This window comes from Bos grunniens, chromosome 22, assembly GCF_055505025.1.
Source record: "Bos grunniens cultivar Pamir isolate PY7600 chromosome 22, Bosgru_T2T1.0, whole genome shotgun sequence".
Taxonomy (NCBI): domain Eukaryota; kingdom Metazoa; phylum Chordata; class Mammalia; order Artiodactyla; family Bovidae; genus Bos; species Bos grunniens.
This window is the reverse complement of record NC_141186.1, coordinates 53,333,009-53,621,366: the sequence shown is the minus strand read 5'-3', so window position 1 is coordinate 53,621,366 and position 288,358 is coordinate 53,333,009. Positions and strand designations below refer to the sequence as shown.

Here is a 288,358-nt window from a genome sequence, read left to right as displayed (position 1 = left end):
TCACTGACTTGATGGACGTGAGTCTGAGTGAACTCTGGGAGTTGGTGATGGACAGGGAGGCCTGGCGTGCTGTGATTCATGGGGTCACAAGGAGTCAGACACAACTGAGCGACTGAACTGAACTGAACTCAAAGAGTTCTGGAGAAAAAAAAGTATCTTTCTGTCTAGGATGAAATGGAGACAAGAGTTAAGAACAACAATATAATGAGGCGGGGCTCTGATCATACAGGAGTGGGGAGGGGAGGGAATGGGAGACAGGCATTCCCTGTTGGGAAGGGCTGGAGGTGTCCTGAGTGACCAAGGAGGTGTCTGGCAGGAGCAGTCAGATCTCTCATCTGATGGAGCTGGAGAAAGGTCACCCCCACTTTCCTTCCTGTATTTCATTTAATCCTCAGAATAGCCTCATAGCGTATATACTACTCTAATCCTTATTTTATAATGAAACAGTCATCCATTCAACCAGCAGTTACCGAGCTTGCTATGTGTTAAACTTCATTGAGTTTACACAAAACAAATGTTAAGTGTGATTGGTTGTGTGTGTGTGCACACCCATGTGCGCACATGCATTTAGAAACAATACTGGAAGGTGATGCACTAAATTACTAATATGCTAAGAGGCTGCATTTGAATAGCGGAATAACAGGTGCTTCCATTTTCTTCTTTGGGCTTTTTGCTTGTTTCCAGCTTTCTACAAAGAACATAGATTGCCATTGTTATAAGTTTAAAAATAAGTATTATTTCAAAACTTGAATTGGAGAATGTTGTGAAATAGTTCTCATTGTGATACTGTAGTGGATCAAATATTATACTTTGATTCAGTGTTATTTTACCAAAGTAGTAAACAAATGTTTCTTAATTCCATTAAACCTCCTCTTCACACTGCAGAAAAGGCTGGCAGGGTTACATGTGGAGAGCTGACCCTGACCTTACCCCTGAGGCCTGTATTCGCCCACGTTTCCTGTGTGGAGGCATAAGCCCAGTGCAAACTGACCGCTTCCTCCTCGCACACAAATTCCCTACACCTTCATGACATCATCTTCTTTGCATAAAGAGGAAAACACAGTAGGTCCCTGAGTGAAAGAGCGATTTGGTAAGACCCCCAAACTCTAGCGTCCACCAGAAAGAGGCCGCTCAGTGGTGTCACTGTGTTGTTAGGTGGGACCCCCGTTCACTTAGGCTGCTTTCTGACTGAGGGGGTCCTGCCCCACCTTTGCTGTGCTGGCCCCGTGGGCTCGGAGGCAGGTCCCCCTGCCCGCTGGGGCTGGGCTGACGTCCATGCACCTGTCCATTGCACTGTGCTAATAGCTTAGGGAGGGCAGACGGCCCTTCTGCACCCGTGTCTCCTGGGGCTCAGAGCGCTGGGTTTAAACAAAGCAGGTCCTTGGTCACTGTTGCCAGACTGAATTGATTTGCACAAACAATCGTGAGGACACTGGCAAATGAATTAGGGTTCATTCCAGAGGTAGAATTCAGCGCAGGTCCCAACGCCGAAGCTTAGAAATGATTTATTGCCTGGGAAAGTGATCCCAACATGCTGCTGCTTAAAGACAACAATAGTAGAAGAGTAACCACAGTCAAAGGTCATCTTGCTTATAAACATAAATAGGCACAGGGAAGATAAAAGTAAAAGATATATCAAAGAATGTACAGTGCTGTTTCTGCCTAGGGGATTATGAATGATTTTGACATTTGTTTGTCTTTTTTCTGTTTGTATTTTTAAGCTTTTCTAGTAAACGATTTATGTTATTGGAAAAATTATTTTTTAGAGAAATGTACAACTGAGGGAAAAGGGCATAAAGACATGTCTCACTTCAGGCGAGAGCTGAGGCGTTAAGGACCTTTAGGGTAAATGAATTTCTTTGAGTTAAGGGCTCCTTGACTTCCTACACCGACAGAGTCCCCACCCCTCCTGGTAGACGTTGCCCTCCCTGCCAGCCTCAAACCCTGTCCACTTGCACACGAGGTCACTGTCCTGGTGCTGGGTCTAAGGTGGCAGCCAGAACTCTGATCCATGAACTACAAGGCCTGGATGGAGGTCCAGAGGACGAAAAGCAACCCTGTCTCCTGTCGCCTCATAAGAATTCCCGCAATAAAGCTCTCAGAAATTACTGCTGCATCCCTCAAGTGATAGGGAAGAGAGATTCTGAAAAATATTCACAAAGACAGAAGTACAGCATCTTATACATTTTGTCTGTGTCTAGCCCACTGCCTGAATTCTTCCAGTTCAGTAGCTATAAAAATTCTACCCAAGGGCTTTCTTAGCTCCACTGCCAACAGCAGTTCCCCAATCCTATTTAATGCTAGGTATCAAGTTCTTCCATCAGGAGCTCGAGGTTCCTCATGGTTTCCAAGCGCCATGGGGGTTGGGTGGAGTGGATGGAGGAGGCCGCAGCAGACTCCTGCTTGGCTCTCAGCTCAGAGCAGAGGCAGCTATGGAAATCAGTTTCCAAGGTTACCGGTGTTGAAGGCGGTGGATGCTCAGTGGCTGGTTCACTAATTAATGTTAATGTTCACAAATCTGAACTCCTGTTTGGGACTAAGCCCTTCTCTATCATCCTTTGTCCCAGTCTTCTGTGATGTCCCATTTCATGTATTCATCTCCTTTCTACAAAAGAGAAGTTCATGGAGAAAATTCAAATGCCAGAAGTGATTTTGTCCTGAGCAGCTTGGAATCCCCTCAACCCCGTGTGGTTAGAATCCCACATCAGGTGACACAGTTGCTGGGAGACCAGGCTGCCTCCTCCCCAGCCAGCGTGCCTGGCAGGTCGCTCTTGCTGGGTCCTGCATCTGCCTCCAGGGGCCTGAGTCAGAACCCAGCAGAGAGTTCATGCTCGCCTGTGGAAGGAGACATGGAGCTGACCCTCTCCAGCCTCTCTGTGGACAGGAAGGGGAACCACTTAGCCAGGTGCACAGCCACCAGCCGGTAGAACAACTGCCGCAGATACTTGCGGAACCTCTCGCCGACAAAGACATAGATCACAGGGTTGATGCAGCAGTGAGTGTAGGCAATCACTTCCGTCACTTGAATGGCCAGGTCCAGCTGTCTGCTCTGCTCACACTTACGGGTGAACAGGGAATCCTGGAAAGCGGCAACGAACACACTCAGATTGTAGGGCGTCCAAAAGAGAAAGAAGATGATCATGATGACAAAAATCAGACGCACGGCTTTGGCCTTCTTCTCATTTGGTCTTCTGAGCAGAATCTTTATAATCCCTGTGTAGCAGACAATCATCACCAGCAGAGGCAAAACCAGGCCCATGATGTTCAGTTTCAGAGCCTGGAACTTCTTCCACTTTGTGAAGCTTTCAGGAGGAAAATGAATACTGCAGGTGTGGTGGGTGAACTCCCACTGGGTCTTGGAAAAGTACAAGCCGGGGACAGAAGCCAAGATGGCCAGGACCCAGACGACAATGCTGGTGATGATACCAAACGTGATAGTCCGAGCTCGCAGAGCAAACACAGCATGGACGATGGCCAGGTACCTGTCGATGGTCAGCAGGATGATGAAGAAGATCTCGCTGTACAAGCCCATGAAATAGAACCCAGAGAGCAACTTACACATGGCATCTCCGAAAATCCAGTCATCCTTCACCTTGTAGTCGATCCAGAAGGGCAGCGTGAAGAGGAAGATGAGGTCAGAAATGGCCAGGTTGAGGAGGTAGATGCTGGTCATGCTTTTGAGCCTCTTGTATTGCATGAGGACCAGGACCACCAGGATGTTGCCAATCAGGCCAATGACAAACACCACCGAGTACAAGGGGGGCAGCAGCTGGGCCCCAAAAGCCCTCTCCTGTACTTTCTGGCATGGGGTCGTGTCCCCGTAGTCATATTCTGTGGTCATGTCATAGTCCTTTGCGGTGGTTGAAGTTTCCATCCTGGCTTCTCCCACGGGTCAAGGGAAATGTTTCCGTATGTATTTGCCGTTAGAGGCAGTGGGCTCTGGACAACAAAAACAAGGCAGTGAGTACACGTCCTTAACCCCTGGACAGCTGCTTACTAGTGCGTACTGTGTACCATGCCCTGTGGAGCCAGGGAGACCCAGGTCCTCTGCCCTCATGCAGCCTGTAGTCTACCACACTAACAAACAGGGCGTGCACACATCGCTAACCCAAGTGCTCTGGCAGTGAGTGCCCTGAAGGAGACGTCCAGAGGATGGAGAGCACAGACAGGGGAGGACAAGGGAGGCCTCACGCGTGTTCACGACCAAGGCTCTCCGAGGGCTTCCCACGGACTCGGCGTTGGGCTCAGTGATAAACAGCCCTTGAGGGGGCACCATGGTCATTCCCCATTTTAGAGGTGAAGGCACATAAGATGGGAGCAGTCAGGACACAAAGCTGCTGAGAACAAGAGCTGGAGCTCAAACCCTGGTGCGTGCCACTCTCAGGCCCATTCCTGAAACCCCCTGCTCTCCTCCCCAATCACAGGGCAGTGACTGCAATGTGGCGTCCCCAGAGGAGGCTGGGAAGGAAAACGGTTCTGGACGAAAGTCCAAAACTTACTAACAGATCTTTCTGGCTCTGGGGGCTAAAAAGATTCTCAGCCAGGGGTGATACAGTGCCGTGGGGGCACAGGTAAATGTGAATGTTTTTTCGGTTGTCACAAAAACCGGGGGTCACTACTGCCATTAGGTAGCCAGGCCGAGGATGTATCGCGATGCAAAAATGACCCTACAGCAAACACTAACAGTGCCGCCATAGTGAGATCCTGGGAGGCCAGCCCATCTGCCGGCCTGACTTACGCCACACGGCCCTCTGTGGTCACCCAGGCTCTCTGAAGACCCCCTGAGACAGCCGTGAGGAGGAGTCAGTAACAGTCTGGGAGGAGTGGGGTGAGATGGTAAGGAGAGGGGGCCCTGGGGAAAGAAAGGCTCAGAACAGCCTCAAGGCAGGAAGTGGCACACAGTGACCAGACACAGGGCGGAATTCTCCTAAAAAAAAAAATCTTTAGATATTTTCTAACCAGGGTTGCCTCAAAACAAAACTAAAACTACTAGGTAGCCTGCCTTTGTAGAACATCTCCAGCCCCTGCTTTTCAGCACTCCCTTCCATCCTTTCCAATCACTTATTGAAGACTCCTCCCCAAAGGGAGCACAGGTTTTTGTGTAACCTACCATCTCTATGACTTCATATAAGTTAACCTACCTCCCTGAGCCTCGCTTCCTCATCTGTAATGTGGGAAAGTACCCTTACCTTGCAGGGCTAATGTAAGGCAACGTCTGAGCCTTCCCCTGGAAATTATCAGGTTCTCAGTAAATACGAGGGGACCTCCTTCCCTGCAGATGCCCTGCTCTGAGGCCTGGTGCCACCAGGATGCACCCCACTCCCTATAAGTCTCCCTGTAGTTAATCTGGAAAATGAATTCTGCTTGAGAGTGATGGACATTGACAGTCCTTTCCATCTGCACTGCACTGTGAACTTTCCAAAATGCTGCCATCAATCTAACTGATTTGACCTAAACATCGATCAGTAAAGTGAGTGGTACCTGTAGCATAATTTCCATCTAAAATCTTCAGACTCCATTGCTCCTCTTTCCACAGAGCTTAATGAATGCTTCCTGCTCACAAAATTCACATTTCTGCAGTGGCATTCGGGGATTAAGGCACAGGGGGTGAGGTGCTGCTGGGCCCCCAGGCTGGGGGGCGGTCATTTCCCATCCAATCCATCCTTAGGGCTCTCTCCTCCATCTCTGAACTTGCATACAGCTAGTCAAGCCTCTTTCTGGAGAAACTCAGGCTGCCACTCACTAAACAAGCTGTGCTGGCAATTTCTGATTTCTGCTGCCCCTGCCAGTGCCGACAACTTCACGTGGCAGTCAGCACTTCTGGGTGGGTTCTCAGACTTACTGTGTTAGCAGGGGCAGCACAGACAGCAAGGGGTGCGAGGCTGAGCCCGTGAGCCCAGTTTCTGGGGAATGTTGGCAAAGGTGGAGGCAAACTGCGTCAGCACTGTCAGGGGCCATCTGAACAGAGTCACTTCACACCCACTCCCACCTTCAAGCCAGTTCACTATTCCCCACTTGCTGGGCACCAGAAACAGCTCCTGGGCATGTTGTCCCTAAAGGGAGATGGCCTGGGGTGAGGCCCTGGAGGCGAGACCCAAGGAGCATGTTGCCATGTCACGTGCCAGTCCGTCTGCAGCCTGCTACTAACGTCTGCCCCAGGCCGTTGCCCCAGTGGTCCAGTGCCAGCACCCTTTATCCTGGGAGTTGGTGAAGCCTCTGGACAGACAAAGGGCCGTCTGTGGTGGTGGGAGATGCCCAGGCCTGGTGGGGTGCAGGAGCTGGCTTCTACTGGTTCATAAGAGCCAGTCATGTGCAGCTGTTCTGCATCCAGCATGCTGGTGACTCAAAGTCAACCAGAATGGGAATATTTACATATGGGAATCGGCCATCACTAGGAATCAGGGCACGTTTCTCAGGAGAATTAGCTGACAAACACTTACCAGTGCATCCATGCCCTTCAGTCTGAATAGCCTAGAGTTGTCCTGGAGGCAGAGTGGGGACTTAAGGGTCAGTGAGGGGCACAGAGCCTGGTGGTCGGCTGTGCAAACTTCTGGGGATTTCTAATCCTGAAAGTCTGGGACCCTCCAGACCTACTGGAGGAAAGGCTGAAGTAGATGCCTCCAAGTAGCCCCCGTGTCGCTTCTCTTCAGAACAAAATTCTGACCTTCTCTTCTTTAGAACAGAATGGATGCCCCTTGCCCTCCCCTGCACCCCCCCACCCCCACAAGGAGGTCACCTGGCCAGCTGCCTACCTTCTGGTGGGTGAGATCTTACTTTCTTCAAAGACAGTCTACAGTCCTGATTCTGGGGCTCCTTGAGTCTAGCCTCTTAAGAAATTGTCTCAGTATCAGATCATCTTTGCATCTGCAAAGCTTTTACTAATTAGTATTATCCTTTTGCTGCAATTTCCTCTTATACCGTGTTTGGTCTTTGAGTACATGGGGAAATTTGGCAATTGTCAGTGTCTTGAATAGCTTTCGCCAGAAAGTATGTTAATAGTGGGCTGACTTTTTAATCAGTCATCAACAAGCAATCATACAAGAAAGTATACTGTTTTTAGAAAGAACAAGAATCAGCTCAAAACAAAAACAACACCCTATTTTACATCTGAGCACTCATATAAATCCATCCACCCTCAGTATTGCTATACAAAGCACTGCCTTTCATGCATTGGTGGGTTACTTAGGCATCTGACTGGCTCTCAAAGAACTCCCCATCTCTGTGGAGACGGACTGATAAACAAGTCATGTCCTGCAACAGGAGAACTACAGTCCAATCTGGCCACATGCAAACAACGGTGCCTTCAAAAATAACTGACAAGACCGAAGAGACAAGTTCTACTTACTCTGGCTTCAGGGGACTGTGTCCACGAAGTGTCTGTTTCTGAAGCTTTTAGATGCTTTAAGAATTCAAGGTCAAGGTCCTGAGTGAGTCGGAAGCTGTCAGTTTCCTGTGTGATGATGGAGATAGAACTCCGGGTCTCAGGCTTTCAGAACAACAAGAAGGGGACAAAGATCTTCTTTCTTGTACTGCTGGGTGTCCAGTTCCTGAATGCCAAGTTCACTCTAAGGTTTTTTCCTGCTCACTCAGCTGTACTTCTCCTCAGGCGACTCTGCTTTAAGGGGATTGGGTGGTGGGGCTGGGTGGAGTTGAGCAGGGTGAGGTGGGTGGCAGTGAATGTTTCTGGAGCTTCTGAAGCAATCGAGTTCTTGCCCTCAGTAAGTAGTCTTCCTCTTCTTTTTTTTTTAAAGATTGCAAATGGAAGGATTTAAACAGAAAATCTGGGTTCTGGGTCTTCAAAACAATCTGGCTCTACTAGCCCTAGAAGGGCAGGGGGTCATTTCTCTTTGCCACCCCTATGTGCCTGTGCCAGCAACTGCTCACCGCCCCTCTCTGCTCCCCAGTCTGCCTCACAAGCCCCAGGGAGCGGCTCTATGATGAAGAGCCTCCCACCTGGAGAGAGTACAGGTCTGTTGGATGGCTGTCGGCTGTCTGGCCCCTTCTCTTTGATCTTACAGATTTCCTTTTTGCATCTCATCCATGACAATTGATTCTGACCCAGTCCTCTCTTTGCTTCTCTTTCCTGTCGCAATGTCAATATCCTAGAAAGCTTATGCTCTGTGTAACCAAGAAGGGTGAGGCCAGGCTCCTGGGCTGCAGGGATCCTGTCTGTCAATGAGGCGCACCTTTCAGATTCAAAAGCTGCACCAGCAGGTTAATTTCCAAGAGAGGGGATGCAGCGTCCTGACCTTGGAGCGCTCTCTGTTGCCTAATCCTGGGACACACTCTCTCTCTCCAGGGCCAAGGAAGTTGCTTCTGGTCCCAGGTCACATTCAGACACCAAAGCCCAATGGGTGAGCGTCCCACAGATGGACAGAAGGGCCTTTGGGGTGTACAAGTGGCTCCTAGGCAGTAGCCCTCTGCCACCTCCCCATCACCCTATCTCTTCCCCCACCCTCCCACTCCATTCCTCTTTGTTTAATTTCCTTCCCCAGGCTCTCTTTCCGCCACCCTTTCTCATGCCATAGGCTCTCTTGGCCCTCCAGCCAGAATTCTACAACCCCCAACCTGACAAACCACAGGCAAAGGTCCAGTAGTCCCTCTGCTCTGCTCAGCTGCCCCCTTGTGTGGGTCAGGTTGCAAAGTCAAAGAGGGCGCTGTCGTCCATGCACATCTCTCTCATCCCGCCCGGATCACCAAAGAGACGCTTCCTCCATGAAGCCTTCCACTCTCTATAGCAGGAAGTCATTCGTGACAGGCAGGTGGTGGAGCTCAGAGAGCTTTAAGATTTTGTCGGGGGGGTGGTGGTGGTGGTGGTAGAGTTTCCCTTATTCACACTTTATCGTATAGGTTGGACATCTGGACAATAAACAGCAAGGCACCACTCAAAATAGCTCAACAATGAAAAAGAATAGAAACCATAATTTTCTGGGCTTCCCTGGTGGCTCAGTGGATAGGGATCTGCCTGCCAGTGCAGGGGACATGAGTTCAATCCATGGTCCAGGAGGATCCCATATGCCACGCAGTAACTAAGCCTGTGTGCTACGACTACTGATCCTGTGCTCTAGACCCTGGGAACCCCAGCTACTGAGCCCACAAGCCCTGGAGCCTGTGCTCTGGAATGAGCAAGGTCGTCGCAATGAGAAGCCCAGGCACCGCAACAAGAGAGCAGCCCCCACTTGCCACAAGGGAAAGCCCGAGCAGCAATGGAGACCCAGCACAGCCAATAAATAAATAAATAGAAACTATAATTTTCTGAAAAGAAACCTTGGATGTTAGCTCAGGTTGGGTACTACTCTCTAATGCTCTCTTGTAATAATCCTTGATTTCACTTTTCACATGCATCTCTTTTTTGACAGCCTAATAAACAATCTCAAAACTTTGGGGCTTAAAATCACAAGGAGATTGTTCTATGATTCTGTGAGCTAGGCGGATGTTCCCACGTAGCCTCACTCCCACGTCTGATGGTGGGCGCTGCTTGCTGACTGGAGTGCCTCAGTTTTCCACGTGGCTCTCGTCTTCCAGTCGGCCAGACTGGCTTTATGCATGACGGACGGTCTCAGGCATGAGAAGAACCTATAACGCATCTCTAGGAAAAGTCTCTGAGGCCACAGAGGATCACCTATGCTGCAGTCTATCACTCACAGCAAGTCACAGAGCCAAGCCACAGACAAGGCAGTCAGGAAATACAATCTGCCTTTTCAGGGGAAGAAATAAAGTCACATTGTAAAAGCCAGTGTGTACTGAGATGGAAGGGCTCTGAAGCCATATTTATCTTCTACCAAAAGCACAGGCTTCCTCTAGCTCCTTCATCCAGGGTTCCTGGAATTCCTGTCCTCTGATGGGCCTGTCTTGCCCCATCCTTAGCCACTCACTCCATTGATCCTCCCTAATCCCGGGATTTTACCATCATCGACATCTGTGTCCTTTCTGTCTCGGGTCCTGACACCCCAGCCCCTCGCGCCCCATCCACCTTTACTCCTCACTCCTCGAGCATCTCAGCTCCAGGGGTTCTCGGGTCCCGACACCCCAGCCCCTCGCGCCCCACCCACCTTTCCTTCTCACTCCTCGAGCGTCTCAGCTCCAGTGGTGCTTTGACCCCAGTGTAACCACTGACGTGTCAGTTTCTCCTGACCCTCAGCCTCCTCGTGCCCTTACTTCCATCTTAGAGTCCAGGGGCCATCGTCACAGTCCCTCCCATACACACATCCTCAACGCCTTCACTCTTTTCTGATCTGGTTGTGTCCACCTGGCACAAACCCAGTCCTGATCAGATCCGAATCCCCACCGGCACTGTGAAGTTGAACGTGGCTGGAGGAAACCACACAATGGAACTGACTGGGACCCCCCTAAATTACTGATAGCCACATGCACAGGGTCCCTCATGCCCATCAATGGCTTTCCCCGTCTTAGACATTATGTCACACTTTCTGCCTTTTTCCTGAACCTCCAGCACCACCTCCATCATCCTCAGTCTTAGCTGATGACCTTGTTCCCCACGTCAGCAAGAAGACAGAAGGCTCAGAAGAGACTGTTTACATATCCCACCTCCCTTCCCATCCACCCTTCTCTGGCCCTTCTACCTGCCTCCCTCCTGCCATGCGGATGGATTCTCCATGCTCCAAGCCCATCTCGTCCACGCTGCCCGGGATCACATCCTCTCTCATCAGCACGAGGGCATCATTCTAGTCATCGTCTCCAGTATCACCAGTTTTTTTCTGTCTGCCAGATTATTCCCATCAGTATACACACAAAGCTCTTATTTGATCTGAAACAAATAAGTAAAGAAACAAGTTAGCAAGCAAAGTCTCCCTTGATTCCACTTTCAATTCTATTTACTGATGCATTTCTTTTTAAAAATATTTTATTTATTCCACTGTGCGGATTCACAGTTGTGGCACATGGGATCTTCATTGCAGGATCTGTAAGTTGTGGCATACATAATCTAGTTCACTCGCCAGGGATCAAACCTGGGCCTCCTGCATTGGGAGCAAATAGTCTCGGCCACTGGACCACCAGGGTAGTTCATCTAATTACTGATTCATTTCTGCACAGCTCTTTGCAATACTCAAAAGAGCTGTCCTTATTTGCATCCAACTCCACTTCACCCCAGTTTCTAGAACCTGCTCTCCCCTAGCCCCCAGTGATTTCGTCAGGGTCATCGGTGACCTTCCTGTGGCTAAATCCAATGGTCAGATCTCAGGCTGCACTGGACCTGACAGCTCAGCACATTTGAAACCATTGTTGCTCCCTCTTCTTGATACTCTTCCTCTGTGTGTGCAGGATCCCGGTCTCCTGGCTTTTCCCTCGTTTCTCAGGCAGCCCCTTGTCAGTTCCCGCTGCTGGTTTCTGCTCAATCTTCTGGCTTCTTTCCTGGCACGCACCAGGCCATGGTCCTTGAACCCCTCTCCTCCCAATCTACAGTCACACCTTTGATGGCTCTATTCTCTCTCATGGCTGAAAATGTCATATCCACTCTGAAGAGGCCCAAATGTACATCTCCAGCCTGCCCAGCTCCCTCAAATCTAGGCTCACACCCAACACTCTGCTCAATGTCTCCACCTGGTTTTCTCAAAAGCTTTTCAAATAGAATTCCTGATCTTCTCTCCAAATTTTATTGTCGCTGTCATCCACACCTGGAGGTAAATGGCAGCTCCATTCTTCCGATGGAAGCCACCAAAACCTTGGAGTATCACTTGAATCCACTCTTTGGAACCTGACCTGCAATCTTTTTGCAGAATCTGTTGACTCCACTTTCAACATACAAAGACTTCAATCCCTTCTTGCTTTACCCACTGGCCCCAGTTTGGTCCAAACCAAGCAAGACCACAGTCTCTTTCCAATACAGCAGCTGGAGGGATTCCTCAAGGGTTACTTCAGGTCAGGCACACCTCCTCCAAGTCCTTACATTGGCCTGCAAGGCGGTTCACCACCTCCCTCCTCCCCTCTCTGACTTCATCTATTAGTTTCTCCTTCGCTCACTCCATTCCAGCTAAACTGCCTCCCAGGGTGCCTCTGAACACGCCAGGTGCCTTTCCACCTCAGCGCCCTTGCACGTGCTGTTTCCTCTGCCAAGATGCCCCTCCCCCACATGCCCGGGAAGCCTGCTCCCTCACCTCCTTCATTTCTACACGCGTGCAATGCTTTCTCAGGAGGTGTTCTCTAACCATCTTATTAAAATTGAATCTCCTCTTCTCCCACCTTAGAAGTCAATGACCCCCTTCCCAGATTTACTTATTACTTTCTGGGTTACATATATTTAATATGTAGTTGTTGTCCAGTTTCTCTCAATGTAATGACAGCTTCCTGAGGAATGTTCCCTCTTTTGTCCACTGCTGTAGCCCCACACAGCAGGTGCTCAAGAAGCATTTTTTGGCCATGGTCTGCAACATGTGGGATCTTAGTTCCCTCACCAGGGATGGAACCTGTGCCTCCTGCATGGGGAGGGTGGACTCTTAAACACTGGACTGCCAGGAGTCCCACAGTAAGCATTTCTGAATGGCTAAATTGCAAGAAATTTACAGTCCAGATACCCAGAGAGCACATTAGCAACAGCTCTGCAGTTTATCCAGGACCCAGGGCACTACCATCTTTCTAACACACACGGATCAGCGCTGCTCACGGCCACGAGATGGCTGAGCTCATCCAGGCATGATGACATCTAACAAAAAGTGCTGTCTCTTCCTGCTGTTGGTTCTTAGAAACAAGGAAGCTCGCAGCCATTTTGCAAGAAAACATCCACTTGGGAGCTGGATTCTCGGCAGTGAAACCAGGAGACAGTCCCTCCACCTGGCCTCCCTGGGTAGGGCTAGGCAACAGTGACAGGGAAGGGATCAGCCCCTCTCTGTAGTTCTTCTGCCTCAGGGAGCTGCTCAGCAGGAAGCAGACACTGGGGGGCAGGATTTGAGAGGCTATGAACAAAGGGGGAGCACTGTATCTCCTCCCAGCCTCTTTCCTCCTCTCCACAACCTACTTCAATACAGGGGCCTCTGGGGGTGGTTCCTGTCCATAGAGCCCAGAGCATGGCCACTGAGCCCACGAAAGCAGATGCCAAGGGCTGCTAACCAGCCGGTGACAGTTCCCTGAAACAGTACCTACAAGCACTGGGTGCTGGCTCACTGCTAGGCGGGAACTCAGGAAGGAATGAAGACGGTGAGTATGATCCTTTCTTTGTACCTCAGATCTAAGCTGCAGACCGTCACATGTACACATATGCACCCACCAACTCTATCTGCTCTGAGAGCTCTAATTCATGGTTGCTGCATGCTGGTATTCATTCCCTTCCATCTCATTTCTCACATGTCTACCAAATGCCCTCTTTCCTTGCCTGTTGTGTGTGCTAAGTTGCTTCAGTTGTGTCTGACTCTTTGCGACCCTATGGACTGTAGCCCACCAGCCTCCTCTGTCCATGGGGATTCTCCAGATAAGAGTACTGGAGTGGGTTGCCATTGCACTAAGGGATGGAACCCATATTTCTTATGTCTCCTGCATTGGCAGGTGGGTTCTTTACCACTAGCACCATCTGGGATGCCCCTTTGTCTGTTCAGTTCAGTTCAGTCAGTTGCTCAGTCATGTCCGACTCTTTGCGACCCCATGAATCGCAGCACGCCAGGCCTCCCTGTCCATCACCAACTCCCGGAATTCACTGAGACTCACGTCCATTGAGTCAGTGATGCCATCCAGCCATCTCATCCTCTGTCGTCCCCTTTTCCTGCTGCCCCCAATCCCTCCCAGCATCAGAGTCTTTTCCAATGAGTCAACTCTTTCACATGAGGTAGCCAAAGTATTGGAGTTTCAGCTTTAGCATCATTCCTTCCAAAGAAATCCCAGGGCTGATCTCCTTCAGAATGGACTGGTTGGATCTCCTTGCAGTCCAAGGGACTCTCAAGAGTCTTCTCCAACACCACAGTTCAAAAGCATCAATTCTTCGGCGCTCAGCTTTCTTCACAGTCCAACTCTCACATCCATACATGACCACAGGAAAAACCATAGCCTTGACTAGACAGATCTTTTTTGGCAAAGTAATGTCTCTGCTTTTGAATATGCTATCTAGGTTGGTCATAACTTTCCTTCCAAGGAGTAAGCGTCTTTTAATTTCATGGCTGCAGTCACCATCTGCAGTGATTTTGGAGTCCAAAAAAATAAAGTCTGACACTGTTTCCACTGTTTCTCTATCTATTTCCCATGAAGTGATGGGACCGGATGCCATGATCTTCGTTTTCTGAATGTTGAGCTTTAAACCAACTTTTTCACTCTCCTCTTTCACTTTCATCAAGAGGCTTTTTAGCTCCTCTTCACTTTCTGCTATAAGGGTGGTGTCATCTGCATTTCTGAGGTTATTAATATTTCTCCCGGCAATCTTGATTCCAGCTTGTGTTTCTTCCAGTCCAGCGTTTCTCATGATGTACTCTGCATATAAGTTAAATAAGCAGGGTGACAATATACAGCCTTGACATACTCCTTTTCCTATTTGGAACCAGTCTATTGTTCCATGTCCAGTTCTAATTGTTGCTTCCTGATCTGCATACAGATTTCTCAAGAGGCAGGTCAGGTAGTCTGGTATTCCCATCTCTTTCAGAATTTGCCACAGTTTATGTGATCCACACAGTCAAAGGTTTTGGCATAGTCAATAAAGTAGAAATAGATGTTTTTCTGGAACTCTTTTGGTTTTTCGATGATCCAGCGGATGTTGGCAATTTGATCTCTGGTTCCTCTGCCTTTCCTAATACCAGTTTGAACATCTGGAAGTTCACAGTTCACGTATTGCTGAAGCCTGGCTTGGAGAATTTTGAGCATTACTTTACTAGCATGTGATATGAATGCAATTGTGCAGTAGCTTGAACATCCTTTGGCATTGCCTTTCTTTGGGATTGGAATGAAAACTGACCTTTTCCAATCCTGTAGCCACTGCTGAGTTTTCCAAATTTACTGGCCTATTCAGTGCAGCACTTTCTTTAGTCAGCATTTTATTTCAAGGACACAGAGGCTTGTTTAACCTCCCTTTTTCTTTGATACTCCTCAGTCTTGAGGACTGAGAACAGAAAAGGAAATAAAGCTTTAGATTCCTCAGTCTTGATGACAGAGAACAAGAAAGGGAACAAAGTTTTAGATTGAGAGGTTAATCATAAACTTGGTAAGGAAACTCAATTTTAGTTCCCTTTGTTTCAATTTTCCCCAACTTTTTGAGAGAATGGGTTGATAAACCGCTCTGGTTACTTCCTACTGACCTGGGGGCATAGTCCTGCCTAATTTGGGGAAGGGACAGAGCTGAAAAGAATCCTAAGTTTCAAGCTTAGCATCAATACTTCTCATTCAGAAAACATTACCTCTATCTTTGATTGCTTTGTTGTAGCACATGGAGAAACATTCAAAATTATTAGATGTATCACAATGAAGAAAACGTTTAAATAACACCTTCGAAATATTTTTTAAAAGAGTGGTATTTTAGATGGCAATCAGGAAATTAAGTTTTGGAGTGTTTACTTTTTACTTATATATTTAGTAACCAAGTAGCCTTTTGCTCAGTGGCTATATAGCTTGAGCTGTCTCATTTGCTACTACTATTTTTAAAGTAGGAGTTTTCATACTTAAAAAGAGGACATTGAGACCATATGGGTGCAGTTGGCAGCTGCTAGTACATATGGTTTAGAAGACGGTTGATGGTGTTGTGAAGTATGATCAAGTTTAGAGAATTCAGGTTTTCAGTAACTTAGAAACGTGTCTGAACACACATTCATAATAGCCATGTAGTTCCACTTGGGATGTCTGAATCATGAAATGAAATTATTTCATTTCAATTTTTTAAATGTAATTTTTTAATGGCTAAAGCATGTTTAATAGGCCACAAAAGGCTGGTCTGATTCGCCTGAAGTTGAAATTTAATCATGTACAAGTCAGAACAATTTCCCCATACCGCAACATGTGAAATTTTCTTCCATCATTTTCCCCCCTTTAATTGCAAATCTTTCCATAAACATCACTGATAATCAAAATAGTTTCCCAACATTGCCAAAGTGGCCAAGTTGCCTCCTCTGGGTCCATTCATGCACCTTGATGCTAGGCCTCTTTTTTTCCCCTAGTTCTCCATGTTGGGGGAAAACTAATCAGATATCATTAACAAACTCAGAGGCATATTAATGGGGAAATGCTTTGCAGGCTATGCATTTATCACTTGCACTTAATTGTCACATAACATACATGTGCTTTTAGCAATAGACTTAAAATAAACAGTGATACATGTCATGAATAGTTATACTCTGTGACAACTTCACTACAGAATTTTCTTTTCATCCTGAACATTGGGGTGTAAGTATGCTTAGAAGTAAAATAACTTTCCATGATGACAGGAAGACAAACATTCAGTAAACAGAGCAACTGAACTGGTTGGCTAATTCTTACAGTCCTGGTCCAGACTTATGTCAGCTGTCTTCTACTGCTGTTGTCTCCGTTTCATCTGGTGTGGGTATCCTTTGGGGTTAACAGTCTTTTCTATAGATAATCCTATGTGGACGCCCTTCTTAAATGGGAAATATGGAATTAAGAGTCAATTCCCTTCAGTTTTGTTGCACATGTGCTAGTCAAGAGTACCTATAAGGTCCTTTTACTTAGCTTGGAGATAGTTTGTTAAATGATATCTTTTCCAGTGTACATAATCTCCTAGCTGCAGGTCACAAGACATTTGGTCTTTATCCAAAGAAAATCACTGTGATCAGACTTAGAAACAAGCTTAGAATATTCTTTTACTAATTCAGTTAAACTTTATAATAATGTAACAGCAACAAGGAGCCATCCTGGACAGAGATAATAAATACAAAGCCTCAGTACATACAAAACTTCATGATCCACAAGAGTTTAATATTGAAATGTAATTTTCTTCTCTAGATTCTCTTTATTTCTATGAAATATAGCAAAATTAGACTGATTCACTTAAAATAGGTCTGTTTCCAATAAACATGACCAAATTATTCACATGAGTGTAACTGCCCATATAAACTCTTTCAAATTGATCGCACTGGAACTTAATAGGAATCTCAGACCGAACTTTTAAAATGCCTCTAAAGGCCAGAATAGCCATGCCAATGGCCTGCCTTGAAATTCTTCCTGTGATATTTATGGATTGGGTAAATTTGTCTCTTTTCCAGGTTTATGAATATTTAAATTCCTGCACATGCCAAGAGATAGTCTTTCCTATTCCCCTGATAAAGTTGCTTAGGACCAAAGGGTCTCTGATTTCTAGAGGAACCAGACAGAGAGAAAAGAAAAATACTATAAGTTTACCCACAGACATAAACTAGCAAAATGTTGTAAATCATAAGTAGCCGAGTAAGAAGGATTTTCTATATATTAAAGCAAAGATGAAAAAGCCAGTAGTGGACCCGCTCGCTGGTGGTTCAGTGGTTAAGAATCTGAAGACAGTGCAAGGAACCTAGGTTCTGTCCCTAGCTCAACACGTTAGATGTGGAATCTAAAATACAACACAAATGAGCCTATCTATGAAACAGAAACAGAATCACAGACACAGAACAGACTGGTGGTTGCCAAGGGGGCTTGAAAGAGGGATGCAGTGGGAGGCTGGGTTGGCAGATACAAGCTTTTACATAGAGAGCACATAAACAAGGTACTACTCTATAGCACTGGGGTTCCCTCATAGCTCAGTTGGTAAAGAACTGCCCGCAATGCAGGAGACCCCAGTTCGATTCCTGGGTTGGGAAGATCCCCTGGAGAAGGGAAAAGCTACCCACTCCAGTATTCTGGCCTGGAGAATTCCATGGACTGTATAGTCCACCAAGAGTCGGACACAACTGGGTGATTTTCACTTTCACTCTATACCACCAAGAACTATACTCAATATTCTGTGACGAACCATAATAGAAAAGAATATTTTAAAAAAAGAATGTGTATAGAACGGAATCACTTTGCTGTATAGCAGAAATTAACATAACATTGTAAATCAACTATACTTCAATAAAAGGTATGAAAACTGAAAAAAAAAATTTTCAATACTTGTACCCAGATTTTTAGAGCAGTGTTATTTACAACTGCCAAACATAGAAGAAACTGAGATGCCCTTCAGTGGGTGAATGAATAAACAGACTGTGATACATCCAGACAGTGAAATATTATTCAGCACTGAAAATAAACGAGCTATCCAGGCCATGAAAAGAAGCTTAAATACATATTACTAAGCGAAAGAAGCCAATCTGACAAGGGTACATATTGTATGATTCCAAAGCATGACCTTCTGAAAAAGGCAAAACTATGGAGACAGTAAAAAGATCAGCAGTTGCCAGGGATTAGGGAGAAAAAATGCAAAGGCAGAGCACCTTTTGAAGGGCAATTTTTAGCGTTATGAAAATGATACCATTGTGATGGACACATATTATTACTCATTTACCTAAATTCATTAGACTGTACAACACCAAAAGTATAGCCTATTATAAACTAGGGACTTTGGGTGATGATGAGTCACTGTAGTAGGTTCAACAGCTGTGACACTGTTTGGGGGATGATGATAATAGGGGAGGGTGAGGGTGTTTGGGGGCAGTGGGTGAACCGGAAGGGAACTCTGTCCTTTCTCCTGGGTTTTGCTGTGAACTTGCAACTGCTCTAAAAAATAAAGTCCATTAAAAAAATCTTATGAGGCCACAGGTAGCTTAAATAAAGTTGAAGTAACTTTGCCAGAGATCCCACAGTTGCACAGTGATGGAGCTGCCGGCAGAGCAGGCACGGACCCCCTGTCTCGCTCCAAGGCCTCATCAAACCAATACATTCTGCAGCTTCTACGGATCTGATCAGAAGCTACCTTTCTGTGTGACTTGCCTTTATTCCTTCTGCACATGAATCACCTGTGCAGACTGCAATCCATTTGGAGTGGGACCTGACAGCCTGCATTTCTAGGGAGCTCCCTGCTAACAGGGATGGAGCAGGTCCGGAGGGGACACTCTGAGTCACCAGGGCTTGTGTTCCATCCGCACCGACCTGCTGGTTGAGTCCTGCACACACCCCGAGTTTTATCATCACTGTCTTACTGATGCTACCTGCACCCAGAATGTCTTACTGCCGCATCTTTGCTTGTTGAAACTCATAATCTCCCTTAGATATACACATTAAAATCTACTCTGAAGATAAATCAGCACCTGACCCTCACCCACCCATGAGAGGCAGAAGTGATTTCTCCCTCTGACAGGCTTCCCTTGCCTTCGGCACCATTTCTTGCAGCGCTTGCTTCTCCTTATTAACTGGCGCCTCCCTCCTCACTGACCGTGCATGTGTTCACTTTTGCTATTTTGAAAGCACTTTCAGGAGAGGAACTCTATCTCTTTCATCTTTACAGGTTTCTTAACAGCAAGCAGGGCTTTGTACACGGAAAGGAACATGACCTTGCCTTGCCCCTTTCTTATTTCCCTGACACTGGCCCTCTCTTCTGTAAAATGGAATGTTTGGAGTGCAGTGAGGTTTAAATTAAATGTCATATGTTAAATGTCCACAGTAAGCCCCTGCCTGATAAATACTTATTGAATTGGATTTTCCTCTTTTATTATCTGAATAAGGAAAGGAGGTAGGCATGAAAGTGAGTTAATGACAGAGCCAGGCCTAGTACCAGGTAACTCAACCTTTATTCAAGTCATTCTTCCACTCTGTCAAGCTCTGGGGGACCTTATTTCAGTTATGTGAGTATCTCCCAGTCATTTATGTGACTAAAATTTATCAGTATTTACAGAAGAAACCTAGAATACTGTTTTCTGGCTCACATTTCTTGCACAAATCATTGGCTAAAATTCAGATAAGGCTTACAAATTAAAGGCATTGATGTATCCTTACATCTTGGTAAATGTTAAAGTAACATAATATATTGAATACCCATCTATAATGTAATGATATGTCTACTTAACTCAAAATAGCCGAATTCAAAATAGGAAATGGTTCCAGATTAAACATGATCATATAAGAGAAGATAAATGGTTATGATCAACCAGAGTGATTCTGCTCAACTGGGACACCTTGGCAAACTCTTGATTTCTCATTTCCTTCATCTGTAAAACGCATATACTATTAATACCAATCCCCTTACTCGCATCTCATAGTTCATGAAATGAGCAAAAATTGCCAATTTATATAAATGCTATAAAATATAGCAAACTGTCCATGTGCAAAGCATCATTAGCAATAGCTTTGGGCATAATCCAGAGCTGGGGCTAAAGGCAATTTCTGTGAATATACAGAAGGTAGAAGTCTTGGGGAGGACCAATGACTAAGTATTTCGCCTACTATTATTATTTTTTAGATTTATGGTCTTTGCTCCAACTGCTCCAGGTATGAGACGTGGGACACGTGTGAGGAGGTCAGAGAGCAGATTGCTTCTGGAGCCACCTTCCCTGTTTTAGAATAAGAGAAGTTGGTTTATCTGATGTAGGCACATTGACTGGCAGTGCAGGCTTGCAAATTCCTTCAGTATTATATCTTCTAGACTGCATAGGGTACTGAGTTATTAAACTTTTTCTATGGAAGTAGCTGAAGATGACATGCAAACTGAGTTGTGTGGACTCAGGAAGATGTGCACAAAGGAAGATGTGCACAAAGAACTGCACATCCATATGTCTGTATAAAACAAACAGAATCTGGACTTCATTAAGGGACCTGAGGAATAAAGTATTCTCTAATAAATGTCTTTATAATCACAGTGGAAAGGAAGAACTAGGACACCAAAGGAAATGGGACTCCACCATAGTAATCTGTTGGTGGAAGCCTGGAGGAGTGGGAGAAGGAAGGAGTCCATGGCTGTGTCTGATGCCAGAGAGGTTGTGCCTTCTCTAAAGATGGGGAATGTAGAGGCTCTGGGAGGTGCCCTATTCTAGACTGCCAAGGAGGATGCCAAATCACCCAGGAGGATGGCTTTTTCTCTTAGCTTTTGGCGGATAATCCAGGAACAACCCAATGTGACTTTCAACTGAGACTCCAGACCTAACGACCTCTGTGCCCTGAAGGTCACAATGTCCACAGGAGGTGGGCTAGTGAGCTGCAGCAACTACGGGACAGGGCACTTGGGCTGTCTGACTTTTGCACCCAGATACTGCTAATGCATGAAATACTTCATCATCTCTCTGGTTGCCTCATCAAATGTTTGCTGTCATTGACTTATGATCGCAAGCACCTTTATTTTCTAAGGGAGGACAGAGAATAAATTTAATTGACTCAGGGGTGGTGAGGAGGACAGAAAAGGAGGCTGGAGGGTGATGTGGTCTTTCTTCCCTGTCTGGCTCCCTGAATTGCATCTGAGCCCCGATGTTGGAGGACTAAGCTGCTTTCATTACGGACTGTGAGATTCTTGCAGGTCTGAAGAATTGTAGGCTGTAGGCTCAGAACTGTCTGTGAGTTACCTGGCCCAGCGCTGGGACCTGGAGGGCTGGCATCCTCACAATAAAGCCCATTAGTGAAGGTTTCAACGATGCTAGCAAGAGGCTTCTCAGGCAGACCGAGTCGGGGCTGGCCGAGGCGGCGGCAGAAGTGCTGTGGTGACAGCATCTAACAGACTGACTTGTGGACACATGTGAGGACCCACTTGGGGACCCTTTGAAATAACTCAAGAATATATTCTTGACTGGGCAGAGGGGAAACTTTCAACCTCAATTCAATGTACTCTGGGCATACTCAAAAAAGAATCCACTGATTGCCCTGACTAGGACTTCCAAAACTATGTTGAAAAATAGTGGCAAAAGTGCAAACTTTGTTTTTGTTCCTGATTTTAGAAAAGAGTGTTTTCAGTTTTTCACCACTGAGAATGATGTTTGTGGTGAGTTTGTCATATATGACCTTTATTATGTTGAGGTAGGTTCCTTGTATGTCCATTTGCTGAAGAGTTTTTATCATAAATGGGTGTCAAATGTTGTCAAAAACTTTTTATGCATCTACAGAAGAGACTGGCTGGCTATACAGTCCATGAGGCTGCAAACAGTCAGACACAATAGAATGATTAACACCTTCACTTTTTTCATTGAGATTATCATATGATGTTTATTTTTCAATTTGTTACTATGGTGTATCACATTGACTGACTACATAGACTGAAGAATCCTTGCATCCCTGGGATAAACCCTACTTGATCATGGTGTATGATTCCTTTAATGTGTTGTTGGATTCTGTTTGTTAGTATTTTGTTGAGGATTTTTGCATCTATGTTCATCAGTGATATTGGCCTGTAATTTTCTTTTCTTGTTATATCTTTGTCTGGTGTTGGTATCAGGGTGATGGTGGCTTTGTAGAATGAGTTTGGGACTGTTCCTTCCTCTGAAATTTTTTGGAAGAGTTTGAGAAGGATAGGAGTGAGCTCGTCTCTAAACATTTGATAGAATTCACCTGTGAAGCCATCTGCCCCCTGGTTTTTGTTTTTGTGGGAGATTTTTGATCACAGTTTCAATTTCAGTGCCTGTGACTGGTCTGTTTCATAATTTCTTATTTCTTCCTGGCTCAGTCTTGGAAGGTTGTACTTTCCTAAGAATTTTCTAATTTCTTCCAGGTTTTCTATTTTATTGGCATATAGTTGTTCATAATCTCTTATGATCCTTTGTATTTCTGCATTGCCTGTTGCAATCTCTCCTTTTTGTTTTTAATCTTATTGACTTTTCTTCCTTTTATTCTTGATGACTCTGCCTAATGGTCTGTCAATTTTGTTTATCATCTCAAAGAACCAGCTTTGGCAGTCCTAGCCATGGCAATCAGAGAGGAAAAAGAAATAAAAGGAATCCAGATTTGAAAAGAAGAAGTAAAACTCTCACTGTTTGCAGATGACATACTATACATAGAACACCCATAAAGATACCATCAGAAAAGTATTAGAGCTAATCAATGAATTTAGTAAACCAACAGCATACAAAATCAATACACAGAAATACTTTGCATTCCTATACATTAACAACAAAACAATCAGAAAGAGAAATTAAGGAAACAATCCCATTCACCATTGCAACAAAAAGAATAAAATACCTGGGAATAAATCTACCTGAGGAGACAAAAGACCTGTATGCAGAAAACTGTAAGACACTGACGAAGGAACTCAGACAACACAAACAAAAGCAGCTAATATCATGTTCCTCAACGGGGAGAATCAATATCATGAAAAAGACTACTTTTCATAAAAACTCTACAGATTCAATGCAGTCCCTATCTAATTACCAGTGGCATTTTTCACAGAGCTAGAATAAAAAACTTTATAATTTGGATGGAAACACAAAAGTCCCTGAATAGCCAAAGCTATTAGTCAAAGCTAATCTTCAGAAAGAAAAAAGGAGCTGGAGGAATCAACCTTCCTGACTTCAGTCTATACTACAAAACTACAGTAGTCGAGACAGTATGGCACTGGCACGAAAAACAAAAAACACAGATCAATGGAACAAGACAGAAAGCCCAGAGATAAAACCGTGCACCTATGGGCACCTTATCTTTGACAAAGGAGGCAAGAATATGCAATGGAGAAAAGACAACCTCTTCAATAAGTATTTTGCTGGCAACACTGGATAGCTTCATGTAAGTAATGAAATTGGAACACCTCTTCACATCATACAGAAAAAGAAATAAAAGGAATCAAGATTTGAAAAGAAGAAGTAAAACTCTCACTGATTACAGATGAAATGGATCAAATACCTAAATTTAAGGCCAGAAACTATAAAACTCTTAGAGGAAAATACAGGCAGAATACTCATTGACATAAATTGCAGGAAGATCCTCTTTGATTTGCCTCCTAGAATAATGGAAATAAAAACAAAAATAAACAAATGGGACCTAATTAAACTCTTTTGAAAAGCAAAGGAAACTATAAACAAGATGAAAAGACAACCCTCAAAATCAAAGAAAATATGCAATTGAAGCAAATAACAAAGGATTAATCTCCAAAATATAAAAGTAGCACATGCAGGTCAAAGTCAGAAAAACAAACAATCCAATCAAAAAAATGGGCAAATGATCTAAACACACATTTCTCCAAAGCCATACAGATGGCCAATAAACACATGAAAAGATGCTCAACATCACTCATTACTAGAGACATGCATATCAAAACTAGGGTTTCCCAGGTGGTACAGTGGTAAGAATTAGCCTGTCAATACAGGAGACACGAGACATAGGTTCCATCCCTGGGTCGGGAAGATCCCCTGAAGTAGGAAATGACAACCCATTCTGGTATTCTTGCCTGGGAAATCCCATGGACAGAGGAACCTGGCAGGCTACAATCCATGGTGTCGCAAAGGAGTCAGACATGATTTAGCGACTAAACAAGCACAACAACACATGATAATGCATATACATGGAATCTAGAAAAATGGTACTGATGAAGTTATTTTCAGGGGAGGAATACAGACCAGAACTGTGGACAGAGTGGAGGAAAGACAGGGTGGGACAAACTGAGAGAGTAGCGTTGAAACAGATAGACTACCATGTGTAAGAGAGATAGCTAGTGGGAAGCTGCTGTGTGAGCAGAGACCTCAACCCGCTGCTCTGTGTCAGTCTAAAAGGGTGAGATGGGGATAGGTGGGAGGAAGGTTCAAAAGGGAGGGGATGTATGTATACTTACAGGTGATTCACACTGCTGTACAGCAGAAATCAAGACAACATTGTAGAGCAATTATCCTCCAATTAAAAACAAATTTGAAAATGAATGCTTAGAGGGTAACTTCAAAAAATTAGATACACACAAATACATATAAAATAGATACACAAGTCCTACTGTACAGCACAGGGAACTCTATTCAATACCCTGTCATAATCTATAATGGAGAAGAATGTGAAAAAATATACATACGAATAACTGAATCTCCTTCTTGTGCACCTGAAACTAACACAATGCTGTAAATCCACTCTGCTTCAATAAGAAATAAAATGAATTGAAAAAATAGTCCACCTCAAAAAGAAACTTTGAAAAATAAAGAAATAAACTCTGGGGTGGAGCCCAGCTCTGCCCTTTGACCACTCTGTGGTGTCTGCCAAGTCCCTTCCTCTCCTCATCGATCACATGGGGTAACACCAGCATCCCCACCAACCTCGAGGGGTTGATATGGAGACTGCTGTCAAAAGGACAGGATGGACCGTGGGCAGTTGGCAACTGTACTGTGCTTTGCCCATGTGCTGACCGATCATCAGACCAACACCCCTGGTGTTCTACAACCCAGCCCTAGTCTTGAGGGATGATCAGTTCAGTTCAGTCGCTCAGTTGTGTCCGACTCTTTGCAAACCCATGAACCGCAGCACACTAGGCCTCCCTGTCCATCACCAACACCCGGAGTTTACCCAAACTCATGTTCATTGAGTTGCTGATGCCATCCAACCATCTCATCCTCTGTTGTCCCCTTCTCCTCCTGCCTTCAATCTTTCCCAGCATCAGGGTCTTTTCAAATGAGTCAGTTCTTCATATCAGGTGGCCGAAGTATTGGAGCTTCAGCTTCAGCATCAGTCCTTCCAATGAACACCCAGGAATGATCTCCTTTAGGATGGACTGGTTTGATCTCCTTACAGTCCAAGGGACTCTCAAGAGTCTTTCCCAACACCACAGTTCAAAGCATCAATTTTTTGGTATTCAGCTTTCTTTATGGTCCAGTTCTCACATCCATACATGACGGCTGCAAAAACCACAGCTTTGACTAGACAGACCTTTGTTAGCAAAGTAATGTCTCTGCCTTCTAATATGCTGTCTGGGTTGGTCATAGCTTTTCTTCCAAGGAGCAAGCATCTTTGAGGGATGATAACAGGTGTTATTTGAGAAAAGTTTTTTTCTACTTTAAAACTACATTGGCAGAGTGAAGGTTAATCATATTTAAACCTGTTCCTCACTGAGTATTTCTTAGAGACGGTAATGTCCTGTGAATCTCCATGAGTGTTTTCCACACAGTGTCTGAGAGGCCCTGAGGGCTCCCACACCACATCCTCTGCTGGAATGCTGTATTAGATAACACGATGATCCCTGAGTGGAGGACGAAGGTGTCAGACTTGGTGTCACCTCTGATGTTAATGCTTGGATCACAGCAGATTGGAAGGACAAATGAGTTCATTTAACCAATGAAGTGTTAATGTGGGGTTACAACCTGGAGGACAGAATGTTCCTGATACCAGAAAAACCCCAGGAGAAATCCCCGATGTGCATGATGAATCTGACCAAGATCTCCCAGAGTCACCAGTGCCCTTCCAGAGTCCACACAGGCCCCTGAAAGTCACATTTCTAACAAGAATCCTCTGTGAGCATGATTCTCAGAGATCAATTGGCGCATAGGAAAGGCCAACATTGTAATAACAGACACTAGAAGAATGTATTTTTAATACCACTTAACTGTAACTTAAATATCAATAATAGGGTACATTGTGAGTGTATTCTACCACAATAAAAATGGGGAGGGGGATGAAAAAAATAATACACATTAAAAACCTTAGAATAGGACTTCTGCCTTGGTCATTCAATTCTTCCCATTCATTTGTCCACTGACACTTAGGCTGTTTTCATACCTAGACTATTGTGAGTAATGCTGCAATAAACATGGGAGAACAAGACATTTCACTGAGATAATGACTTGATTTCGTTGAACTCCGGGAGTTGGTGATGGACAGGGAGGCCTGGCGTGATGCAATTCATGGGGTCGCAGAGAGTTGGACACGACTGAGCGACTGAACTGAACTGAACTGATACTACATACACAGAAGTGGAATTGCTAGGTCATACAGTAGCTCTATTTTTAATTTCTTAAGGAGCCTCCATACTGGTTTCCACAGTGACTGCACCCGTTTACATTCCCACCAACAGTGCACGAGGGTTCCCTTTTCCCTACATCCTCAAAACTCTTAAAATCTCTTGTTTATTTCAAAATAGACACTCTCACAGGTATGAGGCGATATCCTACTCTGGTTCTGACTTAACATTTCCAGGATGATCAGTGACGCTGAGCACTTACTCATATATTTCTGGGAAATCTGTATGTCTTCTTGGAAGGTAGGTATGTCTAGGTAGGTCATTTACCCAAAGTGAATTATGGTATCTTCCGGTGGAAGAACTCAGTGTTGGGCCCAAAACCAATGCTCTGAAATGATTTATTGCCTGGGAAAGTGATCCCCACATACTGCTACTTAAAAAAACAACAGTAGAAGAATAACTACAGTCAAAGTTCATCTTATTTGTAAACATAAAACATGTACAGAAGAGAGAAAACTAAAAGAAAATATTAACCCATCAAAGAATGTACGGTGCTGCCTCTGGGTAAGGGATTATGAATAATTTTGAAGTTTTTTTTTCTCCTTTTGTGATTTTAAGCTTTTCTGGAAACAATTTTTATAACTGGGAAAATCACTTTTAGAGAAATGTACATCTAAGGGGAAAAGGAAGAAAGGCATGATGGACAAGAGGTCCTATCTTAATTCAGGTGAGAGCTCAGATGTTAAGGACCTTTAGGGTAAATGCATTTCTTTGAGTTAAGTGGTCCTCGACTTCCTACACTGACAGAGTCCCCACCCCTCCTGGTAGATGTTGCCCTCCCTGCCAGCCTCAAACCCTGCACACCAGGTCACTGTCCTGCTGATCAGCCCAAGGTGGCAGCCAGAACTCTGATCCATACAGCTACAAGGTCTGGATGGAGGTCCAGAGGAAGAAAAATCAACCCTGTCTCCTTTTGCCTGGTAATGATTTCTGCAGTGAAGCTGTCAGAAATTACTGCTGCATCCCTCAACTGACAGGGAAGGGAGACTCTGAAAACTATTCAGAAGACAGGAATGGTAAAAGGAAGTGATGACTACTTCCGTTCCACGGCAATTTCAAGAAGTACAGCAGTTTATACATTTTGTCTGTGTCTAGCCCGCTGCCTGTATTTGTTGATTTTAGTGACTATAAACATTCCATCCAAGGGCTTTCTTAGCTTCACTGCCAAAAGCAGTTCCCCAATCCTACTTCCTATTAGGTGTCAAGTTCTTCCATCAGGAGTTCTAGATTTCTCAGGGTTTCCAGGAGCCTAAATGCTGCCCTAGGAGTGGGGGTAGGGAGGTGAGAGGTGGCTGCCGGCTCCTGCTTGGCTTCTCTGCTCGGAGTGGAGGCAGCTATGGAAATCTCTGTCTCCAAGATCACTGGTCTTGGGGGTGAGGGTAGCAGATGCTCAGTGACTGGTTTACAAATGCTACTGTTCAACAATCTGAACTTCTCTTTGGTACCAAGCCTTTCTCTGTCATCCTTTGACCCAGTCTTCTGGGATGTCCCACTTCATTTATTCATTTCCACCATCTCATCTATACATCTCATTTTCCACCAAAGAGAAGTTCATTGAGAAAAATCCAACCTTAATGGTGATTTTGTCTAGAACACCTTGGAGCTCCCTCAACCCCATGTGGCTACAATTCCAGGTCAGGTGTCAGAATCTGGCTGGGAGACCCAAGCTGCCTCCTCCCCAGTCAGCATGTTAGCAGCTTATGGTTTCTTTGTCCTTGATGGACCTGAGGGGCCTGAGTCTGTACACAGAACAGCGTTCTTTCTTGCCTGTGTAATGGACATGGAGTTGACCCTCTCCTGCCTCCTCGTAGAGGAAGCAGGGACACTTAGTCAGCTGATAGAGCAAGTACCATAGAACCCTGCGGTACCTCCTGCAGAAAAGGACAGAGACTATGGGGTTCATGCAGCAGTGTGCATAGGCAATTGCCTCTGTCACCAATGGCCAAGTCCAGCTGGCTGCAGTGCTCACACAGGGAATCTTGGAAAGCAGAAACACAGTCAGATTGCAGGGCATCCAAAAGAGAAAGAAGGTGATCATGATGACAAAAATCAGACGTATTATGTTGGCCTTCTTATTCCAAGTTCTGAGCATAATCTTTATATGTCCATAGCAGACAGTCATGACCAACAGAGGCAATATCAGCCCCAAGATGTTCAGTTTCAGAGCCAGGAACTGCTTCCACTTTCTTCCATGGCTTTCAGGAGGAAAATGAAGACTGCAGGTGTAGTGGGTGAGCCACCACTGGGTCTTGGAAAAGTACAAGCCGGGGACAGAAGCCAAGATGGCCAGGACCCAGACGACAATGCTGGTGACAGTACCAGAGGTAATGTTCCAACACTGACGTTTAAACTGGGGGTGGACGTTAGTCAGGTACCTGTCGATGGTCAGCAGGATGATGAAGAAGATCTCGCTGTACAAGCCCAAGAAAAAGAACCCAAAGAGCAACTTACACATGGCATCTCCGAAAATCCAGTCATCCTTCACCTTGTAGTCGATCCAGAAGGGCAGCGTGAAGAGAAAGATAAGGTCAGAAATGGCCAGGTTGAGGAGGCAGATGTTGATTATATTTTTTATCCTTTTGTATAGCACCAGGACCACCAGGATGTTGCCGACCAGGCCAATGACAAACACCACCGAGTACAAGGGGGGCAGCAGCTGGGCCCCAAAAGCCCTCTCCTGTGCCTTCTGGCATGGGGTCATGTCCCCATAGTCGTATTCTGTGGTCATGCCATAGTCCTTTGCGGTGGTTGAAGTTTCCATCCTGGCTTCTCCCACGGGTCAAGGGAAATGTTTCCGTATGTATTTGCCGTTAGAGGCAGTGGGCTCTGGACAACAAAAACAAGGCAGTGAGTATACGTCCTTAACCCCTGGACAGCTGCTTACTAGTGCCTACTGTGTACCATGCCCTGTGGAGCCAGGGAGACCCAGGTCCTCTGCCCTCATGCAGCCTGTAGTCTACCACACTAACAAACAGGGCATGCACACATCGCTAACCCAAGTGCTCTGGCAGTGAGTGCCCTGAAGGAGATGTCCAGAGGATGGAGAGCACAGACAGGGGAGGACAAGGGAGGCCTCACGCGTGTTCATGACCAAGGCTTCCCGAGGGCTTCCCACGGACTCGGCGTTGGGCTCAGTGATAAACAGCCCTTGAGGGGGCACCATGGTCATTCCCCATTTTAGAGGTGAAGGCACATAAGATGGGAGCAGTCAGGACACAAAGCTGCTGAGAACAAGAGCTGGAGCTCAAACCCTGGTGCGTGCCACTCTCAGGCCCATTCCTGAAACCCCTGGCTTTCCTGCCTCCAATCAGGGCAGTAACTCTGAACTGTCGGGTCCCCAGAGGAGGCTGGGAAGGAAATCAGTCCTGCCTGAGAGTCCAAAATCTTTGTTTTTAGATTTCAAACATTTTATTTTCTTTCAGGGCACACCTAATAGCATTGTATTACAGGAATCAAACAGTATAACAACAAGAAGTTTTTTCTTAAGGATCACTTACATTCCTCATTCAAAACAATTCCTCCTAGTACTCAATATGAACTACAAGTTTACCCTAACTATTTTGCTCATCAGGATTGGAGAATTTCTACGGTGCTACACTAGATGAGGCTGTTACCACCTAGGCAAGAAAAAAAAAAAAATGTGTCATTTGCAACACATGAATTGGTGTCATAGCTGTAAGTTTTAAAGAATCTTTTAGATAAACCTTATTTTATAGAAAAAGTTAAATAGAAACACTAATGTTGGAGTTAAACTACCCGTATCTTGAACTGCATCAGATGCAAGGTATCTTTCTTGCTTTTGAGGTGAAAAAGAATCTCAGTTAGAAGGGATACAGTGCCCTCTGGGCACAGGACAATGTGCATTTGCCTGTCACCAAGCCTGGGGGACACTACTGTCATTAGGTAGGAAGGGCCAAGGATGACCTGCAATGTAAAATTCACCAAAGACCAACAGTGCCGTGGTGCTGAAACACTGGGTGGCCGACCTGCCCCACCAGCCGGGCCCATGTTACACAGTCCTCTGCAGTCACCCAGGTGACTCTGTAGACCTTTCATGACAGCTGTGAGGAGGAGTCAAAGGGAAGCACAGACTGGGAGGAGTGGGGTGACCTGGTAAGGAGAAGAGGGGGCTCCAAGGAAAGAAAGGCTCAAAACAGCCTCAAGATAGGAAGTGTCACACAGTGACCAGACAGAGGCTGGAATTCTCCTAAAATAAATTATAGGAGATTTGTAACGAGGGTTGCCAGAAAGCAAAAACAAACAAAAAACCATTAGATAGCCTGCCTTTGCAGAAAATCCCCAGCCCCTGCTTTTCAGCTCTCCTTTCCATCCTTTCCAATCACTTATTGAAGACTCCTCCCCAAAAGAGCACAAGCTTTTGTATAACCTACCAGCTCTGTGACCTCGGATAAATAACCTACCGCCCTGAGCCTCATTCCTCACCTATAACGTGGAAAAGTACCCTTACCTTCCAAGGCTGATGTATGGGAATGTCTGAGCCTTCCCCCTGGATATTATCAGGTCCTCAGTAAATACGAGGGGACTTCCTTCCCTGCAGGTGCCCTGCTCTGAGGCCCAGCACCACCAGGAATATCCCAGATTTCAATCTATTCTTGCCAATGTACCCCTCTCCCTACAGGTCTGTCTGTAGTTAATCTGGAAAATGAATTCTGCTTGAGAGTGATGGACATTGACAGTCCTTTCCATCTGCACTGCACTGTGAACTTTCCAAAATGCTGCCATCAATCTAACTGATTCGACCTAAACATCGATCAGTAAAGTGAGTGGTACCTACATCATAATTCCTATCTAAAATCTTGAGAGTCCAGTGCTCCTCCTTCCACAGAGCTTAATGAATGCTTCCTGCTCACAAAATTCACATTTCTGCAGTGGCATTCGGAGATTAAGGCATAGGGCGGGTGAGGTGCTGCTGGGCCCCCAGGCTGGGGGGCGGTCATTTCCCACCCAATCCATCCTTAGGGCTCTCTCCTCCATCTCTGAACTTGCATACAGCCAGTCAAGCCTCTTTCTGGAGAAACCCAGGCTGCCACTCACTAAACAAGCTGTGCTGGCAATTTCTGATTTCTGCTGCCCCTGCCAGTGCCGACAACTTCACGTGGCAGTCAGCACTTCTGGGTGGGCTCTCAGGCTTACTGTGTTAGCAGGGGCAGCACTGACAGCAAGGGGTGCGAGGCTGAGCCCGTGAGCCCAGTTTCTGGGGAATGTTGGCAAAGGTGGAGGCAAACTGCGTCAGCACTGTCAGGGGCCATCTGAACAGAGTCACTTCACACCCACTCCCACCTTCAAGCCAGTTCACTATTCCCCACTTGCTGGGCACCAAAAACAGCTCCTGGGCATGTTGTCCCTAAAGGGAGATGGCCTGGAGTGAGGCCCTGGAGGCGAGACCCAAGGAGCATGTTGCCATGTCACGTGCCAGTCCGTCTGCAGCCTGCTACTAACGTCTGCCCCAGGCCGTTGCCCCAGTGGTCCAGCGCCAGCACCCTTTATCCTGGGAGTTGGTGAAGCCTCTGGACAGACAAAGGGCCGTCTGTGGTGGTGGAAGATGCCCAGGCCTGGTGGGGTGCAGGAGCTGGCTTCTACTGGTTCATAAGAGCCAGTCATGTGCAGCTGTTCTGCATCCAGCATGCTGGTGACTCAAAGTCAACCAGAATGGGAATATTTACACATGGGAATTGGCCATCACTAGGAATCAGGGCACGTTTCTCAGGAGACTTAGCTGATAAACACTTACCAGTGCATCCATGCCCTTCAGTCTGAATAGCCTAGAGTTGTCCTAGAGCCAGAATGGGGACTTAAGGGTCAGTGAGGGGCACAGAGCCTGGTGGTTGGCTGTGCAAACTTCAGGGGATTTCTAATCCTGAAAGTCTAGGACCCTCCAGACCTACTGGAGGAAAGGCTGAAGTAGATGCCTCCAAGTAGCCCCCATGTTCCTGCACCTTCAGAATGAAACTCTGACCTTCCTATTCTTTAGAACAGAATAGATGTTCCCCTAGGAGGTCACGTGGACGGCTGCGTGCCTTCCGGCAGGTGAGATCCTACCTCCTCCTAAAACAGCACACAGTCCTAATTCTGAGGATCCTTGTGTCTAGTCCTCTTCAGAAAGTATCTCAGTATCAAATCATCTTTGCCTCTGCAATTGTTTCTCTGATTAATCTTACCCTTTTTGCTAAAATTGCTTCTTACGGCACATTTGGGCTTTGTTTCCATAGAGAAATTTGACTGTTGTTAGTGTCTTGAATAACTGTCTGCAGAAAGTACCTTAATACTGGGATGACTTTCTTAATCACTCACCAGAAACCATTGTAAAAGAAAGTATCCTGTTTTTAGCAGAAAGATAATCTCCCCCAAAACAAAAAGAACACCTTAGGTTATGTCGGAGCAGCCAGTTGTTTAAATCCATGCATCCTCAGTATTGCTATGCAATTCATTGCCCTTCAGAAACATCGCTGGGTCCTTAGGCATCTGACTGGCCCTTGAAGAATTCTCCACTTCTGACAAGACAGACAGGTAAACAAGTCATGTCCTGCAATAGGAGGACTACAGTCCACACTGTCCACATGCCAACAACAAGACCCTCACCAGTAACTAACACAGAAAAGACAAGTGTCACTTACTCTGGTTTCAGAGGACTGTGTCCAGGAGGTGTGTGTCTGAAGGACATTCCTCTCTTCTCCTATCTCGACCACCCTGGACTTCCAGATCAAGGAATTAATATCAGGAAGCAGAAAAGTAGCATCTGGGACTTTGGAACTCCTCTGCCAGCACTTCTGGTAAATTGCCAGGCTTGCACACCAAGGCCACTAGACCTGGTCCCTTTGGAGAACCTTTCATTCCCGTCTGGGGATTTTCTACTAAAAACATCCCATTTGTGAGGTGCTGCTTTGACCAAGGCCACCACCAGCTTAGGGGGACTTGGACGTCCGTCTGAGCCTAGGGCTCTTTGTTTTTTTGTGTGTATGCGGCTTCCGTTTGTCTGGTGAGGATTTTGGTTTTGCTTTCAGTTCTGCGTACAAGGCTGTTTTATGCCATGCATTGTGGCCATTGCTTCCTCTTCCACATCTGACACTCCCCCAGGGAAGACTGGCACACTGGTCGACCTATAGCTATGAATCTACTGCTTAGAAGAATGAGATCCCACTGTAATTCTGTTTGACCAATGCACACTCTTTAAAGTAATGAGAGGTGGCCTAAATTAGTATACTATTCTTCAGCTAGAATTGTTTTGTCACAGGAACGGACAGGCTGGGAACACTCTCCACTCCATCTGTGCCAGGCACTCTGGTCTCACTCCCGTGGGGGAACTGAGTCACTCTGAACCCCCATAGAGCATCTCTGGGTTTGTTTTCTTTCAATAGCTGAGCCAATCTGTTTGGAAGCCTTTCTTGATCTGGAAGTTTTAAACAGTACCTCCTCTGATTTTCTGTCTGTGTGGACAGAGCTTATCTGTCCTTTGTATTTTTCTATGTATTGTTTCGGGATGAACCACTCTGGCATTTTGTATGATGGGAAATTCTACTCGCTCATTGCAAGCCACTTTGGGAGTGGAAATGGAATCTTTGAGCTATACCTTGTCTGATCTTTTGTTTGTGGGACCATATTTGTTTTGTGCATGAATGTGCAACAGCATTTGCACTGACTGGCTGAGACAAATAATAAGGCTCACGTGTGACAACACAAGCTAGGCTTCAATAGTATGTGAACAGAGAACTTCCAGATGTTCAAGCTGGATTTAGAAAAGGCAGAGGAACCAGAGATCAAATTGCCAACATCCATTGGATCACAGAAAAAGCAAGAGAATTCCAGAAAAACATTTACTTCTGCTTCATTGATTACACCAAAGCCTTTGACTGTGTGGATCACAACAAACTGTGGAAAATTCTTAGAGATGGGAATACCACACGGCCTTATCCACCTCATAAGAAATCTGTATTCAGGTCAAGAAGCAAGAGTTAGAACTGGACATGGAAAAACAGACCGATTCCAAGTTGGGAAAGGAGTATGTCAAGGCTCCATATTGTCACCCTGCTTATTTAACTTATATGCAGAGTACATTATGCGAAATGCCGGGTTAGAAGAAGCACAAGCTGGAATCAAGATTGCCGGGAGAAATATCAATAACCTCAGATATGCAGATGACACCACCCTTATGGCAGAAAGCAAAGAAGAACTAAACAGCCTCTTGATGAAAGTGAAAGTGGAGAGTGAAAAGGCTGGCTTAAAACTCAACATTGAAAAAGCTAAGATCATGGCATCTGGTCCCATCACTTCATGACAAATCAATGGGGAAACAATGGAAACAGTGACAGATTTATTTTGGGGGGCTCCAAAATCACTGCAGATGGTGACTTTATCCGTGAAATCAAAAGACACTTGCTCCTTGGAAGACAAGCTATGACCAACCTAGACGGCATATTCAAAAGCAGAGACATTACTTTGCCACCAAATGTCTGTCTAGTCAAAGCTACAGTTTTTCCAGTAGTCATGTATGGATGTGAGTGCTGGACCATAAAGATGGCTGAGCAACAAAGAATTGATTCTTTTGAACTGTGGTATTGGAAAAGACTCTTGAGAGTCCCTTGGACTGCAAGATCAAACCAGTCAATCTTAAAGGAAATTAACCCTGAATATTCATTGGAAGGACGATGCTAAGGCTAAAGCTCCAGTAGTTTGGCCACCTGATGCAAAGACCTGACTCATTGGATAAGATCCTAATGCTGGGCAGGACTGAAGGCTGGAGGAGAAGGGGATAAAAGAGGATGAGATCGCTAGATGGTATCACCAACTCAATGGACATGGGTTTGAACAGGCTTGGGAATTGGTGATGGAGAGGGAAGCCTGGCATGCTGCAGTCCATGGGGTCGCAAACAGCTGGACACGACTGAGCGACTGAACTCACTGTGACAATACCAGGGTACCATTCCCTATTATGTTGGGCTTTGCCTGTGGTAGAACGTTGGTTGGAATTTTCCCTCTTGTTAAGGGTGACCAGAGCTCCATTCCAAGCTGTAAATGCCCCCTGCCTTCCAGGGTATTTTTACTAAACTGGGACGTCTTCAGCTATGTCTCCAGGAAAAGGATTTGCTATTTCTTTCTGCCTGTGCCCTAGCCCTCTGGAACATTTATCTACTCCAGCTATAGATCCTGAGACTGAAGGAAAAAGTGGGGAAAGAAGGCTTTCTTAAACTCAAGCAGAAAAACTGTGAGGTTTCTGGCTCAGTCTTTATGTACCACTTAACTTGTATATAATCTATATTTAATTGGCTTAAAAGTAAACTCTTACAAATTAAATCCAAATGTCTAAAAAACTGACCAAGATCAATTTTAGAACCATATGATCTGGTAAATATTCAGTATTGACTTGCTATCTGCTATTTAAGGTGGATTAGGCTTGCTGCTTTGACTAAAACAGTCTTTAGGGTCAGCAGTTTTAAGTAATGCAAGTGAGATAAGAGCTTCTGGGTAAACTCTTTAGGAAAAATTGTTTTAGAAATGTGTACTTAAGAATGATCTCCCCAGGTATTTGGTAGCTTAGAAATTTTGAGTTAAGTTAAATGACAAGTTTATCAAATAGCTAGGTTATTTCTAAACAAAATAAGATACTGAAACATTACTGAATACTGCCTTCCTTGGGCAGAGAGAGACTCATAGGTATTTAGGAAACTAAAGATACTGGTGGCACCCTGAGATATAATAAAGTACATGCCTTTAGAGTTTTGCATGATCAAGGTTTTCTAAAACAGGATTAAACATAGTTGGGTAAATGGATTTAAGTATTGCCTGGCAGTTTCCACAAGCTGTTTTGGGTTTCCCAGGTGACTCAGTGTAAAGAGTCCACCTATAAAGACTGAGATGAGTGAGAGTTATGGCTTTGATTCCTGGGTGGGGAAGGTCACCTGGAGGAGGAAAGGGCAACTAGCTCCAGAGCTGCTGCTTGAGAAATCCCATGGACAGAGGAGCCTTGAGGGTTACAGTTCACGGATCGAAAGGAGTTGGACACAACTTATCCTTGAGCACTGAGCCCAGGTGAAAACTTTTGACCTCCAGGTAACTTGAAGATATTTCAGAGGACCCCTGAGTCATCTCAGAGAGAAATATTTAACTAGGATTACTTGCTATTATTAATTACAATCAGTTAAATTTAATCCCAATATTTGACCAAGTTTCTTTACCAGATTACATCGCAATCAGATGTATACCTATGCATCCTCCTCTTTTTTAAACTCTTTCCGTCATTTATAAACAGTTATTGCATTCATCTTCAAGAAGCTTTATGAGACGGACCACCTTTGACAAACACAGGCTTCTGATAATTTTCATGTCACACTGTAACAGTAGGGAAAGGGGCAGGGCACAACTTTTGAAAGAATGACATAGCCAAGGACACAACACAAACCAGTTAGAATCAAATGGGACCAAGATGGCAGACAAGACTAGAATTTGATCCTCAATCTGTAAGTGAAAGGACACACCCAGAGGTGCCCTGACAGTTCAAGGCACTGTGAAAAGACCAAGACGGGGGCGGGATCCTGGAAATCTCCACCCCTTCCCAAAAGGAGTTGGAATAATCCTCCCACTCATTAGCATATGAAATTACCCAGCCTACAAAAACTAACCATGCCAAATTTCAGGGCTACACTTGCCCTCTGTGATGGCCCACACTCTGTCTGTGGAGTGTGATTCTGTCTGAATCTGAATAAATCTACTTCTTACCTATAACTTTGGAGAAGGCAATGGCACCCCACTCCAGTACTCTTGCCTGGAAAATCCCATGGATAGAGGAGCCTGGTGGGCTGCAGTCCATGGGGTCGCAAAGAGTTGGACACAACTGAGCGACTTCACTTTCACTTTTCACTTTCCTACATTGGAGAAGGAAATGGCAACCCACTCCAGTGTTCTTGCCTGGAGAATCCCAGGGACGAGGGAGCCTGGTGGGCTGCCGTCTATGGGGTCGCACAGAGTCGGACACGACTGAAGTGATTTAGCAGCAACCTATAACTTTGTCTCTCACTGAATTCTTTCTGTGGTGAGACATCAAGAACCTGAACTTTATTAGATCCTGAAACCAGGTACCATGGGTTTTGGCTGGGTTTGAGTCCCAGCCAGGTGGGTTCAAGTCCCAAGCAGGAAGCCTTCCAGACCAGAGGTTCTTTTTTTTTTTTTTTCAATTTTATTTTTAAACTTTACAATATTGTATTAGTTTTGCCAAATATTGAAATGAATCCGCCACAGGTATACCTGTGTTCCCCATCCTGAACCCTCCTCCCTCCTCCCTCTCCATACCCTCCCTCTGGGTCGTCCCAGTGCACCAGCCCCAAGCATCCAGTATCGTGCATCGAACCTGGACTGGCGACTCGTTTCATTCATGATATTATATATGTTTCACTGCTATTCTCCCAAATCTCCCCACCCTCTCCCTCTCCCACAGAGTCCATAAGACTGATCTATACATCAGTGTCTCTTTTGCTGTCTCGTACACAGGGTTATTGTTACCATCTTTCTAAATCCCATATATATGCGTTAGTATACTGTATTGGTGTTTTTCTTTCTGGCTTACTTCACTCTGTATAATAGGTTCCAGTTTCATCCATCTCATTAGAACTGATTCAAATGTATTCTTTTTAATGGCTGAGTAATACTCCATTGTGTATATGTACCACAGCTTTCTTATCCATTCATCCGCTGATAGGCATCTAGGTTGCTTCCATGTCCTGGCTATTATAAACAGTGCTGCGATGAACATTGGGGTACACGTGTCTCTTTCCCTTCTGGTTTCCTCAGTGTGTATGCCCAGCAGTGGGATTGCTGGATCATAAGGTAGTTCTATTTCCAGTTTTTTAAGGAATCTCCACACTGTTCTCCATAGTGGCTGTACTAGTTTGCATTCCCACCAACAGTGTAAGAGAGTTCCCTTTTCTCCACACCCTCTTCAGCATTTATTCCTTGTAGACTTATGGATCGCAGCCATTCTGACTGGCGTGAAATGGTACCTCATAGTGGTTTTGATTTGCATTTCTCTGATAATGAGTGATGTTGAGCATCTTTTCATGTGTTTGTTAGCCATCTGTATGTCTTCTTTGGAGAAATGTCTATTTACTTCTTTGGCCCATTTTTTGATTGGGTCATTTATTTTTCTGGAGTTGAGCTGTAGGAGTTGCTTGTATATTTTTGAGATTAGTTGTTTGTCCGTTGCTTCATTTGCTATTATTTTCTCCCATTCTGAAGGCTGCCTTTTCACCTTGCTAATAGTTTCCTTTGTTGTGCAGAAGCTTTTAAGCTTAATTAGGTCCCATTTGTTTATTTTTGCTTTTATTTCCAATATTCTGGGAGGTGGGTCATAGAGGATCCTGCTGTGATGTATGTCGGAGAGTGTTTTGCCTATGTTCTCCTCTAGGAGTTTTAGTTTCTGATCTTACGTTGAGATCTTTAATCCATTTTGAGTTTATTTTTGTGTATGGTGTTAGAAAGTGTTCTAGTTTCATTCTTTTACAAGTGGCTGACCAGTTTTCCCAGCACCACTTGTTAAAGAGATTGTCTTTAATCCATTGTATATTCTTGCCTCCTTTGTCAAAGATAAGGTGCCCATATGTGCGTGGATTTATCTCTGGGCTTTCTATTTTGTTCCATTGATCAATATTTCTGTCTTTGTGCCAGTACCATACTGTCTTGATAACTGTGGCTTTGTAATAGAGCCTGAAGTCAGGTAGGTTGATTCCTCCAGTTCCATTCTTCTTTCTCAAGATCGCTTTGGCTATTCGAGGTTTTTTGTATTTCCATACAAATTGTGAAATTATTTGTTCTAGCTCTGTGAAGAATACTGTTGGTAGCTTGATAGGGATTGCACTGAATCTATAAATTGCTTTGGGTAGTATACTCATTTTCACTATATTGATTCTTCCAATCCATGAACATGGTATATTTTTCCATCTATTAGTGTCCTCTTTGATTTCTTTCACCAGTGTTTTATAGTTTTCTATATATAGGTCTTTAGTTTCTTTAGGTAGATATATTCCTAAGTATTTTATTCTTTCCATTGCAATGGTGAATGGAATTGTTTCCTTAATTTCTCTTTCAGTTTTCTCATTATTAGTGTATGGAATGCAAGGGATTTCTGTGTGTTGATTTTATATCCTGCAACTTTATTATAATCATTGATTAGTTCTAGTAATTTTCTGGTGGAGTCTTTAGGGTTTTCTATGTAGAAGATCATGTCATCTGCAAACAGTGAGAGTTGTACTTCTTCTTTTCCAATCGGAATTCCTTTTATTTCTTTTTCTGCTCTGATTGCTGTGGCCAAAACTTCCAAAACTATGTTGAATAGTAATGGTGAAAGTGGGCACCCTTGTCTTCCTCCTGACTTTAGAGGAAATGCTTTCAATTTTTCACCATTGAGGATAATGTTTGCTGTGGGTTTGTCATATATAGCTTTTATTATGTTGAGGTATGTTCCTTCTATTCCTGCTTTCTGGAGAGTTTTTATCATAAATGGATGTTGAATTTTGTCAAAGGCTTTCTCTGCATCTATTGAGATAATCATATGGTTTTTATTTTTCAATTTGTTAATGTGGTGTATAACATTGATTGATTTGTGGATATTGAAGAATCCTTGCATCCCTGGGATAAAGCCCACTTGGTCATGGTGTATGATCTTTTTAATGTGTTGTTGGATTCTGATTGTTAGAGTTTTGTTAAGGATTTTTGCATCTATGTTCATCAGTGATATTGGCCTGTAGTTTTCTTTTTTTGTGGGATCTTTGTCAGGTTTTGGTATTAGGGTGATGGTGGCCTCATAGAATGAGTTTGGAAGTTTACCTTCCTCTGCAATTTTCTGGAAGAGTTTGAGTAGGATAGGTGTTAGCTCTTCTCTAAATTTTTGGTAGAATTCAGCTGTGAAGCCGTCTGGACCGGGGCTTTTGTTTGCTGGAAGATTCTTGATTATAGTTTCAATTTCCGTGCTTGTGATGGGTCTGTTAAGATTTTCTATTTCTTCCTGGTCCAGTTTTGGAAAGTTGTACTTTTCTAAGAATTTGTCCATTTCTTCCACGTTGTCCATTTTATTGGCATATAATTGTTGATAGTAGTCTCTTATGATCCTTTGTATTTCTGTGTTGTCTGTTGTGATCTCTCCATTTTCATTTCTAATTTTATTGATTTGATTTTTCTCCCTTTGTTTCTTGATGAGTTTGGCTAATGGTTTGTCAATTTTATTTATCCTTTCAAAGAACTAGCTTTTGGCTTTGTTGATTTTTGCTATGGTCTCTTTTGTTTCTTTTGCATTTATTTCTGCCCTAATTTTTAAGATTTCTTTCCTTCTACTAACCCTGGGGTTCTTCATTTCTTCCTTTTCTAGTTGCTTTAGGTGTAGGGTTAGGTTATTTATTTGACTTTTTTCTTGTTTCTTGAGGTATGCCTGTATTGCTATGAACTTTCCCCTTAGGACTGCTTTTAAAGTGTCCCACAGGTTTTGAGTTGTTGTGTTTTCATTTTCATTAGTTTCTATGCAAATTTTGATTTCTTTTTTGATTTCTTCTGTGATTTGTTGGTTATTCAGCAGCGTGTTGTTCATCCTCCATATGTTGGAATTCTTAATAGTTTTTCTCCTGTAATTGAGATCTAATCTTACTGCATTGTGGTCAGAAAAGATGCTTGGAATGATTTCTATTTTTTTGAATTTAACAAGGCTAGATTTATGGCCCAGGATGTGATCTATCCTGGAGAAGGTTCCATGTGCACTTGAGAAAAAGGTGAAATTCATTGTTTTGGGATGAAATGTCTATAGATATCAATTAGGTCTAACTGGTCTATTTTATCGTTTAATGTTTGTGTTTCCTTGTTAATTTTCTGTTTAGTTGATCTATCCATAGGTGTGAGTGGGGTATTAAAGTCTCCCACTATTATTGTGTTATTGTTAATTTCTCCTTTCATACTTGTTAGCATTTGTCTTACATATTGTGGCGCTCCCGTGTTGGGTGCATATATATTTATAATTGTTATATCTTCTTCTTGGATTGATCCTTTGATCATTATGTAGTGACCATCTTTGTCTCTTTTCACAGCCTTTGTTTTAAAGTCTATTTTATCTGATATAAGTATTGCTACTCCTGCTTTCTTTTGGTCCCTATTTGCATGGAAAATCTTTTTCCAGCCCTTCACTTTCAGTCTGTATGTGTCCCTGTTTTGAGGTGGGACTCTTGTAGACAACATACGTAGGGGTCTTGTTTTTGTATCCATTCAGCCAGTCTTTGTCTTTTGGTTGGGGCATTCAACCCATTTACGTTTAAGGTAATTACTGATAAGTATGATCCCGTTGCCATTTACTTTATTGTTTTGGGTTCGAGTTTATACACCGTTTTTGTGTTTCCTGTCTAGAGAATATCCTTTAGTATTTGTTGGAGAGCTGGTTTGGTGGTGCTGAATTCTCTCAGCTTTTGCTTGTCTGTAAAGCTTTGGATTTCTCCTTCATATTTGAATGAGATCTTTGCTGGGTACAATAATCTGGGCTGTAGGTTATTTTCTTTCATCACTTTAAGTATGTCTTGCCATTCCCTCTTGGCTTGAAGAGTTTCTATTGAAAGATCAGCTGTTATCCTTATGGGAATTCCCTTGTGTGTTATTTGTTGTTTTTCCCTTGCTGCTTTTAATATTTGTTCTTTGTGTTTGATCTTTGTTAATTTGATTAATATGTGTCTTGGGGTGTTTCGCCCTGGGTTTATCCTGTTTGGGACTCTCTGGGTTTCTTGGACTTGGGTGATTATTTCCTTCCCCATTTTACGGAAGTTTTCAACTATTATCTCTTCAAGTATTTTCTCATGGTCTTTCTTTTCATCTTCTTCTTCTGGGACCCCTATGATTTGAATGTTGTAGCGTTTAATATTGTCCTGGAGGTCTCTGAGATTGTCCTCATTTCTTTTAATTCATTTTTCTTTTATCCTCTCTGATTCATTTATTTCTACCATTCTATCTTCTAATTCACTAATCCTATCTTCTGCCTCTGTTATTCTACTATTTGTTGCCTCCAGAGTGTTTTTAATTTCATTTATTGCATTATTCATTTTATATTGACTCTCTTTTATTTCTTCTAGGTCCTTGTTAAACCTTTCTTGCATCTTCTCAATCTTTGTCTCCAAGCTATTTATCTGTGATTCCATTTTGATTTCAAGATTTTGGATCAATTTCACTATCATTATTCGGAATTCTTTATCAGGTAGATTCCCTATCTCTTCCTCTTTTGTTTGGTTTGGTGGGCATTTATCCTGTTCCTTTATCTGCTGGGTATTCCTCTGTCTCTTCATCTTGCTTAAATTGCTGAGTTTGGGGTGTCCTTTCTGTTTTCTGGCAGTTTGTGGAGTTCTCTTTATTGTGGTGTTTCCTCACTCTGTGTGGGTTTGTACAGGTGGCTTGTCAAGGTTTCTTGGTTAGGGAAGCTTGTGTCGGTGTTCTGGTGGGTGGAGCTGTATTTCTTCTCTCTGGAGTGCAATGAAATGTCCAGTAATGAGTTATGGGATGTCTATGGTTTTGGGGTGACTTTGGGCTGCCTGTATCTTGGAGCTCAGGGCTGTGTTCCTTGCTGCTGGAGAATTTGCTTGGTATGTCTTGCCCTGAAACTTGTTTCACCCAGAGAGGTTTACAGCATTATGTGGAGAAGAGAAGAGTGAGGAGGGAGTTAGAGGTGACCTGAATGAGATGAGGTGGAATCAATAGAGGAGAGAGTGGGCTATTCAGTAATCTCTTCCTTATGTGCACTCCACAACTGGACCGCTCAGAGTTGTTCACAGAGTTATACAGAGAAGAGAAGAAAGAGGAAGGTGGCAGAGGTGGCCAGGAGGATAAATGGGGGGAATGAAAAGAAGGGAGACAGATCCAGCCAGTAATCAGTTCCCTAAGTGTTCTCCACCATCTGGAACACACAGAAATTCACAGAGTTGGGTAGAGTAGAGAGGGGTTAGGGAGGAGACACAGGCGACCTAGTGGAGAAAAAGGAGAGTCCAAAGGGAGAGAGAGCAGTTAAACCAGTAATCTCGCTCCCTAGTGAAAAATGGGTACTGAAGATTGGGTTCTTAAAGGTACAAAATTGGTAACAAATACATAAAAGCAAAAATTAAAAATCTAGAGTAGAGCTTGGAATTTCAAAAAATACGATGTTAAAGAAAAGAAGAAGGAAAAGAAAGAGAAAAAACGAACAAACAAAAACAAACAAGGTCGCAAAAATTATAAAGAAAATATAGGTACAAAATTGATAACTAATACCAAAAAGCAAAAGTTAAAAATCTAGAGTAGAGTTTGGAATTTCAAAAATACAATGTTAAAGAAAGAAGAAGAAAAAGAAAGAGAGAGAGAAAAAAAACAAACAAGAACAAACAAAGTCGCATAAATTATAAAAAAAAATACAGGTACAAAATTGATAACAAATACCAAAAAGCATAAATTAAAAATCTAGAGTAGAGTTTGGAATTTCAGATATACAATGTTATTTAAAAGAAGAAGAGAAAGAAACAGAGAAAAAGAAAAAATAAAAAAGGGTCACAGAAATTATATAAAAACAAAAACAAAAAAAAAAACTATAGGTACAAAATTGATAACAAATACTAAAAAGCTAAAATTAAAAATCTATAGTAGAGTTTGGAATTTCAAAAATACAATGTTGAAGAAAAGAAGGACAAAAAAAGGTCAAAAAATTATAAATATATATATATGAAGTTTGCTTTAAAAAAATAGGGTCTTCTTTTTTTTTCTTTTTGCAAAGTAATCAGTTATAAAACTGGAAATTAAAGGAATAATAGAGGACTTAAAAAATTTTTTTTAATTAAAAAAAAAAAAAGAAAGAATGATCGTACAAATAGTAAAAATATATCTAGGACTTTCTCTGGTTTTGTTGTGAGTATTGTGGGTTCAGTTCATTTTTGGCTAGTTCCTTGGTCCAACTTATATTTCTCAAGATCTATAGGCCCCTTCCTATGTAGATGGTAGTAACCACAGGGTCTTAATCTATTGCCTGTAGCTTCCAAGGCGGTTCCCTCTGTTATAGCTTCTTCTGTTTGCTGGTCTCTTCAGTGTCTGGTTTCCGCCCTGACACAAAGGGGACGGTGGAGGACACTTTTTTTTTTTTTTTTAGGCTCACTTGTTCAGTCGCACTGAGGGGAGGTAGGGAGGGATGCTGCAAACAAATAACACTGGCGTGTGCTCGCAGTGCCTCAGCCACACTGGGTCTGCCCCCCGTTCACGGCGCGTGTAGCCTCTGCCCACGCTGCTCAGGCTCTAGGTTGCTCCGCCGGGAACCATCCACGGCCGGCCCTGGGCTGCCTGTACTTCCCAGGTCCAAGCCGCTCAGGTTCAGGAATTCGGGTAGTCCTCAGAGGCGCAGACTCTCGGTTGGGCCTGCGTTTTGTGCCCTTCCCAGATCCGAGCAGCTCAGGTGATGAGGTGTTTTGCGTGCGTGATTGCTGCGACTTATCACCTCCCCACCGCTCGGTTATCTAGTTGTGCACTGGTACACCTTCTCAGGTAGATGTTGACCGTCCAGACCCCCAAGAAGTTTTAGTTAGCAAAGAAGCCTGCTTACAGTTTTATAGATAATGTCTCTCTGGGGCTGCGATTGTCCCCTTCCGGCTCTGGCTGCCTATCACCGGAGGGGGATGGTCTGCCGCCGGCTATCTCTGTTCAGTCCTTTGTTCCGTGCGCGGGCCTGGCGGTGTCATAGGTTAGGGCTGGCTTTTCGCGTGGTAGATATCCCACAGTCTGGTTTGCTAGCCCAAATTATTTCGTTCGGATAGCGCTCGGGGTATTCAGGCCAGATTCTTGCGATGCAGCCCGCGCCGCGCCTCCCTGCCCAGCCCCCGCTTGCTAATGGCGGATGCAGGCGTCTGCGCTGCTTCTCCCCTGGGGGAGTTACTGTAGGGCTCGCAATGTGCAGGTTTTAATTATTTATTTTTCCTCCCTGTTATGTTGCCCTCTGTGCTTCCAAGGCTCGGCACAGATTCGGCAGTGAGGTTTCCTGGTGTTTGGAAACTTCTCTCTTTTTAAGACTCCCTTCCCGGGTCAGAACTCCGTCCCTCCCTCTTTTGTCCCTTTTTTTGTCTTTTATATTTTTTCCTACCTCCTTTCAAAGACTTGGGTTGCTTTTCTGGGTGCCTGATGTCCTCTGCCGGCATTCAGAAGTTGTTTTGTGGAATTTGCTCGGCGTTTAAATGTTCTTTTGATGAATTTGCGGGGGAGAAAGTGTTCTCCCCGTCCTACTCCTCCGCCATCTTAGCTCCTCCTCGAAAGTCTGCTTTCTTCCAGACCGGAGGTTCTTAAGGTGAGGGCCCTAGACCAAAAGCATCAGTACCTTGGGAACTTGTTAGTGGTGTGAGATTTGGGCTCCTCCCCAGACTTACTGAATCAGAAATTCTGTGTTTTAGTATGCCCTTGACTGAATGTTTGAGAACCACGGATCTGGTTTTCCACCAGGCATTTGGCCCAATGTTTTACATGATCTCTCTCTAGGAGACCTGGGCTGGCCCTGATGTGAGTTGAGAAGAATTCTTTTGCTTTCAACTTGAGGCTGAAAGAGGAAGCTGCTCAGTGGCCCATTCTGTTCCCTCTTCCTGTCACCTACACCCAGGGCCCCATGACCTTTCAAAGCTGAAAGGCAAACTTGTTAGTGCAAACACACATACGTACCTGCACACACACACACTTGGTCTTTTTGTTTTTAAAACACAGGTGAGCATATGATACACATTTTCCCCCATCTTCCTTTTGTCACTGAACATCATACCCAAGAGATTCTTCCCAACCAGCACACAGGACCCTGCACTTAGGCAAAGGTCCTGTTGTAGTGGAAACGGAGAGAGTAGCAGTGAGGCACACACCACATGATTCTGACCCTGACTTTGTCTAGGACTCTGATTCCATGCTTCAGCACCCCGTCCAGTGTCAGCCCCATCCTGGCCCACTGGTCCCTCCAGTTTGATCTCACAGACTTCCTTTTTACGTCTCACCATGACATCTAGTCCTAACACAGTCCTGTTTCTGCTTCTCCTTTCCTGTCACAACAACAACATCCCAGAAAGCTTATGCTTTGTGTAACCAACACAGGGTGAGGCCAGGCTCCTTGGCTCCAGGGAGCCCACTTGTCAATGAGGCACACTTTTCAGATTCAAATGCTGCACCAGCAGATTAATTTCCAAGAGAGGGGATACAGTGTCATGACCTTGGAGAACTCTCTGTTGTCTAATCCTGGGATGTACTCTCTATGTGGGGAAAGGGAGGTGGCTTCTGCTCCCAGGTCACATTCAGACTCCAAAGGCCGGTGAGTGTCCCACAGATGAAGAGGAGGGCCTTTGAGGCACAAGAGTGGATCTTCAGACGTAACCCACCCCTGTCCCCTCCACATCACCTCATTTCATCCCAGGCCCTCCTACCCTGTTTTCTTTGTCTAATTTCCTTCCCTAGTCTCCTTTTTCACCACCCTTCCTCACTCCATATTTCTCCTCTCTCCTTAATCTCTGCCTCTCCCTACCGACTTGGCCTCTCCAGGCTTCTTGCATGCCCCGAGAATTGTACAACCCCCAACCTGACAAACCACAGGGAAAGGTCTAATAGTCCCTCTGCTCTGCTCAGCTGCCCCCTTGTGCTGGGTCTGCTCCCAAAGCAAAAGAGGGTGTTGGACATGTCCCGGGTGATGCCTCTCATCTTGCCTGGATTACCCAAGAGGACACCTCCTCCATGAAGCCTTCTGACCCGCTACAGCAGGAAGTCATTAATGACAAGTAGATGCTGGAGCTCGGAGAGTTTTAAGTTTTTTTGGGGTGGTGGTAGATTTTCTCTTATTCACACCTAGTTGTATAGGTTGGACATTTGGACAATAAACAGCAAGGCATCAAAATAACTCAAAAATGAGAAGGACTACAACCTATAATTTTCTGGGCTTTTCTGGTTGTTCAGCAGGGAAGAGGGTTTGATTCCTGGTCCAGGAGGATCCCACATGCTACAGAGCAACTTAGCCCCTGCACCACAACTCTTGGCCCTACCCCAGCTGCCGAAGCCCACGTGCTAGAGCCGGTGCTCTGTGACAAGCAAAGCTCTCAAAGGAGAAACCTGCACACTGCAACGAGAGAGTAGCCCCTGCTCACCACAGCTAGAGAAAGACCAATCAGCAATGAAGACCAGCATGGCCAATGAATACATAAATAAAAAGAAACTTTAATTTTCTAAAAACCTTGGCTGGTAGCTCTTGCTTGGTACCACTCTATAAAGTTCTCTTATACAATTGTTCATTTCACTATCTATATACCTCTCTGTCTTTGCAGCCTAATAAACAATCTCAAAACTTTGGGGCTTAAAATCACAAGGAGATTGTTCTATGATTCTGTGAGCTAGGCAGATGTTCCCACGTAGCCTCACTCCCACGTCTGATGGTGGGCACTGCTTGCTGACTGGAGTGCCTCAGTTTTCCACGTGGCTCTCGTCTTCCAGTTGGCCAGGCTGGCTTTATGCATGACGGACGGTCTCAGGCATGAGAAGAACCTATAAAGCATCTCTAGGAAAAGTCTCTGAGGCCACAGAGGATCACCTATGCTGCAGTCAATCACTCACAGCAAGTCACAGAGCCAAGCCACAAACAACGCAGTCAGGAAATAGAATCTGCCTTTTCAAGGGAAGAAATAAAGCCACATTGTAAAGGCCAGTGTGTACTGAGATGGAAGGGCTCTGAAGCCATATTTATCTTCTAGCAAAAGCACAGGCTTCCTCTAGTTGCCTCACCTGGGGTTCCTGGAATTCCTGTCCTCTGATGGGCGTGTCTTGCCCCATCCTTAGCCACTCACTCCATTGATCCTCCCTAATCCCGGGATTTTACCATCATCCACATCTGTGTCCTTTCTGTCTCAGGTCCCGACACCCCAGCCCCTTGCGCCCCATCCACATTTACTCCTCACTACCTCGAGCATCTCAGCTCCAGTGGTTCTCGGGTCCCAACACCCCAGCCCCTCGAGCCCCGCCCACCTTTACTCCTCACTCCTCGATCATCTCAGCTCCAGGGGTTTTTGGGTCCCGACACCCCAGCCCCTCACGCCCCTCCCACCTTTACTCCTCACTGCCTCGAGCATCTCAGCTCCAGTGGTGCTTTGACCCCAGTGTAACCACTGATGTGTCAGTTTCTCCTGACCCTCAGCCTCCTCGTGCCCTTACTTCCACCTTAGAGTCCAGGGGCCATCGTCACAGTCCCTCCCGTACACACATCCTCAACGCCTTCAATCTTTTCTGATCTGGTTGTGTCCACCTGGCACAAACCCAGTCCTGATCAGATCTGAATCCCCACTGGCACTGTGAAGTTGAACGTGGCTGGAGGAAACCATACAATGGAACTGACTGGGACCCCCCTAAATTACTGATGGCCACATGCAAAGGGTCCCTCATGCCCATCAATAGCTTTCCCCCTCTGAGACATTATGTCACACTTTCTGCCTTTTCCCTGAACCTGCAGCACCACCTCCATCATCCTCAGTCTTAGCTGATGACCTTGTTCCCCACGTCAGTGAGAAGACAGAAGGCTTAGAAGAGACTGTTTACACATCCCACCTCCCTCCTTCCCATCCACCCTTCCCTGGCCCTTCTACCTGCTTCCCTCCTGCCATGTGGATGGATTCTCCATGCTCTAAGTCCATCTCGTCCACGCTGCCTGGGATCACATCCTCTTTCATCAGCACGAGGACATCGTTCTAGTCATCTTCTCCTGCTTTGTTTTCACCAGTTTTCCTGCTTTGTTGGGTTATTCTCATCAGTATACACTCATGCTCTCACTTAATCTGAAACATATCACCAGTTTTCCTGCTTTGTTGGGTTATTCTCATCAGTATACACTCATGCTCTCACTTAATCTGAAACATATAAGCAAACAAAGAAGTAAGCAAGCACAGTCTCCTTTGATTCCACTTTTGTCTTTAACTACTGAGTCATTTCTTTTAAAAAAAAAAATTTTTGTTTATTTATTCCACTGTGCTGAATCGCAGGTGTGGCACATGGGATCTTCACTGTGAGGTTTGTACGTTGCAGCATGTGGGATCTAGTTCGCCGACCAGGGATTGAACCTGGGCCCCCTGCCTTGGGAGCAAAGAGTCTCAGCCACTGGACCACCAGGGAAGTCTCATATGATTACTGCTTCACTTCTGCTCAGCTTTTTACAATACTCAACAGCGTTGTGTTTATTTGTATCCAGCTCCAGTCCACCCAAAGTTTCTGGACCCTGCTCTCCCCCTAACCACCAATGATTTTGGGAGGTTCACCAGTGACCTCCAGGTGGCTAAATGCAATGGTCAGTTCTCAAGCCTTGCTGGACCTGACTGCTCAGCACATTTTACACCATAATTGATCCCTTTTCTTGATACTCTTCCTCTGTGGATGCAGGACACAGTTTTTCCCTGGTTTTTCTATGATTCACAGGCAGCAGGCAGCCCCTTCTCCACACCCACTGCTTTCTGCTCAATATTCCAACTTCCTAACCTTGGCATGCCCCAGGCATGGTCCTTGAATCCTCCCCTCTTTCCGATCTACAGTCACACCTTTGGTGGCACCATTCTCTCGTGGGTCCAAACATCACGTTGACACTGAGGACGCCCTAATGTACATCTCCAGCCCACCCCACCCCTCAAATCTAGGCTCATACCCAATACTCTGCTCAGTGCTTTCACTTGGGTCTCTCAAAAGCATTTCAAATCAAATTCCTGATCTTTTCCCCAAATTTTGTCACTGTCATGAACATCTAGAGGTAAATGGCAGCTCCATTCTTCTGATGGAAGCTACCAAAACCTTGGAGTAACACTTGAGTCTACTCTTTTGAACCTGACCTGTGATCTTTTTGCAGAATTTGTTGACTCCATCTTCAAATATATAAAGACTCTAATACCCTCTTACTTCATCTACTGGCCCCACTTTGATCCAAATGAACTAAGACCACAGTCTCTTTCCAATACAGCAGCTGGAGGGACTCCTCAAGGGTTACTTCAGGTCAGGCACACCTCCTCCAAGTCCTTACATTGGCCTGCAAGGTGGTTCACCGCCTGCCCTCCTCCCCTCTCTGACTTCATCTATTAGTTTCTCCTTTGCTCACTCCGTTCCAGCCAAACTGCCTCCCAGGGTGCCCCTGAACATGCCAGGTGCCTTTCCACCTCAGGGCCTTTGCACGTGCTGTTTCCTCTGCCAAGATGCCCCTCCCCCACATGCCCAGGAAGCCTGCTCCCTCACCTCCTTCATTTCTACACACGTGCAATGCTTTCTGAGGAGGTGTTCTCTAACCATCTTATTAAAATTGAATCTCCTCTTCTCCCACCTTAGAAGTCAATGACCCCCTTCCCAGATTTACTTATTACTTTCTGGGTTACATATATTTAATACGTAGTTACTGTCCAGTTTCTCTCAATGTAATGACAGCTTCCTGAGGAATGTTCCCTGTTTTGTTCACTGCTGTAGCCTCACACAGCAGGTGCTCAGTAAACATTGTTTTGGCCATGGTGTGCAGCATGTGAGATCTTAGGTCCCTTACCAGGCATGGAACCTGTGCCCCCTGCTTGGGGAGGGTGGAGTCTTAACCACTGGGCCACCACGGAAGTCCCCCAATAAACATTTTTGAATGGATGAGTCATAAGAAACATAGAGTCAGGATGGTCACACAGCTGGTTAATAACAGCTCTGTGACTTATCCAGGACCCAGGGCACTTCTATGTTTCTAGCACACACAGACCAGCTCTGCTCACGGCCATGAGATGGTGCAGCTCATCCAGGCATGATGACATCTAACAGAAAAAAGTGCTGTCTCTTCCGGTCGTCAGTTCTTAGAAATAAGGAAGCTCAGAGCAGAGACACTGTGGGCAGGTTTTGAGTAGTTATGGACAAAGGGGGAGTGCTGTATCTCCTCATGGCCTCTTTTCACCCCTCCACAACCTGCTCATAAGCACAAGGATCTCTGGGGGGTGGTTCCTGCTGGTATAGAGCCCAGGGTGTGGCCACTGAGCCCATGAAAGCTGGGGCCAAGAGCTGCTAACCAGACCATGACAGCTCCCTGAACCAAGTACCCGCAAGCACTGGGTACTGGCCCATTGTGGGCTGAGCCTGGTGGGAAGGCAGGGAGGAAAGAAGAGGCTGACTATGACCCTCTGTACCTCAGTTCTAAGCTGCAGACTGTCACATGTGTATGTACGCACCCACTGACTCATCTATCTGCTCTGAAAGCTCTAATTACACGGCTGATGCATGCTGGTACTGATTCCCATCCAGCTAATTTCTCACATGCTTATCAAACACCCCTTTTCTCTGCCAGTTAAGGGTTTCAAAGTTGCATTAATCAAGACCTGGAACTCATGTTAACTCAAGGTCAGGTCTGTGGGCCAGCAGCAGCAGCAACACCTTGGGAGCTTGGTGGAAATGAAGACACTCAGGCGCCACCTTGTGACTTGCAGAATTTCAGCATGTGGGGGTGTTGGATTGGGAAGCTATGGTTGAACAAGCTTTCCACATGCTCCTTATTGGTGCTGGAGTCTGAGAATCAGTGCTGGATCCTTGCTCTTAAAGTGTGATGAAGACCTGAGTGCTTATCAGAAATGCAGACTTTCACCCCATTGCAAACCTACAGAATCTGCATTTTTTTTTTACCAGTCTCCCCAGGGATTTCTTCACATATTACAGTGTGAGACACTCTTGTCTACAAAGTCACAGTCTGGTTAGGACAGAAATCTGGTTGGGTTCAAGAGATGCACAGAGGAAAGTAGGCGGGGTCCAAAGTGTTTTGCAGAGACATCGCATTTGCAGAGACTTAATCTGATACAGACCACGAGCAGGAGTCTATCAGAGAAATAGGCAGAGGACTAGGGTGTTGACGCCAAAACTCATCCTCTCTTCACCAGTGCTGAATGTGAATACAGAGACAGAGTTTTGGGTAAAGCAGAAAACAGTAGCTTTTATTGATTTACCAGGCAAAGTGGCCACATCGAACTAATGCCCAACCAAACTGACTACACTGAAACCTTTTACTAAGAATCTCAGATTGGACTTTTTAAAGGCCTCTCAAGGCCAGTAAAGCCATGCCAATGGCTTGCCTTGCCTTCAGATTCTGCCTGGGATATCTACAGATTGGGTACATTTATCTCTTTTTCAGGTCCCCCCAAAAATCTAGACAATTTCATTCCAGAAAAACATCCACTTCTGCTTCATTGAATACCCTAAAGCCTTTGACTGTGTAGATCAAAATAAACTGTGGAAAATTCTTAGAAGAGATGGGAATGCCAGACCACCTTACCTGCCTCCTGAGAAATCTGTATGAGGGTCAAGAAGCAACAATTAGAACTGGACATGGAACAATAGACTGGTTCAAAATAAGGAAAGGAGTACACCAAGGCTCTATATTGTCACCCTGCTTATTTAACTTCTATGCAGAGTACATCATGTAAAATGCCGGGCTGTATGAATCACAAGCTGGAATCATGATTGCTGGGAGAAGTATCAACAACCTCAGATATGCAGATGACACCACCCTTATGGCAGAAAGTGAAGAGGAACTAAAGAGCCACCTGATGAAAGTGAAAGGGAAGAGTGAAAAAGCTGGCTTGAAACTCAACATTCAAAAAACAAAGATTCATGGCATCCAGTCCCATCACTTCATGGCAAAGAGAAAGGGAAAAAGTGGAAGCAGTGACAGACTTTATTTTCTTGGCTTCTAAACTCACTGTGGAGGGTGAGTTTAGAAATGAAAATCAAAGACGCTTGCTCCTGGTAAGGAAAGCTGTGACAAATCTAGACAGCTTACTAAAAAGCAGAGACATCACTTTGCTGACAAAAGTCCATATAGTCAAACTATAGTTATTCCAGTAGTCATGTATGGATGTGAGAGACGATAAAGAAGATTGAGCGCTGAAGAATTGATGCTTTCAAATTGTGGTGCTGCAAAAGATGCTTGAGAGTCCCATGGAGATCAAACCAGTCAATCCTAAAGGAAATCAACCCTGAACATTCATTGAAAAGACTGATGCTGAAGCTACAATCCTTTGGCCACCTGATATAAAGAGCTGACTCACTGGAAAAGACCTTGGTGCTGGGAAAGACTGAAGGGAAAAAGAGAAGGGGGTGGCAGAGGATGAGGGGATAGACAGCATCACGACTCAGTGGACATGAATATGAGCAAACTCCAGGAGATAGTGAAGCACAGAGGAGCCTGGCATGCTGCAGTCCATGGGGTCTCAAAGAGTTGGACATGACTTAGTGACTGAACAATAACAACAAAATATCTATTAATAGATTCCTGCACATGCCAAGCGATAGCCTTTCCCATTCACCTGATAAGGTTGTTTAGAACAAGGGTCTCCAATTTCTGGAAGAACCAGACAGAAAAAAAAGAAAAATATTTTAATTTTACCCACAGGTGTAAATTACCAAATTGTTGTAAATCATGAGTAGTGTGAGGAAGAGGGCTTTTCTATATTTTAAAAACAAAGATCAGAAGCCAGCAATGGATTTCTCTGGTGGTAAAGTGGTTAACAAATGGCCTGCCAATGCAGGAGACAAGAGTTCGATCCCTGGTCCAGGAAGATTTCACATGTTGCAGAGCAAGTAAGCCCATGCACCAAACTACTGAGCCAGTGTGCTGCAACTGCTGAAGCCCATGTGCCCTGAGCCGGGCTCTGCAACAAGAGACCAAACTGCACTGAAACGCCTGTGCACTGCGACTAGAGAGTAGCCCCACACCCTGCGACTACAGAAAGTCCAGAGGCAGCAACAAAGACCAGCACAGTGAAAAACAAATAAATAAAGAAGCCAGGAATATGAGAGACAAGTCACAAGATTATGACCACATTCAGCAGTTCATTTAATTCCATATAATTATCTTTGGTCTGCCTGAGTCCAGAATACCACTAGTTTTGATGAATGGATAAAGAAGATGTGTTACACACATTCAGTGGAATATTACTGAGCCATAATAAGAACAAAATGATGCCATTTGGGGCAACATGGACAGACCTAGGGATTATCACACTAAGCGAAGTTAAGTCAGAAAGAGAAAGACCAATATTATAGGATAACACTTATATGTGGAACCTAAAATACAACACAAATGAACCTATCTATGAAACAGAAACAGAATTATGGATGGAAAATAGACTGGCAGTTGCCAAGGGGGAGGGGTTTGGAGGAGTGACGGAGTAGAAGGTTGGAGTTAGCATATATAAACTTTTATATACAGAGTGGATAAACAAGGTCCTACTTTATAGCATAGAGGACTCTACTCAATGTTCTATGATAAACCATACTGAGTATTTGGAAATGAGTATTTTTTTTAAAGAATATGTATAACTGGATCACTTTGCTGTATAGCAGAAATTAATACGGCATTGTAAATCAACTATACTTCAAGAAAAAATATTAAAACTAAAAAAAACATATTAAGGAAAGACTTGCACCTGGATATTTGGAGCAGTTTTATTGACAATTACCAAACCTAGAAGTAACCAAGATACCCTCCAGGGTGTGAATGGATAAATAGCCTGTGATACATCTAGACAATGGAATATTGCTGCTGTTGTTGTTCAGTCGCTCAGTCGTGTCCGACTCTTTGTGGCCCCATGGACTGCAGCACGCCAGGCTCCTCTGCACTTCACTATCTCCTGGAGTTTGCTCAGATTCACGTCCATTGAGTCAGTGACACTATCCAACCATCTCATTCTCTGCTGCCCCCTTCTCCTTTTGCCTTCAATCTTTCCCAGCATCAGGGTGTTTTCCAATGAGGCAGCTCTTCACATCAGGTGGCCAAAGTTTGGAGCTTCAGCCTCAGCATCAGTCCTTCCAGTGAATATTCATGGTTCACTTCCTTTAGGAGTCACTGGTTTGATCTCTTTGCTGTCCAAGGGACTCTCAAGAGTCTTCTCCAGAATCACAATTTAAAAACATATTATTCAGCATTAAAAAGAAATGAGCTATCAAGCCATGCAAAGAAGCTTTAAAAAAATGCATATTACTAAGTGAAAGAAGCCAATCTGACATGGGTATATATTGTATGATTCCAACTATAATACTTTCTGTAAAAAGGCAAATTCTCGGGACAGTAAAAGATCAGCAGTTGCCAGGGATTCAGGAGAAGAGATGGAAAGGCACAGCACGTTTTTAGGTGATTTTTCAGGTTGGGAACGTGATACCATAGTGACGGATACCTATAATTACACATTTATCTAAACGCATTAGACTGGATGACAAAGGGTGAACCCTACTGCAAACTATGGACTTTGGGTGATGATGAGTCAATGTAGGTTCATCAGCTACAACACAGCCCCACTCGGGTTGGGGATGTCAGTAACGGAGGATGCTGAAGGTGTGTGGGGGTACCGGGTGAATGGGAACTCTCTGTCCTTTCCCCTGGGTTTGGCTGTGAACTGGAAACGGATCTAAATAAATAAAGTACATTAAAAAAAAATCTTATGAGGCCACAGGTAACTTAGATATAGTTGAAGTAACTTTTCCAGAGGTCCCACAGCTGGAAAGTGATGGAGCTGAAGGCAGAGCAGACATGGACACCCTGTCTTGCTCCAAGACCTCATCTTTTTTTTTTTTAATCAATTTATTCATTTTAATTGGAGGCTACTTATTTTACAATATTGTGGTGGTTTTTGCCATACATTGACATGAACCAGCCATGGGTGTACATGTGTCCCCCATCCCGAAACCCCCTCCCACCTCCCTCCCCATCCCATCCCTCTGGGTATTCCCAGTGCACCGGCTTTGAGTGCCCTGTTTCATGCATCAAACTTGGACTGGTGATCTATTTCACATATGGTAATATACATGTTTCAATGCTGTTCTCTCAAAACATCCCACCCTCACCTTCTCCCACAGAGTCCAAAAGTCTGTTCTTTATATCTGTGTCTCTTTTGCTGTCTCACATATAGGGTCATCATTACCATCTTTCTAAATTCCATATATATTCATTAATATACTATATCGGTGTTTTTCTTTCTAAATTAATCCACTCTGTATAATGGGCTCCAGTTTCATCCACCTCATTAGAACTCATTCAAATGTGTTCTTTTTAATAGCTGAGTAATATTCCATTGTGTACATGTACCACTACTTTTTTATCCATTCGTCTGCCGATAGACATCTAGGTTGTTTCCATGTCCTAGCTATTGTAAAAAGTGCTGCAATGAACTGGAGAAGGCAATGGCAACCCACTCCAGTACTCTTGCCTGGAAAATCCCATGGATGGAAGAGCCTGGTAGGTTGCAGTCCATAGGGTCCCTAGGAATTGGACACTGAGCAACTTCACTTTCACTTTTCACTTTCACCCATTGGATAAGGAAATGGCAACCCACTCCACTGTTCTTGCCTGGAGAATCCCAGGGACAGGGGAGCCTGGTGGGCTGCCGTCTATGGGGTTGCAGAGTCGGACACGACTGAAGTGACTTAGCAGCAGCAGCTGCAATGAACATGGCGGTACACGTATCTCTTTCAATTCTGGTTTCCTCAGTGTGTATGCCCAGCAGTGGATTGCTGGGTCGTATGCCACGGCCTCATCTAATCAATACATCCTGCAGCTTCTATGGATCTGATCAGAAGCTACCTTTCTGTGTGACTTGCCTTTATTCCTTCTGCACATGAATCACCTGTGCAGACTGCAATCCATTTGGAGTGGGACCCAACAGCCTGCATTTCTAGGGACCTCCCTGCTAACAGGGATGGAGCAGGTCTGGAGGGGACACTCTGAGTCACCAGGGCTTGTGTTCCATCCACACCGACCTGCTGGTTGAGTCCTGCACACACTCCAAGTTTTATCATCACTGTGTACAGTGATGCTTACTGATGATACTTGCATCCAGAATTAATATCTCTGCTTATAAAAAATCATCATCTCCCTTAGATACATAAATTAAAGTTCACTCTCAAGATAAATCAGCACCTGACCCTCACCCACCCATGGGAGGCAGAAGTGATTTCTCCCTCTGACGTGTTTCCCTTGCCTTCAGCATCATTTCTTGCAGCACTTGCTTCTCCTTATTAACTGGTGCCTCCCTGCTCGCTGACTGTGCATCTGTTCACTTCTGCTATTTTGAAAGCAACCTGAGGAGAAGAATTCTCTTTCATCTTTACCGGTTCCTTAATAGCAAGCAGGGCTTTTTACACAGAAAGGAACATGACCCTGCCTTGCCCCTTCTCAAGTTCAGTTCAGTTGCTCAGTCATGTCGGACTCTTTGCGATCCCAAGGACTGCAGCATGCCATGCCTCCCTGTCCATCACCAACTCCCGAAGTTTACCCAAACCCATGTCCATTGAGTTGGTGATGCCATCCAACCATTTCATCCTGTCATCCCCTTCTCCTCGCATCTTCAGTCTTTCCCAGCATCAGAGTCTTTTCCAGTAAGTCAGTTCTTCACATCAGGTGGCCAAAATTTTGGAGTTTCAGCTTCAACATCAGTCCTTCCAATAAATATTCAGGACTGATTTCCTATAGGATGGACTGGTTGGATCTCCCTGCTGTCCAAGGGACTCTCAAGAGTCTTCTCCAACACCACAGTTCAAAAGCATCAATTCTTCACCACTCAGCTTTCTTTATAGTCCAACTCTCACATCCATACATGACTCATGGAAAAACCATAGCTTTGACTAGACGGACCTTTGTTGGCAAAGTAATATCTCTGCTTTTTAGTATGCTATCTAGGTTGGTCACAGTTTTTCTTCCAAGAAGCAAGTGACTTTTAATTTCATGTCTGCAGTCACCATCTACAGTAATTTTGGAGCCCCCCCAAATAAAGTCTTTCACTGTTTCCCCATCTATTCACCATGAAGTGATGGGACCAGATGCCATGATCTTAGTTTTCTGAATGTTAAGCTGTAAGCCAACTTTTTCACTCTCCTCTTTCACTTTCATCAAGAGGCTCTTTAGTTCCTCTTTGCCTTCTGCCATAAGGGTGGTGCCATCTGCATATCTGAGGTTATTGATATTTCTCCTGGCAATCTTGATTCTAGCTTGTGCTTCATCCAGGCCAGTGTTTCTCATGATGTACTCTGCATATAAGTTAAACAAGCAGGGTGACAATATACAGCCTTGACATATTCCTTTCCCTATTTGGAACCAGTCTGTTGTTCCATGTCCAATTCTAACTGTTGCTTCCTGACCTGCATACAGATTTCTCAAGAGGCAGGTGAGGTGGTATGGTATGCCCATCTCTTTCAGAATTTTCCACAGTTGTGATTCACACAGTCAAAGGCTTTGGCAAAGTCAGTAAAGTAGAAACAGATGCTTTCCTGGAACTCTTGCTTTTCCAGTGATCCAACGGATGTTGGCAATTTGATCTCTGGTTCCTCTGCCTTTTCTAAAACCAGCTTGAACATCTGGAAGTTCATGGTTCATGTATTGCTGAAGCCTGGCTTGGAGAATTTTGAGCATTACTTTACTAGCGTGTGAGATGAGTGCAATTGTGAGGTAGTTTGAACATTCTTTGGCATTGCCTTTCTTTGGGATTGGAATGAAAACTGACCTTTTCCAGTCCTGTGGCCACTGCTGAATTTTGCAAATTTGCTGGCATATTGAGTGCAGCACTTTCATAGCATCATCTTTCAGAATTTGAAATAGCTCAACTGGAATTCCATCACCTCCACTAGCTTTGTTCGTAGTGATGCTTTCTAAGGCCCACTTGACTTCACATTCCAGGATGTCTGGCTCTAGGTCAGTGATCACACCATTGTAATTATCTGGGTCATGAAGATATTTTTGTATAGTTCTTATGTGTATTCTTGCCACCTCTTCTTAGTATCTTCTGTTTCTGTTAGGTCCATACTATTTCTGTCCTTCATTGAGCCCATATTTGCATGACATGTTCCATTGGTATCTCTAATTTTCTTGAAGAGATCTCTAGTCTTTCCCATTCTATTGTTTTCCTCTATTTCTTTGCACTGATCACCTAGGAAGGCTTTCTTATCTCTCCTTGCTATTCTTTGGAACTCTATATTCAGATGGGTATATCTTTCCTTTTCTCCTTTTGCCCCTTCTTATCTCTTTGATATTGGTTCTCTCTCCTACATAATGGGACGTCTGGACTGTGGTGAGGTTTAAATCAAAAGTCATGTGTCAATGTTTCGCTCATAGTAAGCCCCTGATAAATATTTACTGAACTAGATTTTCCTCTTTTATTATCTGCATAAGGAAAGGAGGTGGGCATGAAAGTGAGTTAATGAGAGAGCTGGGCCTAGTAGCAGGTAATTTCCCCAATCAATCAAGCTCTCCTATACTTCGTTTTGGTTGTGTGAGTACCTCTCAGTCACTTATGTGACTAATATTCATCAGTATTTACAGAAGAAACCTAGCATATTGTTTCCTGGTTTCACATTTCCTGAAAAAATCACTGGCTAGAATTCAGATTGTTGTTGTTCACTCAGTCATGTCCAATTCTTTGCGACCCCATGGACTGCAGCATGCCAGGATTCCCTGTCCTTCACCATCTCCTGGAGCTGCTCAACTCATGTCGGTGATGCCACCCAACCATCTCATCGTCTATCCCCCCTTCTTCTCCTGCCTGCAATATTTCCCAGCATCAGGGTCTTTTCTAATGAGTTGGCTCTTTGCATCAGGTGGCCAAAGTATTGGAGCTTCAGCTTCAGCATCAGTCCTTCCAATGAACATTCAGGGTTTATTTCCTTTACGATTGACTGGCTTGATCTTAGTGCAGTCCAAGGGACTCTCAAGAGTCTTCTCTAACACTATAGTTCAAAAACATCACTTCTTTGGCACTCAGCCTTCTTTACGGTCCAACTCTCACATCCACACATGACCACTGGAAAACCATAGCTTGGACAGACCTTTGTCAGACCTTTGCTGACAGACCTTTGTCAGCAAAGTAATTCAGATAGGGTTACAAACAAAGGAATTGATGTATCTTTACAACTTGGTAAATAGTAATGTAATATAATATATTTAATATCCATCTTGAGCCAGGCGTCCTGGAATGTGAAGTCAAGTAGGCCTTAGGAAGCATCACTATGAACAAAGCTAGTGGAGGTGATGGAATTCCAGTTGAACTATTTCAAATCCTGAAAGATGATGCTGTGAAAGTGCTGCACTCAATATGCTAGCAAATTTGGAAAATTCAGCAGTGGCCACAGCACTGGAAAAGGTCAGTTTTCATTCCAATCACAAAGAAAGGCAATGCCAAAGAATGCTCAAACTACCACACAATTGCACTCATCTCACACGCTAGTAAAGTAATGCTCAAAATTCTCCAAGCCAGGCTTCAGCAATATGTGAACCGTGAACTTCCTGATGTTCAAGCTGGTTTTAGAAAAGGCAGAGGAACCAGAGATCAAATTGCCAACATCCGTTGGATCATTGAAAAAGCAAGAGAGTTCCAGAAAAACATCTATTTCTGCTTTATTGACTATGCCAAAGCCTTTGACTGTGTGGATCACAACAAACTGTGGAAAATTCTGAAAGAAATGAGCATACCAGACCACTTGACCTGCCTTTTGAGAAGCCTATATGCAGGTCAGGAAGCAAGAGTTAGAACTGAACATGGAACAACAGACTGGTTCCAAATAGGAAAAGGAGTTAGAACTGAACATGGAACAACAGACTGGTTCCAAATAGGAAAAGGAGTTCATCAAGGCTGTATATTGTCACCCTGATTGTTTAACTTCTATGCAGAGTACATCATGAGAAATGCTGGGCTGGAAGAAGCACAAGCTGGAATCAAGATTGCCGGGAGAAATATCAATAACCTCAGATATGCAGATGACACTACCCTTTTGGCAGAAAGCAAAGAGGAACTAAAGAGCCTCTTGATGAAAGTGAAAGAGGAGAGTTAAAAAGTTGGCTTACAGCTTAACATTCAGAAAACTAAGATCATGGCATCTAGTCCCATTCCTTCATGGGAAATAGATGAGGAAACAGTGGAAACAGTGTCAGACTTCATTTTTGGGGGCTCCAAAATCACTGCAGATGGTGACTGCAGCCATGATATTAAAAGACGCTTACTCCTTGGAAGGCAAGTTATGACCAACCTAGATAGCATATTCAAAAGCAGAGACATTACTTTGCCAACAAAGGTCCATCTAATCAAGGCTATGGTTTTTCCTGTGGTCATGTATGTGGTCATGACGTGAGAGTTGGACTGTGAAGAAAGCTGAGCGCCGAAGAATTGGTGCTTTTGAACTGTGGTGCTGGAGAAGACTCTTGAGAATCCCTTGGACTGCAAGGAGATCCAACCAGTCCATCCTAAAGGAGAGCAGTCCTGGGTGTTCACTGGAAGGACTGATGCTGAGGCTGAAACTCCAATACTTTGGGCACCTCATGCGAAGAGTTGACTCCTTGGAAAAGACTCTGATACTGGGAGGGATTGGGGGCAGGAGGAGAAGGGGACAACAGAGGATGAGGTGGCTGGATGGCATCACCGACTCGATGCACATGAGTTTGGGTGAACTCTGGGAGTTGGTGACGGACAGGGAGGCCTGGTGTGCTGCGATTCATGGAGTCACAAAGAGTCGGACACGACTGAGCGACTGAAATGAACTGAACTGAACTGAATATCCATCTATAATGTAATATATGTCTATGTAACCCAAAACAACCAAATTTAAAAATAAGAAATGGTTCCAGATTAAATACGATCATATAAGAAAAGATAAATGATTATGATCAACCACAGTGATTTCCACTCACTAGACACCTTGGCAGTCTCACTTGATTTCTCATTTACTTTACCTGTAAAACACAGACACTATTAATATCACCCCCTACTTGCTTCTCAGAATCCATGAAATGTGGAAGAAATTGCCAATTTAAGGAACTGCTATAAAAATATAAGAAATATTTAATGTATAAAAAATCATTAGCAATATCATTGGGTATAATCCAGAGGTGAGGGAAAGGCAATTTATGTAAAACATATAGAAAAGTGGAATAGGATTAATGGTACATGGGACATTGCAGAAGAAATGATTAGTGAACTTGATGACATCAATAGAGAGTATTCAAAATGGGACTGAGAAAAAAGAATTTAAAAATAAATTAAAAATCATCAATGAGATAATTTTAAGATGTGACCTAATGGACGAATAATTAGAGTCCCTAAAAATAAGCAGTGGTGAAAAGACAATTAGAAGTAGTGGCTCAAAACTCACGTTTAATTGAAAATATTAATCCGCAGATCTGAGAATCTTATTGATATCCAAGTACAAGTAACCTGAAGAAAACTACACCACAGCATAACATAATGATGATATTTCTGATTAGAAACAACTCAAATGAGGAAATACTAGAACAACACATTTAGAGTAATGAAAAAAGATTCAACTGAGAATCTATACCCTGAAGAATTATCCAAAAAATTGAGGGTGAAATAAAGATGGTTTCAAACAAAAGTTGAATTAATTCATCACCAACAGAACAGTGAGGGTTCAGGATGGGGAACACATGTATGCCTGTGGCAGATGCATTTCGATGTATGGCAGAACCAATACAATATTGTAAAGTTTAAAAATAAAATAAAATTTTAAAAAAAGTTAAAGGAAGAACTTCAGACAAGAGGAAAATTATATGAGAAGTGAATGTAGATCTGCACAAAGAAATGAACAGCACTGGAAATGAGTAAATATAAAATATCTTTTCTCTAGTATTTAAGTCTTTTTAAAAACATAACCCTGTATACGAGACAGCAAAAGAGACACTGATGTATAGAACAGTCTTTTGGACTCTGTGGGAGAGGGAGAGGGTGGGATGATTTGGGAGAATGGCACTGAAACATGTATAATATCATATATGAAACGAGTCACCAGTCCAGGTTCGATGCACAATACTGGATGCTTGGGGCTGGTGCACTGGGATGATCCCGAGGGATGGTATGGGGAGGGAAGAGGGAGGAGGGTTCAGGATGGGGAACACATGTATACCTGTGGTGGATTCATTTTGATATATGGCAAAACCAATACAATATTGCAAAGTTAAAAAATAAAATAAAACAAACAAAAAACATAAACTTCTAATTTTGGAGTAATTTCAAACTGACATAAAAGTTGCAAAGTTATTATGAAGATATTAGATAAATGCTGCCTTTAGATACCAACTTCACATATTAAGAAATAGATTGGTTAAAAGTAAAAGAAAAGAGAAACATATAACATCAGTATTCATTAAAAAAATACAAATTAAAATATGATATACCTCTATTCCTTTGAGTGACTAAAATGGAAAACCATACTACAAAAGAGACAAAATATACAGGAGAAAATAACAAAATACCTGGAGGGAAAAATGGATGAGATCCAAAATGTGATTAATAGGAATCAACTAATCAGAGTGGAAGGAATTATACAAAATTGAGATTGAGGACTTTCCAGATTAAAGGAACAAAAGTGTTCAGATTGAAACAGTCTATTGAGTTCTTAGTATCATGAACAGCACCCAGGCTCAGACACATTCTTGGGGACATTTCAGAAAACCAAGGATGCAGAAAGGTTCTTTCTGAAAATAAGAATGGATTTGAAATAATATAATGAAATATCATTAGCTACAGAGGATGCTAAAAGATGATAGATGGTTTTTGAGTTCTAAAGGAAAATAACTTTGAGCCAACATTTCTCTGCTCAATCAAACTATCAAAGTATATAAGGTATGAAGGCAAGACGAAAACATTTCACATGTGTGAGGATTCAGAAATTCTATCTATCATTGTTCTCTCATTGAAAGTTACTTAGGTCTGTACTCAGGCAAAGCAAGAAAGGAAGGTGGAGGGCCCGGGAGCCAGGGAGCCCCACCCAGTAGGATAGAAGCTTCCAGAGGACAGTGGTGTGGCCTGGGAAGTGGATCCAGGTCAGGACAGTAAGGATGGGGAGCTCTTAGAAGTCATTTCCAGCGGAAGGAGGACTTGACTGAATAGAAACTATACTGCAGAGGTTGGGGGAAGGTGAAGATGTGAAGAAGGCCAATCCTTAAAAGGCATGAGAATCACCAGGAAAAAAAATAAATAGTATAATAAAAGAAAAATAAATAAATAACAAACATACTAAATGTTGGTGAGGATGTAGAACAACTAGAAATCCCACACTACTGATGAGGATATAAGATGGTACAGTCACTTTGGGAAAGAGTTGAGCAGTTTTTAAGAAACTTCAATATGCATCTACTATAAAAGTCCAGGCGTATATCACCCCTAGGTATTTACTCCAGAGAGAAGAAAGCTTATGTTCAAACAAAGATCTGTTACACACGTTCATAGTAGCTGTATGTGTAGCAGCCCCAAATTGAAAACTGCCTCCATGTTCATCAGCAGTCCCAAGTAGGCGAGCTCAGAGAAGGGTGTTCTGCATTAGGAAACAGAAACGTCTTACGCAGCAAATGGAAGAGCTGATGTGCGTACAGGATCCTGCGCTAAGTATGCTGTGCCCACATGTACTTGTAACGATGCTGGTTGATAGGTCATTTTCAAAGAAGATTTTACATGTGGTTGAAGTATTTGAAAATGTGAAAAAGAAAAAAGTCCAAAATGAAAAACTCAGCTTAAATAAAACCAATAAATGAATTTGATTGTTGCATAATTTACACTCTACTGTGGCCAAAAGTTCTAGGAACTTGCTCCAAGCGCTCTCACTCCATTACCACACCACCATAGAGCCAAGAAGGCAAACTTCTTTTGGACATGCTTTTAAATCCCATTCAAGTTGCCAGGGTTCTGATTAGGTTATACTTCTTATGGGAAGCTTCTGGCCTCCTTCTCTTTACTCACCAACATCAGTTTCTTCTGCATGTTCATTGCTAACCCTCATCTGCTTGGATTGCTTATGCACTATGAGTTTTACCCCTGCAGTCAAGATAAATTCTCTTCTCCCATTTATCTGATGATAAGTGCTGCTGGGGCCAACTAGGTAGTGTCTCTGTGGTTCTGTGCTCACAAGTCCTTCAAGCACACCTAACTCAACAGTTGAAATTTAAAAACAATTTGTGGGTACTATAAATACACTGGTCCCCAGTGGACTGAGGAATTTCAGAAGGCAAGAGACAATGAAAGCAATATTCTTCACTAGGACACTGACATGTCAGATTCTATTAAAGCATGAGTTATTTCTGGAGCATTCTTAAAGAGATGGGAATACCGGACCACCTGACCTGCCTCTTGAGAAATCTGTATGTAGGTCAGGAAGCAACAGTTAGAACTGGACATGGAACAACAGAAAGGTTCAAAATAGGGAAAGGAGTACATCAAGGCTGTATATTGTCACCCTGCTTGTTTAACTTATATGCAGAGTACATCATGAGAAACTCTGGGCTGGAAGAAGCACAAGCTGGAATCAAGATTGCCAAGAGAAATATCAATAACCTCAGATATGCAGATGATACCACCTTTATGGCAGAAAGCAAAGAGGAACTAAAGAGCCTCTTGATGAAAGTGAAAGAGGAGAGTGAAAAAGCTGGCTTTAAACTCAACATTCAGAAAACTAAGATCATGGCATCTGGTCCCATCACTTCATGGCGAATAGATGGGGAAACAGTTAAAGACTTTATTTGGGGGGCTCCAAAATCACTGTAGATGGTGACTGCAGACATGAAATTAAAAGTTGTTTGCTTCTTGGAAGAAAAACTGTGACCAACCTAGACAGCATACTAAAAAGCAGAGATGTTACTTTGCCAACAAAGGTCCGTCTAGTCAAAGCTATGGTTTTTCCATGAGTTATGTATGGATGTGAGAGTTGGACTATAAAGAAAGCTGAGCGGTGAAGAATTGATGCTTTTGAACTGTGGTGTTGGAGAAGACTCTTGAGAGTCCCTTGGACAGCAGGGAGATCCAACCAGTCCATCCTAAAGGAAATCAGTCCTGAATATTCATTGGAAGGACTGATACTGAAGCTGAAACTCCCAATATTTTGGCCACCTGATGTGAAGAACTGACTCACTGGAAAAGACCCTGATGCTAGGAAAGACTGAAGACGAGAGGAGAAGGGGATGACAGAGGATGAGATGGTTGGATGGCATCACTGACTCAATGGACATGAGTTTGAGCAAGCTCCAGATGATGAAGGACAGGGAAGCCTGGTGTGCTGCAGTCCATGGGGCCACAAATAGTCACACACAACTGAGCAACTGAACTGAACTGAACTGAAAGATCTAAAAGCAGATTTTGGTATGACCAGCAGACATAGCTAGATATTAAGGATGCATTAATGATTACCAAACCAGCCACATAGGGTATTCAATTTTTATTCAGTATAACTCTGATTTTTACTTGGCAGAGAAGAACAGGGGAAATGAGTTTCCAAATCCCTTATCATGTCCATTGTGAAGGCAGAGAAAATGCAGACACTGCTTGTCTCTTGATAACCCTTCTGCAGCGCTGCGGAAGTATTAAAATAGGGCAGCTCTATCGGCCTTTGACTGTTGACACTGCTACTTACGCTGTGACTCACACTCTTGGGCCTCTGCTCTTGTGGACCCTGACTGCTTGGTCTTCACCCAGAGACTCTGGAGAGGAGGCAAGGTAGGTTGTGCTCCATCAAGGTCAGTGTAGTCATGGGAATGTAGTGGTTTCCTCTCCTACTTCCTGCAGCTCAGTGTTCTGTGAAAGCAGCATGGGGCCAACCCAGGCTTGTAAATGAGGCCAAGCAAATGAGACCTGGGTTCCTTCTTACCCAGGGCAGCCCTATTTTTGCAATTTTATGGAAGATATCAGTTAAAAAGTTTCAGTGCTGAAAAAATGTTGGAGAACCACCAGGCTACTTTGGGACAGCATAGTTCAGTGGTTGAGATTATGGTTCTGGAGCTTGAAAACATGGGTTGAAGTTCAAGTTCAACCACTCCTGGATTCTGTGTGCCTCACGGAGCAAGTAAATCCACCCTCTGAACCTTATACACCTATTTCGGGTCCAGAATAGGAATCAGTGGTGGTTATTAACCCTACTGTCCGGTTCTATTAGTAAGTAAAGAGCTAGAGGGGAATGGAGCTAAGATTCAGGAGGAGAAGGGGAAACAGCTCCTGGTTTGTGAAAGACTTGGGGCCTGACTCCCCTGACAGGTCTGAAATAGAAACGGGTTTACTTGTGTTCTTTCTTCTAATGATAAACTCTCCTTTCATCATGTAAAAACAGGTCTAGAGAAGTTGTGACTTATACCAAAGTTAAATTAGAAATGTATATTCTATATTCTGTTTCTGTATGCATGTAGCTGTTTAATGTTCTTCTGGAAGTCTCAAACTTTTTCTTATTCAAATAAACAAGGCAGTTTTCTATACATGAGGACCTGATATGAGCTTAGGAAAAAGCTGCAGTCTGGAATAAAGTGAAAAAAAGTGTTAAAACCTAGGAGGGGGTAGAGTTGAGGCTGACCAGATATAAAACTAATATTTAATATATATTCTATGTGTGTGTTGTGCTCAGCTGTGCCCAACTCTTTTCGATCCCCTGGACTATAGCCCAGTAGGCGCCTCTGTCCGTGGAATTTTTCAGGCAAGAATACTAGAGTAGGTTGCCATTTCCTGCTCCAGGGGATCTTCCTGACCTAGGGATCAAACCTGCATCTCTTGTGTCTCCCTGCACTGGCAGGCAGATTCTTTACCACTGTGCCATCTGGGAAGTCCATATTATATATAATAGACGGATTAAAAATGAAAACCAATATGCAATTTTTAACCCATTACATCAATAATAATGATATAATAGTACAGACTTTATTTAAAAAATTTTTTTCATATAGTAATTCTCAGAGCAATGGAAGCTAGGTCAATATAAACTTAAAGAAAGAAACGTCTCCCCCTTCTTTGTTATTCTGCACTGTCACAGTGAAAAATCTCAAGCATCAGCTCTCTTTGGCCACATCACACTTACACTGCAATACACAGAGAAGAGACTCTGGTGGACAACAGGGTACAAGAGCCAATGGCATGTGCTCTGAAGGATGCTTCCAGAAGCCTTTAATTACAAGACCTGGCCTTTCTCCACTCGAGCCTTTTCATGAGAATCACAGAGTTCACTAAGTTCAACATACGCTAAAAACACAGTATTAGATTTAGTCTGCTCCTAACAGAAGGGGGGAAAAGAGATGAGGGCAAACGTACTTTACTCAGAACTGCAACAGAGGAGCGACAGAATGTGATTCACTCAGTCTACAGGGAGGGCACCACGCCTCTGTGGAGTCCAGGGTCGTTCCAACTCCACACCAGAAGGAGAAACTGTTGTGAGTGCATTAAAACACCGAAAGTGACCTGTGTCAAAACAAAGTCTCCTTACGGTCGGTTTCCCTGCCTGTTAAAGGGCTTTCCTATCTGCCCTTCAGTCTGAACCTAACAATCCAGACAAATGAAAGCAGAAATGCTCCTGCCAGCTGCTACCCTCTCTTAGGATGTTTACTTGATGCTTTCTCTTCCCCTCCTCTCGGAACAAAGGATGTCGGTATTAAGGGTCAAAATTAAGCCACGTAACGTTCTGACAGAACCTCCGATGGCAGGAAACTCTGTTAGCATTTTGACAGAGTGAGTCACTTGGCCACGGAGCCCCAGTGCAGTGACTGTGGTGCCACCAACATGATGCTGGAAAACGTGAGGGAAATCCAGGGCTTTTTTTGTTGGGGGCCAGAGTGAGGTACTCCGCCCGTGACAAAGGTCATGAGGAAGGAGGCTCGACATACGCAAAGGCGGGATCGAGCCTCAGGAGTCCCCCTGGAACTCCTCGAGCATCTACCCCCATAACCAGAGCCTGCCTACTTTACTACTTTGTGCTCTTACCTACACCTCTGACTTTACGGGGGGCTGTCCCCCACCACCTCTTTCGGAGAAGGAGTTAACCTAGAGCTCCAGTCAATAAAAACTCTTGGGTGTGACAAGAGTGTTTTAACCTACAAACTCCTCTGAAGGTTCTCTAGCCTGCCTGACAGGCTCGTCGGGCCACATGTGATTGCTCACAGCCTCTCAACCGTGAGAGGCACGAGATGCTTTAAACCTTCTAAAAACAGGTTCCTTAGAAAAGTTAGAAAACTATTAGTATAAGTATAATGGGCTAATTAGAAATTGTGTTGGTGAAGGGTTTTTCATTTGTTGAGCCAATGTTTGTTGCTAAGTCTCCATATCCCCTGCCCTTACACACATTAATGAATATATAGAATTAACCTTTGATATTAATCACGTTAGACCTTAGGCTAAGTAAATTCTTTCCTTAACTAAAACCCACTACACCCTCACCCTGTAGGAATGTAACTTTATTTGGGTGGCGTCTGTTTTGAGACTAATCAGCCCTGGAGAAATAAGTGTCCTGACTGACTGACCGCTATCACAAGGAGAGGGTCGTAAATTGTCAGCAGGCCCCCCTGGCCAGAAGATGATGTAACACCCCTAAGACCTCTGTATACATTTGTGTGAAGCACCTGACTTTAATAAAAGTCAGGACTGCTGTCCCCACGTGACTTTTGTATAACATCTCAGTGTATAAAAACAGACTCTGGAAAATAAAGAATTGGGATCAGTTTCTCGAAATACTGGTCTCCCCATGTCGCTCTCTCTCTCACTCGAGCTGAGTCTCCATCTGGAGCGCGGAACCCACCATGCTTACTAATTATGCCTGGGCTTCTAAGATCCGACCGGGGAGGCCTCAGTGTCTCCTCTCCTTCGGGAGAACGGAAGGACGCCTGCGGCCTACGTAAGTGGTGCAAACTTCTTGTCTTGAAGTTTTATTGGTCTCCCGCGTAAACCAAGCTACTCAGCCTCTTTTCTCCACTGAATTTTCCTACTGAGCTATCCTCATCCTATTACTCTTTATATCTTTGATAAAATATTTAAATAAATAGGTCGCCGACGCCGTCCCCGCTTCGAATACCCTGGATCAGCCGGGGCAGGACCCCGGCAGGTGGCGCCCGAAGAATCCTGTTTTTCTCAAGAGGTACAAACTAAAAAAACAAGTTGGCACTTTTTTTTGCCTATAAAATTGAGAATCATTAAAGAAGTTAAAGAAATAGTATGGCAATATCTGATGTGCTGACAGTGTGAAAAAAACAGACACTTTCATGAACTGCTGTTGGGAATAATGCTAAGTCACTTCAGTTGTGTCTGACTCTGCGCGACCCCATAGACAGCAGCCCACTAGGCTCCCCCGTCCCTGGGATCCTCCAGGCAAGAACACTGGAGTCGGTTGCCATTTCCTTCTCCAATGCAGGAAAGTGAAAAGTGAAAGTGAAGTCGCTCAGTCATGTCCAACTCTTAGCGACTCCATGGACTGCAACCTGCCAGGCTCCTCCATCTATGGGATTTTCCAGGCAAGAGTACTGGAGTGGGGTGCCTAAAGTTACACCTTAAATGCAACTGTTTGGCAGAGAAATCTGGCAATAATGTATCAAAAGCTTTCAGAGGGCACAAAGTTTTAGTAGCAAGTCCAGTGAAACAATCAGAGATGTGCACAACACTCTGTGAATAAGGATGTGTATCACAGCCTTATTAATGACGGAGTAATACTTGACCCGATCTAAGTATCTAATAATAATGGACCACCTGAAAAATTAGTAAATATATGCACATGATAGAATGCTTACCAGCCATTAAAACTGGCATTGCAAATCATTCTTCTAAGAATATTTTGTTATTTTTTTCTTCCAGTTTTATCGAGATATAATTGACATACAGCATTGTATAAGCTTAGGGTGTACCACAGAATGATTTCACTTACATACATCATGAAGTAACAGTAAGTTTAGCGAATACTCATCATTTCAAATAGACATGATTAAAGAAATAGAAAAAAATTTTTTTCTTGTGATAAGAACTCAGGATTTACTCTCTTAACACCTCTCATGTATAACAGCAGTGTCAATTATATTCAAAATGTTTTACATGACTAGTATTTTTTTATTTTGTAACTGGAAATCTGTACCTTTTCACCACCTTCATCCAGTTCCACCTTCCCTTTCTCCCCACCTCCCAACTCCCACCTCTGGTAACCACAAAACTGACCTCTTTTTCTATGAGTTTGAAATTATTCTTTTTGGTATGTGTGCAACTTGGGATTTTCTGAGGTAGGACATTTTAAACTTTAGGAACTAATGGCATTTTCCCAATAATTGTCCCAGAGGGAATTTCTAGGAATATCCATTTATTTGAATTTTATGTTGATAAATTAAAATGACCACGAACTGTAATACAAAAACAAAATCCCAAACCAACCTGCCCTGTGACCCTCTGGGCTCGAGTGTCTCAATGCCATAAAGTTTCAGAGTCAAGTCAGTTAAAAAAGTCATAGAGCCAGGACTCAAAATCACATATTTAAATAAGAAAATGAGTCCCTGGTGGCTCAGTAGCAAACCCGCAATGCAGGAGACATGAGTTTGATCCCTGAGTCAGGAAGATCCCCAGAGAAGGAAATGGCAACCCACTCTAATATTTTTACCTGGGAAATCCCATGGACAGAGGACGCTGGTGGGCCTCCAGGTCCCAAAGAGTTGGACATAACTTAGTGGCTAAACAACAACAATAGTTACAAGTAAACATCGTTTTAGGACACAGAGCCCATTTGCTAAATCTGTAAATGTTTGACTCATGGGTGAGGCATGTAATACTTTCTACTATAAAGATTCTAGTTTGGTCTGAGTTATTGTGAAAATAGAGTCATAATGTACTTTCACAAAATTATTTGTTAGGCACTTGCTTCTGTTGTTCAGCCACTAAGAGGTATCCAACTCTGTGACCTCATGGACTGCAGTACACCAGGCTCCCCTGTCCTTCACTCTTTTCCAGAGTTTGTTCAAATTCATGTCCACTGAGTCAGTGATGCTATCCAACCATTTAATCCTCTGTCGCTTCCTTCTCTTGCCCTCAGTCTTTCCCAGCATCAGGGTCTTTTCCAATGAATTGGCTCTTTGCATCAGGTGGCCAAAGTATTGGAGCTTCAGCTTTAGCATCGGTCCTTCTAATGAATATTCAGGGTTTATTTTCTTTAGGATTGACTGCTTTGATCTCCTTGCAGTCCAAGGGAGTCTCAGGAGTCTTCCCCAGCACCACAATTTGATAGGTGTTTGTTACCTGTTTTCTATTTTGGGAACCACTGAGAATAAAACCAACACCCATGTGTACACAGTGTTCTAAAGTAAAAATACGTAAGAGTGAGAGGAAAACATGGAACGGAGCTGAGTTTATGGCCACTGAGTGCCTCATGAAGATGTACTTCTTGGCTTGGCAACATCCTTTGGCAGCAAGGTATTCTCTCCTGCTCAAGGTTTCTGCCCTCAGCATCCCATGGGTGTGGTATTATCCAAACCTCAACACATGCTATGATCTGGCTTAAAGAGCAGAGTTTAAGAGAAGTCAGTGAAATCTGTTTTGGGATATATGGAGAAATTATGGCCTTGAGCCCTGCTCTGCTTCTTACAAGGTCTGTGCCATAAGAAATGCCTTTCAAAGAATTTTATTGAAACTGCAGGCATAGCCACTTCTTCTCTAACTAGGTTCATGTCAACAAATGCTTCATTTTTTCCACATCAAAGCAAGGAGCCTCTACCTCATACATAACAAGGATATGATAATAATAACAATATTGATAGTAATAAATAAGTTATTTATTGATCATCAATTGCATAAATCTATACTAGGGGTCTTACATAGGCTATCCAATTTATTGCTCATAAAATCCTCTCATAAGACTAAGAAAAAAAAAGGCTGTTTATGCCAATATCGAAAAAGCTTCAGAACTACTGGTCTAGAGCAGATCAATTTTAATTGATTTTAAACTCCTCTTTCCACCAGTAAGTAGCTAATGACACAGGGTAAGCAATCTATTTTTCTGAGCCTCACTTTTTTCATCTACAAACATTTATCCAACGATGCACATAAAGCACATAAGGTAAATGCAACACTATGGTTGTTTAACCCTGTGCTAAGCTCAGGCTGCCCAACTCCACCTTCGGTAACCTTAAGTCAGCAGCTTGAACTTGGCCACAAGGACAGTCTTTGCACCAGGGAACTGGAAACCAGCAAACATTTCAATGCCTTTTTTGTTTCTTTCTTCCTAGTGGATTGTTAAAACACTTACCAGCACATTACTGCTATCTACACACCATGAATGTAAGGAAAGGTATTTCCATCTCTTTCATCTTAAATCTGCAAGGACAAAGGGATCTGATAACATAACAGATTTTGTATCTGAGTCCACAAATCTTTGGTTTGGGCAGAAACCAAATGCTTGCCCTTTATACGGCTAGCTGGCGCTCAATTTCTTATTTGCAGGGGGATTCCCTTACACTTGGGATGTACCAGCTCATGAGACCACTGCTAGATCAGCCCTCTTTCTGGAGGGAGGCAGGGGTCTTGCCGCACTGCCATCTTGGGGTGGGCTCTGCTTCATGCCACACAAACAGAAGTTCAAACCATGGGCTTGTGCCTGTGGGGTGAGGCATCTTGTACTCAGTTCATACTTCCCTTTTCTGAACTTTCTAGTCTCGTTACTATCTTCCTTTTCCCTCTGTGGGTTTTCTTGAGGGGAGTAAGCTGTGGTTGGTGGTATTTTGTTGTTTTCTGGCCTTCATTTTTTTTTTTAATTGAAGCATAGTCGATTTGCAGTGTTGTTAGTTTCTGGTGTACAGAAAAGTGATTCAGTTTTTCTGTTTTTAATTTTTAAAAAAGATTTACTTATTTATTTTTTGGCTGTGGTGGGTCTTTGTTGCTGCACACTTGCTTTCTCAAGATGCAGCGAGCGGGGGCTACTCTTCATTGCAGCGTGTGGGCTTCTCACTGCGTGCCTTCTCTTGTTGTGGAGCACAGGCTCTAGGCACACGGGCTTCAGGAGTTGCAGCCTGCGGGCCCTAGAACTTAGCAGTTGTGGTGCACGGGCTTAGTTGCTCCGAGACATGTGGAATCTTCCCGGAGTAGGGATCAAACTGGTGTCCCTTGCATTGCAAGGTGGATTCTAAACCACTGGGCCACCAGGGAAGGAAAAACTGGCAGATTTAAGCACAAAGGGCCAATCTGAATTCCTGCTTCAGAACGATGAGACGAGAGGAAGGAGGAATGCATGGCACTGCCAGGCCACAGCAGCCCAGCAGCCACAGTTCCATGGTATGGCATAGCTAGGGCACTCCTGGATGGCAAGGTGGAGGTGGAGGTGGGGTTTCATAGGACAGATGGACATCCAGCCAAATTGGGCACATGAGACATTGAGCATTATTTTTGGGGAAGTTACAGGAAGGGGGGAGGGGTGACAGACCACCTCGCTGTGTTACTTTCTCTTATCTAATCTGCTTCCCTCTCGCTTCTGCCTTGCTATCCAAAGTCACCACTCAGGCCACCCTAGGCCTCCCTTGAAGGGTTGGCCTCTTCTACTGGGCCCTGCCTCAGAGACCCGGTACCCTAGGACCTGGGCTTTAATCTCTGACATCGAGTGGCTAGGCCCACTGTCCCCTTCCCTTTGTTCAAGCAACAGGAAATGGCGGTGTCTCACAGCAAGCAACAAGTGCCCCAGTATGTCAACCTGCTTTGAATCATGGCTCTATTAGATGCCATGTCTTTTTCTTTGCCTGAGCCTCCATTTTCCCACCGGTAAAACAGAAGCAATATCATTCCCTTCTCAGAATTGTGGCAAGAATTAAATGTGATTTACTGTGTACCTGGTACTTGGTAGGTATTTGGCTGATGGGTGTTATGTAGCTATTTATTTCTGCAAGCTAAGCCTCACTCAAACCAGCCAACATGTGCTGAGTATCTCCTACATGTAAAAAAGTTGTCCAAGAAACCCCTTCTCCCCACCCCCATGCTGAAAAGGGGAAGGAGAGACTATCTTAAGGAAGTCCTCTAAAAACTTCCCATCCAGGGCCAGCTTGAATTAGCACTTATGGTCTTGCATGCCCAGTTCTAAAACTCTTTGATTCTGAAGAGTTATGCTATGTACTATCTAACACGCATTATTTTACTAAATCACATAACCTGTATTACGCCTTTTCTTCCCAACTTGATTGTAAGCTTCTCAACAGCTGGACCCATGTCCAGTCCTCCTTTGTGGGTTTCCCACAGTGCCCAGCATTGAGCTGCATGCATACGAGGAGGCTGATATGGAGACTGGTTGATTAAATTTGATGCCTTGATGTGTGTGTGACCACAGGTGAGAGTATAGTTTGACATCTTTAATTCCGAGTATGGTATTATCATGTACCTGCTTGAATAAACTTATTTCCTCACTTCATTCTACCTCAGGGAACAAGAAATCTTACTGCTTCTGAGAAGTAAGTGAGAGATGAAGGGATCAAAGACAGAGAGATTTTGTTTACGGCTGGCCCAGAATCTGGGCAGGGGCAAGCCGTGTGCCTGTAGGAATCTGAGACACTGACAGAAGCACTGGAGAATTGGTTGGTGACTCCAGCAGGGTTTGGAAACTTAAGCCTAGAGATGTTTGCAAATAGAATCACTATTAGGAGTGATCAGGGTGCACCAGAAGACTGGTAGAAAAAAGCGCAAGTGCCTATAGCCAGAAACAGATCAGAGATGCCTCTCTTAGGTAAAGGGCTCGTATACAGAATAGGTTACAAACTCCCACAAGTCAATATTGAAATGACAAACAACCTAATTATTTTTAGACCAGCAAAAGATTTGATCAGGCACTGCACAGAAGATGATAACCAAATAACCAACATATATGTGAAAAGATACGAGACAGCAAAAGAGACACTGATGTATGGAAGGACTCTGTGGGAGAGGGAGAGGGTGGGAAGATTTGGGAGAATGACATTGAAACATGTAAAATATCATGTAAGAAACAAGTTGCCAGTCCAGGTTTGATACACGATACTGGATGCTTGGGGCTAGTGCACTGGGACGACCCAGAGGGATGGTATGGGGAGGGAGGAGGGAGGAGGGTTCAGGATGGGGAACACATGTATACCTGTGGCGGATTCATTTTGATATTTGGCAAAATTAATACAATTATGTAAAGTTTAAAAATAAAATAAAATTTAAAAAAAAAAGATAATCAATATCATTAATCATTTGAGAAATGCAAATTAAAACCATAATGATATAGCAGCCTATACCTTGATATTTGGCAAAACTAATACAATTATGTAAAGTTTAAAAATAAAATAAAATTTTAAAAAAAGAAAAAGAAAACAATAAAAATCTCTAATAGGCAATACCAACTATTGACGAGAATGGAGATGAACTTGAACTCTCACGTACTGCTGGCAAAAGAATAATAAATTGGTACAACCACTTAGAAAACTGTTTAGTAGCATGTAAAGCTAAACAATGCCTTCTCTATGACCCCAAAATTCTACCTCAAAGTATGTACTCCAGAGAAAGAAGTGTATATGAACTCTAAAGATATACACAAGAATGTAGCTACTAATTTTACTCATAAAAGTCTCAAACTGAAAACCCCCGATTTTTATCAACAATAAAATGGGTAAACTGGGTGCTATGTGCTGTGAGCTCAGTTGCTTCAGTCGTGTGCAACTCTTTGCAACCCTACGGACTGTAGCCCGCCAGGCTCCTCTGTCCATGGGATTCTCCAGGCAAGGATACTGGAGTTGGTTGCCATGCCCTCCTCCAGGGGATCTTCCTGACCCAGGGATTGAACCTGGGTCTCCTGCATTGCAGGCAGATTCTTTACCACTGAGTCACCAGGGAAGCCCCAAACTATGGTGTCTTCACATGATAAAATGCTATGTGACAACATAAAAGAACAATCTGCTATTACTACACACAGCACAGCCAGAACTAATCTACAGTAATAGAAACAAAACAGCAGTTGCCTCTGTGGATACAGACTGGGAAGAGACACTAAGGAATGGTCTGGGGTTCTGGCACTGTCCAGTCATGGTGGTTACACGGGTGTGTATACGTGCAAAAACTTGGATTAGTATGCTTTAGGCATTTTATTACACGCGTGCCACATTTCGAATCTAAAATCTTCAAAAATGCTTATTTTGAGATATCTGCCCAGGAATGTGACTGCTAGATTGTGTTGTAAGCACGTGTTTTGATTGTGTGCTCAGTCGCTTCAGTCGTGTCCAACTCTGTGTGACCCTATGGACTGCAGCCCACCAAGGCTCCCCTGTCCATGGGATTCTCCAGGCAAGAATACTGGAGTGGGTTGCCATTTCCTTCTCCAGGGGAGCTCCCCGACCCAGGGATCAAATCCAAGTCTCTTACGTCTTCTGCTTTGGCAGGTGGGTTCTTCACCATTAGTGCCATTAGTCTTATAGGAAACTGCCATATTCTTTTTCAGAGTGTCTGTATTATTTTATATGCCTGACATCAATGTAGGAGTGATCCAGTCTCCTCCTTATCTTCTCCAGCATTTGGTGTTGTCACTGCTTTTTATTTGTCGTTCTGATACGTGTGATGGCAGTTTTAATCTGCATTTTCCTAATGACTAATGATACTGAATGTGTTTTCATGTGCTTAGCTGCCATATACATGTCTTCTTCAGTGAGGTTCGTGCCTTTGCCCATTTTTTTCTTTTTTCTTTCTAACCATATGTAGATTTCTTTATTTGCTTGAGATAAGTCCTTTTAAAATTTCTACCTTGTTGGAAAAAAAAAAATCTTTGTTTATTTTCTAATCAGATTGGTTTTTTGCTTTTTAATTTTGAGAATGCTTTATATTTTAGATATGAATATTTTATTGGATATATTGTTTACTGATTTTTTTCCTGAGGTTCTGGCTTGTATTTGAGTCTTTCAAAGAAGCTTTTAATTTTCATGAAGCCAAATTTATCAACTATTCTTTTTATGGATAGGGCTTTTGGCATCAACTCTAACAACTTTTCACCAAATTCTAGATTACAAAGATTTATCCTTTGCTATCTTCCAAAGTTTCACAGTTTTACATTTTACAATGAAGTATGTGATAAATTGAGTCAATTTTTGTATGTGTCTTTTTAAGTTTTTTATTGAAGTGTAGTTGATATTTATTTTTAAAAAATTATATTGAAGGATAGATGATGTAAAGTTTAAAGTTTATTTATTTTCTGTCTATGGATATCTAATTGCTCCAGCATTATTTATGAAAAAGGCTCCTGTTCTTCTGTTGAAAGGTACTGTGCCTTTGTCAGAAAGCAGTCGGATATATTTATGAGTCTGGTTCTGTAATTTTCTATTTTGTTCCATTACTCTATGTGTATATCCCTCTGCCTAAACCATAGGCCTTTTTTTTTTTCCTTCTAACTTCATTTCATAGTTTTCATTGCAAATCTTGACTATGTTTTGTTAGATTTATACCGAGGTATAGTCTAAAAGATTTTGGAAGCAATTATAAATGGTATTTTAATTTTGGTTTCTAAGTGTTCACTGATACATAAAAATGTGATTGATTTCTGTTTGCTGATTTTTTTCCTGCAACTGAGCTAAACTTGTTAGTTTCAAGAGTTTTGGGGAGAATCCCTTGGGATTTTCTATGTAGACAACAACGTCATCCTCAAATAAGGGCAGTTTATTTCCTCCTTTTCAATCTATATGCCTTATATTTTGTTTCCAGTCTTATTGCTCTAGCTAGGACTTATGGTTGGAGAAAAGTGACTGAATGAACATTCTTGCTTTGTTCATGATCTTGGAGGAAAGCATTCGTCTTTCATTATTAAGCATGAAGCTATCTCTAGGCTCTTTGTAGATACTTATTAAGTTATCAGTTCACAAAGGTTTTTATCATGAGGGGGTGAAATACTTTGTCAAATGTCTTATCTCTGTTAATAATCAACGAATTGGTCTGTTTCTCTTAAATTGTTGCATGTATAAGCATAAAGTTGTTCACGTGCTCTGTGTGTGCTCAGTTGCTTAGTCATGTCCGATTCTGTGTGACCCTATGGACTGTAGCCCACCTGGCTCCTCTGTCCATGGGACTTCCCAGGCAAGAATACTGGAGTGAGTTGCCATTTCCTTCTCCTGGAGATCTTCCTGACCCAGGGATCAAATCCATGTCTCCTGCATTGTAGCCACATTCTTTACCACTGAGCCAGCTGGGAAGCCCCAAAGTTGTTCCCAGTATTCTCTTAACTGTCCTTTTAATGGCTGAAGAATCTGTATTCATTCTTGACATTTTTTCACTTGTGACATTGTCACATTGTGACATCTGATCTCTCTCTCAGATCTTGCTAGAGGTTTATCACTCATTTTTAATGACTTTTTGAAGAATCAGCATTTTGTTTCAGTGCTTTAATCTGTTTTCTGTTTTAAATTTTATTACTTTGTGCTCTTATCTTTGTGGTTCCTTCTTTCCGCTTAATTTGGGCTTATTTTGCCCTTTCTCTAGTTTCTAGAGGAAGAAACTTAGATTATTGATTTGATTCCGCTCTTCTTTTCTAATGCAAGCATTCAGTGCAGCAATATGTTCCTCTCAGAATGGCTTTAGCTGCACCCCACATATCTTGATGTTGTATTTTTGTTTTCACTTAGTTCAAAGTCATTTTTATTTCCTTTGAGACTTCCTTTCTGATCTGTGGATTGTATAGACGTGTGTTTTAATTTTTCACACGTTTAGAAATGTTTGTCATCTGTTTTTATTTTTTAATTGACTGCATTTTGATCTGAGAATATATTCTATATAATGCAAATTTTAAAAACTTTTTGAGGCTCTAGATATGGTTTATCTTGGTGAATGTTCCATAAGCACCTGAAAATATTTACTAGTTGTCAAGGCATTGGAATCTACATTAATTCCCTTCCTGGTCAAAATACCTAGAGAAATATAGGAAGGTTACATCCCACACTGCACAAAAACCCGCCTTCAAACCCTGCTGAACTTTCTGTCTTCTTTTCCTACATCCTTTCTCATCTACTGCCCCTTTGCTTGGCACCTTTCCTTCTCCCTCCTGGCCCCACACAGCCCTCTCAGTCTCCCTGGTGCCAGCCTCATCGTTCTTCCTAGACTTCATGTGACACCCACTCTGCATTACACCCTCTCTCTTCTTACCTATTTTTTTCTCTCTCAAGTTATTAAAAAAAAAAAAATGTGTCTCCTCCCTGAACCCCTGCCATCATCACCCTAAGAATTTTCTTTGTGATTCAGCCTCCTTAAAACACAGAGGGGATGGTAAACAGCCATGAGCTTTCTCACTCTCCTAGGGCTGAACGTGACCCCACCCTCGTATCTGTGGTGCAGGTGCCTGGGTGGCCATCTGCCCTGAGGTCTAAGATGTGGGAAGTTTATTTACTGCTCCTTCTAGAATCTCTGAATAATGACAGACTCTTGATGCCCTGGATTATGTTGAAATCTGCTGCTGATAATTCATAGCTCTCACTGAAGTGGGAAAATGCTGTAATTGATTTGTTCTGCTTTATGCTAACTGTAGAAACTTAGGCATCAAGAAAGACCTGGGCACACATTTGTCCTCTGCCATTTGGTAACCACAGCTTTATAATCTCCTACTGCTTTGATCTTCATAAGGAAATTGCATACCTGTAGAACTGTGAGGATAAATGTCATAAAGTACGTGGCACCAAACTCCTCAGAAGATGATAATCACTCTTACTGTTTGTCACTTCATAGTTATGTTGTTGCATTTAATGTTATTAAAATGGCATTAAGTGTCAGTGTGTCTTTTATCTTCCTCTTTTGAGCTCGTTCTTTTCTGGTCAGATAGTTATTAACACATGCATACACATAAGTATTATTAATTTCTAGACAGACAGACAGACTACATTCTAGCTACTGACGCATTCATGGGTGGCCACATGACTGAGTCCTAGCTGACGGAATGTGGACAGAAATGATATGAACGATTTCTCCACCAGCTCATAAAAATCCTTCCATGAGCATTCCTTCATACTCTTCTCCTTCCTCTCTGGTTGATGCAGCTGTATACATTTGGGTCTTGAATGCCAACTTCAGTGATGGTAGACACTGTATGTAGATGCCTAGGTGCCTGAACTAATGATTAAAGGCAGACTGCCACCAATAAACCTGATTGCTGTACATGATCAAGAAGTACACTTCTAGACGTTCAAGCTCATTGTACGTTTTGGAGTTTTGTGTCAGCTAGCATTTTCTAAGCTAAAATAGAAATTGGTAATTTTAAGTAGTGCCATACAAAAATCAAAAATATATAACACTGGCTTAAAGTTTAGGCAGCAGGCTGCAAAGAAACTGATCTTAGGAAGTGGAAAGATGTGACTGCCGGGAAGTGGGGCTGGAGGGAGGGATGGAGTTCAAAGGGGCATAAGGAATCTCTTGGAGGGGATAGGAACACTCATATCTTGACTATGGCAGTTGTAACCCAAAGGTATACGACTGTCAAAATTCATCAAACTGTAGACATTAAATGGATATACTTTATTGTCCAAAAGTTACATCTTAATAAGCTGTTGAAAAATCAAGCAACTTCCATCTATGTTAAATGTCCTATCTTATAAGGGCCCAGACCCTGAGGGGAGGATTCATGTGTGAGTGATTTATTCAGTGGGTGCTCTCAGAAGACACCAGCAAGAGAGTGAGGGAACAGGACAAGAAGGGAGGAAGCAAGCAGCAGGATGTGGTCTCAGGCAGAGATCCCCCAGGGCCTCTGCCTGATCCTGAGCGGGCCCTGGGACAGGAGCCTCGCAGTGCGTCCTGCCTCAGAACAAGGCAGTGAGAGGGGTTCCTCCTGGCTCTATGAAGAAGACTGGGGCTGAGGAGTCGGGGGCACGATGGTTCCTGAGCCTGATAGCCCTCCACAGCCAGTCACAGGTGCCAAGGCTGGAAGCAAAAGAGCACAGAGGCTGAGGAAGGAGAGCCAGAAATGGGAAAGGGACTCAACGGGATCCAGCAGAGCTCTGCCAACATATGTCATATTCTCCTAGAAGGAGAACGTGTTCCTTATTTTAATGAAGTGTAATATGCCTGCTTTCTTCAGATTTTTTTTTCTTAATGTTGAATTAAAGCAAAGGTGTTCTGACATAAAAATCACCTGTTGAATCTTGGTCATGGACCGTTGGAGTGAATTGAAGGGCCAGCACCAACTGACCCACTGCCCACTCCTTGGGCCTCATCTGCAGACTCCTGGAGGAATAGCGGACACAGTGGTCAGAGGAGAGAGATGGAAGCATACAGAGGTGTGGGTTCCAGAATAAGCCCCACCATTTTCTAGTTGTGTTATCCTGAGCTGTTGCTTAACCCACTTGTCTCAGTTCCTCCTCTGAGAAATGGTAAAAAACAAACTCATTTACCTCACAGGGTCACTGAGAGGCTTAAAAGAGACAAAGTACATAAAGCCCTTAGCAGATCCCTGGTGTGACATGTGACACAAGTGTGCAGGAAGTGTTGTTTACATTTTTGAACGGTTTCTCTCACATAACTTGCCCACCCCCAGGGCAGCCCCCACCCTGTCACTCCTGGTCACTGTCTGAGTTCACTGATGCTGCCTGGAGCTCAGGACTGATACACCTTTCCTCCAACCCCCTCACTAGCTCTCTCATCTTTCCCAGAGTAGATGCTCTGGCACATTTGAAAATTCGCTCAGGATTTGCACGGCTCAAAATAGAGGCTTGACATGTTTAGAAAGTACCCAGATTAATCTTGGGGGTGAGAAACGGAATGTTTCTTGCCATATCAATAAACAAAAGGATGTCACAGTCATCAGCGATTGCAGCCCTGCAACCCCTGAACGTGAGCCAGTGAGGACTGAGGAAACTCAGGAGGAAAGGAATACCGGCCATGTAGCAGTCCTAAGACTGCAGCCACTCCTGATGGTGAGCCCCGAGGGAACCAGGATGCGAGCCCAGACTCCTGCACTTGCCCATACACAGAAAAGCACTAAAGTCCTTAACTTGGAGATATCTGGTTTTTTTTTTTTTAATTAACAATCATCTTTTGATGTACCAACTATCTGCCCTTTGTTGCCAAACTTCTATATAACTTAGCTCCCCTCATCGCCTCCTCAGAGCAGTTCTCTCAGGGTTACTTGAGATGCTTCCTGGGCTTGAAGTCCTAAAAGTTCCCACAAAATAAAACATAACTCTCTTTTAGGTTGTGAACATTTTTTGTGTCTACAGAGATGAGATGCAAAACAACACCCCAGAGGAAAACAAATCATCTAGTCCTCCCCATCCCAAGTCACACTTCTAGGTGTCCTTCTGGCCACTGGGCTTTATAGAAGCCTCTATAACACTGTGTCACATGGTTGTGAACAAAGCAGAAGCTAAATTTTCTCATCTGGTAGAAAATTTCTGTCTGCCACTTGAAAAAAAAGGAAGAGACTAACTTAAATATCTATTATCTCTCTATCCCTCGTATCTCCTGTTTCTCTTGTCTTTTTATCTATGCTCTCGCTCTCTCTTCTCTTTTTATATTTCCAAGGGCCCATCTTATAGTTCAAGATATTGTGGAAGAAAAGATGTCATTTACTCCACTTGACAGACATCTGGTGAATTTTCTGTTTATGCAGAGATGCACTGTATTTGCACCTCATTAAGAGGTACTTCCCATATCTTGGGGAGAAAACTGTTATTTTCTGCATCATTTCTAAATCATCATTCACTTTTTTCTTCATCATTTATTTTCTAATTTTGATACTAGATTTTTTTCAATGTTGACAAGAAAGAAAGAAAAAGTGCAAAATGAAACATACAGAATAGTCAGATCAACAACCACCCAATTTTTCCTGGAAATGGCCTAAAGGGACCTGGGCTCTATTCTGAAGCTAGTGTGAATATGCAGGGTGTGATAGTGAAAAGCAAACACCCAGCAGGCCTTACACCTTTATTACAGGAGGTACCTATGAGGGAAAATGGGCAAGAACGGTCAGGCCTCAAGTGAAACAGGGAGCAAGGGGAGGATGGCAGATGATTCCCAGCCTGTTGTGTAGACTAAGGGGAGTTTAGCATGTCTACTTGGGACCTCTCCAGCTAAAGGCAGCCATCAGTGGAAGCCTTGTCTCGCAGGAGTGGGCCTGCCTCAGGTTCCATGCTGGATGGGTCAGGGGTGGGGCAAGCCACAGGAAGTTTGGCTTTGGGGAAAGCAGAGTGTTGGTTTCAGAGCCCAGCAGCAGGGCTTGGTCAACCACACACCCTGCACTTGGAAGTGTGCCAGGTGCTTGCAGCTGTCCAGTGGGTGGCTCACTGTATCCTTGGTTTAATTCTAGATTTGAGTTGCAGGCCAATGCTAAGTGTAGACCCTGCTCTTCTGTTCAAATCTTGAGATGTCCACTACCTCCCCAAGTAATACAGCTTCCACATGGTCACTCCAACTTGTCTTGTATTAACAGTCTGGAGGAGGGCAGCCCTTTTTGTAAAGGTTTGCTTCTGCTGATTTGGGGGTTTACAGAAGGGCAGGGTACTGTCAATGGAGACAACTCAGAAATACACTCGACCACCAAATGCCAGAGGCAGGCACCACTGACTGCATGAATCCTTCCATTAACTCCTCTGGGAGTTAATGTTCCCCTGGGAACATGTCAGTAAGAGAAAGTAAATGGCTGGAACCCACCTTCCTGTCCCAGGACCCTGCAGCCAGGAGCTGGTGTTGAAGATAGGATAAAGGAACCCAAGTACTTCTTCCTGATGCTCAACAACCACTTCCTTTCACACGCTCAAAGCCACAGTTGACCTGAGCTTGCCTGCAAGAAATTTCTGACCTTTCATATAGCTTCTGCACATCTTTTGTTTGTTTTTCCCTCAGATGTTCCTATATTCCTAAGCTGTCTTCTGTTTGGTTTGTTGTCGATGTCATTATTTTGGTTGTTTTCTCCAAAATGCTTCTGCTTTAGTTTTATCTACATTAAGAATCTGAAAAGATCAGAGGTATTAGAGTTCGGGGTCAGGTTTTTCTGTGTACCTTGGAAACTCATGAGCTGACTGTCTCAAGTAGCCTGAAGGAAGCACCAAAAATCTCCTGCCCATCCTGGGAAAAGTCAGACCAAACAAGCCACTCTGGACCTCAGGGAAGTCACTCTGGTTCTACCTTTACAATCTGCCATCCTTATCTTCAGCTGAAAGCACAAGTCCTTCAGATGGTGATGCAGGGCAGGAAAAATGAGCACCAGTGAACAGTCTAAACTCTTGAGGTAAGGGACTTCCCCAGTGGTCCAGTGATTAAAACTTTGCCTTCCTGTGAAAAGGGTACAGGTTCAATCCCTGGTTGGGGAGCTAAGATCTCACATGCTTCATGGCCAAAAACTCAAAACATGAAACAAACAAAATCAGTAAATACTTTAAAAAATGGTCCACATAAAAATACCTTAAAAAAAAAAAAGAAAACCCTAAGGTGGAACCTAGCTCTGTCTTTTAGTCTCTACAGTGTTTGCCAAGTTCCTTGTTGAATCTCAGTTTCCTTGTCTACAACAGCATCCCCACATACCTCGAGGGGCTGCTTAGGAGACCCTTGTCTAAATGAGAAGATGGGCCAGAAGCGGGTTGGCAACTGTACTGTGCTGTGCCCACACGTTGACTAGTCATTAGACAAGCACCTGCAGCATTCTCCTACCCAACCCCAGTCTTGAAGTATATTAACAGTTGTTATGTGAAAAAAAAAAAAAAAAAAAACCACACAATGTTTTCTCTACCTTAACACTAGGTTTGAGGAATGCAAGGTTAACCAAATTGAAACCTATTCCTCACTGAGGCTTTCTCAGACACTTTAACGTCCTGTGAAGCAATCTCCATGAGTGTTTTCCACACAGTGTCCGAGAGGCCCTGAGGGCTCCCACACCACACCCTTTGCTGGAATGCTATATTAGATAACACAATGATCCCTGAGAGGAGGATGAAGGTGTCAGACTTGGTGTCACCTCCAATGCTAATGCCTGGATCATAAGAGACTGGAAAGACAAATGAGTACATTTAACCAATGAAGGGTTAATGCAGGGCTACAACCTGGAATGAATACTCTTGATACCAAAAAAAAAAAAAAAAAAAAACCCACAGGAGAAATTCCCAACATACATGACAAATCTGACCAAGATCTCTCAGAGTCACCAGTGCCCTTCCAGAGTTTACACAGGCCCCCGAGTCACATTTCTAACAAGAATCCTATGTGATCATGATTCTCAGAGAATAACTGGCCCATGGGAAAGGCCAATTCTATAATAACAAAGCAACGGTGACTTATTTTCTCATATTCAGAGGAGAGGCTTCCAGTTCTCCTAACTCTTCTCTGACTGTCTCTGCTGACCACTTGAGCCGAGATGCTGACTATCAAGCTTCCTCAAACTGGGGCCCCAGGATGCCCATGAGCCCTCCCAGCAAAGTTGTTGTCTTTCCTTCCTACCTTTTCTTTATCATTTGAAGTATAAAGCACATTCCTGCATATACAGCAGATGTCTGATGAACACTTGGTGAACTTCATTGCCTTGTCCACTTTAGCCACTGCATCACAGATTGCACCATCCATGGTCAGACTTCTTCCCAAAACATTGGATGAGCACCTGCTCTGTGCCCAAGACCATCCTGGGTGCCATGGACACATCAGCACATGGAGCAGGCACATGGCTCTTCCCCGTGAGGCTTAGGTCTCAGTGGTATTCTACTCATCCCTTACATTTGCTTAGCTTTGGACAGTCCTCAGAGACTTTTTGCATATTTATCTTAGCTAGTTCCATGGCAACCCTATGATGTAGTTATTATCATTCTAAGTTGACAGATGAGAAAGCTGAGGTCCAGCAAGATTAAACGATTAACCCAGGCCATGCAGCTGTGGGTGCCCTAACTGAAATTCAAGTTCGAGTCGTCTTGGGTTGTTTAAACCCATAGTACAACTTGCCTCATCTAAGTCTCCCATTCAGCTCTGCAGAGTAATTACAAGGAAATCCCAATTTCATTTTTTATCCTGTCTCCTGACAGGTCAATGCATGCTTATTCAAGAATCGATCCCTCTTCCAAAACAATGAGCAATTCCAAGGGAAGGCAGAATCCCCCAAACAGTTACTGACATCAACAGCATTCTTCTCAAGGATTACTCAACTGAGTGCTTGCTTAGTGTGTGATCTCAATCATAGAAAAGAAGAACTACTCCAGACTTGATTATCTTTTCAAAAACTTGCAAAACCTGAGAAGCTAAGACTCTTTGAAACAGGAAGCTGTGTTGTTTCCTACCTTACTAATGTCTCTGGTGGTATCAGATGGCATCTCCGTTTCATGAGTGGCAAGACCTAAGCTATCACTGGACACATAAAGGACTTTGCTAAATTAGCAGGTACCATCATCTTCTTTTTGTTCTCATCTGGGCAAGAACCTATTGAATGCAACAGAAGTGGTTTATTCAGGAGAGGTTTCCAGGAAGACAGTCAGGTTTCTAGGAAAAAGGAGATGGAGCAAGGAGTCTTGGCAGGTGGAAGTTACACCTCCCAGGAGTGCTCTTGGATGGACGGGGTGTAGAGGGACGTCGGCTGTGCTGCAGTAGGTAGTATGGGGCCAAAGTGGGATTGCTGATTGTAAGATATGTCCGTTTTCTTCTTGCTTTTTCCCATTTTGCCTTTCTCTCACCTGTATCATGATGTGTTTGCCTTTCCACTCATCCAAACTTAGCCTTTTACCCTCTTCAGTCAACCTGTCCACAACTGTGTCCATGTTGTCTTCCCTCTGCTTTCATAAATTCTCAACAATTGAGAGGATGGCCACTCCAAAAGGGTCCTCTTTAGTAGTTTTGCGTTCGTAATATTGATTAGTAAGAAGCAGTGAAAGTATAACTGACATATGTGTGCACATACATGTATATTACATTTGTATATATATAAATTTTTATATTTCACTGAAAATCCACTCTAAGTCAGGCTGTCAGATGAATCAGCTGATCGGTTGATTTGGTCTTTTTATGTTTGGATCTACGAAGTTGACTGCTTTTCTTGGATCTATATTAGAGGGTAGGGATAGAAAGTCTTTCTAATCTTCTGGGAAACCTTCAACCAGTTGGAGATGAAAGTTAACTGTGTTCGGCAAGTGTTTTGAGGGGAGGGAGTGGGAATATGGGGTTGTTGGTTCATGGAAGCGATAGGAATTGGAGCATGTCTGCAACTCATTTCAGAAAATGGTGACGATTATCATGAACTATGCAGGCTGAGTTATTTCTCTAGGGAGGGGCTGCATGACTCAATAAGAAAAAGGCAGATATATCCAGCAGAATAAAAAGGGTAAAAGGCATAAACAGATAATTCACAGAAAAGGAAATACTAATGACTAATAATTACAGCTAAAAAAACCCCTCAGTTATTAAGTATTAGTTACATAGATAATGACACCCTTGTTACCTGTAAAATTGGCCAAGTAATTTTTTTCTTTTAGATCTTGGTATTGATGGGTGCTTGTTGAGACTGGCACCAATACGAAATAGAATACAAATTGTTATACAACTTCTGGAAACAATTTGGCAAAATGCACCAAGAGCCTTAGAAATGTGACTAGAGGTAGAAATTATCCTTTGAGAAATCCACTTTAACAAACTAATAAAAATACAAAGACATTTACTGCAGCATTATTTGTAAAGGTGCAAGGGAACAACTTAATCACACGACAGTAAGACAATGATTAAAAAACCATAAATATACAGTATGTTGAAGTCATTACAAATTATATTTTCATATAATTTTTAACCACATGGAATTAGATGCAGGTGGGGCTTCCCTGGTAGCTCAGTGGTAAAGAATCCACCTGCCAATTCAGGGAGATACAGGTTGGATCCCTGGGCTGGAAAGATTCCTTGCAGAAAAAATGGCAACCCACTCCACTATTCTTGCCAGGGAATGCTATGAACAGAGGAGCCTAGAGGGCTACAGTCCATGGGGTCATAAAGGAGTCAGACATGACTCAGTGACTGAACAACAGCAATAAAATTTTAAGTACCAGAATACAAAAGGGTGTGCAAATGTGATATCAACTGTAACAAATATGCCTAGAAAAGAGGTAATGGTTCTCTCTTCAAGACACAGGTGGAGGTGGAAATACCAGGGGCCAGGAAACTGACCCTCAGTACACTGAACACTCCTGCCATGTGTACTTTGACTGCACAGGCATAATTTCCCCATAAAACACTTTTCAGGATCATCTATTTCAATGAAATCACGTATCAGCCTGCATACAAACATTAAACATACAGCCACACTGGAAAGACCTGGTATTAGAACATAGTGAGTAAATCTACTCTTTGAACAAAGAAGTTGGTAAAAACTATTCCAAGTTACTTTGCAGGTGGATGAAACCAAGTCACTTAACTGACTACATTCCAAGAATGGAATATAATCTTTGCTCTAATAATATTAATGACTGGAAGCTGAGGAAGTCCATGTGCTGCCCTAAAATATAAAAGCTGGGAGATGCCTGCAGCTGGGAAGAAGACTTCATCTATTCAAGATTTCAACCTTCAGAGGTGCTTGTGTATTTCCAGGGAAGGAGCTCATTGGCTCACAAGGCAGCCCATTCCATCCTGCACAATGTGGTTCTCACCAAGGTCTTTCCCACATGTGACTGAATGTAGTTTCCTCTACTACCATCAAATTTCTGCTCTCTGTAGAGTCTGCTTCCTTTTTCTACAGCAGAAGCTATCACATTATAGATTTTCCCATCTCAAGGGAACCCAGGACATTCTAATCCAATTCTTTTTTTAAAAAAAGATTAGAAAACTTTCAGTTCAGTTCAGTTCAGTTCAGTCGCTCAGTCGTGTCCAACTCCTTAGAAAACTTTGGTCCAGATCAAAGATGTACACATATTGGGATAAGAAGAAAACAAACTAAAATAAACCTGAAGACTTTTAATTTTTATATAAAACATTCCAAGTTCTGTGAAATACCATTGATGTTTCTAGACCTTTATCATCCTAGCCTGTTCTATGCTGCAGGTAGATACCAATGCTCATAAGATGTGGTACCTGAAGAGAATCTAACATTTCAAACGCATAATCTGAAAAGTGAAAAAAGGTAAAATTTTTCTGCTCCATCCTTCTATCCACTTAAGAGGCATTTATTAGGCAGCTATTACTTGTCAAGCATTGTACTGGGCAATAGTCCTGCATTGTCCAAGAGAGTGGCTACTTGCCACATGTGGCCATTCCAATTTAACTTAATAAAATTTGAATAAAATGAAAATCTCAGTTCTTCAACAGCAGTAGCCACATTTCAAGTGCTCAATTAGGTGCTTTACTGAACAGCACAGACACAGAACGTTCCATCACTGCAAGAAAGGTCTACAGGATAGTGCTGTACCAAATAATTGTTTTTTCTGACTACCCAGGTTTTCTGTGGAAAGAAATGAAAGGGAAGGAGGATTGGCTTAAGATTGTGTACATGGGAAGCAATTCAAGGTGCTAGATGGACAGATAATTGGATGAATACATGAAGGGGTAGCTGAGAAGAGAGGTGGATGGAAAATCAGACGGGTAGATTTCCTTTGTTCTGGATGATCTATTAATATTGATGAAGACTGAACCAGCTCTTGGGATTGGCTTCTAAAGAGCTTGCAATTGAGGATACTCTCAGTTCAACTCTTAAACTTCCTCTTTTCTTCCAACTTAAAAAGGTTGGAGGTATGTAACTCAGAGACAGTAAAGAGATTCAAAAACTTTAGGAGAGTACAGCCTGTCACTTCTCTCTCTCTCTCTATTCCTGTCATATTTGTGAAAGATAATTATTTCTTTGTGAAAGAATTATCAATAATTCTTCATTGGAATGTCAGTAAATAAATGGATTAATATATTCTTGGGTTCCTATTAGGCTATTTAATTTGGTACAGATCCAAAACCATTTGTAGAAATTCAAACTCATTTACTGTAACTACAGATTTTAATGAAGGCTGAAATACCTTTTTAAAACATTTTGAATACCAATCACTGTGTTTTCTGTAACTCTGAGTAATGGGCTACAGACTGGTGATTTGTGGAAAGCTAAGAATTTCTCTTTAGATGGAGGAAATCCTATTTTGGAAAAGATGTAAGAAATTCTGAAAAGGGCTGAAAACTTGAAAAAATAGAGAATGTCAGTGAGTAGAGGGAGAGGGAGAAGAACTAGCCTGCATTTGCCTGGCACTGTGTGCTGATGTTCTCACATGGGTTCATGTAGTCCTCACATTACTCCCCCCTCCTTGCAACACTTTCTTTACACAGCTTCAGGGACACCAGTTCTGCGTTTTTTCTGATCTCGCTGTCCACCCTTTCTCAGTCTCTCTTTCTGTGTCCTCCTCCTTTCTCCGACCTCTGACTTTTGGCATGCCTGGAGATGCAGTCCCTTGCTGTCTACACCTATGTCTCGGTGCTCTTTTCCAGAATCAAGGCTTTACATCTATGTGATGACAACTGTCACTTTTGTATTTTCAGTCAACAGTTCTCCCCGGAGCCGTTTGTCCAACTGCCTACTGCACATCTCCACTTGGATGGCATATAATCAATCTCAGACTTGCTTGCCCCAATTCAGGCTTATTTTGCCCCAGACTTTATCTCTGTTGGTGTCAACTCCATCCTTCCAGTTGCTCAGACAAAACTCTTGGAGTCGTCGACTATTTCTCACTTACTCATACGCTGTCAACAAATCCTGTGGCTGCTTCCGCATTTATAGAGAATCCGTCTATTCTCACCCTTTCTACCTCTACTGCCAAGCCCTGCCCAGTGTCACATCTTCCCTGTATTATCATAAGTGCCTCTTTCAGTTCAGTTCACTCGCTCAGTCGTGTACGACTCTTTGCAACCCCATGAACTGCAGTACACCAGGATTCCCTATCCTTCACCAACTCCCAGAGCTTGCTCAAACTCATGTCTATCGAGTCGGTGATGTCACCCAACCATCGCATCCTCTGTCATCCCCGTCTCCTCCTGCCTTCAGCCTTTCCCAGCATCAGGGTCTTTTCTAAGGAGTCAGTTCTTTGCATCACGTGGCCCAGTATTGGAGCTTCAGCCTCCTTACTGGTTCCTTGTTTCTAATTGTGCTTCCATAGTCTATTCTCCACATGGCAACCAGAACAATCCTTACAGAATATGAGGAGGATAATGTCAAGTTTAATGGAAACTTACCTACAGTCCCTACTCCTTTCAAAGAAAAGCTGAAGTTCTTCCTGGCTGCATAGCTCCACAGAACCCCTGCCCACAGCTCCTCATGTCTCTGTGACTCCCTCTCATAATACCCATCCCTCATTTCTCTTTCGGCCGTACTAAACCCTTCTGCTCCTCTAAGAACCTGTCCAGCCACTCTCTCACCTCAGGATATTTGCACTTGGTGTTCCTCTTATCCCCCAGAAACCTGTTCAACTCACTCTCTCGCCTCCCTCCAGACTTTTCTCAAATGTCATCTCATGAGTTTCTTGTTGACCCTCTCCAGTTTAAACTGCCTCTCTCCAATCCCACCCTACTGCTGCCTTCTCTCATCTCCTTTACCTTTCTCTGCAGCACTCATGACCATGTGAGACACTGTAGCTTTTGGCTATCGATTATTCCCTGACTAGAATATAAGCTTCATGAGGTCAGAGAGTTTTGTCTATACCGTTCACGGATGTGCCGTATCGCTGGAACAGTGCCTGGCATGTCATAGGTTGCTATTAACTATTTGCTGAATGACTGACTGGAGAACCCCATTTGCTGAATGAATGAGGCAGTAACTCTTCTTATCACTAGGTTACACATACAGATTCTGAGGCACAGAGAAGGTAACCTACTTGCTCTATGTCACACAGTCATTTCTTCAAACTCAGGAATTCAATCATTATCCTATACTGAAAAGGACCAAGGATATATAAGCAAGAAAAATCTTATGACTATGATTCCCTGGCACCAATACCCATGAAACCAAAAGTATCTAGGGCCTTAGGCTTGGAATCTGATCTTCACAGCAGGTGGTCCTGCAGGAATACTGACCACTTGAAGTCTGTGGGCAGAGCTCTTCTAGATGGACAGGCAGATTCAGGATGGTAGGCAGTGACTTCACAACCTCCTCTCTTCTCTATATTCTTTTTTTTTTTTTTTTAATTTTAAATTGGAGTATAATTGCTATACAATGTTGTATTGGTTTGTGCTGTAAGTATACATTGGTCCCCTCGCTCCTGAGCCTCCTCGACCCCATTCCAGCCCTCTAGGTCATCACAGAGCAGCAAGCTGAGTTCCCTGTGCTACACATATGCTTCCCGCTAGCTTTCTGTTTCACTCACCCTAGTGTACATATCTCAATGCTACTCTCTCAAATCGTCCCACCCTCTCCTTCCCCTGCTGTTATATATACTTTAGAAGATTCATCAAGTTCACCTGAGAGGCTGATCCCCCTCAGAGAGACTCAACACTGAAATACACACACACACACACACACACACACACACACCCCAGATTACTGATGTTACTAAACTGGGATATCATTCAGCACGTGGCCCTTTTTCAGACATGACTGAGTTCAACCAAACTTCCACTACTGTCAAGGATCAGCACTCTTCATCACAGGCATGGCAGTTTTCCACTTTAGTAAAGTTTTAGAATAAAACAGATTTCAAATTAATAATATCTTTTTTGTACTTTGGGGACTTTGAAAGGTTGGAGGGTGGATGTCTAACTACAATCAGGAACCAGAAACACCACTATTATTTAACATCACTGTGGAAGTTCCCACCAAAGCAATAAGGTGAGAGAAACAAATGAGAAATACCAGAAAGGAGGATATAATTCTGTCAGTGCTTCACAAAAAATTTGATTATTGACCTAGTAGTCCTAAAGGAATTTATTTTTAAAAGTCGGTAAGGTAGTCAGCTTAAAACACGTATTTTCTTTCATACTACCAACAATTGTTTAGAAAATTTGTTAGGGAAAAGTATCTCATTCACAATAACCTGAGGAATATAAAGGTAGACAAAAATGTAAAAAGAAACGTGCAACACCAAAAACTTAAAGCCCTATGGTAAGCAGAGTAATCAGACATAGTATGTTCCCAAATATAAAAGCCTGACATGTAACGTTATCAATTCTTCCTAAACTTATTTACAAATGTAACAAAATTTCACTCAAAATTATGTTTTTGTAAGTATTGACTACGGGATCCAAAAGTTTATCTAATAGGACAAATGGTTCTAAAAGATAAGACATACTGGAAATGAATACTGAAACGCAGTTGTTTAATCAGATAATATACATAAATAATCTAATAAATCTACACAAACAATTTGGAGGCATCCAGGGAGCTGGTGTCCCACGGGCCACCTGTCTTCACGCAGGTGCCCACTGCGGTCATCTGACCTGCCGTCTCACTCTTCCCGTGGAGGCTGGCCGAGCCCCTGCCAATGCAGGTCCCAAGACCCGAAAAGACGCCTCCCCTCTCCAAGTCTAGGTGGTTGGATGCCAGCTCAACCCAAGATCAAAGGGGAGAACCTAGCACTTAATCTGAAACAAATTTCAGATCTCTTAATCTGAAAACAAAATTCAAATGCTTTGCCTAGTGTGCCCTCTTTTTTAAGTTCCTTAGATTTCAGTTTGTGGTTTCAAGTTCTGATGAGTAAACCCTTCATCTTGTAATTTGCCTAGGTTTTCACCCTAGAAAATGTCTGCCAAATCTTCTAGCAGTGCCTGCCTAAAAACATTAGCTTTCAGAGACAGTTTAACTGATAAGGAAATACAGAAAAATTTAAGATTTTCAGTTTTAAAAATGATAATCCACCTACCTCTCACAACTATTTTGATTATTTGCCTGTTGCCTTTCATATGTACATATAATTTCACGTTGTTGCAATCTTTGTTTGCATTCTCTTTGTTCTTATAAACATCTGTCTGTGATTTTATCTGGTATCCAAAACTACTTTTAATGACTACATAATAATCTATTCTTTAAACAGACTACAATTTATTCAAAACATCCTTCATGTGTCAAACATTTAGACTGCTCTCATTTCTTGTTTTCTACTATGAGAACAATGCCACAACGAACATCTTTGTGCACATTATGTGTTGGTAATACATTTTTGACCTTTTCCCCTCAGGGTAAAATCACAGGACTAGAACTAATGGATTAAAGCCATGTGTATCTCGATGGCTCATGTTAGATACAAAATTTATTAAAACAAGTTACATTGCACCAGCAATGAGTAAGTGTTCCAGCAATGAATAAGGTTCACTGCAAACTCACCAGCATTGAGCATCACCATTAGATTTTTTTTTTATATAATCAGAATGACATTTCAAACTTAAATATATTTTCTAAAGAAGGATCCCCAATTCTAAATACTTTTTCTTTCAATTCAACTTTGCAACACTCACTAAAATTTTACACTGGTGAATGTGAATTTATGAAGTTTGAGATATCCATCACCTCATCCCATTTATCATAGTATAGATGGAGGTTGCATATACATTTATTGGAGCTGGCCAGACAAGAATGGCAGGGAAAGGGCTCCCCGACTTCTGACTTCAGAAATTATAAGAAAAGAGACCCTGGAAGGAAGCAGTCACAGCTGTGTGTCCTATCTCTCCCATCCAGGCTTTGACCAGAGTTAGGGGGTTTGGAGAGCTGTTTGATAAACTAGGGGACTCTCAAGAGGATATCTCTCTGCAAAGTATCTCCTTACCCACATGGGGTGGCCAGAGCAGTTAAGTTGGTGGTCAGGCAGAAAAAAGATCTGGTTTGCAGTCTTGCGTGTCCCTTGGTTTGTACAGGACATGCACATGGAGTCAAAGAGGAGCATGTCTGACGGGCGCCTGCCAGTTCAAAAGAAAGAGTAGAGCTTGAGCCAGGAACTCGATGGTGGTGTGGTTCTCCATTCTACAGGGCTGAGTGAAGACTCCATCACCTTGGAGAGGTCACTGTGCCTGGGGAGGACTGAGAATGAATGGATCCTGAGGTCATTACTACAAACACTGCAGCAGATGCCAGCACAAAGACTCAGGGTTGGGACTGGGTCGACCCCCACCTTAGCAGACACCAGTCACGTCCATCAAGAACCAACAGGAGATTAGAGCACCCTCTTCTCCCTCTGCCCATGCATCGAGTCATGCTGGCCCTTCTCTACTGCCATCTTAGAAAGGACCAATGAGAGGAGACAAGGAACTGAAATTACAAGCTGATTAACAGAGGATGAGTAAAACCTAAAGTTATCATTCAAATGAATGGAAGGATAAGACTAAATTTAAACCACTTAGGACTAAAATTTGTGAATACTGTTTTCTTTTACCCAGCAGGTGGGAAGCTGGTAAGAGATTCAGATAGTTTTGGAAACTAAAGAAACTTCATTTACATTGCACAACCAAATTGTACTATGGGCATTTTTAGTGAATCAGCTAAAGGAGTATGATGTCAATTTATGTAAAACTTTGTATCCACGTATGCATATATAGAGAAATGTTAATGGTAGTAAACTCATCATGGTGAGATCTGGGGTGGTTTTTACTATTTTTTTCCTTTTCTTTATGATTGATGTTGTTCATTTATTATTACTATATTATTTTTCCAAACTGCAAGGACTGTGATTAGGAGTGCAGACAGGTAAAAATTCTATCTGTTTTTGTGTCTCTGATCTCATGTAACTAGGGGTCAAGGACTTGACTTCTAACTCTACTTGTTTTCCAGTGCTTTGCAGTCTAGGCCCCTTCCCCCTCACAAGATTCTATAATCTTACACTCATCATGTAGGATTTATGGAAATGACACATGAATTAAAGATGATCTTCAAGTTGGAAAACACTTCAGTGAAATTCTTTTTTAAAGTTTGACTTGTTTTCAGATCTGTCTGTGAGAAAAGGAAAGAAAATATAAATAATTAATGATGAGTAGAGGCTCTTTCCACTCTTGCCTTAAACATTAAGGTTTAGAGAGATACTCTCATGACCAAAAATGCATAACAGACCAAATGATGGGTACTTTTTCTCAGCTGCTGTGTATTATGCCATTGGGAATTTTAAAAAAGCTGGTAAGATCATATAAGTCAGTTGCTACTCAATTCCATTTTTAACCTCGAAAGCCTGAATGTGTCACTGATTAGTAGATGATGGACCAGGCCAGAGCTATGAAAATAGATCAAGTTCTATCCAAGAGCCTCTACTTTTTCCCGATTTCATGTGAAACCACTTCTCATTGCCTTTCTTTCACTTCTGCTTTCTACCATACAGTTTTTTCTTTTTCTAGTTTAAAATATGATCTCATGTAGACTCTCTGATTTGATGCTCACCACATCAAATGGGTGGCTACCATGATCCTTATTTTGGAGATGAATAAACGAGGCTCAGAGTTAAGGGCTTGTCTGAGTCTTCTCACTGGCAAGCAGAATGGCCAGGAACTGCTCCTATGTCTCCCCTCTCTACAGTCACTTGGACCACACAGAACCCCAACAGGTGCTGACTTTAGGGTCCCAGTATTTTCTTAGGAAAGCAAAGACAATCCTTGCCATCGGCTCCAATTACTGCATTTCTAAGCCCTGCCTTGAGAAATACCTGCTGACGTATGTTCATGACCTCACACTTGTGCTTTCACAGAAAAGAGAAGGTTAGCAGGACTCCTGAGGAAGCAGGGTAGGGGTTAGCTGCCTTTCATGGACTACTCCCTTGTCTCTTTTTCCTTCTTCTCCAGCCAAGGCTGTAATTCTAAGAAAAGCAGGCACTGACCCTAGGGATCCTGGTCTAAAAAATCCAAAATCTAAGAAGTAGTCCCATTGGTACATGCTCAGCCTCTTTATGAGGGAGAAACTCTAAGGGGTCTGTTGTAGGCACATGACTGGCTTATGTCAGCATTGTCAGGAACAGGAAAAGGGGACGCTGCTTACAATTGTTACAACAGTTAATAACTACTACAACAGCTAATTATAATAATTATTATAAGTTAAAAATCACTGTACTTGAATCCAGTGATGAGAGAATTGAGCATAGATACTGAAGATCTAGCCTGAACTTTTGAAATTGCTTACTAAAGGATTTTAGACTCCTTATTAAATTTCTTTGAGGTTCAATTTCCCCATTACTGTATTTTTAAATTTTGCATTTTATGTTATGGAGCCATGGAAATGGGTAGTTATTTCTAAGGATAATAATCACTATTATTAGCATTTGGTTTTTAAATGGATGATTTTGAAGGTCATATATAAACCATAAAACATAAAACAAAATTTTTAAATACAGTGATAATATAATTATTATAAGATTATTGTTAACATTACCCAACCTATCTCTTCCTGTTTTGTATTTCTTCTTCCAAATGCTTTCAGGATCAACATCTCCACTCTTCACTGCCATCCACAATGTTTGTTTCTTTTCCCATGATGGATCATGCTGACTCTCAAAACATTGCATCTTTCACTCCTAACATTTCTCCCCGCCCCATGGCATATCTGATACATCTTTGGAAATATATGCTGAAGAATGTATAGGCTATTTATTCCATGTGGTTTTAGTGGGTAAGTGAATAAACTGACTGGTGTGGGTCTCAAGGAGCGATCATCGTTAACTGTGGGGTTACTTTTGCCTTCTTCTATCACAGGGACAAGGGAAATGGCGACCTCAGCCGATGGGATTGAAACTGTAGGTGAAGTTGCTGGGACCACACCCTACGACTATGAGGCGGCACTGCCATGCGAGAAGAGCAACGTCAAGGAGCTGGCGGCCCAGTTCCTGCCCCCGCTGTACTCCCTGGTGTTCGTGACCGGCCTGCTGGGCAACGTGGTGGTGGTGGTGATACTCACAAAGTACAAGCGGCTCCGGATCATGACCAACATCTACCTGCTCAACCTGGCCATTTCTGACATGCTCTTCCTATTCACGCTGCCATTCTGGATTCACTATGTTAGGTGGAACGAGTGGGTGTTTGGCCACCGCATGTGTAAGTTGCTCTCCGGGCTCTATTACATGGGCTTGTACAGTGAGATCTTTTTCATCATCCTCTTGACCATAGACCGGTATCTTGCCATCGTCCACGCCGTGTTTGCCCTTCGAGCCCGGACAGTCACTTTTGGTATTGTTACCAGCATCTTCACCTGGGTCCTGGCAGGGCTAGCAGCCCTCCCTGAATTTTTCTTTCATGAGACCCAAGAGGAGGCTGGACAGACTTTCTGCAGTCCTCTTTACCCAGAGGATAATGAAAATGCCTGGAAGCGATTCCATGCTCTGAGAATGAATATCCTGGGTCTCGCTCTGCCTCTGCTTGTTATGACCATCTGCTATTCAGGAATTATTAAAACACTGCTGAGATGCCCCAGTAAAAAAAAATATAAAGCCATTCGACTTATTTTTGTAATTATGGTGGTCTTCTTTATTTTCTGGACACCCTACAATCTGGTTGTCCTACTCTTTGCTTTTCAAATGCACTTGAAGGCTGATTGTGAACAGAGCAGACAGCTGGACCTGGCCATGCTGGTGACAGAGGTGATCGCCTACACGCACTGCTGTGTCAACCCCGTGATCTATGCCTTCGTTGGTGAGAGGTTCCGGAAGCACCTCCGCCACTTTTTCCACAGATATATGGCCACCTACCTGGGAAAATTCATGCCATTTCTTCCTAGTGAAAAACTGGAAAGAACCAGCTCTGTCTCCCCATCAACAGGGGAGCAGGAACTCTCTGCTGTATTTTAGGTCAGATGCAGAACATTGCCTAAAGAAGATGTACAGAACAGATGAAGCCAACACATCGACCTCTTCACCAGTCCTTTGGACTTCCAGCACAATGGCCATAGCTCTTGAAGCCATTAAAATATATACACAATGGTGACGGTGTATCTATGCACCCCAAAGTCATTACCAAAGGTCAACGGCTGGACAATGACTTCTTATGAACCCTGAAAAGCAGAGCTTTGCTTGATTCACTCGAGTCACATAATTTTAATGCACCTGAATGTTAGATGGTTACTATATGCAGCTATAAACTAGTCAAGCTTTTTATATCTTAAATCTTAACTTCAGCCAGTTATTGATATAAATGAAACATAATAAACATAAACGAAATATTAATAAATCAATTACATTTCTTCTTACTATTACAATGTAATAAATCAGCTTATTGCAAGGACTGATGCTCAAGCTGAAACTCCAATACTTTGGCCACCTGATGCAAAGAGCCAACTCACTGGAAAAGGCTCTGACACTGGGAAAGATTGAAGGCAAGGGGGAGAATAGAAGAAGAGCAATTTGGCATTTTCAGTACAGAGAATAACCCACTCCAGTACTCTTGCCTGGAAAATCCCATGGACGGGGGAGCCTGGGAGGCTGCAGTCCATGGGGTCGCTAAGAGTCAGACACAACTGAGCAACTTCACTTTCACTTTTCACTTTCATGCACTGGAGAAGGAAATGGCAACCCACTCCAGTGTTCTTGCCTGGAGAATCCCAGGGATGGGGGAGCCTGGTGGACTGCTGTTTATGGGGTCACACAGAGTCGGACACAACTGAAGCGACTTAGCAGCAGCAGCAGCAGTACAGAGAATAAAGGTCCTGCTCATAGAAACTTCTCAGAGCCCTGAGATGTGTGGACACTATCTTAATTTACCCCACTCTCACTGTTTATCCAGTAACTGTGTGTTAGGTGATACAGGCAGGATGCAAAAACATTGTCTTAGGTTAAGTGAAGGATGCCAAACTGTATTAGACAAACACGTTCCTTGCCCCCATGAAACATTCCCTATAGTAGAGGATGTAAGACAGAAACAAATAACTCCAGTGCAAAGAAGAGCATACTCAATGCTACACCTGGGTCAGGAAGAAAGACCATTTCCACTGGAATCTGAGGGAGGAAGACTTAATGGAGGAAGTAGCTTTTGAGCAGGTCTCTGAAGAAGTGGGAGGTTTGGGGGGAAGGCTCTGTAAGCCAGTGAGGAGAGGGGAAGGCACGAATGTGGGTGGATGGCAGAGTGAGGTGGGGAGGCTGGGATGAGGATGATGTTTAGGCAGAGTACCTCAGGCTTTATTGGGGAAGGCATGGGGAGCAAGGAAATCAAAATGGTGTGTCAGGAAGATAATTCTGGTATCACATGGAGGATGGAGCAGAGGCCCCAGAACTGTGGAGGGAGCTAAGTTAGGAGACAAGTGCAAGTGTGGAGACAAGGAAAGATCAACGACTAATCAAGAGAGGTGCCAGGAGCACCCTGAGGAGAATCTGGCCAAGAGGCAGTGTGAAGGAAGAGTTAAAACACTAGGAGCAGTATATGGTTGATGCGGGGAAAAAAGGTGGGGGCAAAACAGAACGTTAAAAAACGAAAAAGAGACACACACATTTTTCATTGTGTTTAGAAGCGCTGACCATCTTCTTAAAATGGATATAAAGGAAAAGAGGAACAATGGTTGTCTTTAGGGAGGGGCATGTGTAGAGAAGAGAAGGAGGATAGTTCTCTAAACACTCTTCTGCATCTTTTGGACTCTGAAACATGGGAACGTGTTTTTTTTTTTTTTAAATAAACATTTTAGAATTATATTTTAAAAATGAAAGACTAGGCTACTATTCATATATAGTATCCATTCTACTAGCCATAAAGAGATTAGATGTCCTCTGCCATGAATGAACTTCTGACCTGGTTAGATTATTTCTAAGATCCTTTATAGCCAAAGTAAACTCTGATCTTGATAAAGTTTTAGAAAGTAGATGCTCAAAGTCTACAAAATACATTGCTGTTGTTGTTGTTTTAAAAGGAGGTGACACAGTGAACAATTTTACAGCATCACCTCCTACTGGCCATGACACCAAGTGCAGTTCCTGTGCTCACTAAGGTATACTCAGTTTTCACGTGTTCAGTCATTCATCTGGTCATGTATCCATTCATTCAAAAAACATTTGCTGAGCACATGTCATGTTCTTAACTAAGCCCCTCAGGAAGCTACTGTCAGATTGAATTAGACACTGCTTTGTCCTACGCTGTCCAAGTTCAAAATCATGTCTTAAAAACTGCCAATGCCTAAATTCAATCCAAATGACAGAGACTTCCACTGTAAGACCAGTTCAGTTCAGTTGCTCAGTCATGTCCGACTCTTTGTGATCCCATGGACTGCAGCACACCAGGCTTCCCTGTCCATCACCAACTCCTGGAGCTTACTCAAACTCATATCCATCGAGTTGGTGATGCCACCCAACCATTTCATCCTCTGTCAGCTCCTTCTTCTCCTGCCTTCAAGACCAGAAAACACTCCAACTCCAGAACATTTCACATTCTAGTCAAACGCTTGGAGAAATGATGTACATGCTCTTAGCTAGCCATGCAATCCAGCCTCAACTGCTGGTGAGTGGCCTTGAGGTTTCTTACCTTCATGTGACCCTGTCTAAAAGGTCTTACCTCAGTCCAACCCTAAATGGACAGCACAGGATATGAACTGTGGAACACTAAACCGCACAACATGAATCTCAATTTGGCTAGGAAACTCTGAAGTTACTTTTTCTCTTTTTTGTGGTTCAGCCAAAATGTAAATGAAGCAATCATGTACAAACTATACACCTCTGATTCTCTCTTGCACTATGAAGTATCTGCCCTTAGATAACCGCAAGTGCAGGACTATAGGTGCCGGTTTATACTCCCTTGATCCTGAAAGCTTTCAGTTCTGTGGCCCACACAAAGCCGCACAAAACCAAATCACGGATTCAGCATGCTGCACCCTGCTCCCCATCCCCATGCTGTCCAATGGAACCAACTGCAATGATAGAAAAGTTCTACATCTGTGTTGTCCAATGTAATCACTACTGATCACATGCACTTACTGAGCACCTGAAATGTGGCTAGTGAGACTGAGGAAGTGAAGTTTTCATTTTCATTCCATTTTAATTAAATAGCCAACATGTGGCTAGTGGCTACTTCATGTGGTTAGTGGTGCAGCACTAGCCTCTTCAAACTTGCCTCTTCATCTCTGCTCTGCCTGTACATCAAGCCTCCTGTGGTCAGCAATCACATCTTGAACACTGTGTGACAGGCTAGGGAAAATGCCAGTGATGCAAAGATGAATAAGATTCATTTCTGGAAAACTCACCATTCCGTGGAATAGACTCAAGTGACTATAATGAAATGTGACAGGTGCCCAAAAGCCCCTGCAGCAGAAACAGAATGAAATCATTGAAGAAAAGTACACAGAGAAAATGCTATTCTGATTAGGCTGGGTTCCCCCCAAGGCAATTCCTGAGCAGGAAGTGGAGAACAAAGAGTTTATTTGAAAGGAAACTCCAGGAGGGAGTGGGGAAGTTCAACAGGAGAGGAAGATGCCAAACAAGGGTACATTACAGTGTACCTTCCACTGAGGGGTAACTGGAGCTCAAAACCACTAGAAAACTGTTGGGCAACAGTGTAACTCACAGTCCTCCATTATCCCATGTGAGGGGGAAGAAAGTTGGGGTATTAACATTGCACTCCGATTGGTCATTGGCTGACTGGCACTAATTTACCAGGACTTTCAGCCTGCCTGGCGCTCAGAGCCCTTCCAGCTTTGGGAAAAGCTCCCCGGGAACAAGATGCAGATATGGATGCTGGAAGCCAGCTGGGCACACTCAGTTAAGGCTTGAGGGATAAAGTGTTTGCTACATATTTGAAAGACTTTTTCATATACCAAAGAGGGGAATCGAGAGCAACGTCCAGCCAGGTAGGTCAATATGCTGGCAGCCACGACGACACAAAAGTGCACTAGAGAGAGTCTACTGTGGTGAAGACTAGGGTGACCTTGACCATGGCAGGTGACCTTGAACACACCACAGTGCTGACTTTCCTGACGCTCCTCTTTTTTTGCTGAGAATCATATCCTGGTGGTTTAAAAAATACAATCCTTTTCCAGCTTGACTTTTTGAAGTTTTCTTCAAATTCCAGAGCCAAATTTCTAATCTTCACACCTTCTGAACAAAGCAGGTTTATGTCCTTCACAGTCTGTGGGCTTTCAATCACTGAGGTTTTCTCCACTTTCTGCCCAGATAAACCCCGGGTTTAGTTAAGGCCGCCATTTCTCTTCTCAATTCACTGATCCAATCCAGGATTTGGTGAACTGTGACCCAGGGGCCAAACACAGCTCACTGTCTGCTCTGTGAGTAGAGTGTCACTGGAGCACAGCCATGCTCGTTTGCTTATGAGCTGTCTGTGGCTGCTGTTGTGCTGCCATAATAGAGCTGAGCGACTGTGACAGAGGCCGCACAGTCCACAAATCCTGAACCGTTTACTTTCTTGTCTCTACAGAATAAGTTTCCTGAACCTGGATAATTCATGCCCCACAGGATCTGTGGCTCTGATATGCATAGCCAAAATAAGAGAGACTAGACTTGGGGCAGGGCAGGGGGGTTACTCAGCACGTGAGGTTTGTAGACAAGCTGCCGAAATACGCAGATTAGTTCTAGCTTGACCATGGATGCAGTTCTAAACAATCAAAATAGGGTTAGACTGTATAGTAGTCAAATTCTGGTCACTAATGCAAAAATGCTAACAGTCTATACCAAGAGAGCACACTGAAAGTTTCAGCTGGGGCAGCCAGACCCCACAGATGCGGTATTCTAAAGCAGGCCATATGCAGAATGGACACAGGAATTGTTAAAACATATTTCACAACTCTTGAGACACTTCACCTCTACTCGGGACAAAGAAATTGAGTTGATTAAAATTAGGGAGACACTTAAAAAGAAACTCTCTGCTGAGGTCTGCTGGTACCACCTCTCTCTCAGGGATGGGGAGGAAGGAAGGCATGGTGGGTGCTATCTCTCACCTCAAGCTTGTTAAGAGCTATGCCAATGGAGCCACACAAAGAGAATGATACAAGTCACTCAGGTTAAAGAAGATCTGACTCTCATTCAGGAAATGGGGAGACCAGAGACAGGCCAGCCATCTGCTCTGGGGCTGGAGTAGAGAAAAACTGCCACTACTTTGGGATAGATCTATGCTTTCAGAGTTGATTTTGGCAAAGAACGTGGGATTGTTTTCCACAGACCAAATGAGAAAGAGCTGGCTGGGGGATTTCTAATCTTGCCCAAGAAGACTGCCTGGATGGAGTTTGTCTGTAGGATGAGAAAAATATGTGTGCACTGGACAGCCAAAACAACAGGATACTCCTGTTATGCTGAAGACGAATATTCCCAGGGACGTCTTTAATGCCTCCACAAAAGCAGTCCATGAGAGAAAGAATCAACCTTTACACCTGCCACTCCCACGGGTGGAGCTGGGGGTGAAGTCACCACCTGATGATAGGGTTAGTCAATCAAGAACTTTCCTTCCTCTCCCAGCGCCCACCAGTGGGGGGACTAGAAACCATGTTTAGCAAGCAGGGGGAGGAGCAGGAATGCCAAGGAAGGAGAGAGACAAGTAGGCTGGCAGCCCCCGTGCGTGGTTCATCCCTCCGCCAGCTGGGAGGTGGAGGAAGGTTTAAAAGTCAAAGCAAGTTGACCTTTGCTATTCATATGGGGATCAACCATTCAATTTCTGAATTGGAGCCCTCTCCTTTTAGTGAGTTCAAATGATTATGGGATTTTTTTGCACCTAAGCTTGATGACAGAAGTCATGGGAAGGCGCAACTTTTCACTGGGGCTGGAAGAACTTCAGCCTCTAATTCAGTTTAAAGGGATGTGAGACATGAAAGTAGATTCTCATAAGCCCTATTGGTTCAACATACTGGCAGTAAATTCAAGGACCCCAAATTTCAGCTCTTGAGGTCCACAGAGGGCTTCCATGAATTTGTAGGACTGTTCTGCAGGACTTAAATGGATGTTAGAGCCCCCAGATCCTGGCTAAGAAATAAGGCAGAGAGAGAAAAAAGCAATGATGCTTAATACATATAGAGAGATATAAATACATGTTAATATAGGCTAAGGTAGAGAAATACTTAATAATGCCTTTACAGTTCTATACACCTAGATTTTGCCTCGTGGCTAAGCAGGAGCCAATCCCCTGGCCACTGCCCAATGAACTCTGTGATGACCTAGAGGGTAAGATGGCTCGGGGAGGCTCAAGAAGGAGGGAATGTGTATATATAGTTGTGATTCATTCACATTGTTGTAGGGCAGAAACAACACAATGTTATAAGGCAATTATCTTCGAATTTAAAAATAAATTTAAAAAATAATAAATAAAAAAGAAGACTGGTTACCTCTTGTAATCTAGACTTTCTGAATTGAGGAAAGCCTCTCAGTTTGCAAACAGGACAAGATTCTTCGTGGCTTAGTTTGGGTCCCGGGAAATTGACCCCTGGTCTCAGGTTGCCCCTTACTTGCTAACGCCCGCTTCACTTAGTCGCAGTGGGAAATGTGAGCACTAGGGGGCCTTCGTCAACGCCAGAGCTGCTGCTAGCCCCATGCAGTCACTCAAGAAAACAGTGAAGCAGAAAAAAACGTCCATATGCTAGGTGGGAGGTGAGGTTTTGATGATGTCACAGCAAGAAACTCAGGAATGCCTATATCTGATCCTGTCTGACTGAAGTCGCAAAACTCTAGGAGTTGTCATTTATATCCCAAGGAATTGTGCGATGCAGTGGCCACAAGAGGGAGAAACAGACAGAAACACAGTTTCACTTTGTTATTACCAGGGCTAATTCCCAGTTTCCTAGTGTATGGCTTTGGTAAAGCTGGTTATCATTCAAGTCCTAAGAAATTACACTGCTGCTGCTGCTGCTAAGTCGCTTCAGTCGTGTCCAACTCTGTGCGACCCCATAGACAGAAGCCCATCAGGCTCCCCCGTCCCTGGGATTCTCCAGGCAAGAACACTGGAGTGGGTTGCCATTTCCTTCTCCAATGCATGAAAGTGAAAAGTGAAAGGGAAGTCACTCAGTCATGTCTGACTCTTAGCGACCCCATGGACTGCAGCCCACCAGGCTCCTCCGCCCATGAGATTTTCCAGGCAAGAGTACTGGAGTGGGGTGCCATTGCCTTCTCCAAGAAATTACACTATCTCCTCTTAAAAAATTCAGATCTAATGCCAGAGATCACATGCAAGCAATGGGTAGGCTGAAAACATGTGCCGCCAGAGGAGAGTAGGAGGATGGCAGAATCTGCCTTCATGGGGCCCACTCTGATTCCACATACAGCCTCTTGGAGGATGGAAACAGACTAGACTTGCTGGGGCACGCATGGGACCTTTTAACATACAAAAGCCCCAGCTGCTAGTAAGTATGGCCCAATCTATATTCTGAAATCTGTAAATCAGAACAGCAACTCCTCTGACCCAGGACATGTGAGAAGGGACAGATGGACAGATGTTCTGCTCATCCTACTATTGCTCAATCAAGATGCTGTTCATTGGTCAAACCTCAGCTGGTCACTTCAGTGAACATCTATAATCATCCTAGTCTTTATGCAAGGAGGTAAGTTCAATTCAGTTCAGTCGCTCAGTCGTGTCTGACTCTTTGCGACCCCATGAACCGCAGCACGCCAGGCCTCCCTGTTCATCACCAACTCCTGGAGTCCACCCAAACCCATGTCCATTGAGTCTGTGATGCCATCCAGCCATCTCATCCTCTGTCATCCCCTTCTCCTCCTGCCGTCAATCTTTCCCAGCATCAGGGTCTTTTCAAATGAGTCAACTCTTCGCATGAGGTGGCCAAAGTATTGGAGTTTTAGCTTCAACATCAGTCCTTCCAATGAACACCCAGGACTGATTTCCTTTAGGATGGACTGGTTGGATCTCCTTGCAGTCCAAGGGACTCTCAAGAGTCTTCTCCAACACCACAGATCAAAAGCATCAATTCTTCAGTGCTCAGCTTTCTTCACAGTCAAACTCTCACATCCATACATGACCACTGGAAAAACCATAGCCTTGACTAGACAGAACTTTGTTGGCAAAGTAATATCTCTGCTTTTTAATATGCTATCTAGGTTGGTCATAACTTTTCTTCCAAGGAGTAAGCGTCTTTTAATTTCAAGGAGGCAAGGAGGTAAAGGGGATGGTTAAAACAAAACAAAAACATAGTAGCTTGTCTCAAGCAGATGAGAATTTATCAAGTTAGGGAGTGTGTGGATATTCTGTTGTCCCATCCAGATCCACTCTCCACCCTGCTCTGTGCCTGAAAAGCTGCCTTGAATGGACCAAACCAGTTTTCTCCCTTGTTCTCTGGACTAGGTCTATAGGGAACACGGTCAGGAGTCTGGAAGAAGGGAGAAGAGTGAGATCAGAGTATTTATTCCCCCAACCCTCTCCCTGCAGCAGCACTGGGGGCTGGTGGCACAGCAGATCCATTTCTTAGTTCTGGATCTTCCTGATTCCTCCCACCCCTCACCCCTTTTTACCTGTTGTTGCTATTCAGTAGCTCAGTTGTGCCCAACTCTTTGCAACCCCATGTACTGCAGCACACCAGGCTTCCCCATCTTTCACCACCTCCTGGAGCTTGATCAAACTCATGTCCATTGAGTCAATGATACCATCCAACCATCTCATCCTCTGTTGTCCCCTTCTCCTCCTGCCCTCAATCTTTCCCAGCATCAGGGTCTTTTCAAATGAGTCAGCTCTTTGCATAAGGTGGCCAAAGTATTGGAGTTTCAGCTTCAACGTCAGTCCTTCCGATGAACACCCAGGACTGATTTCCTTTAGGATGGACTGGTTGGATCTCCTTGCAGTCCAAGGGACTGTCAAGAGTCTTCTCCAACACCACAGTTCAAAAGCATCCATTCTTCTGCGTTCAGCCTTCTCTATGGTCCAACTCTCACATCCATATATGACTACTGAAGAAACCATAGCTTTGACTAGATGGAACTTTGTCGGCAAAGTGATATCTCTGTTTTTAAATACACTGTCTAGGTTTATCAAAACTTTTGTTCCAAGGAGAAACCACCTTTTAATTTAATGGCTATAGTCACCATCTGAAGTGATTTTGGAGTCCAGAAAAATAAAGTCAGCCACTGTTTCCACTGTTTCCCCATCTATTTGCCATGAAGTGATGGGACCGGATATCATGATCTTAGTTTTTTGAATGTTGAATTTTAAGCCAGCTCTTTCACTCTCCTCTTTCATCTTCATCAAGAGACTCTACTTCCTCTTCACTTTCTGCCATAAGGGTTGTGTCATCTGCATGTCTGAGATTATTGATATTTTTCCCGGCAATCTTGATTTCAGCTTGTGTTTCATCCAGCTCAGCATTTCACATGATGTACTCTGCATATTAGTTAAATAAACAGGGTGACAATATACAACCATGGTGTACTCCTTTCCCAATTTTGAACCAGTCCGTGGTTCCACATCCAGTTCTAACTGTTGTTTCTTGACCTGCATACAGGCTTCTCAAGAGGCAGGTAGGCTTCCCATCTCTTTAAGAATTTTCTACCATTTGTTGTGATCCACACAGTCAAAGGCTTTAGCTTAGTCAATGAAGCAGAAGTAGATGTTTTTCTGGAATTCTCTTGTTTTTTCTATGATTCAACAGATGTTGGCAATTTGACCTACAGCTGGTAACAAAGTTACTCATCTCAGGGGACTGCATTCTCCCCCCGACCCTACTAACCTTTGTAAATGGTCCCTTGATTAAACTCCTCTTAAACTGCCCAATTTGAGTGTGTCGTCTCTTGCTGGGACCCTGAGTGACAATGAGAAGACAATATATGGCACATGAAAACAAGCTGACAACAAAAGAAAAAGTATGGAAAATGCATGTTCAGTGTTCAGGGAAGACTTCCTGAAAGAGGAGGGGTGAAGCTGGGCCCTAAGTACAGGAAACTACACCTCTGAGGAAAGCTGTAGGAAAGGGTTATGCAAGGCAAAGTTGAGAATGAACAACAGATGTTCAAGGAATAGAGACTAACAGTCAACGTGGATGGGAGTAATCAACAAGTGAGGAAGCAAGGACACGCTGATGCTAAGGGTCTGGATGTACCCTACTGGCAACCGGAGTGACACTGCTACAGATTCAAACTGGGGTGGGGGTTGCTTGGTTCATAATGGCTCCTACAGTGATCATCACCAGGCTCCTCCTAGGTTCTCCTTAATTTGTTTGATCCAAGAGTGATAGATTCTAGCCTGACCTAAGCTAGGCCAATCAGAATCGAAAACTCAAACGAAGACACAAAGAGATGGGTGGCAGTGACTGCTCCTATGGCTGTGGCCTAGAATGGGGCTGCGTGATCTCCTCTGAGGTCCTTCTCACCTTTTCACCTTCCGTGAACTGTCCAAACCACAGGCATACAGTCATTCTTGACTCAAGTTGGGTCATTTATAAATCAAGACAAAGTGATGTAAAAATGAGTGCTAGAAAGCAGGCTGCAGGCATCAAAGACTTTCAGAGAGACGAGACTCACATCCATATCCCAAAACGAGAAAATGGCAGCCCATGGGCTAGAGCAGTGAACAGTTAGTCAGGCTATCACCTTGCACTGTGGGCCCACTGAAGACAGAGCTTGGCCAGGGATGGGGCAGGTGGCAGGAAGGTGCTACTATGCAACCTCCTAGAAGGATGAGGGATGCCAGAACCAGAGGGTAGAATGGCTGCTTCTGAAGGCACTGAGAAACTCCGGGCAATTAAAAAAAAACACTCAAATACCAAAGTTTTCATCTTCAAGTTAGAGAGAAACAGCATTTCTGTGACCACATTGGGCTATTGGAAACCAACTCAGAGCCAGAACTGGCAGGTGTCTTAATGTAAACTGGGCTTCCCTGGTGGCTCAGAGGTTAAAGCATCTGCCTGGAATGCAGGAGACCTGGGTTCCATCCCTGGGTCAGGAAGATCCTCTGGAGAAGGCAATGGCACCCCACTCCAGTACTCTTGCCTGGAGAATCCCATGGAGGGAGGAGCCTGGTAGGCTATAGTCCATGGGGTCGCAAAGAGTCGGACATGACTGAGCGACTTCGCTTTCACTTTCTTTAATGTAAACTGAACTCACACATTTGCCAAAAAGCATGAATGAATGTTAAGGCAGTAATTGAGACAGGTAAGAATGGGACTACCTGGACAGATGCAGAGGTCCTGGGAAGCCCTGACCCTCACTGCCCTCTGGCACACTCTCATCTACACCTTTCTTTCCAAAGAAAGCCACTTTTCCTTAGCATGACAAAGTTAACAGTTCACTCCATGTCCAAACTTTAAGGTTGCTCACCTAATAAACAGAATTTGAATTCAACACAACCCAAAAGATAAAATGCAGAAATCAGAGTAGGGAAGAAAATTCCATAAGGAATTACAGAAAAATTTCAAAACATATTATCAAAACGCTGAATTTGGATTTTGAGAATACTTAGTAAAAGTGAGCAGAAGAGAATTTTAATTGGACTAAATTTATTTATATGTGCACTCATCAGAAATACTAAACTCAATGGCTGAGGTTCTGTGAGTTTGTTGACTGGGCAAATACAGACTTAGACCAAATGCTCATCCATGCTAGGTGAGTGTCATGCTAGGCCAGGGATCCCCTGGAAGAACCCAGAGGAAGACTATTCATTATATCACCTCTATCACGTGCATTCTGACTTGTCGACCTCACTCCCTCTCTCTCTACTGCAGGGAAGACCATTCTCTCTTTTGTCTTGAAGACACGATTGGAGACAGAAGGTCATCTGCAATGGTGGTAGGATGGGCTATAATTAAAATATTAATACAATTCTTGATCTCAGTAAGTTAAGGAGTATATTAAGTGTAGATGTTTTACCATCCAAAGAGACAATGTAGGTGTGGCCATTATGGAAGTCAATAGGCAAAGGATGGTGATCTGGGCCCAAGGAGGGATCTGACACACCCAGAAAACTCTTACTCAAGAAAATTTCAAGTCTGACAAAAGTCAGATCTGTCCTGATTACTTTAGCTGAGAATGTATCCTCTGTCCAAATTCTCAGAAGCGAGTAATTTTACATAAACAGGGGCACTTGATTGATAAGAAAACTAGACTTCGTTGAGAAAACTACACTTCACTGAGAAAAAGCTTTAAAAAATTGCCACTTGTGAAAACCTTCACCCTCACCTTTCTCAAGTGGACCCTCAGCCAATTTTCTGGAATAACAGGCACTAGGAAAAGAAAAGAAACAGTCAAACAAGGTCTTCCTTGTAGCTCAAATGGTAAAGAATCTACCTGAAATGCAGGAGACCTGGATTTGATCTCTGGGTTGGGAAGATCGTCTGGAGAAGGGAATGGCAATCCATTCCAGTATTCTTGCCTGAAGAATCCCATGGACAGAAGAGCCTGGTGGGCTACAGTTCACAGGGTCACAAACAAGTCAGACACAACTGAGCGACTAACTCTACCACTACCAGGAAAAGAAATATACTTTTTAGTAGATGCCAATAGTAGAGTACAGTAATTCCAAAAGACCCAAGGAATCACTGAGGTCAGCCTCAGAGTAGTGCTCATGAGAATCAGATTGATAGAGTTTTGATGAATTTTGTATCACTGTGGACTGGATAGGGCCCTGAGCCTACCTTGTGATTTTTTTCCCCAGACCTCAAGTGCTGTGTAGGAAGAGATATACACAAAAGGTGGGATTCCCATACTGGCTTTCAGACAGTAGAGAATGGTTACTATGAGAGGAAGGTCCAAGTGGGAGTAATTGCAGGCCTCCTGTTCTCCCAATCAAGACCAGAACACTATCCTATGAAGAAAAGAGCAGAAATCAGTGTCCCATCACAGAGAACAAAGATGCAGGCATACTGATTCCTATAATAGTACCTCCTTATAATTCTCCAGTTGGCCGACATAAAAAACTGATGGGTCTTAGAGAAGAACAGTAAAATATTACAACTAAATCAGATAGTGCCTTTAATTGTATACATTCTTTTAAATTTGGTTCCACTGCTGAAGCAAACCATTACAGTCCTGGTAATTACCATGCAGATATTCATCTAGAATAGGGGTTGGCAAATATTTCTGAAGGACAAGTTGTTGCATTGTGTTGGTTATCTAGGGCTGTAAAATAAATTACCCCAAAACACAAAGGCTTGGAACAACAACACTCATTTATTATTTTAGAGTCAGGAATTCGGACAATGGGAACACCTAAAAACATTCATATCTCATATAAATGCTCAACAAATGGAAAAGAGGTTCTGATAATATGGTGTGCTGGTTGCCCTCCTGTAACATATTTATCATGGGGCTCATGAACAAAGTAAACAATGGTACTTAAAAACATGGACTTCTACTTGTTGAGGCTACCTTGGTTCCTACCATGACTGTGTGCCAATTTTCCTTCAGGAAAAAATCAACCTAAACTCCAATATGGCACCATGCTCAGAGCAAACCAGCCAGCTTCCAGCTGCATTATGGAGGGGGACAGGATTTGTCTTTATTGGGCTAAATATTCTGTAACTGGACTGTTTCCCTTACTCATGCCTCTGCTAACTCTGTCTACCCTTATACCTCCTGAAGGCCTTATACATCATCACAGTACCCTAACCATAGGCAAAGAGTTTATTTCACAGCATAAGGTGGAGGGGTTTAGGCTGATGCCCAATGTGGCCTCTTGGTCTTTGTTCTAGTATGAACTCACATTTATTTAGAATCAATTGGACCTGTAGAATGGTGGGAAGGCCTATTGGAGAATTTACTAAGAACAATGAGAAGCAGCTAGTTGAGCCCTTTAGAACTTCAGCCATTCTTGAGACTCAGGGGTACAAGTACTCTGGAAGCTAGAACTGAATCTCAAGGCTGAAAACAGGGCAGTAAGTTAAAAATCTGCAAAAGGAGTCCCCACACCCTTCTTCACCCTGCACAGACCAGGTGATTATCCTACTCATCCCCACAGGAGACCCTCATGTGTCTCCAGAGTAAATAAACTCAAGGATCTCCACACTCAGAGGCACACAGTGGAGGGCAGGGGTGAGTGCTGGACTCAAACCAAAGAGATTAGAGCACACCATCTCATGCCAAATACTGACACTGCTAGCCCCACTTCAAAAACACCAACTTTCAAAAACTCTCCAGCCAGGAAGAGCAGGAGATGAGAAGATTCTCCTCTGCAGAAACAAATGATCCCAGAGATAGATACCCACAGGTTGTGCCACAGTTCAGGGGTCCCTCAACAGAAGGATGAGCTCACTATCTAAACACCTATGATAACACCACCCGTGGACAAGCTCTGCCCACTCAATGCTCCCCACCAGCTTTGGTCTCACTTGTAACTATAAATGGAATACCAAGGACTGCAAGACATTGAGGACAATAGCCTACTCGGGAGACAGCATCTGGAATGAAAACCCAGGAGAAAAGGAACTCAGAGGCAAGGGAAACATGGGGACATGGAAAAAAATGAAAAAAACGAAAACTAAACAAACAAAAAACCCCACCACACATGTAATACACATTCTGAATTCTCAGAGAGATAAAAAGTATGGCTTCTGGAAGCAAGGAGAAAAGGGAAAGAGAGCAAGAACATTCAGAGAAGAGGAAATTAAAAATATAAATTTTAAAGAAAAGTTAATGGAAGGTATGAAAGATAAAGTGTAGAAAGTGAAGTCCTTCATTCGTGTCCGACTCCTTGTGACCATATGGACTATAGCCTACCAGGCTCCTCTGTCCATGGAATTCTCCAGGCAAGAATACTGGAGTGGGTTGCCATTTCCTTCTCCAGCAGATCTTCCTGACCCAGGGATTGAACCCAGGTCTCCCGCATTGTAGGCAGATGCTATACCGTCTGAGCCACCAGGGAAGTCAAAGTTGAAAGATAAAGTTGAATAGAAAAACTAATAGGAAATAGATCATAATAACAATTTTTACTATTTTCCCAGGACCTGGTCGAAGGGTTTTATAAATTAACTCATTTAATCCTCGTAACAGTTCTCTTATGTAGAGATACTCTCCACAGCACATCCTTATGAACTATAAATAAGTTTATTGAGAGCTATAAGAAGAAATAAGTAAGTATACTGGGAGCTATAAGGAGGAAAAATGGGTAACAGAAAAGAACAGAAATGGACCAAGCAAAGACACAACACTGACTGATAAAAGACAGCGGGGCAGCAGTTGCACCATTCTGAGAAACCACTACATTCAATCTGGAAATCTATACAGAGGCAGAGTTTTGATCAAGTATGAAGGTAGCATACAGGTACTTTTAGGAATGTAAGGACTTTGAAATTTACCTCCAATTTACCTGTTCTCAGGAAGAGACAAAAGATATGCTTCAGCAAAATGAGGACTAAGCCAGAAAGAGGGGGTCTCAGGATCCTAAAAACAGTTTAGCATAGGAGAGCGACAAAGGGAACTCACCCTCAGAGACAGTCCAGACTGGTCCTGAAGACAAAACATAGAAAATGTGGGGTCTGGACATTCTGAAAAATTACTATTAGGCAATAACTGACAGATCAAACTGAAGAATTTTGGAAAACCGGTAAGGCGGATATAAAACAAAGTAGATGGGAGGAAGCCAATCAACTGCAGGAACACAATACATTGCTCCACAGTGAATACTATTTATGCAGTTTTCATGGCATGAACACTAACTAGCGGATTTAACCAGAAACCAGACAATTACCATATTGAGAAGATGTAGAAAGGGGAAGGAAGTGTGAGCGAGCTAGTCCTCCCCTACAAGAACAGGAAATCAGTAAGTAAGGCTGAAAGGTGTTAGACTGTAAGGCAGCAACTGAAGCATATGACTTAACAACTGTAGGTAAGCAGCAGGAGAACTGACCAACAGAGATGAAAACGGTTGCCTGGGAGGAGTGGGGCAAAGGTGGGGAGAAGTGGAGCAGAAGATGCTATTTGTAATTGCTTTTATTTTCTGTCCTCTGTGGCCAGCATCTAATTTTTTTAACTATGCCCTATTACAACTTTCATAAAAACAAATTTTAAAATTTTGATGTCAATATATGCGAAAATAAGTGCAAAAGGAAAATAAGAATGGGAAAGTAAGATTAAGCCATAAGCAGAATCCCTTACTCCATATGCTCTAAGGCTCTGACAACTGGAAAACCTAAGCTCAAACTTGACTGTGTGCTGGTTTTTTAATTAATAGTAACCCAAACAACTAACAAAACACTGTCCAAAACAGTAACCAAAACATATTTAGATTATCAGAACTATATAGTAAATTAGAGGCTAATTAATTACACATTTTGGGTGAACGCTGAATGGTCCAATGTTAGCTAAAATACCTGGCCACAGCTAAGGCCAAATGGATGGTCACTTTCAGAGGAAAAACTGCTGGGATTTACATACAATCTGAAACCTTACTTTAAATTATAATTATAATTTCAACTGTATCATTACAGGTGAGTGTTCTCATCTTTAAAGTCTGACATCATGGTGCAGAGATAATCACGTCTCTGCACTGTCAACATTCAGCAGCTCCTGTGGTCACTGCTGAAGGTGGCTGATGACCAAGGTCTTGGGCTTACCATGCCAGTGTGGGAAAGTGCTCACAGTGATGTTGCTGTGGACTTTCTAAGCTTTCCTTTCCTTATCTCTAATGGTAATCAACTAAAGTAACAGTTTGTCTTCTCTTTAACTCCTGGAATTAAAGATACCATCACTGGTTGCTAATGCAATCTCACTATTAGTGCACAGCTTCAAGAGGATGCCTTCTGAAGAGTGTTCTTAAAAGCTGACTATTTGGACGCCTCTTGGGAGTCACTTCCACTCCTCTCAGCCTTTTCTGCTGGGGCTCCAGTCAGCTTTGAACAGGTGTAGCCTGATGGTGCCTGGTCTGGGCTGGTACAATGCCTCTCCTCATCTACCCCAGGACTCCTCCACTGACACTCAGCACCGTGTACATGAAGGCTGGGAGTGCAGGCAACTTGATGTCCAATGGAAAACAGAAGCTGACAGAGAAATGTGTCTGCCTCCACCCCTCGAGATGGACAATCTTGAGAAGCATCTCATAGCATCCAGCTCATGTGGTAGTGGCCACAATGCACTTACTATTTCCCTGCCTACTACCCCATCCCTCACCTCTGCTGCCTGCAATCACACACACTGATGAAGTTCTGGCACATAAATCTTGATCCTAGGCTCTGCCTTGTGGGAAACCCAAGTGAAGACAAGAGATGACAATTATTTTCTTCACTTTCATTTTAAATATCTAATATTTTCCCATGCTTGTTTCATACAAGCACTTGAGAAAGGGTTGTTCTTAAGTCTTGAATCTAATAAGGTGCCATAAGTAATCCAAATGTCACTAAACATTTTTTAAAAAACTATCTCAGATTCCACCTGCACCTCAGCTGTCATCATAGGCACACCTATGGAGAGAAAGGACAGCAGGATCTCTACAGCTGTACCTAGTCAGAAATACTTGTACTTTCAAGATGACTTCTTCAACGGGTCCAGTATATCAGTTATTTTTCCACAAGCAACTATTGATTGTTACCAAGTTTTCCTGTGATAGCACTGTTAACTGTAAGGTGTATTAGTTCACTTTCTTTTGGTCAAGCAGCCTTTCTAACACATCAAGGATGCTATTCCATTTGTCTAAGCATTTTGGAGAAATGTGTATCAAAGCAGTTTCACTATCCCGTATATGTCACACATTTTATCTTTGGCTAAACACTGAATAACACAAGTGGCTGTCTACCTTTGTGCTTATGACCAGCAATCTGCTACATTATGCAGTGTCATAGGTACTTTCTGAAAACACAGCTGAAGGTGTGAACAAAACACTGCATGCTTGTGATCCCTAAATCACTCACAGGTTCACCATGTGTTTTCCATTATCAGTGACAATTACAGAACATTCTAGTGATTTTCCATTCCATACATGTTTTTTCTTTCCTTCAGATTCACTAGGTTGTTATCTGCATGAGACCCAGAAATCTCTTGACAAACAAAATAAGAGGCATACTAGAATTGTGTGGTTACAAAATGTTTCAAAAAAAGATACCTGGTTGTCTCTGCATATCCAAATAGCAGGTGCATTGTACACAAAACCAGCACATTTAGGATCATCAGTAATCCGTATTTTCTAGAAGGATCTTTGCATCTAGAATTCATAGCCTGGACAAATTTCAAAACTCTTCAACTTCTGAAAATGTTTGGGAACCTCTAAAAATACTTTTGACAAGCTTTTTGTTTCAATTTTAGCCTCTGTTTTCAACTGTCTTTTGAAAACAAAGATTCTGCCTTTGCAAAACATTCCTTTTTAAATTTCCTTATTTTTCAATTGGAGGATAATTGCTTTACAATGTTGTGCTGGTTTCTGCCATATATTAACATGAATCAGCCATCGGTATATATCCGTCCCCTTCCTCTTGAATCTCCCTCCTAGTAAAACATTCTTGTGAAGTAGATTATTTCAAAGTTTGATTAATGAAGCAAAATATTTCCCTTCTCTCCCCAACATTTTCTTTTTAAAAAAAATACCTCATATTCTTTTTTATGTCAGGATCAAAGAAAATTTATCATGAAAATTTTCATATATTCTTCTGACATCCTTTTGGAAAATTTTAAGGTGAAAATCTGCACATTTTGCTTTTAATTCATCTTCATAGGATGAGAAGAACTCTCAAATAGAAAACTTTATCCAAAGATTTCTGGCTAAAATTGAATTAACTAAGACTCGATTACAGTTCTTAAAGGTCATTTTGTTTAATTTTACAAATAATTCTAGCAGGTCAAGCAACTATAAATATCAAAATTATAACTGACTCTCCAAAATCTTTATTCTTTTATTCTATTCTACCTTTTAATGCTATTCATACCCTTTAATATTCTTATAAACATTTCTCAGCCTAAAATTGACACAATATACTTGCTATAGTACACAAATAGAACAAATTCTTAAGAAGTTCTTGTTTTTAATGCCAGTCTATTTGTCTATTTCCCCATAATGAATCACAGCCTTGTCATGGTAAAGGGATTTGCATAACTCAGTGAAGCTATAGGCCATGCTGTGCAGCGCCATCCAAGACAAAGAGGTTATTAATTGTGAAGAGTTCTGACTAAACGTGATCCACTGGAGCAGAAAATGGCAACCCATTCCATATTCTTGCCTCAAGACCCCCTTGAAAAGTATGAGAAGGCAAAAAGATAAGACAGGAATATGAGCCCCCCAGGTCGGAAGGTGTCCAATATGCTGAGGAAGAGCGGAGGGCAATTACGAATAGCTCTGGAAGAATGAAGTGGCTGGGCCAAAGCAGAAGTGACACTCAGTTGTGGAAGTGTCTGGGGGTGAAAGTAAAGTCTAATGCTGTAGAGAACAATATTGCATAGGAACCTGGAACGTTAGGTCCATGAGTCAAGGTAAATTGGACACGGTCAAGCAGGAGATGGCAAGAATGAACATCAACATCTTAGCAATCAGTGAACTAAAATGGATGGGAACGTGTGCTGTGCTCAGTTGCTTCAGAAATGTCCAACTCCTATGACCCCATGGACTGTAGCCCTCCAGGATCCTCTGTCCATGGAATTCTCCAGGCAAGACGACTGGAGTGGGTTGCCATGCCTTCCTCCAGGGAACCTTCCCAACCCAGGGATCGAAACCACGTCTCCTGCTCTCCTGCACTGCAGGTGGATTCTTTACCCACCAAGCCACCTGGGAAGCCCAAAATGGATGGGAATGGGAGAATTTAATTCAGGTGACAATATTATATCCACTACTATGGAAAGAATCCTTTAAAAGAAATGGAGTAGCCCTCATAGTCAACACAATTAACTATGCCGCACAATTGCACTCATTTCACATGCTAGCAAAGTAATGCTCAAAATTCTCAAAGCCAGGCTTCAATAGTATGTGAACTGAGAACTTCCAGATGTTCAAGCTGGATTTAGAAAAGGCAGAGGAACTAGAGTTCAAACTGCCAACATCTGTTGGATCATAGAAAAAGCAAGAGAATTCCAGAAAAACATATACTTCTGTTTCATTGGCTACACTAAAGCCTTTGACTGTATGGATCACAACAAACTGTGGAAAACTCTTAAAGACATGGGAATACCAGACCATCTTATTGCCTCCTGAGAAACCTATATGTAGATCATGAAGCAACAGTTAGAACCAACAAGGAACAACAGACTGGTTCCAAATTGGGAAAGGAGTATACCAAAGCTGTATGTTGTCACCCTGCTTGTTTAAGTTATATGCAGAGTACATCATACAAAATGCCAGGCTGGATGAAGCACAAACTGGAATCAAGATTGCCGGGAAAAATATCAATAACCTCAGATATGCAGATGACACCACCCTTATGGCAGAAAGTGAAGGGGAACTAAAAAGCCTCTTGATGAAGATGAAAGAGGAGGGTGAAAAAGCTGGCTTAAAACTCAACATTCACAAAACAAAGTCATGGCATCCTGTCCCATCACTTCATGGCAAACAGATGGAGAAACAATGGAAACACTGAGAGACTTTATTTTCTTGTACTCCCAAATCACTGCAGATAGTGACTGCAGCCACAAAATTAAAAGACACTTGCTCCTTGGAAGAAAAGTTATGATAAACCTAGACAGCGTATTTAAAGCAGAGACATCACTTTGCCCATAAAGGTCTGTCTAGTCAAAGCTATGGTTTTTCCAGCAGTCATTTACGGATGTGAAAGCTGGACCATAAAGAAGGCTGAATGCCAAAGAATTGATGCTTTTGAATTGTGGTGCTGGAGAAGACTCTTGAGAGTCTCTTGGACTGCAGGGAGATGAAACCACTCAATCTTAAAGGAAATCAGTCCTTAATATTCATTGGAAGGACTGATGCTGAAACTGAAGCTCCGATACTTTGGCCACCTGATGTGAAGAGCTGACTCATTGGAAAAGACCCTGATGCTGGGAAAGACTGAAAGAAAAAACAGAAGGGAATGGTAGAGGATGAGATGGTTAGATAGTGTCACTGACTCAATGGACATGAATTTGAGCAAATCCCAGGAGATAATGGAGGACAGAGGAGCCTTGTGTGCTACAGTCCATGGAGTCACAAAGAACCGGACATGTTAGTAACTGAACAAAAACAAGTTTGCCTATTTATTTAACCAATAGAAATATCTTACTTTTGTACATAAAATCGACAGTTTATTACCATCAGTTTTTGCAGCCCTCTTGGAATATTCAATGTTTATATTTCAATTGGTTGACTGAATTTCAACATATAAAAGCAAATAAGGTCACTTTTCACTCTTAAGTTACTTCTAAATGCTTATATATCTTTGGAACTGAATTCAGTTACTTATAATAAACTTATGCTTGTGTTTCACATATTTATATGATGTGGATCTGCACAATCACATGACCATTGATCACGCAAAAGTTCCAAAATCCCAAAAATAACTGATGCAGGCAACTAGCTTTTTGCTCTTCCAAACTAAGGTCAAAGTTGAAGCCCAAATTAGATTCTTTCAAGTCATATTTTTTTCACCTGCCTCGTATTACCTCAACCATATTTTTGAATGGCATTTAATTCTTACATCAACTATATCCATACTGAAAGAAAGAAAGTGAAGTCACTCAGTCGTATCCAACTCTTTGAGACCCCATGGACTGTAACCTACCATGCTCCTGCAAGTACTGGAGTGGGTTGCCAGTTCCTTCTCCAGAGGATCTTCCTGACCCAGTGATCGAACCTAGGTTTCCTGCATTGCAGGCAGACACTTTACCGTCTCAACCACCAGGCAAGCCCATATCCGTACTGGGTACTGGTCAAAATCTACATTTTGTCTCTTGTGACTCATGAGAAGTTAAAAGAGAAAAAAAAGACATAACATCTGTGTAGTTATTTCCATAACCATAGCAATTTCAGAAGTCTTATAAGAATCCTAAACATATATTGGTGTAATGCTTTTTTCTTGGGCTTCCCTGGTGGCTCAGACGGTAAAGCATCTGCCTGTAATGCGGAAGACCCAGGTTCGATCCCTGGGTTGGGAAGATCTCCTGGAGAAGGAAATGGCGACCCACTCCAGTATTCTTGCTTGGAGAATTCCGTGGATTGAGGAGCCTGGTAGGCTACAGTCCACAGGGTCGCAAAGAGTCGGACATGACTGAGCAACTTCACTTCGCTTCTTCACTTTTTTCTTACTGTGCCGGAAAAGTCAATAAATTATTTTTAAATTACGCAAAAATTTAACTCATTTACCAGCTGAGACAGCATCTTGAAGCTTGAGATGATCTAGCCTCTGAAGCAGAGCCAGGAACCACAAGGTGAAGATGGGTGGAGAGACAGGAGGTTGTGACACATCTCATGTTTTTACCTCATGATCCACTCATAAATACTGTTTCCGGTCTTCACACCTCTAAGCTCCAGTAGTTTCAAGGTTTTAGAGCCCAAGTGACCCAAAAAAGTTCTTAGTTGGAAACTGAGAGTGCCACCTGACCCCACTGCCATTTCCTTACACAATCAGAGAAATGGTGAACAGCAGAAAAAAGAAAAACATATAGATACATATACATGTGTATATACATATTCTGGCAGGGTATGTATAATATATGAAACATAGGGGAATGCTTGTGCATTGCCTTATACCCCAAAGTAGGAACTAACAGAAACAACCCCAGTCCTACAGACAGATCTATGAATGTCTCAGGTGCCTGAGGGATGACAGACTAGGCCACCTCAAAGGACTCCGTCCATGGAGGTGGTGGCCACAGAAAAGGGGAACCTAAGATAGTAGTGGAGGATGAAGGTCTTAAGAACCAGGTACAAAACAAGTATTGTTTCTGCCTATCGTTCTCATCCCTCTTTACTTCTCCCGTTATTGTGTTTGAGTTATGCTGGTTCTGCTTAAATGTAACATTTGGTTCACAGGTTACAGATGATCAGCTGGGCTGAAGTGAAAGTCCAAAAGAAACTAAGATCACTGGGAGAGCATGGGCTTGGACGACTGAGCTCAGGGACTCATCTCTAGATGTGGCACTTGATGACTTGGGCTACCCTCCAAAACACACATTAGGCATATAATTTTACTTTTATAGAATGATATTATACATGCATGTCTGAAGGTATCTTTTTAGCACAGTTTTTTGTTTCTCTCCTTTTTTTCCTACCAGTCTTTTCATCTCCTCTCTGCCCTCTCCTATCTGATATCCCCCAAGTCTCACAAATGGCCCTTGTTCTCTGTCCTAATGCACCATATCCATACACAGTTGTCTGGGGTTTTGTTTTCCTTTTTTGCCATTGTTTACAATACACAATACCCTGTTCTTTGCATCTTACTTTCGAACCCAACAATACTTTGTGGAAATTCTTCCTAATCAGCTGGTTTGGCTCTAATTCTTTCTGTTTAACGGCATAATAATATTCTAGAGTATGGCTGGGCCATAATTTATTGAACTTTTCTGTGCTGTGTATATGCTTAGTCACTCAGTCATGTCCAACTCTTTGCAACAGCATGGACTGTAGCCTGCCAGGCTCCTCTGTCCATGGGGATTCTCCAGGCAAGAGTACTGGAGTGGGTTGCCATGCCCTCCTCCAGGGGATCTTTCCAACCCAGGGACTGAACCCAGGTCTCCCGCATTGCAGGTGGATTCTTTACCATCTGAGCCATCAGGGAAACCTGAACGTTTCTAGTATTTAGCATTAATCACTTTTCAAGATTCTTCTTTTTTACTTACATATCCTTACATGCCAGTCACTGGTACTTCTAATTCTATGGCATTGGCTCCCAGGTATGGGATTGGTGGGGCACAGGATATATGTTTTAAATTTTACTTTTTTTATTTTTTAAAATATAAATTTATTTATTTTAATTGGAGGTTAATAACTTTACAATATTGTATTGGTTTTGTCATACATCAACATGAATCTGCCATGGGTGTACACGTGTTCCCCATCCTGAACCCCCTTCCCTCCTCCCTCCCCGTACCATCCCTCTGGGTCATCCCAGTGCACCAGCCCCAAGCAGATTATATTATAAAACAATAATAATAATTTACTTTTCCACAGACAGCATATGAAGAAACCCCTCATTTTTCCTGTCTTTCACCAACTCATTATACCAGGCATTTCCACTCTTCTTAATGTGGTCAGTACGATGGACATAGAGTGATTTTTCACTTTGAATGTAATTTGCTTGTTTGAACATATTTTATATTTTTTAGCCACTTGGATTTGGTCTTCCATGAGCTGTCCACTCATTAGATAAAAAAACAGACACACAAAGATGGGAAGGATAAATAGTTATAGATAAATTCTACATACAACACTATGGCAACTCATTGGAAAACTGTGAAAAAGGGGAGGATGACTAGAAATTTTTTAATTATCAAAATTCACTCAAGAAGAAGTGGAAAATACAAATCGGCTGGTTAACATAGAAAATTAGAAAGGTAAATTAATATCTGCTTTTTAAAAATATCAGAACCAGATATACTAATAGTTAAATACTATCTAACCTTTTTAAAGAAGAGATAATTTCTGTGATATTTAAATTGTTGTAGCTCATAGAAAACTACAGAAAAATTCCTATTTAATTTTGTGAGGTCAGTCTATTTTTAAAGAGAGAAAGTGCAACTATATGTCAATCTCACTTATAAATTTATAAGTAAAGGTCAAAACATTGGGGAATAAAATCTAGCAGTACATCAAAATAATAATTTACGGTGGTCAAGTGATGATAGCTAAACATGAAAAGGAATCCAGATTAGGAGTTCTTTTCTCTTAACGCATTAGATTAACAAACTAAAGAACAAAAACCAAATAACTGCATTAATAGATACTAAAAAATTATTTGATAAAAGCTCAGCAATTATCTCCAAAATAGGGGAATTATGAAACTATCTGTGCTGACATCTGTTACCAAAAGTCCTCAAAATGTATCACCCCAAACTAGCCAAATAAGTCAGGCACCATCTATCACTGTCTGCTACCCTCATTATAATTCAATATTACCTTAGCGGGTTTAACAAACACCAGATAAATGTCCAGATAAAATTCTGGACATTCATATACCTAGAAAATTCAAGAGAAAGAAACTTCTGGAACACATACTAATCAACAGTGTTTCCTTATAGTAATGATATGGAATTAGAATGTAGATGCCATAAAAGAAAAGGTAAACATACACACTTTTCCACTTTTTGTAGGACAGAGGAGACCAAGGGTCCCTAACCTCACGGTCAGTACCCTGTTGGGAACCGGGCTGCGCAGAACAAGGTAAACAACTGGCGAAACAGAAACCATCCCCCACCCTGTTCTGTGGGAAAACTGTTTTCCACGAAACCGATTCCTGGTGCCAAAAAGGTTGGGGACCACTGGAACAGACCACAGCAAACCCAATATAAAAATAATTGGAGAAAATACACTTGTAACAAAGATGACCAATAAAGTATTGATATCTACAATATATAGCGTTCTTACACATTTGCAAGCAAAAGACAAACAACCCCACTATAAACAAGTGTTGAAAGTCACACCTTGATGAGATAAGGAACTAAACTTTATACCGCAGAAAGCAAGTTTCCCCTCAAAATGGTTGCTTCTAGCAAAGGAAACTGTGTCAGATTAACAATCAGATTATAGCCTCCTTTAAACCCTCCTCGCAACATCACCACCTAAAATCGTATGCCCTCAAGTGCTAGTCTTATATCTCATATCAGGCTGCTTTGGTTGTGGATGAAAGAGAAACATGGGCACCATTTAAATCTCTGGAGCACTGATTCCTGAATCCAGCTTGACAGTACCCCTGTGAATTCTACTTCACATGTATTGGCCCTGAAATCCTGCTGAGCTGCAGAGGAGGTTCTGCTGGCCCTGGATGGCCTCAGCCTTCTTTATACTCCTGATCTGTGGTGTGGCTCTGAAAGACACATCACCTGGCTTTTGGAAGCAGATTTAGGTGTTGTCTGCAGTTTTACTGCCAAGCCCCATCCACCAGACTGAGCAGTTTGGATGGAATCAGAACCTGGGTCAAGATACTCCGTTAGAGTTTGTGTAGGATGCACCATGGGACACTTCTTCTGGTGCGAAAGAGCAGTCCAGCCATTCCCCTGCCCCTGTTCTAGGTGAGTCCCCACTCATCCACATTGTTGGTTATGACACAGTGACCTGGGCAGAAGTGAAGAGCAATGAATGAAGTGATCACAACCCACCAGTTTCTGAACTGCCTCTTGGTCCCAGCCCATGTGTACAGCCTTCATGACCTGGGAATCACACTCTTTACCCTGGAGGTTGTGTGAATCCTCTACAGAAAGCACAGTCATCTAAGAGTAACAGCAGAGGGAGTGTGTGGAGACAACCAAGAAGGGGTAAACAAGGTGTGGATGGGGGAGGCATCTACAGTCTCTCTACCCCAGAGAGAAGGTGGATATGACAAAAGCAAGGTGGGGAGTCTCTCAGGGAAACTGACACAGAACTGTGACACATCCCAGGAGTGAGTGGGCTTAGAGGTTAGCAGGGGACAGGGAGATGCAGACTTTCAAAAAGTAGGGGGAGAGATGAGTCATGCAGATAATTCAAAACCTGCAAGGAGGAAATTAAGCACTGAAAATCAAAGGTTGTTAGTTTCCATCCTTCTATAGAAGTTAAGATAAAAGGGCAAAAAGACCAGGTAAGAAGAGGGGATTTCAACACAGGGATCAAAACTGAGGCAGCCTGGGCTGATAGAGGGGCAAAGATGTTTTTGTTAATGACCCATGATCCTAGCTTAAGTTCATGAAGAATCAGGCAGATTTTTGTGATTTTTCTGAGAGCTCCCATGGTGCCCACCAAACATGTAGGAAGCAGTGTCCATGGATGCAGTCCTGAGCTAAAATTTATGACAGATAGAGGGGAAATGTAAGACCTACTCTCAGGGTGAACTATTAGAAGACACTCAACAGCAGCGCTGACTGGTTTGATGTAGGACCTTTTACTCTGATATGAGGTGGGTGGACCAGCAACATCCACATCACCTGGGAGCTTATCAGAACGGCCCAATATCAAGTCCTACCCCATACCTACTGAACCAGAATTTGCACTTTAGGAAGATTCCCCAGACGTCGTGTTTGAGAAACACTGATACAGGCAATGAGGCAGAATGAAGAGACTGCCTGGAGGCGGAACTGTTGCCCAAAGCTTCATGGATAAGTTGGGTCTTGGACAATTTTGCATATGGATCCTGAGTGCTGGGAGGGAAGAACTGGAGGTATCCTCAAGGCCCATGTCAAATGCTTCACACATGCGAACTCAGGATGACACATCCACCCTGTCTATCCTCTTCTCAGCAAACTTCCCTGGGATGTTTCAAGCCCAGTAATGGCTCTGGTTATCAGGTGTGAATTGACCCACTCAAAGAAACTGGCCTGGGCTACCAATACCCTTCTGCCGTTGCTTTCTGACTGCACTCTAGAAGTGGGCTGGGGTTTCTGCAAGGGGCCTCAGAATGACCTCGCTATACCAGGCCTTTCTCTCCCTTACTCATGTGACCTTCCTATTGGGAGAAATATGTATTTAGGTACAAGTAATATACTTCTTTCCTATTAAGATGCCTGCCTTTTGCTTTTAGGAAACCCACAAAAGGGAAAATTTCAACTCAATCCAAAGAAAGGGATAACTCATATGTGAAGAATGGCCCTAATCCCTTAGCAAGGGATTATGTTCTAGGTCCAGAAAGGGGAGATTAATCCTGCACTCTTAATGGATGCTTTGTGTGAGGCAGATGCAGCCTCCACACCACATTTCCCCCACCCAGACCACCTTTTCCTGAACTGTGTTTCAGCACCTGACCTACATTGAGGAGTATTCCACTTTAAAGCAGCTCTTTGCAGTGCTATGCTGTATCTACTCCATGGGTCTTGTTAAGGATATTGATTACACTGCCCTAGTAGCTGCCATCACGTGCTCCGTGATACACCAGTGAACAGCTGTGACAGAAAATTAGGAGAAAAAGGAAAAAGAAGTCAAAGATTCTCTTCTGTGCTCCAGAAGCTCTGGAAGCTAGTCTGTTTGCTGTGAAATTCACGAGGTCTTTAATACATTAATGTGGAACACTCCAAGAAGAAGATCTGATAGATAGGGGCTTTCCAAACTTATTTAACCACATTTTTCAAGACAATCTTGTCTGTACAGACTTCACCATGTTCATTTCGTCTCAAAGAAGACCCACGAGAGACACTTTTCTCGAATTCAGTACCAAGAACGGCATTTCCTGGGGAACTACTCTGCTGATTTTGTGAGTCCTGACAATTCAAAACTAGCCATGTTTTACTCTTTTCATTTGCTTCTGAGCTGAGGGCAAGACACTGGAAGGCCTCCAGAAAGTATACCAAAATTTGGAGCACTCCCTCTGTGGCCTGACTCACTGCTGTCCACTTGTTTTCCTCAATTTCCTCAATGATTTATCTGAAACGTTTCTCTTGACCTAGCTCTATGTAAATCACATTAAATCTTTTTCCAAACAAAAATTCAGAAAGGCTAAGCAACTCACCCAAGGTCACACAGCTTCAGTTCAGTCACTCAGTCATGCCCGACTCTTTGCGACCCCATGAATTGCAGCACGCCAGGCCTCCCTGTCCATCACCAACTCCCGGAGTTCACTCAAACTCACGTCTATGGAGCCGGTGATGCCATCCAGCCATCTCATCCTCTGTCGTCCCCTTTTCCTCCTGCCCCCAATCCCTCCCAGCATCACAATCTTTTCCAATGAGTCAACTCGTTGCATCAGGTGGCCAAAGTACTGGACTTTCAGCTTTAGCATCATTCCTTCCAGAGAACACCCAGGACTGATTTCCTTTAGAATGGACTGGTTGGATCTCCTTGCAGTCCAAGGGACTCTCAAGAGTCTTCTCCAACACCACAGTTCAAAAGCATCAATCCTTCAGCACTCAGCTTTCTTCACAGTCCAACTCTCACATCCATACATGACCACTGGAAAAACCATAGCCTTGACTAGACAGACCTTTGTTGGCAAAGTAATGTCTCTGCTTTTCAATATGCTATCTAGGTTGGTCATAACTTTTCTTCCAAGGAGTAAGCATCTTTTAATTTCATGGCTGCGGTCACCATCCGCAGTGATTTTGGAGCCCCCAAAAATAAAGTCTGACACTGTTTCCACTGTTTCCACATCTATTTCCCATGAAGTGATGGGACCAGATGCCATGATCTACACAGCTTACCAGAGAGGAATTCAAGATTCACCCTCAGTTTTGCCCCTCTTTGGGGCCTAAATTCTCCTAGGCCACCCTCCTAGTCCTGTAGGGCCCATGAAAGACCTGGATGTGTTGGCAACAATGTTGGCAGGAAGTGATCATTACTGAACAATAAGGATTTGGCTTAATCTTTCCTTTGCCTTTGCTTGTTTCTTACTGCCTAACCTCCTCCACACTCACACTTTAGGATCCCTTCCCTATTTTCCAAGACTTCTCATCAGCTCCCTAAGTCCAAGACCCACAACCTGTGTCTCACAGCTCCAGCACATGTACTTCTAAATAACCAGATATGTGAGAACAATGTACTGAGTGGTCAGCACAGACACTAGCCATAATAACAGGGGTGATCAATTCCAGCTGAATCTCTCCACCTGCACACAACAGAAACCCAGCCACAGGGGTGGCTTGACTAATTATGGACTTGTCTCACTCGCACAAATACCCCAGCTTCTGCGTCCAGCTCTCTACTCTGCATCTCTAGAGTAATGCTTTCATCCCCTTGCTGCCACATGGGCTCCAGATGGCTGGCCCACTGCCAGCCTCATATTTGCATTCTAAACAGGAAGGAAAATGAAGAGATAAATTAAGAGGAAGAGGTAGGGCAGCAAGAATATGAGAGAAGAACAATTTCCTAGGAATTTCTAGTATATTTCCCTTTCAGTCTCATTGGCCAAGACGGTGCCACACAGCCATCCCTAGCTAGAAGGGAGACTGTCCTGAATGTAAACACAGTTAGAAAGTAAGGAGAGACACAGAGGTGGGGCAGTAAGCTGGTATGATCTGCCACGCCAGTTCAGTTCAGTTGCTCAGTCATGTCCCACTCTTTGCGACTCCATGAACTGCAGCATGCCAGGCCTCTCTGTCCATCACCAACTCCCGGAGTTCACTCAAACTCACGTCCATCGAGTTGGTGATGCCATCCAGCCATCTCATCCTCTGTCGTCCCCTTCTCCTCCTGCCCCCAATCCCTCCCAGCATCAGGGTCTTTTCCAATGAGTCAACTCTTCGCATGATGTGGCCAAAGTATTGGAGTTTCAGCTTTAGAATCAGTCCTTCCAATGAACACCCAGGGCTGATCTCCTTTAGAATGGACTGGTTGGATCTCCTTGCAGTCCAAGGGACTCTCAAGAATCTTCTCCAACACCACAGTTCAAAAGCATCAATTCTTTGGCACTCAGCTTTCTTCACAGTCCAACTCTCACATCCATACATGACCACTGGAAAAACCATAGCCTTGACTAGACAGACCTTTGTTGGCAAAGTAATGTCTCTGCTTTTTAATATGCTGTCTAGGCCACTCCAGTGTTCTTGCCTGGAGAATCCCAGGGACAGGGGAGCCTGGTGGGCTGCCATCTATGGGGTCACACAGAGTCGGACATGACTGAAGTGACTTAGCAGCAGCATCAGCAGCTAGGCTGGTCATAACTTTCCTTTCAAGGAGTAAGCATCTTTTAATTTCATGGCTGCAGTCACCATCTGCAGTGATTTTGGAGCCCCCAAAAAATAAAGTCTGACACTGTTTCTACTGTTTCCCCATCTATTTCTCATGAAGTGATGGGACCAGATGCCATGATCTTAGTTTTCTGAATGTTGAGCTTTAAGCCAGCTTTTTCACTCTCCTCTTTCACTTTCATTAAGAGGCTTTTTAGTTCCTCTTCACTTTCTGCCATAAGGGTGGTGTCATCTGCATATCTGAGGTTATTGATATTTCTCCCGGCAATCTTGATTCCAGCTTGTGCTTCTTCCAGCCCCGCATTTCTCATGATGTACTCTGCATAGAAGTTAAATAAGCAGGGTGACAATATACAGCCTTGACATACTCCTTTCCTATTTGGAACCAGTCCTATTTGGAACCAACTGGAATTCCATTACCTCCACTAGCTTTGTTCATAGTGATGCTTTCTAAGGCCCACTTGACTTCACATTCCAGGATGTCTGGCTCTAGGTGAGTGATCACACCATCATAATTATCTGGGTCATGAAGATCTTTTTTATACAGTTCTTCTGTGTATTCTTGCCACCTCTTCTTAATATCTTCTGCTTCTGTTAGGTCCATACCATTTCTGTCCTTTATCGAGCCCATCTTTGCATGAAATGTTCCCTTGGTATCTCTAATTTTCTTGAAGAGATCCACGCCAGAGGCCACCCCAAATGCCTGAGTTGGGTACAAGATATAAAAAGCAGGCAGCAGGAACTAGAGGGGAAGCACCAGGGCTGAAAGGGTGGGCAGAGTCAAATAGGGGGTGCACCCAGGGTCACTGTGCTGCATCCCAGGCTCCCCTTCAGATCAGAAGGATTCATTCCCCCAGTGCTGGGAGGGCTGCCAACACAGACACAGCTGTCAGCCTCCTCTGGGCATTACTTTGGCTGAAAAGAGTCACAGACCCTTGACAGCCTTCATCCACTGCCTCCCCTCTTCATAACTCTACAGGGTTCTCTCAGCTCCAGAGCTCCCCATGGAGTCAGCTGAGGCCTTTGTTGAGACTGCATGCAGCCCAGTTTCTCCCTCTTCTCAATCTACTTCCCGTCTTTCCCTCTCACCTGAGCTATCCTAAGCACTCCTGATAAACACCCAGCAGGATGATTTCCCAGAGATGCAGTCTACATCAAGGAATAAGCCACTTCTTTCAAGTTCAATCCAACACGTGTGTGGTGAATGTGAGTACATCTGAAGCCCTGTGCTGGGTGCTGGGAATGGAGGGGGCAGGGAATACAAACGTGAACAAGCATTAGTCTCCACCTTTAAGGAGCTCCTAGGCTTGTGCAAGGAAGCCGGGAAAACAAGGAGCTAAGACACAAGCCCGAACAGAGTACAGCAAGGATAAAGTACAATGGATATTCACAGGAGGGAGGTGTTATCAGTAGTCTGGACTAGAGTAGTAACAGACTAGGAAATCTGGAGAAGCTTCAAGGAGAGGGAGCCTTTGAAATGGCCTCTGAGGATGATACGGCAGAGCCCACAGCAGAGAAGCACTCCAGGCAGGGCCAGTGAAGCAAAGGCACAGAGGACTGGGTGTGGGCCATGTCCACAGGGTGGTAAAACAGAATGGGAAGTGAAATTGAGCACTAGCTCCAAGTCAGACAGCCAGGGTTTGACTTTCATCTCTGCCTTCTCTGAAAGAGGGGGATCAGGAATATTCCTTGACCTGTCACAACCAGGACTTTCTCCTCTGCACAACAGTAATTTTACATTCCCTTTCCCCAGAGGGCTGTGGTGGAGACTGAGAAGCTAAGACATGTAGACCACTACAGACACCTGAGGAATCCTGAGGCTCAGCTGAAACTCTAGTTGTTATCACACAAGTAGAGATGTTGAGGACGCTGTGGTGCTCAAAGTGAGGTCCCCAACCAGCAGTGTCAGCAACACGTTAGGAAAGCAGTCTTGGGCCCCACTCACCCCAGACCTACTGAGCCAGCAACACTCTGGGTGGGCCTGTCAATCTGTACTTCAGCAAGGACAAGCAGGAGAAGCACTGTGAGGGAGGGCTTGGAAACAGTGCAAAAAGCCCATTCGGGGAGAGAGCCGAATCATTTCCGTAACCTTGTCTTTCACCCTGCTTCCTTAGACTCATACTGAAATAGCAAAAGAGACATCAGAAGAAGAAACACCCAGGGCAGAGGCTCCTCTTTACTCTTCTTCCTTTAAGGCACTATTAAACAGAACAAGAGACAACTTCCCAAATTCCACAGACTGTTAGACCTGTGATAGAATCCAGTCTTCTTTCCTTTACTTTTGGAGAAGTTGAGGGGTAACAAGCCATGGTCAATGTCTCAGATTCACTGGCAGAGTCAGGACTGAAGCTCAGGCCTCCTAGCTTCAAACTATGATGACTAAAAAATGAAATTGTTTTGGTCAAAGAGGAAAGTAACTGATAAAGTAGATCAAAATGAAGCTACAGGAGATCTGTGTGAATAATTAAGAGCCAGTGGAGTTAGCGAGCAGAAGGGGTACATCTACAGTACCATTTTTGCAGAATCCTCAACCAAAATTATCAGCCAAACATCTATTAAGCCTCAAATTCCACCGTTGTAAGTAAGAGCTTTTCACACACGACAAACCAGGCAAGCCTAAACACACTGCTACCTCAAAATTAGAATATCCAGAAGGCTTTAATTATAGAAGGGATGAGGAGGAGAAGGAAGCAAGAGACATTTTACAGAGCCATACAATAGAAAGCTATAGCTCCTAAGTTCTTATATTTAAATGGATCTGTAAAGGGGAAATGATGCTAAAGCTGAATCTCCAGTACTTTGGCCACCTCATGCGAAGAGTTGACTCATTGGAAAAGATTCTGATGCTGGGAGGGATTGGGGGCAGGAGGAGAAGGGGACGACAGAGGATGAGATGGCTGGATGGCATCACTGACTCGATGGACGTGAGTCTGGGTGAACTCTGGGAGTTGGTGATGGACAGGGAGGCCTGGCGTGCTGCGATTCATGGGGTCGCAAAGAGTCGGACACAACTGAGCGACTGAACTGAACTGAACTGAACTGTAAAGGGGAAAATAGCTAAAATGTTACACAGAGAAAGGGTTGTAAAAAGTATCTACTTTAAAGTCCAAATTTTGTGAAACTACAAAAAGAGACTCTTGAAAATTAATGCCTCAGTCTTAATAAAAAGAAGTGGTGAGCCCAGCTGGAGTTAGGTGAATCAACGTGGCCTCTGTGTAGGAGCCCTCCCCTCACAGTGCTTCTCCTGTTTGTCCTTGCTGAAGTACAGATTGACAGGCCCACCCAGAGAGCTGCTGGCTCAGTAGGTCTGGGGTGAGTGGGGCCCAAGTGAGCAGACGACAACAAAAAATTAACAAGGATTTCTAAAAAGGAGCCCGACTGAAATAAGGAGATCTTTGGTTGCTCTTAGCTCTGGGTTTTACCAAGATGTGGCTGGAGGAGGGATAGGCAAGGACAATTTCGTAGGCTGTTCCTTAAACAAGCCTGCTGCTCCTGCTATAGGGGCAGGTGACAACTAAAATCCATGTGGTGCTCCGCTCACCCAGCCGCATGCTCAGACCAGTGTGGGGTGACACGTGTTCCTAAGCTCTTAAAACCAAAGGACGGAATCATGCTGCTGGGTTGCCTTGTAATATCTGTCATTTAAGTCTGTTCAAAGTAACTGCTTGGCAACCCATTCAGTATTCAGTTCAGTCGCTCAGTCGTGTCTGACTCTTTGCGACCCCATGAACCGCAGCACGCCAGGCCTCCCTGTCCATCACCAACTCCCAGAGTTCACCCAAACACATGTCCATTGAGTCGGTGATGCCATCCAACCATCTCATCCTCTGTCGTCCCCTTCTCCTCCTGCCCTCAATCTTTCCCAGCATCCCATACCTTTAAACAAATGATGGGTTCTTTTCAAATAATACCCTTATTTTCTTCATAAACTCCCAAACTCACAAGACCCAGTGAATCATTCAGAATCAGTATCCTGGTGTTTAGACAAAGCAGGAATCTTCCCTCAGAGAAGAAGGTGAGCAGATCTACTTTTAGGAAGGGGCACCGAATACAGTGCAGTCGTTCCTGCTTCTGGAGGCAGAGTCATAATTCCCCTTATTATTATGTAACGTTTTTAATCTTGTTTGTTTCTGCAATGTCTTTTCTCAAGATCTTAGTGATTTTGACAGTATATCTAGGGATCTGCTTTCTTGCTTCATTCCATGACACCTCCACACTCTACGTGACTAAAAATGGTCATATTGACTCACTTGTAGAAATCCTTCCCCAACATCAACTCTTTAAAAGGTAAAAATTAAACAAGTGGTAATGGTGGTGGCCTCCTCACTTTCGCAAAAGGAACAGGAAAGAAGTAGCGCTCTCCTGGGAAGAAACTGGATTCCAACAAGTACAAACCAAAGGCAGCTGACTTGTTTGCTGTTGGAAGATTTCTAACTCACTGTGTGGGAGAGGACGGACGCATGACCCCGGCATATTCAGCATCTGACCACTCATTTCCACCTCTTACTCCTATCCTTAAAAAGCTTCTGTCATGGGAACTTTGCCTTTCTTGTTTCCCTGCTGGTGTCTGCTTCAACAGGCTGTGCTCAATGCAGCCACCAGAGTGATGTGATCCTGTTACTACATCAGTCACTTTGCTACCCAGGGCCCTCAGATAGTTTCCCAGCTCACGCCCAGTAAAAGGCAACTCCCTGCCGAAAGCCTACCTGCCCCACACAATACAGGGCTCCCCACTACCTCTCTGCCCTGGGTCTCCATACTTTGCCCCTCACTTTCTCTGCTCCAACTACTCTGGCCCCCTTGCTGTTTCTTTGTGTACAAGTATTGAAATTTCTTCAGGCCAGACATGTATCTAAAAATGGAACTGCTAAATCAGAGCATCTCTACATTTTCTAGATATTGCCAAACTGCTTGTCAAATGGGTTTGCCAACTTACATCCCTACCCACATTATGGGAGAGGGCTGGTTTCTCCAAATCCTCAATGAAAATTGGCTTTTTCATCTTTACTAAGCAGATGATGGGAACGGTTAACCCGATACTGTTTCAGTGTGCACTTTCTTGATTATGATGGAAATTTAGCATATTTTCCTGTCTATTGGCCATTTGTTTTTCTCATTCTGAAAAGTTGGCAAGGGATAAAGGAGATTTTAGTAACTCAATTTCTTAGAAAAGTTTATTCGGTTTTTCTATTTTTCATGAGTCAATTTCACCAATGTATAATTTTCTAGGAAATTATCCATTTTGTCCAAACTTTCAAATGTACTGTCATAAAGTTGCTGCAAGCATTCTATCATCTCTATTCTAGTTTAGTCTTTGGTGGCTGTTGTTGATAATATTGCTTCTCTGTGCCTTTTCTCATTCTTTTTTCCTTCATCCATCTTGCTTAGAGGTGCGATCCCTGAGACTGTGAATGGTCTCGGGTCAGGTAAGTAAAGTTACGAACAAAAGTTTCAGTTTTCAGATGCTTTTGGATTTCAAACTGTGGACTTGCAGATTGTGGACTGATGCTTTCATTTTCATTCAGCTCGAATTACTTTGTCACCTCTGTTCTGCTTTCATTATTAACTCATGAGGCATTTAGAAATTTATTTTTTCAGTTTCAGAAACATGTTTTTTTGGTTTTTACAATTATACAAACACAATTTTTAATTTAATAAACTGTAGTCAGAGACTGTGGTCTGTGTCATAACACTTCCTTATTTTCTAATAACTGTATTATGAACTCGGATCTGGTCGATATTTATCAAGGTCTCTACACAGTCTTGGTTCCAGAGCTGCTCCACTGGTGCACCATGAATGGACTGCAGGTTTTGTAACATACTGATTTCTTCAGCCCTCAGGACAGTTGGGCAGGGCCTTCTCATAGGCAACCTCATGGGTTTTCTGGAAGGCAGCCCCTTGCCTGGGGAAGCGCACAATGTAGCCCCCACGAACAGTAAACTCATGACGTCCACCTGGCCCTGTGCTCTATGGTAATGTGCTAAGAGCCCAGACAAGGGGACACCCACATCACCAGCCAGCTGCAGAGCTCATGGCTGCCCAGCAAGGACAAGGGCTCTGCGGAATTGAGGTTCACAGTCCAGGTGCCTGGGAGATGGAGCACAGGCTTCTGGTTAACACTGGGGGCTGGGGAAGCTTGGTGGGGCTCCCCGCTTTAAGCAGCTGTGTGCACTCTATGTTCTACATATTTCGTCACTTGTGTCCATTTGTGCTTGATGCACCCTTTTAGTGGCATCCAATCTAACTGCAGGGTGACTGTTCTAACAATATTTGTGAGCTTTGAAGAGTTGCACAGTTTTTAAACTCTTAACACATTTCATTGCCTTTGATATTCATTTGTACTTCAACATTGTAAAACATTTCAACATTATATTTGTTAATGAAAGAGAAAAACTATTAGATTCTTCAAATATAATTTTAACTGTTGTAAAATTTTGTATGGTTGTAAATATTTTGCTTTAATTTTTATTTAAAAATTATTACTTGTGTAAATAAATAAAGCTTCCCATTTATTGTGATTAGCATGAATTTGAAATTATTATTATCAAAAATCTTGATCTGAAAGTGTCCAGCAGTTTCAAGCATAAACATGATAAGGGTTTATGTTTATAGGAGAAACTTTCTCATTTAAAATTGGGAAAATATTTTATTTGTAAAATTTATTTAAAACCAACATTAGTATTTTATTATATTATAAATTTTATATCTTCTAAGACTAACAAAATGAAAATTACTTTTTTAATAGACTGTTGCTTTAATACTACATAGTCTTCTTTTCCAAATTAAGGATTTTACATAAATTCTATTTTGATCTTAGTAATCTTTTGACTTTTTTAATAGAATAACTCTTTCCGACCCCTTTATTTTCAATCTATATGGTGATCTTATAGGAGTTCCTGTATAAGCAATGGGTAATAATTTGCTTTTAATGAATAATGTTAATCCATTTACTTTTTACTTTTTTGTGGTTTTTGATATAATCTGGCTTTAGCCATCTTGCTTTATTTTCTCTTATCTAACCTAATATAAGAATACTAGAAAAGAAAAGCTATGAACAACCTAGACAACACATTAAAAAGCAGAGACATTACTTTGCTAACAAAGGTCCGTATAGTCAAAGCTATGGTTTTTCCAGTAGTCATGTATGGATGTGAGAGTTGGACTATAAAGAAAGCTGAGCACCAAAGAATTGATGCGTTTGAACTGTGGTGGTGGAGAAGACTCTTGAGAGTCCCTTGGACTGCAAGAGATCCAACCAGTCAATCCTAAAGCAAATCAGTCCTGAATATTCATTGAAGGACTGATGCTGAAGCTACAATACTTTGGCCACCTGATGCAAAGAACTGACTCATTGGAAAAGACCCTGATGCTGGGTAAGATTGAAGGCGGGAGTAGAAGGGGACGACAGAGGATGAGATGGTTGGATGGCATCACCAACTCAATGGACATGGGTTTGGGTGAATTCCGGGAGTTGGTGATGGACAGGGAAGCCTGGCATGCTGCAGTCCATGAGGTCACAAAGAGTCAGACATGACTGATTGAAATGAACTGAATTTAATATTTATTTCTCAAAAATTTTAAGTTCAAGAATGTTATGTAAATTGAATCATACAGTATGTAACCTTGTGAAATGACTTCTTTCTCTCAGCATAATTCCCATGAGATTCGGCTATGTTGTGGTATCAATAGTTTGTTCCTATTTATTACTGAGTAGTATTCTGTGGTGTGGATGTACCTCAGCTTGTTTAAACAGTCAACCACTGACAGTCATCTGAGTGGTTTCCATTTTTTGACTACTATGAATAAAGCAACTATAAACATATTGAAGAGCAGAGACATTACTTGGTCAACAAAGGTCCATTTAGTCAAGGCTATGGTTTTTCCAGTGGTCATGTATGGATGTGAGAGTTGGACTATAAAGAAAGCTGAGCACCAAAGAATTGATGCTTTTGAACTGCAGTGTTGGAGAAGACTCTTGACAGTCCCTTGGACTGCAAGGAGATACAAACAGTCCATCCTAAAGGAGATAAATCCTGGGTGTTCGTTGGAAGGACTGATGTTGAAGCTGAAACTCCAATACTTTGGCCACCTGATGTGAAGAGCTGACGCATTTGAAAAGACCCTGATGCTGGGAAAGATTGAGGGCAGGAGGAGAAGGGGACGACAGAGGATGAGATGGTTGGATGGCATCACCGACTCAATGGACATGGGTTTGGGTGAACTCCAGGAGTTGGTGATGGACAGGGAAGCATGGCGTGCTGAGGTTCATGAGGTCACAAAGAGTTAGACACGACTGAGCGACTGAACTGAAACATTTATCTACGAGTTTTTGTTATGAACATAAATTTTCATTTATCTGGAAATAAATACTTAGAAATTCAGCAGCTGTGTCATATCATATTTGCAGATTTAATTTTAAGAGACTGCCAACTTATTTTCGGAATGACTGTCAAGTTTTATTTACGTCCTGACCAGCGATGTGAGCACTTCTTTGCACTGTCACCAGCATTTGGTTTTAGCCAATCTGATAGGTGTTTAGTGATAGTTCATCCTGACTTAATTTGCATTTCCCTAGAGAACAGTGATGTTGAACATTTTTTCATGTGTTTTTTGGCTATTTCCTCTTTAGTAAAAGTCTGTTCATGTTTTATGTCCTTCTCTTTAGTTATTATTTTTCTACTGTTGAGTTTTGAGAGTTCTTCATACCATTCATTCTAGATGCTAGCCCTTTGTTGGATATGTGTGTTACAAATAATTTCTCCACTTTGAACTTTCCCTTTTTGCCTTCTTAAGAGAATATTTTATAAACCAAAAGCTTTTAAAGTTTAACTTTATCAACTTTTTCTTTTATGGATCATGTTTTTGGTACCAAGTCTAAGATCTCTGCCTAATACTACATTCCAATTTTTTTCTTTAACAAAAGCTGTAAAAAACCTTTAACATTTAAGTCCATGATCCATTTGAGTTGTTTTTTGTTTTTTTTTTTTCTTTCCTAGGTCAACTATTTGCTTAAGTACCATTTGTGGAAAAGTTTTTTCTTCCTCCCAGGAATTACCTTTGTGCCTTTGTCAACAATCAGTTGCCCACATTTATGTGGGTCTATTACTGGATTCTGTTTCACTTACCTATGTGACTAGATCTCCACAAACAATGCAAAGAAATAGAGGAAAACAACAGAATGGGAAAGACTAGAGATCTCTTCAAGAAAATTAGATATCACGGGAACATTTTGTGCAAAGATGGGCACCATAAAGGACAGAAATGGTAAGGACCTAACAGAAGCAGAAGATATTAAGAAGAGGTGGCAAGAACACACAGAAGAACTATACAAAAAAGATATTAATGACTTGGATAACCACAGTGGTGTGATCACTCACCTAGAGCCAGGCATCATGGAGTGCGAAGTCCAGGGGGCCTTAGGAAGCATTACTAGGAACAAAGCTAGTGGAGGTGATGGAATACCAGCTGCTGCTGCTGCTGCCGCTAAGTCACTTCAGTCATGTCCGACTCTGTGCGACCCCATAGACAGCAGCCCGCCAGGCTCCCCCGTCCCTGGGATTCTCCAGGCAAGAACACTGGACTAGAATTCCAGTTGAGCTATTTCAAATCCTAAAAGATGATGCTGTTAAAGTGCTGCACTCAATGTGCCAGCAAATTTGGAAAACTCAGCAGTGGCCACAAGACTGGAAAAGGTCAGTTTTTATTCCAATCCCAAAAAAGGGCAATGCCAAAGAATAAAATTCAAACTACCATACTACTGCGCTCATTTCACATGCTAGCAAAGTAATGCTCAAAATCCTTCAAGCTAGGCTTTAACAGTATGTGAACCAAGAACTTCTAGATGTTCAAGCTGGATTTAGAAAAGGCAGAGGAACCAGAGATCAAATTTCCAATATCCATTGGATCACAGAAAAAGCAAGGGAATTTCAGAAAAACACCTACTTCTGCTTCATTGACTAGGCTAAAACCTTTGACAGTGTGGATCACAACAAACTGTGGAAAATTCTTAACAGACATGGGAATACCAGACCATTTGACCTGCCTCCTAAGAAACCTGTATGCAGGTCAAGAAGCAACAGTTAGAACTGAACATGGAACAACTGACTGGTTCCAAATGGGAAAGGAGTACATTAAGACTGAATATTGTCACCCTGCTTATTTAACTTACATGCAGAGTACACCATGTGAAATGCCAGACTGGATGAATCACAAGCTGGAATCAAGATTGCTGGGAAACATATCAACAACCTCAGATATGCAGATGATACCACTCTTATGGCAGAAAGCAAAGAGAAACTAGAGAGCCTCTTGATTAAGGTGAAAGAGTGGGGTGAAAAAGCTGACTTAAAACTTAACATTCAAAACATGAAGATCACGATATCTGGTCCCATCACTTTATGGCAAATAGATGGGGAATAAATGGAAACAGTGGTAGATTTTACTTTGGGGGCTCCAAAGTCACTGTGGATGGTGAATGTAACCAGGAAATTTAAAAGATGCTTAATCCTTGGAAGAAAAGCTATGACAAACCTAAGGAGTGTATAGTCAAAACTATGGTGTTTCCAGTACAGATGTGAGAGTTGGACCATAAAGAAGGCTGAGCGCCGAAGAACTGATGTTTTCAAACTGTGGTGCTGGTAAAGACTCTCAAGAGTCCCTTGGACAGCAGGGAGATCAAACCAGTCAATCCTAAAGGAAAGCAATCTTGAATAGTCACTGGAAGGACTGATGCTGAAGCTAAAGCAGTAATACCTCTGGCCACCTAATGGGAAGAGATGACTCATTAGATAAGACCTTGATGATGGGAAAGATTGAGGGCAGAAGGAGAAGAGGGTGACAGAAGATGAAATGGCTGGATATAGCATCACTGACTCAATGGATCTGAGTTTGAACAAACTCCAAGAGATAATGAAGGACAGGGAAGCCTGGTGTGCTACAGTCTATGGGGTTGCAAAGAGTCAGACACGACTTAGTGACTGAACAAAATAAAAATCTCCACTAATTCCACATATTAATTACTATAGCTATATAGTAAGTCTTGAAATCTAGCAGACTAATCACTCTCATTTTGTTCTTCATTTCCAAGATTTCTACAGCTTTTCTAGTTCCTTTGCTTTCCATATAAATTACAGAATAATCTTGCTTATATCTATAATAATCTTCTTGAGATTTTGAAATAAATTGCATTAAACTTATATATTAGGTTGGGCTTCCTTCGTGGCTCAGCTGGTAAAGAATCCTCCTGCAATGTGGGAGACCTGGGTTCAATCTCTGGGTTTGGAAGATCCCCTAGAGAAGGGAAAGGCTACCCATTCCGGTATTCTGGGCTGGAGATTTCCATGGGGTTGAAAACAGTCGGACATGACTGAGCGACTTTCACTTCACTATATATTACTTTGGAGATAACTGGCATCATTACTATGTTGAGACTTCTAAAGATCTTTAATTTCTTTCATCAGTTTTGTAGTTTTCAGCATAATCATCCTGTACAAGTTTTGTTAGAGCTATACCTAAATATTTCACTTTTTGAGCAACTGTAAGTTGTGTTACATTTTTACCTTTTGTGTCCATGTTCATAGCTAGTATATAGAAACATAATTGACTTTTAGTTGCTTACCTTGCATCCAGCAGCTTTATCAAACTCATTTCTAGGAGATTTCCTTGTAGATTTCTTGAAATTTCCTATGTAGTCAATTATATTATCTGCAGATAGGGACAGTTTCTTACTTTTGCATCTGTACACTTTTATTTCTTTTCTTCCCAATGGCACTGGGCAATAAAAACTCAGCATGATATTGAATAGAGTGGTAAAAGTGGGCATTCTTGGCTTGTTTCTAACTTTATAAGGAAAGCATTAAATTACTCACCATTAACCATAATGCTATCTAGGTTTTTTTGCAGTAGAAAGTTTTGCTTTATTCCTGCTTTTCTGAGATTTTTTTCATGAGTGCATCTTTAATTTTGTCCAGTGCTTTTCTGCGTCAGCTGATATGATCCTCTGATTTTCTTCTTTAGCCTTTTAATGTAGTGAATCACATTACATGATTTTCAAATATGCCAACCTTGCATCCCTGTAATAAACCCCCTGTGCTGTGCTTAGTTGCTCAGTTGTGTCCAACTCTTTGCGACCCCATACATGATTTTCAAATATGCCAACCTTGCATCCCTGTAATAAACCCCCTGTGCTGTGCTTAGTTGCTCAGTTGTGTCCAACTCTTTGCGACCCCATGGACTGCAGCCTGCCAGGCTCCTCTGTCCATGGGGATTCTCCAGGCAAGAATACTGGAGTCAGTTGCCATGCCCTCCTCCAGAACAAACCCCCTAGGTCATGGAATATAACAGTTTTTAAATACTGATGAATTCTATTTGTTAATATTTTCTTAAGGATTTTTATGTCTGTAATCATGAGGGATATTGGTCTGCATTTCTTTTATTGTATTAACTTTTCCTAGTTTTCGTAAAAAGATACTTCCAGCTATATTAAATTGTAATTGTTCCCTCCACTTCTACCTTCTGGGAGATGCTGCATAGAAATGGTTTTCATTCTCCAGTGAAAACATATGGACCTGGAATTTTCTTTTTAGGGAAAGTCTTACATTATTAATTTAGTATCTTTATTACTTTGCTGACAAAGGTCCGTCTGGTCAAAACTATAGTTTTTCCAGTAGTCATGTATGGATCTAAGAGTTGGACCATAAAGAAAGCTGAGTGCCAAAGAATGGATGGTTTTGAACTGTGCTGTTGGAGAAGACTCTTGAGAGTCCCAAGGAGATCCAACTAGTCAATTGTAAAGGAAATCAGTCCTGAATATTCACTGGATGGACTGAAGCTGAAGCTGAAGCTCCAATATTTTGGCCACCTGATGTGAAGAACTGACTCACTGGAAAAGACCCTGACACTGGGAAGGACTGAAGACAGGAGGAGAAGGGGATGACAGAGGATGAGATGGTTGGATAGCATCACTGACCTGATGGACACAAGTTTGAGCAAGCTCCGGGAGTTGGTGATGGACAGGGAGGCCTGGCGTGCTGCGATTCATGGGGTCGCAGAGTCAGACACAACTGAGCAACTGAACTGAATTCAAATGATGTACAGAAAACTTACCTCCTCTACTTCCCTTTACTCTTCCCCATTTATATTTTGTCTTAAAATATTTCCTCTACATGTTTCAAACCACATCAAACAGTGTTACAATTTCTGCTTCAATCATCAAAAGTCAGTTATGAAACAGTATCAGGAGGAAGATGTGTTTAACTTTTTCCATTGTCCCTGCCCTCTTACTGATGTTCTAAGATTTTTTAATTTTATTTTCTTTCTGTTTCAGGAACTTCCTTTAGCCATTCCCTAAGATAATATGCTCCTTGTTTTCTCTCATCTTATGTCTTAATTTTCTCTTCATTCTTCCAGGGTATTTTCACTGGGTATAGGATTCTGGATCAAATAGTCCTTTTCCCCAGCATTTAAAAGACTGTACCACTAACTATGACTTCTGATGAGAAATTCATTGTCATAATTGTTTGCCCCCTATAGGTAATGTGTTTCAAACTACTTTCAGGATTATTCATTTATCTTTAGTTTTCAGTTTGACAATGATGTGTCTTGGTGTGGATTATATATTTTTCTAAGCTTATGAAGTTTTCATCTTTTATTTATTTGAGTACCCTTTCAGACTCATTTTCTTTCTCCTCTCCTTCTGGAAGTATGATGAATGAATGTTGGATTCTTTTGTTATGATCCCTCAGATTCCTGAGCTTTTATTCTTTTCTTTTTTCCTCAGTCACTTTTTCTCTCTGTTGCTCAGTACAGAACATTTCTATTGTCCACTTTTCAAGTTCACTGATTATTTTACTGTCACTTCCACTTCTGCTGTTGAGCCCATGAAGCAATTTTTTGTTGTTTTTATTGCATCCATATTTTTCAGTTCTATAATCTCCATGTGGTTCTTCTTAATATTTTGGGTTTTTTTGCTTGAGATTTTCTATTTCTTTGCTGAGATCTTCAACTTATTCATGTTTAAAGTGTGTTTACAATTGCTCACTGAAGTCTTTATATGATGGCAGCTTTTAATTATTTATATTTCTAGCGTCTCTATCATCTCAGTATTGGGAGCTATTTGTTGTCTCTATTCATTCAAGTTGAGATTTTATTGCTTCTTGATATGACAAAGTGACTTTCTACTGAAACCTGGACATTCTGAGTAGAATACAAAACTGTGGATCTTATTTTTAAACCCTTTGTTTTAGTTGGCTTCCTTGGACACTGCTCTGGTAGGGGAAAGGGTGTTTATGGCTTCTTAGTACCATGTAAAGGTAGATGTCCAGATTTTCTCATTTGGTCTTCATTGACACTCAAGGAGGAGGGCTCTTGTTACTGCTAGGTGGAAGTGAGAGTACTCACTAGGTTTCTGCTAATACTATTCTGGATGGGGGGGGGGGGGATGGGAATGCCTCATTCCTGTTCCTCCATGTGGCCTCCACTGACACCACATTACCACTGGGCCTCGTTAATGAGTGGTTGTAAAAGTCCTGGCCTTCCCACTGGTTACCCTCTGACAATAACACACTGGATAGTGGGAGGGACCCTTTTTTTTACTGCTAGGTGGAAGTTGAAATACAGGTTCCTCACATAGTCTCCACTGGCACTGAAGGGAGGAGGGGGTAAGCCTCATTATCTGGTGGGGATGAAAGTCCCCACTCCCTATATAACTTTCTTGACACCATTCTGCCACAGGTGGAAGGGAGAAGTCTGGGCAATCTCATTAAAGCCTTGACACTGGCCTTTGCCAGCCTGGGTGAGGCTGGGGCCACCGTTCCCTTTGAGGCATTTGGCTGGAGTACAGCATTTAACGTCTGAAAGTTTTCTGTCTTTCTAGTCCTTGGCTAGAGAGAGTAGTATTTCATTGGAGCTAGTTTTTGTCTATACTTGTTGTCAGTTCCAGGTTCCTAGTTTTTCAGCACCCAGCCCAGGATATATGAGATGCAAAGAAAACCCAATGAACTCACCACCATGTTGTACTTGGTTTAACTTCTAGCTGGTTTAGCTTCTTCTCTTCACCTTTCAGAGTTTTCTTATTTGTTTTATATACAATGATCAGGGGTTTTAGTTGTATTCAGTGGGAAGAATAGGGGAAAGTACTTTTAGTCCACTTTCCTGGAAGTTCCTGTTTGTTTAATTTTATGTCCATGTCCCACAGTTAGACTGTACGAGGTATGTCTATTTTGCTTATCATAGCAATTCCAGGAACTGGCACAATATCCAGGTGATATGAAGAGAAAAGTGCTAAAAGGAAGTAGAATTAAATCTTTAAAATGTAGACTTTTGATGGTAGGACTATAGTGATTTTTCCCTTCTCTCTATACATTGTTCAGTCGCTAAGTCATGTGCGACTCTTTGCAACCTCATGGACTGCAGCATGCCAGGCTTTTTGCTCAAACTCACGTCCATTGAGTCGGTGATGCTCATCCAACTATCTTATCCTCTGTTACCCTTTTGTCCTCCTGCCCTCAATCTTACCCAGCAGCAGGGTCTTTTCTAATGAGTCATATCTTCACATCAGGTGGCCAAAGTATTGCTGTTTCAGCTTCAGCTTCAGTCCTTCCAATGAATATTCAGGGTTGATTTCCTTTTGGATTGACTGGTTTGATCTCCATGCAGTTCAAGGGACTCTCAAGAGTCTTCTCCAGGACCACAATTTCAAAGCATCAATTCTTTGGCTCTCAGCCTTCTTTACAGTCTAACTCTCACATCCATACATGACTACTGGAAAAAGCTTAACTTTGACTATATGCACCTTTGTTGGCAAAGTGATATCTCTGCTTTTTAATATGCTGTCTAGGTTTGTCATAGCTTTGATAAATTTTTCAAAAATTAGTATCTATCACCTTTATAATGGAAGAAATGAGCTTTTTTTTTCCTGATTTATTTTTTTCCTTTTGTTTAACTTTTATTTATTTTTTTAATTTTATTTTATTTTTAAACTTTACAATATTGTATTAGTTTTGCCAAATATCGAAATGAATCCGCCACAGGTATACATGTGTTCCCCATCCTGAACCCTCCTCCCTCCTCCCTCCCCATACCATCCCTCTGGGTCGTCCCAGTGCACCAGCCCCAAGCATCCAGTATCGTGCATCGAACCTGGACTGGCAACTCGCTTTTTAAAAGAAGAAATCAAAGCTCAAGTTTGGTGAATATATATCAAGAGCATCCATTTTTTTGAAAGAGAGTTATTCTCCAGATTCAGATAAGTCATGTTAGAGGTCTGGGAAGAATTTGCAGATATAAATGGAAAATTGTTGTCAAAGATATTCAGAGTAAAAGAAGAGGCCAAGACTGCAGTTGGAAAGATATCCTTGCTTCACTTCATTTATATGTATCAATAAAAGAAGAAATTCTGGAGTATTTACTTGAATGAGATTGGTACCAAAAATTCACAAATGCTGAGCAGAATAATTAGAAGCTAATTCACAGATATTAAAAGACACTAATTATGAGGAGCCTGACAAGGGACACGTTAAGCCCCCAGAAATGACAGAAATGAGAGGAAGGGGTGGAGAAGTGGAGAGGAATTTAAAAACAATACTCATTTGCTCTGGTTAACTCAGTGTCCAAAGTTCATGAACATCTTGAATAACACTCTTTCATTTCTACTTCCAACTTCTGACCTGAATTTCCCTGCAATTAGTCCACCATGCTTATGAACTTCTTGTTTAGCCCCTCTTGTGCATGCTTAAGCAACAACTTTTCAGTTCCACCCTACTTGCCCATCCCTATTTTTTTGTTGTTGCTTAAACCCTTTGCGGAGTGCCCTCATACTCCCGTGGCAGGGCGATCAACTCTTCCACCGTCAAGACAACATACATCCGCTACTAACAATTCATGCCATACCAAATACACTTCCCTTTCTAATGGAGTTACTTAATTGGTAAATCCAAGAATGCCAATGAATGCTACTGACAAGATATTTGGCAGACTCTCTACTGCCTAGTACATATCTTGGCATTTGGAGTTCAAATAATGAGAAATAGATTTAATTAACATTGACCTAAGGCATAGCTCAGTCATTGGCGAAATGAAGACTGGCTCAACAATAGTATCTAGCATTGGCTCATTAATGGCTTACTATTACCCTCAAAGAAGGTCTTTAGGGGTAAACTAAATGTCTGACAGTGAACTGTTTCCTAATCAATGATTTAGCAGTTACTGGAATGACAGCACTAAAGCTGTGCCTTATTGGAATAATAACTGGCACAAAGTTGGGAATGACAGCTAATGACAAATAACAGAATAAGATTTCAAAAACATCTTGACAGCTTGAAATAACCAGTTAAAACTAAGAGGATAAAGTTTAATAGGAATGTATATAAAGTCTCATTTTTCAATGCATTAAAAACTAACATCTCAAAAATGTCAAATATGATCATAGCTAAAGTATTAATATTATAAGTTAATAGTGAACATGATCCATTTATATTTTATCAATTGACATAATACTATTGGAAGGTAATTGGGTAAATGTTTCAACAGTCATAAACTACTTCTTTCTCTTTGACACAGGAACTCCATTCCTAGAGATTTACACTGAAAAAAATTATCTAAAAATAAGAAAATGCCAAATGCTGAAAGAAACTCATTAAGGCACTATTTATAATAGCAAAAGTCTAGAGACAAATGTACAATAATAATGATAATGCTTAATAATTTGATATACATCAAGCACATTGTGTGTGTGGTATTCACTCAGTCATGTTCAACTCTCTGAGACCCCACAGACTGCAGCCCACCAGGCTCTTCTGTCCACAGAGTTCTCCAGGCAAGAATACTAGAGTGGGTTGCCATTCCCTTCTCCAAGGAATCTTCCTGACTCAGGGATTGAACCTGGGTCTCCTGTATTGCACACAGATTCTTTACCATCTGAGCCACCAGGGAATTTGAACCACATATCAAACCACGTATTTGAACCACATATTTGAACCATATCAACCACATTATATGCCTTAAAAAGGGAAATTTTAATCTACAAACAATAAATACTGGAGAGAATGTGGAGAAAAGGGAACCCTCTTGCTCTGTTGGTGAGAATGTAAACTGATACAACTACAAAGGAGAACAGAATGGAGATTTCTTTAAAAACTGGAAATAAAAGTACCATATCACACAGCAATCCCACTACTGGGCATATAATTAATATCACTACTGGGAAAAAAGTTTTTTTAATTAAAAAAAATTTTAAGGATATTTTAAAAGGAAGAAGTGTTATTCTAAAAACAATATAGCATCAGAAATAAAGCTTGCAGTATGTGATAAAAATAAAATTATTTCCCATTCTGTGAATTGCAAAATTATATGTGCTTATGCATATTCTGGACCAAAATTATGAACAAGAATTGCATAAAAACAAAATAAAAGCAATCTCTATTAGCATATTGTGTGACTTTTTTTCCTCCTCTAATACTTATTACTTTAATAGCATATAAAGTAATGAATTTTTAGCTGTATAAGACAGGATGAGAGACATCTAAATTTATATCAGCTTATGGTCATAAAATACCCAATAGTTTTCATTAGGGTCAAAGATGTTAAATGGAAGAAGAGTTATGTCCCCAAAGAAAGAGTTAACCAGAAATCTACACAAACAGAAATCAGAACACTGAGCAAACAAGTGTTTGCTACTTTGCCTAGTTCACATCTAGAATATTTTATGAAAGTCTAAATGCCATAATAAGATGGAGCACATCTCTACAGAACTAATCCTTGATGACATTCCCCAGAAGGTGTGGTTTCTCTTTTCTGCTACTCTGGAACTAGAATCTGACTGGCAGGACCAGTTCAGTCCACCTCGAATTAAAACAGCACAAGGGTATTTTTCTACTATAATATCAAAACCCCACAATTTTTTTTTTAAACTGTGATGCTGGTACAAAAGTGGACAGATATAACAACAGAACTGAATATAATAACAGGCTTATAAGTATAAGATAATTTAATATATAATAAACATGTCATTGCCAATCAGTGGAGGAAAGATGGATACTTTTTTGGAATGAGGCTCTTAATCGAAGTCTTCTAAAGTTAACTAACCAACTACAAGAGGATGCATTCTTTTTCTTTTTATTAATTTATTTTTATTGAAGGATAATTGCTTTACAGAATTTTGCTGTTTTCTGTCAAACCTCAACATGGATCAGCCATAGGTATACATATATCCCCTCTCTTTTGAACCTCCCTCCCATCTCCCTCCCCATCCCACCCCTCTAGGTTGATACGGAGCTCCTTGTTTGAGTTTCCTGAGCCATACAGCAAATTCCCGTTGGCTATCTATTTTACATATGGTAATGTAAGTTTCCATGTTACTCTTTCCATACATCTCACCCTCTCCTCCCCTCTCCCTGTGTCCATAAGTCTATTCTCTGTGTCTGTTTCTCCATTGTTGCCCTGTAAATAAATTCTTCAGTACTGTTTTTCTAGATTCTGTATATATGTGTTAGACTACAGATTTTTATATCTTCATCTTTCTTTCTGACTCACTTCACTCTGTATAATAGTTCTAGGTTCATCCTCCTCATTAGAACTGATCAAATGTGTTCCTTTTTATGGCTGAGTAATATTCCATTGTGTATATATACCACAACTTCTTTATCCATTCATCTGTCAACGGACATCTGGTTGCTTCCATGTTCTAGCTATTGTAAATAGTGCTGCAATGAACATTGGGATACATGTGTCTTTCAATTTTGGTTTCCTCAGGGTATATGCCTAGGAGTGGGATTGCTGGGTCATATGGTGGTTTTATTTCTAGTTTTTTAAGGAATCTCTGTATGGTCTTCCATAGTGGCTGTATCAATTTACATTCCCACCAAGAGTACAAGAGTGTTCCCTTTTCTCTGCACCCTCTCCAGCATTTATTGTTTGTTGACTTTTTGATGAGGGCCATTCTGACAGTGTGAAGTGATATCTCATTGTAGTTTCGATTTGCATTTCTCTAATAATGAGTGATGCTGAACATCTTTTCGTGTGTTTGTTAGCCATCTCTCTGTCTTCTTCAGAGAAATGTCTGTTTAGGTCTTTTTCCCACTTTTTGATTGGGTTGTTTGTTTTTCTGGTATTGAGTTGTATGAGCTGCTTGAATATTTTTGAAATTAATCTTTTGTCAGTTGTTTCATTTGCTATTATTTTCTCCCATTCTGAGAGTTGTCTTTTCACCTTGCTTATATTTTCCCTTGCTGTGCAAAAACTTTTAAGTTTAATCAGGTCCCACTTGTTTACTTTTATTTTTATTTCCATTACTCCAGGAGGTGGGTCATAGAGGATCTTGCTTTGATTTATGTCATCAAGTGTTCTGCCTATGCTTCCCTCTAAAAGTTTTATAGTTTCTGGTCTTATATTTAGGTCTTTAATCCATTTTGAGTTTATCTTTGTGTTGTTAGGAAGTGTTCAAATTTCTTACTTTTACATGTAGCTGTCCAGTTTTCCCAGCACCATTTGTTGAAGAAGCTGTCTTTGCCCCATTGTATATGCTTGCCTCCTTTGTCAAAAATAAGATACACATAGGTGCATGGGTTTATTTCTGGGCTTTCTATCTTGTTCCATTGGTCTATATTTCTGTTTTTGTGCCAGTACCATACTGTCTTGATGACTATAGCTTTGTAGTTTAACCTGAAGTCAGGAAGGTTGATTCCTCCAGTTCCATTCTTCTTTCTCAAGATGGTTTTTGGCTTTTCAGGGTCTTTTGTGTTTCCATATGAATTGTGAAATTTTTTGTTCTGGTTCTGTGAAAAATACCATTGGTAATTTGATAGGGATTGCATTAAATCTGTAGATTGCATTTGGTAGTATAGTCATTTTTACAATATTGTTTCTTCCTACCCAGGAACATGGGATATTTCTCCATCTGTTTATGTCATCTTTGATTTCTTTCATTCAGTTCAGTTCAGTTCAGTTCAGTCGCTCAGTCATGTCCGACTCTTTGCAACCCCATGAATTGCAGCACGCCAGGCCTCCCTGTCCATCACCAGCTCCCAGAGTTCACTCAGACTCACATCCATTGAGTCAGTGATGCCATCCAGCCATCTCATCCTCTGTCGTCCCCTTTTCCTCCTGCCCCCAATCCCTCCCAGCATCAGAGTCTTTCCCAATGAGTCAACTCTTCACATGAGGTGGCCAAAGTGTCTTACAATTTTCTGTGTACATTTCTTCTGTTGCCTTAGGTAAGTTTCTTCTTAGATATTTAATTCTTCTTGTTGCAATGGTGAATGGGATTGAGGATATATTCTTAATTGAGGTATTTCAAATGTTAAGGAGTGCCCCTAAGAAATGGATTAAAGCTAAATAACACCTCTATACAACGTTTAAAACGGAAGTGTTTTACATTCCAGACAATAAATAACATTCTATTGTAGGGGACACAAATGATACTTTCATTAGCTGTTTCAAATGCCCATACCTTAATACCAGCTAGATTTTCCCCAGCTTTAGCCCAAAACAGGGTAGGGAATCAATTCCAGTCTCCTCATTTCCCTGAGGGTCTGTGGTTTGTGCCCCTATAGATGCTAATTTCCATTTGGTCAAGGTTCTTACTGTGAGCAATAGAAACAATTCCAATTGATATATGAGCAAATAATTTTATTGATATCAATATTTGCCATAATTGATGAGGAGACTAAGAATCTAGGTTTGGGCATAAACTAAGGCACATCCATTATCCTGATGACATGAGTGTTCTACTTCTGCTGTTGCTGAAGACCCTGTCACCCAACACTGGTCAGTCAGTGACAACACAGCCACTGTGAATGCGCTCCACCTGAACACCACTTACTCCAGATGAAAATTTCCAGATGGCAGCAAATGGTCAGGCCTAGATCACATGCTCATCTACAAGGTGTCAGAGAGTGAAAAGGGGGCATTTCTCCCCTGATTTGTCTTCCAAGGGAAAGTAGAGCTTCCCCTTCCTTTTCTGAGTTACTTTTGAAAATACAAAGAGTGTTTTCATACCAGGGAGTCAAAATAATACATGCTCATTTTATGCCACCAATGACATATCCACCTTTCTCCTAAAGGCTCAAGTGAGGTCATATTCTCTTCTTTCTCTCCTGATCAAAACATACATTCAGGAAAGCATCTTATTACTATTTTCACATGGAGAAATGACAGATAATGGAAAGTGCACTGGTACCTTGCTTCTGACAGTATTTGGCCTCAGACCAATTACATAAACTATATTTGAGCCTTGAGTTCCTCATCTTTAAAATGGGAATCCCATCATATAACCTCACAGGGTAGTGGCAAAAATTCAAAATGTCACAGTATATATGAAATGTTTCCTATAAGAAGACCAAAAAACAGGGCATGAATAAGTGTGGAGTCCTAATATCTTAGATAGAGAGGCTACTGTAAAGATGTCTATTTTCCTCAAATTAAACTAGAAATTCAATATAATTTAATATTTTTTTAAACTTTGACAAATGATTCCAAGTTTACAAAGAAAATAAAATGTAAGACCCCAAACAATATTTGAGACAGAGGAATAAAATCTCATCCTTTCAGAGATCAAAATATTTTATGAAGCAATTATAATTAAAATGGGGGATTCTGGCGCAGAAGTAGGGAAATGAATGAAATGGTCAACTCATGTGTGTATAGGGATTTAGTATAGAATAAAGGTGGCACTTCAGATCATGTGAGAAAGACGGGTTATTCAACTAATGGTGTTAGAAAAATTGATTCTACACTGGAAAAAATTAACTCTTCATACTATAGCTAAAAAATAAATTTCAGGTGGATTAATATATAAATGTAAAAAAAAAAAAAACCCTTTTTAAGAACTGAAGAAAATACAGAAGAATACGTTTATTCCTTTAGGATAGGGAAACCCTTTCTAACAAGTAAAGCACAAAATCACAGCAATAAAGGAAAACAGTTGGACACAATGAATCAAGTTAAAAGATACAGGCAATAAAACAGAAGTAAATATTTACTACATTTTACAGACCAAAGATTATCATTTAGCTTTAAATCATAACAGTAACTCCACATAAAGATATCTATTTTGTCCAACATGGCTCCTCAAAGCAAGCCAACTACTTCATCTTAAACCAAACTTTGGGCTTCCTGGGTAGCTCAAATGGTAAAGAATCTGCCTGCAATGCAGGAAACCTGGGTTCAGTCCCTGGGTCTGGAAGATCCCCTGCAGAAGGGCATGGCAACCCATTCCAGTATTCTTGCCTGGAGAATCCCATGGACAGAGGAACCTGGCAGGCTACAATCCATGGGGTCACAAAGAGTCAGACATGACTGAATGACTAACACATATACAAAACAAACCACTGATCTGTTCCAACACTGAAGGGAAACACTGACAGAGCAGCTAAAGCACACCTTCAGAAAAATCAGAAAAAGGTATTCCTTATAAGATGCTATTGTTGGTATATTCAGTTAGAACAGAGAATGAGCTGCATCTTAGTCCCCAGTAGCACACCCACCACACAACCATTCTCACAGGTCCTGAATGACTCTGCTGTATTTACCAACAAATTATCTCCTATGTCTGTCTTCCACAATATTGTGATATAATAAGAATACACACACACACATAATGATGATTGGTTGATGTGGGAAAAACTCCCCAATGATGTGGGATCAGAGTATTCTGTAGGAAGAGGAAACAGGGTTTTCCTTTAGGTGAAGTGCTGTGAACAGAATACAGGAAAAATAGGAGTTTTTCCTTTTTAGTCTTTCTAAGGGTTTTCAATAATAATATATTTTTGTTTTTATTTAGATTTTGCTTTGCTCTACATTGAAATCAATTTGTGGGATGCAGCTAACATAATGCTTAGAGGGAAAGTGACAGCACTAACCTTCTATATTAAAAAAGAAAAAAAGTCATAAATTAATGACCTCAGCCTACACTTTAAAAAACTAGAAAAAGTAGGACAAATTAAACCAAAGTAAACAGAGGAAAAAATAATAATAAAAGAGCATAAATCAATGCAGTAGAAAACAACTAATAAAAACAGAGAACAATCAATGAAAAGCTAGTTCTTAGAGATCAATAAAATTAATACAACTCTAGCCAGATTGTCAAAAAGTCATAAAAAAGAAAGAAGTTACAAATTACCTATATCAAAAGTGAGGAAGATAACATCACGACGGATCCTAAAGATACTAAGGGAATATTATGGAGAATTCTATACAAATAAACTAGGCAGTTAAAACAAATTACTTGAAAGACAAAACCAAAAATCACCCCCACAAGAAACAGATAAACAGAATAGACTAAGAACTATCAAAGGAGATTGTAGGTTAAGGAAAAAACCCACAAAGAAAACTCCAGATGGCTTCAATTTTATTAGACATTTCAAGAAGAAACAATAACAGTTCTAACAAACTCTTTTATAGAACTTAAAAACAAAGTTGGAAAAAAAAAAAAAAACTGAAAATACTTCCCAACTCATTCTATGAGATTAGTATTACCCTGACACCAAAATCATACAAAGACAGTATAAGAAAGCAACAGGTCCATATGCTCCATGAACACAAATGAAATATAAGATATCCCATGCATAAACTGAGACTTCACACTGTCCTACAAATACAAGCAATTCAGCATTGTTGGCTGCCCTTCCGGGTCTGTTAAGTCCTGCCTCTTTTATTAGAAGGCATCCTTCTTGAGGACAGAAGTCTCAACATTTCTCTCCTCACAGCACCTCCCTTAGTCCTTAACATTTGCTGACCCATAACTACACAGATAAGACATTAAGTGCGTCCACAAATTATTTTAGAGAAAAAGCAAGAGAAGAAAGGGATTTTTGTATGAGAAGAGAGAGGAAATTCTTGTGAGTTTTGTACAGATGGGGCCAAAGGAAAATTACACATGTGAAAATAAAGAGTATGTGAAACAGTGTCCTTGGTACTCAACAAATGCAATAATTTCATTTTTTTTTTTTTGAAAATGACAACTGTTTCCATGTTTGAATACAAAGCTTTATTGAAAGCAAACTAGACAGTGGTTCCTCATTCCTGAGGTTGCTGATGATGACTTCCTCTTCTCATTGATTACATTTGGTGAAACAATTCAAAGGCTGAGATATAAACACATTCTGTTTCAGGTGCATGACCTTTCTCCTGGGCTCATCACAGGAGCAATTATAGCTGAAGACACAAGGTCCTACCAGCAGAACTTTCCTCTTTGGCCATGTAGTTCTGGACCTTCTAAACATCAAAGCAGAGAAAAGGCCAGAGGAAGTGACTCATTTTTGCCTGATGCAAATTGCAAGCTTCTAATGAGGAAAAGCAATATGTACATCCCTAGCGTGTAAAGTCTGTATAATTTAGGACTTATGGAGCTGAAGAGATTGAGGATGACACTGGAGGTATGGTAGGCCACGGAATGTCAAATGGTGAAATCCTGGTAAGATTAAACATTAAAACCCTCCTCTTTTCCAGTTCCCTGTAGGATGTGAATAACAAATCATTGATGGGGGCAAAACTGGGATGAAGCTGGAGAACATATTACCAACTAGGCACTTAAAAATGTTTGTGAGAGCTAGCTTCTCTGGATGAGAACTCAACCTACTTCCATGGTGACCAATGGATATTAAATCTAAAAATCCTGAATCAGAAGAGACCATCTCTTCTCTGAGTTACTGCCTAGGACTCCAAGGAACTCCAACACATTAACCTTTCCTGATTACTTTTTTTGCTACTAGCCTAGGAGTTTCCTGAAGCGGGTGGTGGTGGCAGGAGGCAGGACTGTGTCCTATTCAATTTGTAACCTTAGCAATGGATCCAGAAGAGCTGTTCCCTGAAGGTTTGCTGAACTATAAGCATGCATGTCTTTTCCTATTTCTTGCAGACTATTCCAATGATGTGTTGGGCATCTGTCTCCCTCATTAAACCATGAATTTCTTGAGGGTGAAATCCATGTTTGACTTATCTTGGTACACCCATGCTCCCTGTATTGAAAACCATGCCTAACACAGAGTGTGCATGAAAGCACAAAAAAAGCCTCCCTAAACTTTATCAATATACCTCAATAAAGCTGGAGAGGAAAAATGAGGCTCCTTTCTGACAGTCAATTAGTTGCTTTACTACTTTCCTGCAGCCTACAGCTTACCACCTGGGGCATCTAAAGTTATCTATTAGTGAAGTGGTTCTCAAACTGATGTGGATTCGAATTATCTAGAGGTCCAGGTTCTTTGATATACAATAGGGCCTGGGCCTTTGGTTTCACTAATTTTCCCAGATGATTCTAACTCCAACCCAAACTGGAGAACTAATACTTTTCAGCAGTGCCTATCAACCTTTTTCATGTTGTACCATCATAGAGCATGATACTTATTCATCATATTGCAACAAACAAGATGAGGCTACTTGCAGCCAGGGGACTCAAACTCTTATCCACCGAGGATGCTTCATTCACTGGGAACACCAGCTGGAGTGCTCTGCAGAACCCTAATACTCAAACAGTGATCTGGGGATGAACAGCTTCAGGATCAACCAAGACCTTGTTAAAAATGCAAATCTCAGGCCTCCCCAGGCTCCTGAAAGAGCATTTTAACAAGATTTCCAGAAGATTTGCAAGAACATGAAAGACTAAAAAGCCCTGATTTTAACTCCCCTAACCTTGAAACTTGACTTCTTGACTTCACATTCAAAGATGTCTGGCTCTAGGTGAGTCAAGTGTGCCTAGGAAGCATCACTAGAAACAAAGCTAATGGAGGTGATGGAATTTCAGCTAAGCTATTTCAAATCCAAAAGATGATGCTGTGAAACTGCTCCACTCAATATGCTGGCAAATTTGGAAAACTCAGCAGTGGCCACAGGACTGGAAAAGATCAGTTTTCATTCCAATCTCAAAGAAAGGCAATGCCAAAGAATTGGCATTCTCAAAGAATTGTTTGAGAATGTTCAAACAACTGCACAACTGCACTCATTTCACATACTAGCAAAGTAATACTCAAAATTCTCCAAGCCAGTCTTCAACAGTATGTGAACCGAGAACTTCCAGATGTTCAAGCTGGATTTAGAAAAGGCAGAGGAAGCAGAGATCAGATTGCCAACATCTGTTGGATCATTGAAAAAGTGAGAGAGTTCCAGAAAAACTTCTACTTTGGGTTTATTGATTATGCCAAACCTTTGACTGTGTGGATCACAACAAACTGTGGAAAATTCTTACAGAGAAAGGAATACCAGACCACCTGACCAGCCTCCTGAGAAATCTGTATGCAAGTCAAGAAGCAACAGTTAGAACTGGACATGGAACAACAGACCGGTTCCAAATTGGGAAAGGAGTATGTCAAGACTGTATATTGTCACCCTGCTTATTTAACTTCTATGCAGAGTACATCATGAGAAATGCTGGGCTAGATGAAGCACAAGCTGGAATTAAGATTGCCGGGAGAAATATCAATAACCTCAGATAGGCAGATGACACCACCCTTATGGCAGAAAGTAAAGAAGAACTAAAGAGCCTCTTGATGAAAGTGAAAGAGGAGAGTGAAAAAGTTGGCTTAAAACTCAACATTCAAAAAACTAAGATCATGGCATCCAATCCCATCACTTCATGGCAAATAGATGGAGAAACGATGGAAACAGTGAGAGACTTTATTTTCTTGGGCTCCCAAATCACTGCAGATGGTGATTGCAGCCATGAAATTAAAAGATGCTTACTCCTTAGAAGAAAAGTTATGACCAACCTAGACAGCATATTAAAAAGCAGAGACATTACTTTGCCAACAAAGGTCCATCTAGTCAAAGCTATGGATTTTCCAGTGGTCATGTATGGATTTGAGAGTTGGACTATAAAGTGGGCTGAGTGCCGAAGAATTGATGCTTTTGAACTGTGGTGTTGGAGAAGACTCTTGAGAGTCACTTGGACAGCAAGGAGAACCAACCAGTCCATCCTAAAGGAAATCAGTCCTGAATATTTACTGGAAGGACTGATGTTGAAGCTGAAACCCCAATACTTTGGCCACCTGATGTGAAGATTACTCATTGGAAAAGATCCTGATACTGGGAAAGATTGAAGGCGGGAGGAGAAGGGGATGACAGAGGATGAGATAGTTGGATGGCATCACCAACTCAATGGACATGAGTTTGAGTAAACTCTAGGAACTGGTGATAGACAGGGAAGCCTGGCATGCTGCAGTCCGTGGAGTTGCAAGGAGTCAGACACAACTGAGCGATTGAACTGAACTGAAGTAAGTGTATACTGTCACCCTGCTTATTTAACTTATATGCAAAGTACATCATGCAATGTGCCAGGTTGGATGAATCATTAACTGGAATCAAGACTGCTAGGAGAAATATCAATAACCTCAGATATGCAGATGACACCACCCTTATGGCAAAAAGTGATGAGGATCTAAAGAGCCTGTTGAAAGTGAAAGAGGAGAGTGCAAAAGTTGGCTTAAAACTCAACAATCAAAAAACTAAGATTATGGCATCCAGCCCCATCACTTCATGGCAAACAGATGGGGAAACAATGGAAACAGTGAGAGACTATTTTCTTGTGCTCCAAAATCACTGTAGATGGTGACTGCAGGCATGAAATTAAAAGATGCTTGCTCCTTGAAAGAAACGCTATGAGCAACCTAGACAGCATTTAAAAAGCAGAGACATTACTATGTAAACAGAGGTCCATATAGTCAAAGCTATGGTTTTTCCAGTAGTCATGTATGGATATGAGAGTTGGACCATAAAGAAGGCTTGAGTGACAAAGAATTGATGCTTTTGAACTGTGGTGTTGGAGGACTGCAAGATCATGAAGCCAGTCAATCCTAAAGGAAATCAGCCCGAATATTTATTGAAAGGACTGATGCTGAAGCTGAAGTTCCAATACTTTGGCCACCTGATGTGAAGAGCTGACTTATTAGAAAAGACCCTGATGCTGGGAAAGATTGAAGGCAGGAGGAGAAGGGGATGACAGAGGACGAGATGGTTGCATGGCATCACCAACTCAATGGACATGAATCTGAGCAAGCTCCAGGAGATGGTGAAGGACAGGGAAGTCTGGCGTGCAACAATCCATGGGGTTACAAAGGGTTGGACAAGACTGAGCAACTGAACAACAAACCTTGAAACTCTAACTCTTCTCTGACCCAAACAAAACCTATGTGTGTCCAGGAAAAGACATGACTCTTCCTTCCCTGTAGTTGACTCAGAGAAGCAGGGGAAGTGGGGCAGAAATCTGCTGAGCTCAGCTACAACCACTGTTTTACACTTGAGGTCACTGGAGGGGACTGGGGGTGGGGGTTGTGGTATACGTGGTGTTTCATTCCTGGCAGAGCAGCGCTGAGCCACAGTTTAATGAACATAATCCTAGATGTTTTTTTTTAAAAAGTAAGAATTCTAAAAGATGGTGAAGAAAAGTCTATACTCTCTCTCTACACCTGAGATATATCCAGGAAAGTTTTCTCTTCCGTTCCTGCGACCATGACTCTAGTTCATTCATTCACTCATTCATTCCTTGAGCATCGATTTTGTGGCCAGTATCACATTCAGTTCAGTTCAGTTCAGTCGCTCAGTTGTGTCCAACTCTTTGCAACCCCATGAATCACAGCACGCCAGGCCTCCCTGTCCATCACCATCTCCCAGAGTTCACTCAAACTCACGTCCATTGAGTCGGTGATGCCATCCAGCCATCTCATCCTCTGTCGTCCCCTTTTCCTCCTGCCCCCAACCCCTCCCAGCATCAGAATCCTTTCCAATGAATCAACTCTTCGCATGAGGTGGCCAAAGTACTGGACTTTCAGCTTTAGCATCATTCCTGCAAAGAACACCTGGGACCGATCTCCTTTAGAATGGACTGGTTGGATCTCCTTGCAGTCCAAGGGACTCTCAAGAGTCTTCTCCAACACTACAGTTCAAAAGCATCAATTCTTCAGTGCTCAGCTTTCTTCACAGTCCAATTCTCACATCCATACATGACCACTGGAAAAACCATACCCTTGACTAGATGGACCTTTGTTGGCAAAGTAATGTCTCTGCTTTTGAATATGCTATCTAGGTTGGTCATAACTTTCCTTCCAAGGAGTAAGCGTCTTATAATTTCATGGCTGTAATCACCATCTGCAGTGATTCTGGAGCCCAAAAAAATAAAGTCTGACACTACATTAGGTACCAGAAATAAAAATCTGAAACAACATTTAGGTTGTTGCTCAAGCCTCTGTCCACAGCCTCTCATCCTCCCAATCCACACTGCCTACTACACCAGACTACCCTTCATAGAATGTGTATTTCAGTATCACTCCCATGGTCCAGGTGCTCTCAAGGATGCCAACCTTCTTTATTTGCTGGCCTATCTCCTAGAATTTTCCTATATAGACCTACCAATCCCTGAAGTTGGACTTCCCTTTAAATATGGTGAGCACTTTGCTGCTGGAATCAGATTCAGCAGGTCTAGAAAGCAGCCCAAGCCTCTGTATTTTTGTGAAGTTCCTTGATTGGGGCTGATGTACAGCCATGACTGAGAAACACTTGTTAACAAGATCAGAGACATGACCCCTGTCCTCTGGACACTCACAGCCCAGCCATGCAGTGTGTGAAGGCAATGATAATTGAAAGTGGGATCCGTGGTACTCAGTACAGTGTTGACATCAACACAGGTGCCCCAATCCTCGTCAGGACATCCAGGAGGCTGGCTGGAGGAGAGGGGATCTGAAATGCTGTTTTGTAGGATAATGAGAGGAAGTAAGATACTCAGGCAGGAGATTCAGTGTGAAGCTTTGTAACACCTCAGGGAACTAGAGTGAATTTAGAGTGCAAGGTGACATCAGGAGGAGAGGAAGGTGAGTCAGACGGTCAGATTTCAGAAAGTCTGCTACGCCACACTAGAGAATCTGGTCTTAATCACACAATGGGGTGCAGGAGGGCAGCATGGGAGATTTTAATCGGGAATACAGACCTAAACTTGAGTCTCAAATAAACAGCCTGAAGGTTTTGCAGAGGATGTGTGAGAAGACAGGGGTGGGGCTGAGGGCATGGAAGTCCAGCACAAGAAGGCTAGTTGGAAAAGCCACATGGGGTTAAGCAGAGTGACAGAAAGACAACTGTCATAACTTGCTTCTGCTTCTTGTGGCTAGGCAGCCTCCATCAAGTCGTGTCATTTCTCGGGGCCTCAGTCTCTTCATCTGTAACATCGGTGGGTTGCAACACATAACCAGAAAGATCATCCTCAGTGTTACAAGCCCATGATGTGGTGAAATTTAGTCTGGGAGACAGTTTGTGTTCTGGTTTTTTTTTTAATTGTGGTAAAATACACATAACGTAAAATTTACCATTTTAACCATTTTTAAGTGCACAGTTCAGTGTTATGAAGTACATTCACACTGTTGTGCAACCGTCACCACCACCCCGTCCACCTCCATAACTCTTTTATCTTCCTCAGCTGAAACTGGCCCCACTGAACACTAACTCCCCGTTTTCTCCTCCTCCCAGCCCCTGGCAATCACCATTCTACTTTCTGGCTCTATGAACTGAACTACTCTAGAAATCTCATACAAGTGGAATCATAGAGTATTTATCCATTTGTGACTGGCTTATTTCACTTAAAACAATGTTTTCAAGGTTCATCCTTATTGAAGCTTGTGTCGGAATTTCCTTCCACTGTAGACATATACCACATTTTGTCCATCTATTCATCTCTTGATGAACACTTGGGTGGCATCTACCTTTGACTTTTGTGAATAATGCTACTACAGAGATGAGAGTACAAACATCTGTTTAGGGCAAGTCCTGCCTTCAGTTCTTCTGAGAATATACTTAGATGTGGGACCACTGGATCCCATGGTCTATATTTAATTTTTTGAGGCACTGACAAAACTGTTTTCCACAGTGGCTACTACAGCATTTTACATTTCTACCAGTAAAGTACAAGTTCCAATTTTTCCAAACCTCATAACACTTGTTATTTTCTGGGGTTTTTTTTGACAGTACCATCCTAATGGGTGTGAAGTGGTATTTCATTGTGATTTTGATTTGTATTTCTCTAATGATTAGCAATGTAGAACAACTTTTCATGGCTTTGCTGGGCATTTTCTTTTTTGGACTTATAAGCTGTTCAAGCCCTTTACCCAATTTTTAATTAGGTCTTTGCTTTTTTGTTGTTCAGCTATAGGAGCTCTTTATATATTTTAGGTATTAATCTCTCATAGATATATGATTTACAAATTGTTTCCATTCAATGGATTGCTCTTTCATTCTGTTGAGTGTGTCCAGTTTGTCTGTTGTGACTTTTGTTGACTGTTCCTTTGGTATCAGATCCTAGAAGTTACTGCCAAATCCAATGTCATGAGGCTTTCCTCTATGTTTCCTCTAAGGTTTTTATAGGTTTAGCTCTTACATTTGGGTCTTTTATCTATTTTTAGTTAATCTTTGTATATGATATATAGTAAGAGTTCACTTAAGTCTTTTGCATTTGGGTATCCAGTTTTCCCAACACCACGTTGAAAATACTGTATTTTCCCTATTGAATTAGCTTGATGCCCTGTCAAAATTTATTCGACCATATATGTGAGGGTTTATTTTTGAGCTCTCTAATTTATTCAGTATATTTTTCTTTACACCAGAACAACCGTTTTGACTACTGTAGCTTTATATAAGGTTGAAATCAGGAAATGTGAGACCTTTAATTTTGTTCTCTTTTAACATTATCTGGCTATTGAGGGTCCTCTGAGAGTCCATATGAATTTTAGGATGGATTTTTGTTTTTCTGTGAAAAAAAAAGTGCTTTAATTTTTATGAGGGTTGCACAGACTTTAATCTGCAGATTATTTTAGTTAATACTGACATCTTAACAACATTAAGTCTTCTAATCCATGAATACAGATTACCTTTCATTTAGTTCTAACTTCTTTAATCTCCTTCAGAAACGTTTTGCACTTTCAGTGTGCAAGTTTTTCACCTCCTTGCTTAAGTTTACTCATATTTTATTCTTTTTGATGCTATTGTAAATGGAATTCTTTTCTTTCTGCTTTTCAGAAATGCAACTGATTTTCATGTATCGATTCCGTATCCTGCAACACTGCTGAATTCATTAGTTGTAACAGATTTTATATAGAATCTTCCAGGTTTTGCACATATAAGATCAAGTCATATGCAAACAAAGACAATTTTACTTCTTTATTTCCAATTTTGATGCTTTTCCTTGTCTATTTTCTTTTCCTTGTCTAGTTTCTCTGGCTAGGACTCCCACTACTTATTAAACAGAAGTGGTGAAAATGGGTATCTTAATTTCATCACTGATGCTGGAGGGAAAGATTTCAGTCTTTCATGGTTTGAAAGGCTTTTTAATCTATTCCTGGGGTTAAAGAACTTCAAAGGTTTGCTAAGTAAGAGATCGCTTTATTAACATAACAGGCAGCAATGCTGAGAGATCAGAAAGGAAAGAGAAGGGGTAAGAAGCATCTGGTGAGTACACAGATTTGAGTGGGCTGTATATACTTCTAATTTTCCATAGGTATTAAACAGAGTGCAAAAGAAAGAATGAAAAATAAAGCAAGGTAGTAGGAGAGGCAAAAAGTCTTAATCAAAGTTGACTGAGCATCACTGAATGAAATGGCTTTGCGTTTATATCCAGGAATGACTTTCCGAGAAGCCCCCAGCCTTGACTGTAAGCTAAACAAACAGACAGCAACAACAGACCCGACACCTAAAATCAGAAGCCTTGGAAGAATGAAAAAGGAATTGGGGGACTCACTCCATGTCCATTCCAGAAGTAGTCTCCTCTCGGGTTCTGACCCTCAACAAGCTACATAAAAAGAACCCCAGCTACATTTATTGAAAGATGGAAAGTTTGTCTAAAAATACAAGAGAGGGAACTGAAACATTTCAGAGAAGGCAGGGCTCAGGAGAAAGAAACAAAAAGAGGAAGGTAAAATTCTACTTACAAAAAAAAGAGGAATGGAAATTGAATTTTCTTACAAAGAAAGTCCAGAAGCTTCCCCCTGTTCCCTGACTACTCCAACAAAAAAGGGGAAAAAATAGTCAACGGGAAACAGCTCTGAGAAAAATAAGTCTCTGCACCATTACAGTTGAGAATTCAAGCAACCTGCAAAGTTGGACAAACTCGTGACTAAAAGTGTGTTTGAAATGAAAAGGCTCTTCTTAAAATCACCCATCTCTCCCGTCTCAGAGAGGAAACTAAGGCTGAGAAGCCTCTGAAGCTCCACCAGAGTTACAGAGCTAACAAAGGTCAAAGACAGGTTGGAAAGTCATTTTCCGACGTTGTCCTGTGCTCTTTTCTCTGGACTCCCATAGTGATTTGATGTGCTCACTGCACTGAACTGGAATCTCTCCCCTGACATTTCCTCAGGACCAAGTTTACATTTGAGTCTGTGGTTCTCAGAGTAGGGTCCCGTATCAGCAGCACTAGCATTGTCTGGGAACTTGTTAGAAACGCATGTTCTCTGCCCTCCAGTCCTACAGAATCAGAAACTCTGGGAGTAAGGACCAGGTTTAACAAGCTCAATGGGAAATTCTGATGCATTAAGTTTTGAGACTTGTTGGTTCAAGAAATACACCCCTTTTATTCATTATAACATGAATAATGATAAACATGTTCTTTACAATTTAAAGAGCTTTTAACCTGCATTGTTCTTTATTTTAGTTGTCCAGCAGGGGTGGGGGTTCCTCTTAAAATCTCTGAAAGTAGAAAGTGAGGTACTGATATATCTATTTTATGGCCTCAGAGCTGAAGTTAAAGGAGGGTAAGTGGTACTGAGATGGCAGGTCTAGAGAGGGCAGAGCCAAAACTGCAAGGGAGTCTTCTGCCTTGAAAATCAGCATAGTTGTCCCAAGGTGCTCCTCGATAAAACTTACCACTTATCACTTCTAAATAAAATGGTATGGACTAGGGCCAACTTTCAGACCATTCTTAGAAGCATACAATGCGAGGCCAATTGTGTCATGGGTACAGATGAGGAAATAATAATACTAAGAGCTCCCATTTTCTGAGGACTTAGACAGGATCTTGTTGGGGAGGAAGCAGTCTCAGAGAGACAACGCTGCCCACTCTAATCACCAGGTGGGCCTACAAGAGCTGAGATCAGGATGCTGGTGTTTGGCTCCAGAGCCTGCCCGCCCACAGAGGTTACATGAATTGAACTTGGTCATCCAGAGCATGAGGGGGCAGTACTGGGCTCACACTAAATTCTCTCAACTTAAATGTAGTGCCCTATCAACCTTCAGAAAATCACTTCTCTCTAGACCAATGGCTTTCAAACATAAAATCCATCAGAATCACTTGTAAGGTTTGTAAGGTTTGTTTAAACATAGATTACCCCACCCCAAGAGCTGCTGATTCCACAGACTGGAGTGGGACCGACGGATCTGCATTTCTAACAAGCTCCCAGGCAATGCTGATGCTGTGGACCACACTCTGAGTAGTAAGGCTCTAGACTCCCTAGCCTGAAGAGTGACCAGGCCGATGCACCAAAGGAGTAAGAAGCAAAGTTCTGAGTCTAATATCTTCACTGTCAGTCCTAATCAGCAATGTACCCACAATCCCATGCATTTTGCCTTCAGCTTCTCATCTGTATCCATCCCTCCTTTCCCTTCCAGTCCCTCTCTCCAGTTACCTCATACCAGGTAACACCAGGCCTCCTGGCACTAGCCTCAATCCATTCTGCTCACCTCCATCAGATTTATTTTCCTTGTCAGAGCACCAAGTCATATAAGGCCTGAACTTATCATTAAAGGTTTTCCACGACTTCCATGAGTCAACCTAACATTTTGGCCTTATCTCCAGTAACATGTCTTCACCACATCTTTGTCCCTCTTTCTCTCTCATTACTTTTGTTTATTCCATCTCTTCTAAGGGAAATCTCCTCCCTCACCATCCCCCCAGATTTAAATTGTTCAGAGCTCATCTCAAATGCCGTTCCTCCCACGAATCCTTTTTTCTCTGAAACCCCCAGCGGGAGGTCCTTCCTCCTCTGAGCTCTCCAAAGCACAGACATCTACACTGGTGGCCATTATCTTATGCTGCCCTGCATTAAAATTTCTCCATTCTGTCACACTGCCATTCCCTTGAAGGCAGACACCTTGTTGTGCCTTATGCATCTTTCTATGTCATCAGTACAGTACCCAAAACACTTCGGGCCTTCAGTCGGCATTTGGTGAATGAATGTATGTGTTCTATTTCCAGTCATATTGCACATGAATCATTAGTTTTCCCTGATAGGGATCTAAAGAGTAAATAATAAAGATCAGTGCAAAGTCATTAACAAACACTGAGGACAATTTATAGGGACATTCTAAGGGTTAACCTAGATAGCATATTGAAAAGCAGAGACATTACTTTGGCAACAAAGGTCCGTCTAGTCAAGGCTATGGTTTTTCCTGTGGTCATGTATGGATGTGAGAGTTGGACTGTGAAGAAAGCTGAGTGCTGAAGAATTGATGCTTTTGAACTGTGGTGTTGGAGAACACTCTTGAGAGTCCCTTGGACTACAAGGAAATCCAACCAGTCCATTCTAAAGGAGATCAGCCCCGGGTGTTCTTTGGAAGGAATGATGCTAAAGCTGAAAGTCCAGTACTTTGGCCACCTGATGCAAAGAGTTGACTCATTGGAAAAGACTCTGATGCTGGGAGGTATTGGGGGCAGGAGGAGAAGGGGACGACAGAGGATGAGATGGCTGGATGGCATCACCGACTCGATGGACGTGAGTTTGAGTGAACTCTGGGAGATGGTGATGGACAGGGAGGCCTGGCGTGCTGTGATTCATGGGGTCGCAAAGAGTTGGACATGACTGAGCGACTGAACTGAACTGAAATGAAGGGCTAATCATTACACATTGCAATGCTCATCCACCCGAAGCCAGCTAAATATTGGCCAAGTTAATGAGCTTACAGAAAAAGATAATAAAATATTACGAAAAGCCCCAGCTAGTCCCTATTTCGAGTAATAAAATGATGCCCTATGATAATATTTCATGAATAGTATAATTGCTGGTTCTCTTTACAGTAAAGCAAGATAAAAGAGAGAAGTCTGAAAAATCCTTGTATCTGGCTGCCACAAAGTTCTGAGAATAATGGCCTTTCTGCCCTTCTGCCTTCCAAGCATAGGCACGTTCTCCTCATTGGAGACCTCTAACCACACAGAGAAGGGAAGCCATGTGAAATCCATACAAGGTGAGGGATTCGGGAAAATGCAATTTCTCATTTCCCTTCTATATGCTCCTGATCCAAAGCCTTTACTACTTTATATTATACTTAACGGAGAAGGCAATGGCACCCCACTCCAGTTCTCTTGCTTGGAAAATCCCATGGACGGAGGAGCCTGTTAGGCTGAAATCCATGGGGTCGCTAACAGTCGGACACGACTGAGCGACTTCACTTTCACTTTCATGCATTGGAGAAGGAAATGGCAACCCACTCCAGTGTTCTTGCCTGGAGAATCCCAGGGATGGGGGAGCCTGGTGGGCTGCCGTTTATGGGGTCGCACAGAGTCGGACACGACTGAAGTGACTTAGCATATTATACTTAAACTCCTTAATATAAGCATTCTACAGTCTGGTTATAGTCAAGGTTATGGTCTTCCCAGTGGTCACACACAGTTGTGAGAGCTGGACTGTAAAGAAGGCAGAGTGCTGAAGACTTCATGCCTTCACACTGTGGTGCTAGAGAAGACTCCTGAAAGTCCCTTGGACAGAAAAGAGATCAAACCAGTCAATCTTAAGGGAAATCAACCCTGAATACACCCTGGAAGGACTGATGCTGAAGCTGAAGCTCCAGTATTTTGGTCCCCTGATGTGAACAGCTGATTCACTGGAAAAGTCCCTGGTGCTGGGCAAGACTTAGGGTAGAAGGAGAAGAGGGCATCAGAGGATGAGGTGGCTGGATGGCATCACCGACACAATGGACTTGGGCAAACTTCAGAAGATGGTGAGGGACAGGGAGGCCTGGCAAGCTGCAGTCCATGAGGTCACAGAGTCAGGCACGACTGGGCGACTGAACAACAACAGTCTGGTTACTTCTAACCCAAAAAACATTCACACACACTCCATCAGACTGATTGTGCTCTGGCCATACTGGTCTTCTTTCAGTTCCTTGAAAACACTGATTTCTCATCCATGGGTTAGTAACTTCTTCTTTGGTTGTGTTCTTTCTGTTATTAAGACATGCATGAGATGGAGATGGGAGCCATGTTGAGTCTCAAAATCAAAGGTAGGATGAGTTTCCACAACTCTTGAACAAAGGCTGGCCGCTGTAGCCCGCTCTTCCCCAGGTGCACAGTGTATACAGGGCAGCAGGCCTATGGAGGCAAGAGGACTCAGAAATCACTTGGAAACAGAGCATGAATCACATCACCAGTTCTTACAGCTCCAATATCCTCACAGAGCAAGCAGTTTGGGCCAACACGCAGAGTCTGGTTCTGGCTTAGGGAACTAGACAAAGACAAACACAAAATAGCTGGATAGGGAAAGACAAGAGAAGACCAAATGTTCTTTCAGAAGTACAGTTCCACAATTTGTAAAGAAACAAAATGGTAATAAAGACATTCAATACCTATAGCTTAAAGTCAGAGGATTGTTTGTCTTAAGAGGGTCTTAAGTCAGATGACAAGGTTCTACCATGCCTGATAGAATGATGGGGGAGGAGGTAGAAATACATCCAAATGTCTAACTCTGACAGAGACTATTGGTTGCCTTCTAATAGCTCTTCTTTCTTAGTAATACTATCTTACTTAGTAACAAAATCCTAGACAAGGCAACTATAGCCAGTCAAAAGATGACTTTTCTCAGCTTTCCTTGCTACTAAGAATCATGGAATTTTGGCCAATGAGAAGTGAACAGAAGTGCTGTGTACAGCTTCTGCAAACCTTAAACTTAGATGCAAAGAGATGAGTTCCTTTTATTTTTCCTTCCTCTCTTGCTCTTTTCTGCTGTCTGAATATAGGCAAGATAGCTGGGTCATTTTAGACCACCAAGTGACCTAGAGGATAGCAGTTTTGTACTAGATACAGTGGGGTGGCAAAAACAGAGGTAATAATAAACCTCAGTATGTTAAGATGGCAATATTCCCCAAATGGATCTACAGATTCAACTCAATCCCTATGTAATTTCAGCTGGTTTTTGCAGAAGTTGATACATTGAACATAAAATTGATATCGAAATGCAAGGGACCCAGAATAGTTAAAAGAATCTTTAAAAGAAGAGTAAACATGGATGGAAGATTCATACTTGTTGATTTCAAAACTTACTACAATGCTTCAGTTATCAAGACAATGGATAAATGGTATAGTGAAGTGTTAGTCACTCAGTCATATCCTACTGTTTGCAACCCCATGGACTGTAGCCCACCAGGCTCCCCTGTCCATGGAATTCTCCAGGCAAGAATACTGGAGTGGGTTACCATGTCCTTCTCCAGGGGATCTTCCTGACCCAGGGGTCGACCTGGGTCTCCCTCATTGCAGACAGATTCTTCACAGTCTCAGCCACCAGGGAAGCCCCATGGAATGGAACTGAGAGTCCAGAAGTAAAACTTTATATTTATAGTCAACTGATTTTCAACAAGGGTGCCAAGATCATTCAGTAGGGGAAAGAATAGTCTTTTCAACAAATGCTGCTGGGATAACTGAATCAGTTCAGTTCAGTCGCTCAGTCGTGTCCAACTCCTTGGGATCCCATGAATCGCAGCACGCCAGGCCTCCCTGTCCATCACCAACTTCCAGAGTTCACTCAGACTCATGTCCATCGAGTCAGTGATGCCATCCAGCCATCTCATCCTCTGTCGTCCCCTTCTCCTCCTGCCCCCAATCCCTCCCAGCATCAGAGGCTTTTCCAGTGAGTCAACTCTTCGCATGAGGTGGCCAAAGTACTGGAGTTTCAGCTTCAGCATCATCCCCTCCAAAGAAATCCCAGGGCTGATCTCCTTCAGAATGGACTGGTTGGATCTCCTTGCAGTCCAAGGGACTCTCAAGAGTCTTCTCCAACACCACAGTTCAAAAGCATCAATTCTTTGGCACTCAGCCTTCTTCACAGTCCAACTCTCACATCCATACATGACCACAGGAAAAACCATAGCCTTGACTAGACGGACCTTTGTTGGCAAAGTAATATCTCTGCTTTTGAATATGCTATCTAGGTTGGTCATAACTTTCCTTCCAAGGAGTAAGCATCTTTTAATTTCATGGCTGCAGTCACCATCTGTAGTGATTTTGGAGCCCCCCAAAATAAAGTCTGACACTGTTTCCACTGTTTCCCCTTCTATTTCCCATGAAGTGATGGGACTGGATGCCATGATCTTCGTTTTCTGAATGTTGAGCTTTAAGCCAACTTTTTCACTGTTCGCTTTCACTTTCATCAAGAGGCTTTTGAGTTCCTCTTCACTTTCTGCCATAAGGGTGGTGTCAGCTGCATATCTGAGGTTATTGATATTTCTCCCAGCAATCTTGATTCCAGCTTGTGTTTCCTCCAGTCCAGCGTTTCTCATGATGTACTCCGCATATAAGTTAAATAAGCAGGGTGACAATATACATCCTTGACGAACTCCTTTTCCTATTTGGAACCAGTCTGTTGTTCCATGTCCAGTTCTAACTGTTGCTTCCTGACCTGCGTACAGATTTCTCAAGAGGCAGATCAGGTGGTCTGGTATTCCCAACTCTTGAAGAATTTCCCACGGTTTATTGTGATCCACACAGTCAAAGGCTCTGGCATAGTCAATAAAGCAGAAATAGATGCTTTTCTGGAACTCTCTTGCTTTTTCTATGATCCAGCGGATGTTGGCAATTTGATCTCTGGTTCCTCTGCCTTTTCTAAAACCAGCTTGAACATCAGGAAGTTCACGGTTCACGTATTGCTGAAGCCTGGCTTGGAGAATTTTGAGCATTACTTTACTAGCGTGTGAGATGAGTGCAATTGTGCGGTAGTTTGAGCATTCTTTGGCATTGCCTTTCTTTGGGATTGGAATGAAAACTGACCTTTTCCAGTCCTGTGGCCACTGCTGAGTTTTCCAAATTTGCTGGCATATTGAGTGCAGCACTTTCACAGCATCATCTTTCAGGATCTGAAATAGCTCAACTGGAATTCCATCACCTCCACTAGCTTTGTTCATAGTGATGCTTTCTAAGGCCCACTTGACTTCACATTCCAGGATGTCTGGCTCTAGGTGAGTGATCACACCATCGTGATTATCTGGGTCATGAAGATCTTTTTTGTACAATTCTGGGGCGGCGGCCGGGAGGACCAACCCCACGTGCAAGGAGCGGTGGCTCCGTGGGCACAGGAGGGCCTAGAGGAGCGATCCCATGTTGAAGGTCAGGAAGGGTGGCAGTGTAGAGATATCCCTCGTCCAAGGTAAGGAGCAGCAGCTGCACTTTGCTGGAGCAGCCGTGAACAGATACCCCACGCCCAAGGTAAGAGAAACCCAAGTAAGATGGTAGGTGTTGCAAGAGGGCATCAGAGGGCAGACACACTGAAACCATACTCACAGAAAAGTAGTCAATCTAATCACACTAGGACCACAGCCTTGTCTAACTCAATGAAACTAAGCCATGCCCGTGGGGCCACCCAAGACGGGCGGGTCATGGTGGAGAGACCTGACAGAATGTGGTCTGCTGGAGAAGGGAGTGGCAAACCACTTCAAGATTCTTGCCTTGAGAACCCCAGGAACAGTATGAAAAGGATAACTGAATAGCCACATGCAAAAGAAGGAAACTGAGTCCCAATCTGAAGCCAACTGGGCTGTGAGGGTCCAGTGAAACTACGGATGCTTCATTACCCAGGGCTGTGCCAGCAATGGGACAATCTACAAATCTCATCCCCTCAAATAACAAACAAAATTGAATGACTATCTCATATCATATGCAAAAATTAATTCAAGATTAATCATATAACTAAATGTAACACCTAAAATGATTAAACTCCTAGGAGAAAACATAGGAGTAAATCTTTACGACATTAGGTTAGAGTGGTTTCTTAGATATGACACCAAAAGCACCAAGAACATAAGAAAGAGTAGATAAACTGAACTTCATCAAAATTAAAAGAACATTTGTGCTGCAAATGATATCATCAAGAAAGTGAAAACACAACTAACAAAATGGGAGAATATATTTACACACAGCATATCTAATAAGAGACATATCCAGAATACACAAAGAATGACTACAACTCAGTAACTGAAAAGATAAATAATGCTGACAAAATGTGGGCCAAGGACATGAGCAGATATTCCTCCAAAGAATATACAAAAATGGCCAATAAGCACATAAAAAGATGCTCAATATCATTATCTACTGGAGAAATGCAAATCAGAACCACAATGTGATACCAGTTCACACCAGGGTGGTTACAATAAAAAACACAGATAACAACTATCGCCAGCAAGATGTGGAGAAATTGAAACTCTAATACATAGCCGGTAGTAATGTAAAATATACAGCAGCAGCTTTGAAACCAACCTGGCAGTTTCTCAAAAACTTAAACATACACTTACTATATGAGCCAGCAACCCAACCCCTAGGTATACATCCAAGAGAAATGAAAATATATATCCACAAAAAAACTTGTATACAAATGTTCAAATCAGCTTTATTCATAATAGCCAAAAAGTAGAAGCAACTCAAATATGTCAACTAATGAGTGGATAAATAAAATGTGGCTTATCTATACAATACTATTCAGCCACAAAAGGAAAGATGTAATAATACATGCTATGACATGGATAAAGCTTGAAAACAGTATGCTATGCAAAAGAAAATAGTCAAGAAAAACCACATACTATATGATTCCATTCACATGAAATGTCCAGAAGAGACAATTCCATAGAGACAGAAGTAGAACAGTGTTTGCCTAGATCTGGCATGGCAGGGGGACAGAGACTGGGAGAGGCAATGCAGAGTGACTGACAATGGTACAGGGTTTCTTTTGGGGTGATGAAAATATTTTAAAATTAGCTTACAGTGATGGCTGCAGGACTCTGAATATGCTAAAACAAAACATTAAATTTATACATTAAATGGGTAGATTTTATGGTTTGTGAATTACATCTCAATAAAACTGCTTTTAAAAAATCAGTATGGACCTACTGTCTAGCTCAGGGAACCCTATTCAGTGTTCTGTGGTGACCTAAATGGAAAGGAAATCCAAAAAAGTGAAAATATATGTATATGTAACGACAGAATGATCTCTGTTCGTTTCCAAGGCAAACCATTCAATATCACAGTAATCCAAGTCTATGCCCCAACCACTAACGCTGAAGAAGCTGAAGTTGAATGGTTCTATGAAGACCTACAAGACCTTTTAGAACTAACACCCAAAAAAGATGTCCTTTTCATTATAGGGGACTGGAATGCAAAAGTAGGAAGTCAAGAAACACCTGGAGTAACAGGCAAATTTGGCCTTGGAATACAGAATGAAGCAGGGCAAAGACTAATAGAGTTTTGCCAAGAAAATGCACTAGTCGTAACAAACACCCTCTTCCAACAACACAAGAGAAGACTCTATACATGGACATCACCAGATGGTCAACACTGAAATCAGATTGATTATATTCTTTGCAGCCAAAGATGGAGAAGCTCTATACAGTCAGCAAAAACAAGACCAGGAGATGACTGTGGCTCAGATCATGAACTCCTTATTGCCAAATTCAGACTTAAATTGGAGAAAGTAGGGAAAACCACTAGACCATTCAGGTATGACCTAAATCAAATCCCTTATGTTTATACAGTGGAAGTGAGAAATAGATTTAAGGGCCCAGATCTGATAGATAGAGTGCCTGATGAACTATGGACGGAGGTTCATGACATTGTACAGGAGACAGGGATCCAGACCATCCCCATGGAAAAGAAATGCAAAAAAGCAAAATGGCTGTCTGGGGAGGCCTTACAAATAGCTGTGAAAAGAAGAGAAGCAAAAAGCAAAGGAGAAAAGGAAAGATATAAACATCTGAATGCAGAGTTCCAAAGAATAGCAAGAAGAGATAAGAAAGCCTTCTTCAGTGATCAATGCAGAGAAATAGAGGAAAACAACAAAATGGGAAAGACTAGGGATCTCTTCAAGAAAATCAGAGACACTAAAGGAACATTTCATGCAAAGATGGGCTCGATAAAGGACAGAAATGGTATAGACCTAACAGAAGCAGAAGATATTAAGAAGAGATGGCAAGAATACACAGAAGAACTAATTAAAAAAGATCTTCATGACCCAGATAATCATGATGGTGTGATCACTCACCTAGAGCCAGACATCCTGGTATGTGAAGTCAAGTGGGCCTTAGAAAGCATCACTACGAACAAAGCTAGTGGAGGTGATGGAATTCCAGTTGAGCTATTCCAAATCCTCAAAGATGATGCTGTGAAAGTGCTGCACTCAATATGCCAGCAAATTTGGAAAACTCAGCAGTGGCCACAGGACTGGAAAAGGTCAGTTTTCATTCCAATCCCAAAGAAAGGCAATGCCAAAGAATGCTCAAACTACCGCACAATTGCACTCATCTCACACGCTAGTAAAGTAATGCTCAAAATTCTCCAAGCCAGGCTTCAGCAATACGTGAACTGTGAACTTCCTGATGTTCAGGCTGGTTTTACAAAAGGCAGAAGAACCAGAGATCAAATTGCCAACATCCGCTGAATCATGGAAAAAGCAAGAGAGTTCCAGAAAAACATCTATTTCTGCTTTATTGACTATGCCAGAGCCTTTGACTGTGTGGATCACAATAAACTGCAGAAAATTCTTCAAGAGATGGGAATACCAGACCACCTGATCTGCCTCTTGAGAAATTTGTATACAGGTCAGGAAGCAACAGTTGGAACTGGACATGGAACAACAGACTGGTTCCAAATAGGAAAAGGAGTTCATCAAGGATGTATATTGTCACCCTGCTTATTTAACTTATATGCAGAGTACATCATGAGAAACGCTGGACTGGAAGAAACACAAGCTGGAGTCAAGATTGCTGGGAGAAATATCAATAACCTCAGATATGCAGATGACACCACCTTTATGGCAGAAAGTGAAGAGGAACTCAAAAGCCTCTTGATGAAAGTGAAAGCGAACAGTGAAAAAGTTGGCTTAAAGCTCAACATTCAGAAAACGAAGATCATGGCATCCGGTCCCATCACTTCATGGGAAATAGATGGGGAAACAGTGGAAACAGTGTCAGACTTTATTTTGGGGGGCTCCAAAATCACTACAGATGGTGACTGCAGCCATGAAATTAAAAGATGCTTACTCCTTGGAAGGAAAGTTATGACCAACCTAGATAGCATATTCAAAAGCAGAGATATTACTTTGCCAACAAAGGTCCGTCTAGTCAAGGCTATGGTTTTTCCTGTGGTCATGTATGGATGTGAGAGTTGGACTGTGAAGAAGGCTGAGTGCCAAAGAATTGATGCTTTTGAACTGTGGTGTTGGAGAAGACTCTTGAGAGTCCCTTGGACTGCAAGGAGATCCAACCAGTCCATTCTGAAGGAGATCAGCCCTGGGATTTCTTTGGAGGGGATGATGCTGAAGCTGAAACTCCAGTACTTTGGCCACCTCATGCGAAGAGTTGACTCATTGGAAAAGACTCTGATGCTGGGAGGGATTGGGGGCAGGAGGAGAAGGGGATGACAGAGGATGAGATGGCTGGATGGCATCACTGACTCGATAGACGTGAGTCTGGGTGAACTCCGGGAGTTGGTGATGGACAGGGAGGCCTGGCGTGCTGCGATTCATGGGGTCGTAGAGTCAGACACGACTGAGCGACTGATCTGATCTGATCTGATAGCTGATTTACCTTCCTGTACAGCAGAAACTAATACAACATTGTAAAGCAATAATACTCTAATAAATATTTTTTTAATCAGGGAAAATGGACTATTCATGATATAGTTAATTAGCATACAGGACAAAAATTAGATCCTTATTGCACATTGTATTAATCAATCAAGACTCTTGAGAATCCTTTGGACTGAAAGGAGATCAAATCAGTCGATCCTAAAGGAAATCAACCCTGAACATTCATTGGAAGGACTAACGCTGAAGCTGAAGCTCCAATACTTTGGTCACCTGATGCAAAGAGATGACTTATTGGAAAAGACCCTGAAGCTGGGAAAGCCTGAAGGCATGAAAAGGAGGGGGTGAAATTTATTCCTGGACTCTCTCAATTATAATCTGTTTATCTACATGTTTATCCTTATGCCAGGATAAACTGGCACTAATTACTACGGCATTGCAGTAAGTTATGAAATTGGAAAGCTGAAATTCTCCAAAGTTGCTCTGCTGGTGCTATCATCATTTCAATTGTTTGGACTATTTGGTATTCCTTGAAACTTCTATGTATTTGAGGATCAGTTTTTCCATTTCTACAAAAGGCCACTAGAATTTTGATAGGGATTGCATTAAATCTTTAGATAGCTTTGGGCAATACCGCGGTCTCAACAATTTAAGTCTTCTAATCCATTGACATGTGCTGTCCTTCCATTTATTCAAGTCTTCTTTAATTTCTTTCAGTGTTTTATAGTTAGGGTATACAAGTCTTTAACCTCTATGCTGCTGCTACTGCTAAGTCACTTCAGTCGTGTCCAACTCTGTGCGACCCCATAGATGGCAGTCTACCAGGCTCCCCCGTCCCTGGGATTCTCCAGGCAAGAACACTGGAGTGGGTTGCCATTTCCTTCTCCAATGCATGAAAGTGAAAAGTGAAGTGAAGTTGCTCAGTCGTGTCCGACTCCTCGCGACCCCATGGACTGCGGCCTACCAGGCTCCTCCGTCCATGGGATTTTCCAGGCAAGAGTACTGGAGTGGGGTGCCATTGCCTTCTCTGTTTAACCTCTATAGTTATATTTATTCCTAGGTATTTTATTCTTTTTCATGCCATTATAAGTCAAATCGTTTTCTTAATTTCCTTTTCAGATTGTTCATTGCTGGCATATAAAAACATAACTGATTTTTGTGCCCTGATTTTGTTTCCTGCAACTTTGCTAAATGTGTTTATTAGCTCTGCTAAGTCGCTTCAGTCGTGCCCGACTCTGTGTGACCCCATAGACGGCAGCCCACCAGGCTCCCCCATCCCTGGGATTCTCCAGGCAAGAACACTGGAGTGGGTTGCCATTTCCTTCTCCAATGCATGAAAGTGAAAAGTGAAAGTGAAGTAACTCAGTCGTGTCCGAGTCCTCGTGACCCCATGTACTGCAGCCTACCAGGCTCCTCCGTCCATGGGATTTTCCAGGCAAGAGTACTGGAGTGGGGTGCCATCGCCTTCTCCGGTTTATTAGCTCTAGCAGAGCTTTTTTGTGACTTCTTTGGGGTTTTGTATATGTAGGATCACGTCATCTGTGAAGAGAGATAGTTTTACTGCTTTCTTCCCAACTTGGATGACTTTTATTTCCTTTTCTTGCCAGATTGCTCTGGCTAGAACTTCCAGTACAATGCTGATCAGCAGTGGAAAAAGTGAGTGTTCTTGTCTTGATCTTAGAGAGAAAGCTTTTGGTCTTTGCGTATGATACTAACTATGAGGTTTCACATATGACTTTTATCACATTGAGGAAGTTTCCTCATATTTCTAATTTTTTTAGTGTTTTTGCTATGAACAGGCATTTAATTTTGCCAAATGCTTTTTCTGTGTTAACTGAGGTGATTATATTTTTTTCTCTCATTCTGTTAATGTTATGTATTACAATGGTTGATTTTCTTTTACTGAACCATGCTTACATTCTTTGGATAAATTCCAGTTGGCCACAGAGTATGATCTTTTCAATGTGCTGTTGAATTTAGTTTGCTAGTATTTTGCTGTTAGTTTTGCACTGTATTCATAAGAGATACTGGTCTCTGTCTGGCTTTGATCTCAGGGTAATACTGGTTACAAAGAATCAATTAGGAAATGTTCCCTCCTCTTCCTTTTTTAGGAAGAGTTTGAAAAGACAGATGTTAATTTTTCTTTAAATGTTTGGTAGAAATCACCAGTGAAGCCACCTTGTCCTGAATGCTTTCAGTTGATTTCTGATTCAATCTCTTTAATTTTTAATAGATCTTTTCAGATTTTCTATTTCTTCTGAGTCAGTCTTGGATAATTTATGTGCTTCTAGGAATTTTTCCAGTTTATCTAGGTTATTTATTGGTGGACATTGCTCATAGTGTTCTCTTATAATCCTTTTTTATCTCTGTAAACTTGGTAGAATAAGTACTTTCATCTGATATTACTTATATCTTTTCTTTCTTAATCAGTGTAGCTAAAGGTCTGTCAACTTTGTTGATCTTTTCAAAGAACAAGCTTTTGTTTTCAACATGATATATATAGAGAGAGAGACATATGCATGTGTATATGGGGCTTTCCGGGTGGCGCTAGTGGTAAAGAACCTGCCTGACAGTGCAGGAGACGTGAGATGTGGGCTTGATCCCTGGGTCAGGAAGATCCCCTGGAGGAGGGCATGGCAACCCACTCCAGTATTCTTGCCTGGAGAATGCCATGGACAGAGGAGTCTCTGGCAGGCTACAGTCTAAAGGGTCACAAAGAGTCGGACATGACTGAAACAACTTAGCACACATATATGTATATGTCTGGGGCTTCCCAGATGGCACATAATGGTAATGAACCCAACTGCCAATGCAGGAGACATAAAAGAGATGCGGGTTTGATCCCTGAGTCAGGAAGTCCACTGGAGGAGTGCATGGCAACCAATTTCAGTAATACTGCCTGAAGAATCCCGTGGTGGGCTATAGTCCACAAGGTTGTAAGGAGTCAGACACAGCTAAAGTAGCACACACATGTATATGTCTACATATACAGGCTGAAAGCAGGTTGAAAGCATTGATAGGTATATATTTCCAACTAGTCACAATGATAGCTATATATTTCCACTAGACCCCTTGATCCACTATCTTCCATCAGCCACTGCCCACTCAGCAGCCCAGGATGAGTCCACATTCATATCCTCCAATCAGAATCTGCCATACCAGCTTTGTGGGTTTCTTCTCATGCCACCTGTGCCTGCAAAGAACATGATCTTGGTTTCCTGCAGCTGGGTATAACATTGTGTTCTACCCTAGGACACCTCAGAAGCCACACTCAAATAGTAGATGATGTCAGAGGTGGACCTATGGTCCCTAATGCTATGTATGAAACCTCATCCTGTAGATACTTCGTTCCATCTTCCTCCTACTCATCATGCCTTGGGGTGGGGGGGCAGGTAATGGTGGTGAGAGCGACTTCTAGCTTCTCATTCCCCAGAACCAGCCCCCAACCCACTTTTGTCATGTCCTGGGAGGTAGCTGAAAATGTCTTCTAAGTACTCTGTTCTGACCAATTCTCAGCCAAGATTTCCTCCCCAGAGCAGGCCACCTCTGAGGCATCTAGACTGAGATCTGATTCTAGTCACAGAGTAGTCTGAAGCATCTGAGCTATGGAAAAACACCCCATTATCTCACTACTATATGGTTCAAGTGATATCAACTTAAGTCACTTGACAGCAAGTGAATGTATTAAAGATCCTGACCTCACACTATTTCCCCAAGGTTTATTTGGCCTAAAGGTATGGAAACATCAATCTGCTACCTTTACACTCTAAGTTAATACAGACTCAAATTACCATTTTGATGGTGTTTTTATTTCTATTCTTCATCATATATTCTAGTCTGTTCTTGGTTTACTTGGAGATGCTATTGAACTTGGAGGGTTAAAAAAGAAGGAGAAATTCAAGTCTCACCTCTGAGTGTTACTTGACACTTTTCCTTTCCAAAAATCATGTGTTGTTTCTGGGCTTTTCTGCTTAGACTATATACCCTGTTGTATTGCTTTGTCACTTGGAACAAAAACAATGGAAATAGTTCATACAATTTTTATCATAAAGACATGACCAGAACATGAAGGAACATAAAACTGTGCTTCTATGATGGGTATTAGTCTAGATTATTGTTTTTAACCAAAACTGAACTGAAGATGTAAAATCCTAGAACTCACTAATCTATTTTAGTAGGTCACAGGAAGCAGGCAAACCATAGAAACCACAATCAACCAAAAGCATCGCTGTTGAAAAAAAAAATGGCAAGAGTTTAACCTTCTAAAGGTGTTAACTGAATAAATCCTACTGACAATGTCAAGGGGACATCCTCAAAGCACCTCAGGGTATTGACAAACCTCTCCTATCTCCTTGCTCTAGCAGCCATTCTCTCTAGCATGCTTTTCCCCATGTTTTAATTGAGTACTGCCACCCACGGAGGGGCAGAGAGGTTCTTGGAATAAATCTAACTTTCAGCTTCAATAGTCTAACCCTCAACTCAGCTGTTGATCTTCAGATTATGAATAATCAAGAATCTTAAAACTTTCCATGGCCAGTGTTGTTGGTCTGGTTCTTCCCTCTTCATTCAGGGAGCATGAACTCTATTTCATTGGTTTACAGAAGAACTGATCACCTCCTCAACCCTGGCCCAGGTCACCTTGAGATGATCACAGCCATGTCTTCTATGTGACCCTGCTTGGTCAGCAGTCACACCGGAGACAGAAGTCTGGCGACATGTTTTCCTCTAAGTCTGGTCATACTCCAGACTTACTCCAAGGTCATACTCCTTTTGCCAGTCTTGAGAACTTCAGAAACCATGAACCCAGTGCCAACAGGTAGATGGAGGTGGGCGGGGGGTGGGGGGTGTGGTTCTCAAACTCAAGGAGAAGTATCTTTTGTAACTCTTTCTATGTGCATAAAGAATTCTAAGGTGTACTAACTTTGGTTCCCAATTTTCCGACTATCTACATGGACCCTGTGAAAAGAAAAGAAAAAAATTTGACTTGATAGCAGTGTGGCTATTTGCTATTCTTCCCCAGATCCACTCTGAGCCCTGGAAAGCTGATGTCCTGTGCTACATCACCTAGACTCCCTACTGCACCTTCTTCTCATTGGGTTTAACCCAAAATTACTGGGATGTGCTGCAGGAGATCAGAGTGGGAACAGAAGGTTTCCTGCTTGGCTGCAGTTCTAGTAGTGCCTGTATCCTTCAACTTTCAGCTCTCAGTAGGACTTAGGTAATACTGTTTATTCTTTTGACTCTTCAAGCACAGGGGTAACAGTTCCCACTTTTGCTAGCATCTCTGGGCACCTCAACACCCTTGCTGGTTCTTTTAATCCTGTCAATGCCTATGTACATATACTTATCCTTATAAAGTCTTCAAGATGTCAGCCAACTGTGTCATATGTTCCCTGCGCTAGAGATAAGGCAAAGATTTGAATTCAGGCTCTACCACTACTTACCTCTGAGCATCTCTCTGTTTATAAAATGACAGACCTGGAGTCAATGATGCTTGTGTGAAGGCAGAAATGTAGAGTGGTCCTAATCAGCAATAGCCAAATTTCTGGGTCTTGACCTTCCCCATTCCAGGCTGACTCAAAGGAACTAGTTGCAAGATATCATAAGTGGAAGTGGATACAGTATCAGTGGGGTGAATATGACCTGTTTTGTTATTGATATCTCAGGAAAAACCACATTAGGAGATTTGGGGGAACTTTCCCCATTCCTGTTCAAGCAAAGAATTGTTTCTTAGAGGAACAACCTGAGGCCCCTTTGCTTAGTACGAAAAACAGGTCTTTTGACCATGTATGCAGGATACATGGTCACAACTTATTGAACTCTAGAAAGGACACCTGAACTTCCCTGAGTGTTTTACTGTTATTATTCTTCACTACTATTTATTGAGAGCCTACTATGCGCCAGGTATTGTACTAGTTGCTTTACGTTTATTTACACCTCAGAGACCCCAGACACTTTATTATTCCTAATTCATAGCTGGGGAAAATAAAGCTTAGAAACTTGCCAAGGCTATCTGAGATCCTTGTTTCTACATGGCCTATCCTGGAAAATTTCCCATGTGCTTTTGGGAAGTACACTGTATGCTGCTGTTGTTTGGCAGAGTTGTACATATACATCTGTTAAAATCTCATTGGTTTATTGTGGTATTCAAGTTTTCTATTTCCTTACTTCTGTATGACTTTTTTTCCCATTACTAAGAGCGGGTTATTAAAGTCTCCAGTGATTATTACTTCTTCAGTTCTGTCAGTTTTTGCTTCATATATTTTGATGATCTGTTATTAGGTGTGTTTATAATTATACGTTCTTGCTGTACTGAGCCTTTTATTACTATGTAGTGTCCTTCTTCATTATCCCTTGTAAACTTTTTTGAACTTCATGTCTATCTTGTCTGATATTAGCATAACCACCTCTGCTCTCTTGGTAATAGTTCCATGGAACATATTTCTCTGTCCTTCACTGTCAATCTCTTTGTGTCTTTTAAAGTGAGTCTCTTATTGATGGTATTTAATTAGGTCATATTTTTGCTTTGCTTTGTTAATTCATTCTATCATTCTTTATCTTTTGGTTGGAGGATTTAATCCACTTACATTTCAAGTAATTACTTACAAGGAATGACATTCTGTCATTCTGCTATTTGTTTTCAATATGCCTTAGAACTTTTTTGTCCTTCATTTCCTGCATTACTGTCTTTTGTGCTTAGTTGATTTTTTTGAAATGGAATGTTTATTGCTTTTTATTTTCTTTTGTATATATTCTATAGCTATTTTCTTTGTAGTTACCATGAGGGTCACATTTAACATCCCAAAGTTATAACATTCTAATTTCAATTTGTACCAGCTTAACTTCAATAACATACAAAAACTCTTTTATCTGTGAATGTCCTAATTTCTCCCTCACTCCTGAAGTATAGTTTTGCTGGTTTTAAGAAAAACAAGTTTACAGCTTTTTTTCTTTTAGCAGTTTGAATATATGGGTCCACTGCTTTCTGGCCATTTAAGTTTCTGATGAGAAATCTGCTTATCATCTTATTGAGAATCCCCTGTTTGTGATCATTTGTTTTTCTCCTGCTGCTTTCTGTGTCTTTGTCTTTTGAAAGTTTGATTATAATGTGTCCTGGAGTGGGTCTCTTTGAACTTAATCCTACTAGGAGTTCACTGAGTTTTTGGATGCTTATATTCATGTCTTCCTTTAAAACTGGAAAGTTTTCACACATTATTTCTTCAAATATACTCTCTGCCCTTTTCTCTCTCTCTTTTATCCTGGGACACCCACAAGTCCCTTAAGCTCTGCTCACTTTTCTTCAATCTTTTCTTTCTGTTCTGCAGACCCAATAACTTCCAAGTTTGTTGATTCTTTCTCTTGCCTGCTTGAATCTACCTCTGAATCCCTTTAGTGAATTTTTCATATCAGTTATTGTATTTTTCAGCTCCAGAATTTCTTTTTGGCTTCTTTTTAGATTTTCCATCTCTTAACTGATATTTGCTTTTTGATCATACATAGTTTTCTGGATTCTCTCCATGTCTCCTTTTAAGTCTTTGAGACTCTTTAAGTCTTTATCTAATAGATCTACCATCACATCTTTTTCAGGAACAGTTTCTCTTTGTTTATTATTTCCCTTTGAATGGACATACTTTTCTGTTTCCTTACATATTTTGTGATTTTTTTTTTTTTTTTTTTTTTTGGCTGAAATTGGACATTTGAACCTAACAACATGGTAATTCTGGAAATCAGATTCTCCCCTTCTCAGGATTTTTTTTTTTAATTGAAGGATAATTGCTTTACAGAATTTTGTTGTTTTCTGTCAAACCTCAACCTGAATCAGCCATAGGTATACATAAATCCCCTCCCTTTTGAACTTCCTTCCCAACTCCCTCCCCATCCCACTCCTGTAGGTTAATACAAGAACCCCTGTGTGAGTTTCTTAGCCATACAGCAAATTTCCTCTTGGCTATTTATTTTACACATGGTAATGTAAGTGTTTTGCTTTTTTTTTTTTTTTTTACAATTGTTCTTGGTTTGTTTTTGTTTTGATTGCTGTAACCTCTCTCTATGCCAAGGATCAGCCTGTGAACTTAAGGTCTTCTCAGGTCTTTTCAGAGCCTGTGCTCTTCCCTGAATATGTGGTGGTGGTTTAGGCGCTGAGTCGTGTCCAACTCTTACAACCGCAAGGACTGTAGCCTGCCAGGCTCCTCTGTCCATGGAATTCTCCAGGCAAGAATACTGGAGTGGGTTGCCATTTCCTTCTCCAGGGGATCTTCCCAACCCAGGAATCGAACCTGGGTCTCCTGCCTTTCAGGCAGATTCTTTCCAACTGAGCTACGAGTGCGGTCCCTTTTTAATTTTCCCTGGAAATGCAGCTATTTTTGAAGGTCCCAGTTTTTAATGTGTGACTCCCAAAAAGGGAAAAATAGAAAAATCAAATACAGAAAAATAAAGGGCACTGGCTCTTTAAATACCCTGAAAGTCACTTCAGCCAGAGAGGGAGGGGCTTACAGCTATGAGGGGAATACAACAACAATGGCTGCCCTTCTCTTTGTTTGCATTCCTAAGATCAGAAGCAGTCATCAGTGATCAGAGCACAGATCCCTGATATTTGAAGGTCAGGGCCCAATTTGTGCCCACCTTGGCTTCTGCAAGCTACGTGCAAGCTGCCCTAGGAACACATGCAGAACTGCCTGCCAAAGTGCCTGGGGTAGGGAAGTAGGTGGGGGTTACTGTGCCAAGAGCTGAAATTGGCCATAGTTAACTGCAATTGGTCATCCAAGCCTTCTCCTGAAAGTTGAAGACCCTCAACAGACTCCAGAGTTCCAAATCAGTTGGATTAGACAGCTTCTGCCAGTGAAACTGTTGTCTAGGTGAGAAGACTGACTCACGGTACTTCCTAACCTACTATCTTGCCAAAATCTCAATGGTGTTTTCTTGTTTTTTTTTTTTTTTAATTTTATTTTTAAACTTTACATAATTGTATTAGTTTTGCCAAATATCAATGGTGTTTTCTTTTAGCAAAACTTTCTTCTCAAGATTGGAACCTATAACAGCTGAGGATCTTCTTACTAAGGAAATCTCTGACAGAAGAGACCATTTAACATTCCCTTTTCATTAAAAAGTTCTGTCTAAATAAGTTTTCTAACCAAGTCCCAAATTCTTGATGCCACTGAAATCAGAGCATATGGTCAACAAAACCTAATTTCCTTCACCATCACCAACAGCCCCCATTAGCATTTATCCTCTAGGAAATGAAATTCTAGTGTGCTCGTTTCATGCAAATCATTACCGGCAGAAGAGAGTGAAAGATTTCCAGATATAGAGAACCACAAGATAAAGAAGCCCAGAGTCGTTAGACCCAGGAGCAAACATGGAGTGTGCCTGATTTAAACCCTCAAGGTTGCATAATCAAGATTTCAAAATTAATTCTACTCTGGAGACTTCAACCTAGTGTACATCGTTCTTGGCTGGAAAAGAAGAACTATATCATTCTTTTTTTCAAATCTTTACCATTACTTGCCCTTGTATCTCCGCCTTCTCTTTCTGCAGGAAACTTTATTTCCTACTTCTGCACGCCAAGTTTCTACCTCCAGATCTGTTTGGTTCAGTTGCTGAGAAGCCTGACACACCAGTGCCACTTAAAAGAAGCCATCTACCGGTGAGTTGGGGGTGCTTTTTCCATCACTTTATGAATCAAAGGCTCAAAGCATCTCGATGCTAGATGCAGGGACTGGGAGTCTGTATTGCCCAGGAACTTGGGGGATGATTAAGATAGGAGAAAGGGGTGGAGAGTGGCATCTGTCCCAGGAATGATAGAGAGATCCCAATGGCAGGAAGGAAGCATAAAGCAGAGGGAGAACTCCATCAGAGCTCAGTTGGTAGGAGAGAGTTGGGCTAAAAGAAGACAATTAAGAAAGTAGGACAATCAGGCTTCTCAAATACTGCTCCTCTCATTCTGCCCCTCCCAGCCCCCAAGGACTGTGAAGAGCTGGAACTTTCTACCCTGAATTTCTCCCCCTCTAGTCCATATATGTGATAGTACAGGCCCTGCACCAAAATACACTTCTTACCTCAATTCAGAGGCTGAAGTGAGGGGTTCATTTTTCTGAGAGGCAGCTTTTAATCAATTCTGGTTGATGTGTCTTGACACTTGAAAGTGACACCTAAACCAGTGCTCTTCAGCCTCCTTGCTACGTGTCTGCTGTGGTAGGAGCTAGGTGACACGGGAGTAGATGATAAAAAGGTTTCTGGCACTTGAGAGGCAGGTGAACAACAAAGCATAGGAAACACACGGTGGAAGCGGCTGGGGCAGTTCATCCCCAATCTGAATCACCAGAACAAGGGTCTGCACTGTGTGTTTCTGACTGACAGGCTTCCTGTGTAATCTGAAAGCCAGCATTTCAGAACCACTGATCCAGTCTACACTGTTCCATACAGATGAGGAGACTAACTACAGAACAGCCCAGAGGGCCTGTTACAGCTAAGAGGCTATGTGCAAGGAACCCCAATATTTTAGTTGTTATAACAGCTCCCACTAGATTACCTGGGAGTCTAGCCCACAGGGGAGCCCTCTGTTTCTCAGAAGCTTGTAGCCTACTAGTTCTCCATTATTCACTTCTCATTTGATATTTATATGTACTAGGCTGGATTCTAGGGCACTAAGAGTTCACTGCAAAAACAAAGCTCTCTACCCTCTTGGAGCTTATTTTACTGGCAGAAATGTGCGTGTATGTGTGTGTTTGTGTGCTTGTGCATTTATAGGTAGAGCACATTTGTATGGGCAAGTGTATGGATTTTAAGGCTAAATGCCAAAAACATTCTGTTCAAGGCATGAAGAACAACCAAAAAATCGGTTACTTCTACATTCTTCTACATTCATCTCTGTTCTCAGAGTCTGAAGATGCAAACCCTTGAAGGCCTTTGAAATGGAATAGCCCAACAGTTCAAATTCCAGCTCAGCCATTACTTGCATTGTGAGTCTGGGAAAAAAATTATTTAATTCATCCATGCTTCTATTCCTTCACTTTTAAAATGTATATTTATCTCACAAAACTGTTGTTAAGGATTACATTAATTAACGTATGAAGAGTATTTAGCATAGCACATGGAGCCTAATGAACAGTCAATTAATCACTATAGTGTTAATTCTTTAGGTGGATACATTTTTTCCCCAAGTTTGACCAGAAGTATTATTTAGTTTCTGCTCATTTAAAGAATCTAGTTCAGTGCTGTGAAATTCAAAATCTGTGAAATGTATCAATCACAAGAGAAAGTGAAAAATAAGGCGTGTACACAGATTAAAAACAAATCCAGTCACTGCCAGGAAAAAAATAAACATTCTTGAGAACAATTCTAATGTTGTTAGTTGTCACACTTACTATGAGTTTTATGTATTTTTTCAATGAACATATTACTGGTACCTCCTTTAGCCAGGTGCTATCATAAGTGCTGAAGACAGAAACATAACCTAGTCCTCTCTCTCAAGGAGCACACAATGGGTACATGATAATGTGTTTATCATAAAGGCATGCACAATGTTTTGAGATGGTAAGAATGATATGACAGAGGAGGATGGTTGGAGTTCACAGAGAAGGGGAGAGGGCTTCCCAGGTGGCACAGTGGTAAAGAATCTGCCTGCCAATGCAGGAGATGCAAGTTCAGTTCCTCGGTTGGGAAGATTCCCTGGAGTAGGAAATGGCAACTCACTGCAGTATTCTTGCCTGGAAAATTCTGTGGACAAAGAAGCCTGGCAGGCTACAGTCCCTGGGGTCGCAAAAGAGTCAGACACGACTGAGTGCGCGGGCGCACGCACACACACACACACACACATCGCAGGATGAACAGGAACTCACCAGACATTTTAGGCAAGGGGGCAAACATGTGCAAAACCACTGAAGCCTGAAGGAAATGATGAGCCTGGGAAAAGTGGGGAAAAGATGGGTATGGCTGGACCACAGGATCTGGGATTTGAGAAGTGATTAGAGATGAAGCTGAGAAGAAAGGAGCTTAGAAAAGCCATGATGAATAGCCTGGGCATTGCCTTTGAAGCCCTACCATATACAAATCATGGGGCTACTTGAGTTTTAAACTGAGAAGAGCATGATCCAATTTCAGTTTCAGAGAAGACAGATTGAAACAGAACATGGTGAGGAAAAAGGCAAGAACAAATAAAAGAGCTCAGCAAAGCCAGGATGCATAGGAGGCAAGGGAGTGGCAGTTGAAAGAGGTGCAGAGGGGATGACTCTGAGAGGTGATTATGAGGCAGAATCCATATAACATAATAATAACAGCAACAATACAGAGCATTTTTCTGTACTAGATGCTGCACTGTCTTTGTTTCCACAGCAACTCAGCATGGTTATTATTTTAAATAAAAAGAAACTGACAGTTGAAGAAGAAATTAACCTCAAGCTACACAACTTGGGACGCTGGAGGCAGGATTCAAGTCTAGGTCTGTTTAGCTCCAAAGGCCTGGCTCCTAATCTTCTGAAAAAGAGTGGACCCAAGACAATGTCAAATCTTACTTCTTAAATAATGAAGTACATGACATTGGTCAAGATAAAGAATCCACAAGCAGAAGCAACTTTCCAGGGGTGTTCAGTTTGGGGTGGGTTGAATTCGAGGTACCTATCTGATACCCACTTTGCTCTCTGTCTAAAATAGAGTATGGCTCCTAGTAAGTGCTCAATAAATATTGGTTAAATAAATAAGTCTATGGGGATATATGCAATAGGCAATGGAAAATTCAACTCTGAGGTGGGGCTGGAAGGCAGAGCTTTGGGAAGCATTAGCCTACAGGAAACTTAGAACCTGAAAACAACTCAGGGAGAACTTTGGAACAAGGGTTAAGAGGTAAATGGTAAAGAAATGGGAGCCAAGGATGGTGCCTAGGGACCCTTACAGCGTAGGTAGGGGGAGGAAACACCAACAAAGAATATGAAAAAGAAGTGGTAGGCCAGGAACTAGCCTGCTACTGCTAAGTCGCTTCAGTCGTGTCCGACTCTGTGTGACCCCATAGACAGCAGCCCACCAGGCTCCCATCCCTGGGATTCTCCAGGCAAGAACACTGGAGTGGGTTGCCATGGCCTTCTCCAATGCATGAAAGTGAAAAGTGAAAGTGAAGTCGCTCAGTCATATCCGACTCTTAGTGACTCCATGGACTGCAGCCTATCAGGCTCCTCCGTCCGTGGGATTTTCCAAGCAAGAGTACTGGAGTGGGATGCCATTGCCTACTGGAAGCCAAACAGGTTTTTTTATTTTTTAACTTAAAATTTTTTTTTTCTTTTTGGCTGTGCTATGCACCTTGTGGGATCTTAGTTTCCGAACAAGGGATTTAACTCGGCCCTCAGCAGTGAAAGCATGAAGTCCTAAGCGCTGGACTGCCAGGGAATTTCCAAACCAAAAGTTTTAAATGAAAGCGGTCATCAGAAGGATCAAACGTTTGATGAAGATGAAACTAAAAGCCAGGGTGTTTACAACTGGGCTGTCATTGCAATCCTGGCAAGAGAAGTTTTGGCAAAATGATGGGGGCAGAAAGTTGAGAGAGTGTTCAGAACATTTTGGGTGGCAAGTAACAGAAAATGCAACTCATAATGGCTCATTATGAGCATCCCCAGAAGCTCCCTAGTGGAGTCCCCTTATATACTATCATCCAGTAATGAGTCACAGGCCTAGTAGAGAAAGCAAGTGTCCAGCACGGTCAGCCTTACAATGAGAGTCAGGCTCTGCAGGAAGGCCAAGGTGTTGGGAAATGGCTGTGGAAAGATGACTGGTGTCTGTGATCAGGAATAAGGGGAAGTGGTGAACTAGCACACACGCTTTCAAGGAGACGGCTGCCAAGGAAAGACAAAGCCTGGGATGTTGCTTAAGTGGAGCAGGGACCTTCGTTAAGACTGGGGATTGTAGCCATTGTGCTGTATGTCATCATCTTGTCCTCTGTTTACAGGACCGAGGAAGATGGATGGCAACGATACATTCAGCCACAATGTGCTTCCCACATCTCATTCTCTGTTTACAACAAATGTCAAGGGGAATGATGAAGAACCCACCACCAGTTATGACTATGATTACAGTGAACCCTGCCGAAAGACCAGCGTGGGACAAATCGAAGCACAGCTCCTGCCGCCGCTCTACTCGCTGGTCTTCATCTTTGGTTTTGTGGGCAACCTGCTGGTTGTCCTCATCCTAATCAACTGCAAAAAGCTGAAGAGCATGACTGACATCTACCTGCTTAACTTGGCCATCTCTGACCTGCTGTTCCTCCTCACCATGCCGTTCTGGGCTCACTATGCTGCAGACCAGTGGGTTTTTGGGAATGTGATGTGCAAATTTTTCACAGGGCTGTATCACATTGGTTATTTTGGTGGAATCTTCTTCATCATCCTTTTGACAATCGATAGGTACCTGGCTATTGTCCATGCTGTGTTTGCTTTAAAAGCCAGGACAGTCACATTTGGGGTGGTGACAAGTGGGGTCACCTGGGTGGTGGCTGTGTTTGCCTCTCTCCCGGGAATCATCTTTATCAAATCCCTCGAAGAACATTCAGGTTACGCCTGTGCCCCTTATTTTCCACTAGGATGGAAGAATTTCCATACAATTATGAGGAGCATCTTGGGGCTGGTGCTGCCACTGCTTGTCATGATCGTCTGCTATTCGGGAATCATAAAAACCCTGCTCCGGTGTCGCAACGAGAAGAAGAAGCACAAGGCTGTGAGGCTCATCTTCGTGATCATGATTGTCTACTTTCTCTTCTGGGCTCCCTACAACATCGTCCTTCTCCTGAGCACCTTCCAGGAATTCTTTGGCCTGAGTAACTGTAAGAGCAGCAGTCAGCTGGACCAAGCCATGCAGGTGACAGAGACCCTGGGGCTGACCCACTGCTGCATCAACCCCATCATCTACGCCTTTGTTGGGGAGAAGTTCAGGAGGTATCTCTCCACGTTCTTCCGAAAGCATATTGCCAAACACCTCTGCAAACAATGCCCAGTTTTCTATGGGGAGACAGGAGATCGAGTGAGTTCAACATACACCCATTCCACTGGGGAACAGGAAGTCTCAGCTGCTTTATAGAAGAGTAGAAGTTCACCTGTTATTTTCAAAAGGGGATAGCCATCTATATATGATAATAAGCCGCCAGGGTTTGTTGAAGAACAGAGGAGTCTAAAGTTTCTAGAGTAAGTGCCCAGGAACCTCAGGGTTATGTGAATCAATGAAGACTTAGGTTACTCTTGTAGAGTCACCATGCTCAGGGAATATTCCAAAACAACTGTGGGCAGAGACTTGGAATCTCCAACGAGCTCATTGCAGTTCCTAGAAAACGCCATATTGCCTTGTGTTTGTGCTCTTCCCTCCACCTCCCCCCGCCCATCCACCACTTTGCTTACTCTCTGATTCTATCAACCTCTTTAATCCTCTGGAGATTGGGAAGAGGAGTCAGGCGAGGGTGAATGGAAAGAGGGGGAGTAGAGTTCAGACCAAGGGGAAGGAGGGGAAAGTATAAGCATGTTTAAGCCTTTACGAGGACGCAGGTAAGGGGTTCGCTTGCCCAGCCAGGCAGCAGCACTGGTCCTTAGCGCACCCTCTCCTACCATATTTAACTTTGGAGGTTCTCCTAGGTCGTGGTGAGCAAGGGAACTGTAAGAACTCTCTGGGAGCTTTGGCTAGGCCCATGATCCTCTTCTGCTAAGTGCATGACACATTTCTGCTTCATTACAGTTTAACTATGACAACCACACAAGCTACATTTGAAATCTATTCAATACCTTGCCCCATTGTACATATGCTTCTTAGGCCTCATCCCTCTGTACAAAAATTTATTAAAATGTTTGTTTATAAAATACACACAATCTTTAATGAGATGAAAAAATAAAAGCCTTTGTTTAAAAAGGGAAAGGGGAGGGGTGGAGGTGGTGATTATGAGAAAGGAGTGGGCTCTAGAGAGTTCCTCCATGAGGAGTGGAGGAGCACGCTCACACCAGATGCACAGGAATGTTTCCAGAATTGATCAAGAGCAAAAGTCAGGAAGGATGCGCCAGAACCCCTAAAGGGATCTGATAGTATTTTGTTTCTTTGTGGCTTTTCCTGCTTTCTTGCTGCCCTTGCCCACCTGTCTCTCCACAGCCTTTATCACAGTTCCGCCTGTAGGATTGCCCCACCCCAAAAGCCGGTTTGTAGAGGTCCAGGAGAGTGGCTGTGGGGAGAATGTGAAGGAAATTGTGAAACAAGAACCCCTATTGGGCCTGGGGGAGGGAAGACAATCAGTGGGGATACTGGGGTGAGTGTTCAAAGCAGAGAAGGGGCCTGTTCTGAAAAACAAACATCAGCCTGTGACCTCAGGGTCTATTACCAGGCAAGGCAGGCCTAGATGAGGAAGACTCTAGACAGGCTGGAAAAAAAATGTTTTCCAAATTACCTTCTGGCAACTCATTTTTGCACACAGGCAGAGAGTTCAGATACACAAACACACACACACACCACACACACATGTATTTCGATGTAAAGTAAAAATTAAATGAAAGCTGGAAACTGAAACCTAAAATTGTGGTAAAGTATCATTTTTAAGATACTTACTATTATGCCAAGCCTAAAAATACTGTATTAGTCATAGAGACAATTCTGGTATTGGTGGAGCACATGGTGTGTTTGGGAGACTGCTGGTTCAACATAAATAAATATTGTCAGGGAGCTGGAGGTCTGTGAGCTATGGGTTTACTAGCTTATGGTGATATAGCATCTACATAATCTCAGATTACAGTGCGCACACCACAACTGCCATCTCAACTGTGTGTCTTTATTCTGACTTTGTACCAAAAATCTTTTTTGCCTCATTATGAAGTCTAGAAAGTCGTGGATTTAATCCTATTCGAATGCTTCATGCTTTGCTGCATCTTTACTGATGCTTAGATGGGTCCTCTCTTTGGCCAGTGGGAACTCCTAATAGGGAGTAGGAGAAGTTCACCTAAGCAAGCAAAGACTTTGGTCTTGGCTTGAGCTAAGCTAAGAATATATCTACATGTTAGAGCATCTCCAATCTGATGCAGGCAAGAAACACAGGGATCCTGGAACCTGGCAACTGGGGAACTGGAAGTTACTAAGGTTTTACTTTCTTACTTCATGTCTAGAGGCTTCAGAAAGAGGTGTATGTTGTGTTGAGGGGGGGGGCGGCTTTCACCTTCAGATATCTGTATTATCCTAATGAATGCATTAAATTTTGTTTTGATAATGAAATGTAAATATTGTTTTAAAAAACTATGACTTGAAAACTACCACAATATTATAAAGCAATTGTCCTCCAATTAAAACAAATTAATTTTTTAAAAACTATAACTTGGAAAATGAATCAACACTCTTAACTATACTGTTTTTTAAGAACTTTCTGATTACCAGTTCCTCTGTACTTCTTCTCCCAGACTCTGATACTCACCATTCTATTCATCTATGAGTCTGACGATTTTAGATTCCACACACGAGTGAAATTATGCAGTTCCTGTCCTCCTGTGTCTGACTTATTTCATTAGCATCATGCCTCCAAGTACATCGATGTTGTTGCATACTGCAGAATTTCCCACTTTTTTAAGGCTAAACTATATTCCTTAAATGTGTAGACGTTTTCTTTATCCATTTATCAACATGCATAGAATTGTTATACAGGATGAGTAAGTACTAAATAGTGTGCTTATATAATAATACCCTATTGTATACTTAAAAACTGTTAGAAGTGTAAATCTCATATTCTATTTCTACCACAATAAAAAAGTCTTAAACTGCCAGTTTTGTTATGCGGTGGTGTGACAAACTGTCTCACTGTTCTCACTGTTCCCCTGTGTGATTACACATGCCTGTCCTTGATGTGTGACCTGCAGCATACCCTACAGGAGGGACACCCCTCAGCCCAACCACAGGCGGCTCGGCCAGGAGACAGCACAACTGACACCTGCTTCATCCGAGCGGGTGCTGAAATGCCTCGATGGAGTCTCTGGCTCTCCCTGCTCAGCCGCAGGAAGGTCCACCCCAGACCACAAGTCCCTCAGCCCAGGTGCCTGGTTGAGTGAGTGGGAAATCGCAGAGAGCAGAATTGGGCCCCAGCTACCCAGCAGCCACATGTCACAGGAGTAAGCAGTCCACGTTAGCTGTTTTAAGCTTCTGAGTTGTGGGGGTTGTTTACTAAGAAGCACAAAAGTTAACTGATACATACGTTATATAGTGCCTCCATAAATAAAATTTGGAAAATTGTTTTTCCATGATGGAATTCAATGTGACAAACACACCTGAGGAGTCAGTGTGTGTCAGCCTGGGGAGGGCACATAGAGATGGTTATGTTATTCTCATGCCCTTAGACCTCCCAGCCCAGAGACAACTGATGGGGAGGAGCAGGGGAGAAATAATCATCACAATAGAGTATTAATAATCACAATGCATTATGCAAGGCAGTGTATGCAAGGCACAGAAACAGACGTGTGTGTGAAATTTTTTGAGAGCCCCAAGGAGAAAGTGAGTCCGGCATCATAGTAATAATAGCTACAGCAGGATTTTATTGCCACCAAACAAACTGCCACTTAAAAGCTGCCAACCATCTCTAGAACCATTTTCTAGAAGTGGAAACCCCAAGTCTCCTTTATCACAGGGACAGCATTCAAGTGGGCCATTTGAGGTAAGCAGATGTCAGGAAAGATGATCATTCCAAGGGGTGGGTATCATACTTAAGACTCTTGGTGGAGCTGGCACTTGGCACCGTCCACCCCATACCATCCTCCTCAATCTGTGGTAACTGGGACAGTTTGAGTATTTTTCAGAGAGGCCCTGCCGTCTCTTGGAAGTAAGCCATCAAGACCCTACCTCTTTGCCCTCACTTTTTCTCCCTATTAAAATTTCTCTGACAAATTGAAATGGCCTCAGGTGAGATTAGCCAGTGACAAAGGTCACCAAGGGCCACCAAGAGGAAACCCAACACGAGTGAAGAAGTGTCTGGGCTAGTGAGTGGCCTCCACGAGGCAGCCTATGAACTCAGGGAGGGCCAGCCCTGGGTGTGGTGAGTGACTGAGTTGGCTATGTCTCCAGATGCCACAGTCCGGCACCACGTTTATCACTAGACATCCTTGGGACTGCCACACACCGTCTCCACCATCACCTGTCTCCCAATCTCCTCTTTCCTGCTCAGGGGGCTTGCTGCCCAGTGGATGCCCCACCCAGGAACGAGGTACTGGCCTCCCCTTCCAGCAAGTTTCCACTCCTCACACGTTTCTCTCAGAGGTCCCTCCTTTGGCTTTGAGGAGAGGAACCCCACCCTCTTTCCCATCAACCTCACCCACTTCTAAAACCTTTTCCTGCCCAAACCTGTCTCCACCTTGTACAGGACGCAGTGAGAAGAGTTGTCATGGTGACTAGGGGCACAGAGCTGAATCTGTCACACTTAGAAAGCCCTGGAGGAGGTGTTCAATCCTAGGTGTCAGTGGTTTTTTGTAGAATTTCAGGGTACTTAACACCTCGTTGTCCTCAGCCTCAGGCCATAGTTGCCAGTTCTGGGGCAACAGGAAAAGTCCCACCTAATATCCTGTTATACAGAGAGCAGAATATAGAGGTGAAGGTGTGACCTGACCCACTGAAGACTGTGCTAGATCTAGTACACACCTTAATCATACATTAGACTTCTGTTACCACACTTAGGGGCTTCCCTCATAGCTCAGTTGGTAAAGAATCTGCCTGCAATGCAGGAGACCCAGGTTCGATCCCTGGGTTGGGAAGGTCCCCTGGAGAAGGAAATGGCAACCCACTCCAGTATTCTTGCCCAGAGAATCCCATGGACAGAGGAGCCTAGCAGGTTGCAGCCCATGGGGTCGCAAGAGTCAGACACGACTTAGCAACTAAACCACACCTCACCACACATAAAGTTGCATTAGCTTCATGTCTGCACACTGATCTAAAAGAAATCCCAAAGTGCACAGATCAGGCTTCTCAGCAGGGTTATGGGGTTTCCACCAAGTCTGGACATATCTAACAAAGTGATGAGGTGGACAGCCTATTAGTGTCTACTCAGCTTGATGATCTGCACAGGGCTAGGGGAGCATGGTGCATGGGCTGGGTAAAGGGGTCCAACTTGGAAGGGTCCAAAGGACAGTGATCAAGACCATCCCCCAAGAAAAAGAAATGCAAAAAGGCAAAATGGTTGTCTGAGGAGGCCTTACAAATAGCTGAGAAAAGAAGAGAAGCTTTGGCAATGCCAAAGGAGAAAAGAAAAGATATACCCATTTGAATGCAGAGTTCCGAATAGCAAGGAGAGATAAGAAAGCCTTCCTCAATGATCATTGCAAAGAAATAGAGGAAAACAACAGAATGGGAAAGACTAGTGATCTCTGCAAGAAAATTAGAGATACCAAGGGAACATTTCATGCAATAAAGATGGTCACAATAAAGGACAGAAATGGTATGGACCTAACAGAAGCAGAAGATATTAAGAAGAGGTGGCAAGAATACTCTACAAAAGAATATACAAAAAAGATCTTCACGACCACGATAATGACGATGGTGTGATCACTCACCTAGAGCCAGACATCCTAGAATGTGAAGTCAAGTGGGCCTTAGGAAGCATCACTACAAACAAAGCTAGTGGAAGTGATAGAATTCCAGTTGACCTATTTCAAATCCTGAAAGATGATGCTGTGAAAGTGCTGCACTCAATATGCCAGCAAATTTGGAAAACTCAGCAGTGGCCACAGGACTGGAAAAGGTCAGTTTTCATTCCAATCCCAAAGAAAGGCAATGCCAAAGAATGCTAAAACTACCACACAATTGCACTCATCTCACACACTAGTAAAGTAATGCTCAAAATTCTCCAAGCCAGGCTTCAGCAATACGTGAACTTCTAGATGTTCAAGCTGGATTTAGAAAAGCCAGAGGGACCAGAGATCAGATTGCCAACATCCACTGGATCATCAAAAAAGCAAGAGAGTTTCAGAAAAAAACATCTGCTTCATTGACTATGCCAAAGCCTTTGACTGTGTGGATCACAATAAACTGTGGAAAATTCTGAAAGACATGGGAATACCAGACCACCTTACCTGTCTCCTAATAAATCTGTATGCAGGTCAAGAAGCAACAGTTAGAACTGGACATGGAACAACAGAATGGTTTCAAATTGGGAAAGGAGTACATCAAGGCCATATATTGTCACCTTGCTTATTTAACTTATAGGCAGAGTACATCATCCAGAATGCTGGGCTGGATGAAGCACAAGCTGGAATCATATTGCCAAGAGAAATATCAATAACCTCAGACATGCAGATGACACCACCCTTATGGCAGAAAGCAAAGAAGAACTAAAGAGCCTCTTAATGATGAAAGTGAAAGAGGAGAGTGAAAAAGTTGGCTTAAAGCTCAACATTCAGAAAACTAAGATCATGGCATCTGGTCCCATCACTTCATGGCAAATAGATGAGGAAACAATGGAAACAGTGACAGACTTTATTTTCTTGGGCTCCAAAATCACTGCAGATGGTGACTGCAGCCATGAAATTAAGAGACACTTGCTCCTTGGAAAAACTATGACAAACCTAGACAGCATATTAAAAAGCAGAGACATTATCTTGCTAACAAACGTCCATCTAGTCAAAGCCATGGTTTTTCCAGTAGTCATGTATGGATGTGAGAGTTGGACTATAAAGAAAGCTGAGCACCAAAGAATTGATGCTTTTGAACTGTGGTGTTGGAGAAGACTCTTCAGAGTCCCTTGGACTGCCAGGAGATCAAACCAGTCCATTCTAAAGATCAGTCCTGGCTATTCATTGGAAGGACTGATGTTGAAGCTGAAACTCCAATACTTTGGCCACCTGATGCAAAGAACTGACTTACTGGAAAAGACCCTGATGCTGGGTAAGATTGAAGGCAAGGGGATGATAGAGGACGAGATGGTTGGATGGCATCACTGACTTGATGGACATGAGGTTGAGTAAATTCCGGGAGTTGGTGATGGACAGAGAAGCCTGGTGTGCTGCAGTCCATGGGTTTGCAGAGTCAGACACAACTGAGTGACTGAACTGAACTGAATGGACAGACACAGTGGGAGTGAAGAGGACAGGATGGTGGCCCCCCATTCCCACTCACCATGAATGGTGTCTGGAGCAGTAGATGAAGAGAAGTAATGGGACCCCAGCATCACTGCTGAGGCACACAGGTGCAAAAGGTAATACTGGTGGGGGTGGGGGATTCTTCCTGTATCTTTGAGAACCATGGGGATTCTCTGGCTCTGCTGGTGAAGGGGGCTTCAGGGACACTAGGAGTTTCCTCCTTGGTGGAGATATCAGAGCACTGACAGCAACACCCACAACATGCTGTCCAAGTGAGTGACCCAGGGAAAGGGCTCACCTAACAACAGAGCTCTGTCACATACAGTTACTGCATTCGGTTGAACAAAAGGAGCCAGAGAGAAAGAGGACAGCATTTGTGATTCCATTTATGTGAAGCTATAAAAGAGGTACATCTCATTCATGCACTGAAGACAGACTGGCCCCTGCAAGGTGGGGCTGGGTGTGAGGGCATGTTCTGGGGTGACAGGGCTGCTCTCTATCATCTGGTGACAGGGATGTATGTGTATCAAAACTTCCCCAAAATGTACACCTAGGACTAGTGTGTTTTTGCTACATGTAAGTTACACATCAATCTAAGTAACAATTAAAGAGATGTATTTATAAAGAATTTTTAACAACATGGGTACATACCTATACTGTAATTTTTAGCCAAAAAAAGGAGCAGCATAATGAACTGGTATGTGTGTGAGAACAATTAATCAAAAAGTATGCATGGGAAAAGGTCTGGATTAAAATACATCATGTGTTGAGGGACTGTTTTGAGATTGTGAGACAATGACTAATCTTTTCTGTACTTTCTATTTTTCTGTTTTTCCTAACTTGATACAATGAGCATGATGTGTTAGTTTTAGAATTAGATACATGTTTTAAAAACTAAGAGATTCGTGTGCTATCTTTTCAGCCCATCTCACTGCTGACATCGATAGAGTCCGTGTGAGCCCCCAGGGTTTCAGTTCATTGAGCTCATGCAGTTGGCCCTCTGAACCCAAGAAAAGAGTAGGTGTCCTCCCCATCTTGTGTGTGATGCTCTGAGTCATGGTCCAGAGATGGCGTGGGCAAGCAGAGAGAAGCCCTCAGAACTTGGGTACAATGACTCGACCTGGAGCAGCTAGTGAAAGCTTGGCCAGCACCCCAGGAGGAGGGCTGGGCATCAAGTCCAGAGCAGCAAACCAGCCAAAAGATCATTCCTCATGGAGAGTCTGAAGACCTGCATATCAGAACCAGAGCCCTGGAAACTGGAAGGGCCAAGGTAAGAAGATAAGCAGAGATGGGAAAACTAAGTCATGGCATGATAAACCACTGGTTTGCCTTGCTGTTGTATCCAGAGCAATAATTCATTGATTAAATGCTGAAGATGTTCCCATGGGTCCTCCCTTCCTTGTGCATCCCTGGAATGAACCCCTATCCCAAAAGGTGACCTGAATGTCCCCCTAAAAGGGGACACACACACACTGCTAAGCTGTGCTTCCTTGTTTCAGCCTGTGAATCCTCACCCTGTATTGCCCAAATGTGTCTTTTCCAAAGCAACTTGGCCATGGAGTCATTTTGTATTTCAGGAGGGAGGTCTCCTGGGGCCCCTAAAGTCTAGCACATAATTTGACAAAATAGGAAACAGAAGCTCAGAGAGGGGTAGGATCTGGCTAAGGGCACACAATGAGTCAGCAGCACAGTCTGGGTGACTCTGAGCCTGCTTCACTACTCTACACTGCCCTCTGGGGGTAAGCGTTCCCTCAAGTCTACAACCACCCCAATGACAACCCGCAGAAGACAGGGCAGACAAACCCCAGGTCCATGTGGTAAAGTACAAAGCAACCAAAGCCACACACAGACACATTATGTTTGTCCTGCAGCATCTAAGAGTTCTACCCAGTGTATTACCAGTGAACACACAAGGGTCTCTTCATTGAGACAAATTATATTCCCTATTTCCTGTGAAATTTTGTATTAATTTATTTGCTACCCATTTTGCAAATGCTTTCTCAAGCATACTTTGTACGACACCACTTAACTAGCCCACAGAGAGCCAATACCAACAAAAGGCTCTACACTTGTTCTGTCATTTGATCTTGACCACACATCTGTCAAGCACATTTGTGATTGGGGTTTTTTTGCCTTCATTTTACAGATAAGAAAACTAAGATCTGGAAAGCTTCGGAAACTTGTACAAATCAAGTGGTAAACAGTAAAGCTGAGGATTGAGCCCAGCCTGGAGAAGGCAATGGCACCCCACTCCAGTACTCTTGCCTGGAAAATCCCATGGATGGAGGAGCATGGTAGGCTGCAGTCCATGGGGTCGCTAAGAGTTGGATATGACTGAGCGACTTCACTTTCACTTTTCACTTTCATGAATTAGAGAAGGAAATGGCAACCCACTCCAGTGTTCTTGCCTGGAGAATCCCAGGGACGGGGCAGCTTGGTGGGCTGCCGTCTATGGGGTCACACAGAGTCGTACACAACTGAAGTGACTTAGCAGCAAGCCCAGCCTAGTGGCTGGACTCCAGTTCTCGACCGCTGTCTCCTGAATCCACATACAGCGTGAATTTGAACACTTTTTTCATGATTCATTGCCCTGGTTTTGATTGCCAGTTGCTGGTTCTTTCTGCCCTATTCTGGCTTTCCCCAGCAGTCATAACCCCCTACTCTGGAGCACCAGCCATTAGCTTCTCCCTTTCAGCTCTGCCTTGCTGACAAGGACCCCAGGAAACCAATTTTATTAGAATTTTATATAATAAATCTCTCTAAGAATCACTGAATGAGTACGAGTCTGATTTTTTTTTAGTGTATATTATATGCTACATTCTCAACTTGGATGTCTCAACCAATCCTCCCAACAAACCCAAGGAGCAACTACCATTATTCAGCCCATTCCACAAATGAGAAAGCTGAGGGTAGGGCCAGGCCTTGAGTTCAGGCAACTGACTGCAGAGGCCACTTCAGCAGGTTTGGGGTCTTCTCAGATCACAAGTCCGTGTTGGCGTGTGTTTCTTAGCCTGTGGTGGAGGAAACAAAAGCACGCAGAGGGCCCTCCTGTGGCTCAGGGCTGGCTCTCAGTTCTGTTCTATGTTCTCAGTTCTGTTGTCAACAATTGAGGTTTTTAGATAAGTAACCAACCACCAAGGAAGCCTGGGGTGACTGGAGATATTGAAATAGAATCCTGAACTTGACCCTTTTCTTCTGCCACTTGCTGCCTGTTTCATGTTGAAAAATTCTCAAAGAAATTCCAGATAGACTGTATCCTTGGAGTGTGGGACTCTGCTACCTATGTCCCTGGCACAGTACAGCTACCCACAAACATGGGCTGCCTTGGAGGGCTGCAAAATGGTGAACAAGGAGGCTAACATTGTATAATGACGTGCCCCAAAGGTACTTGATCTGGAGAAAGATGGGCAACACGTTCAGCTCACAGGTGAACGTACAGTAAAAACCCTTAAGCAATCAGCTATTTTAGTTTGCAGAGGAAAATAGTATTGGGTGGTGAGTGTATGTGTGTGAGTTGTGGGAGGAAAGGGGGTAGTGAGGGAGTGAACAAGTCGGGGGCATGCACGCTCAGTCCCTCAGTTGTGTCAGATTTCTTACAAACCCAGGGACTGTGTGTAGCCCACCAGGCTCCTCCATCCATGGATTTTCCAGGCAAGAATACTGAAGTGGTTTGCCATTTCCTCCTCCAGGCGATCTTTCCAACCCAGTGATCAAACCCACATCTCCTGTGTCAGCAAACAGGTTCTTCACCACTGAGCCAGCTGGGAAGCCCAGGTTTAAGGGGGATCACAGGGTCAATGTGAGATGTTCCCCCCACTTTAAAGTCAGTTTCAGTTGGCTTCTGTGGAAGACAAATAGCAAGTGGGTCAGAATCTCTCACCCTCTGAGCCTCCCCATTGATAAGCCCTGCAGTCTAGTACAAATCATTTGTCTCTTGGACAGCAGTTTCTTTCAGTAAAACATGGCCCTTTGACTAGATGCTTATGAATGTTCTAGTTCTAATATCCTTTAATTCCTTCTTTTTTCTAACCATTTGGGTAGTTGGGTGAACTAAGAAGCAAAAAGAAATTGCGTAATCAGGGAAACCCATGAATAAAGTTTCAGATTAGAGATCTATTTTCTAGTCTATTTTAAGCTCAATTTAAGAAAAAAAAAAAGGACTGTTCTTTGATGATTTTTTGCACGGCCAGATACTTATTCAGTAAAACTCCGCCCCCAACTCAGAAGAAACTGTGCATTTCCTACTTTTATGCTGTCTATATGTTTGACTTGCACAGCTCAGCTGGTCAGAGGAGCTGAGACATCCGTTCCCCTACGAGAATCTCTCTCGGTAAGTCGTCTCTCAGCTAACTTTGCCTATTTCTTAGCGCAGCTTGAGTGATGAGTAAAAGCCTTTACAGGAAACCATAGAAAACATCAGAAATACACCAGGTGCTCACTGAACTATCTTAAAATATAATCTTTAAGTAAGGAAAAAGTTAGAGTTTAGAATCAGTTTCAGACTGTGATAACATCAAAGATACAAAACAGGATTATGAATGAAAGACTATAAAAAGCCTTCACCTTTCAAAAGAAAGATATTTTCAGAGAATAATTACCGGCCAAAACTTTGACAGACACTACCTTTTGGTTAGGAGAAATAAAACCTCCTCAGCAGGATGCCCTCTGAACATGTGCCCGACCAGAAGCTGCGTCTAAGTCTCCTTTTATTTCTGCCAAGAAAAGAAGGAAGCCTGAAAATTGTCCAAATTAATAACAAGTTATAAGTATCAAATCAATTTTCATTGCACATCTAGTTGATTCTTTTTCTGGCTCAGAATTTAAAGGTGAGATTTTTCTGTGTGCTTTTCCCAGCTGCTTAATCTGAGGTACTGGGAGCTGGAGTCTCACAGGGACTAATTAAAGAAAATTCTCAGTCAAGCAGTGGGACCTAAATAGACCAGGCAAGTTAGTGGGTTGTGAAGGAACTAAGCTAACACAGGACGCATGCTAGGAGATGAAACACTGTCCACTTGACCATTTCTTATGTATTAGGGGAGGGGGTCCTTAATCATAGCAGTTCAGAAACTACAAACACAAACTTCAGAGAAAATGTGAGAATGGCAATCGGGACTTGACAACTGGCTACTGGCTCCTATGACCTTCTCCAGGGACTTGGGCACCAGTCTGTTTCATTTTGACTACATCAAGGCTCCAGGCTGACAATCCTGCTTGTAGTTCTCTCACCAAGGAGTGAAAGACAGGGACTGTAGCAGATAAGAGTTACAGTGTGCACTGCCTGCCTTCAGAATTAGTTGCTTACTCCCTGTGGGTCTTTGGGGAAGTTACTCATCTTCTCTGTGCTCCGAGGTTCTTATTTGCAAAACGGGGACAATAAACCTGACCTGCCTCACTAAGTCACCTTGAGGATTAACTGAATGAATGAAGTGAAGCTTAGAACAGTGCTTGGTAGGCAGAGTGCCCTTGAGAACTGTTCATTACCACCAGCAAGCTCCTAATGATGCTATGTGTAAGCTAACTCCGGGGAATGACGGCTTAAGAACAGACACGGTTGGACAGTCCCTGACCCAGTTTCTGGACATTGTTATCACAGCTTCATTCACTGCACGTGGCCACGCAACACCCAATTTTATTTGGTGAGAGGGCTGATGCTCTCCGTCTAGTAAACAGAGTGTTAGTCGCTCAGTCGTGTCTGACTTTTTTGATCCCATGAATTGTAGCCCACCAGGCTCCTCTGACCATGGAATTCTCCAGGCAAGAATACTGGAGTGGGTTGCCATTTCCTCCTCCAGGAGATCTTCCCAACTCTGGGATCGAACCCAGGTCTCCTGCATTGCAGGCAGATTCTTTACCATCTGAGCCACCACGGAAACCCAAAGCAGAGAAGCTAGCAGCAAACTAATATAAAAAGTTCATTGTTTGACCAAAAAAGGGACTTCAGTTAAATGTAGAAATCTATGTATCAATTTTTAAAACCTACTTTAGTATGTAAAATGGTTTGCATTCACGATGGACTGCTAAGGACATTCTAGGACTTTATAAAAGAGCTTTTCTTTATTTACAGAGTCAAGCAAAATGGATTATCAAACATCAACTCCCCTCTATGACATTGATTATGGGATGTCAGAGCCATGCCAAAAACTCAACGTGAGGCAAATTGCAGCCCGCCTCTTGCCCCCACTCTACTCGCTGGTATTCATCTTTGGTTTTGTGGGTAACATGCTGGTTGTCCTCATCCTGATAAACTGCAAAAAGCTGAAGAGCATGACTGACATCTATCTGCTCAACTTGGCCATCTCTGACCTACTTTTCATCATCACCATCCCATTCTGGGCTCACTATGCTGCAGACCAGTGGGTCTTTGGAAATACAACGTGCCAGTTATTCACAGGGTTCTATTTCATTGGTTATTTTGGTGGAATCTTCTTCATCATCCTCTTGACAATCGATAGGTACCTGGCTATCGTCCATGCTGTGTTTGCTTTAAAAGCCAGAACAGTCACCTTTGGGGCGGCGACAAGTGTGGTCACCTGGGTGGTGGCTGTGTTTGCCTCTCTCCCAGGAATTATCTTTACCAAATCCCAAAAAGAAGGCTCTCGTCATACATGCAGCCCGCATTTCCCATCCAGTCAGTATCATTTCTGGAAGAATTTCCAAACTTTAAAGATAGTCATCTTGGGGCTGGTGCTGCCACTGCTTGTCATGATCGTCTGCTATTCGGGAATCATAAAAACCCTGCTCCGGTGTCGCAACGAGAAGAAGAAGCACAAGGCTGTGAGGCTCATCTTCGTGATCATGATTGTCTACTTTCTCTTCTGGGCTCCCTACAACATCGTCCTTCTCCTGAGCACCTTCCAGGAATTCTTTGGCTTGAATAACTGCAGTGGCTCTAACAGGCTGGACCAAGCCATGCAGGTGACAGAGACCCTGGGGATGACGCACTGCTGCATCAACCCCATCATCTACGCCTTCGTGGGGGAGAAGTTCCGAAACTATCTCTTACGGTTCTTCCGAAAGTACTTCGCCAGCCGCTTCTGCAAAGGCTGTCCAGTCTTCCAGGGAGAGGCTCCAGAGCGAGTAAGCTCCGTTTATACACGATCCACAGGAGAACAGGAAATCTCTGTTGGCTTGTGATCTGACTCAGTTTATACCTGCAAACTGTGGGGGAGTAGTTCTTTTCAAGAGGAAATTACTGTCAACAAGGATTTAAGACTTCATCCGTCAGTTTGGCATCAGTTCTAAATATATTAGATATTTCAAGTCCATCAATTCTAGAAAGCCAAACCAAAACATGCTGATGAAATAGCAATCTTCTCACCGTCCCCCTCCACATACAATTTATTGGCAAGCTCTCCCCTCACTACAAAAGGTTCAATGTCTTAAAAAAAAAAACAACTTCTCAGAGAATTGTTAATTCCTGAGTTTGGTTACCTGAACAGGAATAACAAAATGAACTGAGGAAAGTATTGTATAGTTTCTTATCTGGGTAGGGCCATAGCCAGGTTGCAAAAGTGATTAAAATAGGTCCTTCTCTTGCCATGGAGAGAAAAGACATGCCAGTGATCAGATAAGGAATGACATCTTCCATGTGGGATCTCCCCCAAAAGGTATGTTAATAAGTTCCACAGACACTGGTGCCAAAGAAGAGCCCTGTGGTCTGCTGAGAGCTGGGAAGGCTTCTTCACAGAAAAAGGACTGGAGGTCAATGGTCTGTTGGTGGAGAAGGAAGCTGAGCTCCAGGATGCAGGCAAAACTTGGCTGTGGGGAGACAGGCACTGGCTGGGGGAACTCCTGGGACGAAAAATGAGGCTGGCGCATGAGAAAACTGGATGGCATTGCTCATCAAAGTCTGAGAGCAGAGTGGGGAGCCCTGGCCAGTGTTGCAGAAGGCTCATTCCGTAACCAAAGGATGGCCTGGAAAGGTGAGCATTCAGGTCAAGGAGACCAGCAACAATGTGATCAAGTGAGGAGGCTCCACTAAAGTTGAAGCCAGAGATGGGAAGGATGGATACCTCCTCACAGCACTGAGGATGAGAGTCAGCAGAATTTGGGGTGGATTTGGCTTGGCAGTGAAGGGCAGAGAGGAATCAGAGACTCCCTAGATTTGAGGCAAGCATCAGAACTGCCCTAAAAGAGACATTAAGCATGGGAGGAGAAGGAGGTTTAGGTCAAAACAGGGGTTGGTGGAAGAGAAAGGGTCCAGTTTTGTAAGCTGAACACCACCCTAGGCAGACAGACCCTGGGCTGTCTGCCGTTGACTGCTCCAGCCACCAGAGCAGTCCTTCCATCCTGGCTCAAACCATGAGGCATCTCCAGGTGGCTCTGAAATACTAGATTTACAAATGCATGAGTCTGAGGTCCAGAAACACTTCCAGGTCAGATATGACACTTGGGTGGTACTGATTACATAGTTAACAAAAATCCAAAGCTTTATAAGCACTGAGTAAAGAGGCCCGGAAGAGCCGAGGGAAGCCTAAATGACTGCTATCAATAGATAAAGGGAAGAAGGACACACTCATTTGGAAACAGGTCGCTTCAAGCTTTTTAAACCACAGAATACACAATTTACCAACCTCTGTGCTTCAACCTGAATGTGGGGGCTAGAGATACACATTCCAGATGCATTTCTGAACAAACCTTATCCAAACACTAAGAGACTTCTTTCAAAGGAAGAACTGTGTGGGATTTTTGCAGTTTGCTAGTTATATTATTATTTTGTATATGCCTAAGACTGTTTTGAGTCCAGGGGTAGCTAAGACCATCACTGTAAAGATTAGGTGGGAAAACACAAAGGTATGAGAACCTCTCAAGAGATTAAGATGTCAGAATAAGAGGTACTACTGATTTTTCTCCAGCTCTAAAGTGCGAAACTTGAGGGTTGTGGCTGTCAATAGGAAGTGACTGGAAGGGTCTTTTGTCTTGCTCTTAAAGTTGTTGAGAGTATACACGTGGCATATGAGCCTCGTCTCTGGGTCAGTTCAAACATTCTGACATATATATATATACACACACACACACATATACATATATATGACATTATTATGTATATAGACAGTTACAAGTTGCTTGAAAGAAAATATGCATCTAATAAAAACTCTAAAAAATAATTGACTGTATTCTTGTTCTTTCAGCCAATGTACATTTAGAATACTGCACATAAAATTGTGAGAGAACTTTTTAAGTAGCTTATTTGGAAAATTTCACACACATACAAACACACATATTGAGGATTACTTTTTCTAATTGTTTTTTAAAGTTGACCCTCTCACTGGGTAAAATTGCCAGAATAATTTGTTTTTAAAGACGCTATCTCTCACAGTGGAGATCCTGAGCAACTGACCCTGAAAACTTTTAAATTTCAAACTTAATTCTCTACTCAAGCAAAAGAATTGACATGATTCTTCAGAGAAAATCAATGTGTGATTCAACACGTTAGCTGTCTAGGTTGGACAATGGAAAAAACATAATGTTGTAACTTGGTCATTCATCTGTAATCTTGTGTTGCAGACACATGATACAGAAAAAGGTCATCGGTGGCTATAAAGATTGCTTTTGTTTCATTTGACAATCTCTCCCCAAAACCTGGCTGCCATTGCAGTGATGGCAACGGTGTTCACATAGACTTCTGTGCACGTGCCTCCTTCCGTCAAGGACAGGTGCTCCAGGTAGAGGTGACCTACCTGGGCACATTCACAGTTTTCCCCCTGCTTCCCTCTCCTCTTCCAAGCACACTCTAGAGTCGGTTGCCATTCTAACTTGGAGGTCTGTGACAAGGACAGCTTCTCCCTAACAATCCTGAAGGACTGCCTTCCATCTCACAGGGCACAAGGAGGCATGAACTGAGGTCAGGTGGGAGGGGCTGGGGTTAAAGCAGAGGGAAGGACCAGGGAGAAAGGAGGCCTCCCCTGTAAGATGAAGGTGGCTTCATAGGGAGTTTGGAAGATGTCAGTTTTATGACTGATACACATGTACTTCTCATCCTCTTTCCTGCTAAATAAAACAAGTCCAATGTCAACATGAAGAAAAGCTACCCAATGTGTCTGTGGCCTTCCCAGGGTGCATCTTGTCCCCCATCATGTGTACTCCTCACCACTCATTTGCCTGGATCCTCCACACCCCTGGCTCTGTAGGCCCCTTCACTGCCCACTTTTTGCCCATTGTTTAGATCATAAATGAATGTTAATTCATTGTGGCCCACAGGCTCTGACTTATCTCAATGCCTCAACCCAGAAGCCCTGTCAAGGAGGGGGTTTCGTACATGCCATGGAGAAAGTCAAAGAAAAGGTGAATGTCCTTAGAGGGAGGAATAATGTGCAAATTCATAAATTAGGGTTCTGCTGACATCTGTATTACAAGGGTTCTCAGTAGCAGCAGCTCTCACTAAATTAAATGCGTTGGTATTTCTAGTGACTAAATTAATGTCATTTACTTTAAAATCAAAGGACAGACTCCCCCACATGAACACAGATGTCCAAGTGTTAACCCTTCTTATGAAGGCAGGAGACTTACCACGGAAGTGAGATGTGAGCCAGAGAACAACTCCTGAACTTCCTAACTGCTCTGGCTCATAGCTTGAAGCATATCCTTTACCAGCAGTTCAGGGTTTGTGCAGAGCATCTATATAACCCTTGGGGTGAGGGTAGACAGAAGAGGCAGAAAGAGGCATTTTCCATAGGTCCTGAACAATTAAATAAACTTCACTATAAAAATCTTGCTTGTATTTTTCTAAAATACTGTCAAACTTTAATATTTTACATTATGTATATGTCTATGCCACACTTTTCATTTTCCTTAATTTATTGTAAGCATTTTTGTAACTCTTATATTTGGCTCCATACTGTTACTACTTTGAGAATAAGTTCTGTGTCACTTTGATTCTGTCATGCTTCAGCAACTTATGTTTGTCTCTTATAAAGTGGGAACTATTTTTTTAAAGCACAGCTTATATGTCGTTTTCAAATTAAATGCAAAGCCATTAAGAACCTTGTGCTGTACTGCCCTCCTGTGGTCACTTAGCAAATTAACAAGTGTGGCCAGCAGCCATCCTTTATCAGAGAGATGCAGACGGGGCATTTTTATACTCAGCTATTTCATGTCTGTCTCTGCTGGCACCACAGCTGTTGTGTACAAGAATTATCACCACAACAGGTCGGGGTGGATGATGCAGTACTCGTTATTTGTGAAGAACAAGTGGAGCATCAGTGGAGGCCTCACTGATGGAATGGCAACGCACTCCCGTACTGTTGCTTGGAGAATCCCATGGACAGAGGAGCCTGGCGGGCTGTAGTCCATGGGGTCGCAAAGAGTCAGACACGACTGAGCAACTTTCACTGATGCCTGTAGTGAAGGTCCCAGCTGCCCAGAACCAATCTCTGCAGATTTGGCCAATTTCTGGGATTCAGATTTGAAGTCTGTGATGCAGCCTGTGGTTCTGACTTTCAGAAATTCCCCAGGTGATTCTAAGTGCTGCCACAAGTTTGAACACCACTTGCTTACAGCTGGTTGAACTGAAAGCAGGTTCAGGGAGGACTGCCATCTGGACAGGATGCTGCCCAGCCTCAGAGTGGGCGACTTGTGGGCCCAGGAGAGTCTGGACTCAGATCTTTCCATTTTCATAACAGAACACTGACTCTGCCTTCCCCTAGGCTGATTTTAAAAGCATGTAAATCTAGACTTAATTGGCAATATAAAAATAATCTGTATTCCAGGCTCCAAATATTTTGCTTTCATTTCTGGTTTTGGATTGTGTTTTGACCTGTCTGTTCCAAGTGAAAAGTAAATAAAAGTGGGATGTCTGGCACCCATGCTGAGCTTGGCGGCTTCAAATTCAATAAAGAACACATCAAGGTCTGTCTGAGATGGTTTGGAAGTGAATATAGATTTTGCTTCCTTAGGTAAAAGAATTTTGCCCCCACTGTTTCCGTCTCCCTTCAGTAAGCCCCACCTTTAACCAAGTCCAGCGAAAACCATCATCCTTAAAGAACTGGATAACTCTGGGAGTCCTGGTCAACCCTGCATACGACAATGAAAATTCTGCAGAGAAATAAAGTTTTAGAAGATCATTGCTCCTATTTAGTCTCAAATTGCTCTACTTATGTTTACTACCACTTAGCTAATATTCTTCAAAAATCCCTTTTAAGAAAATTACAACATTTTCCAACATATGATCAAATCAGGGCTCTGTTCACTGGTTAACTCTCTCCTTTGTGCAGGGTACAAAGAAGAGCCTGGTAGATGAAAGAATAGGTATTTAAAAATCAGACTGACTTCAGCTCAGCCTCAATACTATTATGGGAGTTTGCATAAGTGACTTAAAGACTCTGGATGTCAGATTCCTTTCCTATAATTTGGTGTACTATTAATATCCACTGGGAATTATGCTGGAATATAGTGTCTAGACCAGCACTGTGCAGTAGCATTTTCTGTAATGATGGAAATGCTCTGTATTTGCATTGTTCAAAACAGTGGCCACCAGACCAGTGCAAAATGTGGCTAATGCGAATGTGGAACTAGGCTTTTTATTTCAATTAATTAATTTTTTAATATGGCAAATGTTGGGAAAATAATGGGAACAGTGACAGACTTTATTTTCTTGGGCTCCAAAATCACTGCAGATGGTGACTGCAGCCATGAAATTAAAAGATGCTTGCTCCTTGGAAGAAAAGTTATGACCAACCTAGACAGCATATTAAAAAGCAGAGATATTACTTTGCCAACAAAGGTCCCTCTAGTTAAAGTTATGGTTTTTCCAGTGGTCATGTATGGATGTGAGAGTTGGACTATAAAGAAAGCTGAGTGCAGACGAATTGATATTTTTGAACTGTGGTGTTGGAGGAGACTCTTGAGAATCCCTAGAACTGCAAGGAGATCAAACCAGTCAATCCTGAAGGAAGTCAACCCTGAATATTCATTGTAAGGACTGATGCTGAAGCAGAATCTCCAGTTATTTGGCCATCTGATGCAAAGAACTGACTCATTTGAAAAGACCCTGATGCTGGGAAAGATTGAAGGCAGGAGGAGAAGGGGACAACAGAGGATGAAATGGTTGGATGGCATCACGGACTCAGTGGACATGAGTTTGAGTAGGCTCCCGGAGTTGGACAGGGTGATGGACAGTTGGTTATGGACAGGGAAGCCTGATGTGCTGCAGTCCACGGGGTCACAAAGAGTCAGACACAACTAAGCAACTGAACTGAACTGAACCAATGGCCAATACTACATTAATGACAGTACAAGTCTGGCATACAATAGATACTGATATATATCGGTATTACTTGGACTCTGGCATCAAGGATTCCTATGTTTAAATTCTCAAGCACATTACTAAATGTTTCCAAGCTTCACTGTCTTCATCTGTAATATGGGCCTAATAACAATACCTTCCCTATAGATTGGTTCAGAAGATTAAACAGAAACTGCATGCTAACCACTTAATGTAGCACCTGGCACACAAAAGGAACCTCTTGTAACTGTGGGCTACTTTCCTGCTGCTGCTGCTAAGTCACTTCAGTCATGTCCAACTCTGTGCAACTCCATAGACGGCAGCCCACCAGGCTCCCCCGTCCCCGCGATTCTCCAGGCAAGAACACCGGAGTGGATTGCCATTTCCTTCTCCAATGCAGGAAAGTGAAAAGTGAAAGTGAAGTCGCTCAGTCTTGTCCGACTCCTCGAGACCCCATGGACTGCAGGCCACCAGGCTCCTCCGTCCATGGGATTTTCCAGGCAAGAGTACTGGAGTGGGGTGCCATTGCCTTCTCCGGGGCTACTTTCCTAATAATAGCTATTTGCTCTCTAGATTAGAATCCCACTCCCGCAAAGAATGCTCTTCACCATGGTGGGTGATCCAGGTTGCTTTCTGCAGGGGAACAGAAGCACTGCACACCTGAGAGGGCTCTTTGAGTGTGAAATCAAACACCAAGGGTTTAGAGTAATAGACAGAAAGGGCCTCCCAACTTTGTGGCAGTATGTTCAATCCATTCGACCTCACGGATCTCCTCTGAAAAGTCTTTTAAGGATAACGAATCTGATCAGGTTTCCGGCTGGATCCAAACCCTATGGCTCAAACCAAAGTGAGAGATGGGGATGTGGATGACAGGTCATTTCCTCTCCCCTATTTCTGGGATTCTGACAGAAGCTTATACACAAGGAGAATCAGAACTAGATAATAGTCAATGAGTCCTGGCAAAGTAACATGGGCAGATATGGCTTAGGCAGGAAGGCAATGGGGTTTCTCACCACTGTCCTCATGAAGATCCAGGACCCTCACCCCAAGGTGTAGCAGTAGAAAAAAACTGCAATCAAGAGACCCCCCCCCAGCCCACACTCCTCCCGAAGAAGCTGGGACAATCAGGGGTGAGAGAAAGGGACAACATTGGCCCTCCACTGACAGGGAAAAGGGACATGGGCAGAGGCTCTGCCTTCCTTGGGCCAGAACCAGAAACCTGGGGAAATGGGAAACGAGGGGAGTCACCCTAGTACCATTCAGCTGTGCATTCAGTTCAGTTCAGCTGCTCAGTCGTGTCCAACTCTTTGAGACCCCATGAATCGCAGCATGCCAGGCCTCCCTGTCCATTACCAACTCCCGGAGTTCACTCAAACTCACGTCCATTGAGTCAGTGATGCCATCCAGCCATCTCATCCTCTGTCGTCCCCTTCTCCTCCTGCCCCCAACCCCTCCCAGCATCAGAGTCTTTTCCAGTGAGTCAACTCTTCGCATCAGGTGGCCAAAGTACTGGAGTTTCAGCTTTAGCATCATTCCTTCCAGAGAACACCCAGGACTGATTTCCTTTAGAATGGACTGGTTGGATCTCCTTGCAGTCCAAGGGACTCTCAAGAGTCTTCTCCAACACCACAGCTCAAAAGCATCAATTCTTCGGCGCTCAGCTTTCTTCACAGTCCAACTCTCACATCCATACATGACCACAGGAAAAACCATAGCCTTGACTAGACGGACCTTTGTTGCCAAAGTAATGTCTCTGCTTTTGAATATGCTATCTAGGTTGGTCATAACTTTCCTTCCAAGGAGTAAGCGTCTTTTCATTTCCTGGCTGCAGTCACCATCTGCAGTGATTTTGGAGCCCAGAAAAATAAAGTCTGACACTGTTTCCACTGTATCCTCATCTATTTCCCATGAAGTGATGGGACAAGATGCCATGATCTTCATTTTCTGAATGTTGAGCTTTAAGCCACTCTCCCCTTTCACTTTCATCAAGAGGCTTTTTAGTTCCTCTTCACTTTCTGCCATAAGGGTGGTGTCATCTGCATATCTGAGGTTACTGATATTTCTCCCGGTAATCTTGATTCCAGCTTGTGCTTCTTCCAGCCCCGCTTTTCTCATGATGTACTCTGCATAGAAGTTAAATAAGCAAGGTGACAATATACAGCCTTGACGTACTCCTTTTCCTATTTGGAACCAGTCTGTTGTTCCATGTCCAGTTCTAACTCTTGCTTCCTGACCTGCATATAGGTTTCTCAAGAGACTGGTCAGGTGGTCTGGCATTCCCATCTCTTTCAGAATTTCCCACAGTTTATTGTGATCCACACAGTCAAAGGCTTTGGCATAGTCAATAAAGCAGAAATAGGTGTTTTTCTGGAACTCTCTTGCTTTTTCCATGATCCATTGGATGTTGGCAATTTGATCTCTGATTCCTCTGTCTTTTCTAAAACCAGCTTGAACATCAGGAAGTTCACGGTTCATGTATTGCTGAAGCCTGGCTTGGAGAATTTTGAGCATTACTTTACTAGCGTGTGAGATGAGTGCAATTGTGCAGTAGTTAAACTGACCTTTTCCAGTCCTGTGGCCACTGCTGAGTTTTCCAAATTTGCTGGCATATTGAGTGTGGCACTTTCACAGCATCATCTTTCAGGATTTGGAATAGCTCAACTGGAATTCCATCACCTCCACTAGCTTTGTTCATAGTGATGCTTTCTAAGGCCCACTTGACTTCACATTCCAGGATGTCTGGCTCTAGGTGAGTGATCACACCATCGTGATTATCTGGATCGTGAAGATCTTTTTTGTACAGTTCTTCTGTGTATTCTTGCCATCTCTTCTTAATATCTTCTGCTTCTGTTAGGTCCATATCATTTCTGTCCTTTATCAAGCCCATCTTTGCATGAAATGTTCCCTTGGTATCTCTAATTTTCTTGAAGAGATCTCTAATCTTTCCCATTCTGTTGTTTTCTTCTGTTTCTTTGCATTGATCACTGAGGAAGGCTTTCTTATCTCTTCTTGCTATTCTTTGGAACTCTGCATTCAGATGCTTATATCTTTCCTTTTCTCCTATGCTTTTCTCTTTTCTTCTTTTCACAGCTATTTGTAAGGCCTCCCCAGACAGCCATTTTGCTTTTTTGCATTTCTTTTCCATGGGGATGGTCTTGATCCCTGTCTCCTGTACAATGTCACGAATCTCCGTCCATAGTTCATCAGGCACTCTATCTATCAAATCTAGTCCCTTAAATCTATTTCTCACTTCCACTGTATAATCATAAGGGATCTGATTTAGGTCATACCTGAATGGTCTAGTGGTTTTCCCTACTTTCTTCAATTTAAGTCTGAATTTGGCAATGACAGAATGTGGTCCACTGGAGAAGGGAATAGCAAACCACTTCAGGATTCTTGCCTTGAGAACCCCATGAACAGTATGAAAAGGCAAAATGATAGATACTGAAAGAGGAACTCCCCAGGTCAGTAGGTGCCCAATATGCTACTGGAGATCAGTGGAGAAATAACTCCAGAAAGAATGAAGGGATGGAGCCAAGGCAAAAACAATACCCAGTTGTGGATGTGACTGGTGATAGAAGCAAGGTCCGATGCTGTAAAGAGCAATATTGCATAGGAACCTGGAATGTTAGGTCCATGAATCAAGGCAAATTGGAAGTGGTCAAACAAGAGATGGCAAGAGTGAATGTCGACATTCTAGGAATCAGCGAACTAAAATGGACTGGAATGGGCAAATTTAACTCAGATGACCACTATATCTACTACCGTGGGCAGGAATACCTTAGAAGAAATGGAGTAGCCATCATGGTCAACAAAAGAGTCCGACACGCAGTACTTGGATGCAATCTCAAAAACAACAGAATGATCTCTGTTCATTTCCAAGGCAAACCATTCAATATCACAGTAATCCAAGTCTATGCTCCAACCAGTAATGCTGAAGAAGCTGAAGTTGAACGGTTCTATGAAGACCCAAGACCTTTTAGAACTAACACCCAAAAAAGATGTCCTTTTCATTACAGGGGACTGGAATGCAAAAGTAGGAAGTCAAGAAACACCTGGAGTAACAGGCAAATTTGGCTTTGGAATACAGAATGAAGCAGGGCAAAGGCTAATAGAGTTTTGCCAAGAGAACACACTGGTCATAGCAAACACCCTCTTCCAAGAACACAAGAGAAGACTCTACACATTGACATCACCAGATGGCCAACACTGAAATCAGATTGATTATATTCTTTGCAGCCAAAGATGGAGAAGCTCTACACAGTCAGCAAAAACAAGACCAGGAGCTGACTGTGGCTCAGATCATGAACTCCTTATTGCGAAACTGAAGAAAGCTGTGCATTAACCATCTGCAATTCAACATGTATTCATTCAGCAAGCATTACGAGGGCCTTCTACACGCAAGACAGCAACCATTCCACAAAAGACAGTTCCTGCCTTCACAAGGTTCACTGTTTAGAGAGAAAGGCAAGCAAATAAACAAAGTGGCCTGGTGTTTGAAGGCAATGAGGTACAGGAAGGAGGCTCTAAGAGTCAGAGGAGGGTAGCTCTCCCAGCCCAAGCACAGGAGCCCAGGGAAGTAAGCCGGCAGGAGGCAATGTGTATTTGAGCAAGGGCTGCAGAGAAGCTCCTCAAGTAGATCACCGGAGAGGGAACAAGTGTGCAGAGGCAACCATGAAAATGGCACAGGCCAGGGGCTTCAAGTGGCACAGCCACTTGATGAGAGGTAGATGGATGGCTAGATGGATTGTAAAGACAAACCACGTGAGTGTGTAAGAGGAGGGGAGGGGGGCATCCCTCTCAAGGGAGGTTAGGAGTGGTGGCCAGTACAGAGGGAGGGCGGGACCAGGTAGTGTCCCCTCCAGGCACTTCCTTTGAGCAGAAGCAAAACAGAAGGTGATGGGGAGCCAGGAATCTCCCCAACACAGTACACAAGTACATTAGCTATTTATGATTCCATAGCCCCCACTTACTCATTAATTCAACATTTAATGAGTGCCTACTGTATGCAACATCTATGTCCAGCTCTCAGGTGTGGATTCTATCCTGCCGGCCACAGGAAACCCTTGATACCATGAGACACCCTCAGCTTTGCTTTTCAGAAAAAGTCTGTAGGACAAAACAAGAGACTCAGAGAAGGAGCAGTGTCACAAACCACATTTGGAATGAAGTTCCTGTGTTCACCAAATGATTTAAGAGTCTGGAGACAGGAGCCAGAGAGTTAAACAGACTATCCCAGAGCACAGAGTGAGGCATGCTCCAGCACCAAGGAGGACCCCCCAGCCAGGTGCTGAGCTGTCAGAACTGACTTCCTGGCAGAGATGATGGCTCACCGAAAGCCTGAGGATCAAGGAGGGCCTTAAGACATCTCAAGATTAAATCAGCTCCCCCACCCAGAAGCATAAAAGAAACTATTTTATAACCAGACATACTTTTCCTCATTCTAAGTTGCATTTGTTTCACAACGTAAAGTTCCCATTCCATCCTTCCTAGCATGTTCAATCCAACCTCATGACTCTTCAGCCAAATTCAGGATACATACCATTCATTTTCTGTTCAGTGCTCCCTTGCCAAAAACTTTTCCCCTTTCCCCTCACTCCCACAATTGATTCTTCTAGTGTAGTGGATCTCAACTAGAAGATGACTTTCCTCCAGGGGCCATCCAGCCATGTCTGGAGACATTCAGGTTGTTACAATTTGGAAAGAGGCCTGGAATCCCCCACAACAAAACCATACCCCAGCCCCCATCTGTCAGCAGTGCCATGGCAGAGAACCCTCCTCCAATCTCAGCAAGGAGGACCCTGGATCAGGCCCCACACAGATGGCTGCAGCTGACTCCAGACTCAAGGAATATTCCAGATACTTTACATGGCCAAAGGAGACTCAGGCTGTCCACAAGCACCCATTCCTGTCACTCCACCGTTTCCACAGCCTTTCCACACCTGCTGATGCAAGACAAACTCATAGTGGGTCCCACCAGAGGTGCTCTCTGCTTCCCCACAGCACACACAGACCTAGTGGGGGGGGGGGGTGATCCCTGTCTCCCTACCCCACCCTCCTCAGCCAGGTGACTTTAAAACACAGCAGTTTTAGGTTATCTTTCTCAGCAATCCAGTCTGTGCACATAAGGGAAGGGATGGGGGGGGGGCTATTAGATGAGGAGAAGTTATAAGGGAAAGTGTATACATGTGTGATGAATGGAGAAATTTCAGTGGCAACAGTGTATGAGAAAAAAACAGAGTCACAGAGAAGAGGTAGCTTCACAGAATAGGTGGTGAGTGGTGTCATGAGAAGGGAATGGAAAGAAATGGGACTGGCGGCTGGAGAGTAGACGACAAATGAGGACAGACTTGCTAAGGAGTCTGGGCCTGTTGAAGCCAGGGAATAAATGCATACTTGGGCCCTGAATGGCCCAGGCAAGTGGTGGATGTGCTGGAGGAAGACAAGAAGTGGGGCAGGGACTCTGGGCGGAGGTTTTGGCAGTGCACCTTCTGGGACACAATGGAGGGCTTTCCTAAGGTAAAGAGCTCTGTGTGGAAAAAAACATATTTGAAAGCTACATTTTTAGTTGTTTGTTTTATTGGAGGATAATTGCTTTACAGTATTGTGTTGGCCCTCTGCCAAGGACTGCAATTTAGGGAGTGGGGAAGGTCGAGGGTTGGGCCCAGCCCAAAGGGATGGGGAGCACTGACTCCAGGATGTGGGATTCTGTTTTTAGGACAGGCTGAGTTAGAACTCCTGGAGGTGGCAGTGTCAAGAGAAGCTGGATGTGCTGGCCCTCAATTAGCAAAGCAAATGGGTGGAGATCCACATTGGAGGGGGGTCACAGGAAGTGAACACTGTGGGAATGGAAAAGTGGCTCAAGACAGGACCCAGAGGAATAGAGGCAGCAAAGGAGTCCCAGAGGAGAAGGGGAAGGTGTACTAGGCAGGGCAAAGACAATTACAGAGGAGAGAGCTCTGGGCGGAACAGGAAATGTCAGTGGTGTTTAATACTGCCAAGCAAGATAAGAGCAGAAAAACACATCTCCTGATCCTGTGACACAATCAGAAAGGCACAATAATTTAGAAGCTCCTGCCGTGTCTCTTCCTGGGCCAACTCATGTAGCAAAGGGGCACAGAATTGTATTTCCTCCTTCCCACAGAAATGCATGATTTTTGTCCCCAAGTTCTGGGCTCTCTCAAGGACAGGACCAGCCTTTGCGGTCTGAAGGTCCTGTATACTGGGGAAGGGAAGTGCCCTTTCCAATGACCCTTTCCAGAGGGTGTAGCTGACTCCTTTGGAACAGGAAGGGATGGGACCGTGGACTCTGATGTAGAGATAAAAGCCTGCTCAAGGCCCCTGGGCCTGGAAGGGATTGGCTTCAGAGCCTCTGAGGAGCCTCAAGGACCAGCCTGGGGGAGCATTGGGCAGGAGGGAGCACTGCGTGCAGTTTCTAACATGGGGGCTCGCATGGGTGCTGGCCCTCAGAGGGGCCCAGAGCAATCACCCAGGCTGAGGACCAAGGCAAATCCCATCCTGCACAGTTAAAATCTGTCAGGATTTAATTCTCAAGGAATTATTTTTAAAGTGAGATGCTACTTAATTATCTTTAACTTTTGTTCATAAGAAAAATATTTTTATCTAGTTAAGATATGGTTAGTATACAATCACAGTGACTGTCCAGCATAACCAACCCTACAAAAGCTGGAGCAGGGAAGGCGAGGAGGAGAAGGACATGCTGGGGGTGGGGCGGGGGGATGAGCCACTTCCTCTTCCACTCTGCTCTCCATACCCTGTGGACAATGGTGAGAACCAGGGAGACGGTCAGATGGAGTGAGTGCGCAGCATGGCCTCCCTCTGCACATGACTACTCCTTCCGTCCACCATACACGTGGGTTTCACAGTCTTACAACATGATGGTGTTGAAAATTCCAGTTTCCATTTCCTGTCAACCAGGGTAAACGACATTTGCAGAAAAGCAGAACCCTCAGCCTGTGCCGTACTCTGCCCAGATGCCCACTTCAGTCCTAGGGATAGGGCTGCTGCCCCCATCACTGGAAACCACCCTCAGCCACTGGGACCTGCCTGTCTGCAGGGCGACTGAGGCCAGTGACTGCTGAGGTGGGACTGAAAAGGCTGGGCCCCTGCTCTCCCCATGGCACGGTGCTCAAGGACCACCCCAGAGCGCCACAGAGATCAGCCGAGCCCTCACACTGTGTGGAGGTGTGTGCTGCACCCACGTCGTGGTGGCTTCTCCCTCTGCCCAGTCCTGCCTCACTCACTCCCTTACACGTGAGTGTCCCAGAAGCTACCCTAACAGGACCGCTGCCGCTGAGAGCTCTGGATTGCCAGGAACGCGATCTAAGATAGCCTGATTTGGGGTACAACTTTCTCTTCCACTGAAACTCAGTCACAGATACCAGTAAGTAATAAGATGTCTCCATCTTGAATTCTGTTATCTTCCCTTCCCTTGCTCCATCTCTGGGATCCAAGTAGATGGTCCCTCAGGAACCTGAAAAAGAAGACACTAGGAGGAAAAGGGAGGAGAGGGGAAGAGGCCTCCGCACACTTCACCTGGCTAACTCGCATTCAGACTGGGCTTAGAGACTCCCACACTGGAAAACCTGGCCCGGTGCCCCTGCTGACAGCTCCTACAGCTCCTGTGTGCTCCCCTCACACAGCACGTGAACCCCTGAATTACAGCCGGGTGTGCACCTGACCATCTCCCCCCAGAAAGTTACTGCCATGAGGGCAGAGAAGGGGTCTACTTTGCTTGCCATTTTCTCCAGGGACCTGGCAAAGCTCCCCGCACTTGGGAGACATGTCCTGTAGGGTCCTGGCAGGAAATAAATGGCACATACAAGTAGGGCAACGAGGCAAGTTTGGTAAGAAGACTCTTTACAAGATTTAGACAGGGCATGAGGAAACCACAGCGTACAGTGCAGTACCTGGTGGCAGTGAGAGCAGGCTGCCATTCCCACTGCTAGGAACAAGGGGCAGGACACAGGCGTGGGTAGAGGCTGACAAGAGCCACTCACAGGTCAAGCGACACATCAGTCCCACCAGCAAGACGACCCCTGAGAACCACCAGGAAGGAGCCAGGGAGCTAAATCCCCTGACCTCACTCTCTAATCTCCTGCCTAAAACTCCCCATTGGCCAAATGCAGCTGATACTCAGAGGACAGAGGAGACTGCTATTATAAGATAAGGCTCCCTGGACATAAACCAAGGTGGAGGTGAGTAGAGAGTGGGTACAGCAGAGCAAAAGGAAGATATATAATCAGTAGACAATAAATACCTGGGAGAGGAATAAATGAATAGCATTTTTCAACAAATATGTGTTGAAACACTACTCAGTGGATATTTGTCATTCTGATCACTGTCTCAGGTAGACAAATCAAAGGCCACACACATAAAAAGGACACTAAGCATAACTCCAACCTGGGGGCAGACAATAAAGCCTTAGGCTATGTGAGATGAGGCTCTGAGAGGTCCTGACATAAAGCTAGTGCTTGGGAAAAGGTGAACCAGAAGAAATTCTCTCAAAGGTAGATAACAATAAGGAAGCTTACTTGTTTTCACCTAGGCTCTAATTGATTGGTGAAAAATCTGTAAGAATCCAAAACCCCAATGCTTCATGAAAATCTAAGGTTTAATTTTAGAATACCCTCAAAATGGGAGACCCCCCCAAACAGGCCAGGAAACCCTGTCTCAGGCCATCCATATTCTCAGTGCTCTTGGCTGGAACAAAGGCAAAACTCCTCCAGAAGGCAGTGCTCCCACTTCAGGTCACGAAAATATTCTCCAATAAATATGAACTCACACTGAGACTACAAAATGTACAAGGAAATGGACCTCTGTGAGCGACAGCTGGCAGGCCTAATCCTAATAGGATCAGAACTCTGAATTTCAGGGTTGATTAAATCATGATTTGATTACAAGCATTTTTATGAGGAATCAAAATCCTAAAACATAGACAAAATATTATTACCAGAACCCACACAGTGTTATAAACGTATATGCTACTCTTGTGGAATTTTTCTTATTGCCCTAACTCAGCACACTATCTCAGATACAAAAAATCCTAGAAACCGCTCTGAAATACGAGGGCATTTACTCAGTAGACGTTTTCCCTTTCTTTTCCCAGGGATACACACTCACAAGTGGATGCCTTCTGAGTCCACTTGTCTGCTAATTGAAGAGTACTGAAATAATTCTCAGGACTTAGCAATTTTCCTTCTTTCTTCAGTACCGTATCTGTGGTAGGATTAGGTTTATGTACAGCTCAAATTCAGGCTTCCCAGGTGGCTCAGTGGTAAAGAATTCATGTGCAGATGCAGGAGCCACAGGAGACATGGGTTCGATCCCTGGGTCAGGAAGATCCCCTGGAGGAGGAAATGGCAACCCACTCCAGTATTCTCCCTGGGATAATCTTATGGACAGAGGAGGCTGGCAGGCTACAGTCCATGGGATCACAAAGAATCAGACATGACTGAGTACACATGCACAGCTCAGATGCACCACTTTCAAAGTCGTGGTACAAGATCATACCCTATTTCTTGTTCATTTGCTACTGGCCATGTTTTAGAATTTTTGTTGAAACTATCTTTTAGTCACTTTACAAGGGCCTGGAGCTGGAAGAGTTCATGACCCTATTTCACTCTGCCATCTTTACTAGAAAGCCCCACAGAAACGATTTTGTGATTCTATAGAGGTTTCAAAAGCTTAAGCACTGCTTCAGCTTGGGTGGCCCTAGATGTATGTAGTGGTATTTGTGTGCTGGCTTTGGAGCTTGGTTGGTGGGATTGTTGTTTATAGTTGGGAAGCAGGGAGATATTAGACACCTGTTTATGGGGCATTAGCTGTCCTGAGTCGGCAGAGCAACCAATTACATTTCACCACAAGATGTTGCTGGTGGCCCCGGGAAATCAGCCTCACTGGAATACTGGGGACAGACGCTAGGCCAGAGGGGACTTGGTAGGGAGTGAACAACATGAAGCAGCTGGACAACTAATGAAAGCTGTCTGGGAAGAGGGAGAGTAAGTAGTTCGAGCAATGTGTGAGGTTAAGGGCAGGATTACAGTCTTTATCTGAGAGACCTGAGCATTTAAAAATTCTGGAGAGACCAACAGAGAAAGAGAGGTTGGAGCTAAAGCAAAACATGGAATACTCTAACGGAGGTTAGACAGAATGAGAGCCAGAGTGCAGAAGGAGACATCAGCCTTCAATAAAAGAGGAGCAGCTGAGTCCGCGGAAAGAGGGAAGAAAGGAGAATCTGAAGCTGGGGACCAGGGAGCTGAGGCAGTTCAAGAAAGGTAGAAGGTAAGGTCATTTCCTGAACATAAATGTAGGTGACAGGGATGGGCATTTGAAGAGGTGGAAGAGTTTTAAATTGCTCAAAGTAGCCAACCGAAAATAGGAGAAAGTGGCAATGTGGGACATTCATGACCCATAAGAGTTAGAAGGAAAACGAGAAAAACCCTTGGAAGCCAGCTGAGACTAGAGACCATAAATTAGTCATAAATTCTGTCTTCATGGCTAAGTGGTTTTAACCAGCTATTCTCAGAAACACATTCTCAAAGAAAGAATGGCAGGGAGAAGTAGAGTGATGGGATCAAAGGCTGGGAATCAAGGGCACCCAAGGTACTGACCAGAGAATGACTACATTATAGACTATGGGATCTTAGCAAGACTAGGAGGGATGTGGCTGTAGGAAGGGCTGAGACGCAGAGGCTAGAGGGCTTGATGAAGGAGAACAACAGTACAGAAGGAGCAAATGCAGTGAGAAAGATCTAAGGAGTAGATGCTGTGATCAGAAGAGTGAGCAATTTTACTGTGAAAGTTCAGTGCAGAATCAATTTAACAAACCCCACATCTGACTGTTAGCGTGGATGATAGTGGAGTGAAACTGAAGGCCAGTGGAGTTAATGAGTTGAAAGCCCTGGGCCCTGAGTGGAAGGCAACATGGGCAATTAAGCCACCAGGATGATGGAGAAAACTAGGTGAAGAGAAGCTCCTTATCCACATACCCTTGTCTTAATAAGAGGCAATCAGGCAGACAGTGGTAATCAGCAATGATGAGCAGAGGGCAGGGTGGGGGCTGGAGACCACAGCAGTCTGTTATATATCTACCTACTGAAATCTGCAGGAGTAATGGTCAGCAAGAGGCACTGGAGCCAGGAACATCACCTTCTGACCCTCAAGGATTAGGCATGTGTGAAAGGGAAAGAGCATCCTCAAGGAACATGCCAAGGAATGTTCTGGGATTCAGTTGAGGATGCCAGGAGGATTGTCTGCAGTGGAATTCAGATTTCAGAGGGCACAGAGGAGAGCAATGGAGAAAAGAGAGAGTTAGGAAGGGAGGTGAGGGCAGAGGAGACAGGAAGAAGAATGGCAATCAGAAACTGAGCTGGCGCACTGACTGAAGATGGCATGGATGGGGGCATAATGACATCAAGTGGCCTTATGTGTCTCAAAAAGATTGACCCCAGCAGAGCACAGGTAGGTGAAATGAAGTCGCTCAGTCATGTCCAACTCTTTGCAACTCCATGGACTGTAGCCTAACAGGGTCCTCCATCCATGGGGTTTTCCAGGCAAGAGCACTGGAGTGGGTTACCATTTCCTTCTCTAGAGGATCTTCCCGACCCAGGGATCAATCCCAGGTCTCCTGCATTGTAGGCAGGCACTTTACCATCTGAGCCACCAGGGAAGTCAGGTAGACAGTGGCTAAAAAGATGAAGGAGGGATTAAGATGCTGGTAAAGAATCTGCCTACAATGCAGGAGACCCAGATTTGATCCCTGCGTTGGCAAGATCCCTGAAGAAGGAAATGGCTACCCACTGCAGTATTCTGAAGAATTCCATCAGAAGAGTCTGGTGGGCTACAGTCCATGGGGTTGCAAAGAGTCAGACATGACTGAGCTACTAACACTTAAGATGCTGCAGAACATATCATTCTTCAGTAAGCAAAGGACTCAAGACTCTCTAAAGACTGATGTCTCCCTTCCAAGGCTGTGTTTACCCAAATTCTTTCAAGATACAGACACTAATAAGTGACTCAGCATAAAATAAATGTATTAGATGAAACCTCTGAGAGAGATTGCGAAGGGTGGCGGGCAAAGCTGGGAGAGTTACCAGATCACAATGCAAGTCTGACCCAAAACAAAGGACAGAAGGAAGAAGTGGGGTGAGGGAGAAGCACCAGTCCATCATCCAGGAATGGGCCCATCCCAGTGGCCCTAGGGCCACTGGGCTGGGAGCAGCCCTTGGCAGGCAAGGCCTTGGCATGGATGCAAGGATGTACTTTTGGAGTGAGGGAGCTGGGCTCCTCAGTCAATTATCCTCGTTCCCACACAGCACTGTATAATCATAAGGGATTTGATTTAGGTCATACCTGAATGGTCTAGTGGTTTTCCCTACTTTCTTCAATTTAAGTCTGAATTTGGCAATAAGGAGTTCATTGTCTGAGCCACAGCTCCTGGTCTTGTTTTTGCTGACTGTGTAGAGCTTCTCCATCTTTGGCTGCGAAGAATATAGTCAATCTGATTTCAGTGTTGGCCAGCTGGTGATGTCCATGTATAGAGTCTTCTCTTGTGTTGTTGGAAGAGGGTGTTTGCTATGACCAGTGCGTTTTCTTGGCAAAACTCTATTAGTCTTTGCCCTGCTTCATTCCGTATTCCAAGGCCAAATTTGCCTGTTACTACAGGTGTTTCTTGACTTCCTACTTTTGCATTCCAGTCCCCTATAATGAAAAGGACATCTTTTTTGGGTGTTAGTTCTAAAAGGTTTTGTAGGTCTTCATAGAACCGTTCAACTTCAGCTTCTTCAGCATTACTGGTTGAAGCATAGACTTGGATTACTGTGATATTGAATGGTTTGCCTTGGAAACGAACAGAGATCATTCTGTTATTTTTGAGATTGCATCCAAGTACTGCATTTCGGACTCTTTTGTTGACCATGATGGCTACTCCATTTCTTCTGAGGGATTCCTGCCCACAGTAGTAGATATAATGGTCAGCTCAGTTAAATTCACCCATTCCAGTCCATTTTAGTTCGCTGATTCCTAGAATGTCGACATTCACTCTTGCCATCTCTTGTTTGACCACTTCCAATTTCCCTTGATTCATTGACCTGACATTCCAGGTTCCTATGCAATATTGCTCTTTACAGCATCGGACCTTGCTTCTATCACCAGTCACATCCACAACTGGGTATTGTTTTTGCCTTGGCTCCATCCCTTCATTCTTTCTGGAGTTATTTCTCCACTGATCTCCAGTAACATATTGGGCACCTACTGACCTGGGGAGTTCCTCTTTCAGTATCCTATAATTTTGCCTTTTCATACTGTTCATGGGGTTCTCAAGGCAAGAATACTGAAGTGGTTTGCCATTCCCTTCTCCAGTGGACCACATTCTGTCAGATCTCTCCACCATGACCCGCCCATCTTGGGTTGCCCCACAGGCATGGCTTAGTTTCATTGAGTTAGACAAGGCTGTGGTCCTAGTGTGATTAGATTGACTAGTTTTCTGTGAGTATGGTTTCAGTGTATCTGCCCTCTGATGCCCTCTTGCAACACCTACCGTCTTACATGGGTTTCTCTTACCTTGGGCGTGGGGTATCTCTTCACGGCTGCTCCAGCAAAGCGCAGCCAATGCTCCTTACCTTGGATGAGGGGCATCTCCTCACCGCCACCCTTCCTGACCTTCAACGTGGGATAGCTCCTCTAGGCCCTCCTGTGCCCGTGCAGCCACGGTGTGGGTTGGTCCTCCCAGCCACCGCCCCTGGCCTCGGGCATGGGGTAGCTTCTCCCGCCCGCCACCCCTGGCCTGGGGCTTAAGGGCATGGGGTATCTCCTCCCGGCCGCCACCCCTGACCTCAGACACTGGGTATCTCCTCTCGGCCGCCCCCCCCCCCCCCCCCGCAACCTCGGACGTGGGGTAACTCCTCTTGGCCGCCGCCCTTCAGGCATGGGGTCCTCCGGGCTTCTGCCCCTGACCTCAGACGTGGGGTACCTTGCCGGTGCCAGCCGGCAAAGTCGATCAGGTCCCGAGAACGTGCACGGCGGGGCTAAGAAAGAAACTAAAGCAAGAGACTACAAAGATGGGGTCGATAGGTTCAGACACGTCACCACGAAGGGACGCAGTCTGACACCAACTTTATTCAGCATCTCATATTTATACAGAAGAGCGTGAGAAAGACAAGACAGTTGACATTTTTTCTTGGTTGGCCTATACATCTTACAAACAGTCACAAGAAATCTTGAGAGCATGGGAATGGCACCCTGTTATTATTTCTTACACCAGATAACATTTCTCTGTGTGTGAGAAGTTTGCACAGAACTCCAGGTGCCTGCAGTAAATAAGCGCCTAATCTCTGGGGTGGCGGGACAGAGAGCTATGTTTGCAAGCAAACCCTCAAGGACTGAGGCAGCTCCCAGAGCTGTGTCCTTCGGACAAAGGACCCCGTTCTCACGGGCAGCTCCCCGCAGTACCTCCTCTAGGCCGCGCTTAGCGCGCCCGTCGCAGCCGCCTGCACTTTAATTGAAGAAAATAGGGAAAACCACTAGACCATTCAGGTATGACTTAAATCAAATCCCTTATGATTATACAGTGGAAGTGAGAAATAGATTTAAGGGACTAGATCTGATAGATAGACTGCCTGATGAGCTATGGAATGAGGTTCGTGACACTGTACAGGAGACAGGGATCAAGACCATCCCCATGGAAAAGAAATGCAAAAAAGCAAAATGGCTGTCTGGGGAGGCCTTACAAATAGCTGTGAAAAGAAGAGAAGCAAAAGGCAAAGGAGAAAAGGAAAGATATAAGCATCTGAATACAGAGTTCCAAAGAATAGTAAGAAGAGATAAGAAAGCCTTCTTCAGCGATCGATGCAAAGAAATAGAGGAAAATAACAGAATGGGAAAGATTAGAGATCTCTTCAAGAAAATCAGAGATACCAAAGGAACATTTCATGCAAAGATGGGCTTGATAAAGGACAGAAATGATATGGACCTAACAGAAGCAGAAGATATTAAGAAGAGATGGCAAGAATACACAGAAGAACTGTACAAAAAAGATCTTCACAACCCAGATAATCACGATGGTGTGATCACTGACCTAAAGCCAGACATCCTAGAATGTGAAGTCAAGTGGGCCTTAGAAAGCATCACTACGAACAAAGCTAGTGGAGGTGATGGAATTCCAGTTGAGCTATTCCAAATCCTGAAAGATGATGCTGTGAAAGTGCTGTACCCAATATGCCAGCAAATTTGGAAAACGCAACAGTGGCCACAGGACTGGAAAAGGTCCGTTTTCATTCCAATCCCAAAGAAAGGCAATGCCAAAGAATGCTCAAACTACCATACCATTGCACTCATCTCACACGCTAGTAAAGTAATGCTCAAAATTCTTCAAGCCAAGCTTCAGCAATATGTGAACCGTGAACTTCCTGACGTTCAAGCTGGTTTTAGAAAAGGCAGAGGAACCAGAAATCAAATTGCCAATATCCGCTGGATCATGGAAAAAGCAAGAAAGTTCCAGAAAAACATCTATTTCTGCTTTATTGACTATGCCAAAGCCTTTGACTATGTGGATCACAATAAACTGTGGGAAATTCTGAAAGAGATGGGAATGCCAGACCACCTGATCTGCCTCTTGAGAAATTTGCATGCAGGTCAGGAAGCAACAGTTAGAACTGGACACGGAACAACAGACTGGTTCCAAATAGGAAAAGGAGTTCGTCAAGGCTGTATATTGTCACCCTGTTTATTTAACTTATATGCAGAGTACATCATGAGAAATGCTGGACTGGAAGAAACACAAGCTGGAATCAAGATTGCCGGGAGAAATACCAATAACCTCAGATATGCAGATGACACCACCCTTACAGCACAAAGTGAAGAGGAACTCAAAAGCCTCTTGATGAAGGTAAAAATGGAGAGTGAAAAAGTTGGCTTAAAGCTCAACATTCAGAAAACGAAGATCATGGCATCTGGTCCCATCACTTCATGGGAAATAGATGGGGAAACAGTGGAAACAGTGGCTGACTTTATTTTTCTGGGCTCCAAAATCACCGCAGATGGTGACTACAGCCATGAAATTAAAAGATGCTTACTCCTTGGAAGGAAAGTTATGACCAACCTAGATAGCATTTCAAAAGCAGAGACATTACTTTGCCAATAAAGGTTCATCTAGTCAAGGCTATGGTCATGTATGGATGTGAGAGTTGGACTGTAAAGAAGGCTGAGCGCCAAAGAATTGATGCTTTTGAACTGTGGTGTTGGAGAAGACTCTTGAGAGTCCCTTGGACCGCAAGGAGATCCAACCAGTCCATTCTGAAGGAGATCAGCCCTGGGATTTCTTTGGAAGGAATGATGCTAAAGCTGAAACTCCAGTACTTTGGCCACCTCATGCGAAGAGTTGACTCACTGGAAAAGACTCTGATGCTGGGAGGGATTGGGGGCAAGAGGAGAAGGGGACGACAGAGGATGAGATGGCTGGATGGCATCACTGACTCGATGGACGTGAGTCTGAGTGAACTCCAGGAGTTGGTGATGGACAGGGAGGCCTGGCGTGCTGCGATTCATGGGGTCACGAAGAGTCGGACACAACTGAGCGACTGATCTGATCTGATCCACACAGCACAGCAATATTTGCATGTCTGAGGTAACATTTCTCGAAACATGTCCTGCAGAGCGGTTAGTCCATACGTAACTGCAAGAGAATTAACAAGGGGGCTCCATGATTTAACAACTTTGGGAAATGCCACATACTTTCTCCAGGATCCAAATGCTTATCAGCACTTGAAGAGCTCTGACAAGCACTGTAGTAAAGACTTGTTTTATATTTTTAGTCTACCTATCTTCTAAACATCTGTGAGCAAAGTCACCCTCCCCCATTTTTTACGTTTTTTAGCACAATGCAGAATAAACCAAACAAACGTTGAAAAAGCCTTTGTTAAGGATATAATTAACTATTTTTCTTCCAGTAAGTACATATAAAATCTGTATTTCAGAGTTCGTCATCAGGTAGCCCAGGTAGTACGAGGACTAAGCACTAAAGTGATGCTGTAAGCTTGGCCAGGATGTAGGAGAAAATGTGGGGGCAGGATGAGACATTCTCAGAATCCCTTAAATTACAACATGAAGGTATATTCCCCTTCAATCTACTGCTCAGCACCAAACAACGAACCCAGAGGAAAACTGATGGTTTTCTAAAAATAGGTTTTACACACTTTCCATCAAGAAGTAGTTCTATTTAAAAATTATAATAGCTGCTATTTGGGAATATCATTATCAAAGATTTTTTTTCCTACACGTATCAAATTTTCTGGAATATTTGCTAATAAAAATTAGATAATCTGACAGCACTGATATTTGATGAAGCCATTTTAAGAAATAGATAAATTATTGTAATTCTAAATTTTTGAATAACCTTTTCTCAGTATCATTAGATCCCTGAAATGCCACCGCACTAGGATGCATTAAGCATCCTAGCACTCTCCCATCCCTTCACTCAACTAATTTAATGTTCTATCAATCAATCAGCATCCAGTTAAGAGACAGGAATCATACCAGCAATTTGAACAAAGAAAATTCACTACCAAGAATTGTTAAGCAGTCAAAGGGGACTGAAAACCCAAGGGAGGAGGAAGCAGATATAGGGAGCGGCCTCCAGGCTGAGGCAGAGCGCCCGAGAAGGAACACACCTGCAAGATGCCTTCCCTCGCAAATCTGAGATTCAGACCTTGTCAGAGAGGGTGACTGCAACCCTCTAGATGGTCAGGAAATTTGCCAAGGTGCTGCCCTTTGGGGCTGGTGAGTCGGAAACTGCCTGTAACGGTACCAGCGAGACACACAAGAGGGTGGGCATCAGTCTCCACACAGCACTGTCAGGTCATCCCAAGGAGCGAAAACAAACAACAAAATCCTGGAACCAGAATGAGAAGCCCCTGCCTCTTTCTGTGATTCTCAGCACCTTCTGTACTAGCTGGCAAAGGACAAATGTTTACAGAGTTCAGCTTGAGGATCACGAAGCAAAGGAAGGAAGGTGGGTTAGGGGCTAAAAGGCAATGAATTACTAACAGATGCACTGCACCCTCAGCTTTTTTTTTTTAATGGAAAACCAATGTAACATGAAGAATACTTCTGCATCTCCTGTAAAGTTATTGCTAAGTGTGTTTTCCAGTGTGTTTCTGTGTGCCTTTGCTCAGTGTGTTTTCTGATCTCCTTGATACAAGAACTCAGTAACAAGAAGAAAATGAGATGAGTATAAATTATTGGACCTAATCATTTGCTGTTTCATCTCATCAGAGATTATCTTGTCAGCAAGGCTTTCTCTGACTATTCTACATAAAATGTGACCCCCCCAAACCACCCTTGCCCCTCCTAGTCTCCTTCCCTGCTTTACTTTTTGCCACAGAACTTCTCTCCTACCACCTTCAACTTACATACTTATTTTGTTTTTGTCTGCAACGTAAGCTCCATGAAGGTCAGGATGTTTGTCTACTAAACAGAGCTGGGCACATGCTATGCATTTTATAAACATTCGTTGAACAAATGAATGATCTACATGTTATGGGGGGAGTAAGAGTTATAACATGATAGCCTCCTATACTGAAACTGGGACTGAACCTGAATAAACACTTTTCTAAAAACATACAGATGGCCAACAGACACAGGAAAAGATGTTCAACATCATTAGTCATCAGATAAATGCAAATCAAAACCACAATGGTATTATCACCTCATATCTGTTAAAATGGCTATTATCAAAAAGGCCACAAATAACTAATATTGGTGAGGATGTAGAGAAAAGGGAACCCTCGTACACTGTTGATAGGAATGTAAATTGATGCAGCCACTATGGAAAACAGTATAGAGGTTCTTCAAAAAACTAAAATAAAACTTCCAGATGACCCAGCAATTACACTCCTGGGTATACATCTGAAAAAAATGAAACCACTAATTTCAAAGATATAAGAACCCCAACTTTCACAGCATTATTTACATTAGCCATGATATGGAAGAAACCTAAGTGCCCATAAACAGATGAATGGATAAGGAAGGTGTGGTGCATACATGTACAATGGAATATTAGTCATAAAAATGAATGAAATTTTGCCATTCACAACAACATGGATGGACACAGTATTATGCTTAGTTAAATAAATCATAGAAAAACAAACACTGTATGTTATCACTTATATGTGGAATCTAAATTAAAAAAGCAAACTCACGAATATAACAAAACAGAAAGAGCCTCACAGATGCAGAGAACAAACTAGTGGTTACCTGTGGAGAGAGGGAAGATTCGGGGAAAGGCCAAGAGAGGGGTAAAGGGTGAAAAGATACAAACTATTATGTATAAAATAAATAAGCAATATTGATATATTGCACAACACAAGGAAATATAGCCATTATTTTGCAATAATTTTGCTGTTATTTAGTCACTAAGTCATGTCCAACTCTCTGCAACCCCAAGGACTGAAGCACACCAGGATTACCTGTCCTTCACTATCTCTGAGAGTTTGCTCAAACCCATGTTTATTGAGTTGGTAACGCTATCAAACCATCTCATCCTCTGTCATCCCCCTCTACTCCTACCCTCAATCTTTCCCGGCATCAAGGTCTTTTCCAATGAGTCAGCTCTTCACATCAGGCAGCTGAAGTATTGGAGGTTCAGCTTCAGCTGAACCTTCAGTCCTTCTAAAGAATAACTTCAAATGGAGTATAATGTATAATATCCTGAATCACTATGTTATACACCTGAAACTAATATAACACTGTAAATCAACTATACTTCAATTGTCTAAAAAACTGGGGTTTAATTATATGTATCACAGAATCATGTGAAATTTGAAGTTTCCTAGAGAAAAGCATTGTTCGGTAAGGATCATCCTAACTTCCTGATATTCAAATGGACTTCACTTTCGGAATTATTTTATTTTGGCTTGATTCCCAGAATTCTGCTTATTTACACCCAGACCTTGGATTTCTTTTTTTTTTTTTTTTAATTGAGCATGCAGCTCACAAACCTTAGAATGTAGTGAAGTTTCACCAATAATGATGACCCTATTACAGTTCCAGATACTAAAATGGTAAATAAAACCTTCCTCCTGCTTCAACTTTAGACTTGTAAACAACTCCTTCCTACTAATTTTCAAGAATCCCATGGTCTTCGAGATCAAATATACAGTATAGTGATTATAGACAACCAAATTGTATTATAAACATTAAATTTGCTAAGAAAACAGAATTGTTTTCACCACATAAAAAATTGGTAATTTTGTTAGCTAACACTACCATGGCAATCATATTGCAATATAAATGTATCAATATGGCACACCTTAAACTTCTAGAATGCTTTTTGTCGATTATATCTCAATTTAAACAAAAAAGAACTCCAAGGTCTGGGTGTAAATAAGCAGAATTCTGGGAATCAAGCCAAAATAAAATAATTCCGAAAGTGAAGTCCATTTGAATATCAGGAAGTTAGGGTGATCTGGAATTTACCGAACGATGCTTTTCTCTAGGAAACTTCAAATTTCACATGATTCTGTGATACAGATGAGGCACCTGCTTGCTGCTATTTTCCTCCACTTAACCACACAATGTGCAGTGTGTATGTTCATGGGGTTTTTTAAGTTTCAAAGTTTGACTTGACCCTCACTCCTCTCTGGGAGACTGACCAGTGAGCATCAGGCAATAAAGCACCATGAGGCACCATCACTTAGTCAAAGTTGTGGGGGGACTGATGTGTCTCCAAATAGCCCAGCTGCAGGGGGCAGAACCCCCAGGGCACAGTGACCCTCACTGACTCACAGAAGTCATACTGGGGGATGATGGAGGAAGACTTGCTGGGAAATATTCACAGCCCAGGTTCCCAGCAGCACCAATCTCTCCCAACCCCTTCCAACCCCTTCATACAGAGGAACATCACGAGTTTCCCTCTGGGTTAAATTTAATGCTTGTCACATATCTGTCCAGGCCTTTATTGTTTATTTTTCCTTTCCCTTAATAGTTCCCTCAGTTATATTTCTGACAGATCTACATTCTGCACTATCACTTCAAAAACATCTTTGGCATTAACAGAAGTGTTTCAACCAGTGAAATGAACAGGAAGCCAACATGTAAGACTGGTCCCCAAATTAGGTCCATCACAGGTACAAACAGTCGATCCAGGAGTTCATACAGATTTTCCAGTTATTTCAAGTTATTTTTTTCAGTTCATTTTTCTTCCCAACCACCCCCATCTCCCTTCAAATGTGGACTCTCAGCTTCCTTTCTCTCTGGCCTTAAACGTCACCCACCCCAGCCTCAGTCTAGGGTTGAACTTGTTCCCCTCACATTCTCTGCACAGCATTTTGATAGAGCCTGTGTCCTCACCATGGAATCTTCCTGCACTAGACCCTTCTTACAGGAGCAGGGTCAGCTCCTAACATCCTTCCTAATTCCTTGGTTCCATCACATCGATTTCCCCCAGGCTCACTGGTACTGAGGTCTCATCTCTGAACCCACTCTCTTCTCAAATGACATTATTCTGTGGCTTCCACTGGCACCAAATCCTCCCTTGGGGCCCCATTCTTCAGTCAAATATCTGACACACAAAAAATGTCTCTCAGAAAGAATAAAGAAAGTCGCTTGTCGTGTCCGACTCTTTGCAACCCCATGGACTATACAGTCCACAGAATTCTGCAGGCCAGATTACTGGAGTGGGTAGCCATTCCCTTCTCCAGGGTATCTTCCCAACCCAGGGATCGAAGCCAGGTCTCCCACATTGCAGATGGATTCTTTGCCAGCTGAGCTGAGGAAAGCCCTGTTACTGTTCCTCTCAGCTACTGCTACTTTCAAAAGTAACAGTACGAGTCCAAGCAGGGTTGCTCACTACAAGTTCTTGAAGACTGACCCATATGCTAATACTGATGAAATGCTCCAGGGGAGCATCAGCCCCTGGTCCGGATGCACAGTCACCGCCAGTCACTGCATGTGACACTTCTCTGCTGCTACCCACTACCTGCTCAGAATTGCACGTCAGAGCACTTTCCATCCCTCCCTCAGTATCACTGAGAAGCAGCAATAACTTAGTTCCTTATCTGGGGCAGCCAGCAGGATGGCCACAGGGAAATCAAAGGCGGGGTGCGGGGTGGGGGTGGGGAGAGCAGCAGCAGGAGCAAACAACTTCCCGGTTTCTCTTTGCAGCTTGAGAAACTATCTAGGGGTTAGTGGGAGCTTTCAAGTTGCTTTATTTCGCTTAGTCCCCGAGACCTGTGACTGGTGGGACACAGCCACCAGGGGGATAAACAGTGGTTTCTCTTGCCCCAAAGGGTCAGGGGCCGGCTATTCAGAAGGAAGTTAAGTCTTTGATCTGGCCAGACGGCTCCCACAGCAACTCGTAGGTCAGGAGGCTGTTCCCTCCCCTCCCAGGAACTCAGTCAGTGGTAAGTCATCGACGTATTTAACCAGTTGTGTCCACTTGATACTTAGGGTGGTTTCACTTTTGCAAACATTTATTTATATCCTTCGAGAGAACTCAGACTTCTCTGCCTATCACAGGAAGCTGTTTACAGAGGGTGAGCAAACTTTTTAAACACATAGGAACTGTGACGGACACCAATTTTGTGAAACTAAACCCTGGTACTTAGTTCTCTTTAATTGTGTTTTTTCTTATATAGCTTCAAGTAGGCAAGTCTTGTTTCTACCAGGAGAATGAAGTTGTATGAAGAAGGGTAACGTTTACTTTTGTCTCCCTGTGGTAGCTGGTATACTACTAAACACCTAAGTGCTTAATGAAGGGATGAATTATAGCAGCTGTGCTCAGGATGCAGGGGCATGTTAAAGAAATGTTTATTTTAAATCTTCTAAGTTGAGACCTGCTCTGGCTAAAATAAACACCAGAAAAGGACGCGCGTGGCTGCAGGGGCTCTAGTCCTGTGTGCTGTTTCATCCAGGACCACATAGCTGTAGGAAGGGAAAATAACCTTTCATTTCTCCCCAGGGCAGCCTGAAGATGGCTAATTACACGTCAGCACCAGAGGATGACTATGATGTCTTCATAGAGGATGATCTGAGTGATGACGAAATAGAACCATGCACCCCATACGACCCCAAGATTCTCTCAGCCCAGCTGGTGCCTTACCTCTACACCACGGTGTTCATGGTTGGCCTCCTGGACAATATCTTGGTTGTGTTTATCCTGGTAAAATATAAAGGACTCAGGCAAGCAGAAAATATGTCTTTCCTCAATTTGGCACTTTCGAACTTGGGTTTCTTGCTCACTCTGCCATTCTGGGCTTACGCAGCCTCTCATGGGGAGGGCTTTGATGACCCTCTGTGTAAAATTCTCCTGTTGCTCTACTCCATAGGCCTGTACAGTGAGGCATTTTTCAATGTCCTTCTGACTGTGCAAAGGTACAAGGAGTTTTTCCATGTGAGAAGGCGTTTCTCGGCCTGCAGGACTGTGGCCGGCAGCATCTTCATAAGTGTTCTAGTGTGGGTCACAGCCACTCTGGTCACTTTGCCTGAACTTGTTTCTTACAAACCTCAGATGCAAAGCCAGAAATACAAGTGCTTCTTTACCGGACTTCACTTCTTACCAGCCGATGAGACATTCTGGAAGCATTTTCTGACCTTAAAGATGAACATTTTGGGATTTCTTTTGCCACTGTTTGCTTTTATATATTGCTACGTGCGAATGAGGAACACACTCCAGTTCAGGGAGAGGAACTATGGCCTTTTCAAGCTTGTTTTCACCATAATGGCAGTTTTCCTTCTGATGTGGGGACCCTACAATATTGTACTTTTCCTGTCTGCTTTCAATGAACACTTCTCCCTGCATGGCTGTGGGAGTAGTTACAACCTGAACAAAAGCGTTCAGATCACGAGAATCATCGCCGCCACCCACTGCTGCGTCAACCCTCTCCTCTACGTGTTTCTTGACAAGGCATTTAGGAAACACCTCTGCCACCTTTTCTACCTGTGTAGTGACACTGCACCTCTGCCCACTGAGGAACCTGCCCAAGGCGCCTCAGGGGAAGAATATCACCTTTCTAGCTAAATGGAAACTAGCTCCTGTCAAAGGCAGGATAAATAAACATCGATTTTTCACTCATCATCTTGTTCTGTCCAGTCGTTTTTTACACATCTGTATATAAAATAGGACACAGGGAGAAAAGGGGGCGGCGAACAAACATCCACCAAGCATTGAATCTGTCTCAGGCAACGTGCTAGGCTCTTGACAAACGCGAGCTCCTCCACATCTCACTGCTTGCTCATGATATGGGTGGAATTATTCTCCTTTCTCTGGGGAGGAAACAGGCTCAGAAATTTGTCTATGATCACACAGCTAGAGAGTGGCAAAGCTGGGACACAAACCCAGTGCCATTCACTCCAGAATCTATGCTGTGGCCAGCACACCAAACTTTCAAAATTCAGGCGAGAAAATACATACAGAAAATATGCACTTTTAAAACCAACTGAACCACATTCTGAAAGAGAAGCAACCTACTCCCACAGAAGCAATTTATCAGGCACCTTTCCTTTCATGTAACTGAAAGAGCTGGCTAGCTGGAGGCTCTGGATAAAAAGAGGAAAACAGACTTTCTCCGTGGAAAGTACTCTGGGTCTTCTTGGCTACTTGCCACACCCCCAATGAGCCCAGACAACCCCAACCGCTGAGCCTCCCAAGGTTTCTAATACTTCCTCCTATTTAACAATAGTAAATGTAAGATTGTGTCTAGAAACCTTTAATACAAGGCATGCTTTGTTCTTTTCAGTGTAACATACACCTTAGGCCTCACCACATGCAACTACAAAATGCCACAATACACGTTTGCCGGGTGCTATCTAGTGCCAGTTTTCTGTTACATATCCCAAGTAGAGGTGACAGCTTATATTTGGGATGACTACGGACAATAACCTCTCACCTCCAGTACAGAGGAGGGAGGAGGAAGAGGTGGCACCTGGGAGAAATCTCATAGTAAGCACAAGCTATACCAATCCCTGGATCTTCCATATCCACACAGGGTAGTATGGATGAATCATGTCCTACAAAATATTCATACATTGCAATCCAAGCCCCATTGTGACGGTATTTGGAGATGGGGACTTTGTGGGGTAACTTGGTTTAGATGAGGTGGAGCCCTCAGGAAGGGATTAATGCCTTTTAAGAAAAGACACTAGAGAACGTCTTCTTTCTGCACCATGGGAGGACACAGCAAGAAAGTGGCCATTGGCAAGCCAGGGAGAGAGCCAGCACCAGAATTCCACTGGCACCTCAATCTTGGACCTCCCAACCTTCAGTACTGTGAGAAATAAGTTTCTGTTGTTTAAGCCACCAAGTCTGTGGTATTTGTTGTGACAGCCTGAGCTAAGACAGGACTCATCCTCAATGACATTAAACAGCAAATAAAAACACCATGACAAGTTAAGAGCAAGACCTCAGAAGAAAGTACCCCAGCAGATATAAAAAGAGGAGAAGGAGAAGGCATTTGGGAATGCTCTTCACATGCTGATATGAGTAGGTCTGGACTCTCCATTCACCTCTACCACATATGGAACAGAAATCTCAGACAAAATGACATTGATTTTGGATGTTCATACACACAGTGCTGAATTCACACAACAAATCCTTTCAGAATTTTCAGAATGAAAACATGGGCGTATATAAATTCTGACAGTGACTCAGAGTGAAATCATTATTGAAAATCAAAAGTTTGTGAAGGATGATCCAGTTACAACAGCTCACACACATATGTAGTATATTTGGAACATTGATAATCCAGCAAGATCTTCTTCCCCTAGCAGAGGACAGTTGTTCTAAAGATAAAAATGATTCAGGTTTGCACCATTTACAATAGCCAAGACATGATAGCAGCCCAAGTGCCCATCAAGTGCAGATCACACACACCCAAAATGAAATATTATTCAGCCATAAAAAGGAAGGAATTTTAACATTTGCAGAAATGTGGATGGACCTACAGAATATTGTGCTGCATGAAATAAGTCAGACAGAGAAAGACAAATACTGCATGGCATCACTTATGTGGAATCTAGAAAATAACACAAATGAGTGTATATGAAAAACAGAAACAGTCACGGACATAGAAAATAAACTTGTGGTTACCAAAGGGGAGAGGGAAGTGCAGGGGACAAATTAGGGATATGGGATCAACAAACACAAACCACTACGTATAAAATAGATAAGTATCAAAGGTGTATTACATAGTATAGGGAACTATAGCCATTAACTTATAGTAACTTATAAAGGAGTATCATTTGCAAAAATACAGAATCACTATGCTATATACTTGAAACTACTAAAATACTGTGAATCAACTATCTTTCAATTAAAAAAAAAAACATGCTTTTGCACTTTTCTACAAACTATTGCTTTAGAAACTAAAAATCATTAAAAAGCCAAAGAGAAAATAGTTAGCATAGTTAAGAAAAATTGACAACGTTTCTGTTTTGCCTGTAAATTAAATTATTTTCTAATGCAAAAAGAATTGCCTATCAAGTCAAGATAATTCTGACTTGGGACATTTGAGAGAAAGGCTGAAATCTCACAAGAAATCTCTTGTTCATCTCAATTCTATGTATTTGTGGGTATAAACGGAACAAGTTGCAAAATGGTAAACAACTGATACAGTGAATGAGAAAGCAATAAAATTTGAGGTTGAAAAAAAAACACAGGATGCCAGTTAATTTTGAAGTTTGGTTAAGCAACAAATACCCTTTTTTCTCCCCAAATGTTCTGGGGCCACATCAGCCCGTCATCCTCCTTCCTAAGAGCTGCTCATCCTTTGCTGGTCTCAGGCTCCCCCACCAAGCTGGAATTTCAGTAAGACTTTGTCGTTGTTGTTTACCAACTGCCTTCACAGACATATCTGCACCACAGAAGAGTCAAAGAAAACTGAGAATCATCAGCTTCAGTTTACAAGTGTGGAAACTGAGAATTAAATCACACAGCTCTCAGGGGTCAGAATCTGGGCTTGACATTTTCTGATATCAAATCTTATGCTCCTTCCTCTCCTCCACCCAGTACTTCCTGGTTAGTCTCTAGAGCTTGGTTTATAGAGTGAGTTCCTGTATATAACTGCACCAGATTTTTTACAATATACCAAGTGATTGGGGGAAGGCGGGTCTGAGGATTGCCGGTCCTGTCAACCACCCATTTACGGACGCTGAGAAAAGCAGAGTTCTCCAAACCACCATTTCTGGCACATCTAACAGAAGAAAATCTTTGATCTAAATTTCAGACTCCAAATCCTTTGATCTTTCCCTGGGATGTGGCCTTTAGCTATGACTAGGGCCATTAGTCACATCCCTAGAGCCCCCTGCCGTGCCTGCTTGGAGAGAGGGTAGGAAGGGGTGTCTCTCTCTTCCAGTGGGACCCAACACAGGCCACCTAGCCTCCCTGACCTTCAGATAACTGGGAATAAGACTCCTCCCCAGGCAGGGTTGATGGCCAGGATGAGGGCTTAGTGAGCAACACGGTGACTGGCCCACTGGATGCTGCCACACAGCACTTTTCCTCACAACCTCCACAGACGCTGCCTGAACCTTGATGGTGTTTGAATTTCAGTTCTCATGGGCCTCCTCCTCCCCATATAAGCCTCCTGCAACTGCCAGGTAAATGACTATGTTTAACAAAAGGATCTGGGGACATGTGGCTCATCCCCACTTCTTTGTCTGAAGAGTAGTAGGGAGGATCAGACCATCTGGCTTGTATCGCCTATGACAATATGTATTTTCCTCTGCCCTCAACCACATGGTCAGCTCAACAGTTTTGCTGTGAGTCTGTGGACAGCCCTCCCCACCAAGCCCTCGCCCACACGCTACTTCAGGCGTCTGTCTTTGCAGCGCACCTGCCGCACACTTCCTGGGGGTGCACCCAGCTTGCTCACCATGGCTCAGGACCTTCCTCAGCTGCCCCGTGCAAACAGGCCGGCCCTCCTCTGCAAGCACACAACCCAAGTCCCCAAGTACACACCAGCTCTGTCTGACGATGATCTGCACACATACTCACTGTTTCCACTCTGTCTCTGAAAGACTCCAAGGCAGAGGTCAGGTTCATCTCCAAATGGACTAGAGGAGATGGGATGCAGTGACAGATGAGGAGGTGACCAAGAAAAAGACTCCAGCCAACACAGGTGCTGTTATTCCCACAGAGAGAAGTGACACTTATGCCCATGAAGGAAGGTAAGGAGGGGTTGACTACCAATGGGTAATGGGAACACTTCCTTAAAAAGAGGCTAAAGACATTACAGGGAAAATCTGAAAAATATGACTATGAACAACATATCAGATGCTATAGATTTATCATTTCAAGAGTAACAATAAAATTGGGATTATGTGGGACACTGTCCTTACTCTTAGAGAATGCATGCTCAAGAATTTAGGAATGATATGGCTGATTCATATTGATGTATGGCAGAAATCCACACAATATTGTAAAGCAATTATCCTCCAGTTAAAAATAATTTGTTTTAAAAAAATGCAAAAAAAAAAACCAACTTAGGAATGAAATGTCACAGTGGTCACAACACACATTCAAATGATTTAATGTCTCACACACACACACACACACACACATCAGGTCATATAAAGGAAACGAGGAAGAAAACACATCAAAATGTTAACACCTGTCAGCTCCACATGGTGGGTATGTAGATGTCCACTGAGCCCTCTTTGACTCTCACTGCACAAAGGGAAATGTTCCTAAGATCAAGCTGAAGAGGAAAACTGATTTTTTTTTAATTTTCTGGCCACGATGGGTCTTCGTTGCTGTCTGTGTGCTTTCTCTGGTTGCAGGGAGCACGGGCTGCTCTCCAGTTGTGGTGCATGGGCTTCTCACTGCAGTGGCTTCTCACCTGTGCTCAGCAGTGGCAGCTCCCTGGCTCTGGGCACAGGCTTAGTAGTTGAGGAACACAGACTCAGTTGCTCTGCAGCTTGTGGAACGTTCCTGGACCCGAGATGGATCTCATGAGTCCTGCACCAGCAGGTAGAGTCTTTACCACTGAGCCACGAGGTAAGCCCAGAAAACTAACTTTGATATTGTCTGGATAATATAGTGGCCAGAGGACAAAAGAACAAGCTGAGCTCGAAGGGCCTCAGAAGGCAGAAACAGAAAGCATCAGACCCTTATCGCCCTTCCACCCATGTCACAACTGTTGCAATTTTTGCGCTATCCTGGGCAGCATAGCTTGTCCCTTTCCTAACCCCATATTAGGAAGGGTATTTGTCCTGTTCTTCTCCCCCGTAAAAGGAAAGCATACATATGGTACCTAATTAGTAAATGATAGCAAGATTTCTATCCCATTCCCTTCCTTGTTCCCCGGCTAGAAAAGACAGGCAGATGACCCGTGTTAGTTGTCATTTCTTCCCTGAGCCTGCCCGCTGCGTCTATTAGACACACTCTATTTAATGAGTGCACTCTAATAAATTGTATTCTCCTCTCATTCTGCCTTTCTAGAAATTCTTTTCCAACCTGCACACAGACCACCACAGGTAAAAACAAAGAAAAAAGTATGATACCCTTCCCCAGGACAAATTTTAAAAGTCTCCTTTCTGGTCCCTCATGACTGGGGTGAGACTCAATCTGTTCGACAGTCAGAGAGAACAAGGCCCAGCCCCTCATTTCACCCACAAATAAAGCCGAGGCAAGAACAGTTAAGGGACTTACCTGAGGTCACACAGCAGCAGAGCTGGGCCTGGGCTCTAGATGTCCTGCTCACAGGCCACTTCTTTCCCACTCAGGACTGACTTGTAATTATTTCTGGAAACAACGCGGCGCTAAACTAGTCCAAATACGCTAAGGCTAACAGCTAACTCCCTGAGTGAGAATTATGCAGCCTCAGTCTGTTTCCCGACTTAAGAATACATGACGCTCCTCCTGACAGGAAGCTCCCGGCACCACACGGTAGGGGCTTTTCCCTCAAACTAAACCCACAAAACAAGGAAAGCAGCCAGAGGGAAAACCTTCGAGCCCTTGACATAATCTTAAAGGCCGTCAGAGAACTTTTGAGGCCTCTCGAGAATCTTCTAACCCTCGCGATAACCTTCCGGCCCTCTGCCGCGCAGTCCTTCCGTTGCCGCGCAGCCCTCCACGGAAGGACTGCGCAAGCGCAGGCGCAGACACTGGCAGCCACGTGGACTCTTGCGCGGTAGCGATAGTCCCAAAAGCACTGACCAAGCGCTGCAGCACCGCGCTGCAGGTATCGGTGTGGTGGATAATTCGCTGCCCAGAGCAGCTCTAGGCCCTTTCAACACGTGGTGCAGTGGAAACAAGAGTCGTCGTTGTTGTGCTTCTAGAGCACCTCCAGACACTTGTCCTGCTCGGCAGAGGTAAAGCCTAACTTGTAAGAGTAGATGGAAAGAGCCAGGGATGTTCCTACCACAGGACAAAGGGCGGCATCCAAAGGAACTGGCAAACTACAAGCCTTGGAACAAACCCAGCCTACCACCTGCTGTTTTGTTTGGCAGGGCACCTGTGCAAAGAATGGCTTTTACCTTTTTTTTTAATAGTTAGGAAAAAGTCAAAAGAATATTTCATGGCATGTGTAAGTCATATGAAATAAAGATTTCAGTGTCCATTAACAAAGTTTTATTGGCATTGTAAATACGTGTTGCTAGTGGGCTTTTTTGCACTGTAATGGCTGAGTCCAGTGGTTGTGCGATGGTTTCTGGAACTCTCGTGGCTTCCTGCTGCCCCTTGGTGCCTTGCAAATCACAGTCAGGTGGTTATGATTCAGCAGCACTTCAAGTAGCAGACTGTGACGATGCGATACGACAATGGCATGTACATGTACAGGCACAATACGATATGACATGTACATGCAATCTTCAGCCTAGACTGACGGGGTGATAGGAGTGTCTTTTGTTATTCATAATAAACTTTATACCTGAGTTTCAGTCAGATCTGAGTGTATGCTGGTGAAGTAACTTTTGCTGCTTTCCTATGTAAGTTCAGCGTGGGAGCTGGTTCCCAGCACCAACTTGTAATTAGAGGATTGGATCTTTCAGCTCTACTTCCCAACCTCCAAGGATGGCAGAGTGGCTGAATAATCACCAGAGGTAAATGGCTTAATCAATTGTGTGTATGTTACAAAACTTCCATACAAACCCTATACTACAGGGTTCAGGGAGCTTCTTGGTTAGTGAACACATTCATGTGCTGGAAGAGAGGCACACCCCAACTCCACAGGGACAGAAAATCCTATGCTCTAGGCCCTTCCAGTCCTTAGCCTATGTACCTCTTTATCTGGCTATTCTGTATCTTTTATATGCTCCTTTAACATAAATAGGTAACAATAAGTAAAGTGTTCCCCTGAATTCTATGAGTCATTATAGCAAATTATCAAACGTAAGGAGGAAGTTGTGGGAATCCTTGGTTTATAGCCAAGTTGGTCAAATGTATATGTAACCTGGGAACCCACTACTTGTGATTGGCATCTGAAGGAAGAGGGCAGTCTGGTGGGCCTGGGCCTTTAACCTGTGGTGAACTCTAAGTGGTTAGTGTCAGACTTGAAATGACTTACAGGAAACCCACAGTTGGTGCCCACAGAGAATTAGATAATTGTTTGGTGTAAGAAACCCACATATTTAGTATCCAAAATGGTTTGAGTAGACACATGCATACAGAACAGACTTGTGGTTGCCAATGGCAAGGGTGTGGTGGCAGGGATGAATTGCGAGTTTGGGATTAGCAGATATAAACTGTTATCTATAGAATGGATAAACAACAAGGCCCTACTGTATAGCACAAGGAACTATATTCAAACTCCTTTGATAAACCATAATGGAAAAATTTTGTAAAATAATGTACATATATATATAACTGAATCACTTTGCTGTACAATAGAAATTGACACATCATAAATCAACTATATTTCAATATAAAAAAGTGTTGTCAGTAGACAAAACAGTTTCTCTTTACATACACAATGTAAATTTTAAAAAAATGTTTTCAGTAGACAGTTTCTTTTTATTACCAGTTCACATCCAGCATGTCAAAAATAAACAAAAAGTGAACTTCAAATGTCACTATGAATTGTGGATTATTTTGTTATCAAATTAGATGACAAAGCACTGTATTTATTACACAGTGAAACTGTCATTGTGCTAAAAGAATACAACATGTGTTGATATCTCCAGTCTAAGCATTCATTGCACTATTCCAAACTCAGAGGGAAAAAAAAATGATTAGGAAATTTAGAAATTTTAAAGTGAAATATCTCATCACAACAGAATTTCTTCAAGGGAATTCCCTGGCAATTCAGTGGTTAGAACTTGGCTCCTTCACTGCTATGGGCCGAGAATCAATTCCTGGTCAAGGAATTAAGCTCCAACAAGCTGTACAGTCCAGCCAAAACCAAAAAAAGAAAAAAAAATTTTTTTGTTCAGAACAAAAAATGAAATAAGGCTACAAGCAAAGTAAGTTTCTAAATAGCTCACTTGTTAACCAAGCAAGAAAAGCCTTTTAACTGTGTTGAATTAAAGAAATCGTTTGATTACAACTGCAAACAAATGTGTCCAGAGAAAATTAACTTATTTAAGACTGGTAGGGCTTCCCGGGTAGCTCAGTGGTAAAGAATCCGCCTGCCAGTGTAGAGGACACAGATTCAATCCCTCATCTGGGAAGCTCCCACATGCCACAGAGTAACTAAACCTGTGCACCACAAGTACTGAGCCTGTACTCTAGAGCCAGGGAACTGCAACTTCTGAAGTTCTCATGCCCTAGAGCCTGTGATCTACAACGGATGAGGCCACCACAATGAGAAGCCCAACACTGCAACTAGTGAAAAGCCCATGCAGCAACTAAGACTCAGCACAGCCAAAAATAAATAAATATTAAAAAAAAAAAAAGACTGTTAATGTTTCATTGACAATTCTTGCTTACAGAGTTGAAGACATTGGGACCAATATCAATGGTCAAAACACAAGGCAGATGGTTCTGAATGGCTTTCCTTGGCTTTTGATGAGTAAACAGATGTTACAGACGCTGCATTGTCTTTCTGAGGAATTAGTGGTGTTTGAAGTGAGTAAATAATTAGCCTCCGTGAATAGTCTGCATGGTTAACTATAGACAAGAATATTTTCCAAAAAACTGAGGAAACACTAATTCAGTACAATCTGAAGTGGAATGTGCTAAAATGTATTACAATTGATGGTCGTTAATATCTATGTCAGGCAGAAAAAAGCTTAGAGTGGGAACCATGCAGAATGCAAGGCCATGAGCTTTCCTAGAAGATTTTAAGGAACTTGGGGGTTTCAGAAAGTAAAACCAGGGACACCAAATAGAGTTCACACTCAATTCAGGGTTAGAGTGAAAGGATATGAGACCAAAGACCCCTCCCCCATACACACACAGTGATGCTATGACCTCCTGACTTGTTTTGGGGTGATGAAATAATGGAAATTATATGGCCTCTCCCAGGAGGAAGCTTTAAGAGTTATTGTGTCATGCCTCCAACTCTTTTATTTTCCCCTGTTTAAAAGCCAACATTCCCTAGGTGGGAGCTGATGGTTCAGCCTGGGTCTCAGAATAAAGAGATGAACAACAGAGTCTCTGATGACTCACGACAGGCATGAATGTGACCCATGACCCATGAATGTGGCTTTGTTATGTAAGGCACTGGGATGTTGATATAACTTAGCATGAGCTAATGGATACAGGGGCTTCCCTGATAGCTCAGTTGGTAAAGAATCTGCCTGCAATGCAGGAGATCTCAGTTCGATTCCTGGGTTGGGAAGATCCCCTGGAGAAGGGAAAAGCTGCCCACTCCAGTATTCTGGCCTGGAGAATTCCATGGACTATAGTCCATGGAGTCACAAGAGTCAGACGTGACTGAGCATCAATGGATACAGTGATGTTAGACTTTGAAACTTTATTTCAGCCAGAAAAGGGGATTTCATGGGCCTTTCATTCCACTTAAGTTATCTACTGATGCCCATGAGCCCTGGAGTCCATGCTCCACAAGAGAAGCCACTGCAGCAAGAAGCCGGTCACAACAACTAGAGAAAAGTCCTTCCAGAAACAAAGACCCAGTACAACGGACAGAATAATAAGAATAAATTTTAAAGATAAATTTTTAAAAATCTTAAAGGCAGAGAAAGGAAGGAGGAGGAGCAGTAAGGAAGATCAGGAAACAGGGCTTCAAGGAACACGTGGTCCACAGGATCGGAGATGTAAGGGGCTCGGGGGAAGAGATGGGAACCCTACTAAGCTTCTGTCTTATTTCGGAATTCTTATTCACTTCAAGGGAGTGAATAGGTTAGAATCAAATTACAGTGAGGTGAAGAGAGAATGACCCAACCACCCACCCGACTTGCTGAAGGAAATGAAGGCAGCCCCCTCTGACCACACTTGAAAAAGCTTGGCTGAGAAAAGTAGGAATAAACCGATGACTAGAGGTTAACTGGAGAATGAGGACCAATAAAGCCAAGGGATAAATGCACAGTTATGCACAGTTAGTTTCCCCTTGTACCTCAGTGTACCTGGGGATTGGTTCCAAGACAAACCCAAGGATGCTCAAGTCCCTTATGTAAAATGATGTAGTATTTGCATACAACCTACGCATATCCCCCTGTACATGTTATCTTTTTTTTTTCCTCCTATACATTTTAACCAGTCCATTCTAAAGGAGATCAGCCCTGGGATTTCTTTGGAAGGAATGATGCTAAAGCTGAAACTCCAGTACTTTGACCACCTCATGCGAAGAGTTGACTCATTGGAAAAGACTCTGATGCTGGAAGGGATTGGGGGCAGGAGGAGAAGGGGACAACAGAGGATGAGATGGCTGGATGGCATCACTGACTCAATGGACGTGAGTCTGAGTGAACTCCGGGAGTTGATGATGGACAGGGAGGCCTGGCATGCTGCGATTCATGGGGTCGCAAAGAGTCAGACACGACTGAGCGACTGAACTGAACTGAACTGATACATTTTGAATCACCTCTAGGCCACTTATAACACCTAATACAATGTAAACGATATGTAACTGGTTGGCTGCTGCTGCTGCTGCTAAGTCGCTTCAGTCCTGTCCGACACTGTGCGACCCCATAGACGGCAGCCCACCAGGCTCCCCTGTCCCTGGGATTCTCCAGGCAAGAACACTGGAGTGGGTTGCCATTTCCTTCTCTAATGCATGAAAGTGAAAAGTGAAAGTGAAGTCACTCAGTCGTGTCCGACTCTTAGTGACCCCATGGACTGCAGCCTACCAGGCTCCTCTGTCCATGGGATTTTCCAGGCAACAGTACTGGAGTGGGGTGCCATTGCCTTCTCATGGCAAATTCAAGTTTTGCATTCTAGAACTTTGTGAAATTTTTCAAATATTTTCAGTCCTCTGTTGGTTGAATTCAAGGGTGTGTAACCCAGGGACATGGAGGGCCCAATGTATTCCACATTTTCCCCTGCTTGTCTATATTTGTACATTTATTACACCTGATGCTATTTACTCAAAATACCAAATATTCATAAACCTTTTTGGCACCCACTTTCTTCCACTAATCACTTGATTCCTACTCTCTATTTCTTCCCCACCTTAGAAACAAACATATATGCACATACACACTCCAACATACACTTACACAGACAGCTATGTAACTGACCAACCAGGTGCCCTAGAGGAAAATAGTTCCTTGGCCTGACCTTAGATTCCAGACCATCAGACACCAAACACAAAACTGCAGGAAAGTGGGAGGCGGGTGCGACCTGGAAAACAGGGAAGGAAAGGTTCCACTGGGCAGATATTTGGTCAGACACGATTTCAGTATGACATTTGAGAGAAGATAATTAGCATTTTATAGGGAATGAAAATCAACAGCATTTCTAATTTTATTTCTTGCTAAAATGACAGCAGGGAATTGTAAATACTGATGAGCTTGGCAAAAATCCGACTTCAGGAAGGGAGAGGAAGGTCCCTCGCGCCTGGAGATTAGGGCTGAGAGCAGGGAGGAGCTGAGGCCCAGGGAGGCAGGCTAGCTTCTTTGCAGGCTTTACCTCGTCAGGAAGGCGCAGGCTTCCAGAAGCGCTGTGGGACACAACGAAGCCAGAGATTCAGAAAAGGATTCCTTTTTTTTTTTCTTGGAATCAATACATCAATCAAAGAAGACACTAAAACAGACTTCCCTCTGCCCTTCTTCCCCACTATAGGTCAAAGCTTGCCATCCCCATATTTCCCAGTGACTCCTCCTGCTAAGAGCCGCAGGGCCCAAGGAAGCACACAGAAGCTCAGGTCTTCATTGAGCTTCGAGATTTCCTGCTCTGGCCTGAGTAACACGACCCCCACCCACTTGTCTCCAGGTGAACCAGCTGTCACACTCTCAAGTTCACATGGTCCTCAAATTTCTTTTGCGAGCAACTGATCATCTTCGTGCAAATCTGCCTGCAATAGTGTCTACCTACTCACTCACTCATTCATCCATGAATCCCTCCTGAGCACCTGCTTCGTACAAGTCTCTGTTAAGTGCTGGGGATTCAGCACAGACAGAGGAGCCCTGCCCTCCAGAGGCGCAGTCCTGAGCGGGCTGCTCTGAGAGTAGCCCTGCAGTGGGGTTTCTAAGTGTAGCCCTAGATCTACCTGCATCACAATTCCCCGAGATATCTGTGGATACAGCAGGGTTTCCCAGCCTTGGCGCTACTGACATTTGGGGCTGGGGAATTCATTGTGAAGGCTGTTCTGTGCTTTGTTTAGAAGCATCCCTGCTTCTACCCACAGATGCCAGCAGCACCCCCACCCCAAGTTATCAGAATTAAAAATACTTCCTGGCATTGCCAAATGCCTCAGGGGCAAAATCACCCTCGGCTGAAAACCACTGATGTAGAGATTCCCAGCCTTCCCCTCCCCCTGGACCACCACACAAGCCCCACCAATGCCTCCAACTCCCCTGGGGAGGGACCAGGAACAGGAACCTGGATGACTCCAGTGCACAGAGGAGGTAGAACTCACTAAGATTTGGGAATTATTGCCGGAGCCTTACAACACTCTGCTATGTCTTCTAGACGTTTTAAAATTGTTGTCAATACATTCTCCTGGCTAAAATGGTTTTTGAGAATTTATATTCTCTATGGTTACTGTTTATGGTAACTTGCCTAGAAATCAAAATTTGCCGTTTCTCAATATACATGTATATACATGTGTACATACGTTTATATGCATTGGCAGGCAGGTTCTTTACCACTAGCACCACCTGGGAATCCCATGTATATACATACATACATATATTTATGTACATAGGTATATTTACATGCATAAATATATTTATAATTGCGATCAGCATTATAAAAATTTAGCATATTATCTACTGCTTTATTTTATTCTCTAATTCTTTCACTTTATCAATGACAGCATAATTTCCTGAGGTATTTGTTGTTCAGTCGCTCAGTCATGTCCAACTCTTTGCAACCCCATGGACTGCAGCATGCCAGGCCTCCCTGTCCTTCACCATCTCCATCTCTGAGGTGCAGAGACATTGTATTGCCTTAACGTTTTTAAACCCACATCACCCCTAAAATGTTTGACCCTCCAACTTTGACCTTCATGCAAGACGCTTTCTCAGTGATGTTATTTATATTCCACTTACGGGAGGTTGAGCATTTTTTCAGGTTGGCAATGGCCGTGACATACTCTGTCCCCAAATATTCTTCATACGTTGGTCTGCCTCCAAGTTTGGCCAGACACTCAGTGTTGTCATTGAACAGAAGGTTTTTGGTTTCAGATTTGAACAAACAAAACTTGTCCGGGCAGTTTTTTCCATTTTTCCCAAACAGAGCCTATGTCAGAAGGGCAGACAGTAAGAGACCAGCTGAGGAAAAGAGGAGAGATTATGGACTTGGGAGGCAATCTCTGCTGTGCAGGATCAGCTGCAGGAAGACCGTGGGGCAAAAGGAGCTGAGTTCTAGAATCGATCTACTGCCCTGGCTGAGCCTTCCCCTGCGCTGTGTCCCCCTGCTCCAGGCTCCAGGCCAGTGCCCAGGCGCCTCACCACTTCTGATCTCACCTCCCACCATCTTGCCTTGCTTCTTAAATCTGTGGCCTCCGCCCTCAGAACTTCTTATGAGTGACTAGGTACCAGATGAGGAGTTTGAGATCCGTCCTCAAGGTTAATCACCTCTAACATTCTAATAGGCCAGCTCTCCCAGAGGGGCAGTCTGCATGGGAAATCCTCTCTGCCACAGACCAGGTCATTGCCTTGGGCGGGTCACCCAGCCTCCCCTGACCATGGTTCCTCTTTTGTGCCCAGGGCTCCTCCAGAGGTGAGCTGCAAGGACCAAGCACCTTCATGGTGGCAGACCTCTTATCAGCACCTGTGACTATGCATAGTGGGAGCTCCAGACATGCAGGTAATGGGGCCTATTTTTACATCCTAGGGTCACTGTCTTTAGAGCACATCTGAAAAAAAACATGCTGTTTTAACACAGAACTAGACAAGCTAATAGAAAAATTCCAGACTTTAAGGAAATTATAGGATTTCTTTCAAATGTCTTCACATAGATAGCCTTAAATCTATAGAGGTTCTGGGTCAGCTGTTTTTAGAGATTACAAATGCAGGGGCCTTGTCAGAGAACATTGCCCAGCCAGCCCAGGCTCTGGAGACATCAGCAGAAGAAACTCAACTCTCTACCTGGCTATGAAAGGAAGGCTCAGTCGCCTCCCTCATTTGCCAGAAGAACAACAGGAGGCTCAAGGAGAGACAGCCTCTCCTGGCTGGGCAGTGAGCACACGTCCAGGGGCCTGAGACTCGGGGCAGCCCCACAGTGTGGACAAATACTGTCATCTCCAGCTTCAAGCAGGGGCACGAGGAAGAATGGCTGGAGATAAGCAGATCCGCTGAGCTCTGTGGTTGCTCACCTGAGGGGAGCCCCTGCAGGTAAGCACAGGCAGGAGGCCCTGTGATCCTTACCTGCTGGTGGAGCAGCACCTGTTCCACGTGTGCTGCCCTATCGCTCCGAGACACCACAGCGTGATTCGGGGCCACCGCCAGGTGGCAGCTCTGAGCCTCCGTCACAGGCTTCCTGGTGCCATCGAGGCAGAGCAACCTGAAGTCCTCACGATTCAAGTTCTTAGCCCAGTCTGCAGTGCTCTCTCCTGGAGACAGAGAGAAGGCTGCATCAGCCAAGGCTGCCCGGCTGAGTCAAAGCCTCCTTTCTGGGGCTGTGACCACCCACCGGCCTCTTGAAATGCACACACGTGAAGGAGAACAAATAAAGCTCCTCAAGTTATACAGACTTCAAACGTATCAAATACCAGTGCTCACGATGGAGTCTTACTCAGCAACAAGAAGAAGCCAAGTTCTAACACATGCTACCACGCGGATGAAAACATGATGCAAAATAAGACAAGCCAATCACAGAAGACCACTTATCATAGGATTCCATTTCTGTGAAATGCCCACAATAGGCAAGACAGAAAGTGAATTGGTGGTTGCCAGCTCTGGGGGTGTGGGGAAGGGACTGCTAACAGGGGCAGAGCTTTTTTAAGGGTTTTGTGAACATTCTCCAATTGGATTTTGTTGGCAACTGCACCACTCTGCGAATGTGCTGGAGATCACTGAATCAGACAGTCCGAATGGGTGGATTTTACAGTATGTAAATTGTATCTCCACAAAGCTGTTACATTGGAATGTGTATTATAAAAATATGGAAAATCCATATTTTCCAGCAAGTTCCAGAAATAGAAGTGCTGGTTTGTGTTCAAGAAGAAATTGTTTCCTTTCATACTCCAACGCTCTTAATGTAACTAGAAGAAGGATAGGAACTTCTCTTATGGGTTTATCAAATATATTTAAATCAATTTCAATAAAATACAGTTGCAAAATCCCAGAGAAACATAAAACTATACTCATCTGAGCCCTGGAGATCACTTAGATTCAAGGTTCCTGAATTCGAAATGCAGTTGTGTGCATGCCCGCCTGTGTGTATGCAAATCGCCTGTGTGTATGCAAATACGGCTTCCTGGTCACACAGCTGCTTCTCTCCTTTTGTCCTCTCCCCTCAAGAAAATACTTCCTCCAACCTCTTGGCTTTGTCTATTCGATACTCAGATCATCCCAAAATTTACATGTCTGGCCTCAGTCGCTCTCCCCAGGGACTTGAGGAAGCAGCGGCTAGGACTGTGGCTGTCACTGAAGGAGGGAGGTGGAAAGTTGAGGCAGGTCCTTCTCCAGGGGAGGAAGTAGTAGTTCCCTCTGGGTGGGGAGGCTGATGGGAGGTGAGCACAGAGGTGCAGTTTAGAAGGTAGCAAACTGCTGAGTCTTGAAGTTATCATTATTATTTTCACCAGAGGTCAGAAGAGAGAGTGGCTAGTTCTCTACTGGCTGGTGGATCTTCCCTTGATCATCCGCCTGTGATTTTGCCCTCATTCACTCCCCAAGAAGTCTCCCCACTGACAGTTCACAGGGGCTGAATGAAGCCTTCTACTTCCTTTTTAAAAAGGGGAAACTTTTACTTGCATATGTTCAATTTTTTTTTTTTTAAGTGTCATTCACTTTCAACTTCCAATTGGCTGAGACAGGCAGATAGCGTGCTTCTGTGGCTCAGAATCAAGGTCACCTCTGGAACTGACTGAGCCCCATTGCAACCATTGCCAAAAGCCCACCTGATCCTTACTGACCAGTTTCCTGACCCCGTATTATTAACAGGAAAAAATGCCTACCCCGGTACTCACTCCCTAGCGCCCTAACCAATCACCTAATGCCACCCTTCCAGCAGCAATTTTCGTCTCGAGGTTATAAAAGTTGGCTACTAACCCAGGAAAGAGTCAGTTCTCCCTTGAGCCTAGTTGCTGTTCCAACAGCATTTGGTCAACTATCCCTGGTCAGGAGGTCGGCCCGCTGTGCCTGCAGACCCTCATTATCTCTGCTCCTTGTTCTTATAAAGTCACTCCTTGCTGAAATACTTTGTGTCAGGATATTCTTTTCCAACCCGCGCTGGGACTGCCACAACAGTAGGCTCTGTTGTGACGGCAAGGATCGTGCTCTGAAGGGGAAAGGAAAACACCTTTACCTACCATTCGTGTTCTCCCAGACTGTGTCGTTTTTCACAAAGGCAACGTCCCCAACGTCCTCAGCCAGGCACCTAAATTGTTCCAGAGAATCAAAACATTGCCAGAGAGGAAAAACTATTAGAATTTTCATAGCTATTTATAATACACATTCCAAAAACTGAAACATGGAAGCAAATAGAAAAAAGAAAGACAAATATGTCCAGGAACTTTAGAGTTTAAAATAGTAGCTTAAAGACTTCTGAGTACCTTCCCTCCTTGTAAAATGCCAATAACATGGCACGAATGAGATTTTCTTTTTTTTTAGCCACAAATCCATGAGTGAGAGGAAGGCAAGAGGGAAAGAGGGAAGATAATGTCATTTGGAAGTCAGAGATCAAATAGGTGAGCAGTAATTGACCCAACAGAGTAAAGAAAACTGTGACATAAATTGGACGCCCAAGTGTCCAACTTGGGTGGGGGACACCCAAGGAGAAAGCTGATGTGCACAGCAGAACTCCAGAAAAACTCAACATTTAGAAGTACAAGGTACCATGAAAGTAGCTGAGACCAGGAGGACTAAATAGAACCTATATACATGCAGTGTAAATACACATGTGCAACCAATGGATTAAAAGAAGACCCACATATATAACCTCTTGAAGTTTCAGAACACTGGAGGGAGATTGAAAAATAATTTTTACAACTATTGCTTATTTCTTTTATTTTTTAAAATCAAAAACTTTTCAAGAAAATAACTTTCAAAGCATTTTACATTGGGTGAAACCCCGAACTCATTTTTCCTAGAGAGTATTTTTCATTCATTGTTTAGTCTCTGAAATTTAGAGATAAATATGCATCCAATATGTCTGATTTATTTACTCTTCAAAAAAATATTCTTTGTGTAGATCTGTTTACTAAAACATCTCATGAGCTTTCTAAAACTTCTCTCTCAGAATCAGGAAGCCAAAAATAAACTGCTAAAAACTTAAAAACAATTTTCTTTTCAAGAAGAAAAAAATGTCATATACAAAGAATTAGGGAAGCAATGGCAACCCACTCCAGTACTCTTGCCTGGAAAATCCCATGGACAGAAGAGCCTCGTGAACTGCAGTCCATGGGGTCACTAGGAGTCGAACACGACTGAGCATCTTCACTTTCACTTTTCACTTTCTTGCATTGGAGAAGGAAATGGCAACCCACTCCAGTGTTCTTTCGTGGAGAATCCCAGGGCCGGGGGAGCCTGGTGGGCTGCCGTCTATGGGGTCGTACAGAGTTGGACACGACTGAATCGACTTAGCAGCAGCAGCAGCAGCAGGAATCAAAAACCGCTATCAGCTTTCTCATCGGAAACTTTAGATTTAGAAGACAATAGATTGATGCTCTTAAATTTCTGAATTTGCTTATTTTCTTTCTATGTTACATTCTGCATAATTTTTTCATATACTTTCCACATCACTACTTCTCTTTTTAGCTACGTTTAATCTGCTAAATTGGTCAGCTGCACAGCTAACTTCAATCGCTGTACTTTTTTTCCTTTCTAGAAGTTCTATTTATTCCTTTTAAGAACACTAACCTGCTGCTTCTTCTGTTTTCCACTTCTGGCAACTTCTTCCCTGTGTGTTGGTTTAGCATTGCTATAGTTACTGCTTGTACTGTGTCTGGCTCATTATTATTCAAAGCGTATTTCTGAGCAGTCTTTGAGGCCTAACCTGAAGATTCTGTCTTCCAGACAGGTTCCTGGAGGAGTGATCTCGCTAGTCTAGGGTCACTTTTTTTGGAATTATGAGTTGAGAATTTCTGAACCATCCTAAGAGACATAAGTTGGAGCTACAAATTCATGTAAGAGCTGGCCCATGGTTTCACTTTTTCAGGGATGGTGTGTATTTTCCTCAGCATCTAGGCAACTTGAAGCCCTATGGGAGTGGAGGGGAAGCTACCTCTCGTCCACTCCTACCCTAAAGGTGTATGCAACCTCTGAGTGTAAGTTTGTCTCAGGACAAAGTGGCTCCACTTAGTTCCCCGAGTCCCTATTCGCCTTAGATTTTAGTCTAATAATCCCTTGTTACTTTGTCAGTTATTCAATGCTCTTAGGAACATGTCTGTGTGTGTGTTTGTGCTGAATCCAACACTTTTCCTTGTTTTTCGTGGGACTGTTGATTAAACCAGTTAATGCTGCCATTTCCCAGATGTGGAAATCCTGCCAGAATTCCTAGGAACATTTTTTCTAGGCTACATTTACTTATTCAAACTATAAATCCCTTCAAGAGTGGGCTAAAGATGTTTTTAAACATGTAAATACTCAAAAACCAGCAACTCCTACTCACTCTTTCTCAAGAAGATATGTTCTGTCACAACAAAATCAAGAAATCGAAAGATGCAGGATCCAAAAAACAAGTCCTTTAACAGGAAGTAAGACAATGGAAAATCCCAGAATGATGATTCAGAGGAATCTCAGGACCACAGATGTTCGGGGGGCCTAGAAAGGGCCAATCTAGACTGGGAAGGAGGGTGGAAACTTCAGATGCTACATTCGCAGGTAAATGATGAACCTGGGGCAGCACCCAGTCTGTTTATGCATAGGACGTTAGGAGATTTGTGCTACGAGTGCAAGGTTTGGGGATGAATGAGTGATTTTTTAAAAGCAGTATAGAAAGTTAAGCAAAGTTTAATAAGACACTTATCAACTCCAGAGTAAACTAAAACTTTGTACAGTAAGGGAAATATAATCATATTATATCACATATTTAATATGAGACTAATATTTGCATATTCATAATAAAGTAAACCCTAAATATGGAGAAGGCAATGGCACCCCACTCCAGTACTCTTGCCTGGAAAATCCCATGGATTGAGGAGCCTGGTGGGCTGCAGTCCATGGGGTCGCTAAGAGTCAGACACGACTGAGCGACTTCACTTTCACTTTTCACTTTCATGCATTGGAGAAGGAAATGGCAACCCACTCCATGTTCTTGCCTGGAGAATCCCAGGGACGGGGGAGCCTGGTGGGCTGCCATCTATGGGGTCGCACAGAGTCGGACACAACTGAAGTGACTTAGCAGCAGCAAATACTTCATACTCTTGTTGGATACTAAAAGGAGGTGAAGCCTGTGGTTACGAGTGAAAGAGGCACAGGAGCAGTAACAGAGGCTAGGTTTTCTTCTTTCATAATAAAAAGTCAGCAGAAAATGGCTGGCATTTAAAAATTGAGAACCAGCAATATATGAGGATGTTAGAAACAGAGAGATGAACAGAACTTCCAGTTCCAACTTTCGAGTTGAGCAAAAGACAAAGCATTTCCTTCTAGTATAAATAGGAATTCTAAAGTGTATGTGTTTTCAGTGAAATAGTGCCTTACATAGGTTTGAAAAGGAAAACCTCATGGTTTTTTATCAGACAAGTTGTCTGTTCAGTATTTCTGAGTGGAATCACATCACAGCTCTTCCATGTGCAAAAACTTAGCCCCTTAAAATTTTTTGTACATTCATGAAATATTTAATAAGTCACTCAGAGTATAGCAAAAGCTACTTTTATATCATCCCATCACTGGAGTGAGGGCTACTGAGTTTACGTTAAAAAAAATTCCAAGACCAGTTTGAGCAGTGTTTCTCAGGTACATGACGCCACCTAGTGGTGAAATATATTCTTGGCGAAAAGAGAAAAAATAAAGGATAGGGGAGAACTCTGCCCTTCAAACCCCTAACGGTATCACTCAGAAGTAACAGCTGCATGAATGGGATTGAAAAAACGAGGGCTGTGAAAAGATACTGTAATTCACTAAGTGTTTATAATTTGTGATTTCTGAGAACACTTTTGGTTTATTTTTCACTGCTGCTAAGTCGCTTCAGTCGTGTCTGACTCTGTGCGACCCCATAGACAGCAGCCCAACAGGCTCCCCCGTCCCTGGGATTCTCCAGGCAAGAACATTGGAGTGGGTTGCCATTTCCTTCTCCAATGCATGAAAGTGAAAAGTGAAAGTGAAGTCACTCAGTCATGCCCGACTCTTAGCGACCCCATGGACTGCAGCCCACCAGGCTCCTCCATCCATGGGATTTTCCAGGCAGGAGTACTGGAGTGGGGTGCCATTGCCTTGGAGAATAACTCTGCAACTCTCTCTCTGCCATTTCTAAGGCCAAAATCAAAGAGAGCAGAAAAACGTGAGACATAACTACCTAGGCTGCGGGAGAAGGTGGCGCCTACGGGAAAGAGAATCTTCCCCATAAAACTGAGTTCCCGAAAGGACTTATACCTCAACCTCTCCCTCTCTGATTCTGAACATGCCACTGAGGTCCACTGAGATCAACCTTGGTTCCAGGACACAGGAAGGGGTCCAGCAGAGCTGAGGTCAGACAGCCCCGGGGTCAGCCTGATGGTGGGTGTTGTGGGAGGAGCCCTCCCCAGCCCGCCCATCAGCTGATCCCCAGGCTGCCCCCGACAGACCACATCGGGCCCCTTAGCAATGCAGTGCCAAAGACTTGCGGGCACAGCAGGGCGAAGGAGAGGGTGGGACGAACTGAGAGAGAAGCTCTGAAATGTAAACATCACCACGTGTGAAACAGAGAGTCGCTGTACCAGGCAGGGAGCTCAACTTGGTGCTCAGCGATATACAGGGGTGTTCCAGGGGGCAGGGGGCAACGAGGGAGGCCATGTGCGTATACTTCTGGTACTTACGGCTGATTTTCTATGGCAGAAGCCAACACAACATTGTTAAGCAGTCATCCTCCAATTCAAAATAAAGGAAATATATTTTACAAAGAGGAAAAAAAAAATGAAATGCGATGTGCCAAGATCCTGGAGGCTGAGGGCCAGGGCCCTGTCCTGATGAAGCCTGGCCACAGCACTCACCTGAAAGCCCCGTTATAGCCATAGTACTTCTCCTTAGTGTTGGGCACACACTTGTCCAGGCCCTGGTCATCGCCAGCACACAAGGCACAGAGTCTGGATTTCGGGTCAGCCCCAGGGGCACAGCTCTGACTAAAGAATTCATCTGCAGAGAAGAAACATGGGGAGCCAGCTCTTCCTACCTGTGTTAAGATTAAGTGGTCTCTGCCTAACAGGTGACAGATGTGGCTTGGTCTGACCAAGGCAGACAGAACACAGTCATTATAACACATAGTAACAAGTTACCACCAACCTGTGCACCAACAGGATTCAGCAAAACTTGAGACTATAGGCAACCTGAATGGGGCTGGAGAAGAGGGTCTATGACTGTACAAAGGGTTCCATCCTCGCAGCCTAGAGCAGGGGACTCAGCCTGATGAACTCCATGGCCATTGTATCAGAAGCTGCAAAATGTTCAGGTTGTGCTCTCCCCTTTTCCTCAGTAATAGGAACCCTGCTTTTTACCAGGGCACCTGGTACCCAGTAAAACAGAGATAAGTCTTATCAAACTGCAGCTAGTAAGCCATGTGGCCAGGCACTCACTCCTGAAATATGAGTGGGAGTATTGGGGGCCAGTGTCCTAACATCTTCAAAAGACAGTTGGCACACATGTTCTGCCCCTTCTCCTTCCCTTCCTTCATTCTGTATGTGGAAAGCAGAAGTGTGGGCTGGACCACCAGATGTGACATGAGCCGTGAGTGACCTTGAGCATGGAAGTCACATACGTGTCAAAACAGCCAGATATTTGAAAGCCAGGTCCCTGATACCATGTTGCTGTCCTGTCAGCTCTGGACAAGCCACCTTTGGGCTTCACTCACGTGAGAGAGAAATAAGCCTCTATTCACTTCTACTGCGGGTTCTCTGCCCTTGCAGCTGAACCGAATCTGGACCAACTCATCATGCGATTTAGCCCACATTAAGAAGTTAGTGGGGGCTTCTCTGGTGGTAAACAATCCACCTGCCAATGCAGGAGACTCAGGCCCGATCCCTGGGTCAGGAAGATTCCCTCAAGAAGGAAATGGCAACCCACTCCAATATTCTTGCCTAGAGAAATCCCATGGACAGAGGAGCCTGGCGGGCTACAGTTAATGGGGTCTCAGAGTTGGACACCACTTAGCGACTGAACAACAACAAGGAGTTAACATGGATTAAAACAGGTTAAAGAGAGAGGAAATAAAAGCGACAAGGAAGCCCTGCCCCAGTGAGCAAACAGCGCCCCTTATCTGACTTGCGCATTCCCTGCCACTGGAAAAGCCACACCATGTTCCAAGCTCAGGAGATGCTGGGAGTGTCCCTCTGTGGTCCTGGCAGCTTCCCCACAGCTTGGAGGCAGCTGTGGGGTCAGAAAGAGCCACACCAGCGTGCACTCCTGGGGAGGAGCAGAGCCACATGAAAGCCTGCCAAGGCGGGATCGCAAAGACCCGTTCAAAATGCAGCAGGGCCCCACCGGAGAAGAGGCCTGCCCAGGACGTGGCCACAACGAGAACAGAGCACACACCTCCCCATCACCAGGCCCGGGGCAGGTAGGGTGTGGCTCCTGTGTGAGGCATGAGCACGGTGTGCAGTGGGGAGGGCAGGAGCGGGGAGGCTGAGGCAGAAGTCTGGAGGTCTTACTGGGTTTCCTCTGTAAGTCAGTTCTGTGTAGTAGCAGAAGACACCTTTTATGAGGAAGGCAGGTGGCTTTTCCCAAAGTAGGGAGCCAGCGCCTGGGAGGAATTTAGATCTGGAGCTCCAGGAGGTGGGAAAAAAAAAAAAAAAAAGACTTCTGGACTTCTCAGTACCTGCATGCATTCTTAGCGTGCAGAGAGGCAGACGGACACTGCAGCTTTGTGCCTCCGTGTGGGGTGCACGGGGCGTGGGGCAGGTTGTATGAAGAAACTGAAGGAGGCAGCCACAGGGGACCGCTTACACCAAACGAGGCCTGTGGGCCGCAGCCAGCCTGCAAATCCCCGCCCCTCCCTGCCCTGACTTTCTCAGGGGACCCCAGCCTACCCCCACGACTGCCTCAGGACTCCTACCAAATGCGCAGGAGCCTGTCTGGTTGACGATCAGGCCCATGGGGATGTTCCAGCCTGCAGTCCTGTCCACGGCGGTGTGGCACGACTTCTTGTCTTTCAGAGAATTCCATGTGAGCCCCTCATTTGCCTTCTTGACAACTGCCACGGCAAGGTACCCTTGGACAGACAGAAGAGCAAGTCAACCTCCCAGGGCCTGGTCCATGGACGCTATTGCACAGAGCGCAACCCAGGCCCACAAAGGTTAAGAAGCATCGCTAGGCAACGATCCCCCCAGATGACTGGTCAGTGTCAAATAGACCAACACAGCTTAAGCTTAAGTGGGGTGCAGCTCCCCTCCTGGTAGCTCAAGCCTGGTAGACTCTGCTGCCGGCAAGTGTCACTCTCTACCGAAGCCGAGGAGGCACCAGCTCTGGAGGGTGGTGGGCTGGCTGGTGAACAGGGCATGGGATTTAGCACAAGGGACCCTGGCTCCGGCCAGGATCTGCACAGTATTATCCATGGCTATGAGTGAGATCTAGGGCTCTGCTTCCTCATCCGTACGAGATGGGGATGGGCCACCCCTCCTCCCCGTGCTCAGGACACAGTGAGGAACTCTAAGATTTCTCTGCCATGTGTGAGGGTCTATGTGAACGTGAATCCCAGCACTCTCATCTCTGAATGACTGGCATCTGCAAAAGAACTCACAGCTTCTATGGCTGCATCTCTGTGAGTTTTTTTTTTTAAGTTCCCAACCTCTCCTCCTCCAGGGACAAGAATGTACCCTTGACCCTGAACTCACCTTCCGTTGGTCTCAGCACACAATCTAGGCTACTGTGTTTGGAGGATTCTGAAAGAATAAAGAGAAGCAAAATGTCATTAAACACATCGTTTAGTGTGTTCATTTATTTTCCAAAGGTACCCACATATTGAAAAACGCATATTGGCATGGCTTTGTATACGTTTGTTTTCAACATAAATAAATGGCATTGTAGAATAGACTTCACTGTGTTTCTTCCTTTTCTGGTTTTTGTTTTCAGTTCAACCCAACGCTGTGTTTTTAAGTTCTTTTTTTAAACTGACGTGTAGTTGATTGACAGTGTCGTGTCGATCTTTGCCATATGGCAAAGTGACTCAGTTAAACACATATACACATTTGTCTTTTTATATTTGCTTCCATTATGGTTTATCCAGGAAACCAGACACAGTTTCCTGTACTGTACAGCAGGGCCTTGCTGTTTATCCGTTCTAAAAGTAACAGTTTGCGTCTACCAAGCCCGAACTCCCAGTCCGTGCCTCTCCCTGCTCCCACCCACCTTGGCTACCAGTGTGCTCAGCATGTCTGTGAGTCTCTTTCTGTTTGTAGATAGGTTCATTTATGCCATATTTTAGACGCCACATGGAAGAGACATCATACGACATTTGCCCCAATACTGTGACTTTAAGTTCGAAGCGCCTTACTGTCGTATGGAACTCACTGAGCTGAGTTGTGGCTCCTGAGTTCACTGCTTCCATTGTGGTCATTGACATCTTCACACGTGTCTGGGGATGTACCCAGGGGTGGAACTGCTGAAACGAACGTCTGGACAGTTCAATCGACTATCTTTTTTTGTTTAAGCCACTTGGCAACTGCTTGGTGTTATTTGCAACCAAAGGACTCCTACCTAATCCCCACCGGTTGGAGGTGGGGGGCCCTGGCCTCCTCTGGTTCCCTGTGGAGAGGCGAAGGATAAAGTGGAATTGTTCACATCCTTGCAGCACTCTCCATCCATGCCTTTGGACTCTGGAATCGGCTTCTCCTTGGGAAAAGCTCTCATCACCCCCACTTCATGTGATGGATAATTTGAATGTAGGTGTTGCTTTATTGGAAAAACATTTTGTAACTAGTTTATAACATTATGTAAGTTTTATGAGTACTATACCTATTGTGTGTGTGTGTGCTCTTTGTGACCCATGGACTATAGCCCCCCAGGCTCCTCTGTCCATGAAATTTCCCAGGCAAGAATACTGGAGTGGGTTGTCATTTCCTCCTTCAGGGGATCTTCCTAACCCAGGGATCGAGCCCATGTCTCGACTCTCTCGCATTGGCAGGTGTATTCTTTATCACTGCGCCACTGGGGAAGCCCCTTACCTGCAGTTGCTCACCACCAAAACTTTAGTTTCCATCCATCACCTACCCCCATTACCCATTTCCCTCTCCCCCACATCTCTTTCCCTGTTTTCTTATCCACCACTCTGTTCCCGGAATCTGTGTATTTGTTTTTGCTTGATTTGGTTTATTCACTTAGTTTTTAACTATCCCACAGAGGAGTGAAATCAGAAGGTATCTGTCTTTCTCCACCTGAGAAATCACAAAGTTTTAAATCTCAGCAGTCCAGAATCAAATCCAAACAGACCATCCCAGCAGTTCCATGCAGCAGAAATGCATGTATGTGTTCACCAAAAGACAAGGATCCAGATGTTCACAGCAACTCTATCCACGGCAGCCAACCATTGGAAATTACCCAAATGCTTCCCCACAGTAGAATAAATAAGTAACTGCAGCGGAGTCACAACAGAATACTGCAAAACGAGATATAATGCTGAGCAAAAGACTTTTTAAAAGGTACCTGCTGTGCAACTCCTTTTACATCAAGCTCAAAGACGGGCAGAGCCGATTTGTGCCATTTGACGTCAGGAGTCGTTACCCTTGCTGGGGTAAGAGGGCTGGTGGACGCAAGAGGACTTGTGGAACCTGCTGTATCTCGCTGTGGGCACTAGAGCTTGGAGATGCACCAGTGTGTGAAATGTTCTTGAGTTGTACACTTAGGTGCACTTTTCAGTATGTATATTATAACTTACTAAAATCTTTTCAAAAATCAAAAAGAGGAAATCAGTCTGACAGAGGAGCATCTGTCAGTTCTCACCACACTAGGCCATGTGGTGAGACACACAGCCACTTTCATCTATTCTTTCTCCTGATTCTCCTGTTTGAACCTATCTGTCCATTTTAATGTCTCCGCATGACCCACCGAGTGGGGTTACTGCTCTCCACCCCACCCTCGAAGCCCAGAGGGAATAAGCCAGGGGGTACTCTTCTCCACTTACTCCGGTTCTCTGCCAGGACAGGCACCAGGCCACACTTGCCCGCAGTGTAGATATATCCTCCATCCAAGTTCAGGGCATCTGCTTCCCCTTTCTGCCAAGACAAAGCATATCTTCAGCACCACGGTGAGGCTATTTCCCACCCTGCCTGTCTTTACAGCTCTAAGAGAACGGACGTCAGGTGCCCAGTGAAGCAGCAGGATTGATGTGAACAGCCCGAGGCAACGCCACGTGCACCATTACTTCTGTACCGGTTGTGCACGCCTTTCACGCCGTCACGTCCACTGCAAAGACCGGGAACAGGCGGCCCGGTCGTGGCTGCTGTGGAGTCACTAAGACGTGAATGACTCTTTGCGACCCCATGGACTGTAGCCCACAGGCTCCTCTGTGTATGGGATCTCCAGGCAAGGATACTGGAGGGGGTTGCCATTTCCTCCTCCAAGGGGATCTTCTTGACCCAGGGATCGAACCCACGTCTCCTGCATTGGCAGGTGGATTCTTTACCCCCGGACTCGGAACAAAAACTCCTTCTGTACTTGGAGCACTGTTGGGATGTACTCCTGCACCAGCCTCCCTCACTGAGGACACAGGTGGGAATGGTTGGTCTTGTCTGGTCTCCACTCATTAGCACTACACTCAAAGTATTCAGCAAGTGAACAGAACCAATTAAATTCGCTCACCATCAGAATGAGCAAGCCCTCACTCCAGCACTGGAACATGGATTCAGCAAGACTGTGAAACTCCCTCTTTGACTGAAAACTTTTTTACAACTGTATTGAAGGTAATTAGAGATGTGGATGAAGATTTCTATTCAAGGCTGCACAGCACAGGGTTATTGATAACATCAAAATAAGGGGACAAAGAAGAATAGGGTCATGACTAAATTGTACCACATCCATATACAAGATATTCTGAAATATTTTTTTTTTTTTGGCCCCACCATGCAGCACATGGGATCTTCCCCAAACAGTGATCAAACCAAGGCCCCCTACAGGCCTTCCTGCACTCTTCACTACTGCTACTGCTGCTAAGTCATTTCAGTCGTGTCCAACTCTGTGCGACCCCATAGACGGCAGCCCACCAGGCTCTGCTGCCCCTGGGATTCTCCAGGCAAGAATAGTGGAGTGGGTTGCCATTTCCTTCTCCGATGCAGGAAAGTGAAAAGTGAAAGTGAAGTCGCTCAGTCATGTCCGACTCTTAGCGACCCCATGGACTGCAGCCCACCAGGCTCCTCCATCCATGGAATTTTCCAGGCAAGAGTACTGGCTACTAAGTCACTTCAGTCATGTTCGACTCTGTGCAACCCCATAGACGGCAGCCCACCAGGCTCCCCTGTCCCTGGGATTCTCCAGGCAAGAACAGTCACTGAAATAATTTTTTAAAGTGTTTTCAAAGCATATGTCACATGGGAAAATAGCCAAGATATACTGTTAAGTGAAAAGGACTCAAAACAACATAAGTGGAACAATCTACCACTGTTCTGAGGCTAAACTGAGATGAATTGATGAGTCCTTGGGTGAGGAATTAGTGAAACTCTTAACTATGTGCTAGGTGCTTTCCTGCTGGCTCAGATGGTAAACAATCTGTCTGCAATGTGGGAGACTCGGATTCAAGCCCTGGTTCGGGAAGATCCCCTGGAGAAGGGCATGGCAACCCACTCCGGTATTCTTGCCTGGAGAATTCCATGGGCAGAGGAGGGCTACAGTCCATGGGGCCACAAGGAGTCAGACATGACTGAGTGACTAATACGCACTCAACTGTGGTAGCCCCGTGTGAGGCTCCATTGCTGTTTGGTTTTACATCACATCTTTCTAAATTTTCCAGATTACCTGCATTCATTGTGAGTTGTTCTTAAGATCAGAAGAGTGGGAAGTCCACAGCAGACACTCTGGAGGACAGAAAGCTCTGTCTGTCCCCACTCTGGGCAGGCAGCACGAGCAGCCCCTGCCCCCCTGGGGGCGGAGCACCGCTGAGCCCCTGCTCCCCTCCAACCAGATGCGGTGACCTGTGCCCCCCACCCGCACGGCTTGCAGGCCGGCAGCAGGCCCCCTACCAGCACCAGGACGATGCAGTCGTCGGTGGTGGACGCCGTGGCACAGGTCACGTTCTGGCCGCTCTGCTGGCTCCACTGCTGGCACTTCTTCTGCTCCTCGGGTCCCACGGCACACCACACGACCCTGGTGTACCGCGCCTTCACCTCCTCCGCAGCTGCCCGGGGACACAGCGGTCAACAGGCTGTAACAACAGTGCAGCCTCCCCGTTCACCCGGAGTCCGCCTGAAGCCTCCAGCAGAGGAAGAGCCACAGCTGAGCTGGCCCAGGGTGGTATCGTGGCCAAGTTCAGGGCCCAGGGCTCTGGATTCATCCCAGAAGGGCCCTGGCTCTCTCGGGGTGTCTTCGTACCTCTCACTTCCCCAGAGGCAAACTGACTGCTCTACCAGGGCTGGGCATCCCGCCGCACACGGGGTCCTGCGCAGTGTTATCAGCAGGCGACCCGCCGCACACGGGGTCCTGCGCAGCATTATCAGCAGGCGACGTGCTCCTTTGGAGACACCAGTCACCCGATCTGGTCCACAGAAGACGCTCACATTCGCGTCCCACCTACCACGGTGAAGACCTCCAGGGGCTGGAAAGTGACCAAGGGACGACTGCAGAGCAGGGTCAAGCTGCCCGTAGCGGGCGGGGGTGGAGGGTGGGGAGGTGCTCCCCGACGGCCTCAGCCAAGGCTCACTGCACAGTGCCCTTAGGGCGGGCCTGGCCCTCACTCACTTTCCCTGAGGTTCTTCAAGGTGGTCAAGTAGCGGGAGCCCAGGTACAGCGCCGAATCTACCTTCGAGGGGATCCTCAAAAACCCAAGAGCAGAGTCTTTGAACAGCAGGTCCCTCTGGCCGGGTGGAGAGCCAAAGAGCTGGAAGCTCCGAGACTTGTTTTTTCCAAATTTCTCCTAATTAAGGGAAAGAGAATTATGAGGTCAGTGGTAGACAGGAAACCGAAACACCAGGTTGAAACAGAGTATCTGCAACTCCGGGATGATTCTGAGAGCAGGAACCTGGGTTGACCTCCTCCTGTAGAGGATCTCACGGCCTCCCTGAGACATAGCTCAGTCATGGCTTTGTCTTTATGAAGTTGCTGGGGTCTGAGCACCTTAGAGTCTTGACAATATTGCATCATCCTCCACCTACTTCTGTTCCAGCCCGGGAGACACCGCCAGTGGGTCATGCTAGAGGAGGCGTCATTGTTTCAGCTGTATGGAGTACAGCCTAGACAGGCAGGCCACTGAATATTCCAGAGTGGCAGGAAGTTAGGGAAGGAAGGAAGGAAACCTCCCCACCACCAGACCCAAGCGGGTGGGGGTACTGAGGGTGGGGTACCTGCGCCTTGCTGAGAAGCTTCCAGATCAAGTCTTCCTTGCCATCCACACTTCGGGCCACGACAGCATGAGAAGGGACCTGGGCCAGGTGGCACTCCTTGAACGCATCCACTGGCGCCCGACTGTTGTTCAGGCAGAGAAGCTCATACTGGTCCCTGTCAGCCTTCTCTGGCAAGTTCTCTGGGGGAAGGGAGAGGTGGAGGAGAGGAGGGTCCAGATGAGCAGACCCCAGTCAGTAGCCATGAGCCATGGCCCTCCTCTCCCCATAGAATTTGAGCTGGAGGAGACATCTTGTACAGTTGACAAAACTGGGGGTCAGAAGGGCAGTGGATTGCTCCAGAACATGCAGAAAAGTAAAGACAGTGCCCAGGAAGCCTTAAGGGCAAGCCCATGTTCCTCTGATTGGATCATACAGGCTCTGGGATTGTTGCACCTCTTGCCTGGCAAGCCAAGGAGGCTGAACCAGACCTGTCTGTTTGCATGACAACCCCACCTACAAAGGGACGCAGGATGGAAACAACCCAGAGACTGCTGCCTTAACCCACATCTCTACAAAGAATAAAAATGGTAAAAATTTTAAAGCAAAAAATGCAGTTGAATCGTTTCTCAACACTTGGGTGTATCCAAAAAAGGGGGAAAGACAGTATGAGTGAGTCCATCCCGATTTGGAACTATTGATCTATATCACATGTAAATTGCATCAGAATACATTAAGTAATGGAAACTGACCCAAGTTGTTTTATGAGCTTAGTATAATTTGGATCTCAAAATCAGAGAAAGAAGTACAGGAGGGAATAATTACAGACCTATTTTACTTATGAACATAAAAATCTAAAATAATTAGCTAACTCAATATAACAGAACATGTTTAAACTAATAGGTCAGACTCTTACATTTATCAGTTTATTCCATTCGCAAAAGAATGACTGAATGCCAAAGAAGCTAAAGACATTCATGACAAGAATGGATTAAAGGAAAACAATGAGATCATCTTAATAGCTACAGAGAAAAGCACTTATATGTTCAACATTTATTTGTGCTTTTTTTTTTCAGTTTTGGAAAACCAGTAATATATAGAACTTGGCAAAGGTATTACACTTGATAAATGCTAGTTATCAAAATATCTACAGCAAAATCATACTAAAAGAAGAAAATTTAAAGTCACTTCAAAATCAGGACCAAGGCAAAGATGTCAGTTGTCACATTGCCAACACAATACCAGACGACCTGTATTTCACAATTTACTAAAGAAGTGAGAGATATAAACACTGGAGGGAAAAAGACAAATTTTAATCATTGAAAAATGATGTAATCACCTACATAGAAAAGCCAGTGAAACCAAGAAAAAACTAATAGAACTAACAAGAAAGTCCAGCTAGGCAACACTACAAAAATCAAGTGTTACCCGCATTAGCAACAACAGAGCAGAAACTAATACAGAATATAATATACTATAATAGCAAGTAAAATCATTAAATAGCAGGTAATTGGCCTCATTGACTTCTCGGGTGGCTCAGTGGTAAAGAATGCGCCTGCCAATGCAGGAGATGCAGGAGACCTGGGTTCAATCCCTGAGTCAGGAAGATCCACAGGAGTAGGAAATGGCAACCCACTCCAGTATTCTTGTCTGGAGATCCCATAGACAGAGGAGCCCGGCGGCCTACAGTCTATAGGGTCACAAAGAGTCAGACACGACTGAGTGACTGCAATTAGTTTCATTAAACAATGCAGGAAAAAAAAAAAAAAATTCAGGAGAGAGCTCCCTGATGGTCTAGTAGTTAGGATTCATTGCTTTCACTGTGGTGGCCTGGGTTCAATCCCTAGTTAGGTAACTGAGATCCCATGAGCCTTTCTGCACAGCCAAAGTAAGACAATAACAAACAATGCAGGAGACTAAGAGAAAAAGGTTAAGTTCTATAAATTCTATTAAAAAACCTAAAAAGAGATGGGATCAAAAGGGAGAGATTTATTATGATTTAGGGAATAGAAAATTTGACATAAATAAATCAGTTTTTCATGGATCAATTTAAATTCAATACAATTCTACTTAAAGTATGATGTTTTAAACAATCAAGAAAATAATTCGAAAATCTTACTTAGAAAATAAATAGCAAACTGTTTGGGGATGGTTCTCTTTCTTTCTCTCCCTCCCACTTCCACCTCCATAAGCTATTAAGAATCACTACAAACCAGAGGAATAAAAGCAGAAAAATACAAATAGACCAGTGATACAAAGGAGTGTGAAGTCCAGTGGGCCTTAGGAGCATCACTACGAGCAAAGCTAGTGCAGGTGATGGAATTCCAGTTGAGCTATTCCAAATCCTGAAAGATGATGCTGTGAAAGTGCTGCACTCAATATGCCAGCAAATTTGGAAAACTCAGCAGTGGCCACAGGACTGGAAAAGGTCAGTTTTCATTCCAATCCCAAAGAAAGGCAATGCCAAAGAATGCTCAAACTACCGCACAATTGCACTCATCTCACACGCTAGTAAAGTAATGTTCAAAATTCTCCAAGCCAGCCTTCAGCAATACGTGAACCGTGAACTTCCCAAGCTGGTTTTAGAAAAGGCAGGGGAACCAGAGATCAAATTGTCAACATCCAATGGATCATCAAAAAGCAAGAGAATTCCAGAAAAACATCTATTTCTGCTTTATTAACTATGCCAAAGCCTTTGTGTGGATCACAATAAACTGGAAAATTCTGAAAGAGATGGGAATATCAGACCACTTGACCTGCCTCTTGAAAAATCTGTATGCAGGTCAGGAAGCAACAGTTAGAACTGGACATGGAAGAACAGACTGATTCCAAATAGGAAAAGGAGTACGTCAAGGCTGTATATTGTCACCCTGTTTATTTAACTTATATTCAGAATACATCATGAGAAATGCTGGGCTGGAAGAGACACAAGCTGGAATCAAGATTGCTGGGAGAAATATCAATAACCTCAGATATGCAGATGACACCACCCTTATGGCAGAAAGTGAAGAGGAACTCAAAAGCCTCTTGATGAAAGTGAAAGTGGAGAGTGAAAAAGGTGGCTTAAAGCTCAACATTCAGAAAACGAAGATCATGGCATCTGGTCCCATCACTTCATGGGAAATAGATGGGGAAACAGTGGAAACAGTGTCAGACTTTATTTTTCTGGGCTCCAAAATCACTGCAGATGGTGACTGCAGCCATGAAATTAAAAGACGCTTACTCCTTGGAAGGAAAGTTATGACCAACCTAGATAGCATAATAAAAAGCAGAGACGTTATTTTGCCAACAAAGGTCCATCTAGTCAAGGCTACGGTTTTTCCAGTGGTCATGTATGGATGTGAGAGTTGGACTGTTAAGAAAGCTGAGCGCCAAAGAATTGATGCTTTTGAACTGCAGTGTTAGAGAAGACTCGTGAGAGTCCCTTGGACCACAAGAAGATCCAACCAGTCCATCCTAAAGGAGATTAGTCCTGGGTGTTCATTGGAAGGACTGATGCTGAAGCTGAAACTCCAATACTTTGGCCACTTCATGCGAAGAGTTGACTCATTGGAAAAGACCCTGATACTGGGAGGGATTAGGGGCAGGAGGAGAAGGGGACAACAGAGGATGAGATGGCTGGATCGCGTCGCCAACTCAATGGACATGAGTTTGGGCAGGGAGGCCTGGCGTGCTGTGGTTCATGGGGTCGCAAAGAGTCGGACACGACTGAGCGACTGAACTGAACTGAACTGAGTGATACAAAATAGCTCAGAATCCATGATTATAAACAAGTTTTATGTATAAACGGCTCCACACAGCAGTAGGAAAAAGGTAGAATTTTGTACAGTCAGTATTGTAAGGAAAATGGTCTCACTATAAAGGGAGAGAATGCTGAAGTGGAATCCCTACCTAATTTCCTAGGTAGGGTACATATGAACAGACAAGGATGTGTTAGGGAGGGGAGTCTATAAATTGTATTGTAGAAAATCTTTATGATTTGGATGGAAAATAACATCATGGATGAGTGATCAACTAATAGCTCTGCTAGTAATTGATTTATTTTTCTTCAATAAAGTTGCATAAACCAATGAGTTAGCTGCCTGGATTAATCAGTATGGGAAACAATCTTTTGTAAACGCAAAGTTGTTTTTTGTATATACTGTTGGGATTTGCCTCATTGTTTGATATCAAAGATGATGTAAAGTTCAAGAGAGTGAATATTTTGCCATGTTCAGTTAAAAGTGCGCAGTCTGTTACAGGTTGACACATCGGTTGACCTGATATATGCAGAATTAATAAGCTATTCAGATAGCGTAGCTTTAGTATGCTGCATATGATACTGGCAGCCTGGGAGTTCATAGATGGACTTGGGACCCAGCAGATTTGAAACATGTATATGGAGTTTAAGAAATTTATTTTCCAGGTGCAACCCCCATCTAACTAAATTTTTTCTTCACCTTGTTTGCTTGACAGCTGAAAAGACCATAACATGGGAGTAATAATGGGTCAAAATTTACAAAATAAAGTACTGTTTTGGTGTGGGAGTTGTCATGAGGCTATGTTGAAGTGACTTTATGTGGGATACTGAGTTTTTTTAATGGATTGAATATCCATTAAAATGGATTTGTTCAGCCATTTACATTAATGAGCATTTAAATGCAACAGATACCATTTCAGGTGACTTAACATGAATGAATAAAAGTCAATGCTATTGGATTAAAAAATAAATAAATAAAAGACCCCAAAACATATGCCAGCAGGGCAAAAGTGACCAATTTGACTTTATCAATATCAAAAACTTCTGTTCAAGAAACCTGTTACTGACAGATTTTTTTTTTTTTTTTTTTTTTTTACTGAGAAGAGATTTTCCTAAAGTCTAGAACCAACCATGGCAGGTTACCTAGAGAGGAGGAATGCCTCAGCTTGAATCAAAATCATGAAGAAACAGGCATGAAAATCAATAGAAAGATAGTCAAAGGTGAAAAAGGAAGAAAGGGAAGCCCAAACTACCAGCAAATATACTGAGATGATCAAACTCACCAGATGCCAGAGAAATGCAAGATAAACCAACACTGACGTATCTACCGCTTTACGACCGTGGATAATAAATGTGTTGTGTGCTCTCCACAGAGCACGTCTCAGTGTTAGAACCACTGAACCAGACAAGTACAGCACAACAACACGTAAATCTCTAAAACAGAATGCTGAGCGGGAAACCTTGATCACGTCATCATCAATAACGATCAATAAAACTTCTGTGAGCTTAGAATCCAGAAACACAGATCAGCCCCATACACTTTGCAAGACTACATCTGTCTCGGAGGACATGTGTCAGATACCTTGACGTGGGCGTCTTTGATGCAGAAGAGAAAGATAGCGGGCACGGGAGTTTCAAAGAAAACTGATTGCTTAAAATATAAAGTCACATAAAAATAAGAGCTGTGCTCTACAGAGAGCTTTGATAATCGTGTGCCAGGAAGTGAGGAGTCAAATTAGCTCACTACTTGGATTTACAATGAAATGAAAGGAAAGCAAAGCAAAGGAGGCAGTACCCGTGGCTTCTCTCCTCCCCTTACCAAACACTGTCGTCTCTTTAACAAAAGCCACGTCTCCAGCCCCGTCCTGCAGACACCTGTGGGATGAGAAAGCACCAGAAGGGTCAGCACAGAGCAGCCAGCCCGGCTTGTTCCTCGAGCCTGCCTGTGGAAAGGGGCCCTGGGGCTTGTCTTCTGTGGGCTCCTGACCTGCAGAGGACAGGTCTCTGAGGCTCTGGGGCCCCCACTGGGAAGGCATCAGAAGCCACCTGAAGATGGATTCTGAGGAAGAAGGAACCAGAGGATGCTGGCTAGAGACCCCCCACTTTCCCCTTTAAGGGTTGATTGAGAGGGCAAAACTTTGTCTTTCTCTGTAAAAGAGTTTCCAAGCCTCTGCACCAGAGGGTAAAAGCAGTACATGCGGCCACGTGGTTTTTTCCCCTCCCAGGGCTAAGCGGTAAACGTGCCCTGAGCAGCAGAGAATCGGGGAGGCCTCCCCCCCACACACAAAATGCCTGAGTCCGAGAGGCAGATGGGGTAAAAGGAGAAACATCAGCTTCAGTGCGAGGCTGGGGCGAAGGAGAGAGCTCCCCAGTGAGGCAGAGATCACTACCTCCCAGGGAGAGGGACCAGGCTGTCCGGCTGCCTGGCCAGGGGTCTGGGGCCGGTCTGCTCATGACAAGACTCCTTCAGTCCCTCGGTAGTTAGGGAGGGGACACCTGTCAGCAGGAGGAGCCCAGGACCGCAGAGGGACAAAGCCAGATTCAGGGATCTCTGGGGAGACATGAGGGGACACTGACGAGGTAACTGTTTGCTGGGCTGGTGCAGAGGTGAGGGGGCCCTGCGGGGGGCTAGGGGACTGGAGGAGATCGTGCACTGGACAGAGCCCGCACCTTTTTCAGACTCAGTTTCTCTGCACAGGAGAACTGGACCTCCTCCATGGTCCCCACTAGCTCACTGAGCTCTATTTGGGCCCAGAGCAAGGGCCTCCTAGCCCAAGGACACGTGGGCCGCTGGGGAGAAGAGGACAGTCTCACTTACTTGAAGGCACCAGAATAACCGAAGTATGGTTCCCGGGAGGAGCAGGCACACTGGTTCTCCCCCTCCCCCTTGCACAGTTGACACAGATTGGGGTATGCTTGTCTATCAATGCAGGGAACACAGCTGGCAGAGAAGAATTTAGCCACAGCTGTTGAACAGAGAGAAATAAACCAGGGTGTGAGCTCACCAGACCACAGCCAGTGGCACCCCCAGTGTTCCCTCCCCTCCACCCCCACCTGATAGCCTTTGCAAAGCCAGGAGCTCAGAAGATGTACAGTGGCTGAAACTAGACTCAGCTACCTGGAGAAGGCAACGGCACCCCACTCCAGTACTCTTGCCTGGAAAATCCCATGAATGGAGGAGCCTGGTAGGCTGCAGTCCATGGGGTGGCTAAGAGTCGGATGTGACTGAGCGACTTCACTTTCACTTTTCACTTTCATGCATTGGAGAAGGAAATGGCAACCCACTCCAGCGTTCTTGCCTGGAGAATCCCAGGGACAGAAGAGCCTGGTAGGAAGCCATCTATGGGGTCGCACAGAGTCGGACATGACTGAAGCGACTTAGCAGCAGCAGCAGACTCAGCTACCAACTCCCAGGGCTGCTGATACAGAAGACCCCATCCCCACAGGCTTCACAGTAGTTAACCTGACCCCTGCCTTGGATTCACCCCACATGCTCACCTGGGACACCCCGAAGTGGCTTGTGAAAGTGACACCGGAGTAGAGACCCCAGCCTGGGATCACCAGAACCCCGACGTGTCTTACCTCCCTGGAGGGGCTCGAGTGACTCTGTCCAGCTCAAGTACGGGCGAAGGATTCCCATAGGGATGATCCACCCAGCGGACCTGCCAAGGCCCGTATGGCAGGACTTCCGGCCTTGCAGCTGGTCCAGCTGAAAGTTGCTGCCCTTCTTCACGACGGCCACAGCATAATAGTGGGTTTGGGGAGCTGCAGAAAAGGCAGAGACAATAGAGAGCTCTTAGCCTGAACCAGAGAGAGAGAGAAACAGCCCTCCCTGAATGAGCCCCTAGTGGGAGGGGAATTCCATCTGGTCACTGCAGCCCAGCGCCTCCTCTGCTCCCCCGGGGGGTTGGCGACCGGCCCAAAGAGCCCAGGGACATCATTCCCTGGACATGTGACACTGTCTGAGACCTCAGCTCTGTGCCTTGTCCACTCTGACCCCACAGAGCCCAGGGCCCAGGTCCAGGCCACCTCAACTTCTGGGTCCCCAGGGAGAACTCACACTCTTTTGTCCCATAGATCTCTGCTGCTACTGGCCGCAGTTTGTAGGGGTCCCGGCCCGCCTCAAACACCATGCCACCATCCAGGGTCACAGCATCCGCCTTTTTCTCCTGAAAACACAGGCCAGACCAGCTTCAGGAGAAAACCTACCCTAAGCCAGGCAAGTGAACCTCAGGATGTCAGAAGGCTCCATGGCTGGAAGGATCTTCCAGAGGGTCAGCTTCCAGTCACGTCCCACTCAGTTGCCATGAGAGGTGGTATGAGCCCAGAGCCCCTCTGGGTAATGAGCTCCAGCCCCTTTGCTGTAAGTCCTGAGGTCACCAGGTGGCCACTTTTTCACAAGACATGCCTCAGATCACTCCGCGATGGCATCCTTTACCGTCTTTTATATTATAAATTTGGGGGATGGACATGGACACACTACTGTATCTTAAGCAGATAACCAACAAGGACCTACTGTGCAGCACAGGGAAGTCTGCCCAATGTTATACAGCAGCCTGGGTGGGAGCATTCTGGGGGAGAGTGGACACCTGTATATGTATGGCTGAGTCCCTTTGCTGTTCCCCAGAAGCTACCTCAACATTGTCAATCATCTATATTCCAATACAAAATTAAAAGTTCAGTAAAAACAAAAAGTTCCAGATGCTTCCCCCCTGTTTTTCCTCTATATTTAAGTTATTGTTTTTATTGAATACAAATTTCAACCATTAATATATCTTAAAGTTATCATCATCATAAACCATGTTCATCCTCTTTGGCATATTACTTCACCTATGCTTACTTATTTCTCATATTTGCAGCCTGGTAGAAATAATATTTTCCGAACTGCTTTATTCATCTAAAACTGCCTACATTTTCTCCTGTAGCAGCTTTATTGATTGTATTGACTTCATGATATTTTATCATAATGTGGCTCTTTCATAATTTATTAAGCTAAATTTGAAACATTCCCTCCAATGTTCACCACTTGGGCTCCTTCTAACATTTTGCTGTTAAAATTACACTTGCATGGACAGCTTTGTCCTGTTAGATTTTTTCCCTTCTGATGACCTGGTGCCTTGGGATCAGCATCTGAGGGCAGGATCATCCGGACAATGGGCATTTTGTCTTCAAGGCCTTGGCTATCATTGCCATCCTGCTTTCCAGGCCATTCCTTTCCAATTTGAAATGCCACCTACCGTGAGGACCAGTCTCACTATAGAACCACCAGTGTGAGAGGCTTTCATTTTATTAAGTGCTATCACTTAGAAAATTCAAGGGCTAACAAATTGCTTAGATTTGTATGTCTCTTGATTATTACGGGGAACATTTCATAGTATTTTTATTAATACTACCTCCATCTCCCCATATTGTTTTTCTTATGTGATCTTACATTTCTTATCAGTTGAATTAGTTCTTTATAGAATACTGTCACTTGTCAGAGCTGGTGCGTATTCACTCCAGTGCTTTCTAAATTTTTTTAATTGGAAGATAATTGCTTTACAATGCTGTCAAATGTTTTGCTTAAGTGTTTTTAATGGCTATAAATTAAAATTTTTAATCATTCATTTTACTTCGTCATTTAGTTCATTGCTTTTTTAAAAGCTAAGAGACTTCTCTTCCCTCCACAGTTCTGCTAATGAATCTACCTCTCTAGTTTTCAATAATACACATTTTTAAGCATTTAGTCTATCTCTATTTTGGTGTATGGTATGTAGTTGTTGCTGTATAGTCGCTCAGTCGTGTCCAACTCTTTCCGACCCCATCGACTGGAGCCCACCAGGCTCCTCTGCCCGTGGGATTTCCCAGGCAAGAATACTTGAGTATTTCCTTCTCCAGGGGATCTTCCTGACCCAGCAATTGAATCCACATCTTCTGCATTGGTAGATGGATTCCTTACCACAGAATCACCAGGGAAGTCTGTGGTATGTAGTACTGATTTCAAAGGGAGCTCTTATTAAAAAGGCAGATTTTGACGTCTTATTCACAGATATGGAACAAGTTCGAATAGGGCCTACGAATCTGCATTTTAAGCCATCAGGAAATGCTGGTGGTAAAATAACAGTCTAAAACATTATTCAAACTAGATTTTTCCCTTAAGTACTGTTCCAATATGGAGAAGGAATGGCAACCCACTCCAGTGTTCTTGCCTGGAGAATCCAAGGGACGGGGGAGCCTGGTGGGCTGCCGTCTATGCGGTCGCACAGAGTCGGACACAACTGAAGCGACTTGGCAGCAGCAGCAGCAACTGTTCCAATAACCCTAGATATTAATGGGAACTTTACACACATTACCTACTTTGTGCTAAAATCACATACACATTACCATGCCACATGGCAGACACACAACATACTTGTCAAACAAATAAATAAAAATGATGGCAATAGATTTTACATCTGAAAAAAACAAAAGGAATCTGAAGTTATCCACAAGTCATGACTGCCTTTCCTTTCTCTCTCTGCTAACGTCTTAGACAAGTGTCTTTCCAGTGTGGCCTGGCAGGCCGTGCCCCAGCGTGTAATGTGCTGACTATGATGGGCTGGGCTGTTTCCTCTGCAAGTTCAGAGGTAATCTCTCTGGAGATTTTCTTTTAGAGTCACCTTGACTTTTGCCAGTGTTACATATTCACCCAATACAACTGCTCCTGTGACATCGTTGTGTGGTGGTGGTGGGTTAGTCACTCAGTCGTGCCCGACTCTTTGCAACAACATGGACTGTAGCCCACCAGGCTCCTCTGTCCATGGGATTCTCCAGGCAAGAATTCTGGAGTGCATTGCCATTTCCTTCTCCAGGGGATCTTCCCAACCCAGGGATCGAACCCAGGTGTCCTGCATTGCAGGCGGATTCTTTACCGTCTGAGCCACCATCGTTGCACCGTCATTATTCTCAATTTGTGTGGTGATGCCTGTTTCCCTACAGATGGTTTTCAAATGTTAGAATGGCAATGTCTGCTTCCAAAATAGCGCTGTGTCCTAGGAGAGAGGACAGCTCCCAACTTACAGGCGCTCGGGAAGAAGAGCAGAGGTGGGCAGGGCGAGCACATTTTCCATGGCACTTGGATCCCTTCCCTTTCAGTCTGGTCCCACCCAGCCTACGGCCTGGACTCACCGCGATGGCCCGGATACATTCCAAGGCAAAGGCCCTCCTCACGCAGGTGATAGAGGGAGCACCCAGCTTCTTCATCCTCCACTGCCATCGGCGGCATTTGAACCACTCGGGTTGGGAGATGGTACACCATCGAACGTTTTTCCTCGGGGCAGCCAGACACAGTCCTGGGAGAAAGAGGCCAAAGAGTGAGGGCTCTATCACTGTCCGTAGAAGAGACGGCCTTGCCCTCTCAAGCAGGGGCCCTCCCCTTCCCTCTCCATTCTGTGGCTGAGTCAGGCCACTCTCCTCCGATGGAGGTGTTTCGCTAGCCTAATGACCACTCCATGCTGGCCAGAGGGCTGTTTGCGGACATGATCAGAGCCTCTGGAATCGTTTCCCTCCTCTGACTGACATACTTCCTACCCCGACAAAAAGCCAGCAATGCTCCCTTGCATCAGCTAAGGGGGTTCTTCCACCTGCTTTGATCCCCTGGAACCTAGGAGGTAGGCAGGGAGAAAGTATTGCGTCTGTCTTTCTGGTGCGGAAGCTGACTCTCGAGGGTGGCTGAGTGACAGTCTGCTCAGCAGCGGCAACGTCCAGCCTGGAATCCAGGTCCCTCTAGGTTGTTGAGGCTTCAGACGTCTCCCCAGAGGATGCCAAGGGAATGAAGGAAAACACACCCCACCCCTTGTCGGGAGCTGAGCTGCCGTAGGCGTTGTACCAAATGGGTCAGTGTGCCTGAGTTACACCATTCACCACTGCACCGAAAAGAGGACTCTCAAGGAGGGATGGAAATGTTCTTAAATTGATTTGCCACGATGGTTGTATCACTTGGTAAAGTTACTAAAAACCGCTGAATTGTATACTTTGATGAGGTGAATTTTATGATAAGTAAAATATACATCAGTAAAACTGCTACCAAAAAAAAAAAAAAAAAAAGCCTCTTGGTTGCAAAAGCCACTCCCCTTTTGGATGTGATTTGGTGGGGAAGGAGGCTGCATTCAGCTCTCTGCCACCGTCCCAGGGAAATTTCTAGGGGTGTAATCTACCCTAGGAAGCCTTCCTGGATCTGTCCTGAAGTGAGAATCAGCACTATCCAATTTAGCCACTGGGATATAGCAGGGTTTCCTGGATGCCCTCTGTATACACGGCACTGGGTGATATGCAGAGGAGCGTGCAAGCAGATGGCAGCAGCCGTCTCATCGGAAGAGGCAAAAAGCCCCCAGGGATGCAACCAAGTATGATGAATGCCCTAGAAGAGAACAAGTGCCAAGCCAGGTGTGATGTCCCCATGACCTGAGCCAGTAATTGGGGCGGGGAGGCAATCCAAGAAGTGGGCGCAATGGGCCACGTGCACAGAGAGGTTGCAAGGCCAATCTGTGCCAGGTCTTTCCTCAGCCCTTCATGTGTTCTGTTCTCCCTCAATCCACCCAATCCCTTTTCATTGAGTTTTGCTGATATCCACATTTCCTAGGTGAGAAAACTGTGGCTTTAACTTATGGCTTGCCCAAGGCTTCACAACTAATAAGTCTGGATCCAGGATTTGAACCTAGGCAGTCAGACACCAAGCACCCTGCCTATGTAAGCTGACTGGTTAGAGACGGGGTGCCATGGAGATGGTAAAGGGTTTGGGGGCAGGTCATGGAAAGCCTCCCGTGCTGGTCCTAGAAGGTCTCGTTCAGAAGCCGTGGAGCGGCGACTCACAGGAGAGCAGGGACAGGTGGGCTGAAACCTGGAAACCAGGCAGAAAAGCGTCGAGGAGGGAGAACACAGCAGAAATCGGGAGTTGGGGGAGGTCACAAGATGGAGGTAAAGGGAGAGAGCAAAACGAAGACCGTGTGTCAAGCTGGAGGGAAGGCATGAGCAGGGGCAGGAATAGGGAACCGGGGAACGAGCTTGTGTGCTCCCTTGGGAGGGGTGAACCAGGAAACTAAAGCACCACTGAGAGGTTTTCTGAGATGCACCGACCCCAGCCCCCCAAACACCAGCGCTGGGTGCAGAACGCAGCGCTCTGTTCCTCCCCTCCAGCCAGCTCTGAAGCTGTGTGTCTCTCTCAAGACAAAACGCTCCCCGAGGCAGATCTAGGTCTGGCCCTGTATCCCCAGCCCCGCCCCTGATCTGTCTCAGTCACTCACATGCTGCCCACTTGGGCCTGGATGGCACCCTCCTGAAAGGACACGTGCTCAGATTCCTTCTGTGTGGACACACAGTGCCCGTCTCTCAAAGGCAGGGGCTGGGGTGGAGTTACTCTTCTCGGCCCACCCAGCCTCTTCCTGCCACGACACCCATGGGGAGCAGGGCAGGAACCCCCTAGGCCAGTGGCCAGTCCTTCCACTGAGTAGGACAAGGGATTCAGTGATACTTTGGGACATTGGCCACCATCCCATGGACAGCAGGATTTAAACTGCAAACCTCAGTGGGGGTCAAGACAACCAAAGATGCAAGTGAGAATGGAACCCAGTGATGCAACTCTGAGCCAGATCCCAGACCACAGCCCATGACCACTTCTAAGAAAGCAAGGCTTCCTGCCCCTCCAGCCTCTCCTAGGTGGCCCGGACCCTGTGCTATGGGCCCAGCAGGCCACGGGTCAGGGAGCAGAAGGAAGGGTAGTCGTGAGCTGGTGGTCCTGGCCAGGTCCAGTCCTGCCTTAGAGAAGAGAGAAATAATCCACAGCCCTGGGGAGGATGAGATGGTTGGATGGCATCACCGACTCAATGGACATGAGTTTGGGCCAACTCCGGGAGATACCAAAGGACAGGGGATGCCTGGCATGCTGCAGTCCATGGGATTGCAGAGAGTTAGACATGACTGAGTGACTGAATAGCAACATGGGAGGGAAACTGGAGAAGAGGACCAGAAAAGAGGGACAGGTTAGGGAGCAAAAGCGCACAGTTATCCTCCAAACACCTCTTTTCATCCAGGAAGCTCCCAGCCCGGAGTAGATGCCGGAGGACAGAAGGAGGCTGCACTGAGCTGCTGGCGGGACAGGCTGCAGAGGGTGACACCTGGGCTTTCACTTGAGCCCTGCACACACCCCGTCTCACCGCTGACACTCTCCAGCCCTTGAGGCCACTGTCCTGGACCTTCCCCTCGGCTGCTGGAAGCCCGGCCCTCACATTTACATCACTAATGTCCAGCACAGGTGAGTGTTCTGAGCACTCCAGGAATCATTTCAGACACTTGAGGGGGTGGGGGGTGCGGTCAGAAGGAACGGTGGTTTAGTTCCTTCTGCTTAGTCCCCTTCTAGTCCAGGCACATTAAAAACCAGGCACCAGGCACTCCTCTCGCACCCTCTGACAGAAGGGGCCCAGCAGCAGGGTCTGTGCCCCCTACCCCTGCCCCTTTGCAGTGGGAGGGCTTGTGTGCGCCTCTGTCTACCAGGGCAGGCGGCCCAGCGGCCTCCTCACAGCCCTGTGGAAAAAGGGTTGAGCCATTTTTCAGTGAAGCTGAGGTTCAGAAATACTGTCTCTTGCCCAAGTTACACAGTTCTTACAGGAGCTGGAACCCCATCTGCAGTCTCCTGAGTGTCTTGGGCAAGTCACTCGCCCTCTCGGAATCTCATTACCACCCAGCCTCCCTCTGTATACTCCTGTCACCAGTGCTATGGGTAGGACAGAAGCGACAGGGACCGGGAAAGACCCTTGGGGAGCTCGGCAGCTCTGGGCACCGGACCCCGCCGGCTTCTCGGAACCCAGCTCCGGGCTCCTCCCCAGGCGAGTGGGCGGGATCCGCTCCGCTCCGCTCCCGGCGCCTCCTCTGCGGCAGGTGCCCGTGTCAAATTGCCTGCTGCGGGGACAAGGAGGCCCACACGGCGGGGAGCGAGGACCCAGACGCCTACACTGAGGGGTGAGGGGACTGGATGCTCCCACAGCGGGGCGTGGGGACCGGGACATCTACCTGGAGGGGCATGCCCCCGCCCCCCCTCATACCTGCACTCACCAAGGGCTCCAAGGGACAGCAGGGCGGGGACGAAGAGCTTCATGGCTGGGGTCCTGGGGCGACTCCGGAACGAAGGCTCTGCCACCTGCGCTCGTTCTGCGTCCCTTTATCCAGTGCTCGGTGACCTCACGAGGTTTGCCCCGCCCTGTGGTCCTATAAGCGCCCCAGCCTCCCTCCTCCCCTCTCCCGAGGTCTGCTAGTTCCTAGAGGGGGAAAACCGGGGGGAAGGGGGAAGAGTGGGGGTGGAGACCGAGGGAGCGAGAAAGGTGCCCGGGCGGGGCTTGGCGCTCGGGGAGAGGATACCCAACCCACACCCACCTCTCAAGTTCCCCAGCGCTGCCTAGTTGGGGGATGCTCTTTCTTTCCCACTTGTCCGCAGCCCTTCGGGAGTGGCAGTCCCTGGGTTTTGTCCCCGCTCCGGTCTCAGTGCCTCCTAGAGAGCGGGATCCAGAGCAGGGGTCCTAGGGTGAATCTTTGCGGATCAGCTTGACTATAGAGAAGGTATCTAAAGTGCTTGGGAACCAGTTAAGACAGACGGAGACCCTTGCATCTGCACGCAGCAGCCAGCCTGGAGTTTTGAAAGAGGGCCCGCTGCCTGGCCCGGGGTCCATGGCAGCCTGGTCCAGCTGGCAGAGGCTGCCCAGAGTCTGACCCAGACTGCCCCTGGGGTCCTCCTGAGACTGCAATACAGCTCCCAGAAAACAGAACCAGAGGCCTAAGTGCCCAAAGGCTGTCTCCTGGTCCCTCATTTGCCAATGAAAAGGATACCCTACCCCTTGTGTTGTTTTGTGGCAATATGAGGTGGGAGACAGGAACCTCATTTTGATAAATGTCCTATTTTGTCCTCAGTACACAGGCTGACCCTGTTTCAGGAGGCTGGTTTTCAGTTCTAAAGCTAGAACTCTGCTCTGCATCCTTGAAGGACACTCCCTTGAAGCACAACAACTCCCACGCAGGGGTCTCCAGTGCAGCCCTGCTTATCGTTCACTGATTGCAAGCAAACTAAGTGTCCCCAAGGGGTGGGGGAGGACTTCCCTGGCCCTTCCACTGCAGCATGTGTAGGTTCAGACCCATTTGGGGGAACTAAGATCCCATATGCTGTGAGGTGTGGCCAAAACGTTTAAAAAAAAGGAGGGGGGCTGTCACATAGAGCATGGTGCTCTGGAACATACTGGGGGGCCCAGAGAGAAAGGGCCACCATGCAAGTACTGATGAGCACTTAGCTCCAGGAGATACTAAGTGAAGAAGTCAGGTACTAACAGTGAGAGAAATTCCCTCTGTGGGTTAGTCTAGACAGTATGTTATTCTGAAATCTGTCTGTCCTGAAAAGCTGGCCTTGATTCTTTGCTTAGACTACTGAGTACACAAAGGGTTTCCAGGAGCAGAGGGGCAACACCTCAGGAGGTGGCCCTGTTGGGGGTGGATATGCAGTGGGCGGCACTTGGCACCATGGCGAAGAAGAGCCAGCCCAAGTCTTGGAGGCCCTCGAGGAGGCTGTGGGGCCCCTCTATCCTGGGCGTGGATCTTGCCAAGGCACATGAGTGGAGTCTGACTAGGGATCCTGCTTGCTGGGCACAGGAGTGGGATCCAAGGTTCAGTGGGAGAATCACCAGTCAGCTTTTGGGGTGACGGATCCAGGGTCTCTCATGGTTTGGAAACACAGTGTTGCACCATTAAAAGTTGCTTTCATCAATAACTGCAATAAGCCATTACAAAAATAATGAAGTAACACAAAATTGACTAATTCTCAGGAGTGCTGAAGCATCTTTGTACCTAAATTAGCAACTTGGCTTTGCCCTTCCGTGATTATAAAAGAATTAAGACATGTCACAGCCCAGGTCTGTATCTCCAAGTGCAAATTAGAAAAAGGATGGGTTAGGAGGTAAGATGCCTGCAGATTCTCTCATGTCTGATACAGAGTTGGCAGGAACATAGAGAACCTGGGGCCACAACTGAGAGGCTGAGCTGAGGGATTGCCCTGGAGGCAGGATTGGAGTAAGCAGACTGTTTTCATGCTGTGTCTTCAAGGAATGTCCCAGCCTCAGGCCAACAGAACAGCCCCCAAGACCATCTGAAGCTGACAAAGGAGGTGGGGCTGCCCAGAAGACAATGTTCCATGGATCTGTTATCAACATTCATTCATTCACCCATCCAAGCCAGAACTGGTGGGTGCCAAGAGGGACACAGAGAAGAGGGTCCCGTCCTGGCCCCAAGGAGCTGATGGCACACCGAGGGTGGGGTGAGCACAGGCCACGGAAGAGGCAAGGCAGCATAAATAGAGTGAGCGAGGGAGCCGAAGGAGGGCCATTTGACCGGTTTGCATCATCAGGAGCCCATAAGGCTTTGAAGAAGAGCATTTGATCTAGGTACCTGAAAGAAAGGTTACCTATCTACCAAGAGAACTTCAGGTAGAGGAAATAGCCAGGTAAAGGCTTGAGAACATGGATTCAGTGGCCTCAACGGACAACCAAAAGTTGCCCTAGGCTTTCCGACCTGGAATACATTGAAGGAGGATTCACAAAGTCATGTCCTCCATCCTGAGCTCCAAGTCAGGTGTCTATCTGCCCCTTGCTGCGTGTCCTGCAGGCACTACAGTCAATGCATCAAAAATAGATCTCCTCTGCTCCCTCAAGCCCCACATTTCCTCTCGTACCTCCTACTGTGGTGGTGGTTTAGTCACTAAGTCATGTCCAACTCTTGCGATCCCATGGACTGCAGCCTGTCAGGCTCCTCTGTCCATGGGATTCTCCAGGCAAGAATACTGGAGTGGGTTGCCATTTCCCTCTCCAGGGGATCTTCCTGACCCAGAAATCGGACCCGAGTCTCCTGCATTGCAGGCAGATGACTTACCAACTGAGTTATGAGGGAATCCCTCCTACTACTTCCCACAAATGAAGAGCCTTGGAGTCATCCTCAAATCCTCTGGCCAATGAGCCCTATATGTGTGCCAGGCACTTAATGATTAACATTGGTTGAATGGATGAGTGAATGAATGAGGAGGAGGGACAGTTCAGTTCAGTCCCTCAGTCGTGTCTGACTCTTTGCAATTCCATGAACCGCAGCACACCAGGCCTCCCTGTCCATCACCAACTCCCGGAGTCCACCCAAACCCAGATCCATCGAGTCGGTGATGCCATCCAACCAACTCATCCTCTGTCGTCCCCTTCTCCTCCTGCACTCAATCTTTCCCAGCATCAGGGTCTTTTCCAATGAGTCAGCTCTTCGCATCAGGTGGCCAAAGTATTGGAGTTTCAGCTTCAACATCAGTCCTTCCAATGAACACCCAGGACTGATCTCCTTTAGGATGGACTGGTTGGACCTCCTTGCAGTCCAAGGGACTCTCAAGCGTCTTCTCCAACACCACAGTTCAAAAGCATCAATTCTTTGGCGCTCAGCTTTCTTTATAGTCTAACTCTCACATCCATGCATGACCACTGGAAAAACCATAGCCTTGACTAGATGAACCTTTGTTGGCAAAGTAATGTCTCTGCTTTTCAATATGCTGTGTAGGTTGGCCATAGCTTTCCTTCCAAGGAGTAAGCATCTTTTAATTTCATGGCTGCAATCACCATCTGCAGTGATTTTGGAGCCCAGAAAAATACAGTCAGCCACTGTTTCCCCATCTATTTGCCATGAAGTGATGGGATCAGATGCCATGATCTTAGTTTTCTGAATGTTGAGCTTTAAGCCAACTTTTTCACTCTCCTCTTTAACTTTCATCAAGAGGCTCTTTAGTTCTTCACTTTCTGCCATAAGGGTGGTGTCATCTGCATATCTGAGGTTACTGATATTTCTCCCGGCAATCTTGATTCCAGCTTGTGCTTCTTCCGGCCCAGCGTTTCTCATGATGTACTCTGCATAGAAGTTAAATAAGCAGGGTGCCAATATACAGCCTTGACGTACTCCTTTTCCTATTTGGAACCAGTCTGTTGGAGGGACAGGAGGGCAGCAAAAGATCCTGCTTGTAATGTGTCAAATGTGAAAGACAATGAGGGCCAGGGCTGGCTATGACAGTTACCCCAGAGCCCTTGTGCCTGGAGCCATCAGTTTACCCATTAACTCAACATCCATATATGGGGTACCTCTGATGTTCCTGGAGCTGGACCAGATCTTGAAGAGCCTGCAGGGAAGTAGGATGCAGGTTTCCAGAAGCTGAGACAGTGGCAGAGCCTGAATATAAGGAACATAAAGAAGCTGGCTATGGTACAAACCCCTGTGTTACGGCAGGAGCTGGTGTTTAACAGGGCTTTCCAGGTGGTACAAGTGGTATAGAATCCACCTGCCAATGCAGGAGACACAAGAGACGTGGCCTGTGAGGGAAGCTCTTCCCCCAGGATCCACCCTCTCTCCACCCCTGAAATTCACACAGTGACCCTCTGCCGTCCAAGCTAAGCCCTCCCCACAGATGGGCAAGTAAATCCCATGCCCTCTCTAGAGTCCTCCAGCTTCAACCGCCAAGAGGAGTATTGGAAAGAAATGAGGGAGCTGGGCAGAACTGGCTTCACATGGGATTTAGGAAAACAGGAATTCCCAACACATCCACTCAATGGGGGCTCCAGCCTGACTGACAGGAGACCCAGGCCTTGCTTCCTGCCCCTGCTAGTGAGGTCACTGGCTTGGTACAGAGCCACTTGTTAAGTATTGAGGGCTTTCATGGCGGGTTCCAAACCACTGGTAGCTTGGAATCAGTCATGGTGGGAATATTTATACCGTGGAAATCAGCGAATTCTAGATGTCTGGTCATTTTTCCCTCCAAGAGAGCCAGTTGACAGCAGACCTCTGCCTGTGCTGGTCATTATTTGGAGGAACACAGTGCCCATTGTTGTAATGGGTGTGTGTGGGGGGGAGTGTCATCCTAGCAGGGAGAAGATAATAGTGCCTAGCAGTTAGATGGCACCTTCTCCTCCAAAGAGCACTGTCAGTCACCTTGTCTCCTGTGACTCTAACAGAAACTCTGAGTTAAGAAAGTCACTGTTCCTGCTCTAAAATGAGGGAAACTGAGGGTCGCCTGTGGTCACGCAGTGAGTGAAAGATGGAGACCAAATTGTTAACCCTGTGTCTCCCATTAGGCCCACAGCCAGGCACGCTTTCTACCACTCGGCCAGAACTCTCTGAGAGCTCTGCATGTGAGACCAGGGCCCAGCGATGGCTTCTACCCTCGATCTCAGTGGTGGTATTGGACCGTCCTGTGGACCGTGAGTTTGGGTAAGCTCCAGGAGTTGGTGATGGACAGGGAAGCCTGGCGTGCTGCAGTCCATGGGGTCACAAAGAGTCGGACACGACTGAGCGACTGAACTGAACTGGGGACCAGGCACTGTCAGCCCCTTCACACATCAGCTGAGCTTCACAGAAGCACCGTGATTGCCTTATTGGTCTTCCTTCCAGACGTGGGGACTCTGGCAAAGCAGCTAGCTCGTCCACCATCCAGCTAGAAATCTGTCACTGATCCCTGCCCCCTGCCCCATGACCTCTTAATGGTTTGATTGTTCCTGTGCTGACCACCTTGAAGAGAGAGCAGAAAGTAAGCAAGAATGAGCAAGAGATGGATGGAGAGCTCCCAGCTTTCCCGCCAGTGCGATGACTGAGATTTCAGATCAGGTCTTCGCACTGGGCCCTTTCACAGAGCCCAAGGTCCCTGGGAGCCTTTGGACGTGCCTGTGGGTGCTGGGGGGTCATCAGGAGGAGGAGGGAGCTCAGAAGGGCAGTGGGCAGGAAAACCGGGCCTCTGTTAACTAACACGTTGTGTTGCCAATTGTTGCCCAATTTACAAAGAACCCACAGAGACAAAGAGCTTCTATTTCTGTGCACAGACCTCTTCCTCCTCCTCCCTGCCCCTCATCATAATCAGGACCCTCGGCCGGCATGGACCCTCTCCTCTCAGGGCCAAGCCCTCCCGGGGCAGACACCCCACAGACCTGCTGAACAACAGTCTCCCCAGCAGTCAAAGGGGCAGTGGAAACACCCCAGGTTTACCCAGCTGCAAAGTTTCAATTTTGGCACCCCACATTCCTGGCAACAATCGGATTCCATGAGCACCTAACCGTGGTATCCACCGAGGTGAGAATGTGCAGCATGCCAGGCCCAGGGAGAGTCCCCCAGGAAGGTGCCAGTCAAGGGCAGCCTGGAGGAAGCTGGGGGCTGGCCCCTGGCCAGCCACGCAAATGTCTTCCCAGAAGGAATGAGCCCCTTGCCCAGGGAAACCCCCAAGCAGGAAGCACCTGAGCCCTGGGGGCCCTTCTGCTGCCCTTCCCAGGGCCACATTCGGGCAGGGAGGGGGCCTGCTCTCTGGCCTTGAGCAAGTCAGCTCAGGTGGCCTCTGTGTCTGCCACCTGCACCCCATGGAGAGAGGTTAGGATGGCTTTCACCGAGAAGCAGCTGGAGACGCACACTCAGAGCTCCTCCAGGCTGGGAGTGCCCAGCACCCAGACCGCTGCTCCACACAGGCTTCCCTTCCTCATCCCTCCATTCATTTCTTCCCTGGACAGCCTGGCATGCTGGAGGGCACAGGGGAGATGCGGTTAGAAACTCAAGAGATGGGCTTG

The 288,358-nt window shown here is 43.7% G+C and overlaps 6 protein-coding genes, 1 long non-coding RNA gene, 1 other non-coding gene and 1 pseudogene across 21 annotated transcripts; 5 read left to right on the top strand and 4 right to left on the bottom strand.

The window, feature by feature from the left end:
- Window positions 1-1,489: 1,489 nt before the first annotated feature.
- On the bottom strand, window positions 1,490-7,592 carry LOC147348619 (C-C chemokine receptor type 1). Its single transcript, XM_086368406.1, has 2 exons — window positions 7,346-7,592; window positions 1,490-3,939 (listed from the first exon to the last, which is right to left on the bottom strand). The coding sequence occupies exon 2, from the start codon at window positions 3,872-3,874 to the stop codon at window positions 2,807-2,809; it is 1,068 nt and encodes a 355-aa protein (XP_086224532.1). The 5' UTR covers window positions 3,875-3,939; window positions 7,346-7,592; the 3' UTR covers window positions 1,490-2,806.
- Window positions 7,593-28,264: 20,672 nt separating this feature from the next.
- On the bottom strand, window positions 28,265-33,024 carry LOC147348618 (C-C chemokine receptor type 1-like; annotated as a pseudogene). The gene is made up of 2 exons (XR_015151771.1): window positions 32,902-33,024; window positions 28,265-29,548 (listed from the first exon to the last, which is right to left on the bottom strand). The product of XR_015151771.1 is annotated as a C-C chemokine receptor type 1-like (transcript).
- Window positions 33,025-45,511: 12,487 nt separating this feature from the next.
- Window positions 45,512-242,851, bottom strand: LOC147348612 (uncharacterized). 5 transcript variants are annotated; one of them, XR_015151776.1, is made up of 4 exons: window positions 242,410-242,851; window positions 203,150-203,238; window positions 49,339-49,599; window positions 45,512-46,043 (listed from the first exon to the last, which is right to left on the bottom strand). It is a non-coding gene; the product is annotated as an uncharacterized LOC147348612 (long non-coding RNA). The 5 variants fall into 5 exon arrangements; XR_015151773.1 differs by lacking the exon at window positions 45,512-46,043 and adding an exon at window positions 47,904-48,368; XR_015151774.1 differs by lacking the exons at window positions 45,512-46,043; window positions 203,150-203,238 and adding an exon at window positions 47,904-48,368 and having other exon boundaries at window positions 242,410-242,834.
- Window positions 87,566-100,462, top strand: CCR3 (C-C motif chemokine receptor 3). The gene is made up of 2 exons (XM_086368395.1): window positions 87,566-87,783; window positions 98,992-100,462. The coding sequence occupies exon 2, from the start codon at window positions 99,003-99,005 to the stop codon at window positions 100,077-100,079; it is 1,077 nt and encodes a 358-aa protein (XP_086224521.1). The 5' UTR covers window positions 87,566-87,783; window positions 98,992-99,002; the 3' UTR covers window positions 100,080-100,462.
- On the top strand, window positions 122,049-122,120 carry TRNAY-GUA (transfer RNA tyrosine (anticodon GUA)). The gene has a single exon. It is a non-coding gene; the product is annotated as a tRNA-Tyr (tRNA).
- Window positions 177,925-194,236, top strand: CCR2 (C-C motif chemokine receptor 2). Of its 4 annotated transcripts, none has more exons than XM_086368394.1 (4): window positions 178,004-178,139; window positions 186,018-186,126; window positions 187,297-187,441; window positions 190,414-194,236. In XM_086368394.1, the coding sequence occupies exon 4, from the start codon at window positions 190,425-190,427 to the stop codon at window positions 191,535-191,537; it is 1,113 nt and encodes a 370-aa protein (XP_086224520.1). In that variant the 5' UTR covers window positions 178,004-178,139; window positions 186,018-186,126; window positions 187,297-187,441; window positions 190,414-190,424; the 3' UTR covers window positions 191,538-194,236. The 4 variants fall into 4 exon arrangements, with proteins under 4 accessions (XP_086224517.1, XP_086224520.1, XP_086224518.1 ...); XM_086368393.1 differs by lacking the exon at window positions 178,004-178,139 and adding an exon at window positions 184,968-185,338; XM_086368391.1 differs by lacking the exon at window positions 187,297-187,441 and having other exon boundaries at window positions 177,925-178,139.
- On the top strand, window positions 202,815-207,633 carry CCR5 (C-C motif chemokine receptor 5). Its single transcript, XM_086368402.1, has 2 exons — window positions 202,815-202,856; window positions 204,591-207,633. Exon 2 carries the CDS (start codon window positions 204,602-204,604, stop codon window positions 205,658-205,660), a length of 1,059 nt encoding a protein of 352 aa, XP_086224528.1. The 5' UTR covers window positions 202,815-202,856; window positions 204,591-204,601; the 3' UTR covers window positions 205,661-207,633.
- CCRL2 (C-C motif chemokine receptor like 2) lies at window positions 234,761-236,835 on the top strand. Of its 6 annotated transcripts, none has more exons than XM_086368396.1 (3): window positions 235,192-235,297; window positions 235,400-235,453; window positions 235,728-236,835. In XM_086368396.1, the coding sequence occupies exons 2-3, from the start codon at window positions 235,434-235,436 to the stop codon at window positions 236,779-236,781; spliced, it is 1,074 nt and encodes a 357-aa protein (XP_086224522.1). In that variant the 5' UTR covers window positions 235,192-235,297; window positions 235,400-235,433; the 3' UTR covers window positions 236,782-236,835. The 6 variants fall into 6 exon arrangements, with proteins under 6 accessions (XP_086224523.1, XP_086224524.1, XP_086224527.1 ...); XM_086368400.1 differs by having other exon boundaries at window positions 235,212-235,297; window positions 235,723-236,835; XM_086368397.1 differs by lacking the exons at window positions 235,192-235,297; window positions 235,400-235,453 and adding an exon at window positions 234,761-235,165 and having other exon boundaries at window positions 235,723-236,835.
- A 5,675-nt stretch (window positions 242,852-248,526) lies between the features above and the next one.
- On the bottom strand, window positions 248,527-281,896 carry LTF (lactotransferrin). The gene is made up of 17 exons (XM_086368387.1): window positions 281,817-281,896; window positions 277,899-278,062; window positions 274,813-274,921; window positions 274,335-274,517; window positions 273,571-273,718; window positions 272,572-272,627; window positions 267,038-267,216; window positions 266,436-266,610; window positions 265,721-265,875; window positions 263,671-263,761; window positions 261,386-261,433; window positions 260,608-260,763; window positions 258,554-258,695; window positions 253,736-253,803; window positions 251,631-251,815; window positions 250,311-250,500; window positions 248,527-248,758 (listed from the first exon to the last, which is right to left on the bottom strand). The coding sequence occupies exons 1-17, from the start codon at window positions 281,857-281,859 to the stop codon at window positions 248,724-248,726; spliced, it is 2,127 nt and encodes a 708-aa protein (XP_086224513.1). The 5' UTR covers window positions 281,860-281,896; the 3' UTR covers window positions 248,527-248,723.
- Window positions 281,897-288,358: the final 6,462 nt, after the last annotated feature.

What these genes read in the sequence shown, in the direction of transcription:
- LOC147348619 (XM_086368406.1), bottom strand. Translation starts at nt 3,874, where the DNA reads ATGGAAACTTCAACCACCGCAAAGGACTATGACATGACCACAGAATAT.
- CCR3 (XM_086368395.1), top strand. Translation starts at nt 99,003, where the DNA reads ATGGCGACCTCAGCCGATGGGATTGAAACTGTAGGTGAAGTTGCTGGG.
- CCR2 (XM_086368391.1), top strand. Translation starts at nt 190,425, where the DNA reads ATGGATGGCAACGATACATTCAGCCACAATGTGCTTCCCACATCTCAT.
- CCR5 (XM_086368402.1), top strand. Translation starts at nt 204,602, where the DNA reads ATGGATTATCAAACATCAACTCCCCTCTATGACATTGATTATGGGATG.
- CCRL2 (XM_086368396.1), top strand. Translation starts at nt 235,434, where the DNA reads ATGAAGTTGTATGAAGAAGG. An exon ending in ATGAAGTTGTATGAAGAAGG is followed by an intron (nt 235,454 to 235,727) that starts GTAACGTTTACT and finishes TCCCCAGGGCAG; the next exon opens with CCTGAAGATGGCTAATTACA.
- LTF (XM_086368387.1), bottom strand. Translation starts at nt 281,859, where the DNA reads ATGAAGCTCTTCGTCCCCGCCCTGCTGTCCCTTGGAGCCCTTG. An exon ending in AATGTATCCGGGCCATCGCG is followed by an intron (nt 274,922 to 277,898) that starts GTGAGTCCAGGC and finishes CTGTGTTTTCAG; the next exon opens with GAGAAAAAGGCGGATGCTGT. An exon ending in GACAGGCTCCTGCGCATTTG is followed by an intron (nt 258,696 to 260,607) that starts GTAGGAGTCCTG and finishes TCTTCTCTGCAG; the next exon opens with ATGAATTCTTTAGTCAGAGC.